We start from the raw sequence: 288,358 nt of genomic DNA, 5'->3' as shown, positions 1-288,358 counted from the left end.
AAGACGTCGCAGGCTGCGGTGGCCTCGAATCGCGCAAAGCCCTGTCATTGCGACACAGTAGTGGCGCGAAAATTACACGTTCGAAACTCCCGTTCTCAGCAAGTGGCGGCATGAGAGCCGGAGGAGGGCACTTACCAAGGATCGGTCTAGGCGTCGCGGCGAGCAGCTGCGGCAGCTTCTGCAGATAGTTCAAGTCCATCACAATCACCCTATCCTTCTCCGCTGATATTGTCACGTTCGTCCTGTTGAACACGCTGCTCAGATAGGTCGTCCAGTTCCACTGTTAACCCATGGACACAACCCCCATTTTATTCGATGACCATTGTGTGTATGTTTATTCGTTTAGTCGTAGCAACAAACGTTTTAGCGAGATTGCAAATGTTTTTTTTCCAAGCGAGCTGTTAAAATCAATCGCTGCACGCGCAGTCTTCTGCAATCAATCGACCCCATCAATCACTTGATTGATTGTTCGATTCACCCCGCCCTCCTTTTTTTTACTGATTAGGCTGTCGGCTCGGTGTGTTTGAAATTTGCGAGCGTTACACGCGACTGTCTGTTCGCAAGTGTACGGTACCATTGTCGATTTTGAGTGTACAACGATCGACAGCACTATTTACGAGACAGATCCTCCGTGTGATTTTCACAGTGATCGAACCGAGTTTGCACATCTATAAATATTTGCTTATACTTGACTGCGCAAAAAAGAAGAGGAGCTTGAGTTTGTTGCATTATTCACAAATTTTTCTCAGGTTTGAAAAATCTTTCTCAAAGCTTTTTGCTTTTTGAAAGGTGCGACGAAAACAATAAACGCGTTGAAGAATTCCATTGGAAAATCGACTTGTCGATATGCGGGTGGAATTTCTCGGCTGGAAAAATAGTAGATTGCGTACATAGGCAGGGAAAGTATTATTGGTAAGTCCACAGCGTGTGAGAGTTGGACGTGTCGTGGGCTTGCCGTGGTGCGTGTACTACTTTTTTGCCCAGCGAGACCGAGATTAGTATGTTACCGACTGAGCCGCAGCCGGAAGATGCTACCTTCGAACTGCTGGAGAAAAGAAAAATAGTATACGACTGGGCTTACGCGCTATGCTTTCTAATAATTTTGCGGCCTCTGGTTGTAATCTGCTATTTCGTTCGGCAATGAAAAAAGACAAAAAGGGGATGTGAAATGCAATATACGCACCTGCGCGGCATACATGTCTGTCAACTGCTGGAGCTCGACGACAGACACCTCGTGAAACAGGTGATTGACACTTCGACGTTCCTCCGGCGTCGACAGAATCTATACGGGCGAAAATTCAATGATTAAGGCCCGGCATCAATCAGCTTCTGGGATGTTTGTTGGCGCGCGATTAGGCGATCGGCGCTGGTGCTCTGGCAATCAGGCCATATCGTATTAATATTTCCTATGTAATAATGAGACGAGATTTTCGATAATTGCGATCGGCGATTCGAGGAACATTTATCGCTGGCCGCGCCGAGTGAGGCTTTGAATTATTGATGCTCGGCGCTGGCTCCCGTCGCGGCATTACCACATTTATGAATTGTAAATCGAGAAGCGCCACTCGAGAGCGAGCGCAGCCGAGGCTCGAGCGTCGGTTTTTCGGCATTGTAATCGGCGGCGGCGCGTACCTTGGCGACGGACGTGCTGAAGTCGAGCAGCTCCTCGGCGAACTCGGCGCTCCGCTCGCCCGCTCCGCTCAGCGCCAGCATCGCCTTGATGTACTTCTTGTACTCCTGCAGCTCCGTGCGGAAGCGCGCCGGGTCGAGCAGGTAGTTCTCGCTGAATCCCCACGTCAGTTGCTCCATCTTGGGCGATGACGGTCGATCGGGAAACAGAGAAGACGCCGCTCAGTGTCGAGCCCGCGCGGAGGCGCAACTTCTCGCGCGACCTCTGTGCAAACACATCGAGCTGCCAAGAGAGAGCGAGCTTAGCCCGTTTCGCGAGCGCGGCTGCGCTATTGGTTTTACGGATTAGGCATTGGTTCAACTTTGACGGATTTCGTCCGCCCCCGCACTGGCTGCGGATACACTGATAATTCGATGACTTTGCCTTCGCTCCTTTGCGTCTCATTTGCAACTTTCAACGTTTCTGTTTTCATATACTTACTCGCTGCTTTGCTTGCGCGCACGTGAGTCTTTGTTTTTCCGTCCTCTTTCTTATTTTTACATTGAAAATACGATTAATAGAGCGTACTTTTGCAGCTTTCTGTTACTTTGAATGAATAGAGTTTCGACTGCTTCTTTCAAATTCGCAGCGAAAATTATATTCACAATTGTTATTGCATTGATAATTACCATTGTATTTGTACTTACGACGGCAACGTAAATAACTACTCGCAAAGCTTGCAGCATTGGAGTCTCCGCCTCCAGGCGCCATTGCCCAAGACCCCCCGTTCGCATCGCACAAGTCCCCTTCGCCAAGTCCCGCCCATCGTCAGGCCCCTCTTACCATCATGCGATTCCTCGTTGTATCCCGAACGTCCTCGCTCACGTGGAAGTTGAGGAGAAAGTTGAGGCCGAGATTGCGCCTCAACTCGCCGGACAGACGCGCCAGATCCAAATCCGGCGCGCTACCGTTGTCCATCGGCAGCTCCCTCGGCAAGCCCAAACGGTCGAACACACCGAGGATAGGCTCCAGACCCAACGCCTCGACGCTCGCTGTGGATGAAGAGGAAGAGAGAGAGAGAGAGAGGGCGGGGCGGGCTCGGCGGGGCAGGCGCCGCCGGACACTCCGAGCAGGCCGACGTTGCGGGTGCATCGCGCGCGCGCGCTCGCTCAACGGGTCCCTACCCGATAAAATAAGCGTTTGATTTCTCCCGAGCCGATGTCGCGCGGCGTCGGGACTCGAGCCTCGCTCGCGCAATCCGAAGCAGTCATCCCTTATTCAGCAGCGCGATTCTCCGCCGAGCGAACGCGAGCTTAATGGCATGCAGGTCGCGTAAAGGCGCCGCGCGCGGTCCCCGCGATCATTCCTTGTCTGCCTCTCTCCGCGATTGCATTTGCCGCCGCCGCGCTCCGTTTGTGTACGCCTCGGCTGCCAAAAGAATGCTCAACGATGGATCGCAGATGCGGGCTTAATTGCTGCTGTTTGCGCATTCAAATTGCGTCGAGCGAGACCGTTGTCGCGTAGCGTAAAGGCAGCTTTCTGCTTTGAAAACCAATCCCACTTCAACGCTTGCGTCGATTTGCCCTAGCCTATCGCTCTTGGCTTGCGAACAACGGGGCGCACCTTTGCCCAAATGTTGAGCCACGCTAACGCGAGTCTGCTGGAGCTGCGCAGGACCGTGCTCTCTTTCACCGGTAGCGATGAACGAAAATTGATTCTTCGAGGAAAATCCGAGTAGAAAGCCAGCTTAATCTCGGACCGAATCTCTTTCCGCGTCTCGGCCTCAAATGGCGCGCGCGCGCGCGCAATGAAAAACTTGTTGTCCCCGCGCGCGTCTTGGGAGTGACAAAGCCCTTTATTTACAAGGCAAATACCCCGGCGCGCTGCTCGGGGGCGGCCCGCCTCTGCCGCGCAGTAAAGTGCTCTTGCGTGAAAATTCATAGCGTTCGGTAATCGCGCTTGCAAACGTGAAGAGGACGCGCGCGAGAAAGTAATCCGATTCGGCCGTGCAAACGTAATTTGGCGCCCTATACCCGAAAGTCAAGCCGAAGAAGGAACGAAAAGAGGACGCGAGTATTTGACCGAGTAATCGGTGGTTCGTTCAATTTAATTCAGATATCGCAAGTGCACTCGGCCGGAAAGTCCTACTACTGCCAACGCTCAGAGATGTCGCTACAGTAATTTGCCGATGTTCGATTTGCGTTCGTTTAGTTCGGTCGACCGTAATGAATCGCTGAAAAAGGCAATTATCATCGGCGATTGGCAGTAACGAGAAGATGAATTCGAATCGATCTTCTGCCTCCACTCGCAATAATAACTCGCAATAATAACTACCAACTATCCATACCAGTGTCCATGCACGTCCTGTAAAACGTCCTCGCCATCTTGACAGACTTGGGATCGTCTTGATGATCCGGCTCTTCGAGCAAGATCCGCAGATTCTTCAGCAACTCCTCGCGCAAGCGACTCAATTGGTCCCAGGACGTCTGGCTCTGGGGTATCGGATTCCTGGCGATCCAGCCGCCGCAGGCAAACTTGTAAAAGTCGTCGCACGGCTCGACGCTTTTGTTCAAGCTCTCGATCACTCGCGCCGCTGTCGGAAAGGACAGAGTCGATGAATTATTAACGGTAAGCTCGGCGACACGACGAGTCCACCGCGGGCCACTCCAGCGCGCTGAATCTTCGCTTGAATGGAGCGCGCGGCCGTTTGCTGTGTGCAACCCCCCACCCATCGCGAGCCCGTACATGGGCTTTGCGCTTGAGTTCGCACGTCCTCGCCGAGGGTAGGTTTTCTCACTAAACTTACAATTGCCCCTTCTTGCGGATGGTTTACCGTTCGAAAGCGCAAATGCACGCTCGAAAAGGAAGTTTCGTCTGTACCTGTCTTGACGCACTCCTCTGTCTGGCACATCTCCTTGTACTCGTGTCCAGCGCCAAACACGGCGATTTGCAGGGTGAGCGTGATTACGAGGGCAATCACCGCCACGGCCAGCAGACCAACTACGATTATTAGCTTCGTTTCCTTGGCTCGCGCGCTCTTCTCGTCCTGCTGATGCTGCTGCTCCCTACACACCAACAGAATTTCCTCGTCACGCTCACCTCGCCGTACCAACTCGCTTTCGTCGCTCTTTCTTTGAAGCTGCTTTGAAGATCGAGCGGGACTTCGATTATCCGACGTCAGATCTCCATTGATCGAGCGACGCAAGGGTTCTGCAATCTTTCATCACCACGCGGAATATCTATTTCCTTTTCAACGAAACTTCTCGCGATACGTACGCGTGCAGTACAAAGCTTCTCGCAGTGGGCAAGAGCGAAAGCACAGAGCAGATCTATCAATGTCGAGCAACATAATAGAGATCTGATATGTAAGGAAGAAAATCGGGCGGCGCGCGCAGCTTTTCAGATTTACGCGCATACGGCGAGAGAAAAGGAACGACCGACACACAGATGATAAACTTGAGGAAAGTACGGATGCGAAGGACCATTACGACGCGCTAAGCTTCGCAGCTTTCTGACGAACAAAGCAAGTCGCTGCAAGTCCAATGAACGCGCAAGTAAGAAGAAAGTTCGTGCTGCAACTCACCAGGAGGTCGGCGCCGAGCTTCTCCTCGTGTCGTCGGCGGCGCTCTCCGGATCGTTTACCTGCAAGCACACAGAGTTCCTGTTTTTAACTTGGCTTCGTACGTATGTGTGCGATTCATCGAGTTTCAGAATAAAAACCCCTATACCCCGGTTTTAAATTTGAAAAAGAAATAGTTTATATGCTTCACGCAGATAGAGAGGGAAAGAGAGGAGGCTTTCAGGCAGGCATGCTTTTTTCGCTTTCGCTTTCGCTTTTGCTTTTGCTTTTGCTTTTGCTTTTGCTTTTACTTTTGCTTTGGCTGGTATGAATATTGAGCTCTGCCACAAATTAAACTTTCAATATTTAACTTGTTCCTTTACTAATATTTTTTTCTCGTTTTTGCTTTTCTGTTTGCAGATGATGCGAATAGGATTGGTTCGTACGGGTTTTATTGGGGGCAATTCGTTGAAAGACTTATTTTCAGGAATGGATGTTTGATTTTTCATTACAGGAATACACTTTCTCGCTCCGGTACCGCAAGCAGGAAAAAAACATACTCCAAAAAAGGATAGTAAGAGAAGTTTCGCATTTTGAAAAAAAAACAGCACCTGTTGGTTTATTGATCAATTATTTGTGTTTCAGAGACAAGAGTAGACCTTTGCGATAAAAGCCCCATTGATAAGGAGGTGAAGGTATTCCTTAAAAAATTATGTAAGATTTCAAGTCTTAATATTACTTAAATTTTATTATAAAATCATAATCTAAAAATGTTCATGGTATTTTTCAGCATGCGAGGAAATCAATTACTATCCATCCATATTTAAAAAGCGGATCCAAAAGTTTTGTAAGTTTTTATTGTTTTGCAATAAAAAAAAATTTAGTTCTTCTAGTGACTTATGAAAATCATAAATCCTATCTCACAGCATCTGCAAGTATGATGAAATTGTATTGCTTAAAGTGCAAAGTCTCTGTAGAAAAAATACATCGTCTAAGAATCTCTCAATGTTCTGTTTGTAAAGAGCTGTTGATGTACCAGTGTAAATTTTGCGACAGACTGTATCAGTCGCACGTTGCGCTCAATCATCACTTGAGGCAAAATCAGTGCAAAACTGTACGAAGTTATTGTAGAAAAAATTATGAATATGGGAAATCTGGTTAATTTTATGACATAATTTAGTTTAGTCACAGTGAAACTGCATTTACTGTTTATTTTTTCCGTTCCTTTTCTGTTTATTTATACTTTTAAATATTAATAACCATATAACGTTTGAATATGCATGATTTTCCTGTCACACTAACGATTATATATGAATATAGAAAATGTGTATTTCTTGAAAAAAAACTTTACGTTCCATTAAAAAAACTAACGAATAATTAAAAATATTACATGCATGTACATGATATTTCATTGATCAATAACTGAATGTTCAACACTATATTAATAAAGGTTTTTCAATTAAACTTGTGTTTAAAGATATATTGAATACTTTATTTATTTATTCGCTTGTGTATACTATTAATTGAGAGTGGAAATAATCGTTGTTCGTGCATTATAATATGGCTCATGGAATTTTTTCATTTTTAGCAGTCGGCATTACACTCGCTTTCGTTGATGAGGAAAACCTTGCTTTATAAAACTCTGCATGAATCTCCAAGATGAATACCCTAAAAAAACTTCACAACTGTGGCGTTTCAGGGGTTCTAAGAAATAATCTTCAGAATATAATGCCAGATCTGTAACGTATTTCGGTTGCTCGTCGTCAGTATGCAAATCACATTCGTGCACACAACGAAATTTCATTTCGTTTTAGAAACGTTCTCACTCTTATATAATCCTTTCTATGTCATTGGCATACAATATTCGATTAATCTGGAATTATTGACAAATAGGTAATAAATTTCAATTTTGAGGCTTATCTGAAACTGGATTTTGTATCTTTGCTAACTCTGCCTACAGTAACTTTTACTCGTTATGGAAATTATACTGAATTTCACAAAAATTATAGATCTGAATAGTAAGATTATCAAAGTAGGGTGATATCACCTGAGCTGCATTCAATGTCTTAATATATAAATCACTTGTAAACTAAAATTTGTTGAATCTTTAATTTTAGTTTAATTTGTCGAGTATTGAGGACACTTATGGATACCAAATTTATTCGTACTGAACTAACATTAATATTATTTTTTAGATATTGAATGATGAGAGGAAATTACTCTCTTAAGTCAACCCAACGCATATAAGATCAGAAATAACATCGACTGGCCATTCTTTAAAATCAGAAATGCCCAAAAAAATTAAACGAACATCTTCGGTTATAATCGTTAAGCAATGAACAAAATATAGAGAAATATATATGTCCAAAATATTAAGGATCCTAAAAAACCAACGTACCTGTTAAAATCATAATTAATATGAGTGCGAGTACGTGGAGTATTTCATCTATGACGATTGCATGTACAAATGCGAATGCAAAAACAGACTACTGAAATTAACACGTTAACAAAAAGCAAAAAAAGTAAAATATTCTATGTAACAATTGAAACATAACAATCAGTGCTAAAAGGATCTACCTGTACACAGAAAAAAGATACATAAAATGTTTACTTGTTAATGTTGAATGAAACAATGTATAATGATTATTGTATGTACAAAGCCTCGCCATAGTTCTGAATCGAGGCCGACATGTTCTTTCATAATCCATATATAAAATAATAAACAATTTTTATTTTTCAATTCAATTTCTTTCTAGTGTTTTCCTGGTCTTACGTACTCAATGCTATTAAAAAGTGAATTGATTTATCTTTTTAAATGTTGTACGAATGCGAAGTAGAGTAATAATCATGAGTTAAGAATAAACCATTTGTTTATATTTAGGGTCATAAAATTTTTCAACATATTTTTTTATTTTGGCAAGTATCGTCAAAGCAAATACTCTACATCGATAAACTCATGTTTTCTCAAAATTTTATATATTGAATAAATAATTTTTGAAGCGATGATTGTCTTATTTTATTTTGACCATTTAGACTGAATTTTATATGTTTATAATTTTCTCTATCAATTTAGTTGCTTATAGATATACGCTTGCTCTTTTAAACTTCCACTTTATTCTTAAATAAATGGTATACTAATATGTAAAATTCTTGTAGTCATGGTGACCAAAGTACATTTATTTTTTAGGTGCACATCCCTTTGACTTTGGAGCTGTAAATGACATCAAAATATGTAATATAATCTCTGGTTTTCGAACAGGTGAGATTCAATTATTTTCAATTTTGCGTCAATAATGTAAAAAAATCGCTAATGATGTAATTATTTGGTCTATTCATTTCTCTTGACTTTATTAACAGATAATGAATTGCTGTATAATCCAGAATATTATTTTGTTGATGTAAATGAATTATTGAAATCTTTGATTTTGTCAGATAATTTTACAGGTATTAAGCAAATAAAAAATATTTTTAATGGTCAGAGTATTATTTGAGTAATATTTTTCACGTTAAATTCAGGTAATGCATATTGTCAGGATATAACGATCAAAGAAGAAATAGATCCATTGGAAATGAAATCACAGCTTTCTCTTAGTAAGATAATTATTATTTGCAATAAATCATTCGAGTATTTAAATTTTTTATTTTGTTTTAGTATATGATAAATCATTTAACTCCTGTGCTCAAATTAAACAAGAAATCAGTTCGTTGGATATCAAACCAAAACCATTCATTGGTAAGTTTCTACTAATAACTTACTTATTACTTTAACGGTAATAACAATGGAATTAATATGTAATTTTTGTTTTAGAAAATAATAGCCAATATAACATTAAACAAGAGTCTGATAAATATGTTAAAAATATCATGCACAAGAGGTTTAAAAATAAAACCGATGAAACCAGTAAGTTTTTCTTAAATTCACCATATTTCGAACTCAAATTTGAGACATATCGTACCTTTAATATTTCAGAGAAAAAGAGCTTTTATACGTACTACTGTATAGATTGTTGTTCGTATTACGAAAAGGTATATCGTAAAACTTTACGCGACTGTCCTAATTGTCAAGCGAAGCTGGTATATGAATGCAAAGGTTGCAAAAAAATGTATATCTCAAAATTTAGCATGCAGTATCATTCTTTCACATGTTCGTTAATTGACCGCGACATCAATAAAGAAAAACTAGAAAGACCTACTCGTCTGTCGCAAGTTGTATTTGGGTCGACGTCTAGAAGTTAGTATCGAAATGTTTTCGGTACAACTTATAATGCATATTTGTTTTACATTTTTGAAACTGTTCTTCCAGATGATTCTGCTTCTCGATTTCGATGCTGTTCATCTACCGTAAAACAGTACCGAAAACCAATCGAGCGACACTCGCAAAATGCCGTAAAAATGGGAGCAACTGCGCGATCGAATAAATTTCGAAATCAATTGGAGCCAAGGCATTTTAAAAAGTGCGCGTCAAAGCAGTCGGAGAATCAACTAGTGGCCGTTAAAAATAATTCATCTGCAAATCAGTCGGTAGAAAACCAGAGCGAGCTACCGAATCGTCGACCACTTGCCGATGGCAATATGGAGCCCAGACAGCGTTTGACACGTCAGAGTTCGATCAAAACTGATAAGCTACCAATGAAATCGGCGAATAAAATTCCGAAAATAGAGCACGTGGAGAAATTCAAACAATACTGTAAGTTTCTTCGTAATTTCATCAGTGGCAACGGCGTAATTTATTTTATCATCTGTTTCACAGCTATAGAAGGTGCAGTAATGCTGTTTTGTCAAGGTTGTCGCAAAGCCACCAAAAAAGTGTTTGGTGATGGTGGTAAACTGTGCCAAACGTGTGGCAAAGCTACTCTGTTTCAATGCATCAAATGCTCGAAAGTCTACGTGAATTATACATCGCTTTCCTATCATGTAAAGCGGTGTATAAATGTAGTTACCAAATCAATAAGAGTTTAAATATTTCAATCGAATTGCACTTTTTACGTGGAATTATAATAAAACATTCGCGAGATAGTTTCTCGAAAACCGCAATTACGAAAACCAAGTCTTGAACTCAACTTTTATTCACTCTAATCATGCCATTGGCAAACATTTTTGTCTGCCTCAATCGCAATTAGTAAAAGTGTGCTTTGCATTAGCATAATAAGCTCTAAGAAAATAAAGTAATGTAGCAGCAACGGAAATACCTCACGTGGAAAGTGTGTATTTCTAGATTGATGTTTGCTTGAGATGTTTTCGAGACGAGAAACTATCACGAAAATTGCCAGTGCAAAGAAAGCACGAGTCTCTATAAAAAGCTCGCTGCAGTAGAGGAGAAAGAGAGCAAAAAAAGATTATATGCCTGAGAATCGGAGCTTGCCGTCTCTCTCCCCGCGTAAGCTGCTTAGTTGTACATCTGGGCTACTATTATGTGGCTGTTTAATATTCTGCCATAAAACCTTTTTATTTTAGCAGAGGCCGAATGAAACTTCGCGCGGCTCAAAGGCTTTTTTCTTCCTCTCTTTCTTTCGGTTTAAGGAATAAAGCACCAAGTTTGAATTGTAATTATTCACTTCGTGAATCAATTGCTCATTGTCAATTGAACAGTCGCCTTTCAATTTTGCTTGCATGTATAAACAATGTTTCTTGGAATGTCAATAAAATTATAATGGAGTGCAGAGTGCTGTGTCGCGTTCGTTATTACTCAAAACGTGCAGATGAAAATAGTTGTCGATTTGAAAGCTTCGTGAGTGGGAGACTCTTCAAAGAATTCGTCCCTAATTGTTGGTTTGAGTACGACTGCGGGGCTACGTTTACTGCGATTGACATGCAAATCTCGCGACTGAGAATGTCTTAATCGAGCTTTTTATTCGAACGCTAAATGATTATGTAAGCTCCTCGAGTAAACATCATAAGAATTGATTAAATATACGCAATTAGCTTCCGTCTTCGTTAGTTCGATTGTGAAAAAAAAGAAGCGTTCAGTATTTCTTTGGTCGAATTGGACATTTTCAATTCCATACGCCGCAGCGGAGCAACGATCCAAGTAAGGCACCGGCCCAATTGTGTACGCTAAATCGGATTGTCCAAAACAATAGTGCACACACCATCCAAACGCAGTAATCGCGTTCAGGCCAAAAGTTAAATACCATTCTCCCCCCTTCTCTCTCTCTCTCTCTCTCTCTCTCTCTCTCTCTCTCTCTGTCTACTCACAACAATTGCTTATCAGATGTGACCTACTCAAACTACATAATCCGTGAGAGCGAGAGAGAGAGAGAGAGAGAGAAATTTATCCGAAGGCATCGACGTTGATTTTATAGTTATGAACGCGCGATTTATTGAATTTCGAAAGATTATGCTGGCGCATTACGACACCCGACCACTCATGATTAATATCCCATGTTTTCTTTTCATCTCATCTGATTTTAGCCAAAATTTACAATAAGATGCTCGTGGCAATTTATACTTCTCCTTTTTGCTGCGTAAATTATGTCTGCGATTTGGAGAGTGTACGTACATGGCAGTTGTTATAATTTTGGGCATAGAAGGGTAATGCGCGATGGAGACCTAGTTTTAGGTTCAGCTGCATAAATCTTGTCTGCGATTTTGGGAGTTGTTAATTTTTTGCGTAAGAGGGTGGTGCGTGATGGTAACCTAGTTTTGGATAGTAAAAGCAGTTTTAATGCGTCATGTTCACAAAGAGAGATTGATTTTAGCGAGAGCTGAGTTGTAACATTATTTCATTGATATACTGCTGTCGCTATTCCGTTTTGTTCATAAACCATCATAACGTACCCTACTCACGAATGGTGAATCACCTCGATGATTTATCCCCGCCAATTATCTCATTGCTACTGTGATATTTCGTAAAAATTTATCCAGACGGGAATGCGCATTATTCAAAGTAACATATGATTATTTATCAACGTAAGCGAGCTCACAATGGAGACGTCTTTTCGATGATCCAGCTCAAGATCTAATCCTACAATGAATAATAGAGGCCGCACAAGTCGGCGCAAGCTCAATTCCAAAATTAGGTGAGTGGGCGCGGCAGCGTACATCGACCGAACACGGCTAGGCCATTGCGCTGAGAGATATTCCCTGACCGGGAGAGAATTGTGATTTTCGGCACCGAATGCCAGGAACACTCGCTCGACTTCGACAGTGACGTGAAAAAGACGAGTTTAACAAGCGCACGTTAAATGCTCGTGACGATTCGAAAGTCGCCGAGTGTACATTTTTCCTCCGACAGTATCTTTTTATCAACAGATCAAAACTACTTCTCTCTCATGCCTCGTCATATTTAATTTCAATCTCAATAGGTGCACTCTTTTCTCTCTCGCGGGTTGAAAATAACGAGGCGCCGTAGTAAAAAAAAAAAAAATTTGTATCTGCGCGCGTTACAATTACGCGTCGGCCAGGCTCCCCTTCTTTTTTCCGCTATTATCTCATGGTTGAAGGGTCTCAAAGCTCGACTTTTGTTTGGCTTTGAATGCTGGTGGAGCGACGACGACGCTCATTTTTATTTTTTCCAATCCGCGAAACTGTTTATTATTACGGTGAGTTTTTCGTTACAACGGGTGTGAATTACGAACTGATATTAACGTTTGGAAAAAATAAGTGAAATAAGTTTTTTTTTAAATAAGATTCACCCGAGTGAAAGTAATTGAAACAATGAATCGACATTTATGAGGAACTTTTTTCAGCGCCTTTTTATTCACGTCTTGCCACGCGGCTAACGTAGATTCGAACTTTGTTTCGCGATATGTTTTGTCGGCATAACGAAGATAGCTTGAACGATATCTTGCAAAATGTTCCGTGATATTATTGTTCTTTCGCCTTTTTAATACGAAAATACCAAGCGTAACCCTACGGCATACCTCCTCAGTTCACAGAAAAATCTCGGGGAAAAAATAAACGGCCGCCAGCCAACAACAGCAAATTATAGCAGAGGAGAGCGGGGTGGGAGTTGAAATCTAAAGAATGCAAGCGACTCTTGGCGACATTCAGATCCGCGAAGAATAGCTGTCTTTCGCCCTTCTTTTCAAGCCCTGCCGACTGAGTGTCTAACACAACAACTGCAGGAAGAAGGGGGCGTACAGCTCCTTGGGTGGCGTTATTGGCAGCCGCCTTCGTGTTATCTGTTTCTTTCGACGACGACGACCAAACGAAACGACCGTATAAAAGGAAAAGGGCCAACGGTTTATATACGTGATGTCGCTTGCTTGCGCGGTTTAAAGAGCTTGTCTTCTAGATGCGCGGCCGCGCGAGGGAAGCTAAATTCTTCAATTACTTGATGAAACTCCAAGGCTCTCTCGCTCTCTCTCTCTCTCTCTCTGCTCAATTTTGTAATCTAGAAAGTCGAATGATTATTCTTGAAGTCGGCAAGCTACAGCAAAGAAAGTTTTTTAGAAAAAAAAGTAAACGAATAAAAAAGTCGCTCGCTTTCGTCAAACTTAATTCGTTAATTTGAGGAAATAATTTTTCGAAGGCGCAGCGACCAAAGAGTCGTTTGTGCCGCGTGGCAAATGTTTGAGCCAAGCGCAGTCTTGGTTTAAATTGAAAAACTTCAATCTGCAAAGTCCGCCTGATAATCCACATTACAGCCATCCGCAACGTCGTTATTTCGCGAGCAAAGCAGATCTCGCAACAAACGCGCAGGCCAGGCTTGCAAGGAAAATTGTCGTCGAGAGGTATACTGCAATTTTTCGATTGCTTCTCAATACCATAAGAACCAGAATATAAGAGAGCGCGTGCAAGCTCTGCGCGCTCGGAGATATGTCGGTAAGCGCACTCCAGTGTTTTTCCGGTAAAAAAAGTACACGATGTATTATGTATTATTACACGTATGTCTTGCAAATATCGTGGGCTTTTACGTGCTTCTGTTGGTCTTTCTCCACGAGCCGTGACTGCGGTACAGGATTTCAAAAAGCAAGTTTATACAAACAGTTGGGGCGTAGAACTAGTTTACATTATGATTCGCCCTTCCATTAAATCCTCATCCATTTCCACCCCACGGAGATCTAAAGCAAAACAATTAAGCCTAGAGAGAGAGAGAGAGGTAATCTCTTGGCCACTCTTCCATTAACAAAAGCCGTATTATCCAAAGAACAGCGGACAATGCAATCTGCGGCGAACGCATCTCAGCAATTATCGGCACAGCCCAAGCAACGTTTTGTTTTGCTCTCATTGTTTGCATCAAGCCTATGACCTTTCATGAATTATCGATACTTCTCAGGTCAGAACGATCAAACTACCGACGATTAAGAGTTGATGTGCGGATGGTTTTACGAGGCTTGTATAACGAGTTTTCATTTCTTTATTTTTTTTTTGTAAAAGTTTCAGTCGAGGTTTGATTGCGTCAGGCTCAATTTACTTTCTCGATTTCAGCCTGGTGGTCGTGAATTGTACGCACAGTAAACATGAATTTTTTATTTTTCATCTTCTCGAGAAAATTGGTCTCGAACTGAAAATGGAAAATTATTATTCTGAGAATATTTGTTACAAGAAATACAACAAATTCAAAGACTTTTTTTGCAGTCCGAAATAGAGCTTCGTTTTTTTTTTGAGTGAAATTGGTGGAAATCAATTGAATTATCGAACCGAAAGTTGAAAATAAAATTTGTATCAAAAAAAAATTTTTCTGTTTTCAATTACATTAATAAGCAAGAACAGGAGATTGGATTACATAAGCCATGCTTGTTGTTCCGATATCACAGGACTAAAAAGAAAACTAACGAAGAGCTGATTGAATCGGTCGTGGTGCTCGTTAACCGTCGAAATTACGAGGCAGTAAAGCTCTGGCTTTGAAAAATTAAGAAAAAAAAAATAAAGAAGAAGCTGATCCTTGCGAGCGAGGCGCGTGCCGTCGTTTTATTTTATGCGCTCGCCCGTGGCTTTTATAGTGATGACGGCCTAATTTACGAGTGGAGGCATTTAATGACGATCTCCCCCTCCCTCCACAAGATGTCTAATCGCGCGAAACGCCTACGGAAATACATGCCTCCCGAGAGGTATCGCTACGTACTATAAATAGCACGGCGACGCAACCCTTCTCTCGCGCAAATTTATTTATGTATCTCACGGCACGTGGGGTGAAAAAGATCCAGGTTAAACATTTTCTTATTATTGACGGAAAACACTTGCGAATTAATGAACTTCTTTTGCGTGCGACACCACCGACATAAGTTGCCGGGGCTGAGGAAGAGAGCAAAGCCGTTGGCTAATGTGCTTTCGATTTAATGATTCGCGCAAATAAACGCGCAAACGTTGACTCAGTGAAACACACCTGAGAGTGGCATTCAGATGGCAGTTTGACTAAACTCGACCTCTTCAGTCCGCGCGTGTCCCTCGTTCGACTTGCAATTTTATTCTCGAGTTCGTGAGTCTCCCTCCCCCGGCAAAGATAAAAATGACAAGAGAGAGGGAGACTCAATAGTCGCGAGCCGAGCGGTTGCTCGAATAGTTTATTTACCTTTCGACAATATCAAGCCGGAAAGCCGGTTTTCGAGCAAACGCAGTCTTAATAATGCCAGGCACTCGACGCCAAAATATAACCGTCGGAGACACAGACCGAGAGAGCACACGACGTATACAGGCGCACTCCGTCTGGCATTTCGCCGCTTGAGCAAATGGAGCTACTGTATAGCGCTCGCGTAATTAAAATTTGATTGTTCGCCCTCGCGACCCTTGACGAGGGGTGATTGCCTTTGCCTTTGCCCGCGCGTTAGGTAACTTAAAAGATGATTAGCGAAATCTCATTCAATTGTACGTTTATGCGCGTTGGCACGCGCGCGTCGCTGATTTGCTTTCGAGTGGGAGGTCGACTGCGCGAAACGCTGCGGCCGATTCTTCGCTCCCAACGAACAATCAGCGTCGACTCGCAAGAAACAAAACTTTCACATGCAACTGTCCCCTTCGTAGCCGGTAATTCCATTTGGCACCCGACCTATTTCACATACGTAAAAGCAAGCCCCATTAAATAGTCAACACTGAAATTCAAAATTATCTCGCTTTAAAAAGGATAACGATAGCTTTGACTAAAGGTTCCCAGTGGAAAATTGAGTTGCAAAGCCCGTAGTTTCAAAGCATTACTGTCCGCTCGAAACGGGCCGTTTGAGGAGCCACGCTAAAAACAAGGTAAAGTCTGGAAATTAAAGAGAAAAAAAAAACTGGAAAAGTTTGGCGCGTCGCAGTTCAAATACCTTTAATCCTCCGCGAAGCTTCGTGTAAAAATTTCCAGCGTCAACATTTAATTAACGGCTGCCTTTGACGCGCCTACTACATTTATATATTTTTTTCAAGTAACGCGCCATTGAGGAACAGAGCGATTTCTCTCTTTCCAACGAGACAGTCTTTGATCGCTGCCTCCCCTCTCCGCGCCGATAGCAGCAGTGCCTGCTTTGTTTCTATTTTTCCTTCACGCGCATTGATCGATTGTCGCGGCCGCATTGTCTTATCGCGCCGCGATGGGGAAACGAGCGCAAGCTCCTTTTGCTAAATCCATTCGGTTGCCTGTTCGTGCCCACGCTACTGTCGAAGCTTAAATCGACGTGCGCGTCGAGCTGCTGGAGTCGGATTAATTAGCCGAGCCGCAGTGTCGACCCGATTAAATGTGACAATAATGCGCCGCGTTAATAATTAATTAGCGGCTGCGCGCATCGCGCATTAATTGGCGCCGACGGCGAAGAAGGGAGCGCGTCTAAGGAGGATCGCCTGCCGCGATTGATAAGCACACGGGCTATCGTATTCCTTTGTCCTCCTCGCCGGCTGTCAGCCTTTGCCATTGCAATGACGCGAGACAGTGGTCTTCTTCCTCCTTTCCTCGCCAACTTTTCATTCGTCGTTGAGCTGCCGTTTTGAGATACAGAGAGACGCGAAAATTCGATTCGAATGCTGTCCTCGAGCCGTCGAGTGGCATGCCCATGTTCCACGCCTTTTATTTATTTATTTTTTAATTATATTCGCGAGGTGCGCAACGTGTTATTTGTCAATTGTGATTTCGCTCTCACCGACGCGCATCCGAGCGTGACTGCGACGAGGCGGATTTTTCATCGAACGGCAAATTCGGCGCGATGGAACGTGATTCTTCGTCGGGCTACGATCGTCACGCAGCGACGGATAATTCGAAGGAAAAAAAAACAGAGAGAAAACAGCCAAATCCAGTCCAAGGATTGCCAAACAAAGTAGAGCACGCCAAATCGCCGTCGTTCGCTGAATCATAAACAAACGGCGGTTAAATGAAAAATCCGACCCCGATCTACTTTCATTTAATAACCCCCCCCGCGATGCTTCCCCGTGAAAGTGGAGCACTTTGTGTGTGTATACCCAGCGCTGTCCCGTGGGATTTGAAGCGAAGCAAAAAAGGCGAGTTGAATTTTGTCGCGTAGCTAATCTTCGCGCGCAGAGAGCGATTTCACGGCACATTGGCAGTAGCGTCGTAACGACTCTTCGATTTGTCATCAGCGCACTCTCACCTTCGCTGTCTCTTTCTCTCCGTCTGGCAGAGAGAAAGAAATACAGCTTTTATTTCATTTTGATCGTCGCCGTGAGATTGTACTTACTCGCTTGGGATTGAGATCATTTCGGTAATAGCTGCTTCAGTCTGCGCGGCTAATTTTCCGTATAACTAAGCTCTTTTGTCGTATTATAATACCGAGTTTTCATCGATTCGAAGGGTAAACAGAATATTAACCGTTAATTTCCAAGCTGAGATAATTGCTGTGGACGTTATTGGTGATCTGATTGAATGACGAATCGTGTGTTATAGTTGACATAATGATTCTTGTCAATCGCTTCAGTACCAAGTTGTCGTGTATGTCTTAAAACTCAGATTCTGTTGATCGCACAACATAGTGGTAACCGTAGACTTTAGCTTTGCGATCGGCAAATCGTTCCAGCAGCTATTATTTCATTTCAGGCATTGCTGTAAGAAGAGGAATTTGAATTCCCAAAACACGGACGACCCTACGGTTCGGTCGCGTTACATTGCCAATATCTAATCACTATAATCACTAAGAAAGTCGCTACAGCTATCTCAGAGGTAACAATCTGCTCAAGTCCAAGGAAACTTTGAGCAGACATTTAAAGTTCGTCTGTGGCAAACTTTCCGGATTATTGTCTCCTCACTGCTCTTTTACTAGCGGACGAAAAGATAACCTTGCGATAAGTACATGCAAGCGAAACATAATCTGTTAAATTTAAAAGATCAGTGTAAGTATGAAACGTGTAAAAGAAGCTACCACTGCAGACATCGAAAGTATTGTTGCGACAAGTAAAGACGCTCATTTAGGTCAAATATAGAGAGAGCAACTTGGCAAGAAATATTATTAAATTATATTATTTTATTCAACCATTATTAAATTATATCACCATTTAATGGATATTTTTTCAGTATTTGTTTATCTATTCCAAAAGTTGATATTGGAACACGATGTATAAAAGAAAACAGCATTCGACGAGACACAAAAATCTCGAATGTGGCAAAGCTCTAGAATTTATTTTTTGTTATTATAAATACTCCTGTAAACAGAAATATAATTTTTGTTTTGCACGTCAACCTAAATGAAAATGAAAATGAACAAGGCTAGGTAGACGAATGTAAAAAATTATACAAATGTGATGTGTAACAGAACACGGCATTGTGATTTGAATTAATATAAAAAATTGAAGTGCAACGATCAGCTAAATTTCACATGTCAATTTTATGGCTATTTTATAGTAAGCGACAGATTAACTTGAAACGTTACATAAAAAATCGACACGAGACAGATGATTCAGAGAGCTCAGATATAATTGTTCAAAATGTAGTGGATAAATAAGTAAGAAAAGATTGCCTTAACGAAAAAGTTTAATCCCTGCTTGGCGACAACGAACTTTGCATGCTAATATTATTTGCCAAAGGAGATTGACTCTTTTTTAAATAATGAAGAGCCTTTTAGGACTATGAAAGCGAGCAATCGACGTAAATTCCTGAATAAATTGTATTTTGAATGTGTTTGCTTGCAGATATAAAAGTTGAAGGATAGTTAAATTTCACTGTCGAACGTTCTATTGATAACATACGCTTGGATCTTTTTCAGAGTTGTTGATAAATGATCTAGAAAAATTAATCCTGTGATGGCATGCCTGATTATTGAAAAGCCAAGAAAAGGCTAACTTAGAAAATTATTTAACTCTGAATTGTGCAACAAAACTTAAGTATCAAAAAATACTTTGAGTAATAATATCAAGCAGCCAAGCTTCTTTTGCTAGCATCGCGAGTATGCTGTCAATTCGCTATTTTTCGAATGCACGCATTGAAAATCGACACGCGATTATTTGGTATCGAGATGCAATTGTGCTAAATATGGCAAATTGCTAATATTTGTTTGTTATTTATAAAAAATTACTGAAAATTAACGAAGAACACGAGAACATGTATAGAAAAGAAACTTAAACTATTTTAAAACTATTCTTTTGTCACATTTTTTCACTGTTTTTCTCAGAAACTAAAACAAAAGAGGCATTCAAATTATTCCCACTGGTTCCGGTTCACAAGCGCCAATACAATTTACTTACGGCACATCGGTGAATAAGATGATCAATAACGAAGGTGAATACAAATGCACCAAGTGCAACGAATTGTACAAACGAAATTCATCTTATAATCTCAGTTATCGTGTCTGGCTTAACCACATTGACAACTGATCACTGCTGCATCGCTTCCGAAGATTAACAGCAACGAAAACGTCGGCAAATGCCTCGAATAAACGAAAGCATAAATGATCGCGTATCGCGCGACTATAAGCTAGCCGATTCGCGTGCGATCGCTGTTCGTACGTAAGTAAGCGAAAGGAGCATTGCCCGATCTTTTCATCGGTACGCATCGCGTTGACCGAGGCAGTGCACACAGTCGTGATTTTACAAACAAAATCATGATCGATTCAGTTATCGATTGACACAACTACCAACAGTCAATTATTTGGAAAGCGCTGAATCTCTTAGGGATGAGATAAGCAGCATAATCACACAGTCCTGTAAAGTTTCCGTTCGCTTCCAAAGCGCTTTAGGAATTTAAATGCGCGAGCGTGCTGGGCCCGAACAGTGGCGCTCTCTCTAGGCATTGCGCAGGCGCCACAGCACGAGTCGCCATGTCCATCGCATGCGTTTTGGCAAAACGGAATCTCAGCTAAGAGATCCACCACCATCTAGTAAACTGAACTAAACTGAACGAGTCGTCATTTTCGCGTCCCACCGTGTAGAAGCTGCGTTCTTCTTTTCTCGTTTGTTCTTGAGTTTTTTATTGCGGCCACTTTTTGGTTTGTTGCTATCTCTCGCTGAGCCCTTAGCCTCTAGCAAGAGCTCGTCGGAATGAGGTCTCAATTAATAACCTGGTGGAATACTACTTGCCGAGCTATCAGTCTTTTTGTTCGCGGTAGATCCTGTGACGTTCCACTAGCAGCAGTTTCACAGCCCGCTAGCTGTTCATCGCCGCCTCCGGTATATGGGCTGGTTCTGTCGCCGAGACGTCAGCACACTGAGGTGTGCGTTGTGTAGACGCTTTCGATTTTGTAAGTAAAGAACTTTCTAAGCCGTGCGTGCGAAATCAAATGCATTTGATTAAGTTTAATTTGTCTGTACGCGCCATCTCGTATGATTAATTTTAATGTTACTCCAACGCGATAGCTTTATTGGGAATATTACGTTTGGCTGGGGTCCTATTGATATAGACGTATCCGTTTAAATTCTAGTGACATCCGGTTTCAATTCTAGTGAATTCTGTTCCGAATGTTCCGATCTGGTCAACTTTTTTTAACTTAAATTTTTTATGTGAATTAAAATAAAAATATTAGAAAAATATAGAAAAATTGAATATAACGTAATTTTCATTCTTTAGTAAATTGTATATTTAAAAATAATATAGACGTAATTTCGCAGTTTTCTTCGTCTGATATTGTAAATAAAATCTCATTAAGTCTTTTTGCGACAATCAAAATATGTGCAACTGGAGGTTATGTACCGACGTACACCCAACGTGGATTGAATCGCGACCCCCCCAGTTAGGTTGGTATGAGAATTCCGTCGTTGCATTGAACGAAGAAACCGCGGGAATATTCAAAAATGAAAATTCGTTTTAAGATACGATAAAAAGCTAAAACGTTACTAATTTGTTTTTAGGTTTAAAATTAATTGTTTGCCGAACAATGAATTTAGATGCATGATTATTTGATTTTAGGTTTTAATTATATAATTTAAATTGTATCGCGTGAATTGAATCGCGACCCCCCCAGTTAGGTTAGTAGAGTGCTACTTTTAGTCCGTAACGGTGGTTTTCAGATCGGCCATAGTATAACGCTCGTTCTTAAAATATATAATTAAAACCTAAAATCAAATAATCATGCATCTAAATTCATTGTTCGGCAAACAATTAATTTTAAACCTAAAAACAAATTAGTAACGTTTTAGCCTTTTATCGTATCTTAAAACGAATTTTCATTTTTGAATATTCCCGCGGTTTTTTCGTTCCGATGCAACGACGGAATTCTCATACCAACCTAACTGGGGGGGTCGCGATTCAATCCACGTTGGTGTACACGATATCGATGCTGTTTATTTACAAGTAGATAACTCTTTCAACAAATGAAATTCTTGTTCGACGTTGACTGACTAATTGCATTGTAATAAAAACTACTGTAAAATGTGACTGCGATCTATGAATATAGTTTTGAACCATATACGAGTAGTTTTGAAGAAATCGATGCTTGAAGTTAACGTTTTTTTGCATAGCCTTCTTATGTAGACGGATGAATTGACTTCCGTTGATAGGAATAGTTCGATGAAAAAGGCACAGATTTTGGATTTGTTAACATGAATTGAAAGAGAAATAAATCAAGATAGGTTTTATGTTTCTAAAAACATGGCTTACCACGCATTTCGATGAAACAACAGTAATTTAGTAGAAAAATTTTCTAACTCATTCAAACAAACGGTACAAATTAAAGAAATGTGGCAACATCGCAAACACTATATAGGGATACGAACGTAGTTTCGCCATATATAAATATGCACAGCTACATAGTACAATATAATATTTACTTGTAATTGAAATTATATTAATTTTTATTGGAAATCATTGTAACAAGTAAATATAATAATAAGTGCATAAACTGCGATATCTTAATATCCGAAGTTTATGAAAAATTGAATATAGCGTAATTTTCATTCTTTAGTAAATTGTATATTTAAAAATAATATAGACGTAATTTCGCAGTTTTCTTCGTCTGACATTGTAAATAAAATCTCATTAAGTCTTTTTGCGACAATCAAAATATGTGCAACTGGAGGTTATGTACAGATACAGACGCCTCGACGCCTCGTATCACTCGCGTATGTACATACATGTATACGCGAAGGCAGGCAACATAGAAATTTCAATCATACAATGTTGCCAGATCTTTACTTGGTTTTGTACATTCATAAAAATAATTTAAAAAATTAAAATACATGATTAACAAATATTAGTTGTAAATACTATTCAATTTGTATCATTTTATACGTTGTCAAGTGCATGGGTATGTGTAAAACGTATCAGATATAAGTATACGTAGTACGCACACCACTTAAAAACTAAACAGATATCTAGATATCTACCTTATTAGCATCTATAAATATTCACATACATATGTGTAAAACGCGTTTCGCATCATAAAATATTTGTAACAGTTGTAAACAATGTAAGCATGAAAAAGTCAGTAGATATGGAACTTGAGTATGGAAGTAATGCATAACCAACTTCCATACTCAAGTTCCATATCTACTGACTTTTTCATGCTTACATTGTTTACAACTGTTACAAATATTTTATGATGCGAAACGCGTTTTACACATATGTATGTGAATATTTATAGATGCTAATAAGGTAGATATCTAGATATCTGTTTAGTTTTTAAGTGGTGTGCGTACTACGTATACTTATATCTGATACGTTTTACACATACCCATGCACTTGACAACGTATAAAATGATACAAATTGAATAGTATTTACAACTAATATTTGTTAATCATGTATTTTAATTTTTTAAATTATTTTTATGAATGTACAAAACCAAGTAAAGATCTGGCAACATTGTATGATTGAAATTTCTATGTTGCCTGCCTTCGCGTATACATGTATGTACATACGCGAGTGATACGAGGCGTCGAGGCGTCTGTATCTGTACATAACCTCCAGTTGCACATATTTTGATTGTCGCAAAAAGACTTAATGAGATTTTATTTACAATGTCAGACGAAGAAAACTGCGAAATTACGTCTATATTATTTTTAAATATACAATTTACTAAAGAATGAAAATTACGCTATATTCAATTTTTCATAAACTTCGGATATTAAGATATCGCAGTTTATGCACTTATTATTATATTTACTTGTTACAATGATTTCCAATAAAAATTAATATAATTTCAATTACAAGTAAATATTATATTGTACTATGTAGCTGTGCATATTTATATATGGCGAAACTACGTTCGTATCCCTATATAGTGTTTGCGATGTTGCCACATTTCTTTAATTTGTACCGTTTGTTTGAATGAGTTAGAAAATTTTTCTACTAAATTACTGTTGTTTCATCGAAATGCGTGGTAAGCCATGTTTTTAGAAACATAAAACCTATCTTGATTTATTTCTCTTTCAATTCATGTTAACAAATCCAAAATCTGTGCCTTTTTCATCGAACTATTCCTATCAACGGAAGTCAATTCATCCGTCTACATAAGAAGGCTATGCAAAAAAACGTTAACTTCAAGCATCGATTTCTTCAAAACTACTCGTATATGGTTCAAAACTATATTCATAGATCGCAGTCACATTTTACAGTAGTTTTTATTACAATGCAATTAGTCAGTCAACGTCGAACAAGAATTTCATTTGTTGAAAGAGTTATCTACTTGTAAATAAACAGCATCGATATCTTGCCCGGGTTAAAACAGTCGTGTTGTTAGAGTCGAAATAGCAAGGAATCAATGTATCTAAATAATACGTATTGCTATTTATATTTGTATTTATAATAAGTTTTTTTGATGTTTTAGTATATATGAGTACATAATTTACTTAAGCAATGCTAAAATAATCATTTGACGGCATATCATATTGCATTTTACCTTCTTTTCGTATTATATTTTAACAATAAATAGTCTTATAATAACAATTTTTTATAATTTATTTACATAAATGGAATTAATTAAAGCAACGTTTTTCATTTGTTATGATCTACCAACAAGAATGAATGCTCGCAAAGAGAAACGCCAAATCAACATCCAAGTTCGTGTAAATCGTTGTGTAAGTATTTCTTCAGAATGAAAACTGTTCTTTGCATCTGGTATAAGATATCTGTTTCATGAATTTCCAAAGGTATTGTCTTTACAATTTATTTAATTTTAATATGGGCTCGATGTATAAATCTAACAACTGACTTCATTCATTGTAGCGCACATTGAAATTAATGTAGCGTTCTGTTACGTGATCTAATATTCTTCTGACTATTCTCAGACCTTTTTAATATTCTAACAGCCATCTATGTTACTTCTTTTAGAAATGGCAGTCGGAGAGGATTTCAAATTTTCTAGCGCAATCTGCCGTACGACTCAATTGCTGTATAGCGCAGTCGTATAATGAAAACAAAAACGAATGAGATTACAAATGTATCAACATAAAAAGTAGCATAAATCGCAGACTAACCAGCGTTTGTTCGCGATTGTGGCAAGGCTCCAGGACTTTTCTACGATATTTGCGATTTTAGTTTCAAATTGAAAACAGATCTTGCCAGGCACGTCAAAAGAAAACATTACCGTTCCGCAATTTCAAATGAAAATAATAAATAAGGCATTCCAGACGAATTTGTAAATTCATACAAACGTGAGAAATGTAAGAAAACTGGGTCAACAAAATTCAGAGTACCCATTTTTGAGAATTTTATTTATGGGCCTTATTTGAGACTATAACCAATATACTTAGAAACAAGATGTTTCTGCTATCTAAGTAACTCTTGCATAAAGATGAATGAAATAGCTAAGTATCATTGAATGATAAATAAAAATGTGTGAATGTTTTAACTCGCTAATTTGTATATGTATCGTTTTGAGATTGTTGCTTACAGGTTTCCTCGACTAAACTGTAATGGCCTATAAATTTTGGATCTGGCAAAAGTTGTTTTTCATTTGTATATTCACTCTTACTATAAAATATAGTTAGAATCTAAAATAGGCTTGCAGAAACTTCGAAAGTACACTAATACTATGTTATATTTTCAGGAATCGAAATCGGAGGAGAGTTCAAGTTCATTAAGTGAATTTCGTCATCACTAACGATGGAACTTGTTTACAATGCATCACTGAACAATAACAAAGAGAAATGCGGATACAAATGCCCCAGGTGCTAAAGAGTTTATAAATGGAAAGAGAGGCTGATTGAACATATGGAATTGAACTGTGGTAAAAATTCTAGTTTCTTTTGCATGTATTACAACTTTTCACGTAAATGAAAACCAAATTTGAAAAATCATATAAATATTCAACATTTCAATTTATCATATTACTATCAATTTATACCTCATTTATAAGTATATACGGTCGGTCGTACGCGAAGGGCACTTTTATTTCAATACCTTAAAGAATAATATTAATTTTATTTTTCATCAATCTTCTTACTGAAATTGTAGATTTCATTTAATTTTTGCTAACGCTTAATTTCACCGACATAAAAAGTAAAAAGAACTTTTTATTTTTAACTGCACAAATAAAATTAACAATTGCAAACATTTCCAAGCGCTAATTGTCTAATCTTGACATTTGCATCAATCAAATCAACGTTTACTTAAAAATAGATTGTATAACTAAGGAAATGTAAAATTGATGTCAATAGCGTTGTTGATCTTGCCGACAATGTCAAACATTCAGACTGCCGATCATTGTAAATGCGTTCTAGTACAAGGCGAAAATACTGCGGGATAATTAAATCTAAACCCAGCTACTTGAGAGATCGACAATTGCAGACATTAAAGTTCAATTCGATTCCTCGTATAGTTGTAAAACACGCGTACGATAAAATTACGTAACTCTGCATCACAAGATCGATGAGATTGCATAGATAATGAATTTCACCTTTGCGAATTTTCTGTTTTATTCGGAAGATGGATGATCTTCCTCTCTTATTTTCTTCCATTGTTATGCAAATGAAAATCACCGTTGCGGCCTTCGAACGGCTATGCAATTAATTTACGAGAAATACCGGCAAACGATTCTACGCCAACGCAAAGTAACGGTCTTTTCAATTCTCCTTCAACCAAGATTCTGATTAGAAGAAACTAATACTCCTTTGGCCTTCGTGTACACTCGAGATTCGCATTCCTTTTTAATTAATCGAAAACCTCTCTTTTCATTATTTATATTTTTACTTATTTATACGTATTATAACCTGTTTATTAGTATGATCAGCGTAAAATCTATCAAATTATTTATGTTTTTTGTGCCATAAAGTTTTTCTGCTAAAATTGAGAAACCTGGTCAACGAAGCGTCAAAATAAAACACAATGCCTATTACGGTGCCTGTAGTGATCGATTACAGTATTTATTTTACAGATAACCGCGGAATATAAAAAGATAACGTTTGATAAATCTTTAAAAGCATCTTTGCTCGGCTAATAATGTTATTTTTTAATTTCAGATATTTAAAATCTAGGAAGATGAGGTTTTATTTACATGATATTTTGTAAAAATGGTTTGCATTCCGCATCAATAATGTATACGTAAAAGCCAACCCGTTTATTATAAATCTCAATAGCCCATTCCTAAAGCCCCTCATATGCAGTTAATTCCGACTCTCAATGAAAATAAAAAATCATTTCAATTTTCACGCAATTCGACCATTGGAGTAAAAATAACGAAACAAGCAAAATCAGATGTGAAACACAAATGGTGACCAGAAAAAAAGAGCGGGAGTAAACGATACTGCCTGGCGAAAGGATTAGAGCTGCAGTATCGGCTTATGTTGGGCATACGTTACAATTTCCCGATATGATCTCGTGAGATTTCAGGAGTTTGGCCTGAGATACGATTTTGCTGTTGGAACGACTAAGCTGAATGTACACTGACGAACTCGTGGGTCGAAGAGTTTTTGTCTTTTTATGCAAAAATTCACGGTCGTCTAAGCATTCCGACTGAAAGAATAAACTGTATTAGTAATGCCTTTAACGCGAATTTTTAAAATCGTCATGGCAACTTTTCCACCAAAAGAAAAGCGCTGCACGGTCGAAATAATGATGCGACTTTTGGCAAAAAATACAAGCTTTTAACCTGCTAAGAACAAAAGGAAGAAAAATCATTCTCGCATATACGGATACGAGGTTCTCGCGCCGCTATTTTTTGCGACAGCAGAGCATAAACAATAATCCGCTGCGTAGGCAAAGTGCATTAGCAGAGCTTACGCTCTCTCTATCTCTCTTCGCATGAATTTTCCCGAAATTTCAACGTCGTCGATATGGCCTCGCGTATCTCTTTAAGCTCATGCCACCCTCCAATTAACAGATTATTAATCAGCGACGGCGGAGCACCAAGGTACCTCTAATAGCTGTGGAGATAAGAGAGGGGAGATTTTAGAGGGTCGAGTGACGAGGGAATAGGCGATGATGGGTATAGGGGGGGTCGAGTTTGTTGAGTTAAACGAGCTCTAGGTCTGGTTATGGGTGATGCTAAGTTAGCAGAGGCAATTGAAAAAATAATGAATTTTTCCTAAAATCGTTTGTAACGTAGTAGCGTTATAGCTGATTGCACGTGAACCTTCGAGTCTGTTAAACTTGTACCTTTTCAGAAAACGACACGGGAGGAGGATTAAGTCCTCGTCAATTGACAGACCAGCCATACATATGTACATTTCCTTGTCATCTTCATTGAATCGTTCTATCAAGGACGTCGACAGCGAGCGCAAGTGTTGCTTGGAAATGTGAAGCTGGAATATGACAAGATATCTTTTGGCGATGACTGCAATTACGCCTGCAGACGGACAGCTTATTTCGCTGAACATATTCAAACAAACTGTAACCGAAAGCCATTTGAAGAAATTTATACGTCTGAGGTATGCAGCAAAACCTACTCCTATTATGGTACGTATTCCTTTCAAAGTGCCAAATTGTCATTATAAATATTACGACTATTCCGGTTTTCTACATTTTCAGCTAACTCAACAGCTGCGATTGTGTAACTATTGATTAAGATGTATTTTTTAAGGTATCTTAATAAATCGATTGTAACGTATTGCACATGAATAAATTGATTATTTTAATAAACAAAGATTTCCTACTTAATAATAATAATAATAAATATAGTTGATTTCTTTTCTATTATTTACTTTGAAATTGTAAAAAACACGTCAAGAAATTCTAACATGTGTTAAAATTATTTTCAGAAAATGGTTGTCTTGTAAGAACGAGAATCACTTAGTAACTCCATGTAATAATAAATTTTTATGTTGAATAATGATGTGTTCTCCCTTTCTTTCATTTTACTGCTTCATTCATCCTGATAAATTCGTTTTAACTAATCGGTGTTAAATTAAACAAATTGAGTGATAAATAATAGTTTCTACCGTCAAAAGTTTGTTTCAGAAAGTCAAGTTGATGCAGAATGCAAAGATCTACCAGTAGTTTCAACTCAGTTGATTTCGTCGACTCGATCGTATTAAATCACATCAAGCTCAGTCCACTAACAAGACCAAAGAAAATGGATGTACACAACGTCAGAAAAATTTAGTTAGAATTAAAAAGTTATAATAAATTAAACAAACGTGGGATATTGCTCAAATGCAAGAACCGTTACAACGATTTTTTTAAAGAAAATTTGTTGACAGATCATAGAAAGCCGAAGCATAGTGAGCCTTCCAGCTAATTCTATTACCTATAGTGCGATGTTTCTTCTAAACAGAGGTCAGTGATGGGGCCCACTTTTAAAGTTAACACAATGAACAAATACAAATTCACCAAATCCATCAAATTGTACTGGTAAAAACGGAATATGATTTATCGCTAACTATAGCTGTGAGAAATAATGTATAATTTAGTCGACCAAGTCCGCGTTTTACATTAACAAAACACAACTTTGACTAACATTACTTTCGAGCGATTTGTTTTACACTTCCAAGGTCATTTTTTATTTTAATCGTTTGCAAGCTGATTAGTGATTAATCCAGAGAAAAAAATAGAAAGAGAGAAAAGCAAATGAGAATAAAATTGGCATCTACGCGGGGTCGCTCGAAAATCCCAAGGCATCAAGGCTGCGCGCAACACCTAATTTCCGTTGCCGTGTCACGCCGCTCGTAAAAATTCAAGCCTTCGCGCGGTGAATGCCAATCCGCGGTGTCAACGAACGCAGCAGCCGAGCGAGCGAGAGAGCCGCGAGCGCAAAATTACACGGCCGAATAAAAAAAAAAAAAAAAAAGTCGAAGTTCCCCCTAGCGAATTTCGATCCGCGAAACGTGACACCGAATCGCAGAGTTGCTCGCTGCGCTTCTAGCCGACAATGGAGATATCGTACGACGTTGAGAGGGATATCTGTGTCACTCACTCTCTCGGCTGTTTGCGAAAAGCGGGCTCTGATTAGAACAGACTTATCTCCTACCACAGGTACATTAATGCTGCCGGCTTGTCTTTTTCGTCGCGATGACGTTTGATATGTTTTTTTACTGTAATTTGTCGGCGTAGGGGGATTACTTAAAATATAACAAGTCGTACAAGGACACCTTTTGAGCAAAAGTAGCTTAAGTGAAAACATAGTCCCTTAAAATATATCAATATTTGTTATCATACAAAAGTGATATAGTCGATATTAGGGTCTGACATTTAGACTGTTGTGACTTGCTTGGCGTGAAATAGAAATAATTAGACACGTAGTTTAATGCAGAAAGTATAAGGTAGAGTACTGTTTTTATTTAATATATTAATAATAATGGGAGAAATTTATGAATGTATAATCATCTGTGGATTTAATCGACATCTACTCATTTGTATATTTTTTCGATTATTATTACATGAAAACATTAACGTTTGTAAATATGAAATACATTGAAGTTTTTTTAAATGTTTTTCCCATAGAATGTGGTTATTTTTTCACGTTTATGCGTCAAGTTACTGCACTTTCATGAAAAATACTAGTATTAAAATTTCCATGAAAATAACGTATATGAAATCATAATAAATAACATAATCATGCCAAGACAAATTACCCGAAGATTCGGGTCGAAATAAAGTGAAATAAATTTTGTGGTAACTGGTCTGCTAAAGTTGAACCAGATTGTAAAGGACGATAGAGTGAAGCGACAAGCGTGTTTCCTTTTTTTTTTCGTTATCCACGTGGTGTCCCGACGCTTAAATCTACCTGCGTTAATTTGTGCCAGCGGATAAAATACTGAAGCGCGGTAAATACACGTGAGCGCGAATCGTTTGGAAGAAAATGTGGTTTTCAATTCGCTGGCTGGACTCGCCGTCAATTTATCGTTTAGCGTAATGCTTCTCTTTATAGGCATATTTTTACGCCGAACAACTGCTGATTCATCTGAAAATCACAATGAAAACATTTTTATTTGTCTGGATAGGAGAGAACTTTAATATACATAAATCTGTCGGACGAACAAAATGTCAAGTGAACATATCAAGCAGTGTTACATTAGTCCAGCGAATAAACACAATGCGATGCTGGAAACCCCATAAAATTTCATGATCAAAACGGCATCTCAGTGCGCTTGAGAGAAAGCCCAGACTGGCAGTACTCGCAACACACATGTACGCGTGCACACATAGAGAACAGAGGAGGAGGAGAGAGGGCAGGGAGAACGTTGTGCGAGCTGGCAATGGTCGTCAGAGCTAAACCAAAATTGCACTTTAGCGCGCCTGATGGGCCGAACAATGAGTCCGAGGCATTCGCGCTGGAACTTGGCCGAGCCTGCATTGTCAAAATACTGCACATACTCGACGACGTGTCCGTTTAATTTGTTGAACGAGAGCGCGCATGTATGTATGTGTTTCTACACGGGATAACGCACTGTTCGAAGCTCTTTTGCATTTTTCGCTATTTTTTCACTTGACATCAATGTTTCTTCCAATCGTACGTATCGCATTAAGTCTATTGTTCGTGCTCTTGTTGAAGAGAAAATACTGTGCGAGTTTTTTGAAGGGAGAAGGGAGACGGGTTGAGAAGAATAATTTATTAATACATTTAGCCGTGAGAATCATTTTGCACTGATGGATCAGTAACGCTGATGAAAAATTGACTTAGGTTATCTAAGTATATTAATTGAAGAATGATTCGTTTGTAAATTAATTCTCCAACACGTTTGTGAGTATATAAGTTTCTTGTACCTAGCTTTCTGTACGTAACGTTTTTGTCTGGCAAGGAGACTAGATGCTCTAGCCAAATGAGGCTGAAGCTAGGAGCGACGTTAACAGCGGGACCGTCACAATACGCGAATTTTTTTCTAAGTGTTTAGCAATGACTTAAAAGCGTAGATATTGGTGCAAATAGGTCATTCTAGTAATGCGAATCAATAAAAACGAACGTTGGAAGCGTATTTATAAGTAATTGTCAACTGTTGTAAAATAAGATTTTTACATGATAAATGACTTCAAGCCAATGAACGAAAGAATTGGATTAAAATAATTCCAGGTAGAGAATTTTCATAATAATTATTATAGTAAAGAAGAATTTCGAAGATACATTCCATGGTTTTTGTAAAAATAATTATTAACTGAGAAAAAATGCGATGCTTAGTGGAGAAACCCATATTGCTCGTGCCGGTCGGCGGAATTGGATTTAAAGCAACACAAGCTAGTGTATTATTGATATTAATGAAAGTTACGAAAAAGAATCCCGAGGGTACATGTCAGAGATTTTGCAAACGTAATTGTTTAAGCGAGTGTTAGTAAAAAAAGGCTCTTGCTCTTTACGGACGGTCGATCCCGCTGCCGGCGTCGCTGCTAGCTTCACCACCATTCCAGCCAAAGTTCTATATTCTCGATAAGGTATTCGCGGTCAAAACCAAGCGCGTGAACATTACGCACGTCATGCGCGTTGCTCTCATTCGAAATACATTCATTCAAAATCGAATCTGTGTAAAATTAATGACAATGTATTTTTAAATGGGAGCAACACACATGTCACGCATTTATTTTTACACGCTTAGTGGTGCCGTGACTATTGACTATTCCTCTTAATTAGTGCCTAGGTTAATTTTTTCAACGATCTATTGTATTTGTTGTCAATAAAGCCCAGAAACTTTGCTAAATGCACTTTTAATGTTTTTTCATTAACACACACATTTTTCCATACGATCGACATAAATAACGTTAAAACTATTTATACTATTGCATGCCTATAGACCCTAGTTAACTGATGCTTCAAATTTCAGTTTGAACTAATCTTGACATTATTTTTTCAGATATCCAACTAAAGGAGAAATTTACATCTTCAGTAATGGATTTCGCAGTGCCATATGTAATAAAATATAAGAATAATTTATCACCAAATGATAAAAGCAATAACGCAAATGGTTACATATGTAGAAGCTGTAACAAGATTTACAAATGGAAAGAGAGTCTGCAAAGGCATTTGAGGGATAATTGCGGTGAAAAACTACATTTTTTCGTGTGAGTGTTTCATTCCTCCTAGTTAGCAAAATGAAAGTTTTATAAAATTTATATGTAAATACATTGAAAATTTATTATAGAAAAAAATCTTTATATAGAATTTACTGAGACCGTATAATTGCAAGAAACTAATTATGCTTCATTTCATATAAATATAATTATGTATATTATGAAAATGACTATTATTAACCTCTGGTCCTTCAAATTAGGAGAATTTTTATAGTTACCATATACCATAGGTACCTATGGTATTTTCGTAAAAAATCCAAGTATTATCTATATTATCCCGACATCAAATAATCGAACATTTAGTTACTATGCCGGATATGTGAATTGTGTCGTTCATTCCGTCGTTTGTGAAATCTTTTACAAATGCTGGAATACATCGTAAAATGTTATTACCACAGTTATAGGTATCACCGAGTTTAGAACATACTTCGATGTTGACTTTACAGTTTTTAGGAGTAGGCAGTCATACCATGTTGCATTAAAAACACTTTTCAAAATAATTTTAATATTCTTTTAATTTATATTTATGAACTATGTGAAAGAAAAAGTTTTGATAATAATAACAAATACGTCAAAATCAAAACAAAGAAAAATTCATAATGACGCTTTTTCGTATGGTTTTTTCACTAAGGATTTGTTAAACTACGTTTTTATTCATTCTTTCAAATATTAAAGACACAACAATTTAGAGTTTACTGACAGATCGACTACATCAAATATACATTTAATTAGAAGATATGGATCAGTACCACGACAGATATCATGTTGACTTTTATTAACTCATAAAAACTGTTATACTAAACACAAAAAGTGCTCGTTCGAAACAAATAAAACATTAATGATTATGTGCTTGGAACTCGCTACGTTTTCATTTGGTTAGATGTTTCTTCATCTCACACCAATAATCTCGCGTGCTCCATGCACTCAAATTTTCTCATTATTAATAATGAACTTTTTATTTTAACCAAATTATTTATAAGCTTTTTGGAGACGATTTGAGATAAATTATCATATTTGTATATTTCATTTTTGTAAGCAATTATGGCAGAATAGGCATTTAAATCTATAAAGTTAGCAGAGCCTACAATACAATATAATCCCAATGGACGATCATCGCGTAACTTACTTGGCAACGAAAAGAGATATACAAATGCACAAATGCGAAAGGACCTATAAATGGAAAACAAGCTTGAGGCTGCACTTGAAGTGGGAATGTGGCAAGCCGCCAACTTTTTTCTGTGCTTACTGTAGCTACTCATGCAAACGGAATGGAGCACTTGTCATGCACGTCAAAATGCAACATGATCCTTCTAAAATTTTGAATGAATATGAAGTAATGAATTTGGGGAATATTGAAAAACCTTGTAAGTGCGAATACAATTTTACCCTGACTGAGAATTTGAAAAAGCATCAGAAGAATAATTATGGCAAAAATCCATATTTGTAAATATTGCAGCTATTCTTCTAAAGTACCTTATAATTTAACTGCAAACGTTAAAAATCAGCACGAGATCGATAACGCAGCTGTCAAGTATGAATGCACTAAGGTCATCAAATGTTAAAGTAATACTTATGACGAATAAAAGAACTTCGTAAATGTTAATTCAAAACCATAAAATTTGAGTCTAATATTAAAATATTCAATTGTAGAAAACAGTTATAGATTAGTAGAATTTTATATAAACTCAATGATTTGCTGACGAGATCAAAATTCTGATAGAGATTTGTCATTCATGTAAATAAATGAGAAATTTCATTGCAGAGTCAGAGTTTCCCTTGAAAATTTAATGTAGAGATGTATTTCGCGTTGTATTTCGTTGAATGACACGAATGCTATTGTTCCCGATGTCTAGTATTTTCACGCAGATGTATTGCGCATATAACATCTTTGTTTAAACTTTTCCGACGTAACTTTAATAAATTACAAATAAATAAAATTTTCTAGAAGTCTCGCTATCCAGAAAAATGTCTTCCAGCACCTTATTTCCCGTGTGAATAATTTATTGATACTGATGTCACTGTAAACATTCTTGCAAGCAGAAAGCAATTTTTACGATGCACATTGAAGAAAAGATGATCCCTCGAAAATCTTTGAAAATAAAAGAGGCAAAAGTTATTTGAAAAACCTTTCAAGTGCGAAACGTGTAGTAAAACTGACTCCGCAAAATTGAGTTTAGGTAGTCATAGAACACACGAGTGCGAGAAAGAGTCCAGTTTCTACTGTATTCATTGCGCCTTTTGAAAGAAAAATCCGGCGTTAAATAATGGAAGAATCTAGAACGAAAGAAGTCGATTTAGAAACTGTAGAAAGACTGAATTGAAGAAAGGTTTACCAGCTTGCGTAAGACATATTTCTATTAATTACGTTGATATTGGTTATATACGTACGACTCGATTGTCTCGACGCGCTTTATTATTTAGCAAACGTGCGCGAGAAATATTGAGATAGTACGCAAAGCTCCCAATGGAATTCTTATCGAAGAAGCAGTGCGTTAGCGTCAGTAGCCGGGCGGACAAATTTCTCGCCGCAGGAAGTCATTTGGCTCGGCGTCTGCGCGCGCTCGTGATCCCCTTTCATTCTCGCTCGAACTGAAAGAGTGGCTTTGTAATGCCTGGCTCTTCTGATTATCGCGTTGAAGCTGCCGAACGCATTCGACAACGAGAAGTGCCAATCGTAATTACCAATCGCGACACTCCTCAGCTTTCAACATTTTCGTTCCGGCGAATTCTGCACGCTGAGTTTCTCCGTCACTCTGACGGGGTACGTTTTACTGCGTTGCGCACGCGAACGAGTATTTCCGTGGAATCAATTGGATTCGATGGTTATTAGGTTTGCTGGACATTTCTGTACGCGGATATATGTGGCGGAAGAGTCGAGCAGTGGAAAGACTATTGACATGTTATTTGACAAATATCGACGATATATATATATATATATATATATACACACATAAGTGGAAAGAATGATCGATCACGATGTCGTGGATTCTTTAATGCAATCTCAACCCTACAGTTCAGTGATCGTAATGCGACACACTGCACACTGAAAACAACCAACATCACGAGCAAAACATAGAATAAAGACTTATTCCGGAAATAATACAAAAAGGAAATAGAAAAAAAATCGAAGATACTGCCACTCTAAGTTAAATATACTGATAGTTGGTCGAACAAATCAAATAGAAAGAAAAACCAAAAACAAACGAACCCTCGAGCCTCAATTGGATGAATAATCCCATGTGTTAGCTATGCACATAAGCACAAATAGCTGCAAGGTATTACGGCTCTGCCATTTTTCCGCGATCACCGCGATTGGGCGACCAGGAGCAAATGTACTATTGGCAGACACAATGCAGTGAATCAGGACACTTCTGAAAGTACGAGAGAGAGAGAGAGAGAGAGAGCGCGCACAAAATAGTAAAGTAAATTGAAAGAACCGTTCGATTTACTTCATGTACAATATGTTTAAAAAGGCACACCTCTCCTGATACATTGCGGTTTGATCAAGCATGCGAGGTGTGTGTCAACTTCTCTTGCAAGTGTCGCGGCCATTTCTTTGGTCAGAAAGTAAATTTGAGAAAACACGTTGAAAATAGAGACGAGGCCGTTGATTTAAGTTACCAGCATAACTGCCTCGTGCGCCCCACGTCGTACAAGCAAAAATATCATTTGCAATATCACACGAAGCGTCACTGCAGCTTAAGTACCGCATAACATCCTCTTCTATACAGCAAGTGTAGAATTGTTTGAATCAAGATAATTTTGAACAGTCAATTATACGAACAAAATCATTTGCTTTCCATGGATATATTGTTACTGGTTTTTCGAATAGAAAGCAGAATTGAAAAGGCACATTAAATGTCGTTACGAGGTTGCTGACGAAAACAGATTCGTATGATTTTGCCGGGATTATCAAAATTGCAATCACAATTGTGGTATCAGCGCAGAGTAAGACCAATTAAAAATCGAAACAACGCTATCGTTGAAAAACAAGTTAAGTGAGCGTATTTTGTATTGATTGGCATATATGATAACAATGATGTGTTCACACGTTGATGACATTACATATGCACCATAAAATGCAGTTCTGGTATTTAAAAAATGAATAGATGTTTATGTTTTATTAATATCCACATCAGATCATTTTGTACTTATTGTATGAAATGCCGTAACATTTCTAGATAAATGAAACAAATTGGTAGGTTTTCTCGTTTAATTGGTGCGTCGCTTCATTTAATCAGTCGGCACAATTCTCGAATAATCAAGCAATATCATGTATTTCCCATGTATCTCCTTAATTTTCGAGCTAGCGAAAAAAAGTCAATTGTCGTCGGAATGTGTCTCGCAATTCAATAACCAACCAACATTCCTTTACTTTCAGAAAGAACAAGAAAGGAAACTACAAATGGCTCATAATAGTCTCCTCCAATTGGAAAAAATCCACTTAACATCCTTTACACACGACCCTTTGTCCTAAGGAAAGAAAAAAGGCCCTCCGTCTGCTCCACTGTCGATTTCACATCGCAACGTCCAATCTCGACCGACATAAACTCTCCGAGTGCGTGCATCTCGGGAGGAAACCTGGGCGTATACAAATACACACATGCCGGACTATCAATTGTCGGGCTTATACAGCTCGAGCCATTCATCTTGCAGCAGCTCGTAATTCGCCGTACTCTGTTGGATTTAATGCGTTCGCTCTCGCGATAAACAGACACGACGGTTGTCTGTATGTATGCGTGCTTTTTGCGATTGGCCGTGTCGCAAATCAATGCTACATCATTGCATTGCACTGTGATGGATTTTTATGAATTTTTATTTTTGAGGTCCTTACGTTGCTTTTTTAACGGCCGATATTCTGATTGAATGGCACTGATCGGTGTTAGGAGTTTGTAGATTTGTTTTTATTGTGCCTACTGTCGATCGATACTATTTTTTCTTTACACAACGTAAAATTGAAAGTTTCTAAGATTTTGTCTTCAAGTTCAATCGTGAAGAATGAAACTTTAAATCCCTTCGTTAAATCGGCATCGATGGAAAAAAGATGTCTACAATCTTTTGTAACTTGTGCAATCGATTTCACATGAAAAAAAATTTCATATCACAAATATAGCTACATTTTAATCATCCGAGCGTGCTGCATACATCATATCTTTTCTTTTTTCCGTATTGCAACGCATTCGCACGTGCTACGGAAAATAAAAAAAAACAAACGATACATATTAAAATCACAGTCAGACATTTCCGATAAAATATCAATAAGAAAAAAGAGAAACAAACAAGGATAAATTTTCAAAGGCGCAACGAGCGAGAGTTGGATTTAGTATTCCAAACGGACGATCGGTTCGTCAAACGCGCGCAATTCTAATTGACCGATCGGTATATAGCCCCGCCAGTGAGAATTAATTTCCGGATTTTCACGTTTTCGGATGCTAAGCAGTCCACTCGGAAGTGTCTTTGCAATGGCGCGCGTGAGCTGAATGTCTTCCCCGCGTTTTTTTTTTGCCGGAAATGGAAAATCTTCTCGCCTTTTGCTGCACGTGTCGCGAAAGTTTGTCTACTGTGAAGCTTTGATTGTTCTCTTTAAGGGAAATTAGAGTTAGAAAGGAACATAGCTTTGAAACTTACAATGGTTTATCGATTAAGTTGTAAATAGGCTACTCTTATTTGTATCATCTAACTTCTCATTTTTAATGATTGAAAATTCAATCTTTGTGATTCCACTAAATTATGAAAGTAAAGAATAAAATATCATTTCTATAAATAAAAAAAAATGGAAATAATTTATGATCTATTTTGTAAAATAAATGTATGCACTCTATATTAAATTTGATGAATAAGTTTTGAGTGAGTGTTCTTCGATCTTGCCTCTTATGCTTATTTATTTGAATATATTAACGTTTATCGATCTACAACATTATTTATGTTTTTGAATAAATATCATGTCTAAAATTAAATCTTTATGCCAATAAACAATCTGTTCTAAATTTACAGGATAACATTATGAGGAAAATGTGGATATTTTAATGTTAGATACCTGCCGTCTCTTCGAGGATATCAGGAGATCAGGAACAATATAAATGTCTAATGTACAATGACGCTTCCACGTATAAATCTAATCTTTTTAGATACATTGCGAACCATCCATATGATGCTTCTAATAGTTCAAAATAAACCAAAGAAAATATGTTGAACAATCAATTGAACAAAGGAAATATGAAATTTGTAACAATATGTATAAGACATTTTCTAAATGAGTTCTAAAATTTGAAATAACTCGATGCTCCACTTCTCATCAAACAGTTAAATTAATCTAAAAAAATGTAGATATAAATAAAGATGAAGCTGCACTGAATACACTATTTCATTTCTTTTCAATACTACAATGTAGATTATCTGACGATCTAATAGTAAATTTTTCATATCAAGTGGGAGTGGAATCCAATATTTCCCTAAGAATTAATTTAATTATCACTCACCGAAATTCATCGTTGTTAACAAATTAAATGTTTTACTTTTCATAATTTTTCGATTAGTTGTGTACTTAGCTAATCACAAAGTTTAACGTAATCATGACAGTAATGTGCATGTTCAGTTTGTCTGTTGCGTTGCCTAGTTCTTTGTCCGATTCTGAAAAGTATCAAATTATTTAATTATTAACCTGCAATTTCTTCAATGTTTCAGAGATGCAATTAGTGAAAAAAACCAAGAAAATACAACCACGAATTATATCTACAATAAATTTACAGGCAATGACACCTTCTCTTTACCGGGACTTCTTTAAAAAAATGTCATTCGAACAAAACCAAAATCTATTCAATAAGGATGCAAAGTTCTCTTCGAAGGATGACGACGAAAATGAAAATGAGCGAAACGAGGATTCAAATCTTGCTCACAATTACGAAAATTACTCTGACACAGCTGGCATTAACGACATTAAGCGAACGATCAATAATAACAGCACCAATTTGAAAGATGAGTACAAATGCGAAAACTGCTATATAGCCTTTTCAAACAAAAACCTTTTGAGTCAACATACAAAGATTCATTGTTGCATAAAACCCATATTTTTCTGTGAATACTGCGATTACGCTACTAAATATAAATCACAACTAGATCAACATTACAAGGCACAACACGGTTTGCTAGAGTCCCAAAAAAAAATGACCAATCAACAACAAGCCGTCAAAAATCACATATGCAGAATTTGCCGCAACAGATACGTATGGCGAAGGAGTTTAATTCGCCATATGAAGTCGAAGCATAACAATGTATCGATATTTTTCTGCACTCACTGCAATTACTCTGCTACAAACGAATACCAATTGTTTCGTCACAACAAATCATATCACATGAAAAACAAATGTCGTTTAGTATCGTATAAATGTAACAAAAGAAATTTCACGTGTGACAAGTGTCACCGCAGTTACGCATGGGAAAAAGATTTGAAGGTACATATCAGAACCAAACATCCCAATGACCCAACATTTTTCTGCGCTCACTGCGATTACTCAAGTATCAATAAATACGATCTTTCTTATCATATTAGATCATGTCACAGTGCTTCAAACTTTGTCGAATCGAACGATTCCTTAATATCGTACACATGCGAGAGGTGTAAAAAAGTCTACAGCAGTAGACAGATGTTGATTAGTCATCAAAGACTGTGTTGGAAATCGTCAAAATTATACTAATTTTGTTTATAAGTACAAAAGCATATTTTCTTATTGAAAATACGCATCATTGAATATTACACGCCATGTTTAGATTATTGCAAAATCATGCTATTAAAGAAAATAATTTATTCCGTTATATCACACAACTCTACAAAAGAACTCTTCGTTATTATTTTCAAATATTTTGACTGAGCCATCATGTAAACAACCACGCAGGCTGACAAAAAAAAACAATTATTGTATATAATGAGTTGCAATGGAAATAATCATATATATTGTAGCAAGATATATAACTACGAAAAGTTTTCATTTATGTTGTAGCGATGAAGTATTTATGTAAACATATTTAGAGCTCAGATAACCATAAATTTAATTTGAATATGTATACACATGTTTGAAGTTCAGAAAACCATGAATTTAATTCGAATATGATTTGTAAAATGTACTCGTTTATTTTATCGGACAAAACTATGTAAAAATATGTGTAATTAATTATATTGACAATTGTACTTTTCTTGGATAATAAAAATAGAAATAAAACATGAGGATTCAAAAGATTTGTATTGTAAAACTGTCTAAATATTTTAACTTTAATTTTCCATATTATTTGTATACGTCTATCAATTCGATCAGCAGTACCCACAAAAATTTATATTGTAAATATAATACTCTAACATTCTTCTTTCTACTAATTTGTTTTACTGCGTTTTTCCTCAGAATCGAAAATAGAAATTTTAACACAGCCGCATAAATAATTTTACGATTGCTATACATAGTAACTATATATCTTCACCTCTTACAAATTATAGTTCATACATGAGAATAAATGATGCAATAAGAGCTATCACCAGGCAAGAAATCTTAATTGCTTAGTAAGTTAAAAATGGATTGTCGATAGTTACTTACTTTTATTAACAGTAAAAGACAATCTATTACAGTGCTCATTCTTGATGATCAAAATCCTTTAGAAATTATTATCAATATTATTCCACTAATGCTGTATTTTATTTTTTAGGGATAAAAATACGATGGAGAACAGTCAAGTTGTTATTGTAAATATTTCAACTCTTGAGTACAGATGTAGATGAAACAAGAATGAGAACGATTGTGTAAACAAAAACAAATTGAGTTATTAACAAAAAAAGAATATCTAAATCATGTAGACAAATATTTGATGTGATTTATGGTGGATTTTGTTGTAACAATTATACATATTATTGTAGAAATTTTATGGTTAACGATTGATTGAGTGTTTTTATTTACTTCTCTATACTTATTCTACTAAATATTGTGGTACTTACTGAGCTATTATGAATTATGTTAATGATTTAATGAAAGTTTAAATTAACCTGCATGACCGATAATAATATTTTTCAATAGTTGATTACTTGAATGGTATGCAGACGTTAACAAAACTGAATGTAAGTTAAGAGATGCGTGCATGCTCGGTTTAACTTATTATTTAACTATTAACCTACAATTTTTATAATGTTTTAAAAAGCCTACATCAAAAGATTTCAAGAATCTATATCCGCAAATTAAATTCAAAATTGATTTTCAGCCAAGTATATGCATCGTTTGTTGGGAATTTGTTGATCCATTCTCGATGAACATCGAAAAAACTGAATTTGGTGAGGATTTGGATATCTCTTATAATGAATACGAGAATTTTTCCAGTAATAAAAACGAAATCACTAATCAAAAACTAAATACTATGCTATCATTTATTTCCAGGTCAACGGAGAGTACAGAAAAAGCGATACAAAAAAGTCAATTTTTGTTTGCGATAATGGGAGAAATTATGATATATGACATACATAGAACAAATTGTAACAAATAGAGAGATCAGTTACAAAGTTGTATTGAAATACAAACTTTGCGGCAGAATTTACAACATACATTTACAATACACTCTTACTAGTCATTTGAAATATGACCGTGGCAAGAGACCTAGATTTTTCTGTGCACATTGTGTGTGTGTGCAATTACGTTGCCAAGCATAAATCACACCTAGAGAGACACTTTGAGAAACTACACTGCCTGTCAGCAAGCCGAAATGAAAGTAGCAATCAACTTAGGAAAACTCATGAATGCGGTACTTGCAAACTACGATTCAAAGAAAACATTGATTCGAAGTGTCATAAAATTATATATGCTGAGAGGGATTACATTTCCTCTGCGCTCATTGCCGATAAGTGTTCAAACATAAAGCTAGTCTTCGTCGTCACGTGAAAGTATATTTTGACGCTTCACACTTGATTGAGTCAAAGGAAAGTTACAGATGCCGTAAATGTAATCACATACTCGTATGTACCTCTAGAGCAGCACTCTTGGTTCATAACAAGTATATGTGCAGGAAAACTGTAGATTCGATGTAAATGTAGCTTTAAAAGAAATGATCATCTGCAAAGCCACATCAAACATTGATAAATATCTACAATAAAATAATTTGACACTCTTATACGAATACATTAATTGCGATAGATCATATACGCGTCAATGTGTGCGACACGAATTTTCACGATAGTGCAAGCAGAAAAAAAAATTTATTTTATATAACATATAAATAAAATTCCAAGCCTATAAATATATATTTCAAATGATGAATATTTTCTGAGTTTTTATCTTTTCTTTTTATGTTAATGGTATTGAATGGTAATCAAATTATCGATTCGTACTAATTATTTCAGCATAATTTGAAAAGATAATCTCATATTTTCTTAAAACAATTTATTAACGATATATTTTCATTTTTACAGTTTGTAATCTATATTAATTATTCATACATTGAATTTATTGTTGAAATATAAATTTCACACTACTAGATATATAATAAAAATATTTAAAGATATACAAAATTTTTAATTTCTTGGTGCCAATCAATCACAACGTTGGATGTCGGCGACTCATTATTTTTTAAAGACAGATAATTCTTAATTTCCTTTGGAATGTATACACAATTATATATTCTAAGAATAATGAGATACCTCTAGAATATTAATGTAACTTTCTTATACGCGCGCATATCTTTAATTACTAGAAATAAATGTTCTCAAGAATTATTTTAATTAACATTGATACTTTTCTACTTGCAAGAGAAGTTATAAATGATAAAAGCCTTTGAATCTATATTAAAGGTTCAATATACTACGACTTTTTCTGTGATTATTGTAATTGTTTTTTCAAGCTTATGTACAATTGAGTGATATGTACATTAAATTAAAAAAAATACGACTTAAAAGCATTTGAATGTGAAATATGTAAAAACCTACGTATTAAAAAGTACACTACATGGCGACGTTTGCATCATATAATTTATAACTACTTGAAACCTAATTGTTAATATATCATTTATAATATATTAACAAAATATCATATTCTGCAATACTTTACATTAATATTATTTTATTACATTATTATCACACGTCTTTAATCATTACTAGGATACTCAAGTTAAGTTCTGGACACTCTAATGTAACTGTATTTCTCTCTGTTAGCGATGTTTTTCTAACAGTCTATAGTATAACATTTAGTTAATTTTTGTGCATAGTAAAAATAATAAAGGTGATATGTGAAACGGTTGCAATAATTGACTAACGATATTTTATTTTTCAGCAACACGTAAAAAGCATTATCCGTCTTCGTGAGGTACTTAATATTCTCTTTGCTTGCCAGATTTCAAGCTAAACAACTAAAAATTAAACAAAAATGAACACGACTCACAAAAAGAATGGAAGAACGAAGGGATCTCCAGCTCACGACCTGCTGCAATAACCCAGTTTCTTCGCTTGAAATAAATGTCATCCAACCCATTTTCATCGTCTCGGTAAACTCATACAAACTACCCGTATTTCCCTACCCCACCTCTCCCTTCCTCCCTCTCTCTTGCGTGACATTAATAACCAGTTAAAAAGCTTATATCCCTAGGGAGAGAAGATACAGCTTGAGGAATTCCGCGTAGGTATAACAATGGGAAGAGATAGAGAGAGTTAGAGCGTTCGCTTGTGCCGGTCGAGCACCAATTCCGTGAGATTCCCACTTGCCTCCTCGCTATCGACTTATTAACGCCTGCAATTACGTCCTTGTGAGGCTGTTTAATCCTTTTATGCTCGCGCGTTTACCAGCGGTCTATAACATAGCACGCACACACACATAGCGAGGCCATCGACTTGACTTCAGCCTTTGTTCGATATATTTGTTGAATGAGATTTATTCCGTGGTAATATTTCGAGATTCGTTATCTCGGAAAGACGTGGGAGAGAAATATGCACGACGATGTTTGTTCTACTCTCAGAAGTCATACCTGTCGAACTTAGAGCTATTCTCGATTTCTTACCTGAAACCGATACAGTCAGAAATATTCTTGACTTCGTTCAATGAAATATCTCAGAAATGACAAACATCTCCCTGCGTTTTTATCGTGTCCAGCGAAATACGACAAAGTATACGCGATGCACTTGCCCTTTCTTTTTTTTTTCTTTTTGCTAACGCATCGTCGACGATTTTCCTACTTTATATGCAAGGAAAAGCCTTGAAGATATTCCAGCGCGTCACATAAAACGAGAGAGAGAGAGAGCGAGAGAGACAGAGAAAGAGAGAGAGAGAGAGAGAGAGGCGTAAAGCACGTTTACCAGGGCGAAATGTATAAGGCAGTATAATAAAAGTGGAGTTGGGGCCGCGCGGAAGAAAAAAAAGGCGTGTAACGCTGAAAAGAAAGTAAGTGCGTGGCCGTCTTCTTTTTTTTATAAGTCTCGTATAAATTTAGTATCGGTGACGCTTCCGCTGCGTCCCTTATCTACTTAACAGCTCGTAATTTATTATTTCCCTCGCGCGTGTCACATTCCACGAATACGTGAACTAGACCCCGCAGTTCTTTTACGGTCCAAATGAAGAAAACAGAACCGCGATGTATGTCAATTGCGCGCAGGTAAAGAAATCGGTGAGTTGCCAGAACTGGTGAATACGCGCGCGCGCGTCTGGTTATTAAATAAAACGCCAAGGCGCCGGAGCGTAGGGGACAAAGGCAACCACAAAGCTCTGTGCGAGTGCATCAGAGCCGTTAATTTCAATCTCGCAAAGATCAAGGAGTCTACTCGAGTCTGTTGCACCTGGGCTCGTTAAACGGGCGATAAGCCGTTCGCGCGCTGGCAAGCAGTGTATGTGCGCGCGCGAAGCTTTATTGCCCGGTCACGTACGTGCCTTGAGCTATGACTCTGCTACCAGCTATTGTTCGCGTCCATGTCTCTATGCCGGTCCTCCGTGTGCGGATGTGTGTCTTACTCGCGAGCGAACTGCGTTCGTGACTGGGATGCTGCGTACCATGCTGTCAAGACTTTGAGAGAGGAAGGGCTACTTTTTGTCTTATTCGTTCTCTTTTAAGGGTTGATTTTTGGCTTTGTCTTTTTGTGGTCAAAGACTCTCTTGCGCTTGGTGCTTAATACTTGCAGAACGACGGATAATTGATTGGTTATAGCATTTAAATGATTGTTCGGAAACTCGATTGCAAACACATAACGGAATATGCTGTTAATAAATTATTCAAGTAGCAATTTACGAATGCCAAATCAGTCTTATATATATCGTGTATAAGCTTATTAACTGCGAAGTAAATTTGTAATTTGATAAATTAAATATATTTATATATTCCAGAAATTAATGTAGGAAAGGAATTTCAAAATTTTCCTAGGAGACAACAGTTTCAAGTGAACTCTTTTGGCACACTCGTTCTATAAGAATTGTAACAAAACCGTTGAATACAAATGTATAATCTTTAAAGAAATGTACAAACAGAAAAATAGTCTAAATCGATAGTAAGCCATGTAATAAAACCCATGCAAGCGAACGATCGTTGCAAAGTCATAGGATTGAGTGCGGCAAAAAGCCAAATGTCTTTTGCGGATACTGTATCTACGCCTTTAGAAGAAAATGTGATGTGACCAAGCACATTAAATGTAGATACCAGGTCAATGATTTTCGCTTATACTACGGGAGCCCTAATTCTGATAAAACTTATAAATCTAAATCAAGTTTAACGTGTCACTCCAGGTACACGTGCAACAAATTATCACAGAGACAATTATTTTGGTAACAGAACGTCGATTTATGTATAATATTTTACTGCCGTAATATTTTATACAACGTAATTAATCTTCTATTAAAGTATAAGAATTCAGTAGAGGTATGAAATAATTTTTTTATTTTTGTCCAAATGCTCAAATAACATTTATATTGTAAAAACCATTCTGAAAGTGAATATCCAGCCAATAATTCGATGCCCAAGTATGTATGTATGGAATGTGGTAATTCGCATAAATGCGTATAGAATCTGGCAAATGACGCGAAGAACCACAGAAAATAGAAGCTTTCGGAACATATCCATTATTTGGTGCTAATGAGATTTAATAAAATAAAGCTATTAATTAAATTCATCTTGTAATATAAAATAATTACCATCTTTTTCATTTACGCCTGAAAATTCATATCACTTAAGTCGAAAGAAGATCGTATCATCATCCACAATGAACTTCTCCATCGATCAAAACCAAATCATCCATTAATCTCCATTTATTTCTAGAAAATCCAGTGCAGACCCAAGGTTCGTCCAGGTAAATGTCATGACTATCTGCAGAACAAGCAGTCGAGCCTTACAAAATTGTTTAATTGATGCACGGAGTGAGAAGGGGTGGAGGGTGAAGCCACGAGGCGGAAAACTAGCCAATGGGTTAACGCTAAAGTATTAGCTACGATTAAATTTGATTTAGATCATTGCGGCGAGCGAATGAATTGAGGCGGTTCCTCGTTGTGCTAGCAAAACCACTGCTACGCTAGCCAATAAGTCAATTTCGCTTGGCTGGCTCAAGCAGTGGCAGTTGCCTCTAATGAAGCTTTTGATCCGCCTATTTTCGCCTAATGAATTCTTCGTTTTTTCCTTCCAGTTGGTCAATTAGTTAGTTTGGAATCATTCGATAAAGTACAAAAAAAAGCAGCAGCAGCGCAGAGACATTAAGATAAGAACTCGTAGAAATAAGTAGTTTACATCTTGTCAAGCTATACGAAAGCTTGGAATATTAACAAAAAAAGGAGCTGAATTTTTCTTCTTGTTCGAGATAATAATGCAAGAGAGGAAGAGGATGTTTCTGGAGTCGAGAGAGTGCACGGCGATTCTATCTTTTCGCGAAGGTATATATACAATAGCAATTCAGAAAGCTCTCGCATCTCCAAGATTGTTAAAATGCAATTGGAGTCTTTCTTCGTAAATTATAGCTTAACATTCTTTTGATATCCCGCGAACAAATAAAGGTGCGCTCAAGTCTTTCCTCAGTGGATTGACCGACAATCATCGATCAAAATAAACATGCAATTTTCCACTCAACTAAGAGCATGAGCTCGCGAATGCCCCTTATAACCATAGCCATTGTGTCCTAAAGCAGCAACATTTGAATTAGACGATATTCAATTGATTGTTCCAGTGGATAGGGGAATCTCGAAAATCGTCGAATGGAATACTGAGCGAGTAAATCCTATTCCTCTCTCTCGCTGTTTCAGGCGTTGCGGAAGTATGCGAAGCATTGGCTGGGAAGATCATAGTCGGAATGCTCGCTAGCTGCATTTTCCAAAGTTTGCAACGCCTGGAGGAATTGAGATTTAGCTATTTATGCGAGTGCGCCAAATTGTTTGGCAATTCGCAAAGCTTGAAATTGCTGCAAACCATCGACTTTTATTTCTCACTCGTTTTTTTTTTTCATTTTCAGGGACGAAATCCATAGGTATTTCTTGAAGAATTGTTCCAGAAATTTATACGAACATTTATCATTATTGTTGATAATCAATTTCAAACTGTTTAGACTCATAATAATAAAAATTAAACCGATGAATGTTTCGATATACTTTTCATATCTTTTACTTCTCAAATCAATATCAACTTATAGAATCATGTTATTTTTTTATCATAATTATAAGCTAACACAGTTTGACGCATTCGATGCTTCGGTTTCAATGCAATGATCGGAGTACTCGTACGATTCGTTCTTCATTCATTTCCTATATTTTTCTTTATTATTTATTGTCGCATTTCCTTGTTACGTACTAGCGATATCTAGGTATTATATAATAATGAACAATATTACATAGTGTACGAAATAGCTTAAATAAATATTTGAAAATTTTTTGGCCATTGTGTTTGCAATGATGGAGTCTTCGAAGATTTGTCATTTTCTTTTAGAATAGCTTTACAGTTTGCTATATCCTTCGATAGATTTGATTTTATTCATTATATGTTTGAATCACGAATGGTTGTTGATGATTTTCAGAAATAGCAGCTAAATTTTTATTTTTACTGTCTTTCACTATACGTTTTGCTATGGCTTTGAATCTTTTAAATTCTATTCTATTTTCAGTCGTTGTTTTTTTTTCATTTCACGTTATGCTTTTTGGTATTCTTTTCGTTCCACAACGGTGCGTTTTTGTTTTTGACAGATGCGGTTCCAGACTTTGTTACTATTTGATTAATATTAATTTTATTATTTGGTGTGGTTCTGTTCAAATTTGCTTCGAAGTTTGTAATTTTTTTCGTCTAGTAAATTTTTAAGCTTAGTCTAATCAACTTTTCTAAAAATCCATCTTTGTGGTGGACAAGAAGGTTCATTTGTTTGATTTATTGTTATGAAAATAGGGTAATGATCACTACCATATGAGCAATCGCTTGTATCTCATTTCGTAATTGTGGCGAGGTCATTGTTAACGATGCCTAGATCAATCGCATTTTCTTTGCCGTTGGACGCTTTAATACAAGTTGGGGAGCCGTCATTTTTATGGTATAAGGTTATAATTTAGTTCTTCTATCATACGATCTCGGTTGTCATATATGAGTACCATAGTGGACTATGGTTGTTAAAGTGGTCTACTAGTATAAACAACTTAGATATTTGTTCAATTAAATTAACAAGTGTAGGTCGATTTCATCTGAGTTACTTACATATTATTGGTATATTCTAATATTATATTAGTAAGGTCTGTTACTCCTTTTGTGTTTTCGAGTAGACTTTTTAATTGATTATAATTAAATAATGTATCGTTACTATTTAAAAATCTTCAATGTTAATCGATTTCTTATCTAAATTATCTATTTCTGAAGAATCCTCGATTTTTTGTTTGGGTGTATTAACAAGTTCTTTTTTCTTCCTTATAGATTTTTTAACGCGCTATCTTTAGTTTTTTATTGTAATTATTTGAAATCCACCTTATGTGAGTGAGACTGAGATTCGCCCTGCGTCTCGTTGGAGCCACTTGTGAAAGCATATCTCTTCACATTTTTAGGGGCTGTAGAGATTAATCGGTTTCCATCGTAGAAATTTTTGTTCTCGTAGGAAACATTTCATAATGTCTATGCTGGTGTAAATAAAGTAGTCCTTCATGGTTTAAATTAAAAATTTCCAGTACTTTTTTAATAACGTTTGGGTTTACTCGTACATAAATTTGATGACGAAAGCAACGTACATGTTTGTAGTTTTCCCTGGTGATGCTTCACTGGGAATCCTCTTTCGACTTTCAAATTATCTAGAATGTATTCCAATACGTAATAAGGAATGCTAATTGAAGCATTTGAAAATGTTACCCTTTTTAAGTTGGAGACAAAGAATCAGATTGATACTTGTTTTTATTCTATCATGAAATGTTCATGGTTAACTGTGATGTCTTCAACAAGTTTTTCGTTATACATATACGGTTATAGGAAATTCTTGAAGTGAAGAGAATATTTTTTGGTTGTATAATACAATTGCACACAAGTAGTCCTTAAAATTATATCTTCAACACAGTCTACAATCATACGCTTGGTAGCGTTTTGGACAAAGATTTTTCTGTTTTGCTACAGCATAACTTACACAGGTAGGTTCTTTGGTAGTATATGTTGGAATAATTTTAGATGTGGAGAGGCCGTTTTCAGTAGGAAGGTGGGCATCAAGGAACTCATTTATTTTTACAAACTTAAACTATGCTTATATTACTCACGGACACGGTGCGCAGACAGGCCAGGCCGTGTGATTACTGGAATTCGTATAGCTCAAACTGTCGACATTAGACGAGCTATTGTAAACACGTTTATACTCGTTGAGTGTTGAGTGATCGACAACGACTGATTTTCTTTTTATTTCGAATTTCGAAGGAACAGAATTGTTAGTATATTGCCAATATCATGCAAATTTAACTATGTCTCGATGATCTTGCCAAAAGTCCATATGAAAATAAAATAAGAATTTTTCTTACAAGAGTATGAAATGTGTACTACAAAACATATAGTTCCTATAGCAAATTCACCGCTATTATGATTTTTTTATCATGTATGCTGCAACTGGTGTTCGGAAATATCTCCAGATTTAGGAAAGCGTTAATAAATTACTACATTAATACCTTATTTGTGTTCTTTTTGTTTCAGAAACTAATGTAACTAAAAGTAAGTGAAATATTTTCAAGCACATTGAAGCAATGCACGATCTTTCAGAAGCTTTGAACAGTATAAGTGAATATTCCGGAAAGCGTAAAAATTCTTTTGGTTGTACGACCTATCACAAGGGGTATTCCATTCGTGAGAATTCGTGGAATCACAAAAAGTATGGGTGCGGCAAGAATTTCGGTTATTTTTGTAAATTTTGCGACTTTCCATCCAAGCAAACGGCGCATTTCATAGGGAATATAAAGGATCGACGTGAAATCGATAATCTGAAGCTCAGTAATGAATGTACTTAATGTGATAAATTTTATAATTACGAATGTAATTAAAATTACTAAGTACCAGTGTAAAAATTGGAAAATTTAATAATGAAATGTAATTGTGCACTTAACGATTGAATTGTTAAATATTTGTTTCGTAATAATAATTATTTCATGGATACGTATCAAATGTAAATACAATAGCCGTTGTTTAATTTCGAGAGTTTTGCTTTTCTACAGAATTCTAATGAAATGTGTAAAAAATTACGAATAATTTCTGAATATAATTTTCTTTAATTACAGCTGATTTTTGTACTGCTTTGGTGTTTCGAGTTCAATTCAAAACTTTGTTAAGTTTTCATGTTAAACAGATTAAAGAGTTGGGCTTACATATAGAGAATCGTACAAAATATGGAGTCGATTGCAGGCATATAACTTTGAGTTCGACAGAGAATAAGATTATGTATTCGTTTGAGTACTCGTATAATGGGAGTTTGCATCGATACGTGTCAAATAAACATTTGAATTTATGTAAGATGCAAATGAAGTGTCAATAAAGAGGTTGAATTACATTTATACTGCAAAAATTTCTTCTTTACAATTTACGATATGTAGGTAGTGCAACATATTTAATTAAACAAGTTAATGATACTTTTGTTATATTCATCAAAAAATCGAATAAGTAAAAGAAGTATGGTAAGAGCGAAAAGTAAAAATCGAGGTCTAAGTAGTTACGAATATAATGTTTGTGGTAAATACTTTGCAACAGGAATTCGCAAGGGAAACTGAGAGAAATTGGTATGTGTTTTGTAGTTCTCATGTACGACGATAATGGATCTACGTTGTGAATCTTCTTGGGGGACGGTGCAGGAGGTTGTCCGAGTAGCATACGGCCACCGCAGTAGTTAATTGAATGTGTTGACGTGGTAAGCCTCCCATCATGCATGTGGATCTGAAAATGTTGTGTGACTCAGTGATTGTCGAGGTGACCTGTCGGTATTTTAAACTCCTTGGCGTTGTCATCTTGTTCTCGGGGTTGATGCTTGTTTGTTATTCTGCTTTAGAAATTGACGTCGGAGAGGAGTTCAAATATTCGCCACCCGAAGCGCAGCAATGCCGTAAACAAGTCGACTCCCTCGAAACTCCGCCGAGCGAGAAGAGTGACAGCCTTGGTAAGAATAAATGTCCAAAGTGCACGAGAACTTACAAATGGAAGGTGAGCCTGAATAGGCATTTGAGGCAAGAATGCGGCAAGAAACCCGGCTTCTTCTGCGCTCACTGCAGCTACGCCAGCAAGCAGAAAGTTCACCTGGCGACGCACATGAAAACGAAACACGAAGTTTCGAGACTCGTTAACGGCGATGTAAATAATAATTTAGAAAATACCAAACACTTTGAATGCGATGTTTGTAAAAAGACGTTCACGTTCAAGTGTAATTTGAACAGGCATAAAAAGTTCGAATGCGGCAAAAAGCCAAGCTTCTTCTGCGAATACTGCGTTTTCGCCTGCAAACGCAAGAGCAATCTGATGCAGCACATCCAAAATCGACACGCGATCGATAATCCAGCGTCCAAGCACACGTGTAGTATGTGTGGCAAGTCGTATAAGCACAAGACACATTTGAATGCACACGTGAAATACCAATGCATTAAATAAAAATAATTATTCCCGATGAAAGCCTGAAAAGTTATTTGAGTGAGCGTTCATCTTCGATTAACGACATATTGGCAGCCACCAGTTTTTCATTCTCGCGACGGACACGCGATGAGCGCAGAGTTCTCAACGCCCATACAAAATCAATCATAACTATTTTCGCCAAGTTTCATTCGCATTGTCAAAGACGAAAGCATATAACTGAATAGCAGAATCGTTTCCCGAGGCTTCGCAGAAAGTAAACTCTTGCAATATATCTTCTCCACGTCAGTAACTTCCAATATATTCCAGTTGGAAGCGTAAAAAGAGCCTGGAGCACCTTCCAAACTCTCGTGAATAATTGACAGTGGCTTTATATGATATCGAGCGAGATTTCCCTGGTGTTTCCGTGGTGAAAAGTGACGGAGAGAATGAGCCATCCGTGGCTGCAGCGTACGTGATCGTAAAGATCGGTTCTCTATATCGAGTGCAAGCCGAGAGGCCAAAGGGCCGCGGTCTGGCTGTAATAGCATAAGGATGTGATTTGGAACGGATTCAACTCTTGCTGTATGTCTTTTGCCCTCCCTACTTCGGAAATGCCGTCGACGTTACCTCGACGAATATGTCGAGGAGTAGTCGCTTGATAGCCGAACAATCGTGCGCCACGGCCGAACATATCGATTGGCATTATGGCACTCTCGGCAAACATCTCTAATCTGCTAGGATGTCGTTATTTGGCAAACTATCGCCAATGATTAATGAGTGCGTTCGCGGTATATGCATTGCACGAGTGATGAATCAATATATGGAATTCCGTACAATTGCCATTACCCACAGGTATAGCTAATGCGTTTACTCGCATTGAGCTCACGCTCAGTCTAATTCAATAAGCCAACCACTCAATGGCGGCCTATTTTTATCAATTCACGCAATTGACCTGATTCGACGCTTCAATCAGTGACGATGGGGGGGGGGGGGAGAAAAAAAAGAAAATTCTTTTCTTTCTTTTCCTAGCTCGTGCGCGCGAACATTGGAATTCGTGACACGGCACACATCCCCCAACGAGAGTTATGGTCTTTATTCGGCTCGCGTTTCGCGGAGTCACTTCTACAAGAGGCGGCGGGTGGCGCGAGAGCAAGCGCGTTCGTGCGAAAGAAGAGGGGAAAAAACAGCGATGAACGCTCGTCCGAGGAGAGGTTTGGCCGCACGTTTGCGGATTATTAATTTACTTTAGACTCCGTGCTTGGCTCGTTTGTTTTTTCCCCGATGGGCTATTCGAGTTTAGTTGGTCAATTCCTCGGGGTGGCTGATAGTTCTTTATTTATATAATTTTTCCGTCAGATCGCAACAATGTGGATTTCAAACTGAAACCTCGATGAACGAAGAGCTTTAAAAATAGTATTTTCGAACGAACAAATCAATCCCAAGCAGTCCCGAACAGGGCGGTCACAAAAAGTATCCAAAAAAGCAAGTTATACTGTGACAACTGTCGCTAAAACTATACACGCCGATAAGGGCAAAAATAAATGCGAGGCAAGAAATAATTCTCGTTTAATCATCAGAGTGGAAAGTCAGCAGCTGCCGTTCATGGGTCAAAGTTCAAAGCTCGACAGCTCAGCAGCCAAATGTACAGACGGTCTTGGCTAACAATTAATGTCAATCGGCACGTCATCGTGATTAATGTCAAAGCTCGTTTCTATATCTCCGTCTCTGCGTGTTGTTGGAAAGCTGACCTATCGCTACCTCCGATTGCTCATTTTTATGGATAGATTCATGAGCTCGATAATACGCCAAGCTTTCGTTTGTCGAGTAGCTTCTAGAAATATCTAGACAAACATTTCCTCCAATATTTCGCATAATTGAATGAACCCGGTATTTTTTCCATGTCAACTTGGAGAGACAAGATTACAATTTTAAACTGGCAATCTCGTCACATTTCAGTCTAAAAAATTCTAGCCATATTTTTGAAAAAACTTTATTAAAATTTCATACCGAGCGCCACGCGACGGCGACGTATACAGACGAGAAAGTGAAAAAAAGAAAAAGGGAAACAGACGGTTATCACTCGCACTTTCGCCCGAGCAACTTCCTGCTCCTCGGTAGCGGCGGCAAAGTTTAACCCGCAATTTCGTAGCGAGCGGCAAAAGTGAATCTAAAAATATTCGGCGCGAGGTGCTCGCGCGACACTGCTCTCTGGCTCATTCCGGATGCGAGACGCTCGTTCGAATTCAATACACTTTTGCCCATTCTGGCGTGTTGCACGTTTATTGCGTATGGATCTCCCGCCGCTGTACGTACGTCGCGCGTATACCTATCCTTTTCTTTGTTCTTTTTTTTTTTTTTTTTTTTTTTTTTGCGCTGAAAATCTCGTTAAATCCATCCGGCAAATTCGCGAGACATACGGCGAAAAGGAACTGCGTGCGAAAAGAGGAAAGCAAGGAAGAAGAATGCCGCCGCGAGTTTTTTCTCCGGAGAAAGATAGACAGTCTTAAAGCCAATTTGGAGTTCTGTTTAGAGTTTAACTTTTCAAGAGGATCCGCACGTTTTTTTTTTCTGTTGCGTGAGCGTGGAAAGACTATACTTTTAGAATTTTAAAGTCTATGAGTTTCGCGTTGCGAGCTGCTCGGGTGAAGGAGCTTTTATTTGAAAACTTATTAATGTCAAAAATAAACGATAAGAAAGATTTCAGTCCGTCCCCAATTGCGTCAAATAATTCAGCGTGTCCAAAAAGATCACTATGACATTATAATATTAAAAAAAGCGAAGAAACTCCGCTGAACATTCGATTTGATAGTCGTGCGAACTCAGCCAAAATTTGACATAACAGCAACGTTTTCTCGTTACCGTCTAAACGAGATTTCCTTTCGTTCGCAAAGGCAACATATTTTTCAATTCTCTCGTTCGCCCAGCTGTTCTCGGCGTAGATTGGAAAGTAATTAATCTGATGCCGGGCACGAAAAATTGTTTTCGGCAAATTTCCAGCAGCATGGTTGAGCTTTCATTCCATCGCGAAGTATCTTTTTCCATCAAGCGCTCGCGAGCTTTTGATTTCGACATCCGTTATTTTTCGACGCGCGTAAGCTTCTTCTTCTCCTTTTTTTATTCCAGAGAGAAACACGCAGACGAGACAAAGGTGCTGCTCTGATTTCCTGCTAGCGTTCGGCTTCACAAAGGCCCCGAGGATTTTCTGATTCCAGAGCAATGGCAAAACACAGCCCTTGATATACAGAGAGAGAGAGAGAGAAGCGAGGCAAAGCTTTTTAAAAGCGACACGCGAAAGCACTTCGTGCGTTAATATCGAAATCCAAAAAAGAAAATAAAAAGTAAACTGTCATTTACTGCACGCGCAACTGGGTCGCTAGTGGAAATTCTTTGAAATTTTAGTTCCACGATCGGAGACTTGATTATTGCACACAATTCGGCTACTACATCACGTTTATTTCAATATCACGCTGTAAAACGAGCGCAGTAAGCAGTCCGTAATGAAAGTTTAATTATTTTCAAACAAGTACAAAATGCGCTTGGTGGACACTAATTTTTTTTCCTCGACAAAATAATAAATCTTCGACGTCGCCATTATCCCCTCCGAACCCAAGCAACTCGCAAATACACCCGTGTTTCGAACAATGGCGCGACAAAAAAAATCTGCTCCCGGTCTCTTGCGAAAGAAAAACATTTGCGCTTGCTAATATCTTTGCAAGTCTCGCAAAGTTTCTTAGTAACGAAGCCATTAATCCTCGATTCGAAAGGGGCTCACTCTTAGAAGGGGTGACCCTGCGCGAGTGAAAAATAAAAACAACTCACCTTGTATCTCATGGTCGATCGGTGGTGGTCGTCGAGTCGTTCAACAAAGGCACGCCTGCAACAAAAGAATAGCGCGTTTGAGAAAAAAAAGGGAGTGTGATTACGCGTCGTTATTTGCTCGTGTCTGCTCTAAGGCCCTTAATTGAGAGAAAAGCCTGCAGCGGCGCATCTGCTTTGCATTCAATGACGCGCGGGCGACGAAAAAAAAAGAAAACGCCGAGAGAGCTTTGTGTTTCTCAAAGCTGCATGTTGGGGAAGAGCATTGATTTTGTTTTTGTTTTTACTTGCTTGCTTGTCGTAGGAAGAATTGGGAGAGGCTGGGCGTGAATTTTAATGTTTGTGCGTTACGGGTGCAGGACCCGAGCTTAGTTTTTCTCCGCGACAAACGTTCGAATCGCATGTCTCGATTTCGAATTTCATTCCCGGATCGCTTTTCCGTTCTTTATCCAGCTCAATCAAGTACAAAAAAGATATATATCGAGTATTTCCTTTAACTCCCAAACGACTTGGCAAGTCGGTTGAGTCTGGGAGCTTCATCAATGAAAAGCAATTACTCTTCGTTAGCGTTGACAATAATTGAAAGTATTCAGAGAGTGAAGGGCATTTAAAGAGTCGGACACATCCTTTTTTCGCCTTCCTATCATCGTCGGTGCTTTTTACTTTTTTCTCTTTTTCAACGCATTTTTTTTTATCGTCGTCCCACAGCTAACAATACAAATCAAGTTTAATACTTTAATACCTTGCGAGAGCGCGTGAGAGAGAGAGAGAGAGACAGCAGGGGCTTATTTATGCTGGGACGTCGCATGCAAATGCAGCTTGCGTAACGCGGATTACAGCTTTGTTCAGTGCATACCTTCAATCCTTTTCGGTACCAACTTTTTTTCTTTTCGAAGAAAAGGACACGCCCCAAGAATATAACTAGATCACTACTTCTGATACTCTCTATGGATATACACATCTATAAGAAAGTAGAAGACCGTTATTTCATTCATTTTTGCTTTCAATTAGGAAGCAGGACTTTTACTTAGGACACTTGTTTTCGCTTGCATTTATTGTGGAAAGATTTTCTTTTGGAATCTTTAATTTGCTTATTAAAATTTCATCAATAAAATTGATTTTCACCTTAGACAGCGTTGTTTATTATGTTGTATGAGCATGCCTAGTTGTGCTTTATACAACTAGTGCAGCATGTGCCAATATTGGTTTGGTGATAGTAGTTTGTTATTAACTTTGCATGCGGTTATATAATCCGCGGGCATCAAAGATGAAAATAAAAGTGCTCATTACATCGATATTGCGAAGTTTTAACGCTTCTAAAGTAGTTGGTAACGCGACACAATATTTTCGGTAGTCAGCTTACATACAAATTAATATTTTGCGAGTTGCTCGCGTGGAACATTAGTTAATAGTTTGTTAGTTGCTGAAACTTTTGTTAGTTAATGTCAGAGTTATTAATATTTACTTAGGGTGCGCAGTTTCGAAAGTCCTCTCGCGCGCCTCGTGTGCTAAGTAGCAGTAAAACCCTCCGAAAAAAAGCACCCGCGAAAAATAATTTCGCGTTGGCATCTTTTCGTCATTCGACAGATGCAGTTCTTACTGAAGCTTTGAGTTGACCCGACGAGAAAAAAAAAGACAGCATCCCTCGTAAACCACAAGCGTTGCAAAAGAATTCATTAAGTCGGAATGGGTTTTTCATTTAAATTAGCACCAGCGCGATTCAAAAACAGGTAGTGCAGCGCGCGCATTCATATTCAATGTTTTTTATTGACCGCAGTGCCGAGTGCCAAGGTAAACCTCCCCAATCAAGTGCGCGCAACTTGGATGTTTTTTTTTCTCGCGACGGCGCTGGGAAAGCCTCTTCAATTATTTTTATTTCGTTCGAATGCATAATTGAAACTCATTGTTTAGCCGTTGTAATTCACGACGGCGGGGCCGAGTTTATGAAATTTTAATTTCCTTGAAAATTGTCGAGCGCGCGACGAGAGTTAATAATATCTACTCGATTTACCCGTATTTTGGCAATCAATCACTTCCGCGTTGTACGTATAACGTTTATTATACTCGCACAAATCATGCAGAAATCGCTTGCGTAAATCAATATTGATATTAAATTGAAAGCTGCAACGGCGGCATAGAGTTGTCAATATGACCAAATTTTGATTGGCAGTCGATCGAATACTATCGCGTATCGTAAAACACATTTCGTTTAATAACACTGCGACGAGCTACGGAAATGTTTGTGAAAAATATTGTGTACTCTGCAGGTTGTCGCCTTCTTTTGCGCGGATATTACTTGCAGTTTCAGCAAGTAACGTTGATCCATTGGCCTCGATTGAAATGAAAAAGCAGCATGTAAATAAACGCAAGATCAAGCTGATTTTTAATGTCCGTTTGACTTTATTCGACTTTTCTTTGGATCTCCTAGCAAATATTTAATGACGACATCTTGTGCGAACTAATAACGAAGGAGTTTCAATGCCGCGCGTCAAGCGTTTACCTATGAAAACCGTAGGATTTTAATCAATGCTCCTCGTTAAAACACGACCAAACGGAAAATCTTTATTTTTCCACGCCGCTGCCCACAAGTCTTCAGCGCTAAAATTAAAATTCCAGGGAAAAAGCACAGCTTTAAAATTTATTTCCTAGAAATCTAAAGCTCACAGCGTGTTGGCGCACGGGAACGCAGAAACACTATCGCGCACAAAGGAAAAGCAAACGCGAAAAAAAGTAGAATCAATGCAGAGCGGCGAAAAAGCGAGAGAGGTCGAAAAGAGAAGAAGCCTTATTAATTCTTCGGTTGCCGAGAGCAGTGGCGCAACACGTTAAATATTTGCCGCAGTGCAAGTGAAAAAACAAGTTGAAAAAAAAAGAAAAAAAGAAAAGAGCAACGTTGGCTCTGTCGGTGGATAGTAGTGGAACTTCGACCGAATAAATAGAGTTGTATGCTTGCCTCCCCCCCCCCCCCCCCCCCCCGTCGTCTATTTCTCGATCAGTCGTCGACTCGCCAAGATCAAAGCGCGTTCTCTTCGATCCTCAAAAGACCTCCCGACGATTGAAGGGCGCCTCTAACTCGATTTTCTTCGGCAAACAAAGACACTCTTTTCCTCCCCGCCGAATGGGGATTCACCTTTTAGTCCGGTTCTACCTAAAGTGTACATGGTCACGTTGGAGAGGTTGGCACATCGGTTCGCTCAATTTTTTCAATGTAAAGCCTTGCGTTCTTGTATTTTTACAGCACTATAAAGCGAGTGGAACTATTCATAGTTGAAGATGAAAAATGCCCCCGTAGAATTTCCGTAACGTAATTGAAAGCTACGGTCATCGCAAGTGTTGCGTATTTATCTCCGACTTATATCGGCTGAATTAAAATTTTCTACTTTTTTTACGAAACGTTCACAAAGATACGCACTTTTTTAGAAAAACATTTACGACGATACGTACATTTATAAAAGAACATTCGACAAAAACACAATGGATCAGGAGAAATTGGCGTGAAAATCTCATGTTATGGACTACCCGAAAATAACAAAAGCTAGCAACGGAATGATACTCCAGAACAATACCAATGTGCATGGCGTACGTAACGGTAAACTAATTGATATAATGCAGTTATTCGGCATAATACTAGCCCTTAAACCCGATCCCTACTGCTCATATCCATTCAAATTTGAAGCTGACGAGGGTACACTCGTACAATACTACAAAGCATACCACGATTCCTCGGGTATTGTGTTGAAATTAGCGAAATAACCGGCATTCGAGCTCCGTGCCCTCTAACGATTCTCGTAGTATTAAACGACAACGGGTCCCGACTAGATTCTAATGAACGCCCGCTCGAAAAAGTATAAGTCTTCGCTGTTTGCTCTCGGCGCGCGACACTTTTTCGCTTGCGCCGTTGCTCTCCTCTGTACTGGTTTTCATCGGCGGCAGGGATATTGAATCGGATTAATCGAATTATCGAGCGATGATTTTCGCCTGCCGGCGCGTGTTTACATTCGATTTGCCTTTTGTTTGCGAGCGCAAATGAAAATATGTATATTGCGCGCGCGGGATAGACATGTATCATATGTTGTGCCGTAGCGCGGAGTGAAACGAGAAAGGGAGAGAAGGAGATGCACAGAAAGATGCTTGAGGAAAAAAAGCTTTCCGACTGACAAAGCGGAGATTGTGCACTTGAAAAAACAGGAATGCCCGCATGGAGTTGATACAAATCAACCGCTCATTGAAATTTCCAATGGTTCTCCGCGCCTATGCATATATATAGAACGATTATCGTACATAATGGCTTTCTTTCTTCTTTCCTCCGCGTTGCGGCTCCTTTCTTTCGTGGCTACACGAGAAAGACGCGCAGCACGGTATTTGCATCTAAACAGGCGCCTCTTCTCGGCGACGAAAAACCAGCGGACTAATCCGGTCAGCAGCGAGCAAACACTTAATTTGCGAATGGCTTAGCAAACCGCAATACACAACTGAGGCCTCTACCGCGGCAGAGTCAACGGCGGATAGATAAAAAGCGAAGTTGGAATAATTGATTGAGCATCGCCGAGCCACCGCGAGAAAATCGCGCTGCATTGTACAACGTGGAAAGCGCACCGAGAGTGCGTTACGCTCGCTTTCGTGAAAAGTACTATTACACGTTGGAATCCAGACTGGGGAATCAATCGCTTATTAATTCCTGAAAGGCGAGTTTTAGTTTGAAAGCAGGCTTAATTGGCTTGACCTTTCCTCGCGGAGACTCGCCGGTCGCAGTCATGGAATCGTGAAACGCATTACTCAACTCACTCTAACCGTACGTATGCGTGTTTCTTCTTCTTCGAGAGCTATTCTCGTCGAGTGTCTATAGAGAGAAATGTAATCAGTACGTAAATAACGATTGTGCATAATAAGCGAATCAGGAGCGCAGATAGTATGTCCATGGGTATAACTGCCCGCGGCCGATAAGATAATCGAGGCGCTGCCGGGGACTCCCTTGCGCTCGCTAAAGCAGGCGTGCATTTAGAGTGAAAATTCCGGGGCCGGGAGAGCGTTTATGTACGCGCGCATGAATGTTAAATAGCGCGCGACGTCGTGCTAATCCGAAATTGCACGATCGGCGAGAAAGAAGAAGGCGAACGCGAGACGGGGGCAAAGCCGTCGAAAAGTTGCCCGTGGGTAGGGGAAGGTCGCGCGACGCGCGAGCAGGAAAAGGAGGTCAGCCGAGCGCGCGCGCGAAGAGGAGCGAACGACCATAATTTTCTCGGCGGTACGCGCTGGCCGGATCTCCATTCCCATCATCGCTACCTTGTATACAGTCTCCAGATCGGATTTGTGTCTTATACGCGGGAGAAATGGAGTCGTTCTGGTTTCCTCGTTTCTTTTTGTCTTTTCTTTCTGCTTTTTCTTTTCCAGAGACAGAAAGAGACAGAAAGAGAGACAGAGAAAGAGAGAGAGAGATAAGTGGCCTCGTATTGGAAAATCGATGTGGTCGAGGGCTATCATTTAAATCCATATAAGTCCCCGTCTTTGTCTTGTCTCGGTTAGATTAGGCACTTTCGTTTAGCGCTCGGCAACGAAGACGACAGATTATGCCGAGTGCGCTCGCTAATTGTTAATGGGAAATCGCGTGCCTGAAGATTTTCGATTGCAAGTTCAGCCAGACGTCGCGACTTTTTACATCGTTGTTCGTGCGGTAACGAGCAGTAGTAGTGTTCTTCTCGTGACTTCGGCGTGAATCCCGAAAATTTCGCGGTTGACGTTGCGAATAAATCGGCTCTCGTGTCGTGTGCTCTCGCTCGTAAATTTTCGCTTGTATTCGTCGCTCGGGTCAATAATCTGGAACAACGGTTTCGCCTTTTTCTTTAGCTCTCCCTGCGTTCTATTTTTTTTCGTTCAGGCGACCATTAAGCATCGCTGCGAAACTTCCTCGGAAATAAAAGAGAGAATTGGCAACATGCGAAATTGGCGCAAAACGAACCACGGTGTTTTCCCGCTCGCAGCCTCCGATGAATATGTAGCGAGATCCTCGGCGCGGCACCTTAATCGCACACGGATCGATCAGCTGTGGATTTGTCATTAATTTTTCGCCGATTGCCGGCATTTGTTCGACGTGATTTATTGATTGGTCGACTGCTCGCTCGAGCCGAGCACGATGGCTCGCTTGGCGATCAGTTTGCGGGGGGTAATGCGACAACCGCCTTTTCCGCGTGCTCGTCGGCTGAAACGCACGCGAGAGATTGCGTGCGACGCCGACAATACTGACCTATCGAGCGTCGTTGTCATTGCCCGCTGCGCCACTTCATTTTGATTGCGATCAGGCGCGCGAAACTGTATTTTATTTTGCGTCCGACAAATTGCGCTGTCTCCGTGGATTGCATTTCAGGTATCGCGTTGCGCTCGAAAATTTGATCGCTTGATCGACGCGCGGCTTTCAGGAATCTTGGTTTGCCCGATGTACGTTTACCGTGACGTCGGGTGTTTTATTCGCCAATCAAAACTGAAGCACGTCGAAGCGACGATTGTAAAATTGATTAATCGATGATTTTCCGTTTTAACCAGTGAACCCACCCAAGAACAGTGGGTACGTGCGCGAAGGTCCAATTGATTGAACGCGCGTAAGCCTACACCTTTTTTTTCGCGCGCGTGAAAAAACACGTCTCTATTTTTATTTGTACTTTTGCGTTCGAGCTTCGCCAATTTATTAAAGCAATACAAACAAAAAAAGACTCACGGTTCGTGAACGTTACTTGGAATCATCGAACTGTTCGGCGAGAAAGAACTCTATCTTTGAAAGATTTCTGCAAGCCGTGCGCGTCAGTCGGACGGACGTGCTGAATTGACAGATTAGCGGTCGGATGCTCGCGCGTATCGGCCTCCCCTCAACGTTGACGTATCGAGGGGCGTAAGGCGCCGGCTCGCTTCCGCGATTTGCACCCTATCTCCGCGCGAAAAGACGCGCGCGCCGTCAAGATCGTTGCCCGTGGATGCCCGTATAAATTCCGTCGATATCTACGCGCGCGACTCCGTTCCGATCGGATAGTCTTTTCTTCTTCTTCTTTTTCTTCCTCTTCTCCTTTTTTCTTATCTTGTGAGAATTAGAGATTGGATAATCTGTGTTTGTATGTTTTATCGAGGAACGATAGTGTCTCTCGAGATAAATGTCGAGTATCCGACTTAATGATAATAAAGTTTGCGTGTATTTTTGGTGATCGTTTTTTGTCGAAAAATTATTGTGGTCATTCGGATTTTACATTTTAACTTTAACGGAATGGAAATAAAAGGAATAGAGATAAAATGGAAAACTTGTCGGACCGATAAAAATCGGCGGATATTGACATCCAGCGTCATTTCTACGGCGAAAACCTATACTTTTTTTACGACACGCGTTACTCACAGTAAATACAAAATGCCGAAAGAAAAACAAAGAAAAATGTAGATTGACGAAAAAGCCTCTACGATACGTTCACGGCAAGTATGAAAAATTGAATGATATAATTAATGCGAAACCCCGATTAAACTTGAAAGGATTTTGGAATAGTCGATAAATCACATCTGGCGCGCAGACGTAGAAAAAAAGAAAATTGCCGATGGGCATTCGTTGCAATTGACACCCAAGGGACGTGGTCGAACTTTCGACCGCTAAAATGTATGTATACGACTGGGCGCCGAATAAAATCACTGGAATAATCGTCGTCGCCTATGCGTATCACTCGCTCCGTATGAATTATTTATAAATAGCACGTGTAGAACAAGCGCGCTCGCCGCCTAATCTACATTTATTCATGAGCCGCCGCAACAATTATGTTACGCCGATCGCTGGATTATTTACGCGGCTATTTACGCGGCCATTCGCCATACGCCTTCGATTCGCAATTTCTTTGGCACCCGGGGCAACTCGCGAGATTCGATTGACCGCCGCGGCCGCGCGACGTTCGTGCGTCTCTGCGGTCCGTTCATTGTCCGACGGGCCCGCGTGAATAAATATCGCTATCGCTAATTACTCACCTCGCTGTCTGCGTTCTCCCGCTCCCAGACACGCGCCGCAATTCGACACGAAAATAATCTGCGGACAGACGAAAAAAGCATGACGGCATAGCGCGGGGAGCGAGCTTTTTTTACTATCGGCGCCGTGGTGAAATATTTCGGTGTGGCCTAGTTCGAGGAGCGTCACTTTCAATTATCTAGGTGACATGGCCTCTCCGCTTTATCTCTGTCTCGCGAGATGACACTTCGGCTATGTACGGCCACTTTTCTTTGTTCGAGTGGCAATGACCCTTAACACAATGGACAACTCTTCTTTATAGATTCTTCTTTTGACAAGCTATTGATTTGACGGTCAATCAAGCGTGAGTCCTCTATTTTTTTATGGCAAAAACGGATGTCTCGGTATACTTTTGTCTATTGAGAAAGGCTCATCGTTCATTTTTTTCTATCGTGTTGAAATAGTCGGGTTAATTATCGATCTAAAATCGTCTTCAGAGATATTTTTACAGCGACAAAGATGTCGATTCAAGCAGTCCAAACGAAAAGATCGTCCCTTTGCGTTCGCTTTATTGACAGATTTTGGATTCAACTTTGACCTGAGTCGTCCCAAGTGCCATCTCGCAGAGCAGCCCTGCGCGATCGAGCGAACAAAGCACCACGGCAACGATAGCGAAGCTCCAAAAGCACGCACCTTTTCGTTCGCGCGGGAAAGATTCAAAAGCGTGCGCACTTTCACCGAACGGTTGAAACGCCGCGCAGAGATACGCGCACTGGTCGTCGGCAGCAAGCGAGACCGCAACAACGACAACCGCGCTAATATACAAGTACGAACCGCGCGAGCCGCCACCGCTACAGCTCGCGACTAAAGTGTGCTGCTCGTCGGTCTGTATACTCTTTAATCACTCTCGCTTCTGACTCCGACTACTGACTCCGTGTCCTCCCCCACTCCGCCTCTCTCTCTCTCTCTCTCTCTCTCTCTCTCTCTCTCTCTCTCTCTCTCTCTCTCTGTCGGCTTCTCGTGCGGCTCATCTTTTTGTCTCGTAGCGGACACGCGGAAATGCGATTTTTCGCTGGGCATATGCATTGCGGGAGGATGCGGCTCGATATCAATGATAGCTTTTTGTGCGATTGAGGTAGCTGTGAATTAAGCGACAATGGCGTTGGATGAATAAATCAACGGTTGCTCATAGATAATCAAACTGATTGTTGATACATTAACATAACCGGTACATAACATTTCTTGCTTTTTTTAAGCCGCACTCGAGTTGTTTAAAAATGCACGAGAGAAAATAATAGTGATTCATTCTTCGAACTAACTCCCTTTTAATTTGCCTTCTTTTTCTAAATTCTTCGGCAAAACAGCGTTACGTATCAGTTGTAAAAATGTCGCTTTACAATTTTGGAAGATCAGTGAAAACTTGATTGCCGGCGGCATCCGTCATGCTGATATTGGAAGATTATCTTGAGTGTTTGTATGCATAGTAGACTTTTGATGCATGGTTAGGTAGCGCACGTATAACTATTCAATCGGTACGAAATTTTCACGAATCATTTACCAAAATTGAAGCTTTGACAAAAGTCTCATTACGGAGCAGCATCGAAACGTGCAATACTCGGAAACAGAATGGACAGTAAGATATTCCTGCTTTTTTTTCTACATTACCATTTGGCATGATACCAAGAGAGTCAGATCTTCCTTTGATTGCCGTTGCTTTAAATAGTCGCGTTCCAGCGCAGATAAATGAGAATAATGCGGCTCTTTGTCTGCCGTCGAACAGCATAATCGCGCGAGCGAGCGACCGACACTCGATTTGCGTATGGACTCATTGAAATGTGTAAACATCATCTTGATTTTTGCCGGAGACGCGCGTATTTACCCTTCCCTCGGCGAGCAAAGCTCTTGGGCGTTGCAAGCAAAATAAATCGCCGCTTCCCCCGCCGATGCCGCGTGTTTTGACAGGCGCCGAAGGAGAGAGAAAAACGGAAAAAATGCTCGTATCGGCTAGGCGAAGCAATTAAAAATTGCCTCGCGAGAGACAGCGATCCGTCTTCGTTCTAATTAGCGATGCGGATGTTTATCTGCGCACGCGGAAATCTAGACCTGGATGAGCAATTGTTGCAGCTTCTATTGTTTGCGTTAAGTATTTCTCGCGCGCGTGCGCGCGACGATACGCGTCGAGTAAACAACCGAATGTTTGCCTTCAACTTTTTTGTTTTATCTTTCTTGTTCTTCGGCACGCTAATGTGCCTTGGGTGCATTAAAAAAACAACGTTTGTTTCTGGTACGAGTGTGTGTGTGTGTGTGCGCGCGCGCATTTTCGTCCAAGTCCTTCGAGTCTTTCTTGCGGGATGAACGATGATTCGTTTCGAGTATATTTCCGCTATACATATGCATATTATTTCAGATTCAGTGCGCGTTCCTCCCGACGAAATCGCAGGAAAAGAGGTGATGAATTTTTCGGCAATGGCGATTTGTCGGAACGTTAATTTTTTGCCGTCCGATCCTCATTAACGATAATCTGTCGGTAAAGCGACGCTCAAAGGGGGCGAGTTTTAATAAAAAACGAATGACCAAGCTTACGTCGATTGAAATATGATCGTGTTATTCAATGAAGACGTCGGTGCCGCTGTTGCTGCGCGAAATCCGATTCCATCAAGTCAATTTAAAAGGATGCACTCCACGAAGTTCGTGACCCATACTTAGTCTTGTTTGCAGTCGTAAAGTTTATGCCTAACTCGATGTTGATGACGTTCTTCCGTTGGCGTAAGCAGCAACAAATATTCGTGTTAAGATGCTTCTTCGTGAGCGTGTTTTTAAAACAAATTACTGTTTTTTATGCGTTCGTCCTATTTTTCACGTCAATTATCAATTCTGTTTTCTTATTTATACCGATGCAATTTCAAGGCTACAGCGCGAATCATCAAAAGACTATTATACTCCTCTGCGATGCATGCGTTAACAGAAATAAAGCAGGTACCTCTGTAAGTCTTTTTAACGCCCGACATAATATTTCGTTGCGCAATTATTCCGCCGCGCTCAACAAACCATTGTCGCTCGAAGTAAAAAACAATCGCGCTTAAAAAAAGAGCCGCAACGAGCATGTAAAAGTGGTCTAATTGCCCGAGTTGGAGAGGGTCATTAAAATAGAATGAACTCGCATTCGTCGCGCGCAAAGGGAATAAAGAAGAAAAAAAGACTCTCAAGAGGTCTGCCTTACCCGAGTGGCAACATCGAACGCATACTAATGCTGTTATACGTACGCGGAATACGACGATCGTGAGCGCGCGTCGACCTCGAAAATATTGAAGTTCAGCGTGCGAGGTCGTCGAGGCGCTTTTGTGTATATGACTGGATAAATATAAAGAGTGATTGGGACCGCGCCTTCGGATAAATAAAATCAGCGAGGATGGGACATCGACAATGAAGATTGTGGAGACCTTTCGCGTTGTTATATTTCAAAGCGTTTTCGAGGTTGATTGTCTGATGGAATGCATAAATAACCAAAGAAATACAATCGTCGCTCACGGAAATAAATCACGCGTTGGCATATTTGCGGGGATTGACATTTCCGAAGCTGCTGCCTACTGAAAATTAGACTGTAACAAATCATGAGTAGGAACAAGAACATTCATTTTTAACGCATTGTGTGTAATATCAGCGCAAGGTGGACGGTGCAATACAGTTTACCGCGTGACGCAACAGTGGTTCTTGCGTTTTATATGAACCTCGGTGGTAAAATGTTTTGAGCTTTTCTCTTGCATTCTCGTAACATTGTTACAGCCGACTCGTGCACCCGAGGTTCTCCCCACGCGTTCATCGCTTTCTTTCCAAATTCTCAACTTTCGACGCAACAAAAAACGAATCAACTTCTTAGTGCGTGAATTCAACACTTTCCAACGTCGATTGATTCCGTTACACCATAGAATCCGCAAGTCCACCATAAAAGGACAAAAAGTAACTTTCGTAATCGGCGCGGAATCGAAAAAAAAGTTCAACAACCTCGGCTCGGCACAATCAAGCGTCCAAAACACGCGCCTAATGCGAACGACCGACCTTACTCGGTTCGCGAATAAAGCGATGCTTTCGGATGACCCACGTAATTGGTTATCATTGAGCGCGCGCTCACGCCGTTTGTTTCGGGAATTAATACTCGTCGGTCGCTGGCCTTTAAAGCGCCTCTCTCTCTCTCTCTCTCTCTCTCTCTCTCGGTTTGCCTTTGACGTTTCGAGTTCTTGCGGCTTTTGCTCTCGACGTCAATTCTCTCTTTTTTCGGGGTTTTCTTCTCGGAGAGAAGCTTTTTTTTTCTTCAAAGTGAACGTGAGTGCTACGAATTTGCTTCTGGAGAGTGCTTGTGTTTTTACAAGAGAGCCGGCGGAGTGTTTTCTTATTTGTTGGGAAAACGCCGCCAGTCAAATGAATTTGACTTTTGCACGCCGACGCAAAAAAGCAGCTGTTACGTCGAAAATCTTACAAGCAAGCTCGGTCGAAATCTTCTCCTGCGCTCCTCCCTTCTTTTTTTTATGAATATGCATCAGTATCTCATAACTGTATCGTGAAACCCATTAGAGGAGAAAGAAAGAAAGAAAGAAGGCAGGGGTAATAAAAAGGCAATCGTAAAAAATTTGCATAAAAACAATCCTCGATATGCATTTTTTACGGGCGAGCAATAACTCAATTTTAAGCAAGATATACTAGGTATATAACGTTTCTTCATCTCGCGCGCCGTTCCCTTCTTTTCATCCTTTCTTTTTATTATCAAGATGATTTAAGCACTTTCCCTCGCACATCTGCAGCTCGCACCCTCACGTTTTTTTACAATCGCGCCCTATGGAATCACGCGTTCGGTCATTAGAAAACTTCTCTTCCTTTACGCGCCAAAGTGAGTGCAAACTTTTACTTCAGTTGGCTGAAATTCATTCGTTCCTTGAAAAACAAAAAAAAAACCAAAGAATATAAAAAAAAAAGAGCTTGTCACTTTTGTGAGAACGAGAGACGCCATTCCATTAAACTTAAACCGATGTATCAATCAATGTTTCGCGGCCTTTTTCCTCGTCGGCTCGCTTGTTTCTCTCGCTCTCTCTCTCTCTTATTTGCCCGGACTCGCCTTTTTACTTTCTTCTGTTGATCGACCCCACTTCTCTCTTTTATTTCTCGCGCTCCAGTTGCCCTTTTTATTGAATTATCGGCAGCTTATGGGCCAAGTTGTAAAATAATGTGCTACCATTTATGATCGATAAACTAGCGATGGCGACTCGGCCAGCCGTAAAAATACCTATAAGCTCTCCCTCCTCAGCAAATGACAGTACTTCTTTTCTCTCCGGCAGTAATAGTCGTCTTTAGATAAACGCTTTTTCATAAAAAATAAATATACATATAAAGTCAGCAAGTTCGTCAAGCTTTACGATCGCGATATTTCCCTTGCCGGAGAAAACGAACAACGACAAACTCATCGTCAATTCATTCCACTTATGAATCGCCTGCCGTATGAAATATAAACCCTCGTATCGGAAGCATCGCACGAGAGAGCTTTTTACAAGTATCTTTCACGCATTATATCGGAGTATCTCTGTTTTCTCTATATCCCGGCCAATATTTTCGAGTCAGATTTTTCGAGCGGAATGAAAATGTGCCCCTCCCTGCTACGCTTCTTTACATTCCAATCGCAACTCTGCTCGTTCCATTTTTCCCAATACTCGTAACAGATAAAAAGAAGTTCGACTCTTTTCCTCGCAGCTGATCTCATTTTAGAAACTTTTTCGTTAATGAAGCAATCTGTCTCTCTCCCTCTCTCTCTCTCTCTCTCTCTCTTCGCTCCCCACTTTGCTCGTCGAAGAAGAGAGAAAAAAAAATCAAAGTTCTCGCAAGCAGCGTCGCCCGTCTCTCAACTTCCCTTTTTTCCTCTCATTTCAAAAGTTTCGCCACACTCTTCTCTCTTTGTTCTCTCTCTCTCTCTCTCTCTCTCTCTCTCTCTCTCTCTCACAAGCTCGCATTCTCATGCACTTTTTGCATTAGCACACATATTTCGTGGCGAAGAAAAAAAAGGAGAAGTAGGAGCGCGCACTTCCCAATTAGACGGAGAGGGCGAATTACGAAAGAAAGCTATTTGAAGGTAGCACGAAGAAGAAAAAAAGGGAAAACACGAGTTCTTAAGTAACCAGGACATCCCATCTACGCCGAAGGAAAAAAAAGAGGAAAACACGCCGCCAAAAAAAGGACGGCAAAGCTCCACCGGCAGCTGTTTCTCCGGGAAAAAAGCTCGCGAGTGAGAAGGGCAAAGAAACATTGCCCATTTCCGGCCGCGCGAGCGCATGAGCTTTGCGATCGTAAAATCTACGAGTCAACGTGGTATAAATTGCCGCCGCGAGGAAAGAGCTGCGAGTCCGCTCGCCGATTAGGCCTTTTTTAAAGCCACACGAGCGCTCGTTATCGCGTCAACGGGGTCTTGTTATTGCAGCTAACCCGCTGCTTTCTAATACAGATGAGTCTATTTGAGATGAAACGCTCGCTGCGGGATAGCGCCATTCTCAGCTCTTGTAATTAGTTTGTTTGCGGACGGAAGGAAAAACAAACGAACGACCGAAATGCCGATGGTGCTGCACGCGAGACAATTTGTCATTCCACACCCGCGCGATCTGCAAACTTATTCCCGTGAATTATGAAAATCCCGGTAATGAGCCCACGCGCCGTCTATTAAATTGATTTAGAGAACAAGCGAAATGGATCCGTCGTCCGACTGATTAATCGTGCCGCGCGGCGCGACGAGTTCTCAAATTGGTTTCACATTTTAATGAAATAATCGACGGCGTGCAGCGAGAACGGGTTTCGCCGCTTCGGCTTTTACTTGCTTAACGAGGAAGCGGCTTCGGCTCTCCTGCGCGAGCCTCCGGCGGAGAAATAACTGGAGACAAATTGCCCTTGAAAAGCTTTTACGGTCTCGATTATATTGACTCAATTATGCCACAGGTACCGCAGAGCTATATCCGCGCAAGTTCGGCGCGTCGGCAATCCACGGAAAGCGCCGAAGGTCGCAGCGCGAAATATCAAGGCGCGCCAAGTCCAACAGCCACGATAATCGCCTTGCCACTAAATCCATCCGACCTCTTATCAGCCACAAATCTTCCTCAGTTCGCTCGCGAACGACGCTTCGGCTCTATACTTCCAAGTCTAAAGACGCCCACTCGCGAGTCTCGGTGCTTAAAGGAGATGGAGCTTCCGAACGCTCTCTCGCCCTCGTCTCGCTTTTACGATAATTGTCGTCGATAGCACTCCAAGTATTTCGCCGTCTCTCTCTCTCTATCACGACTAGTATTATGCTTTGCTGGATTATTCGCCAGACTGGTGTTTCATTCAGAGAACTTGTGGTCGTTGAAGAAACGTTGACACTCTCTATACTCATGGCACTTGTTGATAGACAGACACGTTCGACTCGCCAAAAATTCCGCGTAGTCGGCTGCCAAGGAACTGATATAAGCGCAATTATATCGAAGCCACTTAATATCGCGCGGCACGTTATCAATTGGAGAGCGATTAGGCAGCTGGAAATCCGTCCGTGCACGTGCGAAACGCGCTGCGAGCTCAGCGTGTCCGTTATCTTTGGCGAGCACGGCAGCGGGACGAGCGAGGCTTCAAACCATTGTGCTCGCTCATTACCGAATTGGACGGATGTCTCTGCTCGCCGTCACATTCTGGCACGCGAAACGCCAGTTTGTTTATTTATTTTTTAAATTAGCGCCAGCGAAGGGCGAGAGAGGTCCGCACTCTTGGCGTTCGCGGCGAGAGCCAACTGAAAAGCAGAACAGTCGGAGAGCCCGGGGCTGCCGAGGCGAGAGCTTTTGTCACGATGAGTGCGTCTGTCTGCAGAGAATCGACAGCCCGCAACGATCGCTCGATCGATCTTCCCGGGCCGAGCGCCTCATCTGAAGATTTACGGCGTCCGGCACACGAGCCTCTACGTATCTCGGGCACTCGCAGATACGTTCAACTTTCGAATGCGGCGCGGCCACATATATGTTCCGCCTTGAGATACGCTGTACGCACAAAGACCGCGCGATGCAGCCTCCGCGGGCAAACATTTATGCGGGAAATTTTAGCCTCACAGTAGCACCAATGCCGCGCGCAGGTGGTGTCCAGAAGTGCAGTGCCATGAGTTTGCTCCCTCCCTCTCTCTCTCTCTCTCTCTCTCTCTCTCTCTCTCTCTCTCTCTCTCTCTCTCTCTTTCGCTCTCTCTTGCCGTCAGAATTTTTTCGTCGACGACGGCGTTTAATTTGCGCGCGCGCTGATTTTGTAGGATTGAACGGGGCCTCGGGAGCTTGGTTAACGCAGCGTGCCCAAGTAGAGGTAACACTTCCACTAGAAGTTGCGTAAGGGTTACGCGGTTAATTTTCGACGTCGAAGATATTAATTCCATAAGTCAAAACTTTGGGGCGGAGTTATGTAGCGCGAGTTACTTCAGGGGTAGGGCGATTTGGCGAACAGAGCTACTCGACATCAAAGTTTTCGATAATCTTGTAGCTCGATTAAATTTGATTCGAGGTGAGTCATTGGCGAGAGAACCAACGAGAAAGTAACGATTTTCTTTCTCGCTCGGTTTCACTACTGGTTTATCTCACAGTCATCGTGACTAATTTCATCTGGCAATCGTTCCATGAAATTAATTAGCTTGATACGAATGAATAATTCGCCGCAATTTCCTGAAATCTGTTACTGTCTCATTAGTCAGCTTTTTTCTTTGAATATATACCGACTTTATCTTTCCGACGTTCTTTGACTATTGTTACAGTAAATTTTTTCTTTCTTTGTGTTTACCAAGCAACAACTGTCATTAAGCTTAAAACAGAAATTGAAACGTCATCTAATTATGTTACCAATCATAGTTTTATAAGAAACGAAGGTAAGAAAGAAAATTGACGTAATGAGTTTTCCATTAGTTAATAGATTTGTAAAGCATTTAAGACATTTCAAAGTGAAAAAACCTATCAGTTATGTAAGAGAGCTTTCAAATATTTTATTTTATGTAACAATTTTTAAATAATTCTAAGCGTAACAAGTAATTTTGGCAAAAAAAGCCGACTTTCGATTTATTTTTTGGAATAATGAAACGAGATCAATTTGCTAGCATAGCCTTTAAAACAGACCCCCCCCCCTCTCTCCTCTCGAAATCGGTTAAATCGTTCCGGAAATATGCGAATAGGATGCAGAGATATTTTTTGAAATCGGCAAAAAATACTGCAAAGCTGTATCGTTTTCCCTAGAAATTTCAGCGCAAAGTTAATCTGTGAAATTTTCACGGTCACAAACTTCTGCTCCAAGTTCTCAAATTTCGCTCCGCAAATAAATCTTTGAATTTAATTTATCTCACTTTAGCAAATGGCGAAAAAAAAAATACAGCGAAAATTCTCTTGAATTAACGCCGTTTGCAGAGTAAATAATTTTGTAATAAATCAGTTGAAACTACCGCTGTTGAATTTTGATCATGGTAATTTACTTTTAAAACAGTAAAAATAGTAAGAGTGTTGAATCCTCTTCTATTTGCTATCGATTTGTGCATACCACTTTTTTATCGAAAACTTTGACGGTCTTACTTTTTATTCACAAGCAGAACACGAAAGGTTATCTAATAGTCGATTCATGACCACAACCACTGGAAAATATTGTTGCAACTGCAATGTATTCAATTTATGTTATTTGTTTCAGCGTTAATTTATGGTTGAATCAACGAATGGCTAAAGCTATTCTATTTTCAGGAGAGTAGTAGTCTTTTGACGAGTTAAAATATTTCGATCAATTTTAAAAGTCCAACGAGAAGTTCTATTAGTTTGTCGATAGTCGTAACAATAATATCGAAATTTAAAAAACAATCATATTAAATTCCAACGAAGAGACAAATTTGAATTTCGAAGTGCTGGTAATCACACATTAAAAATCATAAGTGTAATCACTCTATTGCTAAATTAAATTTTTTACTGGAACAAATTTTTGTGGTGAAGATCCAACTCACTGTGTTTTCAAATTTCACTCGCGAATAAATCTTCGAAACGACATTATCTCTCGCTTCTGAAAATTGCAAAGCAACGTTCTAAAATAATCCTGTATTATTTAGGATTCGAGAGTTCCATGCTTCTTGAATCAACATTGACTACCGTGAAAATATTATGAGAGAAAATTTTTGCCGACAATCTGTTACATAAAAACAAATCTGTGTTCCGCGAAGGCAGCGCGAGGCGATTTTCCACGCGCGTCCGCAACGTCCAAGGAAAACTGAACGTTTTACGTAACCATGAGGGAGGAGCGCGTCATATTATCATATTCACATAGGATGTGCACAGTCGAGAGGGCAGAACAAAAAAAAAATCGCCCAATATAGCGCTCGTAGTTATGGACGGACATTATCGGACACGAGTGCGGGGGTCACATTTTTTTTTTTCAATTCCGCTGGCTCGTGCATTATGCAACGATCTCGTCAATTCTCGAAGAGGGATGATACGACTCTCGAATTTTTTTCCCGCCCTCGCAGCTGCAAACGATGATAAGAAACGATGCATTTTAAGTGCGTCGTATATGTGCTACTGCTCTGGCTGACTCTGCGACGAGGGGAATAATTTTTGTAGTCAAATCCAGCTGACATGGATTATTTTTTTGTAATTTGCAATGCAAATTAAATAATCGCTGGTAAATTACTGGTTTGGCAATACGTATCCTTACGAGTTTCTTCTTGATAATCTTAATATTTGAAAAGAAACACAAATACTTGCTCCGAATTGCCTTCTCGCAATTTCGTTTCTTTGACTTTCGCGTAGCCGAAAAAGCAATTGAACTTGGTATAATTTCGCCCATTCATTCCTTAGATATCCAATTGCCGAGCGAACGGTAAATAGTAACAGCCGTCGCGCTCGTAAATTCGCAGCGAGCGAGAAAAACCGCAATCGAACTGGTTTGCCTCGGAGACAGACGAACTTTCGCGCTCTGCACAGTCTGTCATCTAATTTTCGCGCACAATGCGCCGTTAATTCCGAGTTGCAAACGAGATCAGCCCGTGCCCGTATAAAATTCTGAAAAAAGAAAAAGAAAAAATGAAATAAAAAGGTTAAGGCGTTTCGCGCGCGCGTGAGTTGCCATTCGTCTTCGACTTCTCTTCTGAAGCCGCGGGAGGATTCCGCTCTCTTATCCCTTCTCCTCGTCCTTTTTTTCAGCGCGACAGGGTAAATAATTGCTGGAGAAAAGTTTAAGACGCTATTTCTCCCCTTTCTTTTTCGTAGGCGGATGGCGCTGCCAGGGTACTTTTGGTACTTTTGTACCTGTAACTGCGTCTGGAATTACGCTGATATATATATATTTTGTTGGCAAACTTGCGGAAAAGGCCACTTGAGCTATTGTAGTCCTGGTAATTGCGCGTTGTATTTTTCAAGTTCTCGCGCTAAGGTGGAAAATTAGCTCGTCGCGAGTCGACTTCTGGCTCGACATCTCGATTAATCAATTGGTCGGCCGGTCGATGCCTTTATTCGAGTATTTACTCCTATTAGTAATAAGTCAATTGGTTAATATCACAACGTCTATTTATTAAGAATACAATTGACAGACTAACTATAGAAATGTTTTTTCATTAAACGAAATGAATGTTCGTTGCTATGCTCACACTTTTGTTTCTCAACCACGTTCGAATGTTGGTTCGAATGCTCGGTGCGCTCGCCACACCTTCCGCACGCCGCAAACACGCACGCAAGACACCTGTTCAAACGCACTGAACAATCGCAAACAACGGGAAGAGGAAGGGAAAACAACGCCTCTCGGACAACGCCCCAGTAGCGATGTACACGCCACGAAGCTTGGGATAGCAGAGCAAGCGAGGCGGACAAAATTCGCGCGGGTATATACACACGTCCGCGCGAATGCCCCGACCCGTAAGCATTCGCCGCTGCTGCTACTGCGCGCTAATCGTGCAAGAAACGAGAGAGGCATTTTCGCAGGATCGATCCGCTGCCGGCTAGTTTTCAATTCCGCTGAGTCGACGCTTCGTGCTCGCACACTCGAGTGACCGCGAGTGAGAGAGAAGCCGCGCGCGCCAGGATTGTTTGCTTTTTTTGCGCGCGTCGGGCTGCGATTTCTTGCCTGGCTTTCGGCGGACTTTGTCGAGGTGGCTTGGTAATGTTTGCGCCAAGGGATGCGGCGTCGCGCGCGTTCAGTTGGACTTGTTGTGATTCGCGCGAAATTTCTATTCGCCGCCGCGGCGCCTGGCTTGCCAAGTAAAAACAAAATAAAAGAGATAAAAAACAAGACGCCTCGACCGAAGTCGACTTATGTACGACGCGTCGAAATGATCGATTCGCGCGGATCGCAGTAACAAGCGAAATCCATCGGCCTAACAAAGCACGCAAAGACGGTTCTCATCTAGCTGCAACGCAACGTTGCACTCGGCCGTCAACTTCGAAGCGAAAACTTGCTCTGTCTTTCTCTCTCTCTCCCGGAGCTTTTACCGCGGCGCGAAATTCCATTTTGAATTGGCGCGCGCGTATACGCTGGTTGCCGATCAATCTTGGCCGTGCTAGCGGCAGTAGCCGTCGCGCGGAAAGAGAGAGTAAAGTTTTCGTAATTGCTTCGGCTTTTTTCTCCTCTCGGCTGTGTAAAAGCCCACGGTGATGGAGGAGAACGGCCGCGAAGCGCTACAGCTCCAGGCGTGCACATCGGCAAGCCAGTCCGAATTAGGCCGTAAGCTCGCGCTAGAGGGCTTTTTTGGTTTCCAGATTAATTAGGCACGTACGCTGCGTGCTTACCGCTCGACGGCTGTCGCTTTGCATTAGACGATGGATGTAGAAAGCGAGGCGCAAGCTCGTCGAGGCTTCTCAAAATCCGATTCCCGCGAGCCTCACTGGTAATTATTTGCATAACTGCACTCTTGAAAATCGAAGTGCAAATGATCGACGCCGTAAAGCTCTCGGGCGAGCAAGTTGTACATTAAAATATTAAAGGGCGCAGCGACAGTAATTACAGCAGAGCTCTGGCGAGAGAGAGAGAGAGAGAGAGAGAGACCGTGGCAAGCTCGAGGAGATTTGAATCGCTAAGTTAATTGGGGATTACAGTTTCGTTCGGCATCGTGCGCGCGATCGAATTATTTAATGAAAAAAAGCGCCAAAGTACGCGGCGCTTAGCGCGAAGCTCGTTCAAGCAGTCCTTTTGTGACGGCGCCGCAGTATTGCGTCGCGGGCTTTATGCATGGCCCGCTATAAATTTCGCTGTGTAAGGCCGGATTAACATCTTTTGCGCTCTCGGTCTCTGCGCTAAACACTGTTTAGGCAACTGCGCGGCGGCAAAAAATCGGCTCGAGGCATGGAAAGAACGGCTTTTTCTCTGCGGAGCTGCTGCTGCTGCTGCTGCTGTCGCTGTTGAATCGCGTAAAATTCCAACGAAAGGAACGTCTTTTTTACGGCAACAGCGCGTTCCAATGAGATTTACTGTTCATTTTTCGCGCCAAGTTGAAACCGAAAGCTATCGTCCTCCTGCAGTGAGCCATCCATCACGCGCGCCACTAGTAACCCGCTACAGCACGGTATCTCGTCACGAGCTTGACACTTTAATAACATTCGCACCAAAGCGCCACAAACGAAACTCGCTGGATAAGTGCCTAAGCCACGCGCGCGAACGCTCTTGAACAATGCGGGCATCGATAAGAGCGAACGAGGTAGAGTGGCTCAAAAGCAAGAATCTACAATTATATCGCAACATCGGAAACTCGACGTCGAGGGATAGGACGAGAGGGTGAGGGATTTCCACAATGCTCTGACCAATCGTGAGAGCTCCGCAACTTTTAATGAAACGAGTTCACTCGAATCCAACTATCCCATTAGCATCGTCAATCGAAACTACCTTCGAACTCTCTCTCTCTCTCTCTCTTGCCGCTCTACCTCGGGAAGTGGCCCGGGAGAGGGGGGGGGGGGGCAGAAACGTAGCACAAAAATCGACGCGCCCAGACCAGTTTATGCCGCGACACTTCTTTTAGCCTTTTTTGCCTACTCTTCAAAAGAGACTTGAGGAAGTTCCATCGCCGAGGGGATATTCGCCGCGGCACCGCGAATAATTTCAACTCCGCGGCCCTCTCCCGCGTAATGAGCGCGCGCGCTAATGCGAGTTTTCTGGCGACGCGACGTCGAGGCTTTGATTTCTCTGCGTATGTCTGATGACTACGCCGAGTTAACTGCGGACACTCCACTTGCTGGCGAATCCCGCGAGACCGCTATTTCGAGAACGTCATGGAGCTCATCCGTCGCTTCGTTTGCACGGCGGATCGTCACGACGAAGAGCGTGACATTGAATCGATCCTTAAAGCTTACTGGATCAGAAAAGAACTAACCCTACTTGTTTGCTTGCTATCGAGTTGTGCGCATTCTTGGCTTATCGAGGTACTCGCTTGTTATTACCGTTGATTTTGATTTGCAAACAATGCGATATCGGTATATTATCAGCGCGCATACACATACACCAGTTAGCCAAGTTCTATCTCTAGATACTCCATAATTATTTAAGATTGCGGCAGCACGGCTACTCGACACATAGCCAACAGACGTAGCCAGTCATGGAGTCAGAATCAAATGAAAAATCATCAAAGAGCTCAGCGTCAAATAGAAATATTATTTATAGAGATTGCGTTGTGAATAGTAAGTACAAACGTATCACTGATCATATAGAAAACTTTTAAATTCAAGGTGATGGTATCTGGGTTTGTACTTTTCCAAAAGCTAGTAAATTCCAAACATAACTTCTATTTTCTTTTTTTCTTCAGTAGTATTTTCACATCGTGCTTTTAAGGCACTACTTGGAAGCAAGATATGATCTGGAACATTGTTAATGATTTGGATTTTAAAAAGGCGAAGATAATAAATCAATGATTTCCATCTCTCGAGTGAGTTCGTTCGTGAAACTTTATGACAAGTAGAAAAATTGGATAAGTTTGTGTGGTTAAATCTGATCTCACTAAGATATAAAACATTGAGTACTAGAGTTCATTTTATTTAAGAAAACGTTTTTATTCCCTTTATGGATGTCTTCGACATGACCAGAACTTATGATTACGACAGTTAAAGAATCAATAAAGGAAAATCCAGATTCAGACTTACGATATATCGAAGCTATTGCCGAGTAACCTAGACTCAGATTTATCAAAACTCACTTACCTTTCCAACTTTTATCTCGACAGTTGCGCGAGGGAAAGAGGAAATGTAAAATGATATATGTGTCAAAAAACGTGAATGATACATGCATTTCTTACTATCAATTCGCAAAATTGATGTCTGAAGATTTTAATATTCCATGTGAAGATTATTGCGAATCATTTCTAGAAAACAAAAGTCAGTAACGGGGTTCGCTTCCTTCTTCAATTACATTTATATCAGTCTTGCGCAACAACAGGATACTTGTTGATAATTCAGTTAGAGTTGTTAAATGTACTTTCAATGCATGTCTGTTTCAATTTTCTTGAAATACGCACGTTTCTGTAGGATCTTCAATCAGTAATAAAGAAAGTTACAATTTTTCTTGGAAATACATTAAGCGATGAGCAAGTAGAACCTTTAGCAAGTCATTTAAGCTTCTCCAACGTGAAGGGCAATTCAGCAGTCAACTATGAACTGCATACTGCAAAGGTGCAATCTGGAAATGAGAAACTTGGTCGAGGTAGTGCAGTTAGTGGAAAATTCATGAGATCAGGGGAAGTCGGTCAGTGGAAAACCGCGATGACTGAAGAGTAGATCAAACGGCACAACGCTGGATCAAAGAAAATTTGGCAAAAATTAATTAATCAGTAATATCTTCTTGATTTTCTACCTGCAAAAGCATATCAATGACATTATGTGAATGCAAAACATATATATACCTTATACGTTTATCTCTTTTACGCGACATTGTACACTGTTTTGTTAAGTCCTTGGCCGTTTTAATGCCGTGCATGGATATGAAATTCCGAGGGACCGGAAAACATTGTTTTGGGGCCGATTCGATTTGTCTCCCCACTGGTGGTTGAGGGGAGTACTTTTACCAACGTAATTCGTATAGACTGCCCGAAAGACAAAAGCGCACCGTCGACACTTTTGACGACTGTCCGAGAGTGCCCAAAGCTTCTCGCCAGACGAATCAGAGTCTATACAGATTTAAAATTCAATCGAGAGTCAACTATTGAATTCTGTCATCATCATACAGAGTAATCGCATCACGGAGTTTGGGAACCAACGCGATCAGGTAATTACCGATCGTCGTACCATAATCTTAAAAGGATCATCCCTCTCGATCTGTGTATTGTAGCATTAGCAGTTAAATGCTCGGGCGTCGATACGTCGAAGTGGCTCGTGTACTCATTAGCATGTTTAGTCTGGCGACAAGGTCGCGACGAGGCGCGCGGCGCTCGCTCGATTCCACGACGTGTACGTCTAAATTATTACAGCGCGGGATTGAGCCGCGCGCGCCGACATATTCATGGCTCGCATTTACAAGGGGCCGTGCTTCTGCTAAACGATTGTTTGCGAGCCCTCCAAATTTACGGGCGGTTCGATGGGCAGCGTGTTCAGTTTCAATCATAACTCGCCCGCAAAGTTCGTTGTTTGTTCTGCCGCATGACGATCGATGCGCATCGGCAATATGTTATTTTTTAATTAAAAGTACGCTATGTCGGCGATGATATTTCTCGTTGATTACTCGGCGTGACGCGAAGTGCATATTTTTATTTTTATTCGCCGGGTGTGTGCGCGTTAAGGGAGTGTTTTCAAAATATGCAAACATTTCACAAGCGTGTGGTGGCGCTCGAGAGAGCGTTACCAACGTTATACGCGTGAAGCGTACGAAGACGTGCTCGCTGTATACTTGTTGAGTCTTTTTCCGTGCTCGAGCGCTTTTAAATATTTTCCCATCCGTTACGCCGCCGTTCGCGCGCCACACGAAGGGCAGGACTTGCTTTCTTACGTGCAGCGCGCTCTTTTTCTTCCCCTTCGGCTACTTGTTTTTTTTTTTTTTTTCTTTTTTATCGCCCGGCTGAAGTGTGTTCTAAATCCATCGCCTGGCATATAGCGATGGATCGCTACGTTCAGCTACGTTCAAAAACGGTCGATGCGCTGGATTACCCGAAACATAAGTTGCTCTTTTACGGCGGCTCTGCTGTCTTGGAACGTCAAATCTCTCGACGCTCGGATCAAAGTCGTTTGTTCCTTCGCTTCCATTTGAAGCAGTCTAGACGAAACTTGCTCAAAATTTGACGGATCTTTACCCTTTTAAACCATGCGCGCATACGTTTAAACAAAAAATTTGCTTTGGCGCATTCATCTGACGCGAATCTTGAATTTAAATTCCGCAACGCTGCGAGGCGAATCGCGAAAATTCCTCGTCAAATTTACATACAAAGCTAAATAATCCCCTCCGTTAACTTCACAGCCGACTTAGGTAAAACGAGCGCCTGTATAAAGGTGGTTGCTTTCAAAGCGGCAAAGTCGACCATTACAATTTGATCCAGCATTTATTGACAAGAACGAGAATCATATTTGCCTTTAGTTTAAAATAGTTCATAGCGAATTGTTCCATGTCGGAAGAACGTTGTGAATGCATCAGCACGGAATAAAAAACAGATTGATTTTCCGTATAGATCCAAAACTTCATATTTTTGCTTGGCTACTTTTTCTTTACTTTTTTGAGTAGTCAAAGACTCTAGAATAGCGGTATACGTAAATGAACTCATTAAACAGAGAATTTTTATTGAATGTATTTCTTCGTTGCTCAACTTCTGGCACTGTTGTGGTTGGCTCGAAGGTACCGGCTGTCGCGTTCAAATTTTCGAATATAGGTCAAACGACAGATTAAAGAGTTGTGCCTTTTTGCTTGAGTTGTTCCTCGTCCTTTTACTTTACCGTGGTTCATTCTTTGGTATTAATTTATTTTAGTTGCAACGAGAAACAAAGCGAAATGCAAAAAAATCGAAATAAATATACGACCATTAATTCTTTTGAATTGATAGAAATAAAAGTAGGACTAAAAATCCAAAATTCACACGAGAGCTGTTGAAAGCCTCGAGTAAGTAACCGAATCTCGACGTCAAACTCGGGTAAGGGCCTCGAATCAGCATTTTCGAAAATAACCTCCTCTTCGCGTGCCAGAGCGCTAAAGTGTCGAGTCGCCGCACCTTTGGGCGCCTTTGAAGCGCTTCTTGTAAACGCGGGCACCTGCGCGCACAGAGCGAAAGCGCGCGAGTAGCTGGCGCGCGGTGAGCCCGTTTTTGCAGCGAGTGTTCGTGACAGGCCGAAATTGTATCACGGCGAGCTTTTGCTCGGCGCAACTCCTAATTTTTCCGGCTTTCGCCGCTGAAATTCCTCGACGAGCAAGTATTTCTTACATGAGCTCCTTCAGTGCGATCCGTCCGATGTTGCAAGCTGAAGATGGACTCCCCCCATCCATCCCCCGGGGGAGGTAGAGTTTTGAGATGAAGAAATGAATTAGGAAAATTGTTGATCGCGAGGTATTCATCTCCATTGGGGTGGGGGATTCGCGTTCGTCCTCGTCTCGGTAACAGGTGGAATATCGGAAGCGAGGGCGAGAGGTAGTGCGGGCTGTGCGCGCGGCGGACGTTGATTATCGGTCGTACCGGCAAACCAAACGTTAAGGTTTCCCACGCGCGTGTCTCGCGTCCGATCCGCGACTTCCGCGAGACGCGGCAATTTTTTCAAGATCACCGAGTTGTCGCAAGCGCGTACAAAATACACGTCGCATTCGAATCGCGGCGCTCGACAATTGGCTTTCAAGCCGGCGGCGCAGCTGCGGTCGCGCGCTGCTGCAGCGGAGCGCATCAATCAAACGCAAGAAAGAACAGCCGAGGTAACAATGGCAAATTAGCCGTGTCGCGCGCGCGAGCAATTGAACATTCAGCCGACACGGCCGAAGTGGTCGTATATGCGCATCGCGACGAGCGTCGAAGGTCCCCCCTTCCTCTGGCCGATCCTCGCTTTTTCGCCGCAAATGTTTTTTTTTTCCCATCCCGCGCGTTCGGGCCGCCTGCTGGGAATTCTCTATTGTTATAAGTCGCGAGCTACGATCTCGGAATTTTTCATGAGATTTAATAGCGGGACAGCTTGCGCGCGCAGCCGATTCGGCGGGAGCGCGATTAGAATTGAACGCTCCGAGCGCTGTTTATTCATGCGGTATGGAGGAGAGAGGATGGTCAGGATGTCTCTTTGGCATGCGAAGTAGCGAGCTATTTTTAGCACTGGTTGGTCGTCGCGCGACCTTCGAGATTGTCGCTCCTAAATCCAGCCGCATGCGGCGTTATAACTGTTCTTACGGCGCGCGCGTCGATTCGATCGGTCGATTGTTTCCACGTCATTTAAATCGCTTTGTTCTCGCTGCTCGGATACACTTGTTACGCCGCGTGTCCCGCATCGAAAAATTGAATCGAAAGAACAGCGGAGCTTTGCGTTGACGATGACACCCCCGTTCGGCTGGGAAAACACGAAAATACCGAAATCACATGTAAATGCGAAAACGCGGCAAAGAGAGAGAGAGAGAGCTTTTGCGATTTATAAATTTCCAGTGCAGCCGGCCGCTGCGTGTCGTTAAAACGATAGCGGGGATACGAGCATGCGATTCTGTATGCGCGCTCCGCATGGAGATTACTGCCGAATAGCCAAAAGGCATTTTGATTGTTTACGCCAGATTTCGATGTGTGCACGCGTGCGCGTGCTCGATGGGAGTCCCGCTGTGTGATTGATTGGCAGTTTTTTTTCTTTCCGCCTGATACATTTTGTAGATTCGTATTTCCTTTTTTTAGAATTTTTATAGATTGTTGAGCAGTGCGGAGCTTAATCCGACGGCGTGTACGGCGTAATCTTGTCAAGCAATTCCAACGAACATGCCTGTGCCGAGATAGTATTTTTTTAATTTTTTTTTAATTTGCGCCAATAGCGCTGTGAAAAGTCTTTAAGTGAAATATTATCGATTTGAAAATGTGATGCAACACGATGAAATACTAACAATTTGAAGAAACCAGTAATCAGATGGTGTTTTCCAATGAAAAATATTCTATTTTTAACAATAATTTTGATTCGTCAACAAACACAACAATTTACGGCGAAAGCGAGGAAAATAATTTAAGTTTTACAAGCCCCTGTACAGCCTGTTTGATGAATGAAGATGTATTAGAGAACTTCATACGCGCAAAGTTTTCGAGTATATGTAGTCCATTAAGCGTGCGAGTAAAATAAAGTGCACTTCAGAAAATTAGATTGTTAACTCGATAGGACCACTTTTTTAATTAAGAGTGCTCGACTTTCATTCCTTCCCTTTCTTTCACGCCAGCGAATCCCATGGTATGTGGTCATTTCCAAAATGTCCGTTTAATTGAGCGATAATTCGTTAGCTTCCAATCAAACAATTCTAGACTTTACATTGTCAATCGAATGATTGGAGCGCTTTCTATTGTTTATCGAGTGTTGCGCGCGTGCACGCATTAGTCATCGATCAGTTTCCAAGAGCTCGACAAGAGTCGCGAATTCCAATTTTCCGCTTTGACGTATGTAATTCAACGGCAACTGGCGTTGTTAATTGAACGGCCGTACGGCCAAAAAGGACGTAAGTGAATTATTTCTTCGATTGATGATTAGCGAGTTCAAAGTTATTGCATACGCACTGCGCTATTAAACAGGCGCGGCATATTGCGCGTTAAAGCGCCGGCTGTGTCAATTACCGCGCCGCTGGGATCTCGCGCGCGTTTTTGCCCTTTGACGCCGCGAAAAAAACCCACTCGCGCGACTGCACACGCAACGCGACATTTTCAATTAAGCGTCCTTTTTCCACCGACGGGGAATTTATTCGCGCTCGACCAGTTCCGAAAATTTCGCTCGGTGGCCCGCGACTGAAGAGGGGGTGGGAATCCTTGTCACAAGATTGGCACGCGCTAACAACGATCTGGGAGGGTTTCTTTTGTCCTCTCGTGTCAAAGTCAGCGAGGCACATTCTTTGCACACCTACGCGGGTGAGATTGAGAATTTAAAAATTGACGACTCTGACGGATATTGCGATGGCTATCGCGCTTCTCTTGGAATTCGATTGTAGTCAGATGCCAGGCTAATTTGCTTTATTTACATTTATTCGACGAAGAGAAATTCCAACGCGAACTTTCATTTCAGATTTCTATTTTTCGTTGTTATACGGTCGCGGCTGTATCGTCATATATACGTATTTGCGGAATAGGCAGCTGTAGTGAGCTATGAATAGGAATAAACACAGAGAGGAAGAGAAATGGTTGACTGACAATGAATGCAACTCGCGTGGAAGGCATTTTTTGGCTGGTTTGGTTTACGATTTCCTCGCCTACATCTCGATCGGATTCGAAACGCTAGCATCGCGTGCAAGGGCCATAAATCATCACGGGATTTGCTCGACCGCAATATCCTCTGATTGATATATAACGAAAACGTCCGAATGCAAGCTTGATCGCTCGTGAGCGCTGAACGTTTGTATCTTACGCTCATTACTACTTACAACTTCCGAGCAATTTTTTCATGATAACTATCGTAGAGAATTTCATTTTCTAATGATAATTTCGTACATCAAAAATTGATCTGCAGACCAATCGACTAAAATAACCAGAGGTACGTCCATTCTAAATTCGTAGAAATGTATTTTATAAATTTAAATCGCGAGTCAAAAAGTTTTTCACCTAGCACTGGTCAAATTATGAGGACTCCAACCATAAGTGAGTAAAGAATAGAAGGCGCCTTGCAAGAGCAACGAATGGGCACAGGTATTATTTCTTCAACAGACTACTAAAAAAAGGATGTTGCGCTTAACCAGAGAACTTTCTTGAAACCCTTCTCAAGTAATTCTTTAATACTGGCCAATGTTCCAAAATCCCACGATAGATCGCCTGAAAAGTTGTCCAGATACTCATAACAGAGAGAACCTCGTAAATTCGTAAACTAACTCTCTTAATTGAAACAATAAACGAACTAATCCCGCGTGCGTGGTAAGCCCCCTCGGATAAATAGAAGTAAAATAAAGAACACACAGCGGTCGCAAGTTGAAAGTAGCCCCGTTGTGTTTTGCTTGGTGCGATGCGCGAGAATGGTTGTAGCGCTCCCACGAGATGTCCGAGTGTGCGCGGGGGTGTAGAGGAAAAAAACCGAGCAGCGTCCGGCAGCGGTCAGTCGACGCGACGTCCCTGCGTGCCCAGCGAGTTTGCCTTTGCGCGGAAGTGCGAGGCGGCAAAGCCGTCGGTCGTGTAAACGAGAAGGCGTTTCGGCGTCATACGTTTTTTCATCGCCCGCCTCGCTTTCCTGGTGCGAAAAGAAAAAAAAAAGAAATCCGATCCGCTCGCAAACACGGGCGTCGCGGGCAAACGATGGCGCAGGTACTCGGGCGGAACTGACCCGTGGTAAACTGTAGGAAAATTCGGAAGGAAGGTAGGCACCAATAAACCCCGCGTGCGAGCTTGTCCGTCGCGCATCATACGGGAGAGGTTCCTGCCCCCCACTCCCTCACCCTTCTGTCCCGCCACATGAATTATTCAAACGCATTGTGCGCGCGCGCGCGTATATACTCTGTCCGGTATACTGATCGCGCAACGTTGTTAGTTAGTTACAAGGCTGCGGACACAGAGTGAAGTGGTGATTAGATTAGATGCGCGTGCGCGACATGACGGGCTAATTCATAATGCGCCGCTTGATTAGGGATCAATTTGCGCCCGCGCGAGACATTTTTCATCCGACCGGTCTCTCGTGACCCGCTCCTACGAATTCTAATGCTGCCGCGAGCTAAATCCACTGGGGGTACAGCGTGAGAGACTCTATTTGCGGCTGATGCGTGTGTCGCGGCTAATTTTTGTTTGTCTAATTCTCGCTCGACGCGAGAATTTTACGAGGAATCAAGTTTATTTATTATTCTCTTTGCGACAAATATACGCGCGAAATAAACATTATTTTAGTTTCTTATGGTAGCACAATTAAGTGGCGATCGCGTCGTTGGCGGATCGAGATGAAAAGTAATTTGCTGACTAGCGAGAGAGAGAAAGAGGATAAAAAAGCTCAGTCAGATGTCAGAATGAGAGCAATTTTCTTTTATGGTCCGCGTTTTTATGACGTGAAGGCTGCGAATGGGAGAGCTGATTTTTTTCCTCCTGCTCTCGAAAGTCCAGTTTTATTTTATCTGATAGATCATAAGGTTAATACGACGGTGAAAATTTGGTTGCTGTAATTCTTTGATTTACAGGATTTTTTTTAGAGCAGATAACGATCCTCAGATACAAGAGGTAAAAAGGTAGCAAAGCCTTGTGAGAGAAGTGAATGCGCAGAAAGCCGCAAAAAGAGGAAAGAAGGAGGGAAAACGAAGTCGAATCAGAAGAAGAATAATGCAGAGAGACTGAAAGGAAATGGTGAAGTTGAAACAAAAGGGAGGTGGGTGGGCCAGAATGAGCGAAAAAAACAATGTGTGATATTTCGCGCGCACGGCTCGAGACCTGAGTAATTACTCTGGTAATTCGACTCAACAGCAGTAGATCTTCTATCTTTTTTTCGGCCGAAAGCCCATTGTTTCGTATCTTAGCTTCTTTCTATTTTTTTTTATTTCACTTGTGGCTTGGCGAATTTGGAGGTTTCACGCAGCAACTTGCGCGAAATTGCAATGGGCCGCTGAAGTTTCGCCACTATACGCGGCGAGTTTCCATCTGGGTCAGGTGTTTACGAGGCCAAGTATTGTAAAGTGTTGGAATTGGAAATTACTTGAGGAGGGTTAGCTGCGAGGAGTTTTTGCGGCTAAACTCGTGCGGCGTCACTTGGACGTTTGCCTTATTTATTATTCCGACAGGGCTTTGTCTAAGAGAAAGAGAGTAGACCGCGACGCGTCGAGCAGTCCGTATAACGAAACAAACTTGAATATGCTAGATTTCTCAACTTGCGTTTCGCAAAAGCAGTCGTCAACTCAAACGTGACTCCGTTAAAACTTTTCTACGTATAAATTCAAACTTCGCACGAGATATCTCTGAAATTCGGAAGGAAAAGAATGCAATTCGAAGCCATAATTCTAAACTTCGAGAGAGAGAAAAAAGTGGCCCAGAGAGACACACTACCGCGTAATCGAATTTTTCGTAAAAAATTCAAGTTTAAGAAGCAAAAAGCAGCCACTCAGGCCGCCACGGCGCGCACGAGGAATTTAATACGCAAAGGTTATTGAGTTAGCCTTTAAAAGTAAAAGGGGCGCGCGCGCGCTTATATGAAGAGGAAAAAAATCGATTTACCTTCTTCGATGCATTTACCTTACTGCCACTGCTCTATACGGTCGATACTCTTAAGCTTGAAGAGCTTCAATCAACACACCTCGGTGAGCGCCTTTTCTTTTTGAGAGCCGGCGCGAAGACGTGCAACCTAATAACACTCCACTGCTTTTCTTCTCGATTAGCGCAAATCGATTTCGACGGCGACTCTTCGCATTATGATTGCCCGTATCGAATTACGACAGCTCAAGGGCAATTAGCTCGGCGGCCATTCTCGTTTTTCACTTGGACTGCGTGTTTTACGTCCGTTTTAATTAGTGAGGCCGCGCGTCGTTTCGCGCGCACCACATTTAATTACGCACTTCCCACTCGCGAAATTATTGAAGATCAAACATTCCCTTTGCTAAATTTGCGATTGATTATTTAACGGGAGCCGCGCGAGTGCGACATTAAATCATTCGTGCGAGTATTACGGTCGCTTCATAGTAAGAGTACACCTATGTAAATGATGGATCATTTGCTATCGACTTGTACATATACGGTGAACAACAGTGATTTTTCAATGACGGTTATTGGCTGGAGCGTCACGGACGATTCGCACAAATCAAACAGCAACACGTAATTTAAATCGAATCATGTAACGGCCACACCAATATGTTACTTGAGCAACATATTTGGCTGCGGCAATTGACTTTCCGTCGGTCGCCAAAGAACGCTCAATACCCTTTTTCCCCCCTCACAAGCATCAAGCAACGATAAAACCTATTCCCACGACGTATACATCACTGGGACTCCGAATACACAGATATCTTAGTCTCTCATCCTCCTGTTTTCGGATAAGACTGAGTCGTCCTGACTCTATGTGTGCTTGCTACGAGGAAAAATGAGTTTTCTTTGTGGTCGCAAACTTCAAGATAAACGATTCTTGAAGAGAGAGAGAGAGAGAGAGAGAGAGCGACGTCCTTTCTTTATGGGATTTTAGCAGCCTTCTCCTTTTTCTCCGATTGACTATTGTGCAATCGGCGCAGAGAGTAAACTCGCGCGGTTATTGCAGTTTCCACCGAACTTTTCAACGCTCAATTGTTGCCCTCTCTCCTCTCGTGTGATGCTGCCGCCGCTGCTGCTGCTGCTTCCGCTGCTGTTGTTTTATCTTTGCGAAACTTTCAGTCCCGCGCTGCTCGCGTAAAAGAAAAATATAACAAGTTATATATGAGCGCAATTATCGGAGATGCGGGGGATTTTCCCATTCAATTGCAGCTCGCGACATGAAATAAATATTGCAATGAAATAAAAGAAATGTCATTCCAAAGTAATGTTTTATGTATGAATAGAGCACAGAATTAAAACAAATTATATTATAGGTAAAAGTCCAGTTGCAAATGAAGCTCGATCACAGTTGAAATAATGAGTACACAGTGTCAATTCACAGCACTGCTGTTTTTATTTACATGAAAATACAAATTATTTCTCCAGCAGCAGTACAAAGGAAGCTTGATGTGTTGTTGTTGTTGTGGTACATTATAAACGCTTTTTTCTTAATCACTCTGTAAACGTCGTATGTAATATAAAAAAGCCTCCCCCCCTCCCCCGAAAAAGCAGAAAAATCTAATCGGTTCCTCTATACTCCGCGTTTACAAGGCGTGATTTAATTATTAATTTTTCCGCTCGTAAAAGCTATTATTGTGCGCACCTTCCAGTTTTGACTTTTGTGAATAACCAAGTCGACGCATGGAAAAAAAAATGAAAAAATTCACTACTCGTTACCTGTCTCGAAGATACTTATCAAGCCTATTTTACTCTCTCGAGCGCATGGGAATTGCATTTGTCCACTATTACACTGTATGACTTGTTGTTTCTTGAATCGCATATATTACACGAGTATTTACACGCAACTTTATTCGTTTTATTTAGCAAACTCTAACGTGATATCCTATATATATATATATATATATATATATATATATATATATATATATATATATATATATTTACTCGAACAAACAGAAACGACAATGTAACAATGCAAAGTACGCATCCTCGCGTGTGCGTATTTTTGTTTAATTGCGAACGCAATTATCATTAATTGTTTTCTTTACAGAGATAAACCGGCATCGAGCCGATTTGCCATATTCTTATTTACAAATTGTTTGACAAGTTCCCTCGGCAAATGTAAGGTATCTCGTTGTCTAATTCGTCAAAAGAAGGGGGAGGACGAGAGAACACTGACATTTGCCATGCGAATGCGCGGCCTCGTCCCCCCAGTTTTCCCGCTCTACTTGGTGATGCTTGCGTACGACTCGCGATTACTCGTGGTGGTTCATCGATAAATCAAACTGCTTTTTAAGCCGACAGGGAACTAAATTGGCGATAGTTGGTCGAACTGCTGATACAAGCTGTTTATGCGAGCCCAGGACTCGTCGTCACGACGTTTTTCCTCGGCGTAATACAATGTTTCTTTTTGGCAATTGGATTAGCGACACTGCTTCAGTCTTGACATCGCGATGTATTGCGCACGCGGATATGTAGAAATCGTTTACTTTTCTCTGAGAAAGAAAGTCAGTCGGGCGCGGGCTGCTTCGGCAAACATCGAGCGGGGAAACTAGCGCAGCTCGCCGTAAATCAGAGAACGGCCGCAGTAGTCTAAGGCCCGAGATACCTGCAGTAGGCGGTGTCCTCTATGAGTTCCCTCGGTATCCACTCCTCGGCGGGGCTCTGGTTGGCGAGACTGGACGCATGACTCTCGACCTCCTTGAGCACGCGCAATAGATTGCCACCTACCAGTTTCTTGATGTCCGACGTTGGCCATCTTCTGTCTCGCGTTAGCTCTGCCAGCAACAATGGATAACCCGACACGTCTGGCAGCTCCGTCGGTGGACTGCGAACAAGGAGGAGAAAAGCCATTTTTTTTCCTTTTTGATCGATGGTTGCACGGGCTCGCTCGCGCGAGACTTGATTAATCGTTCCAAGATGAATTTGAGTAATTTCGGTTATGTCGTGTATGCTGCAGACGGTATTGAAAAAAAATGAACTTTCTTACTCGAGCCGCGTATAAGTGTGCACGGTCGGTGCTAGGCTTTGCTCGAGACTGCATAACTATTCGTCATCCCGCAAGCGAGTTCAGTTTTGTTTTCGAGAAACCGCAGCAGTCGGCGAGCGAAATAAGGAAACCCGTCGTCGGCGCATTGATTCGTCCAATACGAGGAGGAAAGAAAGTCGTAGAAACAATGCGAGAAAGCTCCTTTCTAAGTTAACGGGGGTGGGGGGATGGAAACGCTCGGCTACGTTAGAGAATATCGCCGAGGCGATACACGCGGGAGAGCAAGAGATACGATCGGTTATTTATGTCCCTGACGATTCGTCTTCGGACTACTAGAGGGAGATTTATTCTCCTCGAGGACTTGTAAATTGACGCCGCGCTTCGCTCGTTCTCCTTTAAAATTATAAGTAGACGCGACGAACGCTTCGGGAAAAGCAAAGCTCGGATCATTACTGCGAGTGAATGTTTTCGGCTTGCCAGAGTTTTCGCGATCGACGTTCCTGACGGGACACCGTGCAAGCGAAGCTGAGCGATCCAACAATGGAAATTACAATGTTATCTATAAAAGGAAAAAAAGAAAGGCGCGATCATTGAAATGAGTACGCTTGATTTGTTGCATTGCGCGGGTAGGATGTATAAAAGAAGACACTGCTGTGCGCAGAATGAATTTCATGAATATCAAACGTCGGGCGTGGAAAATCAAAAACACAAGCCCTGGATGCAACGTCAAATTTCGCATACATTGTAGTACATATTTTATCGTCTCGGCGTATACTCCAAGTATTTCCATGAGATCCTTCTCTCGCGTCGTGTCTGCCTAATGTCAACTCGACGATCCTTCTGCGCGCTTCTTCTGCATTAACCACGCACTCGAACAATGATGCATTGGATTTCAATTTTTTCCTCCTGATTAGATTACCTCATTGCTACTATTTTCTAGTTATTTTTTTTTTTGTTCAACGTGCGAACAATATTTTCTTACTGTTTGTGTGGCAAACGAGTGAGATAATTAGTGCGCAAGGCATTTTTGTTTGCGTGTATAGTTCGCAGCGAATCTATACGAAATTAAGCAGCTTTGTGCAATGCCACGGCTAATTATATCGCGCCCTCGCATGTCAGTAACAAAGGACACATCCAAAGCCACGAGGTAACTAGAAAAGTTAACGAACTTTTCTTTTCATATTTGACGCTTGCGTAATGCGCTGTGCCACGAAAATTATCAATTTCTAATGAAGTGCGAACGGCCTCACAGCCGACGCAAGTAACGAGCGAGAAAATGAATGCTGAGCAGCTAATCGGTTCGTGAAGAGTTGAGTGTGAACTCAAAGCAGATAACAGCGATGATTTTAGAGCTTTACAACTTTCTCTTTTCGGAGCGCAGACAATAAAAAGTTCCACGCCAAAATAACTCGCATATCGAGCATTCGAGAGGTAAAAACTCGAGAATAATTGCCATCCCCCGAGCATCCTCTTAACAAGGCATTTTTCATCCTCGTTTTCTCTCTCTCTCACTCTCTCTCTCTCTCTCTCTCTCTCTCTCTCTCTCTCTCTCTCTCTCTGACTGTCCGTAGCGTGTGCGGCCACAGAAAATTATTATCGAAAATTCTTTGCGCGCCATTGGGCGACGTTTGAAAGAGGTGACTTGACCCCTTTGAGCGCAGAAAATTTTTCTCCTCCGTCCGACTGAATGGTCCTGGCACTTGTTATAAACAGTTGGTGATAAATTGCGAACGTGAGGTCTGCTTTTCAACCGCAGAACTGCTTTCACGACGAGCGCTCCTTTACTTTTCCTTTTTGTTTTCTGGGCCGATTGCTTGTATCTACGATTAGCTTCGTTGATTCGAGTGACACTGCAAGACTTGTGTTTCAACCGATGCTTAGATCGACACGTGGAATATTATCTACGATTCGGTCGACGAGCGTCGCAAAAGGATGGCTTGAAAATGCAGCAAATCGTACCACTTTCGAGTCTGCGATGTTTTGCCACATCTCGTAAAAGGTCGTCACTCTTGCCAATAAAAAATTTAATAAGAAAATACTTTATACAGCTTCGTCCTCGTAAAACAGTTATGTTTATTCGCCTCAATAATCTAGCGATGCGACGTTTCGACTGTCGTCCGACAAGAGAAGTAAAAAAGAAAAGAAGGAAAAGTAAGGTGAACTTGAGGAAATGAAAACACGTATCTTAGGAAATGAATCTTAGTCGGTTCGCAAGGCGCTAATAAACGTCTGGCGCTCGTAAAATATAAAGAATTGCAGTACTAGAGTACGGCTGAACTGGTCCGAAAATTCATCATAAAATCCGTGATCCGGACCTGTGGGCACGACATTGAGAGAAACTAAGACGGCGCGGGGAATAAAAGGAGCTCCCTCCGCGGCGCAAAGACCGACGGTAGCAATGGGCAAGAAGCCGCCAGGATAAGTCTTTAAAATTTAAGGTTGTGTGCGGAGCGTTTACCCGCGGGATGAAATCTCCTTTCCTTTCTCGGCCCTCTGTTCGTTTCCCGCCCTGTTGCCGATCTTGTGTCAATGTTGGATCGTTGACAGTGCTATTTAATTGGATTCGTGCTAACGGGTTTTCTCATTGTCATTAGGCCTTGTGAATCTAATTTGTGCAAGCTTTTAATTTTGTAGAAGAAGAAAAATAAAAAAAAAAACATGGTCCGAATCCGATGAAATAATAGGAAGGTATGTATAGAGTCTCACCTCGATATTCCGTCGTATCCGGCTCCAAGCCCAACATGGTCGACGCCAGCAACCGTCTTTATGTGGTTGATGTGAGCTAAAAAGTCGAGAGAGCGAGCAAAGAGTAGAGAACGTCGCTGTTATCCGATCTCGTAAGATATATATCAAGTGAGTATATAGAGCTTTGACGAGAGGGCCAAAGAAGCGGAAGAGGAGTGTATATGTCTTGTGAGAAATAAAAGACTCACCGATGACGTCGTGCATTGACGCCTTATCTCCGCAGCTGAGGTGAGCGCTGTCGAAGCTCACCATCACCAAGCCACCGTTCAGCGTCTGAAAAGGATAAGATCAGACCCCAGTGATTAAGCTCTCGCGTCACCATCGCCATCTTTTTCGTGCCGCGACACGCGCACCTTGTTTTTGTCGGCGATTCTGATCTTCCCTTTTTTTCCCCGCCTTCTTTTGTCTCTGCGGAAAATCGCGCTCCCTTCCCTCGCCTTTGGCGCCTCGAGGACAGTCGGAAATTGCAAGTAAGTGCAGGCTTTCATTCCTCCTTTGCGGCCGTTTGTCTTCCCTCGTCCCGGAATATTCATAATGTTTTTCGTTTACCAAAACAAAAAGTAAGAAGGAAAGGCTCACTGCCCCCTGAACTTTACAGTGTCTATTTTTCGCACGAACGTGCGACGTACGTATGTCGGTCTAACTTTTCAGGCCGCTAAAAGTAACTTGACATCGGGATAGTGCGCGCAAAAGAAAAAAAGAAAAAAATTACGAGCCCGAGGTACCGAGCAGATGCAAGTAGTGAAATATGCATACTATCGGGCATCGTAATCCCCAAACTGGCTAGCAAAAAATGTTAATTCGAAGCGATGATATTAATACAAAACGATTATCCCGCGCGCGCCGACGCTGATACGAGGACTGAATCATTCAAATAGCTATTAAAACAGCTCCTGCGCGTTATAGTCCCGCAACGCGTATGATTAATAACGCAATTTAACTTGACACCTTAATCTTGGTAAGAATAAGTTTCGATCTGATACAGCTTTGAGCAAACTCTCTCGGAAGCGTCTCTGGCACGCAAACGCACACAACACACAATAGATCTACCACCGTCGTCTTCGAGAATTCATTGTTTGGAAAATGCCAGGGTTATAACAAGTTTATGTGTATGTGTTTTAAAGTTTTACGCGTCGCGTGTACGAAGAAATATGCTTCATAAATCGCTAATCTCCTTCGCCTACCGTAAACGAGCTTGGAATCCGTTGTTCGTTATAAAAGTCTGCATTTAAATTAAAGCGCATTATTCGCTAGTATATTTGCAGGCGCGAGCGTGGGTAAGCAAACCAATAAAACGCACATTAATTTACAGTTAACTACTGCAGACCATTTTTCTGCGCGGTACTTGTTGAAAATATCACTTTGAAAATCCATTCTATCGGACCGTTCGACTGCAATCCTCGCGTATAATTATGCGTACATATGCGGGAGCTGAGTTTTACTTCGCGCATAAAAATCTCGACTGCCAATGCCCTCGCGCATCGCGAATAGCTTTCGCGTTTCATTTATCCCGTTATTATCGTTATAATCGGAGTAGTACTTTGCGCGTGGAGAGCTCGTGAGTGAAATTTCAAGGGTGCAATTTTGGCTTTTCGCCATTACAAATTTTTCATTTCATTTACCCACAACTTTTTCCTGTTTTATTATCAATTTATGTTACGCAGCGACATTGTCAATTTCAACGCGAGAGATATATTTTTTTTCATTCCCGGTATCCCGGCTGAAATTACGGAAGTTCTAGTTAATGCCACTTTGAGCATCGGCAAACTTTCCAGACGTTTTTCTTTTTCCTTTTTTTAAATACGCATCCTTCGTCAAAAACTTGACACGCGCGCGGCAGTTAAATTCATTGCCCCCCATTTCCGCGGCGTTGGTCGTTGGTGGCGCCTCTTGAAAAAAAAAAAAAAAAAAAAAAAGTCGCGCGCGACACACAGGTTATATCTCTTTCGAACATCCGCGCGCTCCGACGATTTACACGTCTGAGCGAACGTGTGACGGTCTGGAGATTTGAAATTAAAATCCGCGCGCTGCAGAGCAACTTGAGGCTGAGGGGTGGCAGGAGGATCAAATTTATATATGTACGTCCCAGCGAAATGAGATTAGGAGCGTAGTTGGAAAGTCGCTCAAATGCGTAGTTCTCTCTCTCTCTCTGTCGCGGGCACGCGCGTGTGCCTGCTTTTTCTCTTTGTGCTTTCTCTCCTTCGGGTCCTTCCGGGAAAAGACACGCTCAACTTCTGCCCTCGTTAGTTTGATTATTCGGTCTGAACAGCTGAAAAAGAAGAGGGGCAAGCTGCGTCTCGAGCGAGGGGTTTTCTGTTTGGACATGCCGTTTGAGGATTTGGGCAGGGCGCGCATGTAAAAATCAACAGCAAGCGCTGAATATTTCAAGATGAAGTTTAAAGCAGATTAAGGCCGTGAGGAGAGTGCAGGGGAGCTCTGACCCCGCAGCTGTTGCGATGATGTGGCGGCGGCGCCCTCGAGCACCAGCTAGTTTCAAGCTTACACCGCGCCCTACGCCAAGTTTATTAATATTACATTATAAGCTGCGAGAGACGTTGATTCGGAGGTGCGCGCGCTGCCGCTGCCACCGCTGCATATTTCGTGCTCGCTTGCGTTAACTTTCTTCGTTGAAATTGTCATGAAAAACTGGGCCGAATGCAATTGCCTTCGAAGCTTCATTTCAAATAACCGTGGCGACGTTTCCCAGGAAGGGATAGTCGATGAAATCACGACAAATGGAATGTTAATTGACCGTTCGGACATTCTTTCATTTGGCGCGTGAGACTTGCAGAATATCGCGTGTCGACAGGCCGCGCAAGTCCAATGGTCAATAAGAAAGTGCCTCGGCGGCAAGGAGCAGCGCGGAAAAAAGCGTCGCAGCCGCAATCTCGGCGAGCCAAGCGCCGGAGGTGGAGGGAACAATGCGCGCGGCGTGCTCGCCCTTAGATAAATAGAGCGAGCGAAAATGCACGCCGGGGACGACGCCGATTCCGCTGCCACTGTGTCGCGCACGTGCACAGCAAGCCGCGCCGAGGAAAAGAGGGAATTGAGTTAAAGCCGTGTTTGCTTCGAGCATCGCGCCGCGCGGTGATAGATGGAGTACTTTCGTGGCTCGAGTACTACTTCGGTGGGCGCGGCGCTGCAGACGACTATCGTGCGCCATTATACCGCGCGTTTGTTTTTGCGCACGCTCGCGCTGACGGTCGAGTGCGAGCGAATTGCAATTGAACAGAGAGAAATAAGAGAGGAGTGAGAGAGGAGTGAGAGAGGAGTGAGAGAGGAGAAAGAGAGGAGGCCGGAAAGAAATTTGATTAAACTTGACGAAACCGAATTGTCAACAGGAATCCTGTGCACATACACACTGCATTTTACCGGGCGGCTGGCGTGGAATTCGGGCAATTCGCTCAGTGAGTAGACATATTTCCAGCCGCTGGCCAACGCCGCATCTTATAAAGCCCCGGCGTGCGGTGCTCCGCTGGAATACTGCAATATAAGAGGCGAGGCCAGCGCTCCCCGTATTCCTCGCCGCGGGTGAAAATCCACAGCGTCACGTGCTTAATCTCCCGTGCACACGCATGTGCGTTTGCGCGTGCGACAACGGCATAAATCGCGTGCCAAGTATCGCGGCCGTCCTTTCCCTCGCGTTTTTCGCGAGAAAGCGCATTTAATTGAATTTCAGGGCGGAGAGATTCCGCGAAGTAGTTGAGCGCGCAGACTCTAATTTGCCACTTGAACGAATTTCACAAAGTGCTCCCCCGCAGTATTCGGGAGGGGCTTCGCGCTGCCGAGTGCTTTTCCGCGCACAGCCGCGGCTCACCGTTGAGACGCCCGTCAAAAAGCAGAAAATACTCACGAGATTGCGAAGTACGTCGTCGGGCACGTTGCTGGAAGAGTTGCAGAGTGCCCGAGCGGCGCTGTGCGAGAACACAACTGGCGCCGTCGACACGGCGAGTGCGTCGCGCATCGTGTGCACCGACACGTGCGACAAGTCGACCAGCATGCCCAGCCGATTCAACTCGCGCACAACTGCCTTGCCGAAATTCGTCAGTCCGTCGCTGTAGAAGCCCAGCGTCACCAAATCCTTGTCGGGGTCGTCGGCTATTGCTGCGTCCGCCCTGCGGCCAAAACGCAACGTTGAGCCTTTTATCAAATGAAACAACATCCCTCCTTCGCTCTCGTCAATTAGCTCCACGACGAGTGTCCACTCTTGCCTGCGAGTCTTTACTCGGCCGCTGGTAAAAGCAAAGTTCGCCAACGTCGCGACTTCGATATTGAAAGAACAATCGACGCGACGAGAAACAAAACGGCATCGTGCATTTAGTTGCGCGGCGTTTCCAAAAAAAAGTTACGCTCGCCAAATTATAGACAATGAAGCTGCGCGAGCGCTCTGACAACTTTTCTCGCCCACTTCCTGCCGATACAAAGCGCGTACGAGTCGAAGCTGTCGCTTTAATTTATAAAAAGTAGGTCGCGCAGATCGATAACGGTATTTTTTCCACTGTACGCCAGTCATTTTTCTTTCATTTTGTTTCCGTCTTTCTCTCCTTCGTTTTTTTCCGTTTCGCCGGAGATTTTATTTTAGAGCACACTCCGGCGCATCGCTCAAGGCAAAAGAGATGGACTAATTTAAACGTTTCACCTCCGTTTCTGTTTGCCTATTTGCCTCGTGTAAACGCAAGTGCCCTCGCGAGATTCGCTTCGAGGGCCATTTCACGGGTGGAGCCGCAGATAACTTCCTGTCAAGGAGTAGTTTGCTGCATGACTCGTATGAACTTTGTAGTTTTTATTTTGCCTCCTCGATTTCATTCGTAGCGCCGAGTATTGGCGATTGATTGAAAAAGTCGTCGGCTCAAGTTCCTCTTGTTATGAATAATTGAAGTAATCCGCTTGCAATGCCCGTACTCTTTGTTTTTTTCAGAGATATTTCTAACAATGGCTCCCTAGAGTATTTCGAAAGCTTCTTAGTGAATGCGACTTGCGTTTAAGAAATTATCGTTTATACATTTGTTGTATAATTTCAATGCACCCCGCGCAATTCATCCAGATAAAATAATTCGTTTTCGACATCTCGTTCTACGAGAGAGAGCCACGTCGCAATCAAATAAATACGAGACTATCTCCAACTTCTATACCAATTGCCAACACAGTATACTCGATTAGCACTTGTTTTCCGCGTACAGAGGGGAGTTTGAGCGCGAGGCAGAGAAATTTTGATTACCAACGCGGTCGCGCAATATGCATATGCTCACGACGCTCGTTGGTGAAATTGGCGTTTTACCTTTCGCCATGCGTCTCCTGAAATTGAATAGTAAATTCGCGCGCGGCTGTGAGAACTTTGATATGGCTTTGATTATTATTAATCTAATACTTCACGCTTGCGGAGCTCAAGGATATATATATATATATATATATATATATATATATATATATATATATATATATATCTGTGTGTGTGGGTGCGTGTGCGTGTGTGTATGTATGTATTCCAATACCAAGCGCTCCAACTCGGTTGATTGCATCTTGATTAATCAATGAATCGTTTGCTGTTGGGGAAGCCGCAGGATTGCGATTCGTTTTCGAAATTACAGGATCAACTTTTAACGCGGAATTCAGATAATATTTTTCATGAATGTTCATCGGGTGCACGGAACTGACGCCCGGAAATTTTCATCGGAGCGACTGCAAAAAAGTGTAAATTTCTTTTCAAAGGCGCAACGTGCCATAAGAATTTTAAAGATAGCTCGATTTAATGCCTTTGGTATTACTTGAAAAGGCAGATTCTCATTTCGTTACACTCGCCTTTTTTTTTATGAAACCGTGACGCGCAACATTAATGCAGTGCCGGCAATATTTGACAACTACGTGGCTTTTATGGTTCAATAATTCACGTATAAACTGACAATTAATCAGATGATTTACGACGAATATTTTCGTATAACCTGGAAATTAATGCCGTCGTAAATCGTCGCGTAATGTGGTGAAATACGGTACTCTCTACGGCTTTCAACAATTAATCGATTATTGGTTATATCTCTCACTTCATCGCCGATTTACACTTGAAGTTTTCAATTATTATCAATTTTACAAGCCGGTAATTCCCGTCGGATTATGTAAAAAAAGGAGAAAGTCCGTAAAGAGTGTCGAGGAGATCGAAAATCGAAAGAGAAGGACGAGAGAGAACGAGTCGGACGATGACGGGGAATTTTTGTGCCGGACAAGCCATTAAACTGCTCACTTTCCGGGAGTTAATTGAATTCAGCGCGAGAAAGGGTAATCTTTTCACCGATCCGCAGTTTTCGCGGCAAGGGCGGAGATAACAATGCGATATTTGCATTTATTCAAATCCTCGCTGCTATCTCTCCCTCGCCCAATCGCACTTTAAGCGCGGAGTATATAAGACGGCTGAAGTGTCGTCTCTTTTGTCCGTCGGTATTAGTTATAAGATGGGGCGATTAAAACGTGTCAAAGCCGTGGGAAAAACGTACGACGGGAGGAGGCGGAGAGAGGGAAAGCGCGCGCGAGCATAAAAGCTAGATGAAAAATGAGTTCGCACTAACTTGGCCATCCGGTAGTTCATCCTCTCACTGGGTCACGCGTTTTTTTTTTCATAATGCGAATTTTATGCATGCACACGGCGAGCCGGCAACGACCATTCAAATTTAACACACTGCCAGCGCGAACACCCGTGCAGCTGCGATTAATTCCTCTCGCAAATGGATATTGTCGGTTAATTTTCGAAAATTTCGAATGGAATAACATTATACTATTATCGTGTGATATAATCCATCTGAAACTACTTGTGATTTTAGCATTGTGATCGTTATCGATGCGTGTGCTGATTTAATTGCTCTTACATTAACAATAACGAGATGGAATGTTAATTATAGTGACGGCTCGATGGTAATTAGCGAATATTTCTTCATCGATCGTTGTTATTCCATATTGTCGACTAATCATTATTGAAGAGAATAAAAGAACTCACCATGGGGTATTACATTTGTGAGTGAGAGTCATGTATCTGGCGCCCAGATGATGAAAGCTACGCAGTACAGCCATGCTAGCGCCGATGCTGTGTCCGCCTTCGATGCCAACGAGACTAGCGATAACGCCGTCGCGGTGAGCTTGCTCGAGTTCCTTGCTCGAGGTGACGAGGCGCATTTTCCTCGCGTACTTGGCGGAGAGCCGCCTCACCACGTCGATCTGTTCCAGGGTGAGCTTCACCGCGTCGAGGAACTGTGCCTCGCAAGGCACGTAAGCCGACCAGAATTGTGCGCCCACTATGCCGCGTCGCAGACGTATGAGGTCGGTTTGCCAACTTGGGCCCCACGACGCGTTCTGCGACAGATCCTCGTCGAACGGAAAGTCGCGCAGTCGCGTGCTGCCCCGCTGCTTTCGAAGATTCCAGGCGAAATTGTTGGATCTGCAGATAGAGAACGTCGCGTGCGTGAGGTTTTTTTTATCGCCCAAAGGAGACTGCCTGAAATTTCATTCTCGAGTCCAGGTGCAGAACTTGGTGTTCGATTGTGAAACTGAAATGTACTCGTTTGGTGTCGTCGCGCGCCGCCATTTCTCGGCAATTCTCGAAGATTCAGCAGCAAAGAAGGCGAGATCGGGACCAAAGTGAGAGCTCTCGATATCCTTCCGTAACTCGTGTGCATCAATATCAAACTTGTTCTCTCGAAGAGCGTTGAACGACGCTCGCCCGTGTACGCGCGGAGTCGTCGTTCAACAGTTCAATGAGCGGAAGGCGGAAGAAAAAACGCAAATCCGAAATCTCCATAGAAATAACATCAGCTGCCGGCGCGCGGAACACTCTTATTTGAAAACGTCGAAGTCGACAATTCCCCGGGGGCGCACACGTGCGTTTCGGGGGCTATCGCTGCGCCAAGTTGAGCAAGTTAACCGGGGCAAGAGCGCTCGCAGTCGATGCTAGCGCGAGACTGAAATTTCCGGCGGGAGAACTACCACCTCTCCCCCGCGCCAAAGTTATTTACGTGTTCGATCGATCGATCGCCGATTTTAATTCAATACCGAAAACTCGAGACAGAGAGTCGTAAATAAAAACGATAAATAAAGCGAGTTTGATATACCGAACGTTGAAATTCGAGGTTTTAAGGAAAAACCCGTAAAATACCGTGCCATCGATGAAACGCGAGAGCCAGCTATATCTCTACGTCTGTAGGTGAACCTGCTTCTGAAGGATATCCTCTTCTCTCGCCAAACCGCTCTTTTTTTCCTTTCTGGAAAGTCATGCCGACTACTGCACTTTTTTTTAATTCGCACGCTGAGTCGTAACCGTGTCTGACTGCGCGCTGATACGATCTACTCGTAATGTACTGGGCGTTTTAATAATCGTAATTTTGCATGACGCGGGGGAGTAGCTGTAAGTGGATTATGCCAGGCAATTTGTCAGACCGGGAAAGTACAAGTAGCGTTTTAATAAGCATAATGTCGAACGTTATGGCACAGTACGAGTAGATTATATCAACAATTAGTCAGCCGAGCAAATTCCCTTTTTGAGAATTGCCATTAATTTATTCTGCATTTCGTAAATGCATCGAATAAACGTCCACTCGGCGTCATTTTTTAATGGAACTTTCGGCTAAACGACACGTAGCTTTGCTGTCGAAATAAAGAGAGGAATTACTAGAAAAAAGGTTCGTTGAAATTTCATGATTTTCATTAAATGAAAAAAAAAAAAAAACAACGATAAACGTTCTCCAACCTCGTAAAAACAGAAGAACAAGGTCGGCACGCAAGCGATAAATTCGAATTTTATCGCCGTCAAACATATATATTTACATGGGCGTTGTTATATTTTTGTTAATTGCCAAAAGCTCTCGGCCATTCGTGCAAAATTCATTCCGTTAGTTTCGTCGTCGGCGTCGTCGCGCGCGTGCGCATTTAAAAGCCATTAATTTCATTATGTACGGTAGAAATTCAAGCTCCCGTGAATTTTAACTTTCATCTCTCGCGAGTTTCGTAATGAAATTACACTTGGCGATTGTACGCCAGCGGAGTTCGCTCGTTACGATTAGCGCGTGCCACGCGCGCTGAGGAAAGGTGTGCCAGGGTCAAAAAGACTTTCGGAACGCTACTATCTGCCAATTGAAATATCGCGAGAATTTGGCTTTTCGCGAAATTAACACATCACAGGAGAATTTCAAATGCACGCGGACGCGCGGATATTCGGGAAAAATTGAATGGTCAGGAATCAATTTGAGAGGCTCGAGAATGTAATCGTAGACACAGGCCATTTCGATAGAAAGAAAACGCTCGAAGTTGGAGAATAAGCTTAAGCTTCTTTTTTCGGGCTGGTCGAACACAGGAAATTGATTTTTCTGCTCCAGTACTATTTGATACGAGGATAGAATGATAAAATCCAGAAAATGTTGAGCGAGAAGGCAAGAATAGGTCCCGTAATTTCTAAATTATATGATAGTGATAATTAGCCGAAGATTTACACGTCGTTCGTCGTAGCAATACATAGCACATTAATTAAGCTAGTAGTGTCACATAAACATGAGATTTGCTACGCTTTCCGTACTTTTATCGCTGATTCGAATGAAATACGAGATACTAAAAAAGTTTAATTAGCAACCGTTAATCAGTGGCCATCAAGAAGGACGTTAAACAAAGAGGGAGATGACAAAGACAGAGGAAAAGATATTGTTACGAAAAGAAACTACTTATCTGAACAAGCTTAACTTTCTAATTCAGAAGGATGTTAACGTAAAGCACTTAAGAAAGTACAATCTGAGCCTCGAAGTAAACAAAAAGTTTGCCCTCATAATCTCGCCGTTGACACTCGCAACACAATAAAACACTTGGAGGATGAGCGTCTCTTTGGACTTCGCGTTTCCTTTTCAAAGCAAAAAATAAAAAAGAAAAACCCTTATCTCCGGGTCTGTAAAGTAGATCAAGGGGATGGAAGGAGAAAAAAGGAGAAATCTTACCCATCGATGAGGGGAGTTTTCGAGAGGATTTTCCTGACGACACGTAGCCTTGCCTCGAGCAGATTCGAGCTGCGTAACTCCAGGGCCAAAGGCAATCCGATACCGGCGATTAAGGCACAGACCAGCAGTACCAGCCCAAGACGAAGAGCACAGTTGTGGCCACCTTTGCGCTGCTGCTTCACTGTTGCTGCAACATCGCGATAAAGAAGAGGAAGAAAAAGGATCAGTCTGGAATCTTTGACTTTGACGGCGCGTCTGCGTTTATAGGCGCGCTAAAGATATTATCTCGTCTTTACGAGTTTCGCTTCGGAGTATTCGAGGGATATACGAGCATCACTTTTCACATTCCGTTCGATTCGTTGACGTCGCACTGGATTGACGGCTGACGGAAATACAACGGCTGAAGGTCTTTGACGAGCCATATCAGTAACGCACCAGTCAGAATTAATTACGGCAAAGCAGCTGCAATTCCTACTGCTGGCGCTGGCTAAGCAAATATTCATTTCGCACTGCGATGCTGCAAGCCGCAAGGATATTCTCATTAAGCGAGAAACGAATAATCGTCAAACAAATGACCGCCCACGGTATAAACTCGGGCCGCCGAGTCTGGATGAAGCGAAACCAGGAGAAAGAGAGAGAATGAGCGAGTCAGACGTGGCGCACGACAGGTGGATGATTATACGGGCAAGATGACGAAATCGGTTCGGAATTGTAGCCCGTTTTATCCGCCTCAAATATGCAGAACAAACTTTCCCGCGAAAGTTGGCCGGCAGTTCCACGCTGACGCTCCCTTCATATTCGTTATGCTCGCCAGCGCGCACTTCTAATTCTCCCGCGCCCTTGCTTGCCCCACTTATCCCCATGGTTTTATATTTTTTAAGAGGTTTTTTTTATCATTAAAAGGATACACCTGCCGTGCGACGTCACGCGCGGGATTTTATGAAAGTTCGAAATTAGTTTTCGCGCTTCGACGAATAATCGTCGTCGGGACGCGGACTTTATCATGCGAATTTCGAACTGGCGATTTTTTTATTGCGATATAATCTCAATTTCATACTCTGACGAACGCTTTTCGTTATTTTATTTCTTTTTTTTATTTTAGACCATTTTTTCAATACTTATTCTTTACAAACTGAAAGGCTTGTCAGTTAAATTTTAATATTTTGATTTATTAACAAAGGAACATAATTAAAGGTAGTGCAAGTACCAGTGGAGTGATGTTTTTGTTATGTGCCTTCGGAGGAAATTCTCCGTCCTTTGTGCGATTCACCCTTTTTTTACTACGTTTATCGAGTTTAAAAAATTCTTTTTACGTCGCCCTCTATTGGAATCCCAAAAATATCTGTGCGCACAAACAACGCATTTAGTAAATATTGGATATGGCTGGGAAAGCGCAACAAAGCCAATACGGAAAATAAAAGTCAGCCGGGATATCGTAAACATCGGCCGCGGCATCATCACCGTCCTCAAGATCCTCGAGCTGCACATCGATACGCGAGCCTAGTTTTAGCCCGAGTACGATCTCGTTCCCGGGGAAACCCACTTAAAAACTCATCGAGGCTATGTCTTCCCTGAAAACTTGGCGCGTTTCGGCCGCTAATCTACTTACACGCTGCGGGGATATCACGATAATACGCGTATACGCGCGAGTCGGGGGGAGCGCGTGATTTTCGTGCAAGCTCCCGCGAGCGCGCGTAATCCGGATATAACGATCGCCAACACGAGAGAGAGAGAGAGAGAGAGAGGAAGAGACCGAAACTAACCTCCCTCCGCGCACGCGGCTAATCAAGCGCTTGCGATTAACCACTACTCGTACGTTAATTAAAAATTCCGCCTGTAGAGTTTTGCTCGACGTCGAAGAGCGGGGGATTAGCTTTTGGGTGTAAATGATGAGCGATCTCAAGGCGTGCCTGGGTTTCGATGGTTTTTCGCCTGAGGGATCAAGCATTTGTCGCTCGATCAGTTCAGTCATATTCACGATCGGTCATCAAATATCCACGAGTACGAGATTGCCGAGATTACGTGCATCATGAATTTAAAATTTTTCTCGTGCACTCTTGACAAGCCTTCATTCCACCGGATTAATATTCGTACAGATTGATTTGCATTGTACTCTCGCATCTTCTATATTGAATATTCAAATGATTCACAACACGAGAGCACAGCTGCTTTTGTATACTCAATGGCAGTTTGCGCAGCGGTCACTGATTTTATGAAATTACACCTTAAACTAGCATATCAAACTCAATAATAAATTAATCAATGAAAGCGCGGGTACATTTATCAATGCCATAATCAAGAGGTTACTGGACAGAAAAAAAGTGCAGCCAAATTAAATCAAGCCGCAGAGAGAGTAAGAGAGCTAGAAAGAGAGAGCGAGAGAGAGAGAACAAGCAATATCGCTAAACAAAGCTGTGCGGCATTGCGATTGTCGTATAATTATCGGAAAACCTCGCTCGTCGGTGTGTGGCAGCCACTCGTTTCCAACCCAGCGTGAATTATAAACGACCGTTGCCCGCAAGAAATAAACACGAGTTACAAAACCCGCGATAACTCGTTTAACGAACTTTTCGATATATATAAAAAGAGTCGTGCGACAAATTGCAGCGCGATTATTTCAGTTTCGGGAGAAAAATAGACAGTAAGAGAAAGCGAGAGAGAGAGAGCGAGAGAGAGAAATCGAGGACACGAAGTTTCCAGGGAGTAGAGTGTTTGGCCCGGTTTTTTCGACTGCGAACATACTTGTGAGTTATCGCGCGGCTTCGGCCCACAGTTATACCGACCTCTTTCTCGGACGCGTTATCGATCAAAAGTTCGCGCAGACGACCGCGATTGCTGCTGCCGGATCGACGATCGTTTGATTTGGCGTTCGCGATCGAAAGCAATTTTGGCGCGGAAAGAGAGGGATGGCTTTTAATGAATTTGCGACGAGCAAACATACGTGCGCGTTTCGACAATCGCCACACGAGAAAAAAATGCACTCCCTTTTTCGCGAGTGCGCGACTGATTTCAAAATTGAATTGATTCGAACGTAAATTTATGTGGCAATCTGCATAAATACTTGGTAATTTAATGTTTGGCGAAAGTGTGCCACATTCCCACCGATTTAAGTAATACGATACAACAATTCGTCAGACGGAATATTCATTGTGACGTTCTATTTATGCAATCTAATTTTTTTATGTTCTATTTTGATTTGCGACGTGCACAGATTGAAACTGAAAATAAAAGTCCAGCAAAACGTCGCGTTTTCAAATACCGTTGAGAATGCTTAAAAGCTCTTCACATTTATCCAATCGATTACCATTGACCGTTGTGAAACAATTATGCAAACACGTAGACACTCGAAGGAGTCGCGACATAAAATCAAGAATAAAAGCAAAAGAAATCACAAGCTGACAAATCCAGCAGCCAAACGCGCGCAAGAGGAAAAGGCCTCTCGGCGCGGATAAGAACAGAAAAAGCGAGTGGTAGAGCGGCAATTGCAGTATTTCGTTGGCGGCGTCAGCCCATTAAAAAGAGTGCGCGGCCTGCGCCACGCCACTCGTATACGTTATCACGTAGCAGCGCGCGCGCCGGCATATAATGGCTCTCGGCAATTGTGCGCATTTTTGCGCTGATCGCGGAGCGTTTAGCCGACGTGAAATGCGCGCTTATGCAAATGGGACGAGGAATTTACGGTCGCGGCACGGGGATCAGGTCAGATTCCATGTAGATTTGTCTGTAATGCACTCGTGTGTTTACAACGTCGACTCTTTCCGATGTCAGGCATGGCGTTTTGGCGTATAAGCTGCCGCTGTCCCGGCGCCCGCGCGTTTTTTCATTGCACTTTTCGCGGAAGTTCGAGGCGCGGCGCGACCGCCATGATAAAACTTTCGATTTGCCGAGCTTAACCGTATTTTCGGTGGCGCAATTAAACTTGTAATTTCTAGCGCGACGTGAGATTTAAGGCATTTACGGACCAGTTCAGCTAAGCTTCATCGACTTATCCATATGTCACTGTGCGTTTGGAAATATCATGAGTCGACGAAGTGACTAGCCGTGGTTCTCGTCTGTCCATAGTGGACTCCACAAACATTCGGATTGCCAATCTTGCCAAGTACTGACACGACTTGCCGAGGAAATCAGGTACTTCAAGGATGCAACCTTTGTTTCTTTGGAAACGCGTTTTGTGCTCACGATAAGCATTATGTCCGTCAATAACACAGTCTCCGCGTGCTCCGATGAGTTTATTAAAAAGTTAATCTTCAACCTCAATATCATTCGAAGGCCTCGATTAACTCAACGTAAACACAAACGAAAAAAATTATGGCAAATACCGAAGCCATTTAGGGACGAATGCCAAAAGCGCAAAGATTTTGGATTGACGAAGTGCAAGTGACGCGTCAGTGAAGAAAGTCCGCGCGCAAACTCGCTCCATTAATCAAGTGCATAATTTATCTTGGCTGTGTGAGGCGCACCGCAGGCGCTAATCCACGAGCGCACGAACCCCATGAGGCTTGCTTCTCTCTCTCTCTCTCTCTCTCTCTCTCTCTCTCTCTCTCTCTCTCTCTCTCTCTCTCTCTCTCTCTCTCTCTCTCTCTCTCTCTCTCTCTCTCTCTCTCTCTCTCTCTCTCTCTCTCTCTCTCTCTCTTTCTCTCTCTCTGTGGGTAAAAAGGATTTTTGTTGTTAATTATCGCTAATTTTATGGGTTTTACATGCGCTGGTGCTTCTTTCTTTTTGCGTTTCTTCGCTTGCTGCTTTTCGCGTGTGAGTGTTCATGCGTTCGTAGAACAGATACATAATTGCATAAATTGTACTTTGGAATCTGTAAACTCGAATGCATTGTCAGAGACGACAACGGCAACTGCACGAGTATAATTTTGAAGTGTGACGCATACGTACGACTCTTGATTAGGGTGATGTAGTCGCATTAAATATTCATTTTCCGCCGGATAAAAAAATGTGCGTGCGTGCGTGTGCGTGTCGCCGCAGCACACGCTCCATTGATACAATCAAGATAAGTGGGTTTCGCCATTTCTCTGAATTTATAGCCCGCTCTATGGATCCAAATGCGACAAAAACTGTGTGAACTATACTGTTTACACTCGATAAATCTAATGTCACGTGACGCGACGTAAAAGACTTTATAAAATTTAAAAGAAAAGATTTACGTACGGCTAATTTTGCATGTGTGTGGGAGAAGGGAGGGTAACAAAACTATTCTCTAGTTTCTCTGTCCATGAATACAAATAGAATCAATTTCCTCAGACTTATGCGAGCAAATCATGTGTCTATTTCACGTCAGTACAAAGAAAGTAGGAAAAGAGAAATAAGTGGATCAAATGAAATGCTCGATAAAATGTCATCACATAAATTGGATTCTGAAGGCTCGCGTTCGCGCGAAAAGATGTCAAGACGTCGTCCCAAATGCTTAAGCAGTAATTAATTAAAATAGCAAGAGAGAAAGAGGAAACCGAGACAGAGAAATGGAATAAAGGCCCCTGGGAAGTAAGAGATAAGATTGAATAAACCCGGCTAGAGAGAGAGAGAGAGAGAGAGAGAGAGAGAGAGAGAGAGAGAGAGAGAGAGAGAGAGAGAGAGAGAGAGAGAGAAGAGAAGAGAGGCAACATCGAGACTAAAAAGGCGGATTTTCCAATGTTTTAATCTCGCGCGCCGGTAATAAGCCTCTGCGCGAGAAAAGAGGCCGAATGAAATCCCCCATCGGCTGCGCTGCTACATGCCCTGATTTCTGCGCTCGAAAAAAGAAGACGCGCGCTGGAAGCGATCGAACCAATTTTCCGTGGCTTTTGATTCGCCAAAGGGGTTAGAGAGCTCAGTAGCACTCTGCGAAAGATATTTTAATTGGAAACACTGCGCGCCTCACCGACTGCAAAGGATATACATATGTATATTCATTTTATTTTCGAAAGAGGTAACAATATTCCCGTTTTCGTTGGGATTAGCCTCGTTAGTAAATCTCCAACAGTACAAATGCTGCGACAATATCTCCCTGTCACCGTAGAAATTAACAAATTATGAAAAAGCATTTTCGTCGAGATTGAGAGCGATAATATTATAAATAAATGGTTGAACCCCAATATATCACCGTTCTAACGAGACAAAAACTTGGCCAAATGATATTTTGAGTACGTGATGCGGATATGTAAATACGATGGGCGGGGTCGAGTATAATTCGAGTAGTCAAGCACACGCATTACACGTTCGAATCTGGTAACTTGCCAAGCATAATTTGAGAGAGCGGCAAAGTTGAGCGAAAGCGAAGATACGTAATTACGCGCTGAATTTGTCTAGATATGTTTAATTTTATAAAAGCTATTGCGAGTTAATTGAATGGAGTGCGTTTCCGAGGTTGATCAAATCCTATTGGATCTACCCTTTTATGGTTACGGCTTTTTTCGAGGGTCTATTCTCTCGAAATTAAATCTGTTCAATTTTGTATAGTTAAAAATAAAAATAGAACGAAAAACGAATTGAAAAAAAACCTTTCTAAGAGCGCAAATCGAATTTCAGCTGATTGCCGTCGTTTCGAATAGATAAGATAGGCAAAAAAAAAGCAAACACAAGCAATAATGTATTCAAATGACGACGCCCGAGTAAATAGTCGATGCAAATTTTCTCCGAAAGCCTCAGCCAACAGCAAGATGTAGAAATCGAATCTGCGCGCGATTGGCCGGCCGTAAATAGAAAGCATATCAAAACCGAGAAATTGCACCGTGTCGACCGACGGAATGAAAAAATAAAATAAAATAAGAGGAAAAGAACGAAGACAACGTAACGACGATGGAGTTTCGCACCGCAAGGCTCCTCGTTATTTACTCGGGATGTTTTCCCACGCGAACCATACGTATTTTTTTTTTATTTTAGCACCGCTTGGTGTTTTCTATTCCGCGTGCTGCGTCGCATGCTGTAAACAAATAACCGCGGCGTGGAAATATTATCTTCGCGGATATATATCCTCTCCTAGCAGCGCTTCGTTGAAAAAAAGCCAACAATAACCTAGAAAAAAAAAAAGAAAAATCCGAAGCGTTTACGCGTTGAAAACGTTATCGCCTGGAGTGCGTGGAATTCAAACAAACGCCCCGAGTCTGTGTACCTTTGCAGATTAAGTCTCTGCAGGTGACAGCACGTCCCGGTAAGCAAAGGCCGTGCGGGCATGTCCATCGGCAAACTAAGTTATTCAAATCATTGGTTGGCCTCGGTGCATCGACGGCACGACGCCTGTTACGGAGACTGGGCGGACCAGCGCGTCTTAATCATTCCATCTACTTGCAGATTGCCGCGGGATCCGTGGCGCCGTATACTCTAAATCATTGTCAACGAGAGTGACGGATTTTTCTTTTTCAATTTACGCTCCAGCGTGCAGAGATGCGATGTACGCGATGTCGATTAAGCTTCTCCCACCCCCTTTATTTTTTCTAATCGCGGAAAACCACACCGACAACGCCAGTCGTTCCAACTATGCGGAGGTCTAGAACGCGGCTATCCTAGAATGAATAAAAGCAGCTTTGTTTGAGGAAGTTCGCGTGTACGAATGTGAGCTTAAATCTGCGTAAAGAAGAAGTGCGTTACACACTTTCCTAAATTAAAGTAGATATTTCAATCATCTCATACTTGAACATTCAATTTCGCAAGTGTGCTCACTTTTGAAGGCCAGCGAACTCGTAAATTTCATGAAAAGCGAGCTATTTCCGACCATTATATTAGATTTAATTGTACATATCAAAATGGCTCTGCCGGAGTTCGTTTGCGTTGATAAAATTTAACCGCGATGAACGCGACCACATTTGTTAAATAAAGTTTCGTGCGTGCATAAATGCGCCGTAATCTAATTGCTCAATCGAGAAAAGTATTTGCAGCGTAATGCAGAGATAAATCAAATGTCCGTGGAAACGAAAAAAAAAGGTGACAGCTGCACCTGACGAACCATGAAACGCCCATCAAACAGTCGCGGATAGCGCCGTTCCCGCGCTACCCTCTCGGAGACAAAAAACGCATCGCAGGAAAGCGAACATTAATAATCCCTCTCTAGCGCGTGGCGTTTGACACCTCCCGTACCGTCGCCAAAGGCCACGAACATGATCCATCATTGTTATCGCATCGTCTGGATATCCTCTGATCGCGATAACCAGAGGATTTAACTTAATTTAATTTAATTTGATTTAATTTGATGAAAGGGGGAGGGGTCGTCGTTTGCCGCCGAAAACTCGATGGACTTTCTTGGCGAGTGCGATCAATCGGATATGACGAGGTGCAACAAGTTTTAGCGCAGCGTCATTCTATACACCGAACTTTCGAAAGCCGAAGTTTGACGCCCGATCAAGCGGGATTAATTACGCGGCATTTCAGTGGCGACAAGTTGATCGGAATTTCGATATTTCGCTATACAGCCGCTGTAGCTGGCTTCTAAAATATATTGACAAGCGGATTTTTTTAAGCCAGATATCGAGGCTTTGATCTGCATCAGTTGACGATTATTAGTTTTTTAATGAGCTTGAAATATCATATTGGACGGACCTGATCACTGGGATTTTCAGTTTATAAAATATTGAATAAGATCGGAGAGCACGAATAACAACTCGGGTGAGTCGACGAACCCGAGTAGCTTTTGCTTTGCTGTGAGTTTGTTTTATACTTTCTCGACGGCTGTTTTTTGCTGACTTGTAACTTCGTAACTCTCGAGTGTATTGATTTTTCACGATTTCATGCTCTATTGGCGGAACGTAATAAAGTGCGATGTTGTTTTTACAAATACATTTTTTTAAGCATTTAAAATTCGAATTGAATCTCATTTATATTCGATAAAGTAAGTATACCACTTTAAAATTTCGCAAAGTACAATGTTTTAAAAATTTAGGATTTCGTAAAGTACAATGTTTTAAACAAAATTCAGTCTATTTCAAATTTGATCTTCGATCTTACCACGGAAAACCTGCATAGTATTTTAAGAAATTTAACGAGTTTACCAAGAAGAAAATTCTTGAACTCCTTACTTTTAAATTTTAAAATTGTTTCGGAAAAAAATCTATTAAACCGGCTTCTCAAAGCTCAGTTAAATTCGTACTTTTCAATAGCCTTTTACTCGGAAAAGAGAAAAAAGTTGCAAACAAACCCAGACAAATCGGTTCGTTGAGTTATCTATTATTCCCGCCCGGGTTCCTTGTTTCCTGCGCAGTCCCAGCAATCGCAACCGTTCTCTCTCTCTCTCTCTCTCTCTCTCTCTCTTTCTCGCTTATCTTGTCGCGCCCTTTACGAGATCGCCAACTTTCGTGGCGCCTCGACGATCAATATTAATGGAATTAGGCGATTCTCACGTTTTGCCTCCATTATTTTTATCTCCTTGTTAGAACCACGCCAGGCGCACGACGGAAATGTTGTTTTCAAGCAGGGAGGAAATTGCACTTTAAAAAATCGACTGCGAAAATGGTACTGCATTTTTTATGGCATTCTTGTTTTTGTGGGGGGTGAGGGGGAGGATACAAGCTTACCAAAATATCTAGATAGCGATGTAATCAGTGCAATTTTCCGTCATTCTATTAAAATTTCATAAATCTTTTCATTTTGATCCTGGAATTTTTCCATCACCGGTTAATAGAGTTTTTTTTCTCTGAAATTTTACCTGGTGACTTTCGTAAATATTGGAAAACCCATCGAGCGAGAGTCAATATTGAAAAGCCATCAACAGAAATTAAAAATACGAAATTAATTGCGATGACTTTCTAATTGATGGCAGCTGCTTTTACTAAAACTCGGAAATTCATTAAGTACCTCGTGTAAAAAGTCAATCCACAATCAAGTAAATCAGCGCCCTCGTCCTCGCAAAGCTAACCGCACACGGTGCCATGGATTTCTCTTTTCTCGTTCAAGCAGAACGTCTCCGCGATCGGTCTGCAACCCTTTCAAATTGAAAGCATCAAGCGCCGATTTGACGATCGCCTACAAGTGAAATCACCTAAAATCTCCTCGCAGCCCTTGCGCATTGGTCGCACGTTCGCGCACTCGAGATCCTTATCAACTTCGTAAATATCAGCAGCATATCTCGTTTGCTACAATTAGGCTAATTTAATTTTTCGCTTCTCGCCACTGTTCGCTGCGAGCTCGGCGCCAATTTTATTCGGCTGCTGCGGCATTTTATACGGGAAATTTTCACTCGCTTCGGAATGGCAACTGTTGTGCTCGCAGAAAACGTAATGTTAGCTTCACGCAACAGAGACCGGACTAATAAAAAAGTCGTTTTCACGTTACACTTTTGAACATTTCAGTTTTGGAAAAGTAGAGAAGTATAAAATTCGTGGTCATTGTAGCAGTCGACTCGTAGATATATTAATGATCAAAGTACGTTCGGCGAGTATTGATTTTCGCGACCCGAAATGCGATATCGCACATGTGAAAATCCAACGAGAGATGATTGCTCGCATGCATATAACCAAGTGAACTCATTTCATCTATTTAAATAGAATTACGAACTCACTGAAAATGAGCGCATTGAAGAGAGGAAGAGAGAAAGAGAAAGAGAGAAAGTAAACTCTATCCACAGTCATTAGTGAAATGCAAACGAATTCCGTGCTCATTTGCCAAATTCCCAGGAATCTTTCGAATAATTATCTTGTCCATATTTTCTCTTCTTTTCCATTATTTGAAAAACTTGGCAGTGTTCTCCAAATATCCAGGCATTTTTCATGCAGGATATCTTCCAACGAATTTATCAAAGCTCGTCTCTCCGTGAAAAGAAATGGCAGCCATTTAATAAAAACGCTCGTCGACGTAAACATTCATCCGTGAGGTGGAAGCTTGAATTTCACGATGACACGCGCTAAATAAATCAACGTGAGAACTTTCAATGGACTTTCTGTCTCTCGTTACCTTTTATCTCGCCTCCAGCTGTCCGGCATTTATGAGCCACGTTCGCTCGAATAAACACATTGTGGGCGAACGCACGGGCTCTCCGAGGGTGCGTCGTCGAGGCGAAGAGAGAGAATCGATCCCGTGCTTGTTAGCCGGATAATCTTAGGCGTAGGAAGGGGCGCAAGTTTTAATGAGGGCTGTATCGCTTGCCTGCCGAAGACATCATCGTTGCCAATTAACGCGTGATTGCAGCCCGCCTGGCTTTGTCATTTCGCGAGAAGAGCGCCGAATGCTGGACAGATGCTGCTTATCGATCGATCGCTAATGGTTTTTCCTTTCGTACTCAACGCCGATGTCTCGATGTTACGCGGAACGCCTTCTGGACAAATTTGCGGAATTTATCTTTCTCGCATTCTTTTCCAAAATGTTCAATAATATTGGGATCGAAAATACATAACGAAATTTCTCAATAATAACACCGCCGAACGTAGAAAGTATTTGGAAAACGTTCTTAACAAAAAGCAGAAAGTTTCTTTTCGAAATTGAAAAGTGAGCATTGAGTTTTTTAACCTAGTTAAAACTTGCGAAATTGTAGCAGCGACCCAAAATATAATGCATCGAGCTTCGTAAATAGTCCAGACAGCTATGGTTAAAAAGAAGTATACCCGGAAAGGATTTTTTTGGTATTGTCAGATAATTGAGTAAAGTAGAATTACGTTTAATAGCTTCAAGCTTAAATTAATAGTCGCGGCGGACTGATGAATTTTGAGAAAAAACAACTCTCCGAAAAAAATTAAAAACATCCATTCATCTTTCAACCCCGTTCCCGCATTGACGCTGCAGTCTTTGGGATCAACATTAACTGCGAGAAAACGTACAACTCTGCACATTCGAATAAAAGAAAATAAAAAAGATACTTGCGCTCGCGCACTGTCGATATTTAAAAGCTTTTATCAAGCAAGAGGAAGTCGCAATTTTAACGTGTCCATCAAAAATCCGTCACGTAGCTTTTCCTAGCGAAACTCATTTAACGGGCGAGCATTTATCTCTCTCTTTCTCGTTCAATCCACGCGCCGGATGTTATTTTCGTGAAAAACGACGAAAATGTATTCTCGCGAGTTTTCATCGACAAACCAATTATTTTTTTTGTCTCCCTCGCGCAACGTTGAATTGTCTAGTCTCTCTTTCTCTCTCCCACTCGCTTTCTCTTTCATCGCGAATACGCGAAATCATCAGCGAACTATTCTTTTCGCGGAATCCCGTCCGACAGTAAAATTTTTATATGTCTCTCTCTCTCTCTCGTACGCAGAAAACTAGTTTGCACGTCGAAAGGACGGGGGTTATGCGTACGTGATAATTGATGAGAAAAGCTTTTTGCTGTTCGCGCGAGTCGTAAACAATTTCGGATTTTGAGTTTTGTCCTTTGTGCACGCGGAATCATTGCGCTTCTCTGCGGTAGAAGTAACGAGTAGAGCGGAAAAAGATTTGCACTCGCTTGTAAAGCGCATGCGAGTAGAACGTGATCGGATACGGTCAGACGTACGCATAACGCACGCCTACGTAAGCTTGCATTTATGATCGTGTTGAACTCTCCGTATTTCGTATTTACGCAGCGTATACATCTGATTTACATTCACAAAGAATACTCATTAAAAAGAAAAGAGATGAATTGACCAATTATCGGCCAATCCTTTTCAGTTTGGACACGTCACGCCCCACGTTCCACCCATCGAAGTTTGACACTTCAATTTGTTCACGAGCTGTGTAAGAGATGAAAAAAAATTCCTTTTTTTTCTCGCGCGTTCTCGCGCATGCGAATGCCGTAATTAACTTCGTGACGCGCTCGCGTTTCGTTTGTGCCCGCAGTGATTACCAACGCTGCAGCGCTGAGTACCGTGGCGGATAATGAAGCGTGTCAAAATTCTCAGCAATGTGTGACGCGTTTTGTGTGTGTCGCGAGATTAAAATATTTTACCATGGAAATGAATGTTTTCTGCTTCAAGTTTTTTCGGTGATTTTCACGAGAAAAAAAGATGATTGTACGGAATATTTCAGAAGCTTAAAAATATGCTAATGTAATTTGGGAATGTTATCTCGTATCCGCGTTATCATCAGCGTTTTTTCGCGTTACAAGGTAATTGACAAGCGCGCTGAAAAGGAGTGACGAGTTTATACTCTGCAAATACGTTATGGTCCGTGACATGGCTGAAAATTTTTAAATTGTGTAGCTTTGAAGGCGGAACTTTGAAAACAACAAACGCGTGAAATTCTTAATTTACCTTTGCCTTCGTTAATATAACGACCAAATAGTGCTGTTCTTCATAAGATTTGCAGTTTCGCAAATAAGTTTCACGTAAAAAGCCTTCCTCGCTTTGCAGCTCGATAAAAACTTTTCAGCAAGAAAAAGGAATTAGCAGACAACAGCTGCCCAAGCAAACTACACTTCTCACGCAAACACACAGTGCAAGAGCCAGTTTTGGCTGTCACGTGGAAGGAGGAAATCAAGACTTCGCTGCTCGGCTAATCTGCGAGATGAAAAAGTTAAATCTACCTAGGAAGAAGAAAATATTTACCTCTCTCGCTCTCTCTCTTGCGAAACTTTTTTTCCTGTACGCGCAACTAAAATCTTCGCACGCCCCAAACACTCGCATACGCAATTGTATCCTCGAAGCTTGACAATCGTTTCTTTTTTACTTTGAGTCAGCAAACTTCGAAGGAATAAATTAAGCGGTGCTAGTTTTGTGAAGTCTCCCTTCCCCTCTCTTCGCGGACGTTGAAGTATTTTTGAGGGAACTTGTCAAAGTGAATCTTTTAATCATTATGAGCAGAACACAAAGTTTAGCCTTCGCTCGCTCGCGCACGGGCTGGCGGTAATTGCGTTCCGCGAAAACTTTATCTATTAATAAAACATGACTTTTATCACCTGTTAAACTTTCTTAAGAATCATTCAACTCTAATTAGAAAGAATTTTATTCTTCGGGCAGCCTCCTGGACCAAGCCACGGGAGGGAAACTTTCGACTTCTCGCAACGCAGATAAATCATTGTGCGTTAACGCTCAAAGGTAACATTCGGTGGACAAACTTCATCCTTCCTCGTCGACGCACAAATCGCAACACTGACACAATCGATCCGTAAAACAAGAGAAATATCTCTCGATGAAGCTCTATTTATCGAGTGAGATTTACAGCCGCGAACGAAAAAAACAAAAATCCGTCGGCGTTTATTTGCGCGAGAGGGCAGGAGGTAGGTGTAGCGCGTCTAGGAAGGTGATTTTCTTAAGAGCGACCGCGGCGCGTAACTTTTGAATTTTTGAAGTGCGAACAAGTGATTTGTTGTCGCTCGTAAAACTGATATATGGCCACTCTTTGCGAAGCCTCTTCTCGCGCATTTTCGCAGTATAGTTCAATGAAAAATACGGGCGAGTCTTAAAAAGGAATGTTTATATTTCGTCGTTGAGTTTTTTTTTTCATAGCGTGACTACTATTGTTACGCGGTTTCGCTCTTGAATATTCAGTTTCGAATCTAATTTGCATTCGAGCTATTGTCAAGTTTTGATGCCGCATCAATAGTGATAATTAACAGCATACGTCAGCGCGGAGATCAGCCTCGCTGTATATCTTTCTATATATGATCCAATGTAAATTAATTACAAGCCTAGCGGTATCGCGAACCGTCGATGAGATCTTTTGATTATAGCAGCGGCGCGTTCTCCCCTTCCCCTCTCTTTCTCTCCCTTCCACGTGCGTAAAAAAAATAAAAAAAATACACGACAGGAAAATTAGAGCTAGTTGATAGCCAACATCGAAAGAGACAAGAAGGGAGGGGAAAAAAGAAATCAAGCTCGAACCAATCGTCGGAAATGAGATGTTTGTTTTGTCGAGGATACCTTTATTTCGCTTGTTGCGTGATGATATTGTTAATCAATTCGTTGCTCGTATAGAATATACGTCGCGTGATGTCGGAAAGACTATTGCAATTCTGACGGGATTTCACTCTCTGGAGTAGAAAGAATTTTTTGTAAACGAAGTATGAAATGACGAAAATAAAAAAAAAAAATTAAAGATAGAGTATCAGCTATATGAAACTAAATGATTGGTTGCATTTCGAGTCGTATGTATCACGGATACAGAGGTTAGAGAAAATCGACGAAGAGTTTATATTTTAGTTTTAGAATTTGAGTAATTTGGTTATGAGTCACAAGAAAATTCCTGAGAATTTCTTAAATAAATTAAAATGGAACTTACGAAAAATCTACGTACGAACCATTTGAAATTTAATAAAGTTCTATTAGTTCCAACAAATTAAGCTTAATTCAGCTACTACTCGGCGAACTAATAAAACAACTTTTGCAGGTGGCCTCGTTCTCTTTCTTGCCACTTCATCCTCGTGCATCGCTATTATCACTGTCGACTTGGAACTCCTCGCGAAACGCAATAACGCACGCAAGTCTCTCAAAGTCAATCAAAAGAGCGGACAGGCCAACGAGATTGAGATCGAGTAAGTGTTTTAAAGGTACAAGTCGAGAGGAAACTTGCAAAAGTTTTGCTCAAGGAAACTATTTTCGACGCTTGCTTCGAGTCTCTTTTACGTCTGGAAGCCATTATAAATCGCGTTTTTTCGCGCGGGAAAATTTGTCTACGATTTTTGGCGCGCACACTCTACTTGGAAATAGTCGGATTTAACCGAACATCCATACTTCAAGAGTAGCATATGTGTGCCGAATGCATTCACCTGGCTTGGCACGCATACCCAACCCTACCCGTAAAGTTTCGCAACGCTGGGGATGTTGTTCGAGAGACCGGGGATAAAAAAATAACTACTAAAACTTCGCGTGGCAACGAAAATCTTTCGGTCGCAGCTTAACTTGGCATATGAACTGAGCGCTTCCGTTATTCTCGTCGCGCGCTAATTTGTTGTTGCGCGCTGGTTTTAACTTTCCTCGTCATTTATTATTGCTGGGATGAGCGAACTTACTTCGCGGCTAAATTAGTTTCTGTAGTATTGTCAAGCTCGATATTGACATTGCACAAACTTCGTTATTTATATACAGCTCAAAGTGAATGTACTGCAAAAGCAATCGGAACGATAACGCAATGTAAACTTTGTTTTATACTTTTATGTCCACCAAAATTACGAAAATTCATTATGACTCAGTTCACGGAAATATTGAACTTTGTTTCATTCACTCACTAACCGAACGACAGCGTCGAGGGGTTCGAAAGAGGGGATGGGGTCAGCGAACAAAGCAAGAAACAAGCGGTGGTGGTAGAAAGTAGTGGCATCTCCTCTCCTCGCGGAGCCATTACGACTAAGGCACCCTTTACGTGCGGAAGACAGTTACGGGAGCTGCATAATTAATCCCCCGCCGGCAGGAGAGCCAACCTTGCCGACTTTATCTCGGCCAATTTGAAAATCCCGGCGCGCATTTCCAACGAAATTCTTGTTTCTTTTTTTTTTTTTTTTTTCGTTCTTTGCTTTCCATTGATGCGCGTTCGATTGGCTTTCGCTTGCTGCGGACTGATTGCGCGACTTTTTGCCCATGTGCCACGTAGTTCATCAACGCTAATGGCTGTTTAAATGCAACTCGTGGTGCGTTCGAATAACTTGCGAGATGACATTCGTTTGTTCGGACGATAAATGTGAATGGATGTTTGATAGACACTCAAGTGGGAGAAAGATAGGCAACAAGATAACAGGCAAAAGCTTTGCATCCGGAATTCTCACGCTGGGGATACATATCCAACGCAAACACTTTGCCAGCGATAGATGTTTTTCCGGAGCTAGCAATATCACTTGCCGATCCGCTTTTATTAAAAATCGACCGGACTGTGTCTGTTGATGGATAGAAGAGAAAACGAAGGGACGTTGGGCAAACGGCGTATTTTCCAGATAGTACTACGATTACTTAGCATCCTTCCGGCAATTTCGCTATTGAACTTCATTGAAAGTTCATCAAGTTTTCGAGATACAATACCCGCTTATATAAATATTCATCTTTGCAGACTTGGCGTTCGCGTAACTCGAGTAACTTCCAACGAGAGCTCTCGAATTACGAAGAAACTCGAGGATCTTTAGCGAGTGGGTGCAAAAAACCACACCAACTCACAGTTATCTCTCGTCGAGGCGGCCGATTCGACCTCGTCGATATCGTCTTGTTGCTGAATCTTAGTCTCGGGTTCAATGATGGTAGGCTCGCAGCTTGAAACCACACGCTGTAACTCTGTCGGCTCTCGCGGTCGACCTCGAAGCAGTTGTTGGGGTGTTACTGATGCTACCGGCACTTTTCTCATCAGCTCCGGCGACGACAGCTGCAGGCACGTCTGCAAATCAACAAAAATCGGTTTATTGTCTGCTGGGTGTGTGTAGGCACAATTTTCATTGCAGTAGTAAAGACATTTCAATATCATTCAATATAGCTTTCGAATAAATTCATATTCAATGATAATAATGTTTGTTGAAGTATCAGTTTTATTAGAAACTTTTAATTTCAATGTATTTATTACGAGAGTAGAAGAGAATCTAATGAGATAATATCAGTTACGCGATGCATCGAAGTAAAATGATATGTTCATTAATAATGTTCAATCACTTTTATTACTACGCAGGATATGCATTTAATGTGTATAATGTATGTTATGGTATGATTCCATCGGATATCAAATAACCGTATCATTCTACCGTATACACGAGCATTGACAAATTCTAGAAATGGCTTACGAATCATCTACATGTCTGCCAGATAAAAAAAAATTACGATTAGCCTAAAATCGATTTTTGCCAGTAAAAAGTCAGTTCCGTCGTAACGAAGTAACGGCCTCAGAGAATAAATTTGCTCCACGGTCCGTTAAGCACATTCACCCCTCGAGGCTCCACTAAGACGAGGAGAACGGAATTTCAAAAATGTAACGTGGCAAAATTTCACATAAAATTCGCGGATTTTTCTTAAGAACTGAATTCAAATGTCAATTCGGAAGTTAATAAAGTTTTTTATTAACAAAAGATGCATTCTTGGCATTTTTATATGTATGATTATTGAAATATTGATATTTAATGAAGTAAGACCAAAAATGTTTTGATAAAAAGTCGTAAAAATGTTTTAATAGCCTTATTAATCACCAAGTCGAGTTGCAATATTGATCGTTAATATTCCCACACCATAGACCAATAATAAAAGGGAAAGAAAGAAAAATAGCTGGCCACACAGTCATAGCAAATATTAACACATTTTTTCGATATCAGCGAAATTTCCACGTACACGGCTGTGAGCTAAAACAAAGAACGAAGCGCGCGTTAAAAAGTGCTCGCTAAGTCTCGCGAAGCGTGTTAAAAACGCACTGATTTTCCCTGTTGACGCTCTTGCCTCTTCTCTCTCTCTCTCTCTCTCTCTCTCTTTTTATTTTTTTTTTGTTCTCGTCATAATGGATCTTGCACGTGGTGGAGTGTATGGTGAGTCTAATGCGAATTCTGATGAAACGCCGCTTTTTCCGCTTGGTGCGATTCTATTTTTCACGCATGATGGAGGTTATTTCAGTGGCTGAGTGCACCAAAATTTCGAAGAGTTTGATGAGTCAGGAGAACATTTTTCTTCTTTTTCGGGATTATTTGATCAGCCGCGAGTTATGAATACTGCATTTACTTTGTATTATACATTTTTAATTTTCAAACGATGAACTATCCATTGCTAGCCGAGTATCAGCTCTAAGATATTTTTCTTCTCTTAGAGTATGTTAAGTCGTTGTTTGATAAATGTAAATAATGGTAGGATTTTGCTTATTTTTAACATTCAAGATTTATTGAAGATAGTCTATTCGTAGCAGTTTCTCGAACAAGATAGAGCAAATTTTTATGAACAAAGAAAAAAAGGAAATGAAAAATCTGTACCAACTTTTCGGTTAACTCCAACTGTTAACTTTTGATAATTGTCTAGAGAAAACACTCGAAATTCTGATAAAAGTTGGAAGCGATTTTTCCGCGAAAAGCAACCATTCAAAAAATCAGCAACACTTCAGTACGTTCGTTTGGTTTATTTCTCTCCGGCTTCTCAACAGGAACCTCCAAACTTTTTTATCCGAGCTGCTGAATAAGTTTGTATCGGCGAGCGAGAGGAAAAAAATCTGAGAAAGAAATGGGGCGTCGCGTCGGGGGCTGCGGCGAAAAAAGGGGAATTCCCGAAGAAAAGGCAAGCTTTGGCAAAAGTTGACCCACATAAAATTTTCAGGCGTGTGCACTCTTGGGTTGCGAGTGTGACGACAACTTGTCCGATGCCATAAAACGAGCGACGCGCGGCACAGGGAATCAACGCGTCGAGCGGCTCCGCTGAAATTCGATAGAAAGAGGAGAAGCGCCCCGAGGTGAAATTGACAAGACGATTTTTCACGGCTCTGGAAACAACGAAAATCTGGCGCGCGCTGGCTTTCAGTTTCGAGTTCGCTCTAGTAAAAAAATATTTGCCGGAATTGTCATCAAGTCATTACTTGAGAATCGAAAGTAAATGCAATATCGCGTGTTGATCAGTGTATTTCGAATCGGAAATTGACTAGGAATTCTTGAAGAGCGCTGAACGCGTTTCTCTCTCATAGAGTTGTAATAATGCATTATCAGTTATGTGCGATATCAAGTGAAAGCTTGCAGCTATAATTAATATCCTCCCAATGGGTTTCAAAGCTAATTGAAACACACATACCGAAGCATTACAACCTGCAAACGCAAAACTTTGCCGAACTCGCACTTGCGCACGATATTATATTCAACAACTCGCATTAGTATCAGCGTCCATTCGAAAGAATTTTCCACAATTTCGGCGCGGAAGATAAATCGCGGGGAGCATTCGAAATTCCAAGCGGCGCTCGCTCGATGCAGTCGCGGCGTATGTATACACAGCCAACAATCGGCTGCGTATGTACACACGCGTTGGCGGCGCGTCCGTGACATTGTTGCCGAGGAGAGCGTAAATTACCGTCTTTGTCCTCTGGCGCGCGTACACGCGAAGCGACAATTATTAAAGTCTCGCGCAGGTCGAGGCAAGACAAGAGCTCGCCAAATAAATATCTATAAAGGAAAAAACAACGACGGGGGACGCGCGCCGCGCCGAGTATTTGCTACGTACGACTCGCGTTTGCACGGCTGAATAATTAATGTAATTGAAACGACGGCTGACGCTGAACTCGCGCGAGCGCGAGTTCTCCGATTAGAATGTTAATTCCAGTCGGATTAACATAAGTTGGAATTACAAATTTCGAACGGCGATGAGCGGGATTTAGAGAGTCGAGGGTTATTGGACAAACAGTTGTTAGTTTTTGTTGATTGCCTAGGAACTTATTTCTGACTTGCAGTGTCACGTCAGTTTCTTTTCATTCACGATATAAATCAACGCAAGCTCATCAAAGACAAATGTAACAATCAACCATACGATCTTAGTACAACTGTTTCTTTTCATTTATTCGTGATTCATCTTTAAAAATTAGTTCAATCAAATAAGTAATAATACTCACGATCCCGTCAAAAGATATATTTACTTAAATGGAATGTAAACCGCTTACATCGTGATAGAAGTACTCAACACAGTTAGCCAAAACTTTTACTCGTGCACAACAGTGCTCAACTGGCTCTTCCAAAAACGTATTTCGACTCGCAAAGTTTGCTAAACTTGTAAACATCTTGTCTGAGTATTGGTCGCGAATTTTTGGGGGGTAGCGCGACGCGCAATACTTTCGCGTCGCCTGAGAAAATAAAGAAAAATGAGACCTCGCGCATGGTCATGTAACTCAATTAAGCGCACAATGCACATGAATTATTGTATATTGTCGTCGCCCTTAGCTTCTTATGGTTTCTGAAAAATGCATTCTTTTTCGTCGAAATGATGGACGCGAGTCCGCATCAACCTTCCTTGAATGCATTTATTTGTTAAAGGAATCACTGCGATCGTGTGTTATTGAACGTTGATCGTTAAATTTAGTAAAGAATGCGGGCATTTATATATACTGTGAGCTTTCCCATTTCGAATAACGCTGAAACCCAGTTGTACGGATATTTATCATTTTCAAATTCCATTTCTCTGTACTTTTAAATTCATACGCAAATTACAAAGCTCAAAGTGATATAAATCATAAATTTCTTTCATGCTATAGATTTGGACTATTAATTAGTTGAAGGAAGTACAATGGAGAAATTATTTTTCATGAGAAAAGATTAATGTGTACCAAACGTTAATTTTCGAAACGTATGGATCAATCTGTTGTGCATAACAAACGTTCGAAATACTATATTTATCGTTGAAATTCAATGTTACAAATAGCCTTGATACGCGTATCAGTAACTACGTACACCGGTATTTTGATTAAATTTTTGTTACAAAAAAGCCTACAAAACGATAAAAAAATCAAAATGAATAACCGGACAACAATCATATTATCTGATAAAATGCAAACGATACAAACAACATTCAAAATACATTAAAACCCCATTTTACATCATTCGCAATATTCACCTGAACAAAACGTCTGAGTTACCAAAAGCCAACGTTGTAACGTCAAATTACTCTTCGTCAAAGTCAAAAGCTTCGTGTATCAACGTTCATTCCCAAGACCGACTCATCCAAATTATCACGGGTATGGCGCGTTTCCTCAAAAGCTTCGTCGTCGCCGCGAAACGTACATAAATTCCATAAAGCAGCCAGCGTCAAAGGCGAATATTCAGTACGTTGCGCGAACGGCACTGGTTGCTGCGACCAGTACAGCGGAAATGCGATACGTCGATTCCGTCGCTGTGCTTAAAGCCTACCGATGATTATTTTTATATCTCGCGAAATGCTTGGCGGCTAATTGAAGCCAGGCCCAGACTAATTTAAAAATTTGAATCGCCTGATTCGTTACGTTTGATTTTGTGGTTCGATTAAGCACAAATTAACACTGCGTAACTGACGCTGATTATTCAAGATTAGGGGATAAGAACAAATTATAATTGCACTGACGTTGAAATAAATATACTGAGCGCTTTGTAACGTGAAAAGCGAATGAAAACAATTTTTTACACGAGTACACGAGTCTCGCAGAAATAATGAAAATTCGAGATCAAAACTCAAATCAATCAATGTAAGTAACGTGATGTGTGTTGTTTCAAACGCAAATACCCAGCCATTAGCACGTTAATTTATCTCCATCTCGGAACCTGCGGTTGAGTACATCAGAGAGAGGAAGAGAGAGAGAGAGAGAGAGAGTGAGAGAGAGTAGATGTCAAATACGTTAGACCAGCGAAAACCGTTGACTCGCGTCGATTACAGAGCGATCAAGTGTGCGGTTACATAATGATTAAGCCGAAACTTGTCACTTGTTCAAACCCCCTTAATCAATACTGTAATCTTAATACCCCATTACTTTCTAATTGGACGCCTGCACACATCCTTTCCGCTAATTACCTGTTCTTTACGTCGAAAGATTAGACAAATTGATGCACTTTCTCGGGAGTGACATTCTGAATATCGAAGTCATAGAAGATGACTCCTTTGCTGCAAGTGCGAGTTTCTCTTTTAACGGCTATCGAGTAAAATACATTAGAAAATAGCTATAGACGATTCGACTGATAATTAACAACTACTACGAACTTTACGTCAGGCGCAGGCGAGCTGTTTGAACTTATCGTTTGCTCGAGCGTTGGTGCGAGTAGTCCGACTCGACTTTCGGTCAGGCCTCACTCTTGTTCTTCCCGTAAAACCTTGATTCAGTTAACAAGTAATCATAACTTTCCAAAACAATGTTTCTTTTTTCATTCTTTTCTTTCATCCAGTCTTTTAGCTAACTTTTTTAATAAATATCTTGGGGAAGAAAAGTTTACGATACGGAATCAACGTTTATGTACAAAGTGGTGATTATGATGTATTTTTACAGGTCAGCGTTCAGATATTGTTTTCGTGTGAGCCGCATAGTTCTTGAACTTATATCCAACGATCAAAACAATCGTTCGCTGTTTCACAATCGTAACTTTGAAGCACAATGAACTATGGCACACTTAACAAAGTTTGTCTCACAAAATGAATAGCACTTTTTCCTTATTGTGCGAACCGTGATTAAAAGCTATATATTAAGCGATGGCAATAAACTTTGTTCGTAAAAGCTTTATTCCCTTCATGCCGAAAAAACCGTCTCCACCCACAACGATCGTTAGGTATTCAATTGTGACCAAGCTATGTAAACAAATCGTACCTCTAGTGCGACAAGTTGTTCAGCTTGTAGCGTACTGACACGTCGGGGTGGCGGTGGCGGTTGAAGCCGGTAACCCATACCATCGCCGGTCACCCCGTAGAGTTCTAACATTATTCTATTAGAAAACAAAAAAAAAAAGAAAATCCATGCACGTCACGTGATGCACATTTCCATCAGATTTTCTTGACGAATCTACCAGCTGAATCCTCTACTCGTCGTTTCCCTCCCATGCACACGCGCGCGAACGAAAGATAGCGTGCCGCGCGCGACTTCGTTCCGTGACTGACTGACGATCCGAGCGTACACCAACTGAGACTAAAGAGAGCGAGGAGGCGCCTGCGCGCCGCGTGAGGAAACATAAGTGGAGTGTCCTGCGCGACAACAGCCACTCCGAGAAAAGAGAGCGACGAGTGGGGCTGTTTATGGTTTTGTTGGGATCACTGTTTTACGGGGAAGCTAAAGCTTTTTTCCGTGGGGGAGGGGAGCTCCTCGTTTACCCGTAATTATTTCTATGAGAATAAGCAAAATTCAGAGTAAGCAGACTTTCGCAATAAGAAGGGATTTTGCTTTATATTACTCGATTCATTTTTATTTACATGCGTATGGTGTTAAAGTAATGCTTTCTTCGATCATTAATTTGTTTCGCACGCTTGAGGTATGGTTATCATTTTTCAAGTATTTTGTCTATTTATTTATTTATTTTTGATCTGTCTTGGTAGCGTGATATATTGGAATATTTTTCTCATGATTAATTAAGTTACGGATGGGCTGTCAGACTAAAACGAAGTGTCAGGCTGAGAGAGAAAATATAATTTTAATTTCTGGCGAGGCATCGCATATAAATAAACGGATTGCCTGCTATTTGACTGTATTTTTCTATCTGAATAATAGATCGCTAATTAAATATTAACATAAATCCCGCGCGGAAATGAAATGTACTGATGAAAGCATAATACGAGGGGCGTGGGAAAAAAGCATCCTGCAAGAGAACAGGCACAAATAGAAGAGAGAGAGGGCAAAGTTGGCAGCAGGGAGAAGCCAAGCATAAAAATCTAAAAGTAAAAACACGCGCGCGGAGGGTAGGAAACGTGCTTGGCTGAAGTGCGAATATAAGAAGGCGCGTAATAAGCACATCGAAGCGATAATAGCGTGCGAGGGAGGGAGAGAGAGGGAGAGAGTGGATGGGCAACGACGTTATTTCGAATGTGCGGGCGAAAGGAAAAAAAGCGACGGCTGAAAAGGGATGTTTTTGTTGGCGTTCGTTTTGGCCGCAACCCGAGCGGAATAGCTTGGACCAACGGTGGACGGTTGAATTTCTTTCTCCCCCTTTTTTCTCTCTCCCTCTCTCTCTCTCTCTTTCGGTGCCTTTTTGGTTTTTCATCGTGCAAAGGACAAGGTTTCGGACTGCCTGCTTCTTTTTTTTTGTTTTTTGGCAAAACGAGTGCTGAATCCCAATGAAATCTTTGTCGGGCGAGCGAGATTTTTGTGTGAATTGATTGGTTGCTACATTCGAATGAGCAATTAAATTTTGCAAAGAGCTTTGCGAGTATTTATCATCGGCAAGCATCAACTGTTCAACGTCGTCAGCAACGTACAACCAAAGAAACATTGAAAAACAATCTAACGAATGACGATTTTCTTTTCAGTGCGGTGTGAATCACCAGTACAAGCGATGGGTGCAGCAACAAAAGAAACGGTAATTTGCAGTTGAAATACACGACCAGTCGTATCCCCGCCGTAACCGTCAATTTTGTAAATCAATACTCGCTGATTGAAAGCTCGATGTAATTTCACCTCTCATTGCAAAATGATTCCCCGTTAACGCGCGCAATAACGAAAGCAGTCAACGACATAATTCCCTGTGTAGAATCGCGTATCGCCCCGGCGAAATTTCTACGATCTCGAGCCTTTTTTCAGCCGCTAGCCCGCGGTGCCTCTCTCCTAACTAATTCGCTGCTCGACCGTAGCATAAAGTTTTCTGAAATTGAAAATTTAGTATCCGACCTCTGGTATTACCCTGAGCCTCAGCCGCGCACCACTCAGTGTATTACTTTCGAAAGGATGCACGCTTCACGCCGCCGGACCTCTAGCACGAGTGCCGGCGGTGAGAGAGGCGAGCTCGCTATCCGAATACTTGATTATTCAAGAATAGATGCCTGCCTTTAAGCCCGATTTATCATTCCACACGATTTATCGCTCAATAGCACACAAAGGATCGAGCCAATCTTTAATACGAGCACTAGTAGCACGGGAACTCTTATTATTTCCGCCGCCTGACAGTGAAAAGAAGAGTCCTCGGGTCTTTGTCATACACCTCGCTAATATTACAACTGTCTTGACAGTAGATAATGTCAAGAGACGGATTGATCAAACGCGAATGTCCTCGTCCTCGACGGCTAATGGCTTCTTCTTCGTTCGCAAAGCAAAAAAAAAATTGTCAAGCATCCGGAGAAGAGGCGTACGTAATTAAGCCTGCGAGCGGAGTTTAGCCACGCCACTTACCTCGACGTCGTAGCAGCACATAATACGCAGCTCGTTATAACATTAGCATGACAATTTCATGCGCTTCGTTGGAAATGTACATCTCACACATGCGCGCATTAGACGCGTCGCGTCTCTCCAGCGTGTACTTACGCGCACACAATATAACTGTTAATTAAGCGCGCGCCCTCGACTATACTTTTGCAAATTAATTCAGTTACGCGCGCGTTGATGGATCATGCATTGAGGTTGATATGAACGTACATCGTTCGTGGATAAACTTCCGGAGATCTCCGGACGTCATGCACCGAACGAGCCTTTTAATAAAAACGCCAAATATCCTGCGACAACTAGAATGTCTTGCGAACATATCCACATTTAGTTTTCCTCAATAAAATATTTTATTTTTTTTTTTGTTCAATGATCTCAACAATTAGAGGATCACACGCGGTGGAGAGAGGAGCGAGGAAAGGAGAGAAGGGGGTTAAGGGAATAGGGACAGGCAAGAATAGGGAAGAGCAGCGAGGAGAGATGAAAGAGGGATGACGAAGAGTGATGAAGGGTGGCGAGAGAGAGGAAAGAGGATCGTGGGGAGAAGGGAGTGGAAAGAAGACCGAATGCAGAAGGCATGCAATAGAAGACAGTAGAGAATAGAGAGACCCGAAGAAAGAAAGCCAAAAGTTGGTTACAGAGAGGTAAAGAGACGGATAGAGAGATTATAGTATATTTGAAGTGCTTGCGTTGAGCAATTTCGTGTACGTATGATTTTTTCGAATTAAAATAATTCAAAGATTAAGGTGATATGTTTTTGTTGATCAAAATAATTTCTATTTACAGGGAATGTTGTCACAATTACATAGGCCGACATTCAAAAAATCCAGAAACGCAATAGTATATTTCCGAAGGTATTCCATGCGCTTAATCCTAATCTGGCTTCAGAATTGATCCATCACCGAAGGTTCTCGAGATATCCTAACTTGAAAGTGCAAAAATTATGAGTTTTTGCTATGATCGAGGTTACGTAACACTGTGAATAAATTTTTTTTTCTAAAACCCAATAAAACCATCATAAACCAGCACTTTTGCCCTTTACACCAACTTTTTTAAATTAGAACTAGTTTTTTATCTTGATATCATTGAACAATATTAAGTATTTTAGCAGTTTTGTAATTACATAAAAATCACAGGTTATAGGGGTTCAGGGATCTGAAGTTATTTGGTCTTAGGTTACAGGAGTCGAGTGGTAAGACAATTGAGCTTCAAGGGTCTAGGGTTATATCGTCACAGGTTACAAGGATGGAGGGTTGGGTTAAGGCAATTGGGGTTCAAGGGTCTGGAGTATACTAGACACACGTATTTGGCGATTAAGCTGTTTTAATGTTGTTGCGAAACTGCTAAAGTACTTAACTTTAATCGATGATATCTCGATGAAAAAAAAAGATAATTCTAATCCGAAACATTTTAATGGAAAAGAGTACTGCATTGTCATGTATCTACTTGTTTAAAAAAATAAAAATATATTCACTGTGTTACATAACTTCGAATGTAGCAAAATATAGTGATTTTCGCACTTTCAGTTTAGGATATCTAGAAAATCTTAGGTGATAGATCAATTTGGAAGCCACATTCGGATTCAGCGCTCCGAAAACGTACGAAAATATACTATCGCATTTCAGAGTTTTTCTGCATTTAAAAATTTTGACGGCTTGTGTTATCATTAGATATAGCTATAATATCAATAAAAATACGAAAATTAAAAATCTGACTGTCATTTAGCATAATTAAATAATTAAATGTACTTTGTATAAGAATATAGAATGAGATTGAACAAATAATTTATTAAAAACAAATAATCTTGATATGATATGGCATGCATAGTTAAGCTAGCGATTTTATTTGAAAAAATTTACTTTTACGAAAACAAAAACGATTACTTTTCAAAATTGATAATAGAAAAAACATAAAAAATGTTATAATTTATTACTTTCAATTAAATTTATATAATTTATAAAAAATGTTAGTTAAGACTCATATAAATTTATGAGGCGAAAAAAACCAAAGTGTAATAAAAGACTCTTCTTATATAATCTATGCATTGTAGTATTGTAGCATTTGTATCTAATTATATAGATTTTTTCAAATAATTTTCTGACCATTCTAAATCATAAAACATAATATAAACTTTAATAGAAGAATGAAGTTTCGAAATAGCATGTACTTGTACATATTTACTTTTAAGTATACGAAATTAGCAAAAAGAGTGTCGAAAGGGCTTTTAAGCGTATAATCGCCCGTCAAACTTGTATAAATGCACCGAACCACCTGCAGAAAATTTTGTTGTACTTCGGTCCCAATATCTGTCTTGACATACCTCTGTGCATCTCAACTAGGCACCGAAATAATAAAGCGACTCAATTGATTTCCTGGGAATCTATTGGATCAAGTAACCTATTTAAAGCTTCTGCTTTTCTTTAAAAAACCCTAGTGTCTCAACTCTTGAGGACTAAATCCCTTTTGAGCTAAACGTGGACCTAAGGCTACCATCCATTATTTTAGATCTAAATGCTGACTTTGTTATGTCTCAAGAGTGTTAGACTCTTACATCCCTGACAATGTTGGCGATAACTTTTGAGTCACATTTAAAACCATGTAAAAATTAGTCTATCTCTTTAATTTGAAATTCCTCTCATTTATTACATTATACATATTTCTATATCTGCTTATGAAAATAATTTCTTTTTCATTGGATTCAAGAAATGTCTTTGTTTTCTCACGAAGCTAGCGCGTTTATATCCCTCGTAATACGATAATAACTATTGCTCATGTCTTTTGAAATAATAGTTTAGACTTACTAAGATGTTAAGAACTAATGACAATATTTCTTCGTAAATTAAAATTTATTACACCGGGGGGAGAGAGGACGAAGAACGAAGGACGAAGGACGAAGGGCTAAGGACGGCGGGCCAAGGACGGAAGACGAGAAAAGAGAGAAGACCGAAGAGTGATGTGTGAATCAGGCCGACGGGAAGCAGAAGACGGGAGAGGAAGCACGGGAAGGGGCGCGGAGAGGGGATAGGGGAGCAAGGAGAGGGAGACAAATAAGAATATCGATTTTCGAGCAGGAACCTCGAAGCTACATGAAGTCCTTTGTAGCATGGAAATTGTTGGTTAACTGCCGGTGCGGGTCGAGGAATTCGAAGTATATGGATACTGATGAGTTGCCTAATTACGATCGGGATGTGCACGCCAGCAAGGCAACTTCTTTTTCTTCCTACTCAAGTAATAGCAGCTCCTTGATTGAGGATCCTGCAGGTTCGTTTGATGCGAGCTGCAAATACTTGGCGCTAGTTCAACCGAGGCATTAAACATTGAAACTAGCGCGCGGCGGTTTACGCTTATGAGCTTCGCGTGGTTTTGATTCTAATTCAAAGTGAAGCCTTGTGAAAGGCGCACGTGGATAATTTATTTTATTGAGCGGTTTGGCTGATGTCGCAGTAGCGAAAGCGTTGAATTATTATTATTACTTATTAAAGTGTCTTGTAATATAGTCGATGAAAGATGCAACGGTATTGTTGTTTCAGCGAAGATATAGGAAAATCGTTTGTTTGTTGCTTGTATTAATTAAGAAGCAAACTCCAATGAATAATGAAAAGTTTTAATAATAATGTGAAAAATTTGAATTATAGATCGGAAGTCCTGTGGGTTTTAGAAGGATGCCATTAAAACTAGGAGGAACTTTAAAAGTTGATATTGGAAAGTTGCAGAGGCATAAGTACATTCTAACAAAGTTGACTTTCATTCAAGCTAAACGAGACTAAGTTATCAGCATGGTTTCTTAATAACGCGCGCGAAACGAAGTGATGCGAAGAACGCACGACCATCGGTCAGAGTTAACGTGAATAATAAAACAATGGCTGCGCCACGAGAGCGTGAAAGGTCTATTACCGTAAAGTGCGCGATAAATCTAACGGGAAGTGTTTGTGCGGCTTTTTATGTAGCTTTGCCGTGGCTCCGAATCGATACGTGTGCGCTAGAATCCGATGAATTGTCGGGCGATCTTTCTTAACGACATTCCAACAGCTCCGCGCGCACAGGAAAGAGAGGATAATAGAAACATACGGGACACGTCTCGCGAAGATAGTTTTGTACGCCGCTGCGAGTTTCAATAAAATATGCAGGAAAATGCAACCAGTCGCCTTCGTCAGAGGGATTTCCCCATTCGAGAGAGCAACTCGTGCGTTGATTTCATGAATATAGCTTTGAAAATATCAAAATATTATCCTTAACGCGGATTTAACAATGATAAACCGATCGAGTGTAACTCTAGACGCCGAAAAACAATGTCTAAACCGAACCCGTTCCTCCCGCTTCAAAAACACTTCAGCTATGTATTTCAGACAACAAACCCAGCGTACAACGCAGTGCACTCAACGCAACCACCGCAGACAAATAACTCTCTCTGACTCTCGCGGCGCTTGATTGCAAAACGATTTGCGCGCGCGCAGCTTGCTAGGCGGATTTTAACATTCTCCCGGAACATAAGCCCGCGCGGAAGTGAACGTTGTGTTGGGTGGTGGTTCGCTTTTATATTGCGCTACTATCTCCTCTCTCTCTCTCTCTCTCTCTCTCTCTCTCTCTCTCTGTGCGCGACTTTTCGCGCCGTATGCTATTGTCGAGCGGCTTTTTCGCGGTAAGAGGTTTTCGCGGTGGCGACGGCGCTTCAGATTTGCGGACTGCTGGCAAGCCCGAGAATTATTTGCTTTGTTTTTTCTTTTTCGACAGGTGCACGAGTGCGGGTAATTACTTTTTCTGAGTTTACCTTCATACGCAAAAGCTTTGTATCTTTTTGTTTCCTTCCTCCTGGTCGATGCTTTTTTTCCCTGGAACGTAAATGTCCCTGTATAATGTTCGTCGCGCGTAGTGTAGTTGTTTTTGGGATATCTTGGTAACAAAATTCGGATTGTTTTGCAACAACGCTGGCGTGCAATTAAAAAAGTTCGAGCGATTATGTTATGAAACCTTTTTCGTGCACAGCAATACATGTTTTTTGGAAGGTATAATTGCTAGAAGAAAAAATTTGTGAAGCACAGCAAAGCTAATTGCCGAAGAGCGGCCAAGTGAACGATACTTAATGACTTAGCAGAATTGCACGATTGTAAGGTGACAAGATAAAATTAGATACAACTGCACGAATTTCTAGAACTCACCTTAAAAACGCCCAAAGAACAAATCCCTGCGTGGCTCTAACCCAAATTACATCTCACTTAGCAAACCAGGGTACACGGTCTTTAAAGTCAATTTAGGCTATTTCTCAAGGGCAAAGCGCTCGCGCACCAGAGCGAAAGAGCAGTTCCGTATCCTCTCGTTATACAAATCGTGGTTGGCGTATAAATCGCGTGCGTGCACAGCCCTCGAGGGAGAACGAGAGAGGGAGTATAGCATGCAGCTTCTAATCAAGCACCACAGCTGGGCCGCAAGGATTCCAACGAAAAAGCCAATGAGCGCATCGGACGCAGTCGCAGATCACTGTCGCAAGTAGAACTCGTCGCGACGCGCGGACCGCGAGTTCGCACTTTTCCGATCGTCCGCTCGCGATCTCGCGGTCGCTAATCACTGCAACTCAAAAATTTTATAATCCGCTAGCGAATTTCTAAACCGCATAAAAATTAACTTTGCGCATTTTCGTCGGCGAAAAAAACCCTTTGACTTACGACCTACTGCGTTTAGTTCCTCTTTTTACGTTCGTTTATACGTAACGGTCAAAGCGAAAAACTACTATGCCGGAGGAAATGTAAATATTCGTTGTTGTTATAATTAAATTTCTATCGAATATTTCATTGACAGGCGCATATGCGTCGAATGGATTGTTATATGGATGAGCAATCTTGTGTCGGCGAGGGCGCGAAAATTGCGCGTTGACTACATCAATTAACTTGGATCCGCGAAATTACGGTCATTATGCGATTATAGCTCCCCCTCCCTCCGACGCCGTACTCTTATTAAAGGAGAGTCCCCTGATTTATTTGATGACGAGATATTCATTAAAAAGAAGCGCTTCTACTCGCGGTTCATTTGTCGTTACTCCGCAACGATGTCTCGCAAAGTTTCGTAAAACATTGACGCTTTAATCGCGAGTTTATTGATGCCTGCAAACGCATCTACGCATATTGTCGAGCAGGGCAGTCGACGGTTGCGCAGTGCAGCTGTTTCGCAAATGCCACGCGTACGCTCGGAATATTACTCGGCTATGAAACTGAATAACAGCATCACGCGGCACTGACACATTAGGATTCTAAGAATTTCGAATTACCAAGAGACTACCATTGTGACGCGCGTTTAACTTTCGCCCGCGAGAGCTCGTTCGCTGCATCGCGATAAGCCACGTTGGGGGAAAAAAAATAGGAATGCGATGCCCGGGCAATATTTGAATTTAATCGTGGCTAACGAGAATTTACCAAGCCGCGCCTGCCCATCCTTCCCTCGTCATGCATAAATAGCACGTCATTTATAAAACGCCGGCGAGCCGTAAAAAATGTTTTCCCAACGCGCGCAACCTTTATAGCTCTTTAAATCGGGCTTATCAGATTATCGCGTTCCGGACCCCCGTCGTGCCTCAATAAAAGCCGCTTGCGGGATATAAATGCGGCAAAAATTAAGCCGCGGCCGCTTAACTTTCAATCAAAAAGCGAAAATAACGATTCGGCGAACGCGTTGATTCGCTTTGCGTTGCGGGTGATTCGATCTTATCCGCGATCTGCGGATTCTTCAACGACCGATCGCGCGAGTGAGCTTACAATGTCTCGGCTGATCGGTTATTTTACCGATGTTCTTTTTTTCTTTATTTTCGATAATATCTAGTTGAAGGAACTTAAATAACACGAAGAGCGTATTTTTGTCTTTCCGCTAGCGAAATTGATAACAATTTCGCATGGAAAATGTAATTTCGCGATCTTGCCGTAGTGGGTGCACGACAATTTTCTTAGTATAAAAATTCGTATTTTGATATGGTTCTTGTAAAAATATATCGAATGATTCTTCGCAATGCGGCAGCCAAAAGAGTTAGCGAATAGAAAAAGATCGACTGATAGATCGTAATCTTTTATTTATATTAGTAGTAAAAGTAATAACATTCGTTATACATATAACGTATTCCTATGAAGAATATCAAGTTTGATTAACTAACTTTGGTATAAAGCTGCATTTGTACATTATTAAAGAGAGGGAGAGAGAGATTAATTGATTGTATCTTTATTATCTGCTTTACAATAATACATATAGTGTGCAATTGCATTTTCTAATTTGGTTATGATATCATAGATTAAATCACCGAAATAAATAAATATAGAGATTTCCTCAGTCAAAAGTCTAAAGTCAACAATACTGTACAACACACAATAGCTTATAATTAATTTAGACTAGATTATTTAAAAATTGTTGAGGAACAACATCTGTGTAAAATACCCGCAAGACTACAAAGATCATACTTGAAACTAGAAATGCAGTCAAACGAGCATTTAATGACTTTTTGTTAAAATCAAAATAATCTAAATAGTAGCTCCAGTAGCACTCGTATAAGGCCTACGCGTCTAGCTCAAGAAAGTATGCACGCACTTTTCTCTTAAAGCAGTCCAGCGACGGCACATGTCTCAACGATGGAGGAAGAGAGTCCCAGAGATGGACACCCATAATCTTAAAGAACCTGCTGGCCATCTCCGTCCTCACCTCTGCAACCCTCGGCTCCGCCTGACCCACCCTACCCGGATACCTTGACTTATGCTCATTAAACAGTACAGCCAAATAGTTAGGCTCCTTCATTCGCTCATATTTGTACATGAGCAGGGACGCAAAATAATCCCTGGGCGCATCCGTGCGAAACCCACCTAGCTTTTTTCTATAGAGAGAAACTGACTCATCACGTCACAGAGAGAGAGAGAGAGAGAGTTTTCTAGGCAACGCGTGGCTTCGCCCTAGCTTTTCAAATTATCGTCGGCGCAGCCGTCGCAGTGATGACGGAGGATACGCCCGCGACCTGCCAGCGAGAGGCATTAGCAGGATTTGAGCGCGCGGACGTTGTATATCGAAGTAATTGTTCTTGACTTTGTCTTTCGCGCGCCTTCGGGGAAAGTGCGAGCAGAGCCGCGCGAGGCCTCGTTTGTTTGTCCTCTCTCTCTCTCTCTCTCTCTCTCTCTCTCTCTCTCTCTCTTTCTCTCTCTCTCTCTCTCTCCGCGATGCAATCGAACCTAAATCTCGTGGCCAAGACGTCGTGGTTGTGTTTGTGTTACCGACATCAGATTGGTGATTCTTACGCATAATAAACGATGTATCGGATCGAGAGAAGCCAGATATATTCTACCAATTTCCTTGCTCTATGCCAAGCAGTCAGTTGGATATTTCGCTGGTTGGGGCTGCGATCAGTCTTGGACCGTGGGATAAAAATAAATACGTCGGGCATAATTAATAAACAATTAGCCTCAGTCGTGTTTTCGCAACTAATAAAAAATCGCTTTCAGTCAGCTCCCGATGGAAACCGATAACAGAGAGCTTTGCAACCATTTATAAAAGATTTTGAAAAATACCAGAAAGCTTTATCAGTAGAGCAGGCCATGGGATTTCAGTACTGTCGCGTATATCTCATGGAAACTGCTTTATCAGCCGGTAAGAATGCTGTCGCTTCGCGTGGATCGGAATTTACGCTTAGAATGCGAACGAAACAGAGAACAATGCAAATTTATCATTTGAGCTTGCGACGAGCGATAATTTGTGAAATGCAAACTAAATAAGTTTCGTTCCAATAACATTTATATTTCAAATAAATCTGTACCATTTTTTCGTCTTAAATTTTGCGGAACGAAAAAAAAAAATTATCAACTTGAAATTGTAAAATCTGCGCGAATATTAATCGCCACGGGAAATTCGATCTTTTCACAAGCATTAATAATATTGTTTTCAAAGCATAGATAATCCCGAGTTATGTTTCCGCAAGATGATCTAGCACAAAAATAAACCGTACATCACGTCTCGTAGGGGCGGTCTATCCGACGAGCAGCGCAGATCGACTCTTCGCGGATCCCGGTGTCGCGCGCGTCGAGTCCCGTACAGCCGAGCAGCTTTCATCTCTCATTGTTCGAAGTTCTATATATACGAGCGCTGGCAGGTTGCCGACGAGCGTGCGTCTGTAGCATTGTGGTTGTAAGAGTGAATCGCACGTCTCGGCGAAATGCTTGTTTTGCTTTTCTGTTCGTAAAGATCGTGGGGGACTTCCCTCGGTACGCCCCATGATTGATTTCCTTTTATTTATAGCGCGCGGATTATTTTCGTTACAGGTGTGCGCCTCGCAACGGCGATTCCTTTGTTTCCGCGCAATTCACTCTTTATTAGGCCGTATCGCTTACATCTTGTATAACCGGAACCTTGTATAACTCCGTTTGCGTAATGGCAGTGGATATTTTTCTTCGTCTCCATGCGGTGCACTTGCGCGTTTCTATGAATTTTATTGATACAATGTAACGTATCGCTTCCAGTTTGAAAACGGCACCGACGATTTATGGCCACGTATGTTTCGTCGAATATTTTGATCGATGGCACCCGAACCCCGCAACGTCGGGGCACATTACGTCACGAGATTCGATCATTGATAGAACGTCGTAACGATGCCAGGAAACCAGAGGATGACAAAGTGCTCGCATGCATCTCAATTGCTGGCGCGTTGGTCACGAATGGCACAGGAGTATCTGGAAGCACCGGAAGCGATGGTTTTCCCGAGAAACCAGGAGGCGTCGCAACGGAGAAAAGTCACGAGAGCACCGCGGAAAGTATGGCAGAATGCAGGCGTCTCCTAGTCCCTGGCGCGGCGCGTCCCTCGCCGCCTTGCGGCTTCGCGCGGCACATCCGTAAATAGCCCGGAAGAGCGCTTGCGCGGCGGTGGCACCGAAAGAGCATAGTCGCCGTCTCCGCGGCCGCCTGGCGCGCAGTAGAGAATAGTCGCCCCGCCGCCGCAGCAGTGGCCGCGGCGCCGTCGCGCTCGATACCTCGCTCGCGCGCTGGCACGGGGCTGCGGCGCGGCGACAGTCGTCCCCTCCCCCCGGGTGAGAGTGCAAAGGGCGAAGGCGAGGGCGACGATGACGGGACGACGAGCGGACGAGCATCGCTGCCAGTCGCGATGACGGAAGGACAGCAGCCGAGGTATGCGACGCAGTCCACGCGCGAGCGCGACCCTGTTCGACTGGCATCGATCGCGTAACGTCAGCGATAAGCGCTTTCGCTGAATGATGCATGCGCGCACGCGAGCCTCCCTCCCTCCCTTCCGCGCCACGGCTGCTTTCCGGATCGCCGTGCGTAGAGTTCTCTGCTCGTGCCTCGGCGCCTGTGCGCGTGTCCGTATCGCAGTGCGTACACGTATAAATGGACGCGCGCGTTTCGCTCCTTTGCATCGCCCGGCGTGAGCGAAACCTCTCCCCGGGGCTGGCGGGGAGGGCACTTGCGAATCTCCTTTTCTCGTCCATGTGGTATTGTGATTTGGGCAGCCGATCGAAGCTTGTGTTTTAGAAATTTCACCGAGGCGTGGTCGTGCTCTTATCGTTTGACGCTTTCGGATTTCGGATTTTCGACATAATTTACATTTCATTTTATTTTATCACATTCATCATCTTAATTCTTATCTTTCTTTTACACGCTTTCAACAATAACGCAACGTATTTTTTCTCAATTAACTCATTCATTCCGATATTAATCTGAATATTAATCTGAAAAATGCTCATCAATTATTTACGTCGACTACAACTTTGTCCTTCCAGGACAGCATCAATATTTAAATACCGTCGAGAACAAACTCAACAGTCCAATCACAAAACTCGCGAGACGCAATTACTATTATCAAATTATCAAAGCCGCGACAGAAGTTTTGGAAAAAAAAGTTGAAGGTCTATCCCAGTAACATGCGCTTCTGAATAGAATAAAGTTTAAAGTGACTGTAGATTATAGCAGTTATACCGCGTACTTTTTCGCTCGCGCGTTGAATAAGAAAAGCCCCGCCGGCAAAAGTGCAAGGACGACGTCCGAAAGTCTTTGAGGTATTCATATAGACGTAGTATGATTTAGTCGTGTTTTTGCTATTCACTCTCGATTCAGAAACAGGCGAAATCGAGAAAAGCCAAGCTATTTGAGAAATACACGCTCGAAATTGACGTGACGGGAGGCTAAGCGAGGAAAGGAAAAAAAAGTCACGGGAGCGAGTTGCCAAGTGTCTCGGGGAGACGGCGCGAGTAATTAATCATCGCCCTGCTTTATCGCCAATCCCACGGGAGAGCTGCGAGTTACATAAAACGACGGAGACGTACGCGCGGGTGGCTCGCGCGAGATACGCGTATGCGCGCGCGCGCGAACGACGAGCGCCAAAAGCACTAGCCTAGTTTTAAAATAAGAAAGCGAGAAAGCGAGATGAGCCGCGGCGTCGATTTGCACGGGCGAGTCCTGCGATCGAGCAACGACGTTTGTCTTTTTCGAAAGAATCGCGTTATCGCTTCTCCCTGAATTTCAGCGCGTTTGCGCAACTTGTCGCCGTCGGCATCGTCGTTTGTCATCTTTGTTTCTTAAAAGCTCGAAAAAGCACGTCGAATTCGATGCTTATAATAGTTTTATCAAACAATGCGTACACCTCCAAAGATTCTATATTCGCGATCAAGAAAACCCGCGATTCTTTTTCATTTTAACTTCACAAGCAAAATATAAAAAATCCTTCAAATGTTTCTCGTAAATTCTTTATAAAATCGACTTCAAAACAGCATCAAAACAGACTAAAAACACGACAAACAACATACTTAAGAAAAAATAAATAAAAAAACAACTCTCGCTCTCACACACTTTCAAGTCATTAATTATTCTTCCTCGAAATTGCCCCCCCCCCCCCCGCCCCAGAAAACGACATCGGCAGCAATGCAATGCTTTCTGAGAAATTAAAATATCAAACTGAGAGCGAGAGAGAATACTATTCGTCGGAAAATACAATTCATTCTCGTCTTCAATCGAAGAAGTTGCACCAATAGGTATAATTAAGTTGGTTCAGTTAATCGTTAAGAAATAATCGCGGTATACGTATGTGTGTGTCAAGCAGGACGATCGATCGCCAAATTGCCGTCAGAGTCAGTGAACCGTGCAGAGGCGAATATACTTATCACGCAGGCGCATCGTCGTCGCCGTCGTCCGTTCGTTGCTCTGACGTCGGAGACTTAATTGCGTGCACGCGGGTTAACGGACTTCACTCTAGTGCTGCTGCGCTCGCTGTCTCGAAAGAGATTTTGCGATGAGAGAATTTCGTTCGGTTCGCGATTTGTATTTATAAGCTATAGGATCGATCGAATCGATCTATGGCACAAGAAAAGTAATATTTAAAAATGTAATGACAATTTGCATTTGGATCGGAGTTTCGAAAACAACATGCGAATATACTAGTCAAATCTGGATCACAACGTTTACAGGGATTACAGCGAAAGAAAAAGTTCCCGTTACTAGGCATAGTCCGTATCGGACGCGCAGATCGGGTGCGCTCGAATCGAATTCATAGGCGATGCTTTTACGTCAACAAGTCGAACTAAAAATAGTCCAATCGAATTTTCAACCTCGTACACGCTCGGTGTAAAACAAAACGAACAGAAAAAAAAAAAAAAAAGAAAAAAGAAAAAAAACGGCCGTTTTGAACAAACAAATCAAACTTTTGATCGCGCGGAAGAAATGTTTCTTGACTAAATCCACGGCGGTCGAATCGAAAGTCCGAAAAAATAGGAACTCGCGCACGTGTCGCCGTAGCCGAGCGCAAGAAGAAAAGACCGTATGCATAGTGCACGACTATCGACGTTCTACAATAGCCCGCTGCACACAGGTACATATGCTTTTCGCAGGCCTTGATTCGATCGACGAGCTCGCTGCCGTAGCTGCTGCATTTTGTTTCGCACGCGGCCATGGCACTGGTTATGTTGCCGTGCGACCTGCCTTGGTGGCCAGCTGTCGCCAAGCAACTGGATCGCGCCGCGCAGGCGAGAGCTTCCAATGAACTCGTCGACGCTATGCAACGATTGCACGACATGTGCAAGTGAGTATAGAAGTGGTCCTCTCGCTCGAGGATTACTCGGCGAATAAGCTGACGCGAGGATCGATGCGATTTACCGTGGGTGCTTTTGGCGCGCGCATGACTGCAAGAGCCATTAGCCGTGGAATTAGCGAGAGTGCAAGTAGAAAAGCAAACTCGCGATGTCGTCTGAACGCGTCGCCACGTACAGCTGCGGGCTTGAATCGAGTGAGTCCGGAGACGAGAACGAGTGTCAGCTCGGCAGGAAGAGGGAGAAGAGAAAAGTAGGATGCAACAGGCGCGCTTAATGTCTGGCCATTGCCGTCGTTTAGTAGCACGTAGTTGCATTATATACGAGAGAGCTATATTCGCCGGCTGATCTCAGACGATATTTTGGGAGCGAGACGGGGCCACATGGAGCGCACTCGACCTTCGCGCTCGTCGAGTTCGTCGCACTCGCGCGCGGCTAGCTTCCGGGTGAACGCGCGCCACTTCTTCGTGCAATCGTCTCTGAAATGTTCGCAGCATCAGCCTGGATCCGGAAGAGGACATTCAAGACAGCCACCTCTTCGACGGCCTAGCGAAGTATCTGAACGAGGATCTGACCACCGAGGAGCGCGAGCACGTGCTCGGTAAAACGATACCGAGGATAGTCGGCAGAGCGAAAGCACTGAAAACGCACAAACCACCGCAAGGCTTACACTTCAGTTTGCAGCAGCAAGGTAAAACGATTTCCATTCGAGACGCTTCACAGCTGAAAACTGATCGCGCTCGCACCTGACGCAGGTGACACGATTGAGCACAGTTACGCGTTCGTCGCATCGCTGATTGCCAACGCTTTCTTCTCGACCTATCCCAAGCGAACGCCAAAGACTCATCCTACTTTAAGAGACTTTAATTTTACGCACTTTTTCAAGCATCTCAATCTGTGAGTATCGGCTTTACCTTTAATTAATCGCTTTAATCAGATATCACTTTGAGCATTTTTTTCAAAATAACAATTGATAATTTTTAGAAAAAGCCAGAAAGCTAAGTTAGAAAGTATATTCCATTATTTCGACTATCTGGAGACTTGCGACTCGGCATTGGATGGCCATCTACTGATTTCAAGACAAGTGATGTTATCGCGACAATGGCTGACTATCGAGGACTGGCTGGAGAGTGATTTACCACTGTGCCCGCTACGAATCCGACACGAAGGCAGACTCGAGAGAACCGACAATGGCGTACAAGTGTGCTTTGCCAGTTCAAGTTTTGGCGACGGTGTACTCGAGGCACACGCCACCCAAGAGACTATTCAAGTAAGCAAGCACAGTCTGCTGCGTATTGAAATTGCCAAATCACAAATTAAGAGATTCGAGAACGTGACGACCGAACGACGGTGTAACGAGTGACTCGTTGGCACAGGTAGCGAGCCATCCCGAATTGTTAGCTGTGATGCTTTGCGTGGAATCGTTAGAGGACAACGAGGCGCTAATAGTCGAAGGCCTGAGACGAGTGTCGAAGATACTGGATCCTAAGCATCGCGCAACCTTCGAGGCTATAACGCAACCGACCACGGTAAGAGCTGCGACCGATCGCAAGCTCATACGCAACGATTACACCTTGAAAAATACATTCACCAGATAACTGCATGCTGCATCGATGCGGAAGACTACTCGCAGCTACCGTTAGCACAGTACGAGGAGGACAACGTGTTGCGCGAGCTCAACAAATCGTTGCTGGGTTTTCGACAGAGAAGGCCGCCGCAAAGTCCGACGATCGATGCAAGCCAAAGGCACGAGGCCGAAGGTGAAACTGGTCCTGGTACTCGGCGACTTTCGCCCATTGGCGAGAGTTTTAGCAGCCCGTCGCCGGAGATCGAGGAAGCTGCGAGGAAAGCTCGCTCGATTCATAACAGCGCCAGTAGTCAAGGTACACCTCTTTGCATTTTTCCAAGAGTCGATCGTTGTTCAATTTGGATTTGGACACAGCCTCGATGACACCATCGAACGAGACATGTCGTACAAGGGGCAACGGCTTGTCGTCAAGTCCGTGTCGGAATGTCGCCAAAGTCAGCGGAAATAGCGGCAGAAGTAGATTCATCGTTTTGGGTTCAAGCGGCGAAGCTCTACCCGTGACCCGCACGTCTATCGCACAAACTTCCCAGTACCACAGCTGCAGTAGTCAAAGTACGGATGACAGTTATCATAGCGCCAAGGATACCGTTGACGAGCCTGGTAAATCAAATCATTCTCCTTTTCAAGATGCATCATAACAGTCGATTGAATATCGTGTCTAGATAACGACGAGGAGGTACATAAGCAAACTAGACGTTACAGCGAGCAACTCGACACACCCGAGAGACGTGGCACGTTCGCGCAACGCCTGAAAGAAGCTTTAAAGCGTGAAAGCTCGGCGACAAGATCGTCTTCGTATACCGAGACGACGAGCGAGAGCAGTTATGCCGTTGACATATGTGTGTCGGGAAGTCACGTCGACGATCCAAATATCAAGTATGTCGCAATTGCTATGTGCGTATTAACGTAAATTGATTGTGATGTGACGCATAGGGTAAGAAGAGGTGGCTCAAGAGGATTTGTTCTACGTGACGAGACTGTTGATGAAGATTTTTTGAAAGAATCCCTCGAGGCTGAACAGAAGTGGCTCGGCAGATTTCGACAGAGTCAGCATCCTGGACTTCAGAGGAAGGATACTAGCACGAGTAGTCGTTATAGCTTTAGTACCGAGTATAGCTCTGGTTGGTATTACAGCTTACCTTTCATTACCGATATTTCTTAAACGCGAAGAAAACCATTTTTTCAACAAATTTTTCATAAACATTTCTTTTCAAAAATAAATTAGAAACTTCATATTAGTATGAATTGGAGATCGAGTCGACACAATCAAGCCTGACTAGCTTAATTGGTAAAACATGAAACTATGAGCCTCTGAACATAACAGTAAATAAAACGTGGTTTTTTTCTTCTTATTTAAATTTTACATAGTCTTTTAAATCATTCGAATCCCAATATACTATAATTTATATTCTAATTATAACACTGATTTATGTAAGATCGAAAGCTAAACAGCCATTCGGTCGTTGATTTTTTAAAATATTTTTAATATTTGTTTTTTGAAATATTCTTTGTTTTCACTATTATTTCAATAATTTTTAACGTCGCATTAAAGTTTTCTTCTGTAAATATCGGATCCAATTTTTTCAAAATAATATACTGTCTGACCATACGTAGATTGTATCTACTAGTTTTGTTATCGCATAACCTCCATTCGCCTCAATAATTTTCCATCTACTGCTACAATTCTACATTTTAATTAAACCCTTATTTATTCTATTTCATAATAAAAAAGAAAAAAATCAACCCATAATCACGATAAATTTCATATTTCAAAATAAATCAACAACCACTACCATCTATACGTCATCCCTGCACGTTTCATCACTGTCCGCCACAATTCTCGCACCAACCTGCCAGATTTCTGCTCAGAGTTGGAGGAAGTTTACGAGCAACTATCCAAATGGCTGGAAGAACCCGTCGACGGTGAACCACGCGAATTGGATGCTCGCGATCGCGCCGTGGTGACATTTGCTGGTTCTCTTCTCAAACGTGCTCTGAGTGAATCTTTCGCTGGAGTTCCTGTGCAAGAAGGCGAACCTCAACCTTTGTTCGATGCTACTGATGCTAATCAAAGGAGAAAACTCGCGCTCGCCGTAAGGAGTTTGAGTTTGGAGCTTGCGAGACAAAGAAGCAGAAGACATCCGTCGGTGAGGTTTTTAACAAATATGTTTCGTTGCGATTAAGATACATTTTTTTATCGAAATTAAACAATAAATTTTTTCTCATTTTATGGAAGCTTTTATTTAATGGTGGAATGAGAGACAGCGAAAGATAAAGAAAAAGCTTTCTACCGAAACTGAGAGTGATTCAAATATATTTCTGCGCTTTCTCATTGATCATTACCAATTCTTTGATTCTCTACGTACAGTAGACCTACATACACGATATCATCAAATCAGTCTATCAAAAAAAATCGATAGATTTACGCAAAACCACTACATGAGTCATTAATGTGAATAACTATAAGCTACTGTATTATAAAAAAGCGAAGCTAATATAGAAAAAGCGCTTCATGAATTTATTTCTTTTGGCAATTAACATATCGGTGAATAAAAGAAAAAAACAAAAATTAATGAACCAAAAAAAAGTAACAATCTTGAAACGCACGGCACACGTATAGATAAATGACGCTGGAACCAATGGAATAAATGACAACTCCGATGAAGAAACGTACGAAGATGCACCAATGGGAGATTCAGCGTTGTTTCAAAAAGCAAGAAACTCACAGAGACGTAAACTCATGGCTGTAACCTTTACTTCGGAGGTCTTCCAAACCTTGTGCGAGGAAGAAGCTACAATCATCATGCCAGCACCCCAAAGACCAGAGAGAAAAAAGAAAGCCAAGAAGGTGTTCAATTGTGACAAAAACTAACGACTGCGAAAAAATAATAAGATATTAACCAAAACGTGCTGTGTTTCTTGTGTTAGCTAAATGCTTATTAGTTGTTTTTTTATTCTTCGTGACTAATATATAATTATACCTTTGACGAATACTTGTACCTGTCTCTCGTTCTATCGATGGTTGATATACGCAAACCATTAAGACACTTAATGGTACTCTTACTTTTTTCACTTCGGTAAAATGGATCAAATTCACTATCGATCCAATTTATCCTGTATAAGATAACGATATTTTTCCAACGATAAGTCTCGCATTTTTTAACAAATGCTCGAAATGCGAATCGTAATGTTTTGTTTATTTGCTACGTAGGTTTCAAGAGACGATAGCCCACAAGAGGGTGGTCTACAACAGATAGCAACTGGCAACTGGGGTTGTGGTTCACGGCTCAAAGGTGACCCTCAGTTGAAACTTGTCATCCAGTGGTTAGCTGCATCGGTCGCCGGTGTGCCTCGACTAGTGTATTATACATTTGGACATTCTAAATTGTCAAAAGTAAAACGTTTTAATGCCCTTCGAAATGTTTCAATTTTTCAAATAATCGAATTATTGAATTTTCGAATGATTGAAATTTGAAATTCTTATTGACTTTTCAGTTAGATACGGTGAGCCGAGTATTAACAGATCGTCAATGGTCCGTCGGTGATTTGGCCTCGGCAACCCTAAGGTTTTCAACACAGTCAATCGAAGAACGTCGCGAGACACGCAACAGTCTTTTCGAAGAACTCATCGGCGTAGACAAACCAAGTCCTTAAATAACGAAAATTTGTTCGATTTATTTTCGAATGGTGCTAATATGACTTTTTTTTACTTTGAGCCCGATTCGCACGAGATGTGATAAAACGGACATATAGGGATACAAGGACGAAAGAAAAATACTAAACATTTTCTATATAGACGAATTTGAATTTTAATGCGGAGAAAAAGATTTTTAAGTATTTTGAAAATGAGAGTGAAGATTTTGAAAAAGTTTAATAATGTATCTCGTTCAAATAGAATAATGTATCGCTGGTGTTTCCGGACATATCGATAAGACATCTGCACAAATGATTTTAAGTCACAAATAACAAAATTAATTATTTAAAGTACAATAGACATTAAAAAATTATATCACATCTCTTTAAAGTTAGAGGTAATTAAGAAGTCAATCAAAATATTAAACGAATTTAACTTAGCTGGAAAAATAGATGACATTTTACTCAGAAGAAAAAAAAGAAAATATACACAGAATTCATGCAATAAATAAGATGGCACAACTACGTACACTATATATTTTGTACAGCTGTATTGAAATAAGATGTATAAATTAGAAAGTGATTAGATTTTTAGATGAGGATTTTTAGCAGTGAGTATTTTTTATCGAAAGAGAAAAAGGAAAAAAATACAATTAAATACAAGAGGAACAAGAATGTTCGTAATACTACTACACTATGTGGAAATTAACTATCGTAGATAATTTGTTTTTTTTTACAAAATAGTTATTTATACGCTTACATAGATGTGAAGGGAATCAAAAAATAAAGAGATTGATAACTGTTGTGGCCTATAAAAAAAATGTGAGATTATTGACGGTTAGAACGTGCCAATTAAATAAAGAGATCTTCCATAAGATAGCTCGTGTTTATGCTGTACATATGAACAAAGACAAAAGTTGGTTTATGACGTGTGTATATCATGGAAAAAAATCGAATAACGTGTAAAAACAGTATGTTATAAGCGAACGTTAATAAATTTCTATTACATTTAATGTTGTTTTTTTAATACGAGAAAACAAAACTGCATATTTACCTAATAAGAACGAGTCTTTGAATAGTAAATCACAGCTTTTTATTTAATAATATCACATATTAATAGTGTTTTATTTTCTCCGAGTTTGTTTGCTTATTGGCTATTCAAAGCCGTAGAATTTTCTTTACTAAATTCTGTGTTTTATCTGTATAAAAGTTGGTTTGTACATTATAAACGAAGCTTGTGTTTCTTTTACTCGAACATTATAATTTAAATAATGAAATAAGGTCGATCCTCGTTACGTAAAGAACTTATTTAAATTCTAAAGCTGATGATTGGCTTAGAGTGGTAAAAATATTACTAAAAAATACAACGATTGAAAAAATAAAAACTAAATACTATATATTAAGCTATCAAAAGAAGAGACTTCGTACGCGACGCGCGACACCCTGTCTATCATACAGAATATTGAACTTGTGTACAAATTGATTTGTGTCATTGCAACCTTTGGTTATAATGCCCAGGTACGTCATGAGGCCGAAATCGTTGCATTGCTAAAAATTATAAATGTTAATGAATCACTAGTTCATTTTAAACTAATTTAAAAAAAATGTAGGTTATTTAAATCACTTACATTATAGAAATCAGCCTTGAATTTGGGATTATTCAAAACTGGTAAACGATGACTGAGTGAACATGCAGCTCTCAAAACTTCGTGATTTCCCTTTAGTTCTCCTTTTTGAACAGCTTGAACGTACCTTAGAACTAATTTTACCCTGGAGTGTAACATTTTGATTGCACTGTGCTGAGCTATCAGATGTTCTGCAACTATTAATAAAGAAATAAGCAAATTGACAAACTTGTAATCCTTATGTATGTTACTTAAAAAAATGAGAGCTTCTTTTACCTAAAGAACTTTCTCCTTGATCATTACTGCACATCCTTGCAACATGATCAACACCAATCCTCTCAGCCTCTTCAGTGGCTAATGTATAAGTCAATGGTACAAATAACATTGTAGCTTCACCATTCACTAAATCAATAACTGATTCATATATAGATACTGGAAGTTGCTAAAAGAATTATTAAAGCGATAAGTAAATGTAATAAAAAACTGTACTATGAATCAACTTGAAAATTAAATACTCACATCAGTACTTTTAGGCCGTGGATCAAGTTTCAGCATAACAGGACTTTCATTAATCTCACATATTTGCTTATGTACTTTAATGTCTTTTTCATTTGGTAAACCACCAGTTGTGTACCAGCCAAGAAAATCCATATCACTGAAAACTTGCTTGAACTGTTCTTCTTTTGTGTTGTAATAGTCCCTATCAATCACAACATCATCTCCAATTAGTGTGATCAAGAGTTCAAAGGAGTTCATGATTTCGATATTCCTTCCTTTTTGCTTGCCAATCACTGCTCCATACACTGAAAAGAAAATATATTTCTTTATAAAAATCATTCGTATTTATTAAACTATGTTTAATTTATGGTTAAATAAGTAAAGTTTGACATAAGTTGCTTACGTTTTGGCAAAGACAGTGAATGCTAAGAATAAGAAAAAAACAAATAAAATAAATTAATTGACTAACCAAGCTGATCTTTGCCCTCCTGAGCACGAAGTCTAGTCCAGTGCTCGCTGACATTCATAATGACGAGTGGATGAAGACTAATGGAAACAGAGCCGACGGTGCCAGATGATGCCATAACCCGGGCGGTGCTGCTGCTACTTGGACCGCTGATATCCTCGTCTACAAGTTCATCAACGACCCTGACATCTGTTGTTTCGAGTTGAGCAACCTCCATTGTTGCTTCTTGAGCAGATGATCCCGACGCTGCTACGTTATCCTCGTCCACTTCCATCTCACTAGGTTGCTGCTTTTCTTCGCTCATTGTTGCGGTTTCTACAAAATCGCGGTCTCTAGGTTAGGAATGTTCAGCGATTTTGGCGTGATAAAATTGCCGGTACTACTTGCTTACTTTCTGTCAATGAGTTCGAATAATTGCAAGTGCTTACTGATTGAGTTTCACTCCGAAGATTGATTGGGTTTATTATGCTGTGCGGCGTAAATACGTAGATAAACAGGCAAAATAGATGATGCTGCCGCAAATCAATTGCTTGTCTTTCCTGAAAACTCTGTAAACACGTGAGAGCGGGGGTAAACAATACTGCGCATGCGTGGAGAGATAAAATGTAGTCATCCACCGCTATCTAGTAAAGTGAAGTACTTACAAAGTGTACAGTGAAGCGCTCGATTTTGAAGAAAATAAAAGTAGAGTAATTGCATGCTTTTGAAACTGTACGCGCATTTTATAAGAACTAATTAACTTATGAAGAAAGAGAAGATTGTTTTCAGTTGCATGAATTTTATCGTTTTACTGCTTAAATTGTAATAGAAAATTAATTAACGCTTGTTGCGAATTAAATTATTCAAGAAATCTTGAAATGTGAATAATTTTTTGTAATTCAACTGACAATCTAACAGAAAGACAAAACGCACTTAACGCGAAATGAAAGCTGTATATTTTACAGCATCTCAAGATAAAGGGAGGACAGCATTGACAATGAAAGACATTATGCGCCGCAATATACACCTTTGCTTTTCTGATGAAGTTAAATCTAATTAATAAATGGTCACATAGCTGTTTGAATATTTGAAATAATTGCATTATGAATTAGAATTATTATTATTATTATTATTATGAATTGATTATAAATTAGATCAAACACCGGTTGACAGTTTTTTGGAAGATATTCCAATCAGAGATGTTCGTTATAAGGAAATATTTGTGCCAAAAGTGTAGGTAAATATAGCCGATTCCATCGAAAAACTCGATAAATATAAGCAAAGATGACATCTGGGTATGCAACTTTCCGAAGACTGATGGTTATGCCGTGAATTTTTGTAAGCACAGATTGCTTATGCATAGAGAACCACTAGAAGCAAGAGGGGGTTTTGAATATCGCCAATGGTTTAGATTTCGATGGAGCTAAGATTTTCGGAAACGACGACTACCAACTGGATTTCCGTAAAAGAGTCCGATGGAGCGAGCTTTCCGCAACATGTTCAAAAGAGCGAGGAACGCGCTGCGATTTTACCTCGCCAGAAACCCAAAGAATACTTACATCTGGTATTATCGCATAACTATAAAATACTCGTAGCGTAAGATATGAGTAATTTTGAAAACTTACGTAAGCTATTTTTAGGAAATAGGGGTAGATTTTTCATTCAAATTATGATTAATCAAGAAATATTATTGCAATTTTTTATAAATTTCTTTGCGCTATTTTCAGACTGTGTGATTGATGATTGGGAAAGAAAGTACAAGAAAATTATTTCATGTCTGAAGTATGAAGATATGAAGAGCGTAATTACGTATATACGATTTCTGTGAATCACCCAGTGCTTATATTAATATTTCTTTAAGTTACTCGTGCATTCATAGAATCTTCCATCAGCGATCAGGGCAACTACAGATTTCCTAGCCGAAACTTTGAGCAATCTCCGAGTAATTTAGTTTGATAGTCGTTTAAACTTTGCAAATATGAAGAACAATCTACCCGTAAATAAAGAAATTGCAGCTGGAACGATTAATAAAACTAAACTATTTGATATCAGCTGTATACATTATTCACCAATATGTTTCAAATAGTATCTGCATTTAGAGTGATCAAAGATTATTATATCATGGTAACCAACTCTATTTTCATGAATAAAATTCAATTTATACCGAGAAAAATGTAAAACAAAAAATCAATTGAGAAAATAATATATGTAATGCTCTATACAAACCATTATTATTACATTTTATATGAAATTTTCGTTTGCTTTTACTTATTATGTAATCTTTATTTTCTCTAATTAAAGTATAACTTTGATAGTTTATATTTCTTATTATCACTTTATGAAGATAATCAGATTGCAATATCGTAACCGTTTTTTTATTATCTATGAACAATCTATTTTATGTGTAAATAGTAAACTTACAATTATATGTATTAATTATAAGTAAGTTAAAAAATTAATAAATCTGAAGTAACTTGTCATTAAAAAAATAAAATGTCAACATTTGAATTTCGAGTTGAAGATAGAAAGTGAATATTGCTATTTTTCCGCACGACCAATAATCGACGATCTAACTCGATATTCGAAGAGTCGAAGCTCGAACTCGAAATTTGAATTCTTTCAAAAGACCGCGTAAAAACAAACATCTTGAGGTTAGAAAACTATGAAGTAGCTTTTGAGAACTTGTATTAATTATTTAAAGATTCTGATTTAACAATGGATAACGAATTTCCTGACCCTGAAGATGAATTTGATTTGGAACATGAAGATGAATATGAAGTTTTACGGGAACTGGAAGGTCGGACATTTTATAATTTCATTGAATTTGGAATTAGAATACTTTGTTCACACTTTTTTAAATTTATTACATTTATTGACTGGTGAGTAGCTGCTGAGAGGGGAGAAGTAATTTCTAATAAGTCTATAGTGGAAAGTCAAATCACAAAACAAATATCCCAAAACATTAACAGTAATTCACAACTCACAAATAAATTTTCCAATAGTCAAAATACCCAATCGAACGATCTAACTTTGATAGAAACTGTGCAAAATCAGTTGCAGTTAAGTATCGATACTAGTAGAAAAAGACCTATAGATCAAATTTCTCAAGAAACGTTATTTAATATAAATGATTCCATTGATGTAAGTGATTTCAATGGATTTGGTAAGTATAATCATTGTTAAAGAAAAAGATGGACATTCAATGAATTATGAAATAAACTATAAAAATTTAGATCAGGTGAACCTGCAACAAAATAAAAGACCTTGTTGGGATCAACCGGATGAAGTCATAAGATTAATTCTTGATAGAAGAAAACTTCTTCAAAGTGGTTTCACAAATAACAGTATTGTAGGAAATATTGAAAAATCAACTTATGACAGGACGTAAGCACAATCATTTTTCAATATAAAAATTATGTGATTATGATTGAATTGATTTTGTACAGGAAAAAAAATTCCATAACAACAAGAGTTCCGAAATATGATTTTATTGCCCTCACTCGTACTGAAGATGGAAATCGTATATACATAAAAGTATCTGAAAAAAATAAATATGTACCAAAAGCTTACAAATCAAGTTCTGGGTTTTTAATTAAATCTTTCAATCATTTGAAAGGAGAAGCTGAGAACATAGTAAGTATTTTATATTTTTATTTTTATCATTAAAGTCTGTATTTTATTTATACATATTTATATTATTTTCAGGTTTCTAAAATCAATAAAAGAGATGATCTATTTTTGGAATCATCAAACCAAGAAAATCTTAGCTGTGAGTTATGGGTTGACAAGTATCGCCCAAAACGATATTTGGAATTGCTATCAGATGAACATGTTAATAAATCATTACTCTACTGGTTGAAACTTTGGGATAAGATTGTATTCGACAGAGATCCAAAAGTCAGATCTAAGAAGCCTCAAGCATTTTCAAAATTCAAAAGCAAGTTTAAGAAGAAAGAAAATGTGCCTGATCATGATAGTAAAGGTTTTCCAACTCAAAGAATAGCTTTACTTACTGGTTCTCCTGGATTAGGAAAAACTACATTAGCACATATAGCTGCAAAACATGCTGGATATAATATTGTTGAATTGAATGCAAGTGATGATAGAGGCCCTGAAGCTTTTAGGTAAATAAAAAGTTTTGTTTTTTTATATTGTCACTGACTTAAGCTTAAATATTTAATTTGTTTGATTTGCTTTTATTAAACAGGGAAGCACTTTTGGCTTCAACCCAAATGAGAGCTGTGATAGATCAAGAAAAACGTCCTAATTGTCTTGTTTTGGATGAGATTGATGGAGCTCCAGCAGCTTCGATTGATCTTCTTTTGAAATTTATTCATGGCAAATTAGCTCCAAAAGGAAAAAATGCTAAAAAAAATCAAAAAGAAAATAATGGTTGCCGACGACCGATTATTTGTATTTGCAATGACTTATACACTCCATCGTTAAGGTGAGATAGCAATTAAATAAATATACTGTAAAACTACTTAGTTTCTTTGGTGAATACGTTTTTTATGACTATATTGACAATTTTTAATTAAAAGAAACTGAAGTTTTTTAAATGATTCTCTCGTGAAAATGAAATAATGAAATCTTAGTAGCGTTTTCTCTTTTGGTAATTATCGAAACAGCCAAAAACACAATTAACGTAAAACTTATTCTGCAGACCTCTTAGATCAATGGCATTGATATTAAATGTACCAGAAATAAGTCCAGCAATGTTAGCTGACCGATTGAAAAAGATAGCATGTAAGGAAGGTTTACAGGTGGATTCCAAAGTTTTATTGGATTTAGCGCAGAGGTCAGCTTGCGACGTCAGAGCTTGTTTGGGAATATTACAATACACCGGTGGAAAGCCTGATATGTTGAAAAATCTGGCGTTCGGTTTGAAAGATATGCGAAAAGGTCTTTTTGAATCGTGGAAAGAACTGCTGCAAGTACCCATGACTAGAGAAGGAATTGTATCGGAGCACAAGAGAGCACAAAAAGTCGTCAAGATTGTTCATCAAGGTATGTTTACGAAGATGGCATGAACTCGTTTCTATTTAAGTAAGTCAATTGACTAATGGGTACATTGCAGGAGAGCCCGAGCGCTTGATGCAAGGAATTTTCCATAATTACCCGGAGATCTGCAAAGATAGGATCGTGCTGGTATCCGAGTCGTTGGAATGGTTTGAATTCTATGACCAAGTAAACGCGTTAGTAATGGAGCGTCAAACTTGGATGCTAATGCCATACACGATGTCGGCATTCGTGGCTTGGCACTTGTACTTGTCGGGCACGCAGGTGCCGAAAATCTCGTTTCCATCAGCCGCATTAGAGGTAAGGCAAGCAATACGCTGTAGCAAAGTTGCGCGAACAATGATAAGTCACGATTGTAACAAACGGAGCTAGTTTCGCGCTTGATATTTATCGCTGTTGTTGGAAGCAATAACGGTAATGGTCTTTTGTCTTTCTCTCTCGGGGTAGCAACTCGCTCTCCCCCTCTCTCTCTCTCTTCCTCTCGCGGCAGCGGCTTTTTGATTTATCTCCGGCTAATTAGAGAGACTAATAATTAATGCGAGCGCGCATTGCACTAATTATCAGGGGAGAAGCTTTTAAGAAATGAGAGAATATTCGAAATAAAACACAGAGCCGGCGCGGCGCCGGTTGAAGTCAAGCGCGCGCTCGGGCTTGCGAATCTCGCGCCCGCTAAGGTCAGCCAAGTAGTAGCCCCGGCTATTCGTCAGGCTGTTTTTGTCGCCCTAATGAGAGCTTGAATTATTCAACTTGGGAGAAGAGAGACGAGTCCTCTCCCACCCCTCGGGTCAACGATCGCCCCTTTTCCTGAGCCTCTCTGTGTTCCTCTCGCTATCCCCTCGCAGCGTTATTCCTTTCTGCAACCCCTTCGAACGAGCAGAAATACGAAATCTCGCTCTTCGTGCTGCGCAGCACGTCCACCTCGATGTGTCTAGATGAATAAAGTTCTGCGGCTCTTTTCATCCGTGTTTTCGCCGATTTTCTTTTTCCTCTTTCTCTCTCGCTTCTTTTGTTCCCGCGTTCGCGATGTATTACTTTCATTTGGTATTATCATTATTGCAGCGCTTGACCGGTTTTTACTCTTTGATCTTTACCTCGTTTAACGCGGCCGATCTTGTTTCTAAGCCCTCGAGATGGCTTTTGAAGCAAGCCAGATTTAGCTTAGATAATGAATAGCCATACCGTTGGATCCAGTTTCCTGACCTCTAGCGGAACTAGTTAACTGATAACACTCTGTCACTTGCATAAGTTTATTGAGAAAAAGTAGTAGATTAAAAAAAAACGTTTCTTTTTGTTTCTTATTTCAGGTGAATCAGAAATTAGAAAGGAACATGGCGATTTTGACGATAACGAAGAAAGTATCCAAGTACGATATCTTAACACTGATCGCGGAAATCTTGCCATATTTGCCTGATTTACTGACTCCAAAATTGCGGTCTGTGAACGCACAGCTGTACTCACAGGCAGAAAAACAAAATCTCGATCGGTTGGTGAATCTAATGTTGGACTTTGGATTAACGTTCACGCAAGAGAAGAAGCCCGAAGGCGGGTACGAGTACATTCTCGACCCGTAAGTTTTTTTCTTTTTTAGCTTTCTCGACATTTTCGTGAAAATACCTTCAATTAATCGAATGATACTTTCAGCAATGTTTGGGACATCGGTACCTTTCCCGAAGGAAAAGCTCGCAAGCAGTTACCTTATGCTGTTAAGCAGATAGTCATTCAAGAATTGGAGGCAGCGAGAATACGTCGAAGTGTCATAATGAGCGGCGAAGAAGAAACGAAGAAGCTGTCGACATGGCCGTCATCGTCCTCGAAAGAAAATCCCGGCCAATCAAAATCCAAAGCGGACGGGAGCCTCCCAAACCATTTGAAGCAACAATTGAATCCAATCGAGATAACACCGAGGAATGACAAGGTGGGTGTGGGATCCGAATCACAGAGCAATGAAGAAAAGTAGAGAGGCAGCGAAAAATTAATGGATATTTGATAAAAGAGCGTATAGAAGGGCAGCCGCTTTGATACATCTGGAGGATAGGTTGAAAAGTGAGGAGAGAGAAAAAAAAAGGGTAATCTTTTCTCGCGAGCGCGCGTGTCGGGGTCTTGCCGCTATTACTAGAGCGAAGACTCTTCATCTGGGCATCATTAATGATAGATGGCTTCATCAGCGAAAGCTTCATCATTTCTCGCCACTGAATTCGCTTTGGTGGGACGGTCTCTGTAGAAGAGCGAAGGAAAACGGTTTACAAAAGCACACGCCGGGGGTATGATTTCGAGAATAAGTAGCTAACCAAATGGTGTAGAGGCGCATGCACGCTCGTTACTCGCGAAGAAAAGACGCAAAGTTGGATCTCCGGGTGCGCGCACGGCAGGGAGGTAAGAAGAGAGGGACGGATGAGACACAGGAGGTGGAGCCCAGGCGAATTCGAGGCGGAGAGCTACATCCGCAAGGCTATTATAACCGCTCAAGCGAATCTCTATTAAAACGTGTTTACACTGGCTCAGGGGTTGACTCAAGCAGCAGCGGCCCCTTCAGCCCCGCGCGCGCCACTGCCGAGCTAGCGCAGCGCTGCTGGTGGTAGTGGCGTATGCAGCGCTCGGCTGCCGAGTAATGCCTATCTAATTGTCGCGTGTATGAATAGTGAATCCCGAAGCACTTGAGGCTATGAGCCAGATCCAAACTAACACAAGGGGAGAGCCATATGAGCTAATTTATATTATGATAGCCCGACCTCCGGGGATGTATCTTCCCCTTCTTCCTCCTCCCGAAACCCCTTCTTTCTCTCTCTCTCTCTCTCTCTCTCTCTCTCTCTCTCTCTCTCTCTCTCTCTCTCTCTCTCTCTCTCTCTCGTACTCCGCCTCTCCGATGCTGCATCCCGCTTCTGTGTCTTACTTCCTCGGTGCTGCGTTTCCGGTGTAAAGACGAGAGAAGCGCTCGGTGATCAAGTTAATCTGTTAGCGCGGACAAAGGCAATCAGAGCTACGATGCAGTAGCATTAACTTCCGGCACGGTAAAAGCTAGCGAGCATTAGGAGGCCACTCGAGTGTAACGTACACGCGACTAGCCACTAATCGCGGGGGCGGCACTCACGACGACAACCCTCTTAGCCGCTCCTTTCCACTCTTTTATTGTCATGTTGATTCTCCCGTCGGCAGAAGCATCCAGTCATCAGAATTTATGGCCAGTTTTGTATCTAACCCAACGCAAAGCTTATGTCTTTGCTTTCCGCAAGTCTTTTGTGCTCGTCGCGATTAATGACCCTTCCACCCTTATGGCTTTCTTCGTCCCTTTTCTTTTTTGCACCTAACGCTCCCCTCTTAATAGATATTACATTAGATGTTTGACTTGTTCTGAATAACATGAGTTTTATTGTCGAGACATTTCTATTTTGTTTGAGTCATACCGTGTCACTTGAACGAGAAAAGCATTATCATTATTGGTTTTATCGCTTGTGAATGGTCAGCAGCGTGACAATTTTTCCAGATGAAATACTTGTCCGCTTTAGTATTTTTTTATTCAACCGTTTTTCGAATGGTAACTTTTTTTTCGTATTCTGTTTTACAGCGCTGTCGTAACTTTTTCTCTGCATTCCAAAAGGCAGGACAAGAAAACTTGAAAACCAAGAAGGCAAAAGACATAGAGATGGGCATAATAAGTCCAGAAACACTATCGAAGGCCGAAAGGGACAGGGCTTTTGTCAAAGCGAAAATGGATTTAATGAAAAGCGATGTACATTATGTATATAATGAGGGTTACACCAATGCTGTAAGGCGCAAAGTATTCATGAAAGATCTTATATAATTGTTATTTTTAACTATATTTTACTGTATTTTTTAACAATGATGTTTTAGATAATAAGGCTTTTGATAATAAAGTATTTTTATATCTTTAAAATTTAGGGAGTCCACGTTATGAATTATATTTACGATAACGAGAACAAAAACATTTTACCCGTACGAGCCAAGCTGGTTCAACAGCTTCAAGGCTGCGATCATCTTCTTCTCATTAAAATTCTCATTCAATTTCAAAGGGTCAAATTGGCAATTGTTACATTTCTTGGCCACGATGGTCGCGATGAGTTTCAAAGTTATTTTCATGGAAAAATTTATTTGAGATATTAAAGGATTTGAAGATTGAATTTTTAATCAATACTAATATAACAGATAGTTCATGTATTTTTAAAAACTGAAAGCGTTCATTTAAGACTATTTAAAACTTCATATGAGTTTCATTGATCATATTACTGTAAAATTGTAATACACTTTGATTGTTCAGAAAATTGTACTATTTTTCCTTATTTGCTTTTTAAATTAACATTTATCAATGATCAAGACTACAGAGGGAATAAAATTTTCTGTAAACCAAAATGCATTTTGATGTTATTGTGTTTTAACCAAATATCGATTTGTTAAGTTTTTGTGAAATATCAATAATATAATGAAACTCTTAAATATTTATTTATTTCCGCTTAATAACTGGAAAAGTTTTATAAAATCTTTAAAAGTAATGAAATTAAAGTAATATTTTGCATTTAAAACAACTGACCAAACAGCAGCTATACATACGATTTTTTATAACAAACGCACCAAATCTTCATAGTGCCACTGATGCCTGCAAATTTTCATGTATTTTTATATTATAATTTCAGCTTGATAGTGATTAGGTGACCTTTTGCAAAAATATGATATGCATTAAAGCCGAAATCCAATTTGTATCTCATTAACAGTACAATGTATACGCGGTTGACGGTATTTTCGTCTATTTCATTCGTGGAATAACTGTTCAATTAACAATATTTTCATTATCAATGATTGAACAGACAGTGTTGTGTATTATTCAGTGTACTGAACATAAATTTACGTGGCAAGTTCGAAAGTGAAAGCAGTTCGATTTCAGTACTCTACTTCAATTTTACAGTCAAATCACTAAACTATTTATACTGGAAATCCACTGAATTGAAATATCACCCAATTACCGTTGAAATGAATACGCTAAATGACATAAAATACATTCGATAATAGTACATTAACTAAAGCGGGAACATAGATTCTTGTCTGGTATAAGTGAAGCGAGGGTGTAATGAGTCGAGAATCCCTTTGCCGAACACGTTAGTATGTATTGTTCAAAGCAACGAGCGGAAAGCGCACGTTTATCCCCGAGCGTTCGGCAAAGTCGTACTTTCCGCGTGGCGCGTTCAAAATAAATTAGATGCCATGATGGCTGCACTCAGCCTTTTCAAATTTGAAACATCCGAATGCATATTTGAAAAGATATCTATCGGGTTATGCACTCTGCGCCATTGACTTAAGTATTTATTGATGAGTTGTCACATAGCTTCAAAATGTTTTGGAATAATTGACGATCAAGCAGTTTTCGGAAATGCATTTCTCACATTTCGTTTTATTAGCACAATCTGTATCGATCTGTTTCTTGGCTCTGATAAATGAAATAAAAAATCGCATACTCTATGTAGGTTGGATTTTCGCAAGGGCTCAACTCGGCTCGACTCTCGAAGGCAAAAACTTGCTTTGGAGCTTCGAGCTGGTTCGAGCTTTCAAGCTCGGCAACTATGTTTAGCAACTTGCTTACGAATTGGCATTATTGATGTCGAGTTTAACGGTTCAAGTATTCAAAGTAAGCGTTTCGTTCGACTACAGCTTAAATTTAAGGTTTTGAATTGTTTACGAAGAAGCTCGGACCGTGGGCGATAGTTGGAAAACCGATGGCTTGTAAAAGCACAAAACGCCATGGCGAAGAAGAGAAAGTTGATCGCGCGATTGGTTATCAAACGAACGAAGCGAAACAATGTCTGGAGGCTGAGGAGCGCGGCGGAGTATAAAACGATAATGTAGATCAATTGAGCGTAATGAGTGGTGTGCATACACGCGCGAGGCATGCGTTACGTAATCTAGGCAAATAATTAGTGACGATCGAATTGGTTTAATCCCGCGGCTGGTAGCTGCTCGCCCGCCGCGAGTTTACGCACGGCAAACGCGCGCCCGTGTGCGTTCGAGGGCAAATATCTAATAAATCACTTGATACATTTTACGAAAGTGGTGGCAGACGCTAAAAGGCCAATCTATATAAGCGCGCTCGCGCGTCGGCATGATAATAGCCCCGCGCGACTGAGTGAAACTACCTGCACTCTCGCCACTCAACCCTCCCTCCCACCCACTCTTTTTAGCCCGAAACCCAATTCGATAACCCGCGCAACGCACGCGCGGTTCGCCACCGCCGGCTTCCTACACACTTCGCGTGCGGCATTTAATCTTCTGGCCCATTACTGCTTTCTCTCGCCGACTTTTTTTTTCTCACTGCTTTTTTTTCTTTTCTGTCCCCCCCCCCCCCCCCCCCCCATATCTCTCGCGTCTTTTTGCTTTACACATCGCGCGCTCAAACGCCATTTTAGCGAAGCCCGCGCTGCAAAAAGAGAGAAAGAGGGCAAAAAACTAAGCCGCGTTTCATTCTCCATCTATACGCCTATACGTGCCAGCGTGCTAACTCTGCTCTTTTCTCTCCACTTTTCCAAAGTGAAACTTTAATGGCTTATCCGATTAATTGAATTCGTTATTCCGTGCTTGGCTTTTTAGCCGATTACCAACGTTTTCTTCAATAAGCTCGCGCGCGAATTTTCATACTCGCGCACCGTCGCGCGACGGATTTCCATTTTTTATCATTCGGTTTTATCATTTAACAAAAAACAAAGTGAAATAAAATAAAAACAAGGCCGAGCAATAGCGATGACATTTTAAATAATCGCGCGAGCTTGCAGTTGATTCAGCCAATGGGTATTCTCCGCGGCGGATTGTTTAATTGATTCGAACTGTATGATTTATTGATTGGTACAAAACATTTCAAGCGTCCTGATTCCTCTCTCTCTCTGTCTCTCTCTCTCTCTCTCGGCACTCTCATCAAGCCAATTGATCAATAAGAATTTATCAACGGTTACATTTTATTTACGAGAGAGGCTGTATGCCCACTGCTGGAAGATCTTATAAACTTACTAGATTAATAGACACGCCATACAACTACTTGAGACGCTTAAAATCAATTACACTTTAACGAGAAACCGATGTCAATTGCTTTTTCACAATTGAGCGCCACTCCATCAATTATTTAAATTGCATTCGCATTGTTTTATCGCATTGAAATTGCTAATCATTCGCTGACGTGCGAGATAACGTTACATCAGAACTGCTTTCTGGGATTCAATTTTTCAATGATATTCCATACTCGGTCAATATTGAAAAGAGTTTTTTAATGTTTTGATTATGTGCTCAGAAAGATTGTTTTCAATATATGATATATTAATATATAAAATCGAAAAATTAGATTGCTGAGTCTGTTGAAGCACTGCAAGTAGAATTCTAAGGCTAAAGTCAGACAATGTACAAAAATAATCAGCTCAGCGATCTGATCCTCATTGCCATAACTAAGAGTTGAATTTCAGGATCAAACAATCATTCGTATTTAAGATACGAGTTGTCGAGCCAAAGCGAGAGCACAGATTGATAGTAATGGTACAAATTAAATAAAAAGTAAGCTTTTTACAGAATCATAACTGATATCGTTTATTTAATTACACATATTTTATATTACAAGTTGTGAAATTATTTAAGATTATATTGCACGCGAGAAAACTGTATATTTTATAAATTGTAATGGTTAAACTATTTCAACGAATTCTTTTATCGTCTAATTTCTATTTAAGACTTAGGTCGTGGTAGTATTTACAAAAATTTTTTACACTTATCCTTTCTTATACAGCTAGTTAAAGGTGACACGAATATTTTAAAAATATTATTGTCTTCTACGTGGTTTTGCGTGACATGAAAATCAACGACGCTTCCCGAACGAATGCGCGAAAGGTGTAAGAGCTGCTTGTCTCGCGTTTGCCCTACGAAGATTCATAAAGCTGGGCGCGCGTACGAGCCCAGAGCATTGAGAAAGCAACGAGAGAGAAAGGGGCCTGCTGTCAGTCCAGTCGGGGGACAATTTACGGGGGCCAGTAATTTAATCAGAGCCAGTGGAAAAAAGGAGCAATCGGCGGAGTCGCGGAGACGGACGCGCGGCAGAATAGCTCGTCGGAGCAGGCGGGAGCGAAATCAGCAGGGCGCTCAGTCGCGCGGAGGATCGCGCGGGAGGCGGAGGGCCGTAGCAGTGGAAATCGGAAGCCGCGCGTCGTTGAGCTGGCCCGGGGGGAGGCGAAAAGAAAGAGCCGGCAGCGCCGGCGCTTTGTCTCGGCGCGCCGGCGCGGGGCTAAATCCGCGATGTCGTTGATTAATACGGTTTAGCAGTAAGTGTAACGGAGTGTGCGTGCTCGATGGAGTACCTCCGCCATATCGCGCGGCGGAGGAGCTGGTGGGGCGCGGCGGACGGGTGGCGAACCGAAGCGCCTCGGCACGTGCCGATCAATGGCGCCTCTATCCCCATTGGCCGCGCCGAGCCCGCGCGCTCTCCTCTCGCGCAGCCCCTTCTCGCCGAGACGTACCCCTTCGTCGCGCGCCTCTCTCTCTCTCTCTCTCTCTCTCTCTCTCTCTTCCGGCGGCTGGCCGAGGAAGGGGCAGCGGAGCCGAGCGCGGCTTTTCTTGTGAGGCGCATTGATTGCCAACGAGCCTTGGCGCGCCCGACGCTGCTGCGCACTCGCGCAACGGGACGCCGGCTCGTCCTCGGCAGCACGACCACTTGCTTCGTCCGAACGTCACCGCGACGATGCAAAGGCTACGATTCTCGGGCGCGCCGGTGCGTGGCTACGGGCTACGCTATGCTCTCTATGGACAGCCGTGGCCGCGCGTCGGCCAGTCGGCTATCGGTATGGTACATCGGGCCGCGCTCTCGCCGTCCCCAGCGTGGCGCGCCAAGTGCCGGCGACCTAGGGCTCCTCCTTGGCGGCCGGCTGCAGGTGTGCCAGGTGGTGGGCCGCGGGCTCGGGCCTGGGCCGCGACAAGCCCAGCAGCGGGGGCAGCAGGGGCAGCGGCAGCGCCGGGAAGTGGAAGCCGGCGGCGCTGGCGAGGCCGCCGAGCAGCGCAGAGGCCGTGCTGTGCTCGTGGGCCTTGCGCCTCAGCTCCGCCAGGCTGCTGCTGCGCTGCTGCTCGCTGCTGCTGCCGCCGGCGCTCTTGCAGCAGCCGCACAGCGAGCTCGTGCAGCCCGCCGCCGCCCAGCTGGCCGGCGACCAGGACAGCATCTCCTGCAGGCTGCTCGCCCTCGACGACGACTCCATGGCCGTGCTCCAGAGCGACGGCGCGCTCGAGCTCGCCGCCGACACGAGCGAGCTCACCGGGCTGCCGGCTGCCATTTGGAACTTGGAGGCGAACAGCGGCGGCGAGAACTGCGCCGCCAGGTGTGGCGAGAAGAACAGCGAGGTGGCCGTGGTCTCGACCGGTCGGAAGCCTCCCGGTCCGGCACTCACAGGGCTGCGGGGAAGAAGCCAGAGCGGAGAAAATCAATTTCCAGTTGCTCGTTAGCCTGGCAGCGCCAGAGACGAGTCAAATCCATTCAATTAAAGTTGCCTCGTCAAGAATGAGGCAGAGAGAGAGAGAGAGAAGAGAGAGAGAGAGAGAGAGAGAGAGAGAGAGAGAGAGAGAGAGAGAGAGAGAGAGCGCGAGCGAGTAGAGAGGATAGCGCTAACTGCATCAGAGCAACGCGCGGATGAATAATTGCCAGCGTGGCGCTTTATTACATCGTCCTCTCTCGCTCGCTCCCGGTCTAACTTTTGATCGCGTTAGCCCGCAATTCCAAGTTTTCAATTAGAAATTCATCGTGCCGCCGGGCGCGCGTACACACCGGAGCGAGTCGCCAAAGAGACGCTGCGGCTCTTACGTAGAGCAGCCCTACGCGGAACGAAAGCTTGGCGCCGCGTCCAACACGCTGCGTCCGGACGGCGACGACTCGTCCGTGAATAGGCAACGAGGATACATTTACGAGTGAGAGCGGTTGCTAAATAAATTACGCATGCGAGTAAATGGCGCGTGGCGAGCATCCGGCAGTCGGTCCGTCTCACCTCTCGGCGGGCGGTCCACTTCCGGCTGTCGCAGCTAGACCCGGCTGCTGCTGCTGCTGCTGCTGCTGTTGCGAGTCCAGACTCGACGGCTGCTGCTGCTGCTGCTGCTGCTGCGTCGGCGTGGAGTGCTGGGAGATCGGCTGAGGCGTCAGTCGAGGCTGCGGCGAGGCCGACGAAGGTGTCGGTCCACCGTGGAGTCCTGGCCGTGGGCTCACCGACGTCGACGTCGTGCTCGGACTACGCGAACCGCTCAGCGCCTCCTGATTGCCCGGCGCGTCGTCCGACGTCAGGCCCGAGTCGTGCTGCTGGCTCGCTTGCTGGCCGCCGCTTGGGTTCGACGACTCGCTTGGATTCGAGCTCGCGCCCTCGCGCTTGCGCTGCTCCTCCTGCAGGCGCTGACTCTTGCGCCACTTGGCCCGTCTGTTTTGAAACCACACCTGCAACGTTAACGCGCAAAGTCGTCAGGCGACTGCTCCAAGTCGAGCGTGTGTCTTGGACAAACGGCGTTGTGCGCGATAACGTGCACGCGACGAGCGTCGGAACAATCGAATTACGCGAGAATGAGCCGAGTAACTCTGACAACGCAATTAGGAAGAATTTCGAGTAGAGCGCACTCGAGTTTAGTCAGACGCCACTAGCGTGAACTTAGCCAAGCAGTGCTCCGAGACTGGATTGGAAATAGAAAAGCGCAAACAATCGTTAGTGGATAAAATTGCAATTGGCGGAGGCGGTGCGACTGTGCGTGTTACTTGTGGCCCGTGTAATCGACGAATATTTTTTTCTGGAACGAGCGCGCGGCTGCCTGCGTCGTTAAAGCGCTGCTAATGTCGCGTTTGTCGCCGACGCGAGGTGGAGAGAAAGATCCCTCGAGACGGGTTCGTTAGCGCGATTTCTGCGTTTCTGCCGGGGCATTAATAGTCAAGACTGCATGTTTAATGAAGCCAGGTGGAAGAAGCGAGTGTCGAGTCGTTAGTAACGTGCCTAACAAGACGTAATCACGGCTAAAATGGGCTTTATTAAAGTTTTCCTCTGCCGGCTCTTCCACACGTTTTGCCAGCAAACACATTCTTTTGTGCCCCATCAAGTGCCATAAGAGAGGTTTTGCCCGGAGCCATCCTTCAACCGTTCTCTCATGCCGCTGCCTGTTCGAATTTTCAGAGGCTTCCAAAAAAGCTCCCCTTTTCCGACTCGCGACTTTCTTTCTCGAAGAAGAAAAGGAAAAAAAAATATTCTTTTAATGATAATGAGAAACGAAGGAAAAGGAAGCTCGCCGGATAAATTTCAATTTTCCTTCTGGCGTAGCCGGCTGGGCATCCCTCTCGGAAATAGAAAATAAAGTGATTACGCGGTAATACCTTTGGTTATTTACAAGATGAAGTGTCGGGCGTCGGGGAGCAAAAAATATATAAGGAAATATCGCCGAAAAGGAAGAAGAATATAGCCCGGTGGTTGCTGTAGAATCCAATTTCGCCGGGGCGCCGGCCTCTTGACACACAGAAGGCAGACATCTTATCTCAATTTGGCGCTCGACTTTTATCGGAGTGTATCGCGGAAGGACCGGCGGGGCTTCGTACCTCCAGTTGCGTCGCGATAGTTTCGCCGAGGAAACGTGCAGGCTGCAGGGCGTCTTGCGTCAGGTATAGGATTTGAGGGGCAAATCAAGCACGGAAGCGCGCTTGTTATTCGATACGACAGCTTGCGAGCGAGAGAGGGAGAGAGACAAATCCAGCATCGCTCGGGAGGGTAGCTATATAAAAGGGCGGTCGCAAGCAGACTTGCGTGGAGGAGACAAGCGAGAGGCAGGGCGTCGCCGCAAAGACGAGGAAACAAGTGGAGCGCCGGGGATAGCTGCTGCGAGTCGAGGCTTCGGCAGAAGCTCGGCGGAGCGAGCGAGGCGCACGCCAAATGGTTTAATAAAATAAATATGACGAGGCGCTCCGGCCCTGTCCCGTCGTGGCCCGGGGCAGTCTTGAGACAGAGGCAAAAAGGTGGCGCGAACGACGACGTCGGGAGCACGCTCTCTCTCACTCTCTTTCGTCTGTCGAGTGGCGCGCGAACGCTCGCGCGCCGCCGCCAGACGGCCAGATATAATAATATCCTAAGGGTTGCTGGAACGAGTAATAGCTGGGAACAAAGCCGCGATTCCCCCGAGATCGAGCGCGCAACGTTGAATTTTTACCCCACTACTCGCACCCCTCTCCCCCCCACCCGCGCTCTCTCTCTACTCTCGGCACTTATCCCTCTTTCCTCCGCCCGGGCTTTGCCTTTTTTCCATCTGAATTTAATCCTAAATACGTCTTGAGACCGTTCACCTCCGCGACTCTCTCCGACCCGCGGCTCCGGCGAGTCCGCGCGCCGCGCGCCACCAAATCAGCGCACGCCGGTTCTCGTCGCGACGGCTCGTGGGCGCATACGCTTGCTCGCCTTGAGTTTGTTCGGCCTAATCAACTCAAACGCTCGTCGAGTGAAAAGCGAGTTACTCGATCTCTCTCTCTCTCTCTCTCTCTCTCTCCCACGGGCGACGCGAGCTCGTTGAGCGCAGCGAGCCGCGGTCGTGCGGCGAGGGCTGCTGCGGGCTCGCGCGCGTCAAACAACCGCGCGGTCTCCTTTCCCACGTTTGCTTTTTTCTCTTTTTCTTTTCCTCTCCTTTTTTTTTTGTTTCGCGCGTTCGCGTTACTTCTTTTTGCGCCCCTCTGCCCCGAAGGCTGATTCATCGATCCGCGCGAGGGCCAGGATTTGGAAGACGCGCGGCACGACCTACTTGAGGCGCGGCGGCGCTGTATCGGCCGCGTGAAAAATGCAGCAGGGAGAGAGGGCGGAAACGCAGGCGCAAGGCTTGTTGTCGGCTGACTGTAAAGCAGCGAGGTTCGAGCGGAAACGTGATTTGAGTAGATCGCGCACGAGAGACGATATTTGCGTGGTGTGCGCAAAGTCGCGGGGAAAACGTGCCTCTCGGTTCGGGCCCCCCCAGGAGCGCCTAATTGGAGTAGCAACGAGACGAGAACTAGCGAGCGACGACGGCGAAAACGAGACGCGAGAGCCAAGTCGCGCGAGCGCACGCGGGCGAACTGCCGCTGCATAAACGCGCCTATTTGTCCATTATTCCAGATTCCCTTTGTCTTCGTTAATGAAACAATGAGTCTGCGCCGCCGTAATTGCGTCATACCCGAAGGCTCTGCAGCCTCGTGCAGCCCGGCCGTGCGTCGTACACGTCGGCCTTGCCGTGCGACCCAGTGAAAAATCAAACGTGCAACGCGAGCCTTACCGAGTTAGGCGCGCGCGCGTTAAAAAATTGGCATGCAATGAAATTCAAAATGAAAGGGGTGTGCTCGAGCGAGGGTCGCTGTAAGCAATACCGAGAGAGCGACACGTAACAAATTTGATTTAGTTTTGGAATAAGAGGGTGTACCAGTGCTACTCGGCCGAGAGCAAATTGCGTAGTCTAGCCGAATCGATTGCAATAGCGGCTCCCGCAAGAGCCGTATAAGAGCCAAAACTCTTAATTCGATCGAGTTGCGCACGAAGCAACTTTCCGGCGTCCGGATTTTCAATTCCTGTCTCTCGCTGCCGAGTTTCGATACAAATCTACAAATTGACTTTGGATTTTCCGCCGCGGAATCGACGACGACGACGACGACGGTGACGACTTTTGTCTCGCAATCTCGTTTGACTTTCCGGAATCGAGTTTCGACGAGACACGTATGTATCCGCGATCGAAAAAAATAACCCATAGGCTCTCTCTGTTGTCGAATGGAGTGCACTTCACAAGGATGATATTTGCGAAAGAAAAGAAAATTGTTCGGGCAATTAGCCAGGAGAACTCTCGCTGGCAAAGGCAAACATTTGTCGCTAATGAGATTCTAGAGAGGCATCATGAATCACTGAAATCCCGTATTGTTTTCGCGAGAAAGTCGCAGGAGTAAACATCTAATAATTGCCCGGCGCACGGTATAAAGACGTTATCCGGCTTGTGCGTCTCGCTCACGCGGAGTACGATATTCCTTTATTAAGGGTGTATTGTCGCGGAGCGCTGCAGCTTTTAATGGGGCACGTGGCCGCCCCTGAGCTGAAGGGTCCGTATGTACAAACAAGTGGCGACAAACTCGTGTCACATGCTGTGTGCCGCTGTTAAATGAACTATGCAGTCGTTCGACCTTTGCTTGTGGTGTTTTCCACATCGGATATTCACAATGGGCTTTCCAGGGCGCACGAAATACTCGATGTGGCGCGCGTGGTTTGTTTTCAGAGATTCATTCTGCCCAAGTGACTTCAACTTGTGCAGCAGGTGTCAATTCCAAATCAAAGCGACACTCGTTGGCTATTTGACGCGATTGCCACACGACCGCGGCTTTTTTCTTCTTCTCCGATGAAGCGGCCAATCTGATTATTTTCCGAACGACGCACGCATCCGCTAAAATTTGCAAACGTCGACTGACCATTCGGAAAAATAAAAGCGGATAAGTCACGATTTCAATGTAGATTAATTCCGGCGGCGCGAAAGCGCACGAAGGAAAATTAGCACGCTCGCACTGCGCGCAGAGAAACACAGACATGAGAGTGAAGAAGGGACGTGCGGAATAGAGAGAGAGAGAGAGAAAGGGAGAGAGCGAGATCGCGCGCGCAAGAGAGAGTAACAATCTGGCGAATTACCGGCTTAGTTCGTCAGAAGATTATGTCAGGTTGAGGGTGTCAGCGAGACCCTCGGGGCCCGCAGCTCCTTCTCACGCGCCTGCCCACCGAGAACTGCCAAGCTGCTGTTTTTCTCTTCCCCCTTTTTCTTCCTTTTCTCTCTCGTTCGCGCCCGCCATGCCGATGCGCGACTGCGTGCGTGCGTGCGCTCGACTATTTTTTCCGGCGAGCTCTCGCTGCAAATTTTCGTCGGCGCGGACGCAGAGTCGCGAGTGAATTTAGATGGAGCGAGTGTCGCTCGCAATCGAGCTCCGCTCATTGAGATCAATTGTTTTCCTTGCCAAGCGTAGACTACAATCGCTCGTTACTAACCACGCCATTAGCTATATATATATACACACTGGAGATTTCAACGCCGACTAAATATGCACGTACACCTTGCTTATCCGCCAGTCGCGATTGTTATATAATCAGCGTCTACTGCACAATTACCTGTACTCGAGCCTCGGTGAGATTGATTTTTATCGCCAGATCCTCCCTGGTGAACACATCTGGATAGTGCGTTTGCGCGAATGCCTTTTCGAGCTCTTCCAGCTGCATCAGCGAGAAGGTCGTTCGATTTCGCCGCTGTTTTCTCCGCACGAACGAGTCTTCGCCAACGCCGTGCAAGGCCGGATGGTAGGCCGAGTAGCTGGCATCTGAAAGCGAATGGGAAAAATGATATTTCACCCGAAAATCAATGCGCCGATGTGTCGCACTGTGGAAATCCCAGTAGAATAACAACAAACTAGGCCGTCGACCTGCGGCGGAACGGAGGGAGACGAAAAGAGCGAACGAGCGCAACTGCGGAGAGAAAGAGAGAGAGAGAGAGAGAGAGAGCGTGCGAGCGAACGGCGGCGGCGGCGGTGGCGGAGCACCGCTCATCAATGATGCAAAGCAATCAGCGCAATTAATTACCGCGACGCTAAGCTACGGCTTAGCAAAAAACGCAAATTAATTCGCTGGGCTCTGAAAAATTGACGCAAAGCTCCGTCGTGTATTCCACCTCTGATTGTTGACTTTGCTCTGTGGCGCGCGCGAAAGGCCGGCGAGAGGAAGAAGAGCGAAAATCCGGCACAATTATCGATTGGCCGCGCGCGTAAATAAATTTAACGACGGGTATCTCGCAGGAATGGAAATCCACTCAAGACGTTGGATCAGAGTTGGGAAAAGTAAAGCCGGAGTCATCAGTCTGTATTTCTTTGAGCCCCATCGTCGCGCTGATCCAATTTATTAGCGACTGCTAGTAATGCCGCGTGGTTTTCGGCCGATCCATTGTGCGGCACAGAGCGAGAGAGGGGTGGGGTTGGAGGGGAGAGAAATCTAATGAGAGAGCGAGAGCTAAGCCACTAATGAGCATAACGAGCTGTAGTTAGAGCGGAGAGCGCGCGCGCGCGCGCGGCGAATTCGGCTGCAGGGACGCTGCTGGCCCGTCGTCGAGCGAGCCACTTAGCGACTTATCACGTAGTTGCCTAATCTGTTTATCCCGACAAGGAACACACGAGGCACGGGGCGAGCGGCAGGGCGGGGGGAGACGGAGCGCGCAGCTCGGCCATCGGCTCACCTACTCCCCAGGGCTGCCTTCTCTACCGGCAGCTGCGTCGTCGCTCGTCGGCACTTTTTCGCGCGACACGCGCACAAAGCCGCGCACGCACACGCACACCGCGTGCATGCCAACTCACATGGATGAGTGGGTGCGAAGGGGTACTCGAGGGAAGGCGGCAGCCTCGGAGCCGGCAGGCCCGAGGGGCAGTGGTAGCAGAACATGCCCGCGCCGCTCGCCGCCCGGCTGGCCGCTGCCGCCCCTGGGCCTCCTGCCGCCGCTGCCGACGCGCCGCTGGCCGCCGCTGCAGCCGCCGCCGCCGCCGCCGCCGCCGCCGCCGCCGCTGCCAACTGAGTCGCCTGAGCCTCCCGCGCTGCTTGCTGCTGCTGCTGCTGCTGCTGCTGCTGCTGCTGCTGTTGCTGCTGCTGGGTTGTCGGCGACGACTGCTGCTGGGCTCGCTGAGACGACGATTGCTGGGCATGTACCGAGCCAATCTGCGAAACAACCAACGCGCAGAGCGTAGCGTTGAGTAAGAGGCCGAAGAAAGCTGCTGCGGCGGCAGAGATTATTCAATGAAGGGAAGAGGAGCAGCAGCGGCAATCTAATAAATAATAATGAGTTATTACATGTCAATCATGGTATTGCGAATATCCGCATTGGTAATATCGAGGGGGAGAGACACGTAGACGCGGGCGAGGGCCGTGCGTGCGTCTGGACTTCCGGCGACGGGAGAGCCGAAACGAGATAACACGTCGATCCCCATTACAGCGGCAGCAGGCCAACATCGACGCGGGGGGAGAGCATTCTAAACTCGCGTAAATAAGTAACGAGGGTATTGAAGCCATCGCTCGAGAGCGAACTTAATAAGCCGAGAGTCGTCAATTTGTAATGCGAGTGCGCGCGTGTGCGTGTGCGTGCACGTAGCCTTTACGTAACGCCACGCGCGCGCAGGCTTTGCCGCGAGAGAGGGAGAGAGAGAGAGAGAGAGAGAGGCGAGCGGCCAAGGGATAAATTGAATTTTAGATCGCGCGCGCGCGCGTGTGTGTGGCTCGCCCGGCCAGATCATGCTAATTAAAATTTGAAATTGATATTAGAGTATTGTTGTTGGCCACACGGCAGCGGCAGAAGCAGCCGGCGGCAAGCCAATCAGAGGCGCGCGAGTCCGCGACAGCGAAGATCGTCGCGGCCGAAATCGCCGGCGGATCTTTGCTCGTTCGACACGGGCGAGCGATGGCCCGCAGCGCGAGAGCTTACGCGGCCGATGATCGGATTATAAACCTCAAGAGCAGATGTTCAATTTGAAACACGAGACACTCCCCGGCTCTCGCGCGCGCTACTGGACCCGCTTGATGACGCGCCGTAAGCCCGCCGCGGATCAGCGCTCGATTATTGATGGCTCCTCGTCTTGAATCCCGCGCGGCAGCGAAAACCAATCAGCGGACTCGCGACCGAGGGCGACGAGTCACGAGCGCGAATTAGCACGCGGCAAATCGAATCGAAAGGCGGAAAATTGATACGGAGAGCGCGCGCGCGCGCGGTGTTTGTTCAGTTGAACGCAAGGCAAACAAGCTGGGGCATCGCCTGAAATTTGATCCATGCCGCATGCCACCGGCGGATCAAAGGATGCTGCGCGCTCGGATCCGCGGGCGAACCTGCAGCCTCTCCCCGCCTCCCGCCGGCGAAGGGCAGCCACTTAGGTGTGCGCGGCAGCTCGTTCCCCCCCGTCGCGGGCGCATGCGCGCCGCTGGCGCTCACGCGCGACAAGTGAAACGCCGAAAAAAAGAGAAAAAAGACGAGGAGCGCGTAACAAGGGGCCAAATGGACCGAGCGCTAATCGCCATGCTGCTGCTGCTACTGCTGGTGCGCGAGCGTATGGTATCAAGCGCCCCCCTCCCCCGCGCCGCAAGTCGTTCGCCCGAGGGCGGATTGCCAGAGTCTATATTTGCTCGGCGCTCCCGCTCTCCGGATTAGCCGCGACTATGCGTGTTTTATTGCGCGATCATCCGATTGCCCCCGCGCGCCGCAAACGGGGGCTCGCCGCAAGCCCGCACGCCGCATCCACGCTGTATCCCGCTAATTACTCCCGCGACTTTGCGCCCGCGCCGCGCCTTGCGACGGCGAAGACAATTGGCTCGCGCGCGCCTGCTTATCGATCGCAGCCGACGTCGCCACGCATGCACGCCCGACAAAGAAACGCAATTACGCTGACTCGGAAGTTACCTCGCGAAACAAGCACACCAGTCAATTGAGCGCAACTCAGTTAGGACTTAGTTTCTCGCACCCTTCGCGAGTCGCGCGGTCGCCTTACTTTCTCGCGCCGCCCTCCTCCTGCGGCGCTGCTGCCGCTGTCCCCGGGATCGTGCCGATCGCAACGACAGTTCCGGGGGCTCGATCGCCGGCGCTCCTGCGAGAGCGCTGCCGGGCCCACATGCCCAACTGAGGGACGCCGGCTTTGGCTTTACAAGTGAAATACGAGATGTGGCTCGAAACAAAATGCCGCTTTATTACTTATTAAATGAACCCTCTTAAATACTTGATGGATTCAATTAGAACGAAAATTGCCATTGAAGTTCTCTCTCTCTCATCTCTTCTTTTACGATGATTAGCGCGGCCTCGGCAGAGTGGAAAAATCTACGAGAAAGACACTTTTGCGGACAAAATAGCGGCACTAGACGCTAGAATTTCCAGAAATACGGAGGCGCATCTTACGCGATCGAGGGCTCGATTACCGACTGACTAATTGTATAATTGCAGCCGTCGGCAACGCTAAGTCGCTCGCACCAAGTCACACTCCGCTGACGTCAACATTCAATAATTTGACACGCGACGTATATCGCCGGCAATATTCCGCTGCCAACTGCGTTGCGCAATTAACGCCGTTCTCAATTGCAACTCACATATATTCGATTGGCACACACCAACCACCTCGCTATTCTTACTATTTCTATTGTTAATATTTGGTTGCGATGAATTTTTTCCGATTCTTTTAACATCGATACGCCTAGCTTTTACCAACTGTGTGCAATTGCCGTTCAATCATTTTCTCTGTCGCCGAGATTCGTACGCGCGAAGACTGGGACAGATACGAGCAATATTCTATTGATACGAAGCAACATCGTCGCCTACGTTAGTAAATTTGAAATAGCGCATGGTCGTTATAAAATTGTGGCGTTAGGCCGCTAAGCTTCGTATAATCACCAATAAAGAAAGACACGAAAGAGAGCGAGAAGAAAAGGAGGGAGAGGGAGGGGGGGGGGAACAAGAGCGCGTCTATAATTGAGAAAGTCCATTAGATCGTCGACTCGCGCTTGCGACTGCTCAACGGTTGGCGTGACATAAGTGAGATTTTATGGGAGAAAAGACAACGGCTGCGCGTTCGTCAATTGGCCGAAATTCGGGCGTGCAAATTGAATGTTTTATTAGTGAAGGCATAGAGCCGCGATGGCAAACTATAAGGAATGCAGTGTCGGCCTGTTTTATTAATACAAGCAGCCGAGGGACTCCACTCGAATTGGAGAGAATTAATTAAAGCCGCTGAAATTGGATGCAGCGCGTTAGCCCTTATTCTGGCATGACACAATTCAATAAGCCCGCTAGCTTCCAGTCACTAGCGTGTGATACAGCCTCGCTTATTAGATGCGGGGAGGCAAGGCGCTTCTTTCTCAGAAGACGACTCTTGCGCCTCGACAATCGCCTTTCCATCTGACCGTTCTTCGGGCGGTCTAACCTCGCCTCGTAACGCCAGCCATATTCCAGCGCGAATTCGCTTGCATGCGCCAGGTTTGCGTTTACATGCAGCTCGATCAATTTATCAATTTGACGATCGCATAATTCAATGACCAATATTTATTCAATGGTCGGTCCGCAGTAGCAACCAATGGCAAAATCAAATTCGATTGCCTTTTGTAATGAAATTTGCCAAACATTTAACTGAATTTTTTTTTCTTCGAATCTTCAAAATGGATCATTTTCCTAACTTAATTTTGTAACGCTCGTTTGATCGTACGTCCCCTCAACTCCCTCATTTTTCCAACACTCGCCCGAGGCAACTCACGACCCCTAACTCCTCCCCTATTTTTTTTTTTTTTTTTTTCATGAAAATCGTGGCATGAGCGGGAATACAGAATTAGCAGTTAGTGGCTACATTTTTCTTTTATTTTTAACCCGTATGATAATTTTACGGAAACCTCATGAAATAATAACACAAAGTCGTGTATTCTATGAAGAAAATATTTCTATATTTTGGTTAATCTTGCTGTAAATTTAACTTGCCTATCGATTAAAATCATTCGGTATAGGGAAATGATATTTTATCGTTAAACAACAAAAGCTATTTTCATCTCTCGAAACATACGTAAATTGTTTGAATTCTATTTTTTTCTTTTCTTCAATATTCGTGATATCTTTCTTGTAGATACATACGAGAACAAAGTGGCGTTTGTAATTTCCATCAGCAAACAAAACATAAACATGACCGTAACTCACTTTATCGATATAATTAGTGATTGTTTGCGCATCGAAAAAAAAATTTTTTAATTTATCTCCGCTACTACGTAAAATTGGCCCATGAAATATTTGCGGAAAGTGCGATGATAAAAATTCCCGATTGAACGGTTACTTTTTCGAATAAATTCACACTGTCTATAATTCAACATCTGTACGAACTGCAAACAGAGGAGAGAAAGTTTTTCGAATAAAAAAAAATGTCATTCAACCATAAAGCAGAACATCGCGTGTGTACTGAAAAAATAACAAGTTTGGTAGACTTTTACGAATCGTTCCAATTAACGTTGTTGATCTGTTTGCGTGGATAGTAATCGATTGGTTTTCGAAAAATCCAGATACAGCCAATGTAGAAAGCAAACGACACCGAGTAAAGTTGATTTGAACGATGGCAATCGCCAAGATTACCTAATGGAAAATCTCGCGTAGCGAGACACTGTTAGTTAATCAAGGCAAACTGCTTAACAGGGGAGTATCCAATAACCCCAGCGTACATCCAATTTCAATAAATCAAAACGTTAGCCACACACGCAGCGGTTAAAACCACACGCGGAGTAATGAACGTGGCCTCGCTGTGTATCCGCGTCTGGCATTTGGCGCGCGTCGGGTTTGCTTATTAGCAAAGTGCAACTGGCGCTTAAATGAACGAGCCCGCCACAATGGCCGAAACAGCACGGGCCGCGAGAGATGAGAGCTCCGTTTATTATTCGAGAGAAAGCCTCAGGTGTGCCACTCCCCTAACTCCCGCGCCGCGCGCAGTTTGCAACTCCGGCGGAGGGGCGGCCAAATTAATTGCGAAGAACCGCCAACAAATTGCCGTCTGCCCGGGCGGCGACGTAGCTTACGGAATCTCGCGCGACGAAACCTTCGGTATTTGTATCGCGCGAAGGATGTAACGATCGCTCAGCTGTAATAGCCGGCGATATCTCGTTAAGAAATATTCTATATATACGTCAAGCCCGACGGCTTTATTAACTTCAATTCTAGTCGATTAGTGCGTGGCTGGCGCGCTTTGCGAAAGGCTGGACGGCGATGCTGCGCGAATCGAATATCGTGCCGCGCGCGTTGCGCCTTCGGACGAACGGCCGAGCGAGAGGCAAGCGAAGGGACGACCGGGGCGGGCACCGATCGGATCGACGCCGATAGGATGGAATTGATGTCGAGCGACGATTTATCATCGCCGCCGTTCGCAGTCTCGCGCGAAAAGCCCCGAGGCCCCCGGCGCTTCCTTTCGCATGGAAATCCATATACGTGTTTTCCGTCGGCGAGCCCGGAAACGGCGCGCGCTTGCGCGATGATTTAGGGACGGTGGCGCGCGCGGAATAAAGAAAGGGCGCCGTAAACGACGAGGGCCTTGGCGAGCGTGACGAAAATCGAGTCCGGGGCATTGAGATTCCGATTGACTTCCGGCGCGGCGCGGCTTCCAGTGCATTAGGCGCGCGCAGCCGAGTCCGGGCGTCCGCGCGAATAAAAGGCGCCCGATGCCCCGGCACGTTACGTCCGAGGGCCATTGTCTCCGCGCCGCCCCGCCGTGAGCCCGTCGGCAGGACCTCCGCGCTCTCCGATGATGCCTCGGAAGCGGCCGGCGGCCGGCGGCCGGCGGCAGCGAGCTTACTCGAGAGGCCTTTGTCGCTCGAAGCCTCAAAGCTAATTGGCCCTCGATGTTCTAGCGTTTGAAAATTATCCCGCAGAGAGAACGAGAGCGGCTTTATAAATCTCATTTAATTGTTAAGTAAGCAGATTGTTAACATTTCGGGAGCGCTATAGACTTGCGTAGGCGCAGCGGGCGGAGAGAGGCAGCAGCATTTAAATTATTTACGCAATCGATACAGCGATGAAGCGCGCGTTTCAGCGATAATTTTGTTTTCTTTGATGTTTGCCATCATCGGCGAGAGCGAGAGAGTGCGAGCGCGCGACAGGGGCCGGGGGAGGGGGGGCTAAGTGGTACGCCAAAAGCGACTAGGCTAACGCAATTAGAGTCGCTCTCTCGGCGCGGCTGTATACGCACGGAAGCGCGCGCGCTCTCGCTCATTACGAAAATGCGACACTTGTCAATTTGTCATACGTGTACGCGCGGCCCGATTCAATTTCGCGTCCCCTCGGCAATCTGTTTTTGATGTTTCTCCGCGCTTCGCCACTAGCAACACCTATGTGCGTCGCGGAAAGAGAGAACGAGCGAAAAGGCTATTTGTTTAAAAGGCTGCGTCTGCTGATAGAGAGATGCGTGATTAACGTAGATTAAATAACAACATGAGATGAACCCCTTGTGGAAATTTGAGCAGCTTCCCTCAATAGCCAATTACAGTTGGCGTTGCGACTGCGAGAGAGCGAGAGAGAGAGAGAGAGAGAGAGAGAGAGAGAGAGAGTTAACTGAAGAACGGAGAGTAGGCAGCAAACCGGTTGAATATTTAAAATTGGATTACAAACGACACAAGCGAGCAGTGCAGTGGTGGTGCTTTGTTCGAGCGAGCAGCTATTGATTGCATTTGTTTTCATTGGCCCTGCAAACTCGAAGGCAACACTCGCGCGAGGAGAGAGCGTTGTCTCGCGGCTGGTGGCGCGCTGCCCGTCAATTAATCTAAATTGAATTCTTCGCTCGCATCTCGTTGGCGGGGCCTGGCCGATTCTTATGCAATTCAGCGAGGAGCGGAGCGGCGAGGCCTCGCCTTGCGCGCCCGAAACCCCGAGCGCGGCGGAGGCGCGGATGCGGGATCGCGCGGCCCAGCTCGCGGCATTGATTCAATTAATCTGTCAATTTAGCAATTACACGGATGAGTTTGTTTGGCTCCCGCGCGCTCGCCCCGGCCCCGCCGTCAATTCCCTCGCATACGCGCGCGTCGGATCGAAAGTCGGCCGATCATCGACTCTCCGGCGCGTCTGCGTGCGCGCCAGCGCGACAGCGAATACGTAACCGCGCGCTGGCTCGAGGCACAGATTCAACGAGCTCAATTGGCGCGCCGAGCGAGAGACCTACGCCGCCGCGGCGGACCGATCCTATTGATTCGGTGTCGGTGCGCGCGACGATCCGTCTTGGACGGCGCTCGTCGTCGCCGTCGTCGTCGGGTCTACGGACGCCGCGCGGCGCCCCGGCTAACGAACGCCGATAGCCGCGAAAAGTGGCGGCTGTGAGTTACGGATCTCTGGGCGTGCGCGCGGGCAGAGGCAGGCCAACGCGAGCGCAGGATTAATGCGCGCGAGTCTGTCTTATGTGTGCACTGGCACATTATATGGCGCGGCTAGTACAGAGCGTCGGCCGTAAATTCCGAGCGGAAGGCGATTTAGCGAGCAGCGCTACGGGGGATAAATCTCGAAGAAGTCGAAAAGCGTAAAACAGCTCTATCTCTCTTTGGAGCGAGGCACGGGGGAGACGAGGAGAACATTGGTGCTGCGGCTCGCGCTGCGGCGCACACACACACACACACACGCAGAGTCCTGCGCAGGACGAAGGCGTGTCTTCTCTTTGACTATACACAACTCTTTTCCGCGCTGGCCGCACCCGAGCGCGCAGCTATATCAGTGACGGAGAAATCGCATTTTTATTGAGCTCGCCTAGCGCTGCATCTCGGTATTAACCCATCTCTCCCCGATCTTCCTTTCCACTTTTATCACTTTTCCAACTACCCGGCCGCCAACTTTTCCCATATAACGGCTGTCTTTTATTAGCCGCGAGACCTCTTTCGCCTCGCTCCTTCGAGAAACTCACTTGCCTCGCGCGCGCCTGTGTGCGGCTCGCGCGAGGCTCGAATCAAAGCCTCGTCGGCGCTCTCGAATTGCTATTCTACGATCGTTCGCGGTCCAATCGTTTTGCGCTCGATTAAGTAAGGGTCAGCTGCCGGGCGCTGCGCCTGAAAATAGCCGGCAAGCGGAAAGGTTCGAACACCAGCCGTCCGCTCGCGAGTGGCTTTTCGACTCGAGCAAACTGCGCCACGACGGCCAATCTGCGTTCAAATAACAATTTTCCGTCTCAGCCTCTGATTTCAATAAAACAATCTTTAGCGCGAATTGCCTCCAGTTAAGAGACACGGCTTCAATTATGTTAAAGACAAAGATTGAAGCTTAAATTACGTAAATTACGCGATTAAGCGACTTCGCCATCGGAATTTCTAAATAAGACACTAATTCAACTAGGCTATCCTCGTAATTCAGTATTACGTATACGGCTACTACTCGGAACAAAGATTGTCAGCTCGTCGGTGTGATGATCCCCCCCCCCCCCCCCCCGCCGCAAAGCATGCCAAGTTAAGCGCGGATTTGCTCTAAGCGATACTTCTTCGATAGGCAATTAGAATTTCGTGCGAATTTCGTTAAGTGAGCTGTACCACTTACACCGAAGCATGTGATTTACATTCAAGTTACTTAGGCCGCGCCGTCAATTTGCATCCGTCAGTCGGCAAAAGAATCTACGCTCTCTGTTAGAAATTTGGCATCGAGTTGCGCGCGACCAATCTGTCGGCAATTCTCGTGGCGCTTCGATCCCCGTGGAGCTCCAAGACAATATCGCCCCGCGGACGAAAGAAGGAATGACGCTTGAAAAGTGAGCGCAACACTCAAAAATAAGTCCCAGCGTGGCGGAGCTCTGTGGGTCATATCAGCACTGCCGCCGGAAATTAAATGCTGAATGTGTATAATTGAGACGATTGGGGTTAAAAATTTGCATGCCTCTGTGCGCGAACATTATTTTGATGATATGCAAAGGAAATTTACATGGTTCGCGATAGATGCGAGCACATATGCATATTAATTGGCTTGATTGAGTTGCGCGCGCCCCGGCAGCCAGCCAGTCAGCCAGCCAGCCAGCCGCTGTTCTACGCAAGTGCGACGTCAAGTAAACAGGCTTTTTCGTGATATTGCCCGGCACAGGCCGAGAAAAGAAATGGTCGATCGAGAGGACAGGAGGCCGAAACGGCACGAGAGCCGGAAAGGAGAGACAGAGAGCGCGATAGTGGAACGACACAGAGGCGTAGGCGTGTGCGACGTGTCTGCAGACGTATATATAATAGCATGCACGTGTAGGTGGAGAGAGGCAGCAGGCAGGCCCGTCGCGCTCGAGTCTGCTGCTCGAGTTGCGCACACATATAGCGGCTAATTGAATGAGCGCTCATGAGAGCACGTAATTTAGCACTTGGAGCGCGGTAGTGAGGCGGTAGTTTAATCGGGCGCAGGCAGTGCAAACGAGAAAGCGTAATCTCCGAAGAGAATGATGGAATTACCGAGCGACGCGCGAGAGAGAGAGAGAGAGAAAGAGAGAGAGATGGTGCGCGCGCGGCCGTCGACTCGACGATCGCAGCCGGCCGCCGATCGCGCGACGGGGATCGGCGGAGTAGCTACCTTGAGCAGCGGGGGACTGGAGGAGCAGTCGGCGCCCGGTCGGAAGAGCGTGGTCGTGGCCGTGGCTGCGGCTGGTGGCGCGCCCGGCGGCGCTGCTCCGGCGCGCTGTCCTGCCTCGGAGGTTGCCCGCCGAATCCTGGCGCGCCAGACGCTCGGGACGACGACAACAGCGAGCCGACCTCGTCGCGACGTGGGCCTGCGGTGCTTGGCGAGTAGCTCGCGCACTCGGGTCGAACGGTGACTGGCGGCGGGCGCCGCGGACGGCGAGCACGCGGTGGCCCGGCAGGGAGAGCGCGCCGATAGGGGATGGGCGGGAACGCGCAGGCGCGACCGCCTCCTTCTCGCGCTGGCACGGCCTTCCCGCCGAGACCATTGGCTCGCCGAGACGCGCTCGGCAGGGGGTCGACGACGCCTCTCCAACACACGCAGCACGCCGAGATAGATTCGCCGCTCTCCTCTCTCTCCGCTCGCCCGCGTGCGTGTATCCGTAGCCGCGAGACGTGCCGCCGTTCCCACCTCCCCTACCCGCCCGCCGATTCGCCTCTCTTTCTCTCTCTCTCTCTCTCTCTCTCTCTCTCTCTCTTTCTCTGCAGCCAGTCGACGATTCGATAATCCGCGGGGATTGTCACTTAGGCGCAAATTGAAAGGCGCCGCGATTGCTTTTTCATTAGAGGCGCCGCCGCCAGCGCCTTTGCGCCAACCATCACTCTCCGCCGAGCTCTCGCCTTGCCTCGCTTGTATATCGCGTTGGGCCGCAGGACGTTGACGTGCCGGCACGTCGCGCCGCCGCCTGCGCCTATCTCCGGGCGGTCTGACCAGATTCGGATGCGACTACTTGGAGCGATCGATTTCTGCGATTGGACGTAGAGCTGCCGAAACGCGTTTTCGCGATGAGAGCAGCAAAGACTCTTTTTAAAATGTAAATATTGTATGAGAGAGAACGCACAGCCGGAGTATATAACATTTGAAGGAGCTCAGCGGATTGGAGGAGCTTTCTCTATAGATATACTCGGTGCGGATGAAAGTTCTCAGGAAAAGGATACGTCATTCAATATCTTTTCGTAATGTATGTGCTTCTCCCCCCCCCCCCTCACTCACTCTGTGTATTTCGTAATGTTTAAAGAGGCCACTCTATCGCAAAAATCAGCGCGGCGCGCAGGCTGCATTCGGGTTAATAATGCAGAGCGCGCACTCGCCGACAACGGTCACGCGCCAAATAATGTGTTCCGTCGCAAACAAATGTCGCGGCTCTGTAGGAAGGCACGCCGATTACGCAGAAGAGTAACGACGACGACGAGGTTAGACTCACAGGTATAATAAACGGTGCGCGTAAACTCGCGAAGCGATAGCACCCGGATATGCATAACGTTGCGGCGCTCGCTACAGCGAAGATTGCTGCTTAGAGGTTGTTTAATAAAATAACTTGGTTAGAAGGCAAGAGAGAGAAAGAAAGAGGGAGTGGAGTCGCTGCTGCCGCGACGAGCAGAGGAGAAGGGCACTAATGTACAGAGGGGAGGAGAGACACTAATACACAAAGTAGCTTAAAGTAGAAAATTGTGGAAGCGTCGTGATGCCTGGTGATTGCGTTACCTCCAGGGCTTTGATTTAAAATGCAGCGCGCGCCAAGGGCTGCTACTGCTGCTGCTGCTGCTGCTGCTGCTGCCGCTAAGGGGCTGAAAGCAAGCGGCCTGAGAGAGAGAGAGAGAGAGAGAGAGAGCTTTCGCGGCCGCCTCCTGCCGCACAGCGCCCGCGCCGCCCGGCCCGAGCGACCGACGGACGCGTGTGCGCCGCGGCCGCACCATCGATCGCCCTAATGAATTGCAGCAACGCAATTAGCCGCTAAACACTCAACTTTGCGCGCGCGCGCTCGGCTGCTGCGCCGCTCGACTGACGGCCAGACAGCTCGGTCTGCGCGCACTCTTAGCTAACTAGCTCGCGCTGGATGATTTCGCGTCTCGTTGCGCCGCCCCCGTCCGCCGACGCCGCGTCGCTCGTCAAGCCCGACTCCGACGGGACGCGCGAGATTTTCACCGGGAAGGCCTCGCTTGACCTTGCGTGCGCGCGATCAAAGTCAGCCGGCGGCGCGAGTACGCGCTATATCTATACGCGCGCACGCTCGAGCTTCAATGTCAATCTACATCGCAATCGACTCCGGCGCTGTGCTGTCCTTTCTTGCTGCCTTCGCTCGGCTGCCACGCGGGACCGCTCCCCCGGGCATTGCGCTCGAGACGGAAACTCGACGCCGCTGCCTCGCGGATACAGCCGACGGCGCGAGCAGGTACAACGCGCGTATCAATAGCCCGAGCAATCGAATCGCACGCCCGCGACGATTCCTCCGCCGGCGAGCAAAGTGGATTACGCGGCTCGAAGGCGTCGCGCCTGAAAATCCCGGCGCCCGAATCCGCGCGATTGCCGCCGCTGCGAATCCCATTAGTCGTGCGGCCGCGCTCCACCCGTCGAGCTCGAGGATTATCAATCAAAGGAGAAGGGCGGCCGCGGGGAAGAATATCACTCCTGACGGCGGGTCTCGCGTTCGGAAACGAAATAACCGCGAGCGAGCGCACGGAAACTAGATTTTCATTTCAGTCCGAATGTTCGGCGGCGCGGGAACGATGATGGGATACGTCCTGAGAGATTCCCAGATGGAAAATCTCAAGACCGCGCTTAGGGGCCCCGCCGGAGTTAATCCGATGTCGGATGTGGAGCGCGCCGGCAGCCGCCATTCGGGAGCAGACGAGCCCGAGGGCTAATTGATATTGCGCGACCTCGCCCCCGCGTTCGCAAATCCATTCGCCGATTCGACTACATTTCGCCAAAATCGCGCGCTAATCCAATTGGCCAATTGGCAATCTTGCCAACGAGCATGTCGCTGCAGCGCGATCGTTTGGCGGTACGGCGGCCGGCGACCATGCTGCACCTCAATCATTGATTTTCCATGAATTACGCGTGCCGGCCCGCCGATGCCCAGCATGGTCGCGGGATCAACCGAGTTAAATGCCCGCATGCTTAATGTAGCGTTTAATCAAACCAGGCGCGCTCGCTGTGGCCCGATCACGGCCTCATTGCCTGCTAAATATCGCATCGAGCTCCCCGGCTTGCAGCGCCAAAGAAATTAATCGCGTTGTATATGCCATGTTTATTAACGGCCCGATCAACGTAGCGCCGCGGACGCGACGATCGGCGCAGACGGCCAACGACCAAACGGAAAAATTGGGCGCTAAGCAAATGAGCGGGCGCGAGTGTGCCGGGCGAATGTCATCAGCGAGCGAGCGATATCGGCAGCCTGCAGGCCGGCGGACGCTCGCAATGTATAGGAAAATCGATAAATTCCATTATACGGGCGAATGAAATTTTCGCCGGGTGAAACTGGCGCCCAGGGGGATGCGAGAGCCTCGCGCGCACCTGTATAAAATGCATATACATACATAATGCACAGTTTACAGAAGCATAAAAGGGATAAAACTGAGCGAAGATGATGCCGCGCGCACAGACGCGTGCAAATTTCGCGCGCGAGGAGCTACTTTGGAAATTGAAGAGTATAGAGAGAGAGAGAGAGAGAGAGAGAGAGGGAGCGCGAGGCTCTCCGGCGAATGAATAATAAATAAGGTTATCGTTTAGTTGATATTTCGTAAAGTCTCGCTAGCTGGGGTGCGTAGACGAGATAAGAGATCAAAGCGCGCGCAGCGCCGCGGAGCGAGGGTGTCCCTAAATCATACACACTTTACACTTGTGCCCGATCGATCGTCGGGCCTTTTACGACAATAACGATATCAAGCCAATATTCCTCGTCGATCGTCGCTCGATATGGATATTGGAGTGTCGTCGGGGCAAATGCGCTCCTCTGACTGTCTGCCATGTTCGGATCTGCCAGGGGGCAGGGACAGATGGAGACGTATAACGAGTACACAATGCGATGCAAATTGCTCTCTCTCTCTCTCGCTCTCTCTCGCTCTCGGTCGATCGGCTTCGGAGAGAATAGCAGCCGCCCGCGATGCTATTACTAACATCGCTATTCTATTATGATATTACGGTTCCCCGAGCCACAGAGGCCGCCGTCTCTCCCTCCAGGCGGCCAATCAGCTAACTCGCTAACTAGCGCCCACCGCCAGCTCTGGACACCTGCAGCCCCAGGCTACACTCGAAGCCAGTGCTCCTCTTGCCAGGCCCCGTGCAGGCTTCTCCTCGCGCGACTGCCCCATCACGGCTCGTCAACCGGCTCGCGCTGCGCGCCTCCACGCGTCGTGCGCTCGCCGTGATTCAGACCCGACGATGCACGAGGTGCAGCTCTTGCCCTCGATGCCAAGCGAAGCCACGCGAGAGGGCTTGGCGCGGCCGGGCGCAGCTACGCCGCGCGATATATTGCTCTCTCGAACGCGGGCAAAGAGATGAGCCCGGCCCGCCAGACGCGCCCCACGGGAGCACTCTGTATGCGTTAAGAAAGCACTCTGCCCTCGTTACCGCGCGCTATTATTTCCAAATAAATTGTTATTGTAATGCGGACGGAGCCGCGGGCCATTGATTTTTCACGATTATGCCGTCTACGTGCTAACGCAACCCAACCATTTCGCGCGCTCGAGAAATTTATACGTGATTCGATACAAGTTTCTCGCGTGACGCGTCGTCTCGTACGAAAGTGCGAGCAATTTTGAACTACGCCAGCGCTGTCACATCCAGGAACGAGAGTAAATCTTCCGAAGAACGTCAATTTTCATCTACTTTCACGGCTATTTTACATTTCTCAAGCGTATAATTGCCATATTGTTGCACCTAATAATCACTGTTCGTTGCTTTGGTTTTATCCAAATCGGGTTACAATATGTTGTATGCACGATACCTGCTCCATGATAGCGGTAAGAACGAAATTGGCTTGCTTAAACTTCATTAATTCTTCCATTTTCTCAAGTTGCAGGATTTTTCAATGTCCATTTTCAACAATATTACACCGTTGGAATTGAGTAGCGACAAACGCGGCTTAAAAGTAATTATTGCGCGAATATTCATGATTAACGAAATGCACATGTTGAATCAAATTGCCTGTGATTGCATAGGATACATTCGAATGCTTAAAAACATTGCATTATTTAGACTGATTCAACAATACAGAGTGTATAAGTTACAGAAATTAATGAATTTCGAACTTACATTGCCCTCACTCTCTCAAAACAGAGTTTTACTTACATTATAATATTTCTTTCTAAAAGAATACTTTGAATAAAATATTATTAGGACCATTTCATAAACATAAGAAAAAGAAGAAATAGAATAAGTTACATTCGTTAGTTAATTTTATTCATTTATCAAAAATCAAAATCACAACGAGTATATGATACTATTAAATCATTGAAGCACTGCGAGAAACTAATCAATGTTGATCGTATCTCAACAAATGTCTTTGGTAAATTTAAGTAAGCTTACGTATTTCTTTCTGTTGACCATCAAAAAGACTATACAAGACTTAGATGTCTAATAAGATAATTGATAATGCGAAAGTTGATGGGCCCTTTAAATTATACAAATGAAAATCCATTTTTTCTTACACATTCGATTTGGAAACTATGACGCCATTTCTACATCCATATCTATCGTTGCATTCAAACGATGCGCAAAGTTTCTTATTTATAACACACCCTTATTTCTTATAATGTTTTTACAATCTCAGATAAGTAATTTAAACCATTTTTTTGTTAATGAGTTAGAGAACTCAAGTCTGGTCAGATTCGATTCAGTTGGCGCAGTTTTAGATCGAGCATTTCGCGTTTTTGCACGAAAGCACATTTTCAAAATATCTAAATCAGCATTCAAGCAAGTGAAGAAATATGTAACTATGTGGCTCTTTCTCATTTTCTTTAACTAAAAATAGGGGATTAATTTCTTTCAGTGATGATAATTTTCATTTTGATAAATTTAATGAATGATAATTATACTTAGAAGATAGCCAGTCTATCTTCTATACTTAGTACGTATAGAGATAATAACAGTATTTTTGCAAATTATTTATTAACGATATATTTTGGTCAAGCTTATACATTTTCTGAACTATAATTTGTAGATCCTTTTATACATGAAATATTACAAAAGTTAAAGGTAAGTATGGCTTGTTGTGATTTGTAAGTTACCCACAAAAATGTTGCAAAAATTTAAACATCTACTTAACTGTGATAAGACTGAAAATTGGGTATTTTTAAGAAAAAATGTAATATTTGAAGTAATCTCATTGAAACTCTCAGAATTTATCGTGTTATGTGTTCATTTATTAATCTTATTCCTGCTGTGTGAGTGTGTATGAAAATAATGAAATAGGTCATACAAACTCGTCATGTAAAGAAGGTAGGTAAATACTTAATTTAAATGGTACAAAAGGAAAATTTCTCTTGATTAATCCGCAAATCAATGCTCATATGGACAATTCTCACAAACTTCGACTTTTCGTGTTACTCTGTATATTCTACGCTGATTCATTATTTTTGTTCATATAACAAAGATAAATTGGGTTGCAGATGTTCAAATAATATAAAAACCGATGCACTGTTTCTCACATTTTCCAAGCCAAAAGAACGGAAAATACTTTTACAAAATAAGCAAATTTGTCAAAAAATGTATCTCTCTCATATTTTTATTGTTTTTGTTCTATATAACTTCGTGCGTTGATTGAAAATTTTTCAATGAGTAACGATTTTCAAGTATTTGGCGAAACAAGAATATGTGCTCTCAATAATAAAAAAGTTATGAAGCCTCAAAGTGGTGTAAGTCCATTTTTAAAATTTTAATATTTATAACTATTATACCATGTAACTATTCGTGCGTATAAAAAATTGATATGAAACTAAATGCATAGTGTTCTAGGGTCCAAAGAAACAAATCTAATCGTGGTAGAAATATGTGCTATCTTAATAAGATAGTCAAAATACAATGTTTGCTGCAATAGGAAAAACGTGCAAAGAAGTAAAAACGCACATTTTTCATTAGCACATCGTCATTATTTTGAAAATTCGACTACAAATAGTTGTGCTCTTGTTTGATGTATGATCGAACCGAGGTTCACTTGCTTAAACTAATATTTAGAAAGTTACAGAGTAATATAAAAAAATCAAAAATTCCAGAATAGACATTGTCATACATTACTCGTCTATTTCAGATTTAATTACATTTTCAACAAATTCATATACAAAAAGTATTCGAAATTTAGTGCAATGTATTTAAATGGGTATTACACACTCAAAACATGGATTTCTACAAAATCACGTACGATAAAAGCTAAAATTTACGTTTGTTGTATTTTTGTATAGTTTGTGTTATTCACGAAATAACAATTAATTGTTTATATTATAAATTACACTAAGCTTAACGTTGTTACGTTTGCAAAATTATATTGTGCATGAGAGCATAGTTCTGGAATAAAAACGAATTATGAAAAAAGTTATACAACACAAATAACACAAGTCATGAAAAAATAAAAGAAACGTGAAAAAACGTTAATAACGTTTGGTGCATTTCTTTAAAACGTTACACCATGCCAGAATCTGTATTTTAACAGCTAAAGGAACGTATTCTCAAGGTTTCAGACATGTGTTCATGATTTGAAAAATAATTTTGTTTTATAAAAAAATGTCGAAGTTTGCGAAAATTTCCCATATGTATTAAAATCTACTGCATCTGCATGATGATGATTATGTTGTAATTTTATGTATCAGAAGATAGTTTATATTTGACGAATATTTTGTATAAAAGTGTAGTTTTGAAACCCGTATTAAGGATGAAAATCAAGACAGTATGCTCATAGTAACTGCCTTCAGATTTATAATTAGATTTGGAAAAATTCATTTACCATCATGTATAATTAATTAATTAATCTATTATTAATCTTTACTAACTTATAGTTATAATTGAACTTAAAAATCCTACAATAAATTTTATTTCTTAGGTGAAAAACAGTAATAAAATGTATGTTCGACAGGTGTTCGAGCACCCATAATATCTACGCGAGACATGCGCAAAAGCACACGTGGCTGGGTTGCAGTATAAAAGTGTTAACAGTAGCACAAGCATGTGCAACATGACTTGCAAAGCTTGCGAGTTTCGGCGATAAATAGAGCCACCTCTTCGGGACTTTTGAAAGTTTCGCACGATACACGACACTCAGGACACAGCGCTATAGTATCGATCGTCTTTTGCTCAGGCTCCTACGTTACCGACGATCTAAAGATAACGTGTCAAAACGAAAACTCGAAATAATTTTCGCCGATTGGAAAAAAATAGAGAAACAATTTCGGCGCGTCGAAAAAAAAAACAACGAATGTCGAAAACTCGCCAGGCAACCGCTCATGATCATTATAATCATCGCTATTTAAAAAATACCTGCAATTGCCGAATAGAACGGAGGATTTGCAAGAAAAGAAATTCCTAAATATATCAGATATATCTTATTCTTTTCTAAAAAATAAAGATAATAAAACTAATTTGTTTTCGACTACTGCCAGCCTAAAACGCTTTTTACCCTTAGCTACGGCAATTAAAAGCTTTGCACCAATCGTCCGCAACACCATCCAAATTTTCAATAAATCCATAAAACCTTCATATTACGTGTAAATAATTTGTAAACTACTATTTTTTTCTATGTAATATGCATTTTTAAGCACTGTACAAATGCGCATGCCCAGAATCTTGTGTAATGCCATGCCGGCGCGGCGCGACTATTTAAAATCACTTCAAAATAATTATATATATTTGTGCAAAGTAGCTATCATAAAGAATAGCGCCCACATAAGTACAGGTCCCCGGGTAAAAAATAGGAGAACGTAAAAATTTTTTATTATCGAAGGGTAATTGTTGATTTGAAGCCTACGGATTTTCATCCATGTGCGTGTTGAGACATCTATCCATGCCTAAGTACTGATGTTTATAAACAAGCTCAATTTTCAAATAGTCATGTCAACATGTCACTACACAAGCATGCTTCTGTGCGTGCGCAATTTGCAACATGCATAATCCATAGAACAGGTAATATTTTACAGATTCTTTACACACATTTCAAAGATTTTGTTGATATATTCACAACCTAGAAAAGTTTTGCAAACGATTGGCGTAAGGCTTTGAACTGTCAAAGCAATGAAATACGAACGAAATTTACGTATTTAGCTGAATCAGTCAGTACAAATCGACTATTTGTACAAAAACGTTTGATAAGTTACAAATTTGGAAATTGATTTTGCAAACATTTACGATAATTTTCGTAATATTTGCCCAACGCCCATGCCGTTAGGCTCTCTGCCCCCCTGCTGAGTATAGAGAAAATCCAAATTTATTGGGTACGTAAATCAGGAATTAATCGAGCAGAATTATTTAATGATCGTTGGATTTTATTATCAAATCGTATAATCTATAAAACATAATTATACCTTTGCGGGATATTGAAAAAAAAATCTAATATAGCACTTATTTTAATAGGTAATTTTACCCATAATAATTGTAACTGGCCGTAGTATGTGATTGTACTAACTACTCCAGCAAATTGTGTCAATGGTGAAATTTGCAAAATTTAGACAAACACTAAACAAAATTACATAATTTTAGTAACCCGACTTCATCTATAACAAGAGAACATGCTACTACGAATACCGGTCGATCAAATTTGAATGTATTTAAGTTATTTCTTCAATAAACCTTTTTTAACATAATGTAACAACCCAACAGCTGCGAAGAGTAGTGATCAAAGATGGCAATGAGTCTTATGAGAAACGGTAAAATAAAGTGTGTTAAAAAACAATTGTTAGTTTTAATAATTTTACGATAAATAAAAAGTTTATTTATTATAAAAATATAAGAAGAATTAGTAATAGTAGGTTTGATACAATAATCAATAAAAAAATCATTACTGTAATGTGAAAATGAAGTGAAGTCTTGAGATATGAACATAAAACTATGGCTCTAAGTAAGGAAGGTATTTATGCACATACATTCATTAATAACAAAAATTTTTCTTGAAAAATAATTATTATAAAATAAGCAGATTTACGCATCGGCAAAACTTTTAGTTTCAGCAAACTTGAAAAACTATTTCACGTCATTACTAAGTGAGGCAATGAACATATATGTTAACAAAAACAGTCTAATTAATAATTATACGTTTGTTGAGCATAATTTTAGACTTTGATGTACAGCCAAAACAACAATTAACCATTGTATAAGCTTATAGATAACTTATAAAATTACTATATACAGTTTCTGAATTAACGGTCTATTTTTATATAATCAATTCAAACCATAATAAATATTTTTCCAACAAATTGTTTGAATTAATGTCTCGTATAAAAAAACTAATCTACATTTACAATGGATTAATGACTTTTTATTCATTATTATATTGAACCTACTATTATTTATTCTTGTTATAGTTTTATAATAAATAAACCTTTTATTTGTCACAAAATTATTGAAATTAATATCGAAATTCCTTTTAACAGATTTTATTGTACCGGTTCCCATAAGACTCAATGCAAACTTTGACCACCACTCTTCTTCCCAGTTGTTGCGCTGTGAAAAAGGTCTATTGAAGCGTCAAGCACATCGGGTAGTTGGCAAATTAATTTCGGGAAACTGCGACGTTGAACAATGAAATTAGTTGACTTGGCGCGAACACTCGCAATAATGATATAGCGCGTTGAATTATTCATAAGTACGTCGAAGCAAACCGAAACAATGCCGAAATATTAAAAGGATCGGGCTCTCTGTAAGGACGCTAAGGGTCGTTACAGGTACTCCGATAACGGATGCTTCCAAAATGGTTTTGAAAAAGCAAGCCGAAGGATGATTGAGAAACGTCGTCTGCTCGATCGCATCGGCAAATCGGCGACTGGCTTATAGCGAGTGAAGTTGGCTCGGCTGCCTCCCCGCCACTCTATCGCGGCATGGCAAGCGGGGGGGGGGGGGGGTCGTCCGCGGGAGCGTGGTGGCACGGGCAGTGGGCACGTGGGCCGCGCGGCCGGAAAGGAAAAACAAGTGTGCGCTGCTGGTCGGTTGCGTGGAGCGGTCGTCTGGCGGGTTTCTGGCGCTCGGCTCGCCGCCGCGCGCTGCTCGGGGCATGCATACACGCACGCGGGCGCGCGCGCGCGCGCGCGCACACACACACATAAGAGGCGCGCGGAGCCGCGGTCGCGCAGCAGTGTCGCGTAGTGCGGCCAGCTAGTGTGCAGGCAGTGCTCGGTCGGTTCGCCCACTCAGCCAGGCAGCATCTCTCGCGGCAGCGCGCGTGTGAGTGCGCGTGCACGACGACAGCGAGCAGCAGCGACTCGGGCCCCCTCCCCTCGCCGCCGACGCGCACACGCACCCGTCCGCCAGTGCAGCAGCTCGCGCCGAAGTGCGGATGGACGGGCCCGAGTGCCGGCTGATCAGCGACGCCTGCGTGTCTATGCGCGTGTGCTTCGACTCGTTGTGCTTCTCGTCGCCGCAGCAGCGGCTCGCCGACGAGGACGAGGAGCAGCAGCAGCAGCAGCAGCAGCAGCAGCAGCAGCACGCCCAGGCCATGCAGCAGCAACTGGTGATGGCTCAGCAGCAGCAGCAGCAGCAGCAACAGCAGCAGCAAGGCGGGGTTGCCGAGCTGCAGGAGCTGCTGCGGCTCAGGGACGAGCGCATCGCCGAGCTGGATGCCCAGCTGCGTCAGCGCGACGCCGAGATCGTAGAGCTGCGCAGCCACCTCGACAAGTTTCTGAGCGTGCTGCCCTTCAAGTCGCCCCTCGCGCCCACGAAGCTGCGCCCGAGGAAGCATCGCGCGCAGGGCATCTCGGCCGAGCCGCCCAGGCAGGAGCTCGCCCCGCTCGTGCAGGTCGACAAGAGCGACAGGTACGACTGGCGTCTGTCCGCGCGACCACGTGCGCCGCTCCTCGCGGCTGCCCGACCGTTTCTCGGTGAACGCGCGCGCGCAGTGCCGCCTTGGAGCAATCGCGCGGATATGATGCGCAAATCGGAGCCGCTCTATTGCCATTATCAATGCTCACGCCTGACCGACTTTCATTGATGAATGGCTCGAATTTCGACGTCTGCTCGGCAGCGCTACGAGCTCCGCAGCTTGCTCAGCTTTCGCACCCTGCGCGTCGCGCCTCGTCACGCGATCGCTCCGCGGCCACCGACGACGATCTCTTTTCGGTGGCTTTTAATCGCTACTCAATTGCACGCGACAAGCGCGATAAGAATCGACGAATTTCGCGAGCATCTGCTGCTGCGGCTTTGTTATCTTGTCATCCCAAATTGCGCGTCATTGGGCGCAAGGGTCGAACAAGAGTGGCGCAGACGCGCGCGCGCGCCGACACAAGTCTCCCGTGGCCGGAAGCAGCTTCAGCGAACTCGTCGACGCCGCCGACGCCGCCGACGCCGTCAGTAGACTTTTCTCTCGTTCTCGACGGACAGTCGCTCCGCGGTATTCCGCAAGCGGCTGCAATTTCGTCGATAAAGACTCGTTTCGGCGCACCGAGGGGAGGAGCGGGAGCGCGCGAGATCGGCCGGAGGGACAGCGTGTCATTATTTTTGATAAATCATTCTCGCTTTTGTTCGCCGCTTCCAAGATCTCAATCACGCCGTAATTGCGCTTAATTTTCCACGTTCGCGGTGCGAATCAATTTCCCCGGCGACATTTGCGAGCTCCGAAGGAGAAGCGTCTATTTTTAGCCGCATCGCCAACTATTTGAATAATAGAAATTCAAGATAAGTAAACTTCACAAGGAGCTCTCGCGGCGTTTATCTATCTTGTTTGTCGATCGTAATTGCGATGCGTTCGCAAAAAAGCTCCGTTTTTCGCGATACACCGAGCCTTTTTCGCGCCAAACTCGGTGCAAAAGTGAATGCACATTGAACAAACTAACAATGTTGGGGTGACGTTGCGCAATCGATCAAATCTTCTTATCGATCCTCTTGTTCTAATTAGATTAAAATATCGATCACCTAACGGGACCTGTCGCGTTCGAGTGCAGCCATACCAATACAGACCATCAAAGGCAAACTGCTACGAAATTATTGGCGGAAAGATGCGACGGAAAACGTGGGGGTGAAATGGTTCGCCGTGATTTTGTCAAATGTGTCGAACGGGCAAACGTTTACCGTTCGCATTTACGCCGTCATTGTGCGCGAGCTTATCTGATGAGCGCTGCAATCGACACTTCTTCCATTGCAGCCGTCGTGCATGCGAGTAACTAAGAAACGTGAGTGCCGATCTTCCGGAGCTTCGCACACTCAGCGACAGCATTAAAGTCATATTAGTCATAAATCCAAGCTGGCTTTGGCAGATCATCTTGGCACATTATCAGCTCGGAGAAGGTACTTCTGCCAACATGCTTACGGACTGCAAATAATATCTCGCGGCTCTTTAATTAGCAGCGTCGCGTTACTTCCAACTATTTCACCGTTTGCTGTATTTATTTGTTTTTTGTCTTTTCATTGCATTCTACATTGTAAAATAAACACGCATAAAGTCATCTATAGATGACGAAATTTGTGTGTGACCAATAACCTTGTTGCTCGGTATAATGTCAATTCGTACATCTTACGTTTGAGATTGGCATGTGCACGAGTTTTCAATCGTAAAAGAATTAATTATTTTCTTCTTTTCGGTTGATTGAATCATTGAAAAAGAGTTGGAGTTGAAAAATGGATATCAAAATGAATGTCAATTTTTCGAGGTTGTCTCTTTGAACAATATAACATTACACGAGACATCGTGCTATTGCCGCTGATTCTTAGACCAAAATTTCTATTTTCCAGTATAATAGAAGAACCGTCGTGAAATTTTGTTCTATTTTTAGATTCCACGGTCAAAGATAATTTATGCTATCGCTGTCTGCTCTAAGTAAATCTTTCTTTGAGTTTCTGTCTTCTGAACTTTTGACCGCTGAATAGTTCGTTAGTCGTAGATGGATTTCATTTCACTCATTCGTAGTAATTTTTTGTCAATCGACTAGTCAACTTTCTATTTTACACTACGTTAATATTCAGATTAACAAGAATTACAGCGATCCTTCAAACAAATTACAATTATTTAAAAACCGAGTTATTTTTTTTTTTTTTTCATTCGAGAGTATTCAAGCGAAAGACTTTTTCACACCGCGATATCTGACTAAAACTGCTACGTATAACTTTGGCCTGCTTGTATTTGCAATATTTGTGCTCACAGTGGCACTTTATAACATACGTACCACAAAACTTCAGAAATACCAAACTTATGAACATCGATAATTTTTCATTGGATTATTGTCTAATTTTTTTAAATTTTGCGCATGATAAAGTCGTAGACTGGACCTATAGTAACGTTTAACAACGTTTTTCTGCTCGATAAAGACGCTCTGCATCTGACACTGTCGAATTGAAAAAAAAGAAAAGAAAAATTTGCTGTTAAAGAATGGCATGTGGAGTCTTATTTGCAATGTATCGCTGAAAGAAAGCGTGACAAAAGTTTCGAATTTTGAACACTGATGAATCAGCATTCGCGAGTACGTCGCTTATCTTCTTAAAATTGGATCACATACCGAGCCCTGCCAACAGTTGTTATTAATCGTGAGATACCGCGCGCTCAAACGATTTCTACCCGCACAGTATTTGCTCAACTTATTGGTAATATTTATACAGGCGAGCACTGACTCGTGGTAATAATCTAATGGTAATAATTAGCAAATAAAAACAGGCGTTCGCGTATAGCCCCGTTCGCCGACCATGTGCGTATGTTTTTGCGAGAGGAGGAGAAACGAAAATTGTTCTTTCTTCGACACGCGCGAACAGTTATGTACTAACGAGTTCGACAAAGATTATCCGTGAAGCAGCTAGGCAAAGAATACGCACTTCCAATAATTGTCGCTCGTGCTAATTACGTAATTGACTGATCTAAATTACGGCGGGTTCGCTTGTCGCAGAGCTGCGCGGAGATGCCACCGATGCAGTATTTTTGGCGAACAAAGAGCGGAAAAATAAAAGTGCTATTTCGAAAATACCTATGCTGATTCGCTTGTCTACGAGCGAGAACATTGTCCGGAATTGTAAGCTCGATGGTAATATTATTGAGAAAAATGGCCTTGGTCAATTGACGTGTGCCTCGCGCGCACGCGTCGTCAGAGGGCAAGCAAGCGTTAGAATAGGCGTTTGCACGAAATAAGACGGCGGCGACCCCGCGCGACGTATCAAATCCGTTAAACCTTGTTACGGCGGCGTGAGCGCTGGTGTTTCGGCGCCTCTCGGATCGCGCTGACGGTAGAATATCTAAGCCTCGGGATTCTATAGCCCCGTCAATTTCAAACAGCGCAACGAGGCGAACGCCGCAGCCAAGCACCTTTCATGCGATTTATCACTGCCAATTGACCCACTCAAGAGAGAGAAAGAGAGAGAGGAAAAAACTTTGATATCAAGAATAAAAATACATATCGAGGAGGAAAAAAATACTTTTGGAAGTCGACTCCGCGCACGAAAATAAACGTAAACACGATATAAAGAACCGTCAGTTGCATGCGCGAAGGCGCGGAACGCAAACAAATAAGAAACAATGAACTAAGCGCAGATCGGCATTTTAATTTGCAATCGGCAGAGAGAGAGAGAGAGAGAGAGAGAGAGAGAGAGAGAGAGAGGGAGAGAGAAAAAGTTTGCACGCGTGCGAAACGTATTCTATTATAGGAATAAACCGGTTTTCGTCGACGAGAATCGGCCGCTTGGTTTTTGTGAGCGGACAGTGTGTTTGTTTATGACGTTATCGCTGCTGCGCGGCAGCAACAGAAGCGGTGGCATGCACTTCCCGGCGGTGGCGTCGCGTGTAAATTCAGCTATTTCTGGCCGCGACCCTAAAGTCCGACGCGACGTCCGTTTTACTGCGAGTCATCGCCTCGCGCCGAAAACGAGAACGCGAACAATACTCGCAGCGATCTTTCGCGCCGATTTTCACGCCTCTTCCATCGGCGACTCGCGCTCCATTCCATTTTCCGTACTCGAACGCGTGCGCGCTTCTCTTCTTTTTTTATTTTCTTTTCTTTTATTCTCGCTAGCGCCAATTACATCACCCGATGCAGTTCGCAACCGATGAATCAAACGCTTATCGTAATTTTTTTTTCTCCTTTCAACTTTTAAAATCGTCGCTTGAAAGTCATTGCAAATTTGTCATCCTTTCTCTCTTTCTACGCGTGCTGCTTACAATTTTTTCATTCAACTCGCATTCAGATGGAGATTAAAATCAAGCATTTGTAATTTGCCAAATGCACATGTCTGAAATGCCGCGGCTATTGTACTGTAACAAAAGAAGCGTCTCGATCGAACGTTTTTATTTTCGGATTGTTAATTCAATAGCAGTTCCGCTAGGGTATAATCGTAGCGTTCGACTCGCTGGCAAATCGAATAATTTTTTCTTCTTGTTACCGTAAAAAACACCTGAAATTGGTTCATCGCAATGCGACGTATAGATCTATTCGCAAGCATGCATCGCCGATCGTTTTGTATATTTCCAGCTATGCTTTGTAATTTTTTTTGTCCGGAATCGCATTGCTCAATCTCGTCATTTTGAAATCTTTCCACGTACTTATGAGCTGATTGTAAAAATAAACTCATTGAATTTATGCGCTTTCCCACTTGTTGCTGCGAGTTAATTTTAGCTCTCGCGAGGTATGAAAACATTAAAACGCCGCGGCGAGCCTTTTTTATTTTTTGCAGAAACGCAGCGTAAGCAGACGACTATGATCAATTTCGTTCAATAACGCTAATTTGCGCGCCTTCGCCGCTCAGTGAAACATTCGAATGGTTTTTCACGCGCTGCAACGAACGCTCGTGAAATATTGTTATCAAGCGATCAAAAGACCTTGTCGATCGGTCATTAGCGACAGATATAGCAGAGTGCCTATTGATATGATGATTTTTCTTAGAGACGAACTAAATTATCAGCTCTATTTTTAATATCATAGATAAAAAACAGCGGAGAGCCGTATTGAGTCAATTGATAATTTCTCAATATTTCGGGGAATTCGTTTTTGAATATTCAAGCGATCTGACGAGTCGACAAATATTATTACAGCATGGAAATGGCGCTAATCGATCCCGACGTTTTCCAATTGAAAATCAATGTGAATTCGGGATAATGAGCGATCGTATCTGAATGAATGATAAGCGTAATTTTTCGATGAATTATTAACGCGGGCTGGAGAAGCCGAGTAATGATTCGTCCGCAGTGGCACATACGCGAGCTATTTTGAAACGTAAGGTGGCGTATATTCTGGGACGCGTAATGACGATCATTGAAATAAGTAATAATTTCTATGCGATTCTTTAATTTCGTATCTTTGACGGCTAATGATCGTTCGGCTACTTAGGTTTCTCGTGGTTTTCGTACTTGGTACGCATAGCGCCGCGCCTGCTTCTCAACGCTCGTCTCACGAAGCTACAAGCTTATTTAGGTGTGCATAAACATTGATGTCTCAGAGGACAGTGTCCGAGTTTACACGTATGTAGAGAGCACTCAATCGGCGAATAGGTGGCGTACGCGTGAGGAGCCTCCCCGGTCGTATATGCAGCCCAATGCAGCCCAGGACGTAGCGAAGTGGATGGCTACCTACTAGGCAACTGTATTGGCCGCTCATCCATTCGTATTCGTGGCTTACCACGCGAGGCGTAAATCGGCAATTAGGCTAGTACAGTAGCTAGGCAATGCAAAGACGCAACTGCAGCTAGTTGCCAATTATTTATTTATTAAGCGTCACGCCAAGAGAATAAAAGTGCGAACCAAGCCCGCGGATATGGTATGAGACGTATGTTTGCAGCGTGGTATAGTATAAAGGCCAGTCCATCGTACTCCCGCTCGGCTCGGCCAAGGCGCATAAATAACCAATTTGACAACGCGTTATAACGCCGGTAACGGCTGGTTTTCCAGTAAGCATCAGTACACGATGTAATAGATGATCGCAATCTCGTAGCTTAGTCGTTCGACACCGAGCGAGTTTCGCTTGCAACATGCTCAATTTTCTCGAGAAACAAACTGCAGGAGTCGCCGAGTCCGTTCACGCAAGATTTTTTGACGATCGAGTGGTGGATACTGCTACGGCTGGTGCACTCGCGTATCGCTCGGCGGGCGAGCTTGCGGAAGAGTACACTAGAGGCAAATCGGGAGATGCGCGACGATTCTAAAAGCTTTTTTAAACAATATATTTTAAATATTTAATTATGCGTAATCCTTGTATTCCCCGTCGACAAGTTTCGGCGGCCTGTCACTTTACACCAATCCACAATGTGTTATTGGAATCTGTCATACGATGATAAAATTGTCGTGACCTTTAGCTAACAAATCGGTAAACCCTAGGATCACTTTGCTGGACGGTCATTTCAGGCTGGCATTTAAAATCTAACGATGCTGATGCTTATTGCTATGCTCATCTTCCGGAACACTACCTGTACGAAGGCTTAGTCTGATACTCAACAACGGTCAGAGAAACTCGCGTAAGTTCGCGTGCGATGAAAGATTCGCGCGAGAGTTGTCGTGTACCTACTAAGTTCGTCCGCGTGCTTGCGAGCAGGCATGACGTTGTCCGGGTGATTTAAGCTTGGAGATGCTACCCACACGTTCCAATGCCACGAGGCAAAGTCGAGCTGGCTCCAGCACTGCTCGCGTCGTCTTCTAATCGCGCTCTTACCGCCAAGTTCGACTCGTACTTATTGTACTCTGACTCATTTTTACGTTCGTTTTCATGTTGTGTAATTACGCTCGAGTTAATTATCCTTATCATTCCTAGACTTCTCGCTTTTTACCACGGTCTTTATCGCGATCTTAATATCGTACTGGTCTCGTTCTACGATTTTAGTATTTTTCTCTCGGTGAGCTTGCTTGCTCTTTCAAGTTATACAGTTGCAGTTGGAATAGACTTGGTGCAGTGTTTGACGTGGACATAAGTTTATTGCAAAACGACCATTAGCCGTCAAAGATACGAAACTGAAGAATCGCATTCAAACCATCCAAGCCGTCATTGCTTATTCCAATTATCGTGATCACGCATCCCAGAATACGCCACGTTACGTTTCAAAATAGCTCGCGTATGCGCTACTGTGAATGAACCGTACGTAAATAGTTATTGCCGCGATCCGTACGTCAGACGTACGCAACGCCGGGCACGCGATAAGCACTTTCTAGAATAATGCCTCTAAGGACGTAGCGCGAAGCAGACATCGAAAACGCCTGTGCTGCCACTGCGCGCGCTCGGCTATTTGAATCGGCGCTGGAAGAGCGAGTCGAGAGAGAGAGAGAGAGAGAGAGAGAGAAGACAATCGGCGAAAGCGCAAGTCGACGTTCAGGTGGAGGCCTTCGGCCGAAAAACTTTCCTAAGTTAAAATCCGGATTTCTAGAGCGTTTCGTAATCACTTCCCATACGCTCGGCGGCAGCCTCAGTATCAGGGACGAGAACGCGGCTGCGTTGCGCCGCGAGCGGCTGGTGCTCCAAATAAAAAATTGGCCTCTCGCGCGTTACGTGGGCCCCGTGCGATCGCGATCTTGCGACGATTTCTGGCATCGTTTAGCGCGACGGCGGCGGCGGCGGCGGGCAGCCTTCAACTCTCGCAAAGTACACCTGCAAGCGTTTTCCCTCTCTCTCTCTCTCTCTCTCTCCGTGGAACGATCCTCTGCGAGAAGTGGATCCGCGTTTGTCGCTGCACGCTTCGGCCCCGCGGACGAGCGGCAACCCAGCGGCGTGGCCCCGTCGCGCTGGCTCGCCTCCGCGGCCGCCAGCTGATTCTCCGTCTTTTTCCGCGGGCCCGGCGCAACGGCTCGGTAAACAAACACCTTGCGCGCGCTCGCATTCGAGCTATACATAGCACGCGAACCAGCAGGCCGGGGAATTCCACGGGCGCGCGCGCGGAGCCGCTCGTCCCTTTCTCTATTCGCCGGCTCGCGCCGCTCGCGAGACGGCGAGTCGCTGGCTGACGTCACGTGCAATTGCTCGTCTTCTATCTGCTCGCTGCGCGGCCGCGTCCTCGGCCCTTGCCCTCGGTCCAGGGCGTCGCGCGCTCGCGCGCTCTCTCGGAAACGAGGGCGCGAGCGGGAGGAAACGGCGAGGAGACGCGCGCCGTGGAAACGTCGCTCGCGCCGCGCTTATCTGCCTCGGCGCGCGGGCTATTTTTAGCCGCTGTCACGGCCAACGGCGATATTTTAAAAAGTTAAAGCCACACGCTCTCTCGGCCGCCTCGCGCGCTCCGCGGCAGCTCGACGTGCGCCTCCTCCCGCCGCCGTCGCTCTCCCTCGGCACGCACGCGCGCGCGACGACGGGGACCGCTTTGTGCGCGCCGAGCGAGCGCCGAGCGACGACTTGGCTGCGCGCTGGCGCCCCCTCGTGACCGCTCACCCGCTCACGACGACCACCTGTTCGGTAAGGTCGAGCGCTTCTGCACTGCGCGCTCTCTGTCTTATCTGCGCGGACGGATCGCCAGCTTCTCGCATCGTCGTCGTGACGTTTCACTCTTTTTCACTTCTAATCCTTGCTGTCAACTCTCTCTCTTTGCCGTCGATTGGATTACAGCATTTCAAATCTTTATTTTTCGCCCTGATACTTTGCAGCCAATAACCAAGTGACCAAGTTACACTGATCGCGCTATTAGTTACAAGATTTATTTGCAAAGTATTGAAAAAGCTGGATTAGCGCTGGTTTATCGTTGCTAAGATCTTGGCGCGGACACAGTCGTTACAAGCACTCAAACAAATTCAAATTTACAATGCAAACTGATAAAATACTAACGAAATTTAGCTCATCTATTCTCATTCTACAGTGGATAATTGTAGAAAGTTGATTGTGCAGGTGATCTTTCATTATAAGCTACGAGTGGCGGAATATTGCAGACAACGTTTTGAACAATGAATAGTAGATTTAAAGTATTTCTCATTTTACACTGCAAATGAAAACAACTGTAGTTTCCGAGACGCTACGTCGTTCTGATCTGTTCCCATCTCGTGCTTCAAGCTGCATCTACACTCTCACTACAATGTACTCGTATATGAGGATATTATAAGAAGATACCCGTATCGCTCTGGCGTGTAATATCGACATCCCTCGTGGTGCCAGCATTGCTATCGATCGGCATAAATATACTCGACTATCGCCCGCGCATCGCTTTTGAGGCAATGCCATTCGTAAGCCCGATGATTCGACAGCCATTCGAGCCGACGCGATGTGTTGCATGTACGTTCACACTTTGTAACCATTCAAATTTTTGTAATAAGTAATAATTTTATACCACGCTTATGCAAAGCTTACAAAATATTTTGTAAATTTGCCGTATAGGTAATAATCGTTAGTTTCTTCTCAAATGTAAGATACGTTAGATTTGAGAACTATTTCTTATGTGTATAAGAGTACGCATATTTTCCGATGTCTTCATTTTTGTGAAACCGCAATCAACGAGAAAACCGTGCCGTTGAGAGAGCGGAAAGTGCGAGTGGTTAAACTAATGAATCTAAATGAAATGCTAATTGCGCATGGCACTTGCTTCCTCAGATAAATGAAATCGTAAGTCTCCCATCCCGTTAAGTATTCCGACTTTTGTATCCAAAGTCCTTGAGCTAAATAACGCGCGATGGGGGTCTCATGGCTTTTTATTTTATTTCGAGCGTTTGTACGATGCGTTTAATTGGTCGTTCGGTTTCCCAAAGTACGACGTGGAATAAGTCATGGATACATTTACAGCTTGGAATTTCTTCTTCCTTCACCGCCTAGTTTTTTCGATGCTTTCGGCGTGAAAATATAATATCCGAAGCGCGTTCAAAGTTAAAATGACACATCGATGTTTTCAAAATGAAACCTTTGGTTTAAAAATACACGCAAGGTGTAACGTACTCTCAATAATGCTCGAAATAAATTTAGACCTCACGAAAGTAAAAATGTACCTGCCGGAATGACAGATAGCAATTGTTGTTGTATTCTAATGGCGTTATAAATAATGAATAGCAGATTTTTGGCACGAAACAGGCATAAAAATAAACTAAAACGGAAAGAATGCTCGTAAATTAAAATACGTTTAATTATTAATGAAGATTACTTGATTCGCTCGATACGGAATTCGCATGGAGAATCGAAGCGTGTTAAAATGACGCTGTCCCGAATGAAGACATTGCCAGCGCCGTTAGACGTTTGGAAGTGTGTTCGATGCATTTATTACGAACGGGAAAAACGTGTGAGCGTTTGAATTTGAACGCGTGGGACTGGCGTGCAACACGTCGCACGTAAGCGAAGCTTTTTGTACGCGAGCACCGGACGAAATTCGCGCATAGCCTTTGGTGATGTGCAGGCGGGTATAATTCTTAAACGGAATCGAGAACTCGTTTTCCAGATTCTCGGTATCGAAGAGATGCAATCTTAATTCGCTTCGGTAGCTTAGCCGCGCAACAGGCCGGACACATTGAGCCCTTGAAAATTCCTCGAGACCGAAAGATTCGCTCCGCGGGCAAGTTAATTTGTACCTAGAAGAGCGCCGACGCGGTATACCGACATTGCGTGATTCATAACTCGCCGAGGCTCTCAATAAAGAAGTACAAAGTCATTTACTTGGCCGTAAACGGTCAAATAACATTGCCAGTCGTGACGATCTCGCGCGCCTGTGCTCTCGTTCCGTGCTGGCATTTGCGAAGCTTCTCGCCAGCAGAAGCATTCATCCGCGTGACGAGGCAAGGAATTCCCGAAGCAATTGGCGCTCGGCCTATAAAGTCCGAGCCTCCGTCACAATCCGCAAGCAGCATCGCGATAACTGGCTCTCGTATTATAGCTAATGATAGGGAAATGTTTGCCGGGTAAACAGTCGAGCGCCGCATAAAAATAGACGCGGAAAGCTTCCCTCGCTCGCGGGGGGCTTATTTGTTTGTATGAAAGTTTTAATGCGGCCTGCGCGGGCTTCACCTATACGCGAAGGACGCGGGGCCGAGTCCGGGCGTGGGTGTGCCGGAGATGCCGCGAAGCAAAACACCGCCGGTCTTGACGTCAACGTGGTCGACGCGCCGACTCGGGCCACGCGTCCCGCCTCAGCCAGGAGAGCCGCGCGCGTCCTTTCACCTCGATTAGCGCGCGCGTGGCCTTAAAAATAGCGCGTTCGCGACTTCGGGGACCCTTGGCAGGCTTATCGCGGCGCGCGCCGTGACTCGGCAGTTCGTCGACGGCTCTTTGGCAAGGCGCTCGTCGCGCGCCACCTGCTCTCGATTCGATAAAATTCGAAAGGCGAATCACGGCAGCGAGGCGGCGCAGATAAAGCCGCGGCTAGTCATAGCGCTGGCTTTCAGTGACGCATCGTCGCCGTCGCGCTCGCGAGCGAGAGCGATGCCAGTGTAGCGTGCCGAGAGTGCGACGCTCGCGGTTGTCGCGAGGATGGACTCCGTGCGAGATCTGAAGAGGCTGCTCTACGAGCGCACCGAGGCACTGCGCGTCCGCGACGAGCAGGTCGAGCTGCTGGCGCGCGCGCTCGAGGAGCGCGAGGCCACGATCCGCTACCTGCAGAACGAGATCGACAAGTTCCGGCAGATCGTGGAGCTGGGCTATGGCAAGAGCGGCCCGCTCAATCCGGCCCAGCGGCTCAAGCGCCAGGCCATCTCGGCCGAGCCCCTCGGCCTCGTCACCAACCCCATTCCCAAAGTCAGCAAGCCTCAGAGGTTCGCGCGCTCATTTTCTTTCTGCTTTTCAACGATCGTTCGTTGCCTCGGCGTGGTGGGCTCAACTTCAGAGCGCAACGCGCGGCCAATAAATCGCGCGCGTGCTTTCCATTCGACGAGCTTCCGATTGCCAGCCGGCGCCTGGAAACTAAGTGGTGCAGGCGGCAGCCCGGCCACGATGCTCGCCGAGCACCTCCGCTCTATAAAAATCTCCGATGACGCCGGTCATTATCGAGTGGCGTGAGTGCAGAGTTGATCCGTGCACGCGCACTTTTCGGACGCTCCCGCCATTCCCAGGCCTCTTTATCTTGGGAAAAAGTCTTTCGTGCCCGATGCGAGTAGTCAAGGATCGTCGTTTCCAGTCGTATAAAAGTCGAACGCCGATGGCGGGGCAAGCGCGCGCGGCTAGTTGTGCAGTGCACGAGAGGACTATTCTTTCTTTCTATGTTTCTCTGTGACCGCTGCGATACGTCGTCGCGGACGCTCGAACGAGTGACACCTTTGCACGCGTGTAGATCATACCGAGGGCGTTTCGTAACTCGAGGCAGGTACTTGTGCTTTCACGTCACGTCACGATTCTTATCAATGAACGTGACGCCCGTGTTTCGACACTTTGTTTGGGCTATTTTGTCTTAAATATACAGCTGCTGGCAGGATCGCAACATCGCCAATCGAATGATGCTTGCATTTTTATCGCGACGCATAATCGGACAACAATATTTGCGATGCTTCATTCGTCCGTTTAATCTACGCTCCTTAAAATAGCTCTATGAATTTAGTTACAATGCCGAGCCATTGTGTCTCTTCTTATCGAGTAAAATGCATTTTGTTTTATTCATATAACAAAACGACGTTTCTCAAATTGTTAGCGAACGCGTAGAAAATAAATCGTCGAAAGAGGTGAAGGTTATACTCGCATTCAAAAGTCAAATCAAAACATATTTCTAATGATAGTTCGTCGATGCTCTACGTAATACCACACGTAATCACAGAGAATTTTATTTATTGCTTATCCACGCTATTTTTATGTTGACTCTCGTGCTGACTCGTTAATGCTATCTAAGTTAACGGCAGAAAGGTTTACGGTCGAAATGGAATAACGCGCTTCTAGAATATTTTACTGCACCGATTGAACGATATTCTACATATTTTATAATGTTGTCAAGTTATTAAATATCATAATTGATCATGGAATTACAATTCTTTACAAACACAAGTTGGTATCTGCAAGTATTCAAGCTTTCAGACAACACTTGCTTAACTGTTTGACTTACTTGAGAAATACCGATTTCCATGGCACAAGTACGTGTAATTTCACTCCAATAATCTTGGTATAGGATGATAATGTTACGTTTTCGATCAAGTGATACGCAATTCACGTTTAGAAAGACTCACTGGAATTGCATTCGAAATGAAGAAGAGTCGGACTTTGACTTACTAAGTGCTTTTGTCGATTTACTTATTCAATAACCAACATTATAGAGTAAAAAAACGATCCATTCGTAATCCTCTTTCATATGTATATTTCTTCTTGAGTACAAAAATAGACACGTATTGGTTATAATCGTTTTAAAATAACAGTTCATACGCGAGGTATTAATACACTCAATTATTTTTATTTCAGGTCACGGGAACTGATAAAAGCTGCTATTTTGGATAATGATTTCATGAAGAACTTGGAACTTACGCAAATTCGAGAAATCGTCGACTGCATGTATCCTGTCACTTTCCCCGCAGGTTCTATCATTATTCGCGAAGGAGATGTCGGCTCAATTGTTTTTGTCATGGAAGGTGAGCTTTATTCCTTTAATTTTTCATGATGCAGTGAATTTGCTCCTTTTTGCAATGGGTTTTTCCTACTATGCTGATTGTCATTCTTCGGTTCATGATGAATAAATTTGGTCTTTATATCAATTTATTTGGCTTATTTATCATTGACTGAGAATCGGCAAATAATTGGGTTTACTTTTCCATCTTGTTAGTTCATTGATAGGCAACTGGCACATGCTGTATTCCCAACAATAAGTAGTAAAAAATGTATTTTGTATGTCTGAAATAAAAATAGCTTTGGCCGATAATTTGAAATCAGTGTCATCACTACTTAAATAAGATAAGATTTTCCAACAGAAAAAAATGTGATTGAATTGGATCGATCAATGCTATGTTGAACAAATTTATTTGATTTAAATATTCTCTCTTATCTCCATTTCATAAAAATATGTGCAGTAAAACAGCGATTCTGGTTAATTTTTGCACAGTGATTATTCTTTGGTAGATTAGAAAAATCGATCATAGATATCTCGTGGTACATACTCACGTTGTAGCCGTTTTCAATCAATCATTGCATTCGCGTTATCTGAAAAACATGAAAAAGTTGGCTAAGAGAATGAAGCTTCCGTCAGCGGATATGAAACGCCAGTGGTCATGCTTTTTGTTGATTATTTACTCGATCTGATTGGTTCTCGGTTATGTTTGAAGATTCTGAATACATTTTTTTCAAATTCAAAATCAGTATCGTCAAAGAATAACAGCGTACAAACTTGTATCTGTGAACTGTATTATTATTATTAAACAATTGAAAACGTAATCGGCTCGAACGGCTGTGGAGTGAAAAAATGTACATACAAAGAAAAAACTATAGAGATCTACTTTGCCCGTGTCGGTAACTTATTCTCTAACGCGGCAATTTTCTAATGCGATAAGGTGACGATCGATTTTGCTAACGAATGGCATAATGACTGCCGTCATCAGCTTCCAAATTGTATAACAGACATGCTTTAATCGGTACTTACCTAAGCTTTCCAAGTTTATAAGCGCAAAGTTACCTTGTAAGTTTTCCGTGCTGTTCGCGGTGACAGTTGAAAAAATGCAGACAATTATTCCAACTAAAAGATTTAATAAAATCTAGTTTCTTGCGTAACAGCGAGCCAAAGTTCCAGCAGTTGTACATAGGGCCGAGGGCGTTGAAATCGAAGAAAGTCGACGAAAAGAGAAAGTTAAATCGCAAACAACTCGGGGAGAGAGAGAGAGAGAATCGGCGTATTCTAAATTTTCGATCGTGCTTGCATTGTTTCAAACCGATCGAAAGCTTTTTTCATTTGTACTTGCAAACCTTCTACTGCCATTCTCCAAAGAGTTCCATTTTCCTTTCGCTCGACAGCTTCATTATCAATTTAACGCGTCTGATGCCTCTTAACGAACACTTCTTTCCGAAGCTCGTATCACGAAACTTGTTTTGCCTAATTGTCTAACAGACGAGTTCCTTTGAGGTCGATTGGGCGCGCGTACTATTTTTATTACGACCAACCAAATCCTTTTTTCCTCGCAGCTGTCGTTGCGCGTCGCGGAGCGCAATGATCAAATTCAGTATCGGTTTCTCAACGACCGCAGTTTACTTATACAATTGGAATGTAATAATTTTTTGTCAAATCCAAGGCGAGAGAGTAAGTTCTGAAGTGAGATAATAGCGTGTAAATATTGGACCAACGATCGAGAAAAAAAAACCAGGAATGACGATACAAAAGGCAGTGGCTTTTGTACGATGAGGTGGCTTGTATTTATAGGAGAAAACCGTTAAAATAATCGCTCTTCCCTAATAACCATTGCGTTCTATAAATCAACTTTCTCTTTGTGGCTCAACTAATAACAATAGCATATGATAATAACGAGCCTTCCCTCCCGTTATACGTGTATATATATGTGCGCCTCGAATTCGCTTGCGCAACGGATCTGTGAAAGAACCTCCCAGAGTTGCATTTATTTCAAGAAATAAAAAACAGCGCATAACTCTATCGTACGCGGATGAAGCGAAAAAGGGAGCAAAAAAATAAAAAAATAAGAGCCCGGTATTGGCATATGGTTTCTTACTGAAGGAACAAGCTCGAACTGCCAAGGAAGACGAAGGTGTCGCACGAGTTCGGAATCACTCAAAGCTCGACTTCCACTGTAGAGCAGACTGCGGGGCTCGAGGGCTTAGCACGCGCGCACTCGCGAGCCTCGACTCGACGGCGCAGCGGGTGACAGGCAGGCAGCAGGCAGGCAGCAGCTGCGGCGACGAGAACCGAGTCGTCAAACTCGCTCTCGTCTCCGCTCGCCACCGCGTCGGCCGCGAGCAAAAAGAGACCCGCGCATCTCGAGCCGGGCGAGCGAGGGGAGTCGCGGCGGGCGCGCGAGACAATCGGCGGCGACGGCGCAGCTCGGCGGGGTGCTGGCGCGTGGCGGCCGGCCGACCTTGGCCGGCAAGTGGCGATTCCGGGCGGAGGTGCGGGCAGGCCGAGCCGACACAAAGCGAGCGGCGCCGCGGCGAGCGAGCAGCTGAGAACCGCTGTCCTTTCTCCGGGAGAGCCGCGGCCGCGTCGGGAGCGGGGGCAGCCGCCTCGCGCGGCTCTCGCGCGGCTCTCGCGCCTCGGCGCCCGCCCCGGCAGTCGGCGCGCGGGCAGCGAGGCGCCATGTGAGCGGCCCACGACACACGCGAGCGAGCGATGAAGGTCCGCGGCTACCCGGACCGAGCGGTCCTCGACGACCCGGAGTTGCTGGCGGAGCCCGAGGCGGCCCGCGCGCGCGCCATGGACCTGCTGTACGAGGCGAGTTGGCGCGAGTGCGGACTCAACTGGACGGGCGCGGGCCGCGGCGAGTGCCTGCCGCGGGCGCGCCCGGGCGCCGAGCAGCCGCTGCGCTCGGTGTCCACGGGCTCCAGTTCCTCCGGCTCCCACTGCAGCGAGGCGAGCAGCGCCAGTTGCGCCAGCGGCTCCGCCGACGAGCGCGAGGACAGCGAGGGGCACGCCTCCTCGCGGCTCGAGCGCGACCACTGCTCGACCGCGTCCGGCAGCTTCCTCATACCCAGGCCACGGCTCATCGTGCCGGTGCACACCTACGCGAGACGCCGGCGCACCGGGGCACCGCAGCCGGTGCGCGCCGTCGCTCGAAGGCCTCAGCAGCCTCCAGGTACATCCTTCGCGTGTTCCCGCTGTCTCTCTCTCTCTCTCTCTCTCTCTCTCTCTCTCTCTCTCTCTCTCTCTCTCTCTCGCGCCAGCAATTAGCATCGGGAGAGCCGCGCGGTTTCGCGTGACCGCTGCGCGCGTTTCGTCGGGCCGCAGGACCGGGTGGCCTCCGCCGCAGTCTGTCCTTTCGGCCGGAAGACCGTGGCATCGCTCGGTCGCGCGTGTGACTCACGCGAGCGAATCCTCGCCGAACCGACAAGACGAAGAACCGTTCGCGACGGCGCAGCGCGAGAGAATGTCGAGCACGTGTTCAAAATGCTTACCGGCTGAGAGCGAGAGAGAGGTGACACGAAGCAGTGTGACGTGCATACCCTTGCGAGGATGCACCGTTAACTGCCACTTTCCCCATCTGTCTCAACCGTCGACGTGCCGTCGTTCTAACATACGTGACGCACTTCTCTTTATCCTCTCTCTCTCTCTCTCTCTCTCTCTCCTTGTCGCCTTCTCGTAATTGCGCTTGTATACTGCTCTTTCACGCCTGCTGTTCTTGTTCTTCTTTCAAGGCTGTACTTTCCAACCGATCTCGCGAGAAGCAGGCAACTTGAAAGCTTTTTTCGGAGTGGGGAGGGGGTGGGGGGCCACGATCGAGTGGGCATTTTCCTTTCATAGTGTACTGTTCGAAAGAAAACGTCTTCTAAAGATATAAAGGATGCACATGCGCAATGAGAGAGGAAAAAATGGAAGCAACGAGACGATGGCACGTCGAAGTATAACAGCGCAAAGTTGGCGTGGTTGTCTTTGTTCCTAGACCTGACGTGTCGACAGGTCCAAATCGCTTTTAGATAGCTATCGCTAGGCAACTCTCTATTAAATCATTTGTTTTTATATTAATAAATATGCATTACGTTGGACATGGAACGCTTGTGACGTGTGAATGACACTTTAAAAAAACAGGTTCGATAATGATCGTTAAAAAGTTTCGAATGTAGGTGAAAAAGAATAATAATAATAATTTTTGAAACAAACAACACGCTTTAACGGGTGTCGTTCGTTTGTAAATGTTTCAAAGTTAACCACCTCGCCAATTACAAAACTCACTTCAATAATTGCGCGTAAGTATACTTTCAAGATTGTTGTCAATTTTAATTGAATCAGCTTGCTGCTGGCGTTGGGTGAACCTCGCAATGATAAGGCAATTTTTCTCCTTCCCACTGCATATAATTGGTCGAAAGCAACTGACGATAATTAAAACATTAGCTTGCAGAGAGATTGTTAACCTAATTGAAGCCGTGGTTGTTTACCAAATTATTCGAAGTTTGGATAAACGGGTCTCGGAGAACAAAGTAAAAGTATATAAACGGAAACCGCTCCGATGATCCACTTGACGACAGTAAAAGAGAAAAGACTCAATAGTATTCCGTAATCACACGTCGCGCTCGCTAGAGCTGTCAGATCCATTTACAACGAAATAATCTCTGAAAAAGTATGCGTAGTCGCCATGGCAGATCGAATCAGCTCGCACTTATAGGCGGCGAACGCTCGCGCGTGGAAAATCTACATGAGAGCGGACAACGGCACGGATATTTGCGCCGACACAATGCAATCGCAGCGCGCGATGCGCGTGAGAGGGCAAAGCGAGGAGACGACGATGACGAGTGCGCGCGGATCGCCGTTGCGCAAAAGTGTCATAAAGTGAAATTGAGTTCAGGATCAACGCGGAGAGCAATCGCGGATATTGCTACACGCGCGAGCTGCGTAGCGCGCGGCGGCGAGCGCTTCGACTTCCGAACCCCTCGGAGCGCCAATAGCGATCGGCAGCACCCGCGGAACAGGCTCGTTCGTACTTTCTCTCCGGAAGCTACTCGCGAGCTGCCGCCTGCCTCTCTCGCGGCCACTGCGAACGCTCGCCGAGAAATTGTTCCTTCGCAAATGGGATTAATGGGCGGAGAGAGCGCTCGCGATCTTCCCGGCGCGCTCGTGGCCGCGGCAAAAGTACCGCTCCGTCGTCGCACCTGCGCGACGGAAGAGTTTTCTTATTTTCTTCCTTGATACGTGCCGCGCGTGACATTTCCGAGCTGCCGAGAGCAGAACCGATCGAATTTTCGCGGATCCCGCGACGAGGTAGAGCCAACGACTGCCGTCTCTGTCGCCGCGAGCGGGCATGGCATTTCGCTTCGCCGTCGGCGTGAAACCGAGCGCGAGCTTTCGTCGGACGATTCGCGCGCTGTCGGCGCGACAACGCGAAGCGCGTAACGTTTGTTGGTTGTCCAGTTTTTATGACAACGGCACGTAGAGAGAAGGAGAGAAACTTTAAGGAAAAATCGCTTCGCGCGAAACAATCAAGCCCGAACGGTCGTTTGCAACAGCTGCTTTTTTAACAACTTTGCTAACCGCTTGCCTGCCTGTAACTCGCTCGTGCGCGGAGAGTTCAACGCCATCACGGTATATTCTATTGTGCGAGCGAGCGAGCGAGCTATAGTGTATATCAGTTCTGGTTTTCGAAACGACTTGTATAGATTGTAGTCTCTCGAGGCGACGCAGACGGTCTTTAAAAAGCGAATGACTCAGGTTTTTTAATTTTTCTGCACTTTTCTCTTTTGTCGCCATCGTATCACGAGCTTTCTCGCGGCGTACGTGCGGAAATACGTGCGAGCACAGGCGACACGCGACAGAGCGACAACCGTCCAGGATAGGCGTCTAAAATAATTGGGCCCCTTCGACGGATATAACAACTGAATGTTTGCGTGGCGATGGGCTCGACTACGCCGAGTCCGAAAATTGAAAAATGTTCGTATCGAGGCATTGGCACAGGCAGGCCGGAATTAGCATACACGTAAATCCTTGGCCAAGCGTACCATATACATAAGCTGACGCGAGGTAGCCGCGCGCAGGTTGACCCAGTTAGCCGCTGGTTCGCTCGCTCGGCGAAAGACGAGAGAGAGAGAGAGAGAGGAGCAGCGTCGCGGTGACAAGCAGAGCTGGCAAAAAGAGTCCACGTCCCGACGGCGAATCTCTCGCGCCCCCAAGCTTGCGCAACGCTGCTTTTTACGAGCAGGCCAAAACGCGCCGGTGCTTTTCGCGCGCGGATCGGGCCCCGATCACAAGGCCCCGGAGATCGCGCGAGGAAGCAAACGAACCGAACCGCCGCCGGTAAGAAAGAGGCGCAGAAGCAGGCGCGCGCCGGCGAAAGCCGAGTTTCACCGAGGCTTCCTGCGAGCCTCCGCCCCGCACGAGCGAGCATTGTCAGCGGCGTCGACGCCAGACAAAGAAGCGCGAAAACTCGCAAAAAGTGGCACGTACACGCGCTTCGCGCGAAACCGGACGGCCAAGGTTGGCACTCCGAGGACCCACTTGACCGTTAGGCTCTGCTCGCCAATTCCTGTCGATTGCTTTGACACGCTCGCGCTTTCGTGTTCCAGGGGAAAGTCCTTTCCGTTTGTCCGGGCTATTGGAAATTTCACACCCGCGCCGACAATGACGGTAATCTACCACAATCGGCTTATCGTTTGACCAATCCAAGCAACCTGTAAACCTCGTTCTTTTTCGTGCCTTACTCTCGTAGCATAGCCAACTTGAAAATAGTGAGAGCGTAAAAGGCAGCTGGTTATAATTTTCCCCGACGAAGCGAGAATCATGCAAATAGCTCGGAGTTAGGAGAAGCGGTCGCTTAGCGAGCATGTGCCAGTCGATCAAAACTGTAACTCAGCCCGTCGTTTCTCGTCGCTGCGCTGTGTTTATTATGCGCCAGCGACGAGCGCAAGTCGATCTCAATTGCAGAGCAACGTTTGAAACAATGCTGATGCTTGCTTTGCAGAGGGAAAGGTGGAGGTGTCGAGGGACGGCAAATACTTGAGCACGCTGGCACCCGGTAAAGTGTTGGGCGAGCTGGCGATACTTTATAACTGCAAGAGAACTGCCACGATAACCGCGGCAACTGATTGCCAGCTATGGGCCATCGACCGGCAGTGTTTCCAAACCATCATGATGAGAACTGGCCTAACGAGACAGGCCGAGTACACCGATTTCCTCAAGAGGTAAACCACTTTCAACGCGTTGTCGACTCTCATTACTGAATCATAATCCTTTTTTTAATCTGATATTGGTTTATCACATCTTTTGATGCGTACACTAATCAGGACAGCGCAATACTTCTTTTGGTATATATAATCCAGTAAATATAAAAAATAGCTTTGATTTAAAAATAGATGACTTTCAAGTTTCATACTCTTTTAATTTTAGTTTAGCCTTGATAAATATTTTATGAAATAGTATAATATGTTGCATGAGTTACGATTTTTACATTCTTTTCTTTTTTTTTGTCTTTATATTTTACTTGAGGTTATTTCAACTATGCAAGGCGTACAAATTGTTACAAACCGCTTGTATAGCATGAATATTATAAAAAACGCTAACGAGGAATTGTCTTTCAGCGTTCCAATTTTCAAAGATTTACCCGAGGAGACTCTAATAAAAATTTCGGACGTATTGGAAGAGGTGAGTGATGAACATTCCCGTTCGAAATTAAGAATTGTTAAAATGGAAAAAAAGTAGCGATATCAGTAGCCTCGTTATCGAGAATCAACTTTGGTGATGATAAAAGAACAAGTACAATGTTTGCAGACTTTCTACAACAATGGCGACTATATTGTCAGGCAAGGCGCGAGAGGAGATACATTCTTCATCATTAGCCGAGGCCAGGTGAAAGTGACCATCAAGCAACCCGACACTACGGACGAAAAGTACATAAGGACCTTGAACAAGGGCGACTTTTTCGGCGAGAAGGCTCTTCAAGGGTATTTATTCTTTGTTTCCTTATGATAATGCCAAAAGTCTGTCTAGCCTTGAGTAAGCCGTTTTTGTGGAACAGCGACGACCTGAGGACGGCAAATATCATAGCGGACGATCCGGACGGAGTGAGCTGTTTGGTGATCGATCGCGAAACTTTCAACCAGCTGATATCCTCGCTGGACGAGATCCGAATGCGCTACAAGGATGAACTAATAGAACGCAGAAGGTATGCCAAGCAACAGCTGAGTTTCCCTTTCACGCGCGAATCATTGATAATGCATCGCTAGAAACTTGCCGAGATCCTCGCTTAACCTGCCTACACTAACTGTGTTTCATGTCTAACCAAAGGATGGGCACGTAAAAGCCAAGCTAAAAAAACTAATGTAAGTCCTATTGGAATTCGCTTTCTCTCGTAGATGCAGTTGCGTGTTTCATAGCAGCTTCTACCTTCATCTGTTTCCTACATATAGTCTTTCTCATTTTGCCTGTGCAATTCATACACTAACAAACTGTGAAATTGACACGAGAATAGTGCGAATTCCGAATGATCGAGCGGAAGTAGTAAGTAACTTGTCCATTGTGTGTGCGTGTTGCATGCTCTTCCTTCTCTCAGTCACAATTCCCTCTCTCGACATAAATCAGCAGCAAGAGAGAGGCTTTGTCTCCGCGAGATAAGGGTCTATAATAACCGCTATTCACGTGTGCGTGTGTCAGGTTGAACGAGGAGTTCCGAGAGCTGCGTCTGCAAGATCTGCGCTCGCTGGCGACGCTGGGCGTGGGTGGGTTCGGGCGCGTCGAGCTCGTGCAGATAGCCGGCGACAACAGCCGCTCGTTTGCCCTCAAACAAATGAAGAAGGCCCAGATCGTGGAGACCCGGCAGCAGCAGCACATCATGTCCGAGAAGCGGATAATGGGCGAGGCCGACTGCGATTTCATCGTCAAGCTGTTCAAGACCTTCAAGGATCGCAAGTACCTCTACATGCTGATGGAGGCGTGCTTGGGCGGCGAGCTGTGGACTGTGCTGCGCGACAAGGCATATTTCGACGACTCGACCACTAGATTTTACACGGCTTGCGTCGTCGAAGCCTTCGACTACTTGCACTCGAGGAACATCATCTACAGGGATCTCAAGCCCGAGAATTTACTGCTGGATAGTCAAGGGTAAATGCCGCTTTCTCCATTCACGGACTAAAGTTCCGGCCGGCGCGTAATCTCGTTTGTCCCTCGAGCGTTTCGCCTGCGACTCGCTCGCTGCGCATCGACAGCTGCTAGTATTTTTAAAGTGATTTATCGCTCGCACTTTTCGCTCCTCGCAAAGTAAACACGCGCGGCTATTTCCACCTCCGAGCGCCGTGGATGGTCGACCTTTGAATACAGGCCTCGAAATAGCACTCGAGAAACGAGAAAGTAACGAGCAAATGATCGCAGGTACGTGAAGCTGGTGGACTTTGGTTTTGCCAAGAGACTGGATAACGGAAGGAAGACGTGGACGTTCTGCGGCACTCCGGAGTACGTAGCGCCGGAAGTGATTCTCAATAGAGGTCACGACATAAGTGCCGACTACTGGTCGTTGGGCGTGCTAATGTTCGAGCTGCTCACTGGAACGCCACCGTTCACCGGGGCTGATCCGATGAAAACGTACAATATCATCCTCAAAGGAATCGATGCGATCGAGTTCCCTCGGATAATAACGCGCAACGCCACCGTTCTCATCAAGAAACTCTGCAGGTAAACCTTCCGCGGCAATGCTCTCTCAGATAGTAAAACTCAATCAAGTTATTCTTACAGGGACAACCCTGCCGAGCGTTTGGGTTACCAAAAAGGAGGAATCAGCGAGATTCAAAAGCACAAGTGAGCTTGGTGCCTTTAGCTGGTCGTTGGCCAGCAATTTTAACGCGATGCGTTTTCATTTTTTAGATGGTTCGATGGCTTCAATTGGGAAGGCTTGAGGTCGAGGACTTTGAAGCCGCCAATAATGCCAAAAGTAGTGAGTCCTATGGATACGACAAACTTTGATGAATATCCTCCGGATGCAGATCCACCACCACCAGATGACATATCCGGATGGGACAATGACTTTTAACAAGAGCGGGTGCTGACGGCAGGAAGAAAACAAACAACAGCCTCACGGCTCTCTAAAAACCATATTTTTTTATATTCGTCTCCAGCGCATCCGCGGGACGGACAAAGAATATTTTTGTAATTGACGACTGTTGGCCTCTGGAATAAGGTTCGGCAGTTTTTGCTAGACTCGCGCGTTATTGATACGTCTTGAAACATCGAACCAAAACCTCCTCATTTTTGATACGTGGTTTATGTTCAAGAGATCTCTTAATGAGGATTTTTGGGACCATGTTGTTGTTCGCTATCGTTGGTTATTTCTAGGAACAAATTATTCAATTTTACACTAAACACGTTCACGCTGCGCATGATGCTGATGCGCGTTTCAGTCTTTTTATAGGATACGATCTGTATGCCTATATCTATGCGACAGGCTGTTCATTGCTGTGGAATATTACAAAAAGTCTGTATCTCACTGAAAAGTTATAAAACATTGTTGATAATTTGTTGTTTTGGAAAGAAAATTTACATCGATAGATCAATGTCTACAAGACCTTCTTTGTACATTCGTACTTTTAATTCTGCGCGTTATTGTTCAAGTCATGTTGTAAGAGTGGTAGTCCTGATGTTAGTGTCTGAACGGAAAAAAAAACAATTGATTTTTAATAATATTGCGAGACGTATGCCAGTGTGCAAAGTGCCATTACTGTACACACGTTTTGTAAATCAAAGATGCAATTTGACGCGCGTACACGTAAGATAGAAACGGCTTTAAAACACAATTCTCTTGCCATTCGTGTTGCAATTCACTATAAACTTGTCAAAATACGATCATGATTGAGCAATTTTGCTCCGTACATAGATCGTTTCATTTAATATTGTTGTTTGATTCGTTTTATAGTTTATTACGATAATTCTATTTTAAATCTTTTACAAAATTACGAATCATGTAAATAATTTTTAAAATTATGCAAAAATAAGACATCTAATAAATATCATTATTGAAATAAATTTTATTGATATTACACAATCGCAGTATTTCATTTAATTTTAATAGATTTACTTCTGTTGGTTATTTCATATAATGGTACGTATATTCATTATTTGGATTTTATTCATTATTTAGGATTATAAGTATTTGACAAAAATATTGTCTAGTCCTTTACAGTCGATATTTAGTACTTTGAAATCTTAATCTTCTCAATGAAAAGTAGACCTTATTCTACATTATTGCAAATAAAATTATTCATATCATCACTTTTGCATTAGAGATTTGCGCAGACTGCACCTTTAGGCAATTAGTTTTTTTTTTAATTTATATTAATTAATTGTATATATCTCAAAAGACGTAGAAATACAATCAAGAAAATTTTAAATATTGAATTTTCGTTGGTTAAAACTCAAAAATTAGTAATACAATAATAATTAATATTTCAGAAAATTAAAATTATTTGCCATTACTGAAAATCGATATATAAATAAGTACTGAATGATGATTGTTTTAGAAGAATGATGGAAAAAAGTGCTCTTTTACTCACATTACCTGAATCTGATTTTGATATCTATAGACATGTTGTCAAAATCAATGCAAATACGTCGAGAACCTGACTATCCATCACATATGTAAATTGATAAACTGTTAACATAGCTCCAGCTTGCAGATACCCTTTGAGATATCAACAGCAGGCGACTAAGTCGAAAAAACGAAAAAGTTTTATCGTTGTATTCTAAATAAATGGAAATAAGATAAAACAACTTATAGGTAGTAGCTCAAACAACCGTAAGCATGAAGCCAATGAGTGGCGTCGAGAATATGAGCGAACGATTATTGAAAATTTATCGAAGAATAAATGCTTAAATCCATATTCACCTATTCAATTTCAGGTTTATTAAATTTTAAAAGAGTACTAATATGTGTCATACGATCAAGTGCTGGTGGAGTCAGTCATTATCAGTGAATATAGTGATCGAATAATCTCAGCTCTTCTTCTGCAAACCTCATATTACTATAATACATAGCACTTGATTTTATTATATAAAAGAATTAAAAGAAGTCACACAAGCTAAACTATCTTTTTCCGACTTTAAAAAGGAGGAGTAGGTTATGTATTTGGCTTGATTTTTTTTCACGTACGGTCGTGCTCATCTGTGAAACAATTCAATCTATCATAATAGAGATGAGCTCATTGGAAAGCGTTTGTTTCTGGAATGGTCCTATTTAATTATCAAAATGACTGAAGCATGACTGCGAGTAATTGCAAATAATTTTGAAATAGACTTTTTTAGGAAAAAATAATGTTGTCTTTATCATCTTAACAAATGAGGAAAAGCTACCGTGCCTCCATGTCAAGATCATTTAAATTTAGCATAACATATCTTTAAATGGTTTAACCAACAGACATATTATAAAGAAGATTTTAAATGTTTTTTTAATATTAGAACTGTGCCGATTTTTTTTCTTACAACAGCTTATGATATATTGCAATTGAAAAAATTTTGGTGTTATATAATATGAATTCTAAACTTTTAAACTTCTAGAGCTGAGTAAAAATAACACAAAGTGTTACATTGCGAATCGGGTAGACCAAATGCATCCAAAGTATTGACAGGCGCAGCGATTCATCGACGGTAATAAGGCAATTTCGTGGACGCGCTATATTCGAATTTGTATACGATGCAGCATTGCTCGGAGCAAATTAAACACACGGATACGTCGCTTGAGCAAATAATGAAAATTTTCATCTGCCGTATAGTTGTCGTTGCTGACTACGCGTTCCCTTATCCATTTCTCCGACATATGATGTAGGTACATCTTTGAAGTAATCATTCCTTGATTCTGTTTTACAATTCACTACTTTAAATTTATATTTTAATGCGAAAATTAATTTGTTGTCTCTGCATAACTCATAATAACCTGCATAACATACGCAAAGTAGAATAATATAGCAGAACCGAAATCATGGAGATTATTTCCATGACTGAGAGCATGTTATAGACTGTCAACTCTTTAACGCGGCAATTTACAATATCGAGCCGGCAAAGACTCAATTATGAGATTATAAAATTAAGTCATTTCGTTTGATTAAGTGTAATATTCAAAAATATGTATAACATACTCTCTGGAAAGCACCATTATTCTTCATAGCCGATAAGCTTCCTGTGAAAAAGTTATATATACCACATCACTTATGTCCTTTATTTTGTTTTGAATGATTTATTGATCAACAGTCAAGAAAAATTAGTGGGGAGATTTTTAATCTGAAACAAACTATGTGAAAGTGTTTGGGTCCTGTCAAAGGGTCACTCGAAGGAATATTATCATTAGAGTTAAGCAGTAGTAAAGTTATCTTCTTTTTTTGTGAGCAATGAACTTCCATAACGTAAAATTTACAGGTACTAAATAATTTTGCTCAATCCTTATTTTTCTCAGATATATGAGCAGCCAGAATTATTAGAAAAATACACACACGTAAATTCTTTTGTGTTAATTTGTCTCATGATGATCGAAATTTAGTGCACATGTTCTCTATTGGCGGGTAAACAAATTAACACACTTCGCAGATTTTCAACTCTGCTGGAATGTAAAATATGACGTGTAATAATGCATGGGGGGGGGGGGGCGATGTTCTACTCGAATGGCGATTCTCCATCCAAACAAAAGTTCTAAAAATTATTAGATATACACTATATATGAAAAGTCTAATTTAGAGTAGTACAGGGAGAGTGGAGGAAATATACCCGTATGGAACAAAGAACTTCTAATCGTGATTATTTTAATCATCTTTCAATTAATATGTATTTAATATTGTTCCCAAAATTTTTGTTGAAAAGTACGACAGTGTGTCCCCTTTTTCTAATTCCGGAAAAGAAGGTTCGGCAATCGTAATGATTTTTTATTATTTAATGTTTGTTCGCGCGTATCTCTGAAACGGTTTAACGATGGGGATGAGTTTATTTTAAAAGAAAGCTAGCGAATTGGTCCCGTTGTATTATTAACTTAATTGGAGCGTAACTTTATGAGTAACTGCTAAAGATCGAAATTAAAGCCAGCCTTTTTTCGGATATATTACTTATTCAAGATTAAAATATGTATGCAAAATAAATTAATTAAATACTCACCGAAAACCACCATTTGATTTCTGAATGTCTAATTTTTGAGTAGCCGTGACAATAAATTAGTCATTTCCCTCTGTAACAATTAAGACCACCATACAATTTTACAGTTTACTAAAATATGTGTGATAAAAGGGGAAATTTTCTTGCATCTTTCCTCCAATGGTTTGTTTAAACGAAACATAGTTGGTACTTGATAAAAATGAATATTGATAAACATTAGATAGTTTAGAATAGAAAAATAGATAATAATAGAATAGTTTAGATTTTAAATAATCAATTTTAGAGAGTTATATTTAACGGTTTTATCACAAAACAATAAAGAAATCAACGATAATTTTGAACTGTCACTAGTGTTTATGATTACATAGAAAACAAAATATTTGTGTACGTTATAAACAAACAATTCTTACCCCAATTTAATATATTTTTATAGAAAGCTTTACTGATAAAGTATTTATCATAGAAGAAGGTTAAATAATAAACCGACTGTAGTCTATAAAAGGTTATTTTATATTTTGTAATTGAGATACACGTTATTGTATTACAAATGAATAATGCATCGCGTAAAACTTATTTAAAAGTGCGTGACATCTATCATCTACATATATTCAGATAAACCACCGCATTTCTTGTATTAGCCATTGATTTTTTATTTAGTCTTCATTTATAATAAATAACTAATCGGTAAAGCTTTATAAACAAATGTTGTAAAGTTGTAGTAACAGTTGTTTAGTTGAGACTTGCGCTAATATTTTGTTTGCGACGTAAACATAAACACCAGTGACAGCCCAAAATCATTGTTGATTTCTTTATTTGTTTATGAGGAAACCAATATAATGCTGCAAAATAGATTGTAGCTGTAATCTAGGCTATAACATTTATGAATTTCAATTTTTTCAAGTACCAACTATGTTTCGTTCAAGCAAATCATGGAGAAAAAACGCGACAAAATTTCTCCGTTTACTAATATACATTTTAGTTAGCTATGGAATCGTACGAGGGGCTTTAAGACTTCGATTCAATTGAGTTGACAGTGGCACTGTATGCACAATATCCGTTCACCTCTTGTTTAAGTTGAGACACCGTACGCTAAACTTTAGCTAGGTATTGTACCTTATTTTGATAATAAAATCTTTTGTGCTTCGTAATGCGTTCTTCGCTGATTTGCGCATCTTTTTCGTATCAAGTCATTACCTACCGGAATTGTTAAAACAATTATTGATAAAAGTGCTACAATAAGCCTTTTTTAAATCAAAACGTAAAAGTGAAAAAATTCCAATGGATTTTATGATTGTTGAACTTTCTTTGGAATCTAATTTAAGAACGTTTGATAAAGAAATTTTAAACCAAATAATTAAACAAATCGCCCTGCTTCTTTATCTAACGGTCAGGAAAAACATAGATTTAGACAAAAATAATTTTAAAAAATCCATCTTCTAAATTGTTTACACATACTGGCTAAGATGTGCTTTAAATAAATTGTTAATGGAATTGTTCGATTCCAAAAACGCATGCTTTCAAATAACCCCAACTTTATTGAAATTGATTAAACCGTTTCAGAGATATGCGTGGACATACTTAAAAGAATCCAGATCGCATTGAAAACTTTTCTATTTGAAGTCGCTAAAAAAATATACGAATATTTCAATTTATACTAATGTTGTATACTAAAACATGAGAGATTATAGTTAGAAATCAGAGATTATACTAGTAATTTTATAAATACAGTGTTTTAATTGTTACTATTTAATAATAAATTTTCATTATTTATTAATCAAAAATACTTATCCAGACTCGCTGTTAGAAAAGGAAGTTAGCAAAGTTACACGTGACCTGCTCTCTGTACTATTTTCTTTCTTTCTCGTATGTAAAATCTCAAATATCTTTAACGAATATTTAACGTTCTTGAGCTTACCGTGATAAATGTAAATACATTGTCAGTTCAGAATTTACAACATTACTGAAGTACTGCTTGCTGCGCCTGCCGCCCGTGATCAGCACTCTAGAGTCCAAAATTGGGGTGGAGGGGGAGAAAAAATGGCGCCACTGTCGACCCAGCTTCCCATATACATAATTACGGTAGAAAAGGTTTCGCAAACTCGTCACTCGTCTTTTCAGTTGGCAGCCGCTGGTCGGTCGTCAGCCACTAGTCATCGTGTTGAAGTGTTGGTTGAGACTTTGAGAGGTTGTAATTTTTCATTTATTTCATTTTCTCAGAAAATCCTAAACGCAGACATTTGTGGGCTGCTGAGCTTTCTTGGATGTGTCTTGGATTGAAATTTAACAAAAGTCACGGTAAATTTCGGTTTGATAATAGTGTCACTCACTCAAGCCATCAATGGACGCTAGAGTATTCACATTTTTTACATCCTTTGTCTCGCCAAGAATGCGTAGAGGCGTAGAACGCCCATTTTTAAAATAAAGTTCTTTACTCTAAGCAAAATGAACATAGTTGTTTATGACATCCATTATTTGTTTTTTTAAAACACGTGACGAAACAAGTTTTATTGAAAGAAATTTTTGATCAGAACGTAATGCGTAGTTAAAACTTTTCAAGCTTTTTCATGAGATTTCATTTTTAATTTAGACAAGAACTAAAAAAAGTTTATATTAGATAATTTGTATACTTTCATATATTTATATTGTACATGAATATATTGTAGATATGAAAAGCCTATGTTGATATATAAAATGTGTTACTTCTTAAGTTATCATTACTAATATTCATGAAATTTTTTAATGTTTTTGACCATAGTTATCGATATTCAATCAATTCTTCGTTGAGAACTATGCAAAAGCATTACATGTCATATTTTAGCTATAAACATTGTTTTTAGAACATAATTTCTTATTGAATGCTGAATTTTAACAATACTCAACCAAAATGCTTCTATAAAACTAAAAAATATAATGAAAATATACAACTAAATTATTCTATTTGATGATTCAAACTTGAAGGAAATTGAAAAACATTGAAATTTGATCTTTTCAATTTAACAGCATAATTAAAATTATACTATCATGTAAATAATGTAAATAAAAAAAATAGCACTCATTTCCTTTATAAGAGATAAGAAGAAAAACAAGCAATCTAACCAACTAATTCAACTCCATTTGTTTTTTTATAAATTATACACAGGTAGCACTCGTATTTGAAAAGAACTGCTGAGATAACAGTAAAAAAAGTGTTTTGTGAAATGTTAACAGAAAATGTTTTATATAAGACAGTATCAATTGTATTTACTACAAAATTGATGAAATATAAAATCAAAATTGTCATCTTTAAATGCGTAAATATAACTTGAGAAATCAATGATTATCTAAAACCACCCCTGTTGATATTGAGCTAATTTGTCATCACACTCATAATGATATTTTGTAATTTTTTATAGATTTTCTTTGATTTTGTAGATAAATGTTTGAAAACATTAAAAAGCACTAAAATAGCAAGTCTGATTATATGTTTAATAAACAATATTCAGTTATTCAGATACTTTGAATAAATATAAACGTTCTTTTAAATAAAATCTTCCACTTATCTGTATATGTATATATGTACATGTATTTGTATGTACACATATTTTGTACAGATTCCAGATTCAAATTGAAATGCAATCTAGATTGAACAAAGTTTTATTAAAGTTACAATATCTTTGACATTCTTGAAAATATTAGTTACAATAAAAGTTATTCAAATCAATTTATTCTAAATTTTTTTTAATCGTATGACAAATAAAAATTGTGAGCTATATTGTTTTAATAAATAGTTTAGTTGCTAAAATGTAATTATTCATTAAAGAAATAAAAACTAAAAATAAATACGTAATGGTATAACAAATTTTGTAATCTAATTTGATTGTTATAATTAATTTTATTTGATTGTTAGCTGGATGACTATAATCATAAGAACAGTTATTTAATTATTCTTATTATGAGTTAATAAATACAATGCTATTTGAAATGATAAAAAGGTTTTCATACAATTCAATTGTCTTATTCATAATTTGTTTTATTAGATAAATTCTGTGAAATAGTTAATTGTTTACATGATTCTACCAGGAAACTGTATTTCTAAACTTATAATACAATTAATAATAATTACATAAGCAAAACTTAGTTGTGTTGTGTCATATTTTTTTTTTGAGAAAATTATATTGAATTATATTGATGAAAGAATATTCTACAAAATTATAATGTTAAAAAATATCACATTTTGTAGAACATGGCCATAAAAACTTTTTATGCGTCTGCAAAAATACAAAAGAAATCAAATTTTAATTACATCAGATAGATCAAAAATGTTTTATTCTTGTTCAAAATGCTAATTTATGAAATCAAATCAATTTTCTTATAATTTGAATTAACATTAAATTATTGTTATTCAAAAAATTTTATTTCCATTATTAACTAAATGATTCCATCTAAATAAACTTTTTTGGTAAAAGTCTAATAAACTTATAAATTTATAATAAGTTCATAAGTTCTTTTTTCTAACTAAACAAAGGATATTTATATAAAAGATGATTGCTGATAATTGTAATTATATATTATATTATATTTATAATTACTATAATTAACTCTAATATTTTTGAAGATGGCGGGCAGAGGATCAGGTCGTGGCAATCTGCTAGATATGATGAGGAAAAAGAATGAAGAACAACACAAAGCACGAGAAGAAGAACAAAGAAGACAGGAATTAGAAAAACTACAACGGGAAATAGAAGCTAAGAAAACAGAAACAACAAATGTTTCTAGTGGCAGAGGCCGTGGGAATCTTCTAGAAAAATTAAAAAGAACAGGAGCTTATTCAGATTCATCACCCCTAGCATCTACAACAACTTTACAAACTTCGCAAGTAGCATCAACGAAAGCTTCACAAATTACAGCATCATCTTCATCAAATTTAACTGGTCAAGGTCGAGGGAATATTTTAAGTGCTTTCAAAAAAATGTAGGTTACGCTTTCTAAGATTTCGTCATAAGCCCATTTCTATCAAAATTATTTCGAATAGTAAAACTACAATTTGACCATTAAAATTTGAATTAGTTTTTGTAAATGACATAAAATACTTGTATGTTCTATAGGTCAGTTGTAGATACAATTCAAGCACCTTCAAGTTCTGGTGATCTATCAGGTGTTACTGGAAGATTAGGATCTATAACACTTGAAGAAACAAAAACTTCCATCACATCTGAACCAGAAGTTGTTTCTCGTCAAGGAGTATCTGGAAAACCGTAAATAGAAAAATAGTTTTTCAAAACTTGAATCACCATAATGACAAAGTATATTTCATGATTTTTAGAGTTGTTCTAACAACCAATTATGTTACTCTGAAAGTTGATGAGAGTAAAGGAATGTACCAATACGAAGTAAAATTTTCACCAGATATTGATTCACGTTCGCTGAGATCAAGGCTTTTGAATCAACATTTGAATGAATTAGGTAATGTTAAGACTTTTGATGGAGTTCTTTTATACTTGCCTGTGCAGTTAGATGAAGAGGTAAAAATTACATTGTCAAATTTTATCATTTAATTCTCAAAATTTTAAATTTATGAATTTTTCTTTTCAGAGAACTGTTTTTGAATCTATCCATCCAACAGATCAATCTACTGTAACTCTCACAGTTATATTCAAAAAAAAAATGGCTATGAAAGAAAACATATCGTTCTTTAATACTTTGATGAACAGAGTTTTGAAAGCTTTGAGCTTAGTTCGAATTGGTAGACACGACTTTAATCCATCATGTGCCCACAAGATTCATCAACATCGTCTTGAAGTATGGCCTGGCTACATAACAGCTATAAATGAATTAGAAGGTGGTTTGAAGTTGAATTTGGACGCTGCTCATCGAGTGATGCGACTAGACACTGTTAGGGATTTGATGTAAGTAATAAATGTTTTATAATTTTATAAGTACAGTGTCAATGCAAATCGATTTTATATTTTGTAGGACTGATATGTACGGCAAAGATAGGGCAAATTTCAAAAGGAATATTTCAATGGAAGTTATTGGAACATCAGTTTTGACGCGTTATAATAACAGAACATATAGAGTTGATGACATAGATTGGGAGGCAAGTCCAATGACTACATTTGAGAGGAAAGGAGTAGAAATTACATTGGTAGATTATTATAAACAACATCATGGTATTAAAATACAAGACTTTGATCAGCCTTTATTAATAACTAGATCTAAAGAAAAAAAATCTACAGGCGAGGTATCAACTGACATATTTTTTGCAATGTCGATGAATAATTTATTTTAGAACAAAATTGTTTAAAAATTGTTTAAAATGTTTTTGGATTGTAAATAATTTTAGACTGTTGAAAAGTTGTCTTTATTGGTACCTGAACTATGCTATTTAGCAGGGCTTACTGATAGCATTAGAAAAGATTTTAAAATCACTAAAGATCTTGCTACAGTAACCAAAGTAAATCCAGAACAGCGCAAAGAAGTCATAAAGAATTTCATAAAAGAAGTGAATTCAAATGAGGTAACTCGAAAGATTCTTTCTGACTGGGGATTGACGCTTGAAGATGACACAGTACAACTGAAAGGAAGGTTGTTAGATCCTGAAGAGCTTAAATTTGGTAATGAGTATAAAATAAAGTCAACCAATGCTGATTGGGGTAAAGCAGCAACAAATAGTGCAGTTTTGAGAACTGTTAGTACTCCTGAGACTTTAATTCTTTTTATATATTTTGCTTGCATTAAAAATGTAATTTTTACAAAGTTATTATGTATTTCCTTTTTAGCCTAATATGCAGTACTGGTCAATAATATGTCCACGTCGCAATGATAAAAATGCAAGAGATTTCTTAGAAACATTCAAAAAAGTATGTGAAAGAGTAAAAATTAGAATAGGAGATCCAGTAATAATATTTTTGAGAGATGATAACAGTAATACCTACGTGCAAGAGTTGCAAAAACTTTTGAACAACAATGGCTCTGGAACCATGGAAATGGTTGTAATAATATTTCCATCACTTAGACAAGACAAATATACAGCAGTGAAAAGGTAAGTCATAAATTTAATTTATTTATTTTACTTATATTGTTGTGTACATCCTAAAATTTGATCTTACTATTTTTAATTCTAGAGAAAGGGTTTATTTTATTATACTGAAGAAGTATTCGTTTTGAAATGTAATATTAATAATTGTCAACCGTCTAATATACTTTTAAAAAATTGCTAATAAATCAACGTATAAATATATTAATGTAATACTAATTAATCAATTAAAATGTAACAAAAGCAAAATATGTAATAATTACAAATTACTCATTGAGGAATGATTTGGGATAATGTACAAAGTATAAATGCGGAAGGTTAATCTTTTTTTTGTAAATATTGGGAGTATTCTTGTAAACTGTTCAGTAATTTAGAAAGTACGTTGAATATAAAATCTGATTTCATTATTCGCTGTTCAAAATAGATTATTCTAGCATACTTCTCTGCAGCGTTCCACATGAACGTAGTTCTAAAAGTAACAACAATAATAATAATAATAATAATAATAATAATAATAATAATAATAACAATAACAATAACAATAGCATATTTTAAAGTATAGTTAAATTTATAAGTTCAGAGATTATTTTCTAAAGCATGAAATATGAAAGTTTGCGTATGAATTTCAATGTATAAATTGATAAGTTGATCCTTGTAATATTTTTAAAACAATATCAAGCCATTTTTTTTATTACTTCAACCTTTAAATTTAACTCTATTCATATTTTTCTTCTCTGTGTTATACAATGAAAGAAATCAAGATGTTACATAACATTTACAGGATTTGCTGCATTGATTTTCCTGTTCCTTCCCAAGTAATCATCTCGAAAACGATTTCCAGACCAGATAAGATAAAAAGTGTGACGGAAAAAATTGCATTGCAAATCAATTGCAAACTTGGTGGAGCTTTATGGGCACTTCAAAATCCTTTCGTAAGTCATCATATTTTTTTCTGTTGACATTGTCATTCTGAAAATTTCTGATAATATAATCGCGATTTTCAGAAAAATTCCATGGTATGTGGTATTGATGTTTATCATGGTGGACCCGACCAAAGGTCAGGAGGAAGTGTCGCTGGTTTTGTTGCAAGTTTGGATACATTACTTACATCATGGCACAGCCGAGTATGTATGCAGCAGCATCATCAGGAATTGATAGATCTATTGAAACAATGTTTAATTTCAGCTTTAAAAGTATATCGTGAGGTAGATTAACATTTTTACGTTTTAAGTCTATAATGTTCTTACCAAAATAATAATTATATAAACAATTTCTTTTCTATTTATTACAGAAAAACGATCAATACCCTGATAGAATATTTATATATAGAGATGGTGTTGGCGATGGAGAATTAGATGTTGTAAAAAATTATGAAGTTAAACAATTTCTAGAAACTTGCTCGATGTTGGATCCAAACTACAAGCCAAAATTAACTGTGGTAATTGTACAAAAGAGAGTCAATACACGTATATTCGAAATAGTACGTAATATAATAAATAATTTATAAATAGCATAAAATGTTCATGTGAGATTTTTTTCGTTCTATACATAATTCAAATCTTTTTTTAGGCACGTGGGCAACAATTAAGTAACCCTGCACCAGGAACGATTGTAGATAGTGTCATTACTCGCCGTTATTTGTATGATTTTTATCTTGTTCCACAGTTAGTTAAACAGGGTACCGTAACTCCAACTCACTACGTTGTACTCTATGATTCATCTGGATCTAAGACTGACTACATTCAACGATTTACTTACAAGTTATGTCATTTGTACTATAATTGGCCAGGTACAATTAGAGTTCCAGCTCCATGTCAGTATGCTCATAAGCTTGCATATCTAGTTGGTCAGAGCTTAAAGACGGAACCAAGCCAACATCTTAACAATTTATTATATTATTTGTAAGGCAATGAAATTGTTATCATTTGTATAACAAAATACTTCGATATTATGACTCGTTTTTCACCACGTTGATTATATAGTAATACGTAAGTGACGAATAGTTTATTTTATTATCAACGTAACAAAGATTAAATAGTTGGTTATTGTAAGTTTTTTTTTATAATTAGCAGTAATTTTTATTTAAGATTCTTCTCAATATTAATTTTCAAATGTGAATGACTTAGAGTTGAGTTCTGTTCAAAAAAAGTATTGACGCATTTTCAAGTTTAACCCATGACTGAGCTACATTTTTTCATTTTGACATTTCCATTTTTTAAGCTACTTGTTACAAATTATTCATTACCTGGATAGAGCATGTTATGTATAGCACCTATTTCTACGATAGAATCTTGAAGTTATTTATGCAAAATTACTTTAATATGTTAAAATAATTATTTCTGAATTTCCTTCCGAAAACATGATTTACCTAAATAGATAACAGATGCTCGAAAAAATTACCAGCAATAAATGTTATTAACATTAGGCCTAATGAATTTCGAAGTGTTCTGTGTAGCGGCAGTGGTACTAAGACTTGAAAAAAAAACTAACTGAAATTATCGATCAAGAACGAGTTAATAATTACATATCCGAGATTCGTAACGATGAAAGTAGATTGTTGGTGGTAAGCAACCGAGTTTTTCCGGTGATCACTGCAGTTACGCCTTCATTTATAAGTTCTGAATGGGTATAACTTTAATAATGAACTCTGAGTTTATCATTTTACTTTCAATATTGTTTCTTTTTTCAGTAAATAATTATATTTTTTTTATTTTTGCATAAGAAATTCATTTACAGAACACTGAAATTTTACCATTCGACGGATATTTATAAGTGTCATTAAGAAACCTTTTCATCGTTGTTTTTTCTCATTTGTATATTCCACATTTAGAAACTTTAGTATATTTTATTTATATTCTAAATATTATTTTACTGCTCTTAAAGCAGTGAATTTTTGGATTAAAAACTTTTAATTCATTATTAAATGCTTTAAACATTCTTAAACTTGAAAATGATCAAAATATATTACCTCGAAATGGTTGCACGCTAGATAGTTTTTTAAGTTCAATTTTTTTAAGTTAGTGCAAATAATACTGAAAGAAAAGAATAATTAAATATGATTGTAACCAAAGGATTACTTTTTTACTTAGTCATACGAACTTCTATAATTGTTTTGAGTTAAACATACGAAACTAGTTCGATTTTCGTAGCTGTCGTATATTATTGAGGAGTAAAAAGTGCCATTGTTAAGAGTTACAAAATTTATAAACTAAAAACAAGCTCAGGTGAGATAAAGTGAGTAATCCTTTCTCATAATTCCCCATTTACCTCACCATGCCATAATTGGTAAATTACTTAAACTAAACATGCTTCGAGTGACTATATATGCTAGATCTATCTAGTAGATACTTAAATTATTTTTTTATTATATTTATTTTTTGATGGAGCATTTGTATACTCATTAATGTTCGTAAAGTTGCTAGTTTTATTAATTTTGTACTACATTGTCTTAAAAATAAATGTATTTTCATAAAGTTTTGTTAAAATTTTTTAAAATTAATCTCCGTTTCCGCCTCCAGAATTTTAAGTTACATGATCGTTTGCTATTAAAAATATGTGACAATAATAAATCATATCTTCGTTTAATTATACAATTGCTGATTAACAATTTAAGTAAAATTTGGTAGCCTCCGGGACTTGAAAGAAATATTTAGGCAGCTGTAAAATTAATAAGAAATATAGGAGATCTGTTGGACCTTAAGCGATTGTGCATTTCATATAAAAAGTTATTATCAATATCTAAAAAGAGAATACATGAAAATATTTAAGGTCCCTCCGCATGTATATATAAAATTTTCCTTCCCAGTTTCGCCTCGAGTACGTGTAATAACGCAGAAAAAAAACACGATTCAAAAATGTAGTATTATTCAATTGTAGTTCGTTTGATCAAGCCGAATATTTAAAAGTAATTTATGAAGTCACATTTTGTCATAAACATAGAGTTTCAATTGTTTAGCTAAAATGACAGGTAATGCTGTGTTAAAGAACACATTTTCGGTTTGATCGAACGAGCTGCAATTGTACAACACGAAATTGATGAATCGTATACTTTTCCCCGGGCTATTATATATGTACTCGAGACAGAACTACAGAAAGGCAAAGTTCCTTTTTGTAACAGTTTCATAGATGCGTGTCGGCTAGTTTCTCTTTCTCCCAAGATATTTAGTTTGATTTGATTTAGGTGGAAACTGCTATAAGTCCAAATTTTGTGAAAATTCAATTGTTGTTTTTTTTAATTTTTCTTTTAATAAATGGACGTATACTAGTCTCCGGCAAGTGGCTCGTGTGATGCTAAAGACCTACCGGGACTTTTTTCTTCATTTTTCAGTATTGCTTCGGTGACACTTGTTCTAATCTTAAATAATTTCTCGGTATTACTCACACGCCTATTTAAAAAGGGAATAGGAGTTTTAAGGATTATCCTCGGCGATTAGCTTATTAGTTTCTTGTCGTTTCTCTCTTTTCTTCTTTGACCTTTTTTGTTAAAATCCTGCCAAGCGAAATCGATCAACTCGACTCAAATTCTTTATTCGTTGATGATAAAGTGAATATTGCTGTAATAGTACTGTATATTTAACAAACAAAAGTGTAAGAGACATAGAAGCTATAAAATCATGATCTAAACCATTGATATATTTCTTAAAAGTGGTTTTAGGCGTAATCGAATAAATCAAGTAAACGTCTAAATGTGTCTATTTGGACGCAATCATCAAGCAATCATTATATTATTATTAATCAGTGCTAAGCCGAGTTTTATTGTATGTTTTCATTACATACTTTGATTGACTGTACCAAAGAAACTGCCGGGTCACCACTGAATGGATTGTAGTTAGAAATTGAGAAGCTCCAGTTACAACTAAAAAAATTTAATTTTAATTAATTCACAATGCACCTTCATATTCTAACGTGAAGTAATTACTCTATTAAAAAATTTAATGATTTTTAATGAAAATAAATTAATTATTAATACGATGATTCAGTCGGATATGTTCTACTAACAATAAAATATTTTTAGATTAAACGCATTTTGAAATAATATTATGAAGGATTACTTCAATTTCATTATTTATTATTTCAATATCATAATTATTACTCTAATAATATTTTAAATTCCTTTATCTATGTTTTTAATTGTATAATTGAAGTAACTCAAGTGATTGAAGTAACATATCATGTAATATTTTATAATTATAATAAAATCTATACGTTTATGATCATTTTGACATGTAAATAATAAAACGTAAATGTGAGTAAATCAGTGATCTACAATTATATTCGCATTAGATTTACGAATAGAAATTACCACTTTTGAATTGACCGTCAGATGGCGCGCTCATGTACTTTTAGCGCAATTTGTTACCTGTTTTATAGATCAAGCCCTTTCTCTTGTATAGTACCTTTACTGATACATAAATTCACTTACCTATTCCTAGAAATTTTCACAATTGATATGTTTGCTAAAATCATTTATTTTTAATAAGTACTTTTAAAAAGTGTATTTATTTAATTTCTTTTAGCGCGCTGCATTGAGTTACGTGTCAATGTAAGATATATATTATTCATCTGACGTATAATACTTCATGTAACCACTTGAATTTAAATTTTTTAACAATTTTGGATTCGATTGTTGTAGTAATTGCAATTTCATACTTGACTATTTCAAAGTACAACAAATTTATTTGTTTTCTTTTTCTTGGCCGAACGTATTTATTATTGAGTTACTTGAGTAAAATGAATTGTGAAGTATTTACTTAATTTTTTGTAACTATGATTTCAGGTATGTAATAATTGCTGAATGACAATTATCAAATTGAAAAATTCATTCAGGCTTGGGTTAATTTATTTTTCATTAATGGTTTATACGTTTACTGCTTACCAGTGAACTATAAATTACACTATTGAATATAATTAGCTTAATATATTTTACTTATCATTTTAACAAACATTCATACAAGTGTATGATCTCCGAACTTTAACAATAAATTTTATAGATGAATTTGTTTGCCAACGTGAGAGTGCAATAAAATAAAAGAATACGTCATCATTTCAGTTGGATTTCGTCAGTTTATCGAGCGTGTGTTTTTCCATCGAATGGCACAAACAAACTTAATTAAACAAAAATAGCCTGTTACGTATGTCTATAATTGATCGTGCAGTTGAAGGAAAAAAGAAGAGAAAAATATGTAACACAGGAGAAAGACGGTTTAGCAATAAATGAAAGTGCCAAATCGATGGAATATCCGTCGCTCGAGGAGAGAGAGAGAGAGAGAGAGAGAGAGAGAGAGAGAGAGAGTGAGAGAGATAGTGCTCAGTAAAAGGTGCATAGTGGCTGCTAAGAAAAGTTAAAATGATCAGCAAATCGTGCGTGAAGTGTGTTAGATCAACAAAAATATGTACGCGAGCCTCTTGCTCGTGAAAGAGATAGAGAGAGAGAGAGAGAGAGAGAGAGAGAGAGAGAGAGAGAGAGAGAGAGGAGAGAGTGAGAGAGAGAGAGTGCACAGTGTTAGCTTGGAGCGCATAAGCAAGAGATGATGATCGAGAGATGGTATAGTAGGGGAACACGTGGTAGTCGGAGAGCGGGGCAGCTAAGCAATAACAACGCGCATATATAGCAAAAGCATCCCAAAGCAAAGTTAATGTCTACACATACACACGTACGCATATAGATATGCGCGTCGCGCGTTTCAACAAACATACTCCATAGGTATACCAACGTGTGGATCGCGGCCACGACGTAGTTGCCTCGTTGGCGTGGGGAGGCCGCGTTCTCTGTGTACACGTATATGTGTTGTACTCTTTGCAAGAGCACGTATGCACACAATTGAGAGATAGAGGTGTAAATTGTGAGCATGTATCACAGAGCAACCGCAGTCTGCGCAACATAGCAGACTGCAGCCCTACAAAAACAAGTTGGTGAAAGCCAGGCAGGCAGCAAACGAGCAGTTCTCTCTCTTTCTCTCTCTGTTTCATAGCTATGGCGTACTATGTAGTTACGTTACGTGGCGCAGCCAGAGAGCATCGTTTCATTAAAGGGCTCAACCACGCGTCTCTCACATGTACACATCACACCCGTACACGCTAACGCGCTGACGAGGAATTGCATCGTCGCCGCTGAATAACAAGCTTAGTAATGGTGGTAGTGTGTGCATGCGTTGCGGCTGTACGAGAGAGTATCAAGTAGCGCGCTCTCTTCTCACGGACGCACACCGATAGATACATATGTATGTATATATATATATATATATATATATATATACGTATACACATAGTCTAGTTCGTATATAGTTTGTGCCGCCACGCAAGTGTGCGAGAGTGGAAGCTCGCGCTTACGCGCGCAGTCGCCGCCGCCGCCATTCGAGTAGTTAGCGCCTGCGTACAGCTTGTTTACAACTGCGAAGCTTGCCATACACACATGACCTTTCCAACTTCCAAGATGGACACGAGTGCCCGTCCTCGCGTTACCGCTCAGCCTGTCTAAATCCGACGGTATTTCGCGCAAGTGCTACGCAAACGAGTGTCGCCTGCAGTGTGCCTTCGATCGACGATTTGTCGCCAGCTATTCGATCAGGCCGCGTGTGTGCAGTGTTGCTTACATCGCAGTGCAAGAAGAAACGACAGTCTGTTTTGGCTGCCTGCTCACGCTCTTCGTTGTCGTCGCACGCTCGCATACGTATCTGTGCCCACGAGGATCCCACGACGTAAATAGTGCGACGAGACTTGGCGTATCCGGAGATCGCTGGAGAGAGACAGAGACAGCGGACGGCGAGAGTCAGAGCTCGAGAGAGGGAGAGAGTAGTGCATAGTCTCGCGGACATCCGGTACTAGCACATACGGCCAAGAGCGAAGGGGAGAGAGAGCGAGAGAGCAGAGAGAGCAAAGAGCCGCCAGCCAACACCTGGCCTCGTGTGCACGTCGCAGCTTCTCTCGGAAGCTCACCTGCGATAAAATTCGCTGCAAGTGCGTCGTGCTCGGGCTCGCGGCTCACGTGCGCATCGGGCACGGAAAAACAAGCCAGCAATTCGTGGAAGCGAGAGAGAGTGAGTCGGAGGAAAGTGCGCGCGCGAGTGCGTGGTGTGCGAACAGCAGAAGGAAGGAGAGGGAGCGAGACAGACAACGTGTCCGCAGTGGCTGGCGCCTGCCGCGAAGGAGTATAATCGCGAGCAGCCGCCGTGTGCTTGTTTGGCCCGTCAACTCGGCGCCTATTGCGCACGCAAGTACCGCTGGCCTTGGCAATTCAGGTGAACCGAAGATTCGACGCAATTGCGAAAAGAGAGCAGTCTTCGGCGGCGGGCTGCCGACGGCGCGAAAGCACGCGAGCGAAAAGAAACAGGGCGGACGGCATGGTGCTTACGAGGCCCGAGCAGTCGCTCCCCTAAGCTGGCCGGCGTAGAGCGCCGCGACGCGCACGGGCGCTGTCTAGGGCGCGGCAACAGAGACGCACCTATGCGCCCGCACAGCCCGTAGGAGCGAGAGCGACAGACGCAAACGCCATAATAATAACAACAATAACAGGGGCAGAGCAGAGGGAGAGAGAGAGAGAGAGCGGCGCTAAGGAGATTGCGCGCAGCCCCAGCGCCGCCGCCACGGCCGCGACACGTGCTCACACGTAGCAGGCAGCTCCACCATTACTCGCACCTGCCATGCCGCCCAGGCCCACAGCTCGCACCTGGGCCACCACCAGCTGAACACGGCCGCTGTCGCACTCCCCTCCACGAGGCAGCTGCTTCGCTCGGTTCTGCGAGCTAACGCCAGCGGCACCGACCACGCCAGCAGCATGTCCTCCCCCGCGCCCCCCTCCCAGTCGCCGGGCGCCGTCGTCCTGCAGGCCCACCTCAAGAAGCTCAAGACCCTCAAGAAGAAGTACTTCGTGCTGCGGGCCGAGGCCTCGGGGCATCCCGCTTGCCTCGAGTACTACGACAGCAAGAAGAAGTACGACGCCAAGCATCCACCCAAGCGCAGCATCTCCGTGCGCAGCTGCTTCAACATCAACAAGCGCCGGGATACCAAGCACAAACACGTCATTGCGCTCTACACCAAGGACGACTGCTTCTGCCTGATGCTCGACAACGAGCGCGATCTGGACGAGTGGCTCAAGGCACTCCTGCTGCTTCAGAACGGCGATCAACCCGACGGAGAGCAGCCACGGCCTACGTTCGGTGAGTTCTCCCGTGCTCGCTGATCAGCGATCGTTCCCGATCGTTCGCGGCCATTCGCGGTCATTCGCGTCGGCTGGTCTCAATGTGTCTTCCGTTTCCAGAGCACGTGTGGCAAGTCCAGATGCAGAAGAAGGGCCTGGGCGAGCGCAAAAACATTACGGGACCCTACAGGTTATGCCTCACCGATCGCGTTCTCAGTCTCGTCAGACTTGGATCGGACGACAAATCCGACTCCATTGAGTTCACAGTGAGTATCGCGCTATCGAAAGCGTTTATTCGGCTATCTAACAGTGCTTTTATTCGCTTTCAGTTGAGCTGCATCAGGAGGTCTGGCGCTATGGACCGCATATTCTACATGGAGGTGGGGCGTTCTGCCATTGCTGGCGGTGGTGAACTATGGATGGAGGTTGAGGACAATAACATTGCGCAGAACATGCATCACGCCATCAACAATGCTATGACTAATTCGAGCACTGTCAAAGATGACGGTCCCAGGCAGAGGATGCGCAGCTCCTCGGCAAATGAGGCCAGCAAACCGATATCGGTTCTTCAAAGAAGACATACTGCGCAAAAACTGCATGGTTTTTCACCCTTAGGTATGGTTTTTTCTACCACAAATGCGACACCATTTCTCTACTTTCAAATCATTACCTCATTGTCAGCAATTGTTTTGCTACATAGTATCACAGCTTAGTGACTCATCAGTATTTGCTGTGCAAGTTTTAATAACTGTTTGTCATACTGTGCTAAATATTGCTGACTCATGATAATTACAAATAATATGCAAACAAATTATCAAAACGTTGTATTAAATAATATAGATTTTTATATTATTGAGCTGTAAACAATTGAATTATTCTTTTTGTGTACAGTGTCTTTTGCGTGTCTGTAGTGTCATAACATCTATTTTAATCATTAATATCACGATACATAGTATGGTGCAGATTAGTAGCACATAATTCATTAATCACACAAGCTGTAAAGAAAAAAAGTGAAAAGACATCGAAAAGAAAATAAAAAAAGAACGTGTATAATTGTTCAACGCGAAAAAAAGAAAGTGGATAAAAATAGTCAAAATAGCTTGAATGAGTAACGCACGTGGGTTGCGGGCTTTACAGAGGAACAGAGGCTGCACGAGGAGCAAGTCGGAGCGTTACAGGAGCAGAACGTCACTGCATCCGCCCCCTCACAGTGTAGTCAGTCACAGACTACTTCTACTACCAATACACTTACGGGTCTGTTTTGTCACAGTAGTTGTACGCTTCTTTTATTCAATTATCTTTCTCTCGTGCTCGTGCAACTTGATTGATTCCAATATAGGAGAGATAGATTTAAGTGTTATTATTATGTTGGAAACTACATGTAATATCTCCACGCAGAGAGAAATCGTTGTGGCTTTTCTTTCGTGTTTTTTTCATTTCAATGGCTTTCTCCATCTGCGTGGAATCGCTAAAAGTCATCGGCATTGGATTGCTCAAAATTTTAAGCAATGTCTATTTTCTTAAACATCATTTGGCAGAAAAAATCCACTCCAATGCTACAAGCTATTTAGATGTGGAAAATATTTGAGGTGCTTTTGCTATTTGCCATATACTTATATAACCTTTGGTCCTTGAAAAGAAAAGTTTTGCAATGTTACCTACTGGTTGCTTTAGCTCATATCGAATCTTCTTTTTTTATTTAGTTATTTTCTATATTTCTTTAGAATTTGCTGATCTCATACATATATAAGTAGATCTAATTTGCTTTACATGCCAATCAATAGAGATTATTTTGCCAGAGAATGGTTGGGTTTAGGACAAAAAGCTGGCTATACACAACAGTAAATTACGCAGACACAAACACACGCCACACGCTTTATGAAACTATCTACTCGTCGACGTAGAAATTAATCGAAAAATGTAAATAGTTTGGGGGTGGGGTTAAGGAGCGAGCGACCAGCGAAACATGATAGAAAAGCAGTGGGCGCAGCGTGATCGGAATGGTAAGCACTCGGTGGTTGTGCGACTCAAGATTGAAATGGTTGGAATGTTTGATGATGGAAGCGTTGACGAAGTCAGGCGCATAATTGCTAAATGCGGCTCAAAGAGTTAGCTGCTGTTTGTCGTTGTCAAAGATGCGCTGGGCTCACGGTGGATCAAAACTTTGCAGCGACAGTCTGCGGTAGCAGTTGCGAGCAGCAGAACGGGACGATCGTGGGGATGCGGCTCGGTTACGCTAAAAGCAGCGACGCTGCTGGCGTTACGAATAGACGTCGACATTCGGTAGCGAGTCATCCAATCCCCTGTTCCGCCAATGACAATGTATCCCAATCCACTCATGCCAATACAACATCATCGTCATCGAGCACTACCACTACCACCACCACCGCCGCCGCCACCACCACCACCACCACCACCACCACCACCACCACTACCACCACCACCACCACTACCACAAGCACTACCAATAATACTACCGCGACAATATTCCATCAGAGAACCCTGTCGCTGCCCCTTGCCGCCAATGCTATCAATCAAACGCAATCATCCAAAAGATCTGTCTTACGCTGTATGTATTTCTCTACCTCTCTGTCGCTCTCTATGCCTGTCTCTTTCAAACACACGAGTATTTTTGCTTGATTTTTTTCTGACATCCTTCAGATTTTTGGTTTCGACATCCGTCTACTTTCTCTCTCTCTCTCTCTCTCTCTATATTTCTCTATACTCGATAAATGTCAAATGTGGATTCTCTACGCCATTATGCTTAGTAATTATACTCAATCCTAGGCTACAGTATGTTTTCTCTCTCTCTTCTCAATACGTAATCAGATTCTTTTGCATACAGGAAAATTCCAACTTGTATACTTGTCGCATGCAACGCTCTCTCACACGTCATCATCGTGCTTTCTACCATTTTTTCATTCTTTCATAGATCATTTTTCTCTCTTCCTCTCTTCCTCTCTTCCTCTCTCTCTCTCTCTCTCTCTCTCTCTCTCTCTCTCTCTCTCTCTCTCTCTCTCTCTCTCTCTCTCTCTCTCTCTCTCTCTCTCTCTCTCTCTCTCTCTCTCTCTCTTTTTTGTAACACATATTTCGCCTTCGACCTAACCTCTCTCAATATATACGTATATATATAGATACACATATATGCTGTGCGTGCGTGTACACGTGTGCGATTGATCGCCTCTTTTATTATAGCCATATACATTGTTGTCTTTTTTCTTTTTGTCGTGCGAAGAGAAGAGCAGTTATGTACGCGTCATTCCGCACGCGTGTTTATACTTGAACACGCGTATCATTACGTTGTTATTCATTTCATTCACTGTTCGACAATTTCAATGTAATGCCATCGATTTTGCCTTTTTGCGCACAACAAACGTATGCTATCAGTGTAAATTGGCCGCCGTATTAATAACGCGAGCGCTCGAGTGAGCTTAATGTCGCGAGATGATATTGAGAGCCACATGGCCGCGCGACCCTACTAAAGTATGGTCTCTTTTTCAGTCCGGCGATGTGCGTATCGCTTGTCACTCTGAAAACGCTCTCTAACTTGTCAATGTAACTTTGATACCGCGAGTGTTCGATCAAGGCAACGAAACGCCACGCGTTTTTAATTGTTAGTGTGTCGTTAACGTATAGGCCACGAAAAACAGAAGCGAGAAAATTGTTGTCATAGCCGCACACAGCACTGCCGATGTGTATCAGTGTACGCATATATATATTATATATATATATATGATTCGCTGCATCTCTCCCTCATCTCTAAAACTTTTTGACCTTAACAACAACATTGGAGGAGAGTGCGACGAGAGCCTTGATCGAGGCTCGTGCTAGCTCATGAGCTACTGACATATATATATACATATATTCTCTCATACTCTGTAGCTAATACTAAATGCCTAAAAAACTGCAGTGCTAACGCAAAGCCAACAGTGTATGGAAATGCAGTTTGTAAATAATAAATAATACTAACTCCCTTGGTATTTGAATGATAACGCTGTGGGACTAACAATGATCGATAATATAAGTTGTATTGGCTTTTGAATTATGGATTTTTGTGCACGCCGCTCTACTGCACGGTGGCTATCGGCAATATTATTACATAGAAATCGCAGAGTCGATGGCTCGTGACGACTGACGCGCTCATTGCCGTTCGCAATGCTTGCAGGCGTGCCAGCGGTGCGAGACAGGTGCGACAGTCTGCCCTCGAGGGCGCGCACGAGCAGCGAAGGTCAGCCAAGTTGCTGCGTAGTGTCGGCGGCGGCGGCGGCGGCCACCGGCGGTCGAGCCAGCCACCTGATGATCAGGCCGCACTCGGTGCACACCAGGGCCGGCATGATGATGTCCTACTCGCCACCGGTCGGCTCCATGCCCATCAGCCCGGCCTCGGGCGCCTGCTCCACGGATTCCGCCGGCTCGTCCTTGTCCATAGACGACGCCTCGGAGAACATGGACGAGGGCGTGCTCGCCAAGTTCGGCCACTCGCTCACGCCCGACGAGCCGGTCATTCTCGAGGAGAACGCCGACGACTACGTGCCTTGGTCGCACTCGGTCAACCACCAGCCCAAGTACCACTGCTCGCCCTCGCAGGTAATTCGCGGCGCTCGTCCCCTTGCGCTCCGCGCGCGCCGCCGCCGCCGGCTCTCCTGGTCTCGACGATCAAGCGTCTGTTTTCTCGTTGGACGAGCAGCAGAGCTCCTACGTGGAGATGTACAGCCCGTGCAGCTCGAGCCCGGGGCGCGGGGCGTACATGCCGATGAGCCCGGCGCAGGGCGCGCACTCGCGCAGCTCCTCGCTCGTCGAGGAGGCCTCGCTATTGGGCGACGGCTACGTGCCGATGGCGCCGCTGGGCGATGACGGCTATGTCGACATGGACCCGGTCAACAACCACAACGGCCACTTCCCCGACGACATGTCGCAGCATGGCGGGAGCAGTTGTTCCGTTACCTCCGGCACCCCCAGCACCGACATGCGATTCTCCGAGTATCACCTCGACAAGGTGACCAGCTTCCTTGCGCCCGGGGAGGACTTTCAGACGAGGCCTACGAGGGCCTACTCCGTCGGCTCGAGGCCCGAGCCCATCAATAGGCATCGGAAAAATAGGTATGCGCGAGCGATCGATCCGTCGGTCGTCACGATCAACGAGCTAATGCTCGGGCTTCGCTCCGTTCGCAGGTTGGACATTGCTCAGCAGGAGTCGAATCGCGTGCGAGCTTTCTCTGTGGGTAGTCGCTCGAAGAGGCCCGAAATAGCCAGGCTCACCCACGTGATAACGGCCCCGTTGGTGCCTGGCATCGAGAGCTCGCACTCTAACAAGTCCAACTCGGCGCCGATGCTGTCCAGCTCCTGGGGACACACGTCCGTCTGCTCGACCACCTCTGAGCGGATGGAAGATCTGATGGAGCTCGACTTCACCAGGCCTGCGCCCGTCGCGGCGCTCACCTCGCCACCTTCCTCCTACTCGCACTCGCACTCGCAATCGCAATCGCAATCATACTCGACTGCCACAGATACCAGTTCCTACGTCGATATGTCTCCTGGACAGCCGCCAATTTCAAGCACTGCCCCTTACCTCGACATGAACGGACCAGCAAAGGTGGGTTTTCGGAGCAGCTCTGCCAGACGCTCTCGTGCATACGTGCTACTCCGCGCACCTATGACTCATTTGTTTTCGACACTCCGTGCACGAGCACTCGACTCGCGCAGACTCGAGAAAGCAAGCCTGCTTCCAATCTCGTCTCGCACGCGTCGTATCGAAAAATCGTATCGTATAAAAAAAAAATTGGACACGTGTGCGAGAAAGCGATGTCAGCTTCGTGTGGCCTCTTCACAAACGTCCGCAAGAGGATCAAATCACTTTCTCGCGCTAGTATCGAGATGTACTATTTCGCGCGCTCTCTCTCTCTCTCTCTTTCTCTCGCACGCGCGCGTCTTTGATCGATTGGAATTCTTTCGTTGGCCGAGCCTCTGACGAAACTGCCTGTGCGCTCATTCACGAGCTTTCTTTCTATCTCTCGCAGAATAACCGTATTAACAACAACAGCAGCAGTAGCAGCAACAATAACATCAATAACAACAACAATAACAACAACAACTTCACCACTGCCAACCACAACCACAATCATTCGCTGCTCATGGTGTCCGCTCACAAGCCAGTTATCACGCAGGTGACGCCCTCGCTGAAGCCCGTCGAAGAGGCGGAATCGTCTTACATGAGGATGGCGCCGAGCTTAGAGGACTGGCAGCATTCCAGACTGAATCCGAAGCAGGTACCGTCGCCCTGCCAAGACGACTACATGCAAATGAATGGGCCGCCGGGTGGCACGCGAACCGCGCCCATGGACTTGCCGCAGCCGCGACGACCACCGGAAGGCTACGTCGAGATGTCCTTCAAGCCCAAGCCCAGCCTGGAGCAAGACTACATCAACATGAGCTTGGGCCTGAATCGCAACAATCGCAGGCAGCATCACAACAACAACCGCAAGAAAAAGAGCTCGCTGCCAATCGCCATCCAAGCTGGTAGCAAGTTCTCGAAAGCGCCGAACTTCCTGCCGCTCAACGGCAGCCCCACTTCCGAGAGTTTGGACAGTACCCCAGCCTCGCCACCGCGCGCCACGCCCACGGGATCCTCGGCCACGATATTCCCGTTCTCCTTGAACAGTCCTCAGTCGCCCATCAAGCAGTTCTCCTCCTTCACAGCCTCTTCCTCGTCGCAGCAGACTGCAAAGTCGCCTTCCTCGCTCGGCGATAATGCTTCCATTAAGAGCGACAGCGACGCCGCGCTGCCCATCACCAGAAAGATTTCCGCGCCTAGTCCTCTGCCTGGAGTCGACGGGTGTCCTTCGTCGAAGAAAGCTCACGACAACCCAGACAGCCACACGAATCCCACGACAAGGTAGCTTGACGCGGTGCGAAAGAATAGCCATTTTGACGCTTTAATCCAACTGTTTTAACGTTGATAGGCACGTTACGCCGTCGAGCAAACTCAGCAACACGGTCAATTCGATCATCAGCACGATCGCCACAAAGGAGCCTCTGCGCGCCATATCGAATTCCATAGCCCAAGAGCAGGCGCATCCGCTGAGCCCGATAACGAAAAAGCTGTCGGACCTGACGGTGTCGAAGCCGCGCCTCGTGACCGCGTCGCCGACAACTAGCCCCACGCCTTCGGGCTTCAAGCCCGTTCAGCTGCCGAAGCCCACCTCACCGAAAGTCGTCGACGACTGTTCTCCCACTCCCAGTTCAACTCCAACCCCGACGCCAACTTCGACGCCCACGCCGAGTCCACTCGACAGCGAGGGCTACGAGAAACTGCAGCCTGGTGCGACGCTTCTGCATTACGCGAGTCTCGATTTGCCCGACGTCAGCGGTGCTCCGCCGGTCTCGCCCACACCCGTTCAAGAGGGCTTCAACTACGCGGAAATCGATTTCGCCAAGCTCAAACAAAATTAGGCTTAAATACACGCGCAACATACATAAAGCGCTTGTAAAGAGATACCGCCGAAATTGTGATGTGTTGTCGGTGCTTGACCTGTCGCCTCGCCTTCAGTTTTTCTGTCGTCAGCGTGTCAATCGGGCGATGACGATAGCACCTTGTAAATAGAGGAATCATGTATGTATCTTATATTAATGAAAAGAACAGAAAAATGCTCGAATAATTCATGTATACATACGAAACGTTTAACTGTAAGTATATATAAATATACATATATAAATATATAATATTAACGATTAATAAACGCGTAGTAAACGTCGAATTCTCATTTGATTTTACTGCTTTGCAAATTGTATTCTCTTGATCTTCCCCCTTATATAACCGTTTTGCCCGATTATGACTATAAAAATTATTTATTTTACAAGATTTCAAGTAAATTTGAAGACGAAATAAAGAACGATTAACTGCCAAACTTGTAATATTTATTTGATGCATCTGAGTTTTGCTCGAGCAGTCTGTACTTAATAATGATAATTGACAAAAGTTAATATACTAGTACATAAATTGTACTTCTATTACTTTGAATAAAATTATACTTGAAAACATGATTGGGTAACTTTCTGAGTTTATTTCATATTACTTTCAAGGTCTAGTGGTTATCTTATGGTTTTTAAAATAAAACTTTCAATTTATTTTAAAATTACTTTATTCTGTGATGATTGCAGTCTCATAGCTACACTCATATTGCAGATGTAACAATTTGTAAACATATCTATATAAATTTACGTTAAGTCTAAAATATGGTAAATGTATATTGCAGTCATTATGCCCGGTTGTTTGGGATTTTTGAAACTTTTGAAAATAAAACTTAATTCGTCACAAAATGGAATGTCTAAGTTCTAACATCTTTAACGTTTTATTCATTTATACATCAAATTCATTCGTTATAGAAATTATTCAATTAGTCCATCGTGACCTTGCAACATATAAATAATAATGTTATGTATATTTAAAAAGCAAAAAAAAACACAATATACAAATTTACTTATAATATTAATTTTCGTGCTTTACAGTCAGCTGATCTAGATTGAAAATATTAGCATAAGGCACTTGCTTTCAGTCTTGCGCGGACAAAAAAATATTTTAATTATCAAATCTGAATGTGCATTGATCAATCATTTTTAAAATCATATTGGAATACACAAAGTTTATGAGTTCATTAAAAAATTAAGTTATTTAACAATTGAAAAAATCATGAATACTTCTGATATGCAACTTACTAGAAATAATTTTTAATGCTCACATTTTGAAAATTACAAGTTTAGCGTACATTAATGTTTGCATAATCAGTTCATAAAATAAAATGTACAATTTGACAGGAATTCAATTAAATTATAATTTCATGCAACATGTATTGAAGCTCAACTTAATGCAATAGTGCATTTTCAATTGACGTTTCAAACTAAAATTGGCACAATTTATTAATTTTTTATTATTAATTATTAGAAACTGTCAATTGAATGTTTTGACTAGTAAGTTTCATATCTTTTAAACTTTTACATTTTACTTGACATTTTATCAGTGAGACATGAGAAATCAAAATAATGAATTGCATGTGAATTCAAGATTACTTCAAATTGAATATTTATAATTCAAAACATAATTCTAAAATAATATATCATCCAGTAATTATTTTGATTTCAAGTATTTCATGACCTATCTAAATTACTTAATGGGGAAATGCTTTTTATTAAACAACGTATTATAAATTAACTATCAGCCTCAATCTTATAAGTGGATCGATATTTTTGTTTATCTTCTACTGACATCTGATTCCAAATATCTTGCAAGTACTCACGAATCTCATCTTCGTTTGATTCAGGATGTCGTTCTTTGATAGTGTACAGATTTCGTTCAAAATATACTTCGAAATCAGGTGGCTGTAATTTATTAATCATTTTGGAAATTCTTTTTTGTTTTTGATAAACTGCTACTCGTAAATCTTCTTCGTTTGCTGGTGAAACTGGAGGAGTTTCTAAGTTCAAATTTTCTAATTGTGGATCATCTATCTCTGAATCTATGTTTGATCCATTACTTTGTACAGTGGTTTTGGTCACCTTAGAAAAGCGTTTTTTTAAATCAGTTATTGAAAGTACGTACTTTCACTCAGATTTCTTACCTTTGCAGTGTTTTTATCATATTTTCGTTTTCTCTTCCGACTAGCAATAGTACTTTTAGTGGGATTAACTTTGACTATATCCTTAGCATTTATCTTAAAATTTTCTAAAGATGAATGATCAAGATCATAAAGTACATCCATAGCTTCTGCCACTGCTTTTTGCCAAGTTAAAAAAGTACTAGGTTTGATTGTTAATGCTGCAGCAAATTTGGGTTCTTTTTTGCGTATCATATCAGTCACCATATTAGCTCTTTTTCGAAAATCTTCAATACCTACAAAAGGGATCATGTGATGCGCAGGTACCCAACAGTGTCTACCGCTATCATTGAAAAAGTGAACATGAATCATGAGTGTTTTAGAATTTCGAATAGCTGTGAATCAAAAGATAACATTATTTATAAGAAATGAGTAAGTCATAAGGAAACATATTATGTTGTAAAATTCTTACATTGAACTTTTTTGTAAGTCATCAATGAACTAGGATCATACGTGACAATGCAAGGCCAAAAAGGGTAAATGCTCATGCGAGCCCAGGCTAAATCATCGACCTCCCATTCGCAGCTTTGTAAAATATCATCGAATGTCATAGATTTATTAATGCTGATACTTTGAGAAATAGAAATTTCTTTTGGGATTGTTTGAGTCTCTTGCATAAATGCTTTCTCTTCATGCTTTAGAGTAAAATAATAAAAATATTAGATAGGAAAAATATAATTTACAACAATAACTATTTTATAAGACTAAGACTAAAAATACATCGAATTTAAAACCAAATATATACAGAATTTATACGTTTTATTTGTACATTGAATATCAAGCTAAAAAAGGAAATTATACTTAAAATGACTATTTTTGTAATAATCAAATACAAGTATATATAAATGGAATGGAGGGATCGTATGTCACGACAAATTTATTTCTGTTAGGTTAATCTTTGTACTTTAGCAACTTACAATTTCCATGTATTCAGTCTCATCTTTTCGGAGCTCATCAGATTGCATTGTAATATTTTCGTTCTCCATAATGATTAACGTAATAAGTAGTAAATAAAATTTAAGTTATACTCAATCGTGTCAAGACTATAACTTTATATAACAAAATAACAGTATGCGAATCGGCGTCAATAATGGCAGTCAACAAAAATAAACTTCAGGCGGGAAGAAGAAATATGGCAAGACTTCCCACTTCCCGCGCTTTTGCGGTCATGCGTAAACCAATTCTTTTCTGTACAGTCTGAATATAGTCACAATTTGTCACAATGAACAATGAACCGTTTTCAAAATAAGAAAGAATATCTAGTTTAGTTTAACGTATTAACCTAGCTGATTTTTTAACATTTGTATTAAGTTACAAAATGGTTAACTGTTAGAAAAGTTTTATAAAACTTATGAAAGATCGGAAGTGATTACGTTTAAATAATGCTTTAAGCAGTAAGCTGATACAAGAAAAACAAAAAAGGATGTTAATATTATTAAAAATAAGCATAATCTATATTCATCAATAAAACGGATATTACAAGTTCATCGACCAAATCCGAATTGATTATTATCAACAAGCATTTAATTCAAAAAGATAACTTAAGATAAGTGAAAAGGTAAGTTTCTATTTTGATATGTATCCAAAAATGAATATTCTTATTTTTGTAAAATTTCTTGAAAAAAGTATATATACGAGGAATATAAAATTGATAATGTAAAAACAGGTGTGTGCTTAGTACTATGCAAACTAAATATCAGTAAAATCGTTTTACAGTAAAGCCCCTTTTCAAATTAATATCCAAAATATACTTAAACATAAATTACATAAAAAAAGTTAGTCGTTTTTTTGGTTAGGCAATACTTGCATATGTATAAACATATTAGTTCTGAAAGAATAGAATTGAAAATTTAGACTATTATCGATTTGTATCCGGATCAACTATTATGAACAAGTTTAGCTGTGATTTTTTCATAGGCGTTCAATTCCTTAAAATAACTTGGATGAACGTTTAGGCGTATTTTTAATATAATTTATTCATTCCCTTCCATTCCCCCAAACATCCAGTAATTCGAATGATCATTGCCCCGAACGTTTACTCCCCAGAAAATCGAAAAAATAAGTACATAAGTATATATTGTATTAAATTTGAGAATGTGACTACTTTGTATTCACTTATTGTGGTAATACTTGTGAGTTAACTATGTCGATATTAAATTGAATATTCGGTAAGTTATGACTATTTTGAATAAAGATTACTTTTGTTTTTTACGTTATATATCAATATTTTCTTTGTACGATTTTATTGCATATACTTATGTTTTTAAAAATTTAATATAAAAAAAGAGAGATGCCGTATAAAATTTGTTTTAAATTTGGTACCATAGCGTTTTCATCTAATGAATATGCTACGCGCTTTTAACGTTTTTATTTTATCGTTCTATAAAGCGTAGTCCACCAAATAATTATACCAATCAACACGCATACTTTTAACACCTTTTTAATTAATAAAAATATTGAAGGGAGGTACGAGAGATGTCTATTTCACGTCCATCGAGATCTAACATGTAGACTGTTGTAAGCTCTCCTGGCGCAAAAGAAAAATAAACCAGCAAGCCCTTTAACATAGGTAGTATAGGGCAGAGCGCTCTTTTTATCTAATGTAATAGTAATGGATGCAATGTGTAAATGGACATGTGTCAAACTTAATACCAGGTGATATAATTAAGTGCTTTTTTCAACTTATTTTCAATAAATTTTCTGTGGTTTGAATTCGTACCTAATCATTTGCAAATTTCTTTGATTGTTATTAATATATTATATAAACGCCTTACTTCTCGTAAGCTGTCCGTGTTAAAGTACGTTCTTGCTTATTTCTATGTCGCGTCACGAGAGGTCGCAGAAGTCTTGATGTCACGCCCTAATAGTAGTGTTGATATCAGTAGGGGCTGATATTGATATAAACAAAAATATGTTTTTTATAGTTTTTTTAAAATGAATATATAAAATAAAAATGATAATGTTAATATTAAGTTTAAATTTGACGCTTTAAAGTATGTCCGAGAGCTTATTTTGCTTTATTTCCTGTTTAAAATTTCGACCCTAGACGTGTTAATTTTGCAATGTGTATTTCGTATAATTACAATATTATCCATGACAAATAATCTTGGTATAATCTTATAGAAATAATTTTTTCAATGTCAATAATTTGATTATTCCGTTTCGTAGCATATACCATTCATTTTGTTATATATTAAGTAATCAGTAATACGGTTACTGTTAGCTTACAAATAATATTAGTTTTTAAATGTTATGAAGAAAATTTAATAAAAGTTGGTTGCACACTGTCTAGATAATTAATTCGCAAATGAAGAAGTTTAAAATTCGAATTATGTTCGATAACTGAGCATCTATTGACATCAAATGGGCTTCGTGCGGCAAGTTACGGGGGCACAACTTAACAACCAAAGTAAGGCTAGAGCCTAACCTCGTTTGGTGTCATCGATATACTCAATTATCGATATGGTTTTGAAATTTTAAGTTAGCGGGTCGCGAATCCGGCAGTGTATATCACCACCAGTCATAGCAGAGGCATAAATTCGAAACATGTTACTGATTAAGGTAAAGCCAAAAACAAGATAGCGTAGATTTGGAATTAAAAATTTTATCATATTTTGCTGCAACATTATCCAATATTTTATTAAAAGCTTGTTCAAAGCGCATGGAATAGGAGTCATTTATATATAAAAAAGTTTACATAAAATACTAAAACGCTAGCAGATAAAATGAATCTAAAGGATGCTGTTTTTACGATCGTTATACTGACAATAATATTTGTTTCTTTCGTTACCCCGGATAGTGTAGAATCATTATCAATTATTTTTCGACACCCCGTGCGCAAAGTACGTCTTTCCCGCATGTTTGACGAAAAACATGCGTTGAAAATCGCACTTTCCACGTGTCGTTTCGAAAAATACGAGACGACACATGCTCGGGAATGTTCCTCGTGTCGCTCGAGCGTCAACACCACACGAGACAAGAATCTGCTTTCTTGCACTTGTATCGTAATGTACTATTCCCGGACTAGTTAGCTAATGTACTATAATTCAAAGTTTTCCTCTCAAGTAAATGAGTTAATTTAGTTGAAACTTTTTAGGAACATTACTTGTGTATAAACAAAGCGGGCTCAACTTCTGAGTTGAACGCGATTTGTTTATCAAACCGTTTCAATTTTTGTGACATTAAAATGTCATAAGATAATTAGCTGTTATTCCAAAAGAAAGCATTTTATTGAGAATTTCATATACAAATTTGGAATCGATTCGGTATATATCATTTTTGTATAATATTTCTACTTTCACAAGGGTTTGATCTGAGATTACGATAACTCTGTAATGCTAAAATAGTAAATTATTTCAATTACAAAATAGACGTCGTTAGAGTGAGACTGCAGGTAATCGCCAGCATTTCGTCCAATAAGCATTTGTATCTATCTGTCGATGACATATTTAAAATCCGAAGAGAACTAGTGCAATAAAGTAAACAGGTAGGAAAGGCACACGCATTTCGCTTTGGTAAATGTTGGCAACTACCTGCCGTTTCACTGTGACTACGTGTCCATCAATAAGCTCGGAATACCTCAACGAAATGGACGATGCCCACAGGCGTGAAGATTACTCGCTTCCGGAAAAAAGGTTGATGCGTAACTTTTCAGGCACTTTTTCCCGTATTTAGTTCTGTGATTTAAAAAACAATATCTTTAGCTGAAAAAGTTTCAAATAAAAGTTGCTTTTCACTTTAAGTACATTAGTTTACTAGTAAATATTGAAAAAGCAAGAAATCTTCAAAATCATATCATTTTTTATTTGATTTATAATTAATATAATGGTTTTAGAATGGTGTCTTTACTGATTTTTTATTAAGGAATTAATTAATTTATTAAGCAATAACTTTTATCTATATCTTTTTTGTTAAAATTATTATTTTTTAAACCGTAGAGCTAAATATTGGAAAAAATACTAAAGTTCAACTATAGTTATGTATCATTGATTTTCTTTACAAAATTAATGCATATTATCGTTAAGTAGACAATAAATTACTATTGTAAACTTTTTTTTCGCAGAACTTCCCACAGCTTGTCGCGTAATGTACTATAACAGAAGATGCCATTTTGAATCTCCATCTTAATATATTGTGATGCTGTTTTGTACACTTTTTCAAATGCTGCTCGCCATAAGTATTTTTAAGTTCTTTTTCGAGTTTTAAACAAAAAGTATTTGTATGTATTAATAAAAATAGGACCATACCTCTAATAATGATGAACAGCAAGTAAACGGAACTTAATGAGACATAGAAAGAAAATAATACTCTGAAAAGTTTCGATTGAATTGCAACAATAGATAAAGATCAATTGTAAAAAGCAATCAATTTTCTGCATCTGACCGTATATATAAGATAACATTTAACAGAGGAAACAATAGTAAAAATGATTTCTCATGATTTCTCAACGAACTTATGGTCGTAGTCAGAAACTTTTGCTTTTGATTTCAATTCCGACAAATGTACATTGTGTTATGAAAATTAAATCTCTAAATTAATACATATATATGAAGTCAATAGTAAGTAAATACCAGTACTTTGCGTACCTTTACACGATTTTGATGATAACGAAAATAAATCAAAATAACCAAAATAATAATTTTTTCCAATGTACTTGAAAGTACTATCACTGAGTCAGATGCTGATAAGATATTCATGTTACCGTCCAAATATATAACACGGAAAAAAACGAATAAATACATAGAGCTTATTCTTGATCCGACATTGGATGCACATAGTCTATCTAATCATCAAAACCGTTAACATACTTTATGTGTACATTTTTATTACTAAAAGTAATCGATTGAATTTTCGACATGTAAAATGTTTGTTCGATATGACTAATAAATAATTTGAATAAGATATTACAAACTTGTGACAAAAAATACTTGTAGTATATAAGTACATTTTAATAACTATGCAAAGTATGATTATCATAAAGTTTTGAATAGCGTTTCATCAGTCCAACAGCATTTCATAGCTGAAAAATAAACTTAGTTCTTTAATCATTTTTCAAATTATTTGATCAATTTCCTTCTTATCCACTCACATACACAGTTATCACTTTTTGCTTTTTCTATGTAGAAATTATTTCGCAAAAAGACAGCTGTACCTTATTTATTTGTATTGGTTATACAGATAATTTAATCATCATTTTCCGAAGTTCAAATTCGCGCGTAGTTATCTTATATCTTAATATCTTAGCAAACTTAAAACCTGAAATTTATGATGACTAAAAAGAAAAATTGTCCTATTTAAAATTATTTATTCGACGCACACTTGTTTGTACTGCAGAAACGGGATATGAATTCCACTTATCGTTTATGCTGGAAAAAATGAAAGATTCAACTATCAACCATTGTATTTTGAACATTATCGGAGCACAAGCGTGTATCATCGATGTGGTTTTATTTTTTTCAGAAAATTTCATTTCGAAGTTTTGATTGTTGTTTAATTACGTGATAGCTTATGATAACTTGGGAAGGAGCAGGCGGTAATTAATTTGCTGAACAGAATACAAAGCATACAGGGCAAACTGCTGAAGATAATAAACGAAAATAACGTTTTTACAAGTAAATCACCCCTCAAATTTAAACGATGATTCCGTCACAGTATCGAAGTTCAATAATAATGCTTTATTTAGATTGTACTCGTCTAACTGAAATTAATTTAAATTGAAATTAGTAAATGTTAATGATACGCTTTACCAAATCAGTAATCGTTTGTTTTCGTCAACACAAAGCACGTTTAAAATATTAGTCGACTATTCGAGATATTAATGTTAAACTAGTATTCGTTGAACATCCAAGAGGAAATAGCAGTGTAAGCAAATGTAAACCGAAAAAGATATAAAATGCATGCGAAGAGGGAGAAGAGGTAACAGCGTTGTTCTGTAATCTTGGTGACTTTATCGTGGCAGGTTGATGTAGCACAGGGGAGAGAGAGAGAGAGAGAGAGAGAGAGAGAGAGAGAGAGAGAGAGAGAGAGAGAGAGAGAGAGAAGGCTATGAAGGGAGTTTCGCCGCGGGACGGCAGATAAAAGCCAATTGAATTTAAATCATGAATACGAACGAAGCGGGCGCTTCGCTTTGCGAGTAGACACGGGGGTTGCTGCTCGGCGGTGCAAAGGCCCGTCGGCAATCTGGTGGCAGCTTTGTGCCGGTAATGGCTTGAAATCCCGGTGCCTCTCTCTCCCAGCGAACCTGGCAGCCCCGGGGCCACTGCAACGTCTACGTTATAAAGCCGACCTGCGCACGGCTGCTGTCGTACGCCGCCGCCTCCGCCGGATTCCGATCGATCGAACGCCGCGCGTTCACGCTTAGGTTCCACTTTGACATCGCGCTTCCTTCGACGCTTTTTAACCTGCTCTGCGCGAACATTGGGATTCGCCTATCGCCATTGCATTGGGCTTTTTTTTTCTCTCGTCGACAGTTCCCATTGTCGGATTTGATCCGCGGGCGGGCAGAACGAAACAGCTCGCGCTTCGTCGGCTCCTTTAGAGGCATCGAAGGCCGAAGGGAGTCTGTGCTGCAGAAGAAGCGCATTCAGGCGGGCAACTTGGAAAAATTGAAATGTCGCCCGGTCAAGTGGCACGCGACGCGAGGGGTAGCCCTAACGATCGTCCAAGGATGCCTTGTCTTGCGTCGCACAGCTTATAGAGACTTCAAAAGAGCTGCTCGCAGATCAGTCATTTGTCCGTCAGGGCCGTTGCGACTTTCAGGGTCGTCGCTGGCTATATATAACCTCGCACAACACAACACGGTCGCGTGCCTTCTCGACCGCGCGCTCCTCCCTCCACTCCGCGCTCGCTTGCTCTGCTTTCGCGCCCTCGCCCTCGCTACCGTCGCTCTGCTTCGCTTTACCCCCACCGCGACGACGCAGCTCCCACCGATCGTTTTGACTTTTACTTACTGAGGACTCATAACTACCGTTGGCTCTCCCCCCTCCCTCCCTGTCACACGCACCGAGACCTTCGAAATATACGACCTGTGCGAGAGGCATTGCCTGTAAACGATTTTGTTTATTGCACCTTTTTCCTTTCCGAAGAGAGCCCTCGAGGAAACGTCTTCGCCAGCCCTCCCAGTTCGAGCTTCTTTTGCGCTCTACTTTGAGAAATTGGTCACGACCGATGTTTTTTTCTTTGAATATTTTAGGAGCCCAAAAATTGACATTAATTTTACATTTTCTCCAAATGTCTACTAGATTATGTTCATTCGCGCGACCCACAAAACGGCTATTTATACGTTCAAGCAAGGTGACTTGGAATTTTTTACGAAGCTTCAAAACCATAAATCACGACCTACACCTTAAAAACATTTTTATCACATACACTACACGGTTCTTCTCTATTTTTACTCTCACGAAATATTGAATACTAATTGAACTTACAGGTCAACAATTAACGGTTCGAGTAACGTTCAACAATTTTCGTTAGATTAGGTATTTCTATAGTCGAAGCTCACTTTTTCTAACCAAACAGTAATTCGTTATTTTGTTATTTGCATTATCCACAGAAAACAAATGTCAAAAGAAAATGTCCAGGTGGACAAAATATTTATTTTAAAATGACGTTTCCAGAAACTTGAGCGCATCAATTGGGGTCTAACGCTGAATTTTTAGTTTACTTAATTTCGGTCGAAAAATTGTCCTAACTCAGATACCATCGTAAAAAAATGTTCCTCTTAAAGCTACAATTTTTTTCGTTATAAGTGTAAAAATCTCAATGCTCAATGACAGGCTCCGTGAAGTCGCTGTTTGCCTAACATCTGATTTTTTGAAAAAATTTAGTTTGCCACGCTTTCATGAATGTTAGAGCAAACGGAAATCACTTTGGGAGAGCTCCTTTTCTTCGTTCGAATCTGCATTACGGACTGAGCGAAGCCGTTTATTACAAAAAAATTACTTTACTGTTTTGAAGCCTGCTTTTATAAAATTTTGATTTTTCTTTCGAGCGCATTCACTAAGAGCAGCCAAAGAAAACCTCATCTCATCTTGGATGCAACGCTAACTTGCGCAGCTGTTAGTTCAAATGGAAAAATGCTTGAGTTAAAAAAGTGTACCTCGGGATTTTTCGTGGAAAGCCAAAGGGTGCCAACAGATGTTAAATATTTAGATACCCAAAGTCATAATTTCACTAGGTCGTGGAGGACATTTGTCGTCCAAAACATATCGGCCGATTAACACTGAAATCAGCGTGCTGTTTTAGTTTGAAGTCATTTAGGGAGGTTTTTTGGGTTGAGAGCGGCATTTGTCGGCCGAACAGAGACGTCGGAGCTGGCAACGTTTAAGTGAGGCATCCAAGCACAATCGCCGATGATTGGAGCAAGGGTGGAGCGCGGAGGGATGAGAAAGAAAAAAACGAAGCGAGGCGAAGAAAAGACGGCAGCGCTGGATTCGAAAAGGTATTGTACCACGACGCGCTCCACAAGTATTATGGGCTTGTCTCCATGGGAAAACAGTTGGTGGCTGGCGAGCGAGCGACGTAGATGTCCTTGGTGGCACGCTTCCTTGCCACGGCTGGGTTGTATTGTCGGTCGCGCGGTGAAACTTCTAAGCGTAATATGGCATGCATTGGTAATGGAAAGAGAGCTGTGTTACGCAAGGCCGGCTTCCTTCGCAGCATTCGTGGCACGCCCGCCAGGCTTTCGACGTGCCTCGGCCAAAAGATTCGCGAAATATTCTCGGGCCAGGTTTCGACGGGGCGCGGCGACTCTGCGCGGCGCGTGGAACGACGGCAGAGGAGCTCGTTCCACACGCGCGCGCTTGCGCCCCGTGATACTTTCATATTTACGGTGCTATTGTGCGCAACTTTACGAGGCCACAATGCCTGTTTGCGATATTACTTATTTTCATTAAAGCGCCTGACAGCGGGTGGCTGTTCCTCTCGTCTCTCACAGGCTGAAAGGCCTTCGTCAAGGCCGCCACTGCCGCCGCCGCCGCCGCCGCCGATGCTTGGCTCCGCCCCAAACGCGCGTGCCAAGCAGCTCCGACTCTATCTCCGCGCGCCCGGATCTACTGGCTTTTTGACTTGCTCGGCTTTTACAACCCTCCCGGTTTTTGCTTCTCTTCGGGTAGATCCTACGTACCTTTTGACGAAAGGCCAAATTCAAGCCAAGCCTTGCCGACGACAGCGCAACCTGCATCATTTATTCCATCCTTGACGTGGCTTGTAGACGCTTGCGTTCCATCTCTTATCGACATTTCAGCATGGCAGTTGAGAAATCATTTTTCAGCGCGTATTTCAACTCTGTCGTTTTTCTCTTTCAATCGACGAATACGTTTCGAGGTACGTTTGATTATTGAAAGTAACGATATAAAAACAAACGAATACAAGTACTAGACGTCTTTTTGGAAAAATTATCATGGGAATATTAAATCATTGTAAATGGGAAAAGCATACGTGCACTCTCTATTTACAAAAACGACGTGATACTTAATTTAAGTACAAATAGTCATTGCACATCACTGGAAAGGGGGAAAAATGGAATGTGACATTGAACAGATAATTATCAATTTATATTTTTTTCGTCGTGTGGCTCACATGACGAAGTGAATAAGTAACATGAGTCGTGGTAAAGCCAATCGATCGGTCAACGGCAAACATTACGATGAAAAAGTGTTATAAACGAGCCTTCCCGTCGCTGTCGTCAGTGGATCGGTATATTAATCCACACTACCGTATACGTGCGTAAAGCCGTGTGCAGCTCATTCGGTTCGGCTCGATTTTTAATAGCCGATGTTTACGTTTAATATGGCTACCCGGAAACGCGAGATAATGGAGTGTCTCTCTGCGATAAAAGCGCTCGAAGAGGTCGCGATTGAAAGGTGCCGCGGGCCTTTTACAATCGCCGTTTCTTTTTTTCTCTTCGTTCGCTTTAATTACGCTTGTATGTCGCTATCTTATCTCTCTCTCTCTCTCCCGGGCTCACCGTGCACGTACGGCGCATCGGGTTCGCGGAGAATCGCTCGTCGTTATTTTTCGGGAAAGAGGTGCGCGTGTTCTGCTTTCGGCTCGCTCGGAGAGGCACGCACTTTTCGGGAATCCTCCTCTTTATCTCCGTGTGTACATGTACTTTAAGCTCTGAACTGGAACGCTACTTTCGTCGTCGCGCGTTCAAATGACTTCTACGAATTGATGGATTTCGGAGAGGGCAAACAAGGCGCGACATCAAACTCCTATTTTCAGAGAAGAGCGCCACCGGTCGGAGTTGACACTTGTTACGAAATGAGAAGTGACCCTGGCAAAATGACGTTCACGGTTTTCCTCGACGTCGGTCAGTTTCGGTTTGATCCGCTGCTCGACGTCGTTCCGCCAATTAACGCGAGCAGATACGTAGGCAGATAAGACCTGCGAGAAAGTTCGAGCACTCTGGAAGTTGATTCAGGAGGAGCGTCGCCGGAAACCGCCGACGTGTAATAAGCCCGCTCTCTCTCTCGCATCTCGGACACCCCCCCCCCCCCCCATACATTCAATATACACACGTATCCTATACACACAGCGTTTTTACAGCGAAGGCGCGAAAGCAGACATCAAAGGATGGCACCGCCGTTGACGCAGCGTGCTATCTCTCGCGCGCTTTGACGCGGCGCCGCGTTCAATATGTTATACGTGCGCGTGATGACGAAGCTTGACCGGAGCGCGCGCGCGCGCACGCCCTCAGCATCCCTCCCGTTCGGCAGCCGCCTAAACACCCAACTTTCGCCCCGATCGCGCATCGTGCACGGGAGAACGCATCTGTCAACAGTTCGGTTCTTGTGATGTCGCGCGCGATAAACCCGCTAATCTCGTGTGCGCGCGCGCGCGCAAGGACTTGTTTTTCAATTTTCCTTCTCCCTCTCGGCCTCTCTTTCTTCGTCTGTGTGTCGAGCTCTTCACTTTAAAAGCCTCCCCGGATATCTCTGTTGTATGAAAACACCCACGAGAGCCTCGCGCTACACCCCATTAGCAGAGGATCAGCCGAACGCGTTATCGGTATTTCAACACGACGTCGATAAGGCGATCTTTCCCACCGCGCGTTTCCGTCGAGATCGATCGGAGCAAGTCGGCTGTACGTTCCGTGCGGTCGGCTTTCACGAAGGGATCGCCATTTTGTTGGCGAGTCGTCGCGTTGGTGGACCAAGTGACAAAGTGGCCATTGGCAGCGCTGCAGGTCGACAAAGGAAACGAGAGAAGCGCCTCGATAACACGTCGAGCGCGTTGCGCAAAGACGCGCTCAGTCCGGCACGAAGGGCGAGACCCGGGGGAGAGTTTACTGGCGTCCGGTCGGTCTAGCGCCGCCAGCGGTGCGGAGCGTAGGCGCTTCGGGACTGTCGCGCCGAGGGCAGAGAAAGAGGGCCACCGGACGCGCTCGTTATCGCGCAGGCGTATCGCCTCGGCTGGCGTTTGGCAGTCGTGCTCGCGCTCGCGCGGGGCATCTGTTTTTCTCCCGCGGCGACACTGAGCAGATGACCCGCCTGGCTGCCACCAACATCGCGCGCATGTGCGCGCGCGCTGCGGCGGAGTCGACGACGGGACCCGCGCGCGCGCGATCGAGGCCGCGCGGGCGATCGATCGATCGGTCGATAAGCGAGCGAAGGACCACGGGGGGCGTCTGTTTAACGCTCGTCGAGATACCCATCACCGTGTAGACCAAACAAATCATTTTCCCTCCCGCGTCCGACTTACGAGGCGACGAGTAGCCTGGGAACGCTGCCTTCGATTGCAACGAGGCCAGAACCAATTCGAGAAAGCCTGGACGTCGTTATGCTTGTGCAAACACGGGCCCGAACGCCTCTCCGAAATTGCGCAAGAGAAATCTTGCCCGTGGCTCAGCGCTATGTGTGTATATATATATCTAGGATCTGCTCGGCGCGGACCATTGTATCGCAGGGGCGCGCGCAGGCTAGACGGCACTAATTGTCGCGCGCGAAGGTCCGTCGGGGCGCGGCTGTTGCGCAAGCGCGCAAAAACTGGCAGCGAGACGCTCCCCAAATATTGACACGAAAGTGCATCGGGGCGGAGCACTTGCCGCCTGCACAGCTCCTGTTTTCCCTTGTAATCTTGCGCCCGATGGCCCTCGCTTAATTGCGCGCCGTAAATGCCGCAGAGGCTCCCGTGCCTACCGTTTGACCCAATTTTTCCACTTTCCAGCTCGACCCAGCTGCTCGCTCGTCTTGGCCCGCTCGTCTGCGAGTGCCCACGATTTACAAGTCCGATTCGCCGTGTCCCCGCGGCAGTGCGCGCAAATCGCAGTTCGGCAGCGTCTGCCGCTCGACCGATCCATGCTACGACGACACGACTATACACGGTTGTATATTCATCCGACTACTGCCGTACGGTAAACTCCCAACCCTTACCTGCCGTTGTTAGATCCAGCGATCGACGTGCACACCCGCTTGCTCTTCTCCGCGGGAGGTCAACTCTTTTTGCATAAATTTTCGCAAGTCTTCGTCAGAGTGAAAGCCTTCTGAGCGGCTCTTTCGACGCCTGTCGTATATTTCTCGCAACTCAAGCCTTTATTCGTGCCCTTTGCGACGTCTAAGCAATTCTCTCTCATTTCCTTTCATAAATTCGTCGCGGAAGATCGTTCAAACTAGAGAAATCAATTTCGCTATCCCGAATGTACCGTTTATTGGAAAAAAGACTGCTTTTTCTATGATCTTCGGCTGTTTCAGTATGCACAAAGATTCTATTGACGTACGAGAGTGAACAATTATTATACTGAAACGAAACCTCATCGTAACATAAAGCGAAGCAATCGAGTTTATACACGGTTGAAGACAAGTTTGGCTTGGTATTTGGCGCAAGTGCATCGATAGAACGTCGCAAGTAGGCACAGCACGATGGAGCGAGCACTGTAACCGGTAGGAGAAACAGCTGCATAATAATAGGCCCGGTTGAGCCGCAGGAAGAATGGAAGCGAGACAATGCAAAGAGTTGACTTCCGTTCAATAAATTGTCAGACTTGAAGACGTGATAAATCGGGCAGGTCTTGGTGCAACTGCGCGGCTAACGGTCGGAGGGCAAATGACCTGGACGGAGAAAAGGGTGATGGAGCCTGGAAGCGCAACCTTCGGTCATTCGCGGCCGGCTGAATGCGCGAGTGCCCTCAGGCTGCTCCCTTTTTCCCCTTTACTGCCGCGCGTTACATCGACGCATCTCGACGCTCTCGCCCGCGACCTCCAAGTCCACTTGCTGCTTTGGCATCCTCGATTCTCCATCCATCTAATCCCTGACGAACAATTGCTTTACGATTTCATATTTATTATTTTTACGACTCTGCAGTAGCAGCAGGCTGCACGGACCTTTGCGTGCGCGACGCTCAGCCTCCTCGTCTTATGGCCTGATCCTCTCTCCCCCTCTCTCTCTCTCTTTTACACCCGCATATTATAATGCAGGTTGCAGTTGGCGATCTCCTTTTTAGCATTTTTCCGTAGCATAGATTTCTGACTTTTGCGCGCGGCCCGAAACTTTTATTGTCCTGCTTTCCTTTGAAATGAGGGCCTAGCGAAAAAATATATTGACTTTTGAAGAATCGCTCTACAACAGAGATATAGATCTCATTGTTCCCCTTCGTAAATACTAGTTGACTTGGGACAATCTTGTGTTCTCGTTTTTGCCTATTCGTAAGTCTATTACGTCATGCTAATGTAATATTCTTTGAGCGCCAATAAATCATATTCAGCTAGGCGCGCGCGCAAGTTTTCAGCTCCCATTTTTGAGACAGGAGCAGAGTTTTCAACTTCTTGACTCCCGGCGACATTTCCCCCGCAAAGAAAGTCAATGGGTCAAATAATAAAAGGAAAGGCCGTACGGTTAAAAAAGTGCCGTACATTCCGGTCTTTTTTACGGTGTTTTACTGCATAAATACTTACGATTTTTATTTTTTTTCAAACTTCAGCCAATGAAGGGCAATATATAAATTTCACTTTGAACATGCACCGTTGGGCACAGTTGATTTGTTTCTTTTATTGCAACCTTTCTCCCAACCCTAATCGTCGTCACTCGGTCAGTCCCTTCTCGGACGTTCGCGTGACTTTTCTCTACCTGCGTAGCGTTCTCTCGTGAATACAGTAAAAAAGGGCTCCTCCGAGCCACTGTTCGGTAAAAAGTGAAAACGGTTTTCCACTTAACTGCCTCCTTGGCGTGTGCTAACCTCGCGCGTGCGGGACCAATAAAAAAATAAAATATCTCCGTCGTTGTGACTTCTAGCGGCAAGGAGAAAGAGAAAACGCTAGCAAGGATTGCTGCTGGCTCGTGGCTCTCGCCCCGCGAGAGTCGCCGCTGAAAACCCTTGGACAGAAAAAAAAATAACTGAGCCGTGTCGGAAAAGGACGACCACGGGGCGTAAAAACGTACAAACGAGCGAGCAAAAAAGACGAGGAAGAAAAAAGAAGCAGAGGAAGGCGAGGAAGAAAAAAAAGTCTAACGAGAGCAAATGAAACGTCGAGGCTTGGTTCACGGAACAAGACGAGGTCGGCGCGCGCGCGTTCCGAAACAATAGTCAATATTTTAGGAACAAGTATAATGCGTGGGCTATGTGCCGCGCGAGCGCAAGCCTGCGGGCTGCAAGCCGATTATGGGCCGAGCCACAAATCTGGGTCGAATCCCCAAGTCGCGCTCGCTTCCACGTTGCTCGGATAGGATAACACTCGTGCTGCCGCCGACGGACTTCCCGCTGGTACAGCCAAGGGCGCGTTTAACGGAGCATGTGTTCGAAGAAAACAAGGGATTTTCATTTGTCAATTATCTTCGGGAGCCGGTAAGCTCGGCTGTGCGTTCTCGACCTTGGCGGCGACGAGGCCCGAAGCCGTGCCCGCGACGGCTATCCGCAACGTCGAAACAGATTAAACGCGTACGCAAACACCTCGTCCGCGGACTCGCTACTCGCTCGGTCCGTGACTTGGTGGCGGTCGATCGAGCGCACGTCTCGCCGGGGATGCCACGTGCGAAGCAGTTTTCCTCGAGTTTTCCGGGAAATCGGTCGAGGCTGCCGAGCCCGCGGGCACTTAGGCCGAGACGAGAAAGTGTTGGCGCTCGTAAAGAGAAGTGGCAGAGAGCGTGACATTCGTGTGAGTCGCGCGTCATCTGGGAGAGCTGGCCGGGGGCCTTCTGCGATGCGTCTGCGCCGCAGCAACGCACGCCTCTGCGCCGAGGACAATATGGATATCACGCGCTCGCGCGCGCGCGCGAAGTAGGTGATTAGGCCCGTCAAGTTATTTCGTACTTGTGGCCTGTCACCAACGGCCGCCTGCACATTCTCCGTCGCGACTTTTTCTCGAGTGCCTTGGCATGCGTGCGGTCACCTCTCTCTCTCTCTCTCTCTTCGCGAGCTGCTCGCCTTTTTCCACGAAAATCTCTCTCGTTGCAAGGTTTTTACGAGGCTACTTTATTATTTTCCTCGGCGCTCCCTATCCGGCGTTTTCCAGCCACGGAGAGTGTTTGGTAATTTTGCTGCCCGACCCCCAGACAAACGCCAGGTTCAAATACCACGTGCAGCCGCTTGCCACGCTGACAAATTGCCCTCCTTATATTTATTTTTTTTTCCTTATCAAACGAGTCTGCGCTATATCTTGACTACGGCGCTACGCGCAAGAAGCTGCCGATACGCCAATATATCGATTGATTCCAAGCTGAGATTGACGAATACGGTACACTCGGCAGCTGCGACGCGATAAGCGAGCTTGTACACCTATGACCAAAGCACAGCTACATTTTTATCGAGGAGCGGCCGAGTGGAGAGCAGCTCGAATCAAAGTGGCGATTAGCTACTTGCCGCGTGGCTGATTAAATTGGCCGCGGTTCGTCGTGGTTGACAAGTCGGCGACGGCGGCGCGGAAGGCAGAGCCTCGTCGAACGGAGCGCACGGCGGGGTGGCACTGCGTCTCGCTCAGGCAGTGCAGGGGGAGAGAGAGAGATTCGCGCAGGATGGAGCTCGAAACCGAGTTAGCGTGGCAGGCCCGCCGGCGGCAGAGAGGCGCGTCTATCCGGCCTGCCATCTCTCGCACACGTCGCTCGCGGCCATTGCGCCCTCGCTGCCACGCTGAAGCCTCGGCGCGCCTAATATTCGCTGCTCTCGCGCGCCCGAGCCACGGGCCAGAGTCGCCTCCTAGACGCTATCGCGGCGAGATTGCAGCGGCACGCGGGAGTTCCGTCGCGCGCGTATGTTTTTTTACGCGCGTCAGTGCGGAGCGTGTTTACCTTTTGGTGACTAGCCGTCTGACTCCGCTCGTAAATTGATAAAGCCACGGGCGCGCGCAATGTCCCGGAGACAAAGACGTGCCACGAGAGCGTAGGCACGTCTCTGTATTGGATACTTTATTGTCGCTCGGCTTTTCTTTCGCTTAATTTCGTCGGAGCCAGCGACGCAATAGCTAATAGGCTTATCTGATCTGGCGAGGCGCAGATCGTGCGAGCCAGCGCTTGCAGCCACGAAACGACTCCATTAAAAAAATCGGACGCCGGCATAGCGAGCGTTGAAGAAATCGTCGAGCGTACTTGGCGAATGATTCACATCGTATCGGCAGGCGGAACTCGAATCGCGCGAAAACAGAAGTATCAGTCGTACTGAAAACCGAGTCGGATTCGTGTGACACTCGAGAATTCCACTGGCAGTCGTGAAATATATACAGGGAGCTGCGAGTGTCGATAAAAAAAAATGAAAAAGAAATCGCCGCCCCTGATAATTCGAGCCGATAAGCAGATGTCGGCTCGAGAGTCGGATTATAAAAGCTACTATATAGCAGCAGGCGCGCGCACGAGCGGCACTTTTGATATTATCTCGCGCGTTTGTACTCGATATCAAGGCGCTCTCTGTATTGGGCGCACGCGAAACCGCTTGCGCGACGTTTAACTGCCGGATTGCGTGGGACAGCCAGGAGCCGCGCGGGCGCTTTGTTTTCTTTATCGGCAGATTTGTGAATCGCGCAAACGAGCTGCCATCCGCGATCGGCCGTGCAGCGGGTAATCGAACGAGCAGCCAACGCGCCGACGCGCTCGTCTCTCGAGGTCGCGACTCGGGAGTCGGCTGTCCGGCAAATGGTTGGGCAACTGGCATCGACATTGCAACAGGCTGCACAAAGAGAGACTCGTATCTCGTGGCCGCTCGACGCACAGCGCAAGCCGGCAACACAATAGCCACAGAGGCGGCCGCTCGTTTGCAATAGATTTGGAAGCAGTCGAAAGCGGATGCCTTGCAGCGTGATCGGACCGGGTCCGCAAGGCGACGGCCTAAGCACGCCGGACGAGGAAGCGTCCGGGATCGGACGAGAGATACGTCGCGATGGAGAAAGAAGCGTCGCGGATTAGACAGGTAGACAAAGACAGGAGGTAAAGAGGGTAGCGCATGGCGCCGAGGGGAGCGATAGAATCGAGCGACGCGGCTGCCTGTGCCTGCCGATCGTGGAAGAGAGAACTGCAGCACGGCAGCTTGGCTCCGCCTCTCGGGCTGCCGTTAAGCCAACCGTACGCCGATGGAGGAGGGGCTCGAGTGCCCCCGCGCGTCGGCAGCAGCAGCTCCACGGCAGCCAAACTCGCCTAGCGCTGCTCGGCAGCACCCACGCAACTCAGTACCGTCTGGGAGCTCGAGTCGCGAGCCACGCATCGCCCCACGTCTTACCAGCCCGTCGCAAACTCGACGCTCGCGCCGTGTGCTCGTGCGCCGAGCGACAGTGCGCCGACAGTGAGTCCGAGTCCGATCCCGCTGTCGCGGTGCCGTCGCCTGTCCGCCGACAGCATGGAGCCGCTGACGCCACCGCAGACGCCGCCGCACATCATCGAGCACCGTGGTCGCTGGCAGCCCCAACAACAGCAGCACCACCAGCACGCCACCTTCTTCGAGCACTGGCTGCGCAACGCCGCGATGATGGCCGCGCGGGGATGCTGCCCACCGCCCCAGGAGCAACCGCACCGAACTATGTCCACGACGCACCACGTGGGCATCACGCTGAGCGCCCTCGCCATTGCGCCGCCGCCGCCCTCGGCCTTCCTCGCGCGCCGGCTGCCCGGGCAGCGACCCAAGAAGCAGTTCATCTGCAAGTTCTGCAACAGGCAGTTCACCAAGAGCTACAACCTGCTGATCCACGAGAGGACGCACACCGACGAGCGGCCCTACTCCTGCGACATATGCGGCAAAGCCTTCCGTAGGCAGGACCACCTCAGAGATCATCGGTAAGTTCGGTTGTCCGCTTTGTAATTGTCCAGTAGCGTCTCGCTGCCTGAGGGAGACCTTGTTGCCCCCCCCCCCCGCTACGCCCGTTCGCATTGCGACACTGTCAGTGATTCTTGCGCGTTCTCCCGTGACAACAGGTACATCCACAGCAAGGAGAAGCCGTTCAAGTGCTCCGACTGCGGCAAAGGCTTCTGCCAGAGCCGCACCCTGGCCGTGCACAGGATCCTGCACATGGAGGAGTCGCCGCACAAGTGTCGCGTTTGCGGGCGCAGCTTCAACCAGCGCAGCAACCTGAAGACCCACCTGCTCACCCATGGCGAAGCGCCGCAGGACCTGCGCGTGATCGAGCAGCAGCGCCAGCAGCAGGCCGTCGTCGCGCACGCGAGGCTGGCTCAAGTGACGACGCAGCTGGACAAGTTGGCCCAGGCGCCCGCGGCGACGCGCCGGCAACCTCCGAAGCTCGGCTTCACTATCGACGAGATCATGCGTCGTTAATCGACAGTTGGAAAGCAGCGCGCGCGCGCTCGCTCGCTTTGTACGTACAATCCAGTGATTCAGCCTGGCCGCTGTGAAGGGCGAGGGAACGTATCTGCGTCCGATATGTCACTCTCCTTTTAGCTGTTGCTTGTTTATCCTGTCCTATTCACGCGTACACGTACGTTTGTAACGTCGTCATTACCTCTCATTATTTATGTACCGTAGACGCGTAATCGAAGCCAGCCTGTAAATATTGTTCATTGTCGTTTGATCGCTCACTGTACTATGACCACTTCTTGTAAATGTGTGACAAATCACTGAGTAGAAACTCGGGGATCCGTGTGTTTAAGGAGATGGAAGGGCCCGTTCCCTTTGCTCGCACTCTCTCTCTCTCTCGCTCTCTTAAACTTACGCCACTCGAGACGAGCGCGTGAGAGCGAGATGAGCCTAACAGACAGACATAATGCCTTGCTAGAGAGAGAGAGAGTTGCCAGAGCGAGAGTACTCGCAGCGTGAAAAGTAGGGATAAGAGAGCGATTACGGCTGAGTAGCCCGTAAGCTCGAATTGCACCAATTGTCGAGGCTGTCCCGTTGAGAAAGAGATTGTATACGTTACCTGTCTACTTAAGATATAGAGACGTTTTATATGTATACTTAAAGCGCACGAGGAGCGTGCGGTGCGCAGCACAAATCACTACCCTTAGTTTATTTATGAATGTAACATAGATAGTTGAAAGCTGTACCAAAAAAGAGAAAAAAGAGGGAGGATGAGTTAAGGCAATCAGGCCCAGATTCAACGATGTACTGAGCCTGCAGCCCTAGTCGTTTCTTGTATTATAAACTCGTTGTTAATTATCCGAACATTAAAAACTTGATATTCATTCGACACATATCGTATGTTTTTTCTTCTGCCCTTCACCACCATACTACTTCGTTCGCTTATAATCATTTCATTTTTCTTTGTGCGGATTATTTCGAATCGGCCGACTTATTGACAAACAATTTCACCTTCATCGTCATTGCTTAGTTAATTATTGATTTGTTGTCATTAATAATCGTGCGCTTGGTGACACGCATCGCAATCAGTTTCGTTAAGCCAAAGAAATCAATGCTGTCGTCAACACGCATGTCGGGCAATATTAATCAGCGCGCCGTTCATCAAGTAGAAAGATATCAAGGGAGGAAGCTCGAGTGTTTGATCTCTGACGTCAAAGGTCTGTTAACCTGCTTGCTCGAGAAGTTAGGGTTTGTTTAACTTTAATTAATTTCAACAGCCTCATTGGCTCGACGATAAAGGCTAATGAAAAACGGAGCAAACAAGCGACGGCGGCTCCAACGATCCTCGTTCCTTGTACGTGTGCCTTCCATTGTCGGCCGCCACGTTCCCCTTGTGTCGTGCCATTTTCGGCTGCTAATCTCGCCCCCCTCCCTCCCAGCCGTCCTTATTACATCGTCTTTTGACCTTTTCGTTCATTTCTCTCAAATTATGTCGTAAATAACCCCCGAACGCACTTTCCTGTGCCCGACGACTCAAATCTATTGCTTCAAAGCTCTTATAATTTGACTTCTTCACAGATACGGTTGGCGCTTGGTCCAAATTAGATCTGCAGATCATAAATACTCAAATTTAATTTTTTTACGGAACAATGATGAAATACGTTTACTCCGAGTTCGCTGCTAACAGACTTCTGAAGTCCGTTTAAACCACTGACTCAAGTATATTCCCTTGTGGAGCTTATAGAGGCTCATTTTTAATTATTTTTCATTTGCACATAGCTATTTGTAAATGTCACGTGCCATTTGCGTTGAAATCGATGTTCAGTGAACAGGGAAGGCCACTAGACTTTTACATAACAGCAACGCGTTTGTTAGCAAAATATTTTATTCGTGATATTGCCTTCGAAAATTATCACACTAGCATTTGCAATTCAACAATACACAGTCGATTATTTTTTATCTTGAATTTTCGAATAGTTTAATCACTTTCAATAGATTATCGTTGAATCAACTTTTCAACAAGCGTTATAAATAATTATAAATAAAAGTGAGAAGACTTCACGAGTTTGAAAGTACTACCCTGGCATTGAGCAAAACTTCGGTGGCAAGTAGCGTAAGGCAAACGTAAAAATTGCACATCAAAAACGTAAAATTTGCTTGATTTCCAGGTATTAAGCAAAATGTCTAACGTGGTCCCGGCAAACGGAAATTTCTCATGCTCGTTGATTTTAATTCCGATTTTCAAAAGTGGTTTACAATGAGAATAAGGTTTAGGCATAAGACACAAAAATTTTCGTAGATAAATTTTGATTATTAGATAATTTTTGATTATAAATACAAATTTACTTTCGTAAATTTTAATGTTATTACTTTTAATGTTAGCCAATTGGATAAATGATATATTAGCTGAATTGAACCTGCATTTTACTTATTGCAGCAAGTTAAAGATTCGTGGCAGTGTGAATCGCACAATATTACTGGTACGAACAATGAGCATCGCGAATTGTTCACATTGATTCGCCGCTGATTTGCAATTACGTTTTTCATAACCTAAACGTTTGTTCCGACTCCGCCTCCCTTAAGCTCAAACAAATCTTTGATCAAACTAGATCTTCTGTTGGAACTGATAATGTGATACAATCACCGACTACTAATGGCGCAGATTTATCTTTAGACGCATTTAACATATTTTTCTGTGCACTAGCTGTTTGTGACTAATAACAGTCTTTCTCATTTTCAATAATAGTTTGTCCTTCTGTAGACAAAGCGCAGACAACGATGTCTTCATTATTTGAATCTAATTAATCTCTTATCATGAGTATTTGGCATCACTTCATTATAGCTAATCGCTCTATTGCCAATTACTACTGTCTTATTAATATTGTGGAAATATGTACAACAGGTGTACACAGCCTTTGAAAATACAGTTGAAATGAAGGGTTGTCGGGACCACGTTAAGTATCTTACTCAATGTTCGGAGATTAAGCAAAGCGACTCGATAGAACCAGACAAACAGATGAATATTCCATTCTTACGAGTGCGTAACGCTATTTACCGAGGTTTTGCTGGATGCTCAGGCAATTTGTGTAATGCATAAAAATGCTTATTGTCTCGACGTGTACACTCGATTATATATATTTAAAAAATGGGACGTAGACTGCAAAAGTGAAACAACTGGCTTTTCCAACTTAATCATGAAAACGACTTTGGAAAGGTTGCTTTTAATAACATTTTGCCTATCCACCGAAAATAGGATTTGACGAGAGAGAATTCGATATCCATTTAATCGAAAGTATCTGATTTAACGTGAACATCGATAAAATAGTTTATTTTTCTGTAATTATCCGAATAGAGAGCAAGTATCTCATAAGAAATTTCTAATTCATTTGATGATTGTCATCCAATAAACTATAGCGCAATGATACAAAACTGCGAAGATTGAACAAGTCGAATCGAAAGTTTTCTATCGAGATAGTACTTTTTTTTCAAGTCAATAGAGCAGATAAAATATATTGCCTTGTTGTTCGCCGCAGTCGCGCGAGCGAGCCATCAAAAAGGAATTATCTTTTCAAAGGTTTATTGCGAATCGAGTAAAAAGTCTGACAGCTAATAACCGGCTAGGCGCGCGCGCGGCAATCAATTAAATCGAGCGAGAGAGAGAGAGAGAGAGAGAGAGAGAGAGAGAGAGAGAGCTGAGAACGCAAAGGGAGAATGATGCGTGCATCGAAAAATAAAAACGCCGGGCGCAATAAAAATGGCGTCGGCTGCCCTTAATTTAATAATTCGCGTGGAACAATCCTTGCCGAATGTCGGGTAGCTGACCGTGCGCCGTGTAATTACAATCCGAAAGCGGAGAAGATCCGCAGCCTTGAGACACGTTCCGCGCGCGCACACCTTCGTTGCCGGCGTAAGAAGGTGAGCTCCGTCGATGAAAAATGACGCTCGCCCTCGCGCTCGAAAAGGCAAAAGAGGAAGCAAAAGAAGCGAGCGGCGCTCGTGCACGCCAGACGTATACGTATATGCGTATCGTAGGCGGATAATGGTCCTCCTCGGACAGTGGATATACGTATCATTTGGAGAGAGTTCGCAGTTCGCACGCGGGCGGACTTGATTTAGGAAGCGATTACCTTTCCGCCTTTCGGGACAAACTCATCAACGCGAGCGATCCTAGGAACTCGCGTCCTTCGTAATTATTGTAATCAGAGGCTTTTGCTTTGGCGACCATAGGCACAGGCTTAAAGAGCTACCTGCGCGTCCTTCCAGCGCTCGGCCGCGCCAGTCATATCCTTATACCTGCGCGCGCCAAGTTCAGCCCGTCGATATCCCAAACAAACTCTTACTGGACACTCACACCCAAGGAACAAGCCGAGGCGCTGCTATATTTATGCACGTGCTGCAAATCCGCTTGCTCCCTCTCTCGGTCTATTGATTTTCCCCAAATTTCAAGCATTACTGCTGAATCTACAGCGTCTCATTTTTACACGCTTCGGCGATTGTTTCGGCAGCGAGCACGGACAACGAATAATAATCTTTGAATAATAGCCGTCGGCCAAGCTTTGATTACGTATATTGTTGGACGGCCGCAGCGAGCGAGCCGATGCTATACATCTATTCCGAACAATTTCAAAATTTTTATCCTCAATTACCAAGTTTTACGCCCCAAAGGTATAAGAAAGGATGATAAAGTGAAGGCAAGGTTCAAAAACTGTTAAAAGCTTTCCGAAGGCATTCCACTGGCTGCGCGTACCAGAGGCTCCCACACTCTCTTTCGATGCACCAAACTCTCGCAACCGGCACACAAAAGTCTTTGAACTTTTTAAACTTTAATTACTTTTCTGCGGTTTCTTCCTCCCCTGCCAAGCTTCAACTTGGCCCTTCACTTTTTACAGATTATGTATCACTTGGCTGCTACTCTTCACCTGCGCGCCCAAAGTATAAGTGCAGAAGCAGCAGCTCCCGTGATTAGTGGTGCTGTTTTTTTCCTTTTGTTTTGTTTTTTCGTGAACTATCTCTTGGAATTTCGTCGGGGAACAAAACGTTAAACTCAACTTCTGAATGGATGCGATGCAGCACGGTAATACTAGCGCGCTCAAAGTACTATTTTCACTTTCTTTTATTTTTTTTTGTGACAGCTGATTGTTTTCTCACCCGTCGGGGAATGCGCCAGAATACGCGGCTTCTATTATTTATTTCTATTTTTAATATTATCTTTAGACGAGCTGCCTCGAATAAAAAATATTTATTTGAAGAAATGGACGGCTGACATTGACGTTCGCAGATATTACCACTCGCAATATGCAATTTATTATTTTCTCAAATGACAAGCGTCGACAGTTGAAAGTGCAAGGCAAAATCGAACAATGATGCATTTTCCATCGTCAAACAGCAATGAAACTGAGGCCGTGCTACCGAAAACTTGAAACTGCGAAAAACTTGCCTGTTTCACCTGAAAAAATACCACATTAATAATGTTCCGAATCGGTCTCTGATACTCCCAGAAAGATAAATGCACAGTGGTATTCGAGAAGCAAAAAAAGTAAAATCGATTTGGTGCAGTCGGTAAGAAGAATGGAATGAAATGACTAAATAATTATAGGTGTAGGTGGTTGCGTCGCAAGGTCAAGGAGCAAGCGAGCGAAAGCAATAAAGAATTTGAGGACTTTTGCTTAAAACAAGAATCATGCAGGTTGCGATCGGTGTGAAGCACTGAAATTGGCGCAATTACGCGCGCGTAGCGTCTGATAATAAAATCATTAAAAAGGAATTCCGCCCGCATCAGTTTCAAGTCTGTCTCTCTCTCTCTCTCTCTCTGGTGCACGTCCTGGAGAGGCTATATAGTCATTTTTGAAGATTCGCCGAGAGTGCAACGTGCTCTTTATAATCCCGCGAATACTAGACGCGAGCGTAGGAGATAAAAAGAAAGGAAATTAGAAACGAGGCCGAATTAGTCGGCGTGCATCATGAGACCGGGATGCGTGCTGCTCGCGGGCAGTGTGGGAGAGCAGCGAAATTCCGCGTTGGGATGCTGTGGGGCGCGCTTGCACATACGCACGTAGCTGCAGCATACCCTTTCATTAGGGCGTGAGCCTTATCTGTGCTCTTGGCCGGCTGCGAGGGTCAGAGAGCGGAGCTGCGGCGGCGACCTCGCTCCCACACCCGCCGTCGCCTCGGATTCCAGGAGTTGCAGCCGTCGTCTCTCCGCGCGCCTCGCCTTTTTCTCCTAGCGCTCCGCGCCATTAGCTAGGCTTCGTCGAATCGCGCAATTATCATTGGCGCTGCCGCGCGACTCCGTGCCTTCTCATTAGCCTCGTTCGCTAATCATTCGATCGCACGCCAGCAAGCGCTCGCCGCGGATGCCACCGCTGCCGCTGCACGCAGATTCGACGCGCGCGTATCGGCTTCTCCAATCAACCAAATTGTCGGCGCCCGCGACCTTCGACTCTCTCGTCGGTGCACTGGGTCTTTTCTTTCTCTTTTTCTGCTTTTCGTCCGGGCTCGTTTCGCCAAGCGGAAGTAGTTTTTTGCATTCGTGTGCGTGATTCTTACGCCGAGAAGACCGCCGATATTTATGTCGATGACGGCTCGAGAACAACGGACAGGCATAAGATCACGGATTGAAGCGTTGTATTATAGGTATCCAACTAATTTCCGTCCAAGGTGGTTGATTCTGGAGGTATTCATTTTTTTACCACGAGTCATTGTTTACTGAAATCTCTCAGAGATGTAAGTAATTTTAAAAAGATATCTTCGAGACAATCAATTTTTTTCACTCCTTGCAATTGGTAAATCACTAACGAATAATTTGATCGTTTTCACTTGACTCACAATTAGCGAAATCGAAATTCTTGAAACAATCAATGTCGAAACGAATATTGTTATCCGTAATCATCATCTTTGAGATCTTCTAAGCTGATGGATTGTTTTTGCGAAATAGGCACGCATGAACTAGAGGTGACGAAAACTGTAAGAGTTGAGGTTTGATCGTACAGTGCTGTAGCTACTCAACATCCACTGTCGTAAGACGTATCGAGTGAACTGTCGATCGAAAATATTGCGTGTGAAAATTCGGCGATTACTTTTGATCTACGAAGGCCATTGATTGACTAGATCGAAGGCGTGTACCAACAGTCAAAACGTGAGAGAGGCCGCAATGGAATGTCAGCAGGAATGCTTTCTCATGGGATCGAGATCGGACGCTTAACAGATATAAACACGTATACAGCGCTGTAACACAATGTAAGTGTATCGATGGCTATCATCAGGTTACAAACCGCAGAGATTCATCGATGGAAAGCGGTTCGCTCTCTCTCTCTCTCTCGAGTTTGATGACCTTCCTTTTTTCTCGAGGTGTGGAAGTACAAAGCTTTGATTGGCATTATCGCCATACGTACATAACAATAATCCGCGGGCACGGGCGCGCGACGGCGCCGCTCGCAGAGAGCGAGCAGCGCAAAAGAGAAAAAGGAAGCGAAGGAGGCAGCAAATTGTTTGGGACCCGAGGGTCCGCGAGCTGTGGTTAGGGCGGTACCGCGCGTTTTTCTGCCCGGCAATTAGATAAACGTCTGCGCAAGCCGGCGCTTTATCGCACACGCACGCACACAGCGCTGCTGCCCTGCCGCTCGCCGCCTGTACGTATACGCGCGCCTTCGCAGCTGCTGCCATTGGCCGCGACGGAGGCATGGGTTTCGGAAAATAAAGACGAAAGGGAGCGCGCGGCTCATTAGCAGATGCGCGCTGAGCCGTGGCGCCAGGCGAAGCCTCTGCAGACATCAGCACGGCGAGCGCGAGCGAAGGCAAGGACGTCCAGCCGTCGGTAAAGTCGCTTACCGACCGAGCGCTCGGCCGCCCGGCACTGCTGGCGAGAGCGGCGCGATGGCGCCCCTCTCGCGCGCCGACGCTCGGGCGCGCGCGACGTCTCGGCGATTCGGCGATCGCGCGCGCGGTCATCCGCCAAGTGGCGGCACCTGCGCCCAGGCATCCCAAGTGTCGCCCGCCGCGCGACGCTCGGCCCGCGCGGGTCGCGCGTGGGAACCGCGCGGGCGCTTAATTGGTTCGATCTCCGGCGCTCCCCTCGCGCTTCTCTCGTCCAGCTCCAGAGGCGGTCGCGGTCCGTCTGAGAGCGGCCGCGCGCCGCCCGTGAGAGACACGCCGTCGCCCTCCCTACCTCTGCGCCGCGACGATTCCGCAGCCGCCTCGGCTGTGGTTCTTGCTGCGCGCGGGCTCGACAGCCGTGACGGACGGACGAGGCCCATCGCCGTAGCCTCGGGGCGCTACCGCGCCTCCTTTTCTCCGAGAAAACGCCGTTTCGTTCGCGCGCTCGCCACGGCTCTATTGCCAGTCCCACGGATATATACCATTTTCCTCGACACTCTCGACTCGAGGTGCGCGTCGCTGCGCTAACTAGCCGCTTTGATTTCCTCGGCGCGCGGCTTCTTCTGCCCTGTCCGCGGAATTCGTCCGACGCTTCCAACTGTAACAGCTGCGCGAGATTGCGGCCCGCTGTTTTTTCTTTCGCCATTGTTCTCCGAGCTTCGACTGAAACTTGACAATCGTAATGCCCCTTTTTGCCCGCCCTCCGATAATTACGGATTAATCGAGCGCATCTAGAGAGCGCAAAGCCGCCTTTTAACGTGGCCGATATATCGGCAGCGGACGTCGACGCGGAGAAAAAGAAGACACGCGTACACGAAGGGCTGCCGGGCAGCCCGTGACCACCTAACGCATGCGAGGACGAGGAAGCAGAGGCGCGGAAGCGCAATTTTGATTATTTAATCGAAGGAGATTGATGGCCAGATCCAATTTATATCGTCACTCGGTGCTTTATCATTAACTTTCTCGTTAAGACTCGAAGCTCCAACTCGCTCGTGGGAGTAATTGACTTTGATTTACGATCTCCCTTTCTCGACATCGCGCCAGCAGCAGTGCATAATACGGCGCACCTCTCGCTCTCTCTCCCTCTCTCTCTCTCTCTCTCTCTCGCCGTCTGCGCACAACCGAAATCTAAAATTTTCGCGCCGAGCCGCAATATCTCTTGCCACGGCGAAAAGCTTTTGACCGATTGACCTCGCTTCTCGCGCATTATCGGTCGATAATTCACGGCGGCGCGAGACAGTGATTGTCAGTTAAACTGCCGCCGCCACGCTTCGCGGCCTCGCGCGCGCTCTTATGCATCTCGCGACGGATCATTACCGGCTCGCGCGATAATCAATTTCGCGAGGCTCGCTCGCTCGCTCGCTCGCGCGTACGCGCCAAACCAGTTTAGCGCTCGCTCACTTTCCGAGGGTAGTTTCGTCCTCCCGCTATCGATCGCGCGCCTCGGCCGTCGTTACTCGCGAGCCGGGAACGCGCGCTCTCGGGCGATTGCCCGACGACGAGTGACTCGCACGGCGCGGCCCCGAGTGCGGTTTTTGCACGAATAGGGAACTTGCGCAGCAAAGTCCCGCGAACGAGGCACACCGTCGTTGGTCGAGAGCGGATGCAGCTGGGGCAAGTTTGGTGGTCGACAACAATAAATTGGCATTCGCGGAGCGCGCGACGGGATATGTGCAGCCGCCTGTAGACAATGAGCGCGAGCTGTTAAAATAAGAGGTTGATCGCGAGAGGCCTGCAATATCTTGGCGTACGCGAGTATATGCGGTGGGTACGAGGAGGCAGGGAAGAAAGAAGAAGGAGGCCCGAAGGAATGTCGAAAAGAAAGAAGAGCGAGAGAGAGAGAGAGAGAGAGAGAGAGAGCGTGGCGGAGAAGGGGTTCGGGGTCAGCGCGCGAGAGGCAGAGAGGTTACGGGCGTATAGCCAGATAAATAAAGATAATTGATTCGGCTACGCGGGGTCTGACAAGTCGTCGGCGGCCGAGGGGGTGTATAAGGTCGTGATGCTATTGCCGGCGCGGTCGGCTGGCGGCTAGCGTAATGAAAGGGTGGCGCGAGCCGAGGGCTGTAGAGTCGTTGACGGTATCGCAACCAGAGAGAGCAAGAGAGATGGACTCATTCCCACGCGCACGGCGCACCCTCGCGCCGGCGCTGCTGCTGCTGCTGCCGTTGCTGCTGCTGGCGCCTCGGGCGCGAACCGGGGTGGCTGCACGAGCCGCCGGGCCGGACACCGGCCAGCCCCGGGCCTCGTGACCCGCTCCCACGTGCCCTGGCCACGCCGGCGCGAGCTTGACGCCGCGCTCCGGGTCTTCGCCATCTCGTAACTCATCGGCGTGGCTCCACTTCCTGCCGCTGGCGCCGCCGACGCCGTCGCCGCCGCCGCCGCCTCCCTTTCCCACAGCGGGAGCCCGTGAGCGCAGCGCTGCGCCGGCAGTCGACGACAGCCAATTAAGCGCGCCTGCGCCAAGCGCGACGCAGCTCGAGACGCGCCACGTTGCTCTGGCGGCGGAGCGCACGGAGATGCATCCTGCAGATCTCTCTCGCTCGCTTGCTCTCTCTCTCTCTCTCTCTCTCTCCTCTGCCTGGCTGCCTGCCTGCCGCTGCGCAAGAAGCCCGTGAGATGCATTCCCAGGAGGCAAGCGGCAAGCACCGCCCGCCCGCGTGCCGTGAACGAGAGAGCCGCGCTCGGGTCATGGGAGGACCCTCGGGCGACTTCCTCCTCCGACGCGCGCGCCGAGCGGGCGACCCGATCGCTCGACAGTCCGACTTATTGCTCACTGCCAAGGAGAACCGCTCCACGCGCTAACCAAAGCAGCCCCCTCTCGCCTCGCGCGCCAAGCTTGCGACCAGTCCGCCCTTCTTTTCCTCTTCTCTTTGTGGCCGCTCGCATCGCGCTCTTCACTCCGTACGCGGCTTCTTCAACTTTATTCCCACAAGTTTCTCTCGCCATTGCCCTCCTGCGATCCTTTCGTATGCGGATCGCTATTTAACATTTATTTATTTCTTTTTTTATAAGGCTTTCGTGAAAATAAATTATGGTAATCACGGCTACTCTTATTTAGGTACATGAACACATCTCTCATGCTGCTCATTACATGTATATGTGATTTTTTCATTACTAATGTTTCCAAAGAGGTAAACCAGTAAATTTCTTCGATAAACCGTCTTTGTCAAATATCAGCTACTATAGTAATTGAAAAGTGTAACAAAGGCATTTGTCTCAGTTGATGTAACCACAAATGTCCTACTTATTGCACATCGCCGCTTCAGTCATTTTTCTACGTATTGAATTTCTCGATTGTGAAATTGTTCCTGTAAGACGATTTAACGGTGCTCTTCGATTCTACAATCACGTTTTTATGTAAAATTTAAAGGATTATTATAAATCAAAAATACATCTGCCAATAAAAGTGAATCGTTAAATCCACGATCGTCTGAAATGCAGACACTTTAAATTTTAAACGAGAATTAGACTAATGTTGCAAAACAGTCGAAGATAAATTAGCACGTACCAGAAATATGGAGCTAATGCATTGACCGTTAAAAAGAATTCTTAATTATCAACGTAGAACATAAAGTTTATACCGAGAGTTTCCTTACGTTACGTGTCCAATATTCGCGCGCAGCTGCCATGAACGTAAAGGACGGCTCGGCACACCTACACACACACACACACACACACACACACACACACACACACACACACACACACACAGAGCTACTCGCAGATTTAAAGCGCGTTCTCGGTACGTTGCGTAACGTATTTTTGGCGCAACTTCGCTCGGTGGAAAGTGATTTATTATAATCGCGCGCAATGTTTGTCTATTTCGTATTCAAGAGCAGCTAATGGCCCTGGAGCTGCCCAGCAGAGTTAATCAGTGACGTAACAATTTGAATGACACATGGGGCCACGTGATCGGAATGAATGCCCGCGGTAAAGTGTTATTCATAATTAATTTAGCGTTCGAACGACGACTGCATTTACAAAGCTCCAGCTACTTCCCAATTTGCGTAAATGGCATCAGCGAGCGAAAATCACCAGTCGGACATCGTTAACTCGGAGGGGAGAAGTGGCACAGCGGAACTGAAAGGAGATCGAGTGGAAGTATAATCGCGCAGCGCGAGCGGACGTAAGCGTGGGAGTGACATCCGAGAAAAAAGGGACGAGCTGAAAACAGCCCGGAGCTGTGCTAAAACGCAGCGGCGCCTCGGCACACCGTCTCGAAACGTCTGTCGGTCTTTTTGTGTCTTTTCGTGCGATCGGCTGGCGGCGAAGTTGGCCACTTAATGGGTAAACAGTCCTTGGCAAGAGCTGCATCTCGCGCGCACAGTATGAGAATTCACGTCACTGAAGCGCGAAGGTCGGTGTAGGGTGCCGCGCTCGCCTCGGCCGGCCGCAGGCGGTCGCGGGCCACGAGTCCCGCCGCCGACCTCGGACCAAACGACAGGTGGCCACCGTGAGCTACCGCTATGCGCGCGCGCCTCTGCCCCCTCGACCTTTTTGGGCGTGGCGGGGGGTTTCGCTTCGTCGGCAGAGCCGAAAAGCGGCCGGAAGCCTCGTCGGTGAGGTGCGAAAACGGTCGCGCGAGCGCGACTCATATACGTGCCGGTGCGGCCGCCGACGGTGTCCCGTGCAAAGCCATATTTGCTGTAAACACGCTTACCAGCTACGCCCGCAAACTTTCGACGGCCACTACTCACCGTCATTTTCAGCTAGTTTTCCTTTATTTTCCTCGCTTCTATTCTCATTCTGTCGCAATTTTTTACCACTCACATGGGTAGGCTCGTGCTAGTGGCTTATCCTTTGTTTCGATGGATAATTGCTCCGAATTTCTTAACAATTGTAAGAGTAATTTATTTGCGAGAATCCGAAATAAGCATTTGACGCTACTCGTCGAGCATACGGTTCCTACATGAAAATCTAATCACTTTAGAGGACTGATTGTACTTTTATTATATTAGTATGCATCGTTCTGCTGTAAATTCGACGACGCGACTTCCGACTGCGAAAGGTAAATAAACACTAACGCCTCTCTATCCTTCGCTACGACGAGTTACGGTCGAGGCCACCGGAGTTAATTGCAATCGCCGAGACTGGCAGAAATAACGAAGATCCGGCTGGAAGCTCGGCGAAGGCTTCTTGTTTGGCGCGGAAGGCAGAAGAGAAGGAGTTATAGTGCAAACAGCTTAAACTGCATTTGACGGGAATGATTTGCTCCGGTTGTAATCAATGTTAGGACTGGCGGGGCGCGAGGCTCCAGCGGCGCCGATGATTAAAAGTGCGAAGGCGCGGTGCACGGGTGCCCGAGCGCGATAGCGCGCGCAGCCGGCGCGGACTCCCCATTGCTCGGCTCGCCAATATATCAGGCCGCATTAAATTCAGGCACGGACGGTGCGAGAACGCGCCGCCGAGAGTTACCAATTGACTCGGCAACGAGCCCCCTCCCGATTGCGCCGGATTGCCGCGGCGACGCCGCTACTTGTGCGTCGCGCGACGCGCGCCACCGACCAACTTTATGCCCACCTTGCTGTCCTGCTCCCGTGGACTGCAGCTGCGTCGCAGGCCAAACTCGCGCTCTCCGGACTAACTGCCTCGTAAACGTACAAATATATCTGGCAGGCGATGATGGTTATTGCCATCCTTTTCGCCAAATGCCTTCTCAATCATTGCCGCCTTTGCCGATGCTCGTTATTGAATTAGCCGGTGTAGGCTTGGCTCGAGTTACGATTCGACAGTCTTTTGCGGGGCTTCTCAGCGAACTTCGCAACTTGCACAGCCAACATTTCTATTGCCATTGGCTACTCGGGTTCGTAACCAATTTCACAGAGAGAGATAGAGGCTTCGCCAAGTCTCAAGCCTATTTCGTCTTTTTGCAAGGGATGCGCCGTGAATTTCGTTTGGTTACCGATACGCTCGTGAAACGGAGACAGCGGAAGTGTGACTGTTACAGCCGCGGAACTCCAGTTTTCTCTTTTTTTTTCTCTTTTCAGACGGCGCGTCGCTGTTACTGCTATGATAATTTTTGCGCGCTCCAAGTATCGAATCGCGCGCACTGGTGTCCGCAACTGAGGGTACACGCAAAACACAAGGAGAACAAAGTACGATTTGCTGGTATCGATTCGCGACGACAAGCGCGCGCTCTCTCTCTCTCTCTCTCTCGCTGGCAAGAAAAGGGCCAAGTCTCGGTGTCGCGATGGCGTAGGTGGTATTGGTCGCCGACGTCGTCGACGACAAGCTCGGAGCGATCGGGACTGAGGCTAGAAACACGATCGTCGCGAGCGCGGGCTCTCTCATTCCTCTTCTACGGTCGGAGGTAAAATGCAAGCCACGTCGCGGCGGGCGGCGCACTTTGTAACAGCGCACGCGCGATCAACGTCGATTAATCTTACCAATATATATTCCGCGCCACACATCGCTTGAACGCCGATATATCAGAAAATAAAGTGTCGTGCTGCGACGACGACGCTCCCCTTGGGCTCCGCGCGCGACATACTGACAGAGAGAGAGAGAGAGAGAGAGAAAGAGAGAGAGAGAGAGAGAGAAAGAAGCTCTTGTGTGTGTGTGTGTCTATCGACTATGTAACGTAGTCAGATTTCTTTGATCGCGCACCCTTTTTAATTCGGTGAACTTCATACGACGTCATGACGCTACTCTTTACATCATTAGCTTTGAATATGATAGCTTTTGTTGGAAAAATATTTTCAGCCTTTGATGTTTGGATAATAACCTCGATGCGGAGGATAAGAGGTTTTTCGATAACTGTAAAACCATTGATATGTTTCTAATACATTACGTTAGAAATTCCTGTTGAAAATATTGCTTCATCGTGGAATTCATCATGTACAGAAACATTTTTCGTTCCGCAATTGCAGTGATTCTTTTACTTTTTATCCTCCGGCGTCGTTTGCTTCCAATTACAATTTTGTTTTTAGCCTCAATCAATTTTAATAATTCATCGTAACCGCAAAAAAACAATACTTGTAGCAACAAAGCTTGTCGAAGAAGATGAAATTCATAGATTTAAATTTGAAAATGTAAAGAAGCGTTTCTTTTGGCTATACACGGCTCGACTCCGCCTTGTTCTAAAACACACAACACAAAGAAAGAGAAAAGAGCGATGATCGTCAGATCTGCTTCTGAGGAGCTTTTTCATATTGACACGCCGAAAGAAAAGGAAAAGATACAGAGAGAGGGAGAGAGAGAGAGAGAGAGAGAGAGAGTTAACCGTAGACTAATCGTTTATGAAAATGGAAAAATAAGAAGAATGCTATACATAGTTGGAGCGGCTGCGGAGCAAGTCAGGGGCGTGTCTGGCATGGGTCGCCATGTCGCCGGTATATAAGCATATATCGAGAGTTGTTCGCGGCTCATGGCGATGAGTATGCGAATATTTCGGTCGCCGTTGTCGGCGAAGGCGTACAAGGAGTTGCAGGAGGCGTCTCTATCCCATAGCGATCGGCTCAAAACTCTCTCTCTCTCTCTCTCGATCGCTATGCGAGCTCATTACCGTCAATTGTGGCAGCCGCCAGCTCCCCGCGGTGGCCTCTTGCCTGCCGATGCACGCGCGCGCGCGCACGCCTCTACTTATGCAGCCCCAACCATGACAACGCCATTTAATTGCTCGATCAATCACCTCTTCTTTGACGATCTCACTCCATGGCTCTCGCACTATCACAACTCATGTGTAGGTGTATATCACTCTTTTTTCCATTCATCACGCTTCCTTCTACTCGATTTTTCCTTTTGTATCACTGCATCCCTAATAGACATGCCATTTGGCGTTGTATGGAAGTCGTAATGCGTCACCAATTGATTCCAATTCGTTTGTGGAATCAAGAAAAAAACTAAGCTTTTGAAAATTAAAGCGGCGCATATTTCGCTGAATTATTATACAAACGTGCTATGTTTGAAAATCTAATTCAAATGTTGAATTAGAAGAAGTTGATGATTCGGATGAAAGAATGCCTGATTTGAAAGAATTAAAAAAAAATCATTTTTAGAGGTGATTTTTCCAAGTATCGGAATGTACCCGTTTCCATTTTCAACGAATTGATTTTGATTAACTAAAATAATGCTGATATATAATTTTGTAGAGTAGCAATTTTTATTGATTGAATAAATACAAGGAGACAAGTGATTACTTAGCGAATGCATGTCTGACTAAAAGCTGTAACGAAACAAAAATAAGATAGTGTACATGATGAAGAAGCCGAAATTCTAATCTAACATTCGCTGCAATATACATAATATATTATCATCTTCATTGGAGTGTCAGACACAACACGATGTAATATGCTAAAGAGAGTTTCCATTCTCGGCAACATGATCTCATTCCATTTCCGTACTTCCTTGATTTTACGATGAAAATATCCTCGATATATAGAATATCTTTGTAAGTTCGTATAGAACCTCTGGAAATTTTCTAGCGAACTTAACAATAATGCCAGCTCTTTATGGTTCATCGCTAACGCTGAAAACATTGAAGTCCCATTGCAATACATATCTCGCATCATGTTTTGTAGATCGCATCTACAGTCACTGTAGATTTCGTACAGTAGGGGTTCAGAATGAATACGTAGTATGTCTGTATTATTGACTGCATAACCATTCAAAATCATAAACACAAAATGCCTGATCATAAATTCCCAGCATACGAAATTATGGGGCACATACGAGAATGGCGTTCGACCATCTGCATCGAGCGCATTTACGTCAGCGCCCGCTTCTATTAGTGCCTGTATGTCTCGATACGAAAGCAATAAGCAAGCGATGTGGAGCGGACGCATACCTATCTTCAATTGATTGATTCCCATTTCCACGGGGAGATTAACATTTGCACCCAATTCAATGAGCATTTGCACTTTGTCACGACTGCCTATCCTACCTATTGAACAGTGTAAAAACATCATCTTCGTACAAGTGTGAATGCGTGGATGATTATAAAACCATGTCACTACATCGCCTGTCGCATGCACCAGATACTTCAAGATAACAGTCTCCTGTGGAATTCGAAGATTCAGCATGGCGCTTAACAAAGATAATTTAAATGGATCATAAATGTTGACAGTGAGAAGTGCTTTGACGGCCATGGTCACTAGTTGGCGTCTGCAGTTTAATGTTTCCACGTGATCGCCACTAACGAGAAATATCGCCAACTCCTCCGAGTTCTCATTTGTATTATTAGCCAAAAAGTCGAATTTGCGCTGATCGAGCACGGCACCGTAATCCAATAGAACCGGAATAATGTCAAGATTGTGAGCTCTCATTGCGTATTGCAAAGCACAGTGACCAAGTGCATCCAGAGCCGTTACGTCGGCACCGTATTCCATCAACAACGGGACAAGTCTGACGTTGGCCCTGCGGCAAGCGATCTCTTGTAAAAAAGTGCTACGAATTGAATTGACAATGTCTGGCTGGTTCACGTCGGCACCTGCCTTCACCAACATCGATGCGATCTCGATGTCCTTATTGCGAATGACCGTCCACAGTATCTGCGCAAGACAAGTGGGATTTTGATCCAGTCGCGCCTCGAGGAGGATACACAAACTGACCATGTGGTGATTTTTAATGCTTGTTTTGACGAAATCGTAGTACATTGACTCATTCATATCGGCTGGCGTCAGTATATTTTCGAATATTATTCCCTTGCCTTCACGTAACGCATCCCGCTTGATGCGTAAATCCAAATAGATCGTCTCTGCGTGATTTCGTCGCCACCGAAACACCATTTTGCCTCTTTTTCCCTTTTTCAATTGAATAAAACGACGGTCAGCTGTCTTCAGAGTCGTGCCACGTTTATTCACAGTTGCTGCGACAATAAATCATCTCATCTATGCTAACGCGCTCCAGAGTTCTTTAAAGCGGACATTCTCTTTATCAATAACTGTTCAGTGGTATCCTTGCCACTACACTTTTCTACCTAAAAGAGTAATAATTATATGATATTCATTTATAAAATTAACGCGTCTAAAGTATTACTATCGACAAGTGTATTAAGTTTCACCAACAAGACATAACAAACGTTGCAAAAGGTCGTATACATTGATGCTTGAATTCATGTGCTAAGTAGCCAGACTATATCAATAATTATTAAGATAGTGCACAGATTGTCATAAGTGACCGTGCCTCTTTGAATTCCTTTTATTTAAACTATTCAAATATTATTTAAGAGAAAGAACTATTCAATATCATGAATATAAACTCATCTGTATATGCATTAAGAAATTGGCTATGTTTAAGAGTTAGGGACATTTCTGAAATGCCAATCTTATTGAACACGTTTCATTCGGAATATTCAAAACATTATTTAATTGCTTCCTAACTATCAGCGCTAGAACTTTAATAATATCACGGGTTTTTTTATCTACTAATAATTATATGTTCAAAACTCGATAAAAGCTATAAATTTTAGATTCTATTAAATAACAGACATGCGGTGATTAATCTTACAGCTATACCGAACTTACCTGCAACCAACGTTGATCCTACGTAGACTGTTAGCCAGGTAATGATTCCACATTTTGTCTACGTAGTCGAGAAACAAGAGCGCCATAGTAGGTTTGTTTGGGGTGTTGCGTAGTCCAATACTAGCGGAACACAGTAAACAAACTGCACACGATATTTTGATAATCATTTGCTTACTCGTGTATCTTGGTAGACGTGAATAACGGCCATTCCAAAGTACAATAAGAATTGAACATTTTCCTGTGGTCCATGTTGACAGATTGTAATGTAGGTACATGGCTTGTGTAAAATATTCAACTTTTTAAGAAAAATTGTTTACACCAATTTTACCACAGAACAATATATGACAGCACTAACTAATGGCATATCGACATTTGGCAGAATCTCCGCCTTAACCCACAATACTACTTTTTTCGATATCGACATTTCTCTGCACCCCCCCCCCCCCCCCATTCAAGTGCAAGATTTCCATATAGTAATAGCATATCCCAAGACAGTGTGACGGCCATTGTAAGAGCACCGTGATAATTAATAAGGCAAGTTCATACTTTTGAGGACTGTTACTTTTTGCAAGCGTAAACGTGAGAATGTAAATCCAAGGCTGGTTCTCTAGCAACGAAGCAATCGACGTGCGGCGTCGTGATTATCTTCAACGATCATCCGAAGAAGTTGGGCAGCGATATTTCCATCTAATCGTAGCTTCACTTCGTGGACTGCACGGGCGAATCGCAAGTTGCACCATACACAGCCAGTTTGACAAATTGACAGTATTCCTACTCAGTTAAAATTGTTCCCTGAATTTTATGTTCAAATACAATTTTTTTGCTTCGTATTCTGTCTGGTTTATTCCTTCTTGCCATCAGGCTACATGTCGACAGGGACTTTTGATCTCTTTCGTACCTCTTGTCGATTAATACATGAGTAGAAAGTGATTGAGAATTTAGGAGAGCCGCATAGAAAATCACAACCCAAAACAAATCTGACGTCGAGCGTTTCCACCTATATCTATCTATGTCGAGCTTATTATTATGGCTCAGACTACGAAATGCGGTACTCTATTGAATATTAACACACGTATATTTATTTTTCCATTTAGACAGCTTCGGAATTTCTCCACCGCATCTACTAATGTTAAATAACTGGCGCTGTAGTCGACTTTGCGATCGCGAATAGTCTTTCGCAAACGCCATCTAGGTACGGCCTCAGAAGTCCAAACGCGTGAGGGCGATGTATAGTGATCGTATTCTTTGCATTTATTTAAATAATTCAACATAGGAAAAATAAGTGATTTTTTTAAACTACAATATGATGTATCGATAAATGATAATTTATAACTTATGTAGTACTTTTTGAAAGAAGAAGGTGATAACAATCGCTTCAATTATAGAAAAGTCTAAAAATATCGAAAGAAAGACTATTTCATTAAAAAGAACTATTGTTTACAAAAACGGAAACAATTCTACCTGCCATGCCCAATAGATCTCCCTCTCACCTATCTCAAATTTTAAATCTTGACGTTCCATTCTTACACCTTTCATAACACTTGGTCAACGCGTATGCTTAAATAGATGGGAGTGACAAATGAAAAGACTTTTAGCAAGATGTCAACTCCTCGACCAGAGATTCCTTCTAATCTCTGCCGCGATCTTGTAAAATTTTCTTACAGTGTTATTCATATTATAATTAATAAAAATATTAATAAATTTTACAATTATTAATATTTAACTTAATACTTAATTTTATTTGATCAATTTATTTAATTAATAATAATATTTTGATGTTTCATCAAACATCATTCATTGATGCAGTTCGATATACTTTTTATATATAACAATAAGCTTCTTACTTATAAAGATCTGAAAAGTTATATATTTGACAAATTTCATTACATGCCATCAATAGTCATGGTACTTCAGATTGAGTAGGGTTCAGAGAGAAGTTGATTGATTTATTGGTTGACTTTTATTAAGGCTATAAGGTAAAACTCCGTGTAGGTAGTATAGCAAATATACAAATGATTCGAAGGAAGTGAGAGAGAGAGAGAATAGCGATTAAATATGGACTGTGAGAGGGGTACGTCTGGTTAAGTCCGTTTTTCTCTCTTTGAGTAACAATTCATATGTATTAATAGTATGGCATCCCCCCTCTTGCTAGTACAATTTTGCGCGCCGACTTTGTAGCTGTTTACCGATTGAGTACAGGGTGGTAATACGCTACTTTCTAACAGAAAATGACAATACCCTAAGATTTCTTAAGTGGTAAGACAAGATGGGGAGAAAATCGAATCGAAGAAACAAGTACCCGGTCGGGATTGGTAGTAGCGTCAGAGATTAAATGTTATCTCTTGTAGCGTTGTAACTGACCGCACACTTTCAAAAACCGTGCTTACGTTTTCTTCTATGGTGTTGAAATCGACAACTTAGATAGAAAATTTGCCAGGAGATGAAATTGTAACAATGAAGCCTAGTGACCAAACCAAGCCACAGTATCATATACTTTTTATATGTGATTTGAAATTTCATAAGATATTCATCTATAAATTCATAAAAGCGAGACCAAAACTTGATGACATTATAGTTGCCTAACTGCTGTGGATGGTCGTAGGAGATGATGACAAGCAAATCGTCTTAATGCTGGTGAAAACGGTTGTCGATGTCACCACATTCTGGAGACTGAACTGGATTATAATTATTTACACAGTGTACAGAGTAGCAATGCCAATGATGGTTTTTGCATTTTTAACTTTTAAGACGAGAAATTTTAGTTGACGATTTGATGTTATTTATTATGCAACTTAAAGCCAGTATAGTGAATATTAATGAATATAAACTATGATCATGCCAAAGATGTAGATAACAAATCTCAGATGTTGAACTATAAGAATTTGAATGGTTCCTCCAGTTTGGCATTAATGATGATTAAATTGTTAGCATGCTACAAATGCTGCTAGATATCGAAATTCTAGAGGTTATTTTTTCTTGAAGGTTGCTCTATTATTATTATTATTATTATTCTATAATAAC

The 288,358-nt window shown here is 42.8% G+C and overlaps 13 protein-coding genes across 20 annotated transcripts in view; 7 read left to right on the top strand and 6 right to left on the bottom strand.

Annotated features, from left to right (window-relative positions):
* The window catches only part of LOC131673373 (neprilysin-4-like), a 102,696-nt gene extending 37,220 nt beyond the window's left edge, over positions 1 to 65,476 (bottom strand). The window contains exons 1-10 of the mRNA XM_058951303.1: positions 65,298 to 65,476; positions 64,628 to 64,685; positions 56,648 to 56,702; positions 5,193 to 5,251; positions 4,490 to 4,674; positions 3,957 to 4,202; positions 2,453 to 2,661; positions 1,633 to 1,809; positions 1,184 to 1,282; positions 136 to 280 (exon numbers count right to left, since the gene is read on the bottom strand). Of these exons, the coding sequence (XP_058807286.1) occupies positions 136 to 280; positions 1,184 to 1,282; positions 1,633 to 1,809; positions 2,453 to 2,661; positions 3,957 to 4,202; positions 4,490 to 4,674; positions 5,193 to 5,251; positions 56,648 to 56,659 (1,132 nt within the window). The 5' untranslated portion in view covers positions 56,660 to 56,702; positions 64,628 to 64,685; positions 65,298 to 65,476. The remainder of the gene's footprint in view (positions 1 to 135; positions 281 to 1,183; positions 1,283 to 1,632; positions 1,810 to 2,452; positions 2,662 to 3,956; positions 4,203 to 4,489; positions 4,675 to 5,192; positions 5,252 to 56,647; positions 56,703 to 64,627; positions 64,686 to 65,297) is intronic.
* Positions 65,477 to 79,170: 13,694 nt separating this feature from the next.
* LOC131673372 (luciferin sulfotransferase-like) lies at positions 79,171 to 80,341 on the top strand. Its single transcript, XM_058951302.1, has 7 exons — positions 79,171 to 79,252; positions 79,301 to 79,336; positions 79,404 to 79,462; positions 79,612 to 79,616; positions 79,743 to 79,942; positions 80,004 to 80,038; positions 80,093 to 80,341. Exons 1-7 carry the CDS (start codon positions 79,171 to 79,173, stop codon positions 80,339 to 80,341), a joined length of 666 nt encoding a protein of 221 aa, XP_058807285.1.
* A 10,486-nt stretch (positions 80,342 to 90,827) lies between these two features.
* Positions 90,828 to 127,878, bottom strand: LOC131673369 (dipeptidase 1-like). Its single transcript, XM_058951299.1, has 8 exons — positions 127,609 to 127,878; positions 121,518 to 121,731; positions 104,566 to 104,752; positions 101,592 to 102,029; positions 98,463 to 98,724; positions 94,798 to 94,882; positions 94,571 to 94,646; positions 90,828 to 91,702 (listed from the first exon to the last, which is right to left on the bottom strand). The coding sequence occupies exons 1-8, from the start codon at positions 127,717 to 127,719 to the stop codon at positions 91,468 to 91,470; spliced, it is 1,608 nt and encodes a 535-aa protein (XP_058807282.1). The 5' UTR covers positions 127,720 to 127,878; the 3' UTR covers positions 90,828 to 91,467.
* A 12,201-nt stretch (positions 127,879 to 140,079) lies between these two features.
* On the top strand, positions 140,080 to 148,437 carry LOC131673367 (uncharacterized). Of its 2 annotated transcripts, none has more exons than XM_058951296.1 (13): positions 140,080 to 140,271; positions 142,983 to 143,173; positions 143,675 to 143,871; positions 143,936 to 144,077; positions 144,165 to 144,450; positions 144,557 to 144,709; positions 144,775 to 145,063; positions 145,123 to 145,368; positions 145,431 to 145,644; positions 145,702 to 145,889; positions 146,638 to 146,915; positions 147,980 to 148,162; positions 148,264 to 148,437. In XM_058951296.1, exons 2-13 carry the CDS (start codon positions 143,043 to 143,045, stop codon positions 148,420 to 148,422), a joined length of 2,466 nt encoding a protein of 821 aa, XP_058807279.1. In that variant the 5' UTR covers positions 140,080 to 140,271; positions 142,983 to 143,042; the 3' UTR covers positions 148,423 to 148,437. The 2 variants fall into 2 exon arrangements, with proteins under 2 accessions (XP_058807279.1, XP_058807278.1); XM_058951295.1 differs by having other exon boundaries at positions 146,626 to 146,915.
* Positions 148,438 to 149,808: 1,371 nt separating this feature from the next.
* Positions 149,809 to 151,541, bottom strand: LOC131673368 (COP9 signalosome complex subunit 6). 2 transcript variants are annotated; one of them, XM_058951297.1, is made up of 6 exons: positions 151,382 to 151,541; positions 150,994 to 151,305; positions 150,546 to 150,829; positions 150,303 to 150,468; positions 150,030 to 150,223; positions 149,809 to 149,949 (listed from the first exon to the last, which is right to left on the bottom strand). In XM_058951297.1, exons 2-6 carry the CDS (start codon positions 151,292 to 151,294, stop codon positions 149,809 to 149,811), a joined length of 1,086 nt encoding a protein of 361 aa, XP_058807280.1. In that variant the 5' UTR covers positions 151,295 to 151,305; positions 151,382 to 151,541. The 2 variants fall into 2 exon arrangements, with proteins under 2 accessions (XP_058807280.1, XP_058807281.1); XM_058951298.1 differs by having other exon boundaries at positions 151,419 to 151,539.
* A 2,083-nt stretch (positions 151,542 to 153,624) lies between these two features.
* On the top strand, positions 153,625 to 160,319 carry LOC131673366 (chromosome transmission fidelity protein 18 homolog). 3 transcript variants are annotated; one of them, XM_058951291.1, is made up of 12 exons: positions 153,625 to 153,766; positions 153,857 to 154,132; positions 154,203 to 154,353; positions 154,416 to 154,602; positions 154,675 to 155,093; positions 155,177 to 155,416; positions 155,633 to 155,976; positions 156,047 to 156,288; positions 157,293 to 157,555; positions 157,630 to 157,903; positions 159,551 to 159,751; positions 159,886 to 160,319. In XM_058951291.1, exons 1-12 carry the CDS (start codon positions 153,685 to 153,687, stop codon positions 160,105 to 160,107), a joined length of 2,901 nt encoding a protein of 966 aa, XP_058807274.1. In that variant the 5' UTR covers positions 153,625 to 153,684; the 3' UTR covers positions 160,108 to 160,319. The 3 variants fall into 3 exon arrangements, with proteins under 3 accessions (XP_058807274.1, XP_058807276.1, XP_058807277.1); XM_058951293.1 differs by having other exon boundaries at positions 159,551 to 160,012; XM_058951294.1 differs by lacking the exon at positions 153,625 to 153,766 and having other exon boundaries at positions 154,075 to 154,132; positions 154,208 to 154,353.
* Positions 160,320 to 163,565: 3,246 nt separating this feature from the next.
* Positions 163,566 to 182,161, bottom strand: LOC131673365 (cone-rod homeobox protein-like). The gene is made up of 5 exons (XM_058951290.1): positions 182,029 to 182,161; positions 172,337 to 172,691; positions 171,108 to 171,313; positions 165,987 to 166,423; positions 163,566 to 165,399 (listed from the first exon to the last, which is right to left on the bottom strand). Exons 2-5 carry the CDS (start codon positions 172,419 to 172,421, stop codon positions 164,859 to 164,861), a joined length of 1,269 nt encoding a protein of 422 aa, XP_058807273.1. The 5' UTR covers positions 172,422 to 172,691; positions 182,029 to 182,161; the 3' UTR covers positions 163,566 to 164,858.
* Positions 182,162 to 193,074: 10,913 nt separating this feature from the next.
* Positions 193,075 to 218,442, top strand: LOC131673383 (cGMP-dependent protein kinase, isozyme 2 forms cD4/T1/T3A/T3B). The gene is made up of 10 exons (XM_058951315.1): positions 193,075 to 193,863; positions 207,264 to 207,430; positions 214,394 to 214,613; positions 215,010 to 215,073; positions 215,200 to 215,372; positions 215,447 to 215,593; positions 216,082 to 216,528; positions 216,796 to 217,095; positions 217,156 to 217,218; positions 217,285 to 218,442. The coding sequence occupies exons 1-10, from the start codon at positions 193,388 to 193,390 to the stop codon at positions 217,448 to 217,450; spliced, it is 2,223 nt and encodes a 740-aa protein (XP_058807298.1). The 5' UTR covers positions 193,075 to 193,387; the 3' UTR covers positions 217,451 to 218,442.
* A 5,248-nt stretch (positions 218,443 to 223,690) lies between these two features.
* On the top strand, positions 223,691 to 231,989 carry LOC131673384 (piwi-like protein Ago3). Its single transcript, XM_058951316.1, has 12 exons — positions 223,691 to 223,839; positions 226,139 to 226,494; positions 226,629 to 226,778; positions 226,847 to 227,045; positions 227,116 to 227,429; positions 227,497 to 227,764; positions 227,867 to 228,211; positions 228,303 to 228,565; positions 229,341 to 229,491; positions 229,564 to 229,764; positions 229,851 to 230,039; positions 230,129 to 231,989. Exons 2-12 carry the CDS (start codon positions 226,139 to 226,141, stop codon positions 230,462 to 230,464), a joined length of 2,772 nt encoding a protein of 923 aa, XP_058807299.1. The 5' UTR covers positions 223,691 to 223,839; the 3' UTR covers positions 230,465 to 231,989.
* Positions 231,990 to 235,110: 3,121 nt separating this feature from the next.
* Positions 235,111 to 245,750, top strand: LOC131673362 (insulin receptor substrate 1-like). 4 transcript variants are annotated; one of them, XM_058951287.1, is made up of 8 exons: positions 235,111 to 237,714; positions 237,816 to 238,310; positions 238,833 to 238,949; positions 241,861 to 242,282; positions 242,383 to 242,795; positions 242,868 to 243,288; positions 243,860 to 244,587; positions 244,655 to 245,750. In XM_058951287.1, the coding sequence occupies exons 1-8, from the start codon at positions 237,333 to 237,335 to the stop codon at positions 245,142 to 245,144; spliced, it is 3,468 nt and encodes a 1,155-aa protein (XP_058807270.1). In that variant the 5' UTR covers positions 235,111 to 237,332; the 3' UTR covers positions 245,145 to 245,750. The 4 variants fall into 4 exon arrangements, with proteins under 4 accessions (XP_058807270.1, XP_058807268.1, XP_058807269.1 ...); XM_058951285.1 differs by having other exon boundaries at positions 235,112 to 237,714; positions 243,713 to 244,587; positions 244,655 to 245,677; XM_058951286.1 differs by lacking the exon at positions 238,833 to 238,949 and having other exon boundaries at positions 235,114 to 237,714; positions 243,713 to 244,587; positions 244,655 to 245,671.
* An 83-nt stretch (positions 245,751 to 245,833) lies between these two features.
* On the bottom strand, positions 245,834 to 248,485 carry LOC131673364 (histone-lysine N-methyltransferase NSD2-like). The gene is made up of 4 exons (XM_058951289.1): positions 248,260 to 248,485; positions 247,755 to 247,977; positions 247,307 to 247,677; positions 245,834 to 247,244 (listed from the first exon to the last, which is right to left on the bottom strand). The coding sequence occupies exons 1-4, from the start codon at positions 248,326 to 248,328 to the stop codon at positions 246,897 to 246,899; spliced, it is 1,011 nt and encodes a 336-aa protein (XP_058807272.1). The 5' UTR covers positions 248,329 to 248,485; the 3' UTR covers positions 245,834 to 246,896.
* Positions 248,486 to 265,941: 17,456 nt separating this feature from the next.
* On the top strand, positions 265,942 to 267,877 carry LOC131673370 (protein odd-skipped-like). Its single transcript, XM_058951300.1, has 2 exons — positions 265,942 to 266,527; positions 266,666 to 267,877. Exons 1-2 carry the CDS (start codon positions 266,094 to 266,096, stop codon positions 267,021 to 267,023), a joined length of 792 nt encoding a protein of 263 aa, XP_058807283.1. The 5' UTR covers positions 265,942 to 266,093; the 3' UTR covers positions 267,024 to 267,877.
* Positions 267,878 to 282,959: 15,082 nt separating this feature from the next.
* On the bottom strand, positions 282,960 to 285,421 carry LOC131673371 (serine/threonine-protein phosphatase 6 regulatory ankyrin repeat subunit A-like). The gene is made up of 2 exons (XM_058951301.1): positions 285,338 to 285,421; positions 282,960 to 284,790 (listed from the first exon to the last, which is right to left on the bottom strand). The coding sequence occupies exon 2, from the start codon at positions 284,597 to 284,599 to the stop codon at positions 283,094 to 283,096; it is 1,506 nt and encodes a 501-aa protein (XP_058807284.1). The 5' UTR covers positions 284,600 to 284,790; positions 285,338 to 285,421; the 3' UTR covers positions 282,960 to 283,093.
* Between the last annotated feature and the right edge of the window lie 2,937 nt (positions 285,422 to 288,358).

The sequence above is a fragment of the Phymastichus coffea genome, unplaced genomic scaffold, assembly GCF_024137745.1.
Source record: "Phymastichus coffea isolate CEN01 unplaced genomic scaffold, Cenicafe_Pcof_1.1 PCOF00174, whole genome shotgun sequence".
NCBI classification, from domain to species: domain Eukaryota; kingdom Metazoa; phylum Arthropoda; class Insecta; order Hymenoptera; family Eulophidae; genus Phymastichus; species Phymastichus coffea.
This window is presented reverse-complemented; position numbering and strand designations above follow the sequence as displayed.

Coding starts and splice junctions, on each gene's coding strand:
- LOC131673372 (XM_058951302.1), top strand. CDS start 79,171: ATGGAGTCAGAATCAAATGAAAAATCATCAAAGAGCTCAGCGTCAAAT. Junction 79,337..79,403: donor TTGTACTTTTCCAAAAGCTA/GTAAATTCCAAA, acceptor CGTGCTTTTAAG/GCACTACTTGGAAGCAAGAT. Junction 79,943..80,003: donor ATCATTTCTAGAAAACAAAA/GTCAGTAACGGG, acceptor GCGCAACAACAG/GATACTTGTTGATAATTCAG.
- LOC131673369 (XM_058951299.1), bottom strand. CDS start 127,719: ATGTTAGAACTCTACGGGGTGACCGGCGATGGTATGGGTTACCGGCTT. Junction 104,753..121,517: donor CGCCTCGACGAGAGATAACT/GTGAGTTGGTGT, acceptor GCGATGTTGCAG/CAACAGTGAAGCAGCAGCGC. Junction 102,030..104,565: donor AAAACTCCCCTCATCGATGG/GTAAGATTTCTC, acceptor CTCTATCTGCAG/ATCCAACAATTTCGCCTGGA.
- LOC131673367 (XM_058951295.1), top strand. CDS start 143,043: ATGGCACTGGTTATGTTGCCGTGCGACCTGCCTTGGTGGCCAGCTGTC. Junction 145,064..145,122: donor TAACAGCGCCAGTAGTCAAG/GTACACCTCTTT, acceptor ATTTGGACACAG/CCTCGATGACACCATCGAAC. Junction 148,163..148,263: donor GACATTCTAAATTGTCAAAA/GTAAAACGTTTT, acceptor TTGACTTTTCAG/TTAGATACGGTGAGCCGAGT.
- LOC131673368 (XM_058951297.1), bottom strand. CDS start 151,294: ATGAGCGAAGAAAAGCAGCAACCTAGTGAGATGGAAGTGGACGAGGAT. Junction 150,830..150,993: donor GGAGGGCAAAGATCAGCTTG/GTTAGTCAATTA, acceptor TTTTCTTTTCAG/TGTATGGAGCAGTGATTGGC. Junction 150,469..150,545: donor CACGGCCTAAAAGTACTGAT/GTGAGTATTTAA, acceptor TAATTCTTTTAG/CAACTTCCAGTATCTATATA.
- LOC131673366 (XM_058951291.1), top strand. CDS start 153,685: ATGGATAACGAATTTCCTGACCCTGAAGATGAATTTGATTTGGAACAT. Junction 156,289..157,292: donor TTCCATCAGCCGCATTAGAG/GTAAGGCAAGCA, acceptor TTCTTATTTCAG/GTGAATCAGAAATTAGAAAG. Junction 159,752..159,885: donor ATGAGGGTTACACCAATGCT/GTAAGGCGCAAA, acceptor TTTAAAATTTAG/GGAGTCCACGTTATGAATTA.
- LOC131673365 (XM_058951290.1), bottom strand. CDS start 172,421: ATGTTCTGCTACCACTGCCCCTCGGGCCTGCCGGCTCCGAGGCTGCCG. Junction 171,314..172,336: donor CTTCGCACCCACTCATCCAT/GTGAGTTGGCAT, acceptor ATTCGCTTTCAG/ATGCCAGCTACTCGGCCTAC. Junction 165,400..165,986: donor AGTGGACCGCCCGCCGAGAG/GTGAGACGGACC, acceptor TCTTCCCCGCAG/CCCTGTGAGTGCCGGACCGG.
- LOC131673383 (XM_058951315.1), top strand. CDS start 193,388: ATGGACGGGCCCGAGTGCCGGCTGATCAGCGACGCCTGCGTGTCTATG. Junction 215,594..216,081: donor GAACTAATAGAACGCAGAAG/GTATGCCAAGCA, acceptor TGCGTGTGTCAG/GTTGAACGAGGAGTTCCGAG. Junction 217,219..217,284: donor AGCGAGATTCAAAAGCACAA/GTGAGCTTGGTG, acceptor TTCATTTTTTAG/ATGGTTCGATGGCTTCAATT.
- LOC131673384 (XM_058951316.1), top strand. CDS start 226,139: ATGGCGGGCAGAGGATCAGGTCGTGGCAATCTGCTAGATATGATGAGG. Junction 227,765..227,866: donor AAAAAAAATCTACAGGCGAG/GTATCAACTGAC, acceptor AAATAATTTTAG/ACTGTTGAAAAGTTGTCTTT. Junction 228,212..228,302: donor ATAGTGCAGTTTTGAGAACT/GTTAGTACTCCT, acceptor TTTCCTTTTTAG/CCTAATATGCAGTACTGGTC.
- LOC131673362 (XM_058951285.1), top strand. CDS start 237,333: ATGTCCTCCCCCGCGCCCCCCTCCCAGTCGCCGGGCGCCGTCGTCCTG. Junction 237,715..237,815: donor GCAGCCACGGCCTACGTTCG/GTGAGTTCTCCC, acceptor TTCCGTTTCCAG/AGCACGTGTGGCAAGTCCAG. Junction 238,950..241,860: donor TACTACCAATACACTTACGG/GTCTGTTTTGTC, acceptor CAATGCTTGCAG/GCGTGCCAGCGGTGCGAGAC.
- LOC131673364 (XM_058951289.1), bottom strand. CDS start 248,328: ATGGAGAACGAAAATATTACAATGCAATCTGATGAGCTCCGAAAAGAT. Junction 247,678..247,754: donor GACTTACAAAAAAGTTCAAT/GTAAGAATTTTA, acceptor TTTGATTCACAG/CTATTCGAAATTCTAAAACA. Junction 247,245..247,306: donor ATGATAAAAACACTGCAAAG/GTAAGAAATCTG, acceptor CGCTTTTCTAAG/GTGACCAAAACCACTGTACA.
- LOC131673370 (XM_058951300.1), top strand. CDS start 266,094: ATGGAGCCGCTGACGCCACCGCAGACGCCGCCGCACATCATCGAGCAC. Junction 266,528..266,665: donor GACCACCTCAGAGATCATCG/GTAAGTTCGGTT, acceptor CCGTGACAACAG/GTACATCCACAGCAAGGAGA.
- LOC131673371 (XM_058951301.1), bottom strand. CDS start 284,599: ATGGTGTTTCGGTGGCGACGAAATCACGCAGAGACGATCTATTTGGAT.